The sequence below is a fragment of the Phialemonium atrogriseum genome, assembly GCF_030411735.1.
Source record: "Phialemonium atrogriseum strain 8032-3 unplaced genomic scaffold QBC33scaffold_2, whole genome shotgun sequence".
Taxonomy (NCBI): Eukaryota; Fungi; Ascomycota; class Sordariomycetes; order Cephalothecales; family Cephalothecaceae; genus Phialemonium; species Phialemonium atrogriseum.
The window spans coordinates 2130497-2378651 of NW_026848139.1; the positions used below are offsets into that span (position 1 = coordinate 2130497).

General features: G+C 55.2%; 86 protein-coding genes across 86 annotated transcripts in view; 44 read left to right on the forward strand and 42 right to left on the reverse strand.

Moving 5' to 3' along the window:
• QBC33DRAFT_511479 (P-loop containing nucleoside triphosphate hydrolase protein) overlaps positions 1–2258 on the forward strand; it is a gene marked incomplete at both ends in the record, with an annotated part of 3028 nt that extends 770 nt beyond the window's left edge. The window contains 3 exons of the mRNA XM_060425843.1: positions 1–604; positions 671–1902; positions 1972–2258. The exon at positions 1–604 is cut by the window's left edge and continues 660 nt beyond it. Coding sequence (XP_060288211.1) covers positions 1–604; positions 671–1902; positions 1972–2258 — 2123 coding nt within the window. The remainder of the gene's footprint in view (positions 605–670; positions 1903–1971) is intronic.
• A 168-nt stretch (positions 2259–2426) lies between these two features.
• On the reverse strand, positions 2427–3611 carry QBC33DRAFT_525388 (putative membrane-associated proteins in eicosanoid and glutathione metabolism protein). Its single transcript, XM_060426809.1, has 2 exons — positions 3282–3611; positions 2427–3203 (listed from the first exon to the last, which is right to left on the reverse strand). Exons 1-2 carry the CDS (start codon positions 3331–3333, stop codon positions 2770–2772), a joined length of 486 nt encoding a protein of 161 aa, XP_060288212.1. The 5' UTR covers positions 3334–3611; the 3' UTR covers positions 2427–2769.
• Positions 3612–3615: 4 nt separating this feature from the next.
• QBC33DRAFT_525394 (phosphatidic acid phosphatase type 2/haloperoxidase) lies at positions 3616–5295 on the forward strand. The gene is made up of 4 exons (XM_060426810.1): positions 3616–3976; positions 4034–4090; positions 4145–4238; positions 4313–5295. Exons 1-4 carry the CDS (start codon positions 3905–3907, stop codon positions 5038–5040), a joined length of 951 nt encoding a protein of 316 aa, XP_060288213.1. The 5' UTR covers positions 3616–3904; the 3' UTR covers positions 5041–5295.
• QBC33DRAFT_616176 (proteasome component Y13) lies at positions 5010–6395 on the reverse strand. Its single transcript, XM_060432660.1, has 4 exons — positions 6213–6395; positions 5964–6148; positions 5479–5897; positions 5010–5407 (listed from the first exon to the last, which is right to left on the reverse strand). Exons 1-4 carry the CDS (start codon positions 6234–6236, stop codon positions 5280–5282), a joined length of 756 nt encoding a protein of 251 aa, XP_060288214.1. The 5' UTR covers positions 6237–6395; the 3' UTR covers positions 5010–5279.
• A 585-nt stretch (positions 6396–6980) lies between these two features.
• QBC33DRAFT_172745 (SPOC-domain-containing protein) lies at positions 6981–10146 on the forward strand. Its single transcript, XM_060422348.1, has 3 exons — positions 6981–7151; positions 7292–7851; positions 7919–10146. Exons 1-3 carry the CDS (start codon positions 7145–7147, stop codon positions 10055–10057), a joined length of 2706 nt encoding a protein of 901 aa, XP_060288215.1. The 5' UTR covers positions 6981–7144; the 3' UTR covers positions 10058–10146.
• A 904-nt stretch (positions 10147–11050) lies between these two features.
• Positions 11051–12025, forward strand: QBC33DRAFT_566137 (uncharacterized protein). Its single transcript, XM_060430445.1, has 2 exons — positions 11051–11173; positions 11352–12025. Exon 2 carries the CDS (start codon positions 11472–11474, stop codon positions 11637–11639), a length of 168 nt encoding a protein of 55 aa, XP_060288216.1. The 5' UTR covers positions 11051–11173; positions 11352–11471; the 3' UTR covers positions 11640–12025.
• QBC33DRAFT_172767 (MED7 protein-domain-containing protein) lies at positions 11650–13002 on the reverse strand. The gene is made up of 3 exons (XM_060422349.1): positions 12578–13002; positions 12332–12508; positions 11650–12265 (listed from the first exon to the last, which is right to left on the reverse strand). The coding sequence occupies exons 1-3, from the start codon at positions 12824–12826 to the stop codon at positions 11930–11932; spliced, it is 762 nt and encodes a 253-aa protein (XP_060288217.1). The 5' UTR covers positions 12827–13002; the 3' UTR covers positions 11650–11929.
• A 40-nt stretch (positions 13003–13042) lies between these two features.
• Positions 13043–14385, forward strand: QBC33DRAFT_566139 (uncharacterized protein; the record flags this gene model as incomplete). Its single annotated transcript, XM_060430446.1, has 1 exon — positions 13043–14385. Exon 1 carries the CDS (start codon positions 13276–13278, stop codon positions 14383–14385), a length of 1110 nt encoding a protein of 369 aa, XP_060288218.1. The 5' UTR covers positions 13043–13275.
• A 396-nt stretch (positions 14386–14781) lies between these two features.
• On the reverse strand, positions 14782–16039 carry QBC33DRAFT_555168 (F-box domain-containing protein; the record flags this gene model as incomplete). Its single annotated transcript, XM_060429604.1, has 2 exons — positions 14782–15327; positions 15791–16039. 2 exons carry the CDS (start codon positions 16037–16039, stop codon positions 14782–14784), a joined length of 795 nt encoding a protein of 264 aa, XP_060288219.1.
• A 7157-nt stretch (positions 16040–23196) lies between these two features.
• QBC33DRAFT_525425 (uncharacterized protein) lies at positions 23197–23774 on the forward strand. Its single transcript, XM_060426811.1, has one exon. The coding sequence runs from the start codon at positions 23214–23216 to the stop codon at positions 23640–23642; it is 429 nt and encodes a 142-aa protein (XP_060288220.1). The 5' UTR covers positions 23197–23213; the 3' UTR covers positions 23643–23774.
• A 1981-nt stretch (positions 23775–25755) lies between these two features.
• QBC33DRAFT_555170 (late endosomal/lysosomal adaptor and MAPK and MTOR activator-domain-containing protein) lies at positions 25756–26430 on the reverse strand (the record flags this gene model as incomplete). Its single annotated transcript, XM_060429605.1, has 3 exons — positions 25756–26035; positions 26138–26283; positions 26377–26430. The coding sequence occupies 3 exons, from the start codon at positions 26428–26430 to the stop codon at positions 25756–25758; spliced, it is 480 nt and encodes a 159-aa protein (XP_060288221.1).
• A 3282-nt stretch (positions 26431–29712) lies between these two features.
• On the reverse strand, positions 29713–31140 carry QBC33DRAFT_511488 (glycoside hydrolase family 16 protein; the record flags this gene model as incomplete). Its single annotated transcript, XM_060425844.1, has 2 exons — positions 29713–29951; positions 30087–31140. The coding sequence occupies 2 exons, from the start codon at positions 31138–31140 to the stop codon at positions 29713–29715; spliced, it is 1293 nt and encodes a 430-aa protein (XP_060288222.1).
• A 1259-nt stretch (positions 31141–32399) lies between these two features.
• On the reverse strand, positions 32400–34989 carry QBC33DRAFT_172969 (uncharacterized protein). Its single transcript, XM_060422350.1, has one exon. The coding sequence runs from the start codon at positions 34515–34517 to the stop codon at positions 32655–32657; it is 1863 nt and encodes a 620-aa protein (XP_060288223.1). The 5' UTR covers positions 34518–34989; the 3' UTR covers positions 32400–32654.
• Positions 34990–36517: 1528 nt separating this feature from the next.
• On the reverse strand, positions 36518–38699 carry QBC33DRAFT_172974 (alcohol oxidase). Its single transcript, XM_060422351.1, has 3 exons — positions 38524–38699; positions 37640–38444; positions 36518–37572 (listed from the first exon to the last, which is right to left on the reverse strand). Exons 1-3 carry the CDS (start codon positions 38603–38605, stop codon positions 36531–36533), a joined length of 1929 nt encoding a protein of 642 aa, XP_060288224.1. The 5' UTR covers positions 38606–38699; the 3' UTR covers positions 36518–36530.
• Positions 38700–39882: 1183 nt separating this feature from the next.
• QBC33DRAFT_172994 (uncharacterized protein) lies at positions 39883–40534 on the forward strand. The gene has a single exon (XM_060422352.1). It carries the CDS (start codon positions 39976–39978, stop codon positions 40450–40452), a length of 477 nt encoding a protein of 158 aa, XP_060288225.1. The 5' UTR covers positions 39883–39975; the 3' UTR covers positions 40453–40534.
• Positions 40535–41484: 950 nt separating this feature from the next.
• QBC33DRAFT_555175 (nagb/rpia/CoA transferase-like protein) lies at positions 41485–43223 on the reverse strand (the record flags this gene model as incomplete). Its single annotated transcript, XM_060429606.1, has 2 exons — positions 41485–43039; positions 43102–43223. 2 exons carry the CDS (start codon positions 43221–43223, stop codon positions 41485–41487), a joined length of 1677 nt encoding a protein of 558 aa, XP_060288226.1.
• Positions 43224–48050: 4827 nt separating this feature from the next.
• On the forward strand, positions 48051–50099 carry QBC33DRAFT_173082 (hexose transporter). The gene is made up of 3 exons (XM_060422354.1): positions 48051–48470; positions 48561–49494; positions 49551–50099. The coding sequence occupies exons 1-3, from the start codon at positions 48068–48070 to the stop codon at positions 49819–49821; spliced, it is 1608 nt and encodes a 535-aa protein (XP_060288227.1). The 5' UTR covers positions 48051–48067; the 3' UTR covers positions 49822–50099.
• A 1155-nt stretch (positions 50100–51254) lies between these two features.
• QBC33DRAFT_575740 (uncharacterized protein) lies at positions 51255–52874 on the reverse strand (the record flags this gene model as incomplete). Its single annotated transcript, XM_060430852.1, has 1 exon — positions 51255–52874. One exon carries the CDS (start codon positions 52872–52874, stop codon positions 51255–51257), a length of 1620 nt encoding a protein of 539 aa, XP_060288228.1.
• A 3204-nt stretch (positions 52875–56078) lies between these two features.
• QBC33DRAFT_575737 (uncharacterized protein) lies at positions 56079–58204 on the forward strand (the record flags this gene model as incomplete). Its single annotated transcript, XM_060430851.1, has 3 exons — positions 56079–56611; positions 56689–57080; positions 57144–58204. 3 exons carry the CDS (start codon positions 56079–56081, stop codon positions 58202–58204), a joined length of 1986 nt encoding a protein of 661 aa, XP_060288229.1.
• A 225-nt stretch (positions 58205–58429) lies between these two features.
• On the reverse strand, positions 58430–59399 carry QBC33DRAFT_511496 (uncharacterized protein; the record flags this gene model as incomplete). Its single annotated transcript, XM_060425845.1, has 2 exons — positions 58430–59245; positions 59325–59399. The coding sequence occupies 2 exons, from the start codon at positions 59397–59399 to the stop codon at positions 58430–58432; spliced, it is 891 nt and encodes a 296-aa protein (XP_060288230.1).
• Positions 59400–60214: 815 nt separating this feature from the next.
• On the reverse strand, positions 60215–61236 carry QBC33DRAFT_173100 (uncharacterized protein). The gene has a single exon (XM_060422355.1). It carries the CDS (start codon positions 61071–61073, stop codon positions 60444–60446), a length of 630 nt encoding a protein of 209 aa, XP_060288231.1. The 5' UTR covers positions 61074–61236; the 3' UTR covers positions 60215–60443.
• A 356-nt stretch (positions 61237–61592) lies between these two features.
• Positions 61593–62410, reverse strand: QBC33DRAFT_173144 (uncharacterized protein). The gene has a single exon (XM_060422356.1). The coding sequence runs from the start codon at positions 62303–62305 to the stop codon at positions 61751–61753; it is 555 nt and encodes a 184-aa protein (XP_060288232.1). The 5' UTR covers positions 62306–62410; the 3' UTR covers positions 61593–61750.
• A 695-nt stretch (positions 62411–63105) lies between these two features.
• QBC33DRAFT_525459 (uncharacterized protein) lies at positions 63106–65130 on the forward strand. The gene is made up of 3 exons (XM_060426812.1): positions 63106–64162; positions 64259–64573; positions 64731–65130. Exons 1-3 carry the CDS (start codon positions 63575–63577, stop codon positions 64884–64886), a joined length of 1059 nt encoding a protein of 352 aa, XP_060288233.1. The 5' UTR covers positions 63106–63574; the 3' UTR covers positions 64887–65130.
• A 319-nt stretch (positions 65131–65449) lies between these two features.
• Positions 65450–66510, reverse strand: QBC33DRAFT_511499 (uncharacterized protein; the record flags this gene model as incomplete). The annotated part of the gene is made up of 2 exons (XM_060425846.1): positions 65450–65852; positions 66005–66510. 2 exons carry the CDS (start codon positions 66508–66510, stop codon positions 65450–65452), a joined length of 909 nt encoding a protein of 302 aa, XP_060288234.1.
• Positions 66511–69830: 3320 nt separating this feature from the next.
• QBC33DRAFT_173234 (L-lysine 6-monooxygenase (NADPH-requiring)-domain-containing protein) lies at positions 69831–72142 on the forward strand. The gene is made up of 2 exons (XM_060422358.1): positions 69831–71148; positions 71258–72142. The coding sequence occupies exons 1-2, from the start codon at positions 70175–70177 to the stop codon at positions 71946–71948; spliced, it is 1665 nt and encodes a 554-aa protein (XP_060288235.1). The 5' UTR covers positions 69831–70174; the 3' UTR covers positions 71949–72142.
• Positions 72143–73196: 1054 nt separating this feature from the next.
• Positions 73197–88665, forward strand: QBC33DRAFT_173273 (Nonribosomal peptide synthase). Its single transcript, XM_060422359.1, has 3 exons — positions 73197–79887; positions 79963–80033; positions 80090–88665. The coding sequence occupies exons 1-3, from the start codon at positions 73645–73647 to the stop codon at positions 88485–88487; spliced, it is 14712 nt and encodes a 4903-aa protein (XP_060288236.1). The 5' UTR covers positions 73197–73644; the 3' UTR covers positions 88488–88665.
• On the reverse strand, positions 88646–89845 carry QBC33DRAFT_173206 (DUF1264 domain-containing protein). Its single transcript, XM_060422357.1, has 4 exons — positions 89586–89845; positions 89410–89521; positions 88905–89345; positions 88646–88842 (listed from the first exon to the last, which is right to left on the reverse strand). Exons 1-4 carry the CDS (start codon positions 89670–89672, stop codon positions 88805–88807), a joined length of 678 nt encoding a protein of 225 aa, XP_060288237.1. The 5' UTR covers positions 89673–89845; the 3' UTR covers positions 88646–88804.
• A 22-nt stretch (positions 89846–89867) lies between these two features.
• On the forward strand, positions 89868–91013 carry QBC33DRAFT_525473 (isochorismatase family protein YddQ). The gene is made up of 2 exons (XM_060426813.1): positions 89868–90562; positions 90653–91013. The coding sequence occupies exons 1-2, from the start codon at positions 90167–90169 to the stop codon at positions 90836–90838; spliced, it is 582 nt and encodes a 193-aa protein (XP_060288238.1). The 5' UTR covers positions 89868–90166; the 3' UTR covers positions 90839–91013.
• Positions 91014–91017: 4 nt separating this feature from the next.
• Positions 91018–93132, reverse strand: QBC33DRAFT_555186 (uracil phosphoribosyltransferase-domain-containing protein; the record flags this gene model as incomplete). Its single annotated transcript, XM_060429607.1, has 1 exon — positions 91018–93132. The coding sequence occupies one exon, from the start codon at positions 93130–93132 to the stop codon at positions 91018–91020; it is 2115 nt and encodes a 704-aa protein (XP_060288239.1).
• Positions 93133–94523: 1391 nt separating this feature from the next.
• Positions 94524–95267, forward strand: QBC33DRAFT_511505 (uncharacterized protein; the record flags this gene model as incomplete). Its single annotated transcript, XM_060425847.1, has 4 exons — positions 94524–94934; positions 94977–95009; positions 95048–95151; positions 95237–95267. 4 exons carry the CDS (start codon positions 94524–94526, stop codon positions 95265–95267), a joined length of 579 nt encoding a protein of 192 aa, XP_060288240.1.
• Positions 95268–95573: 306 nt separating this feature from the next.
• On the reverse strand, positions 95574–97437 carry QBC33DRAFT_555188 (glycoside hydrolase superfamily; the record flags this gene model as incomplete). The annotated part of the gene is made up of 2 exons (XM_060429608.1): positions 95574–97134; positions 97196–97437. 2 exons carry the CDS (start codon positions 97435–97437, stop codon positions 95574–95576), a joined length of 1803 nt encoding a protein of 600 aa, XP_060288241.1.
• Positions 97438–98043: 606 nt separating this feature from the next.
• On the forward strand, positions 98044–100311 carry QBC33DRAFT_525486 (sugar transporter). The gene is made up of 5 exons (XM_060426814.1): positions 98044–98919; positions 98990–99119; positions 99210–99482; positions 99544–100031; positions 100098–100311. The coding sequence occupies exons 1-5, from the start codon at positions 98304–98306 to the stop codon at positions 100232–100234; spliced, it is 1644 nt and encodes a 547-aa protein (XP_060288242.1). The 5' UTR covers positions 98044–98303; the 3' UTR covers positions 100235–100311.
• On the reverse strand, positions 100048–101820 carry QBC33DRAFT_592908 (uncharacterized protein; the record flags this gene model as incomplete). The annotated part of the gene is made up of 1 exon (XM_060431700.1): positions 100048–101820. The coding sequence occupies one exon, from the start codon at positions 101818–101820 to the stop codon at positions 100327–100329; it is 1494 nt and encodes a 497-aa protein (XP_060288243.1). The 3' UTR covers positions 100048–100326.
• Positions 101821–102278: 458 nt separating this feature from the next.
• QBC33DRAFT_173424 (uncharacterized protein) lies at positions 102279–103814 on the forward strand. The gene is made up of 3 exons (XM_060422362.1): positions 102279–102749; positions 102825–103150; positions 103236–103814. The coding sequence occupies exons 1-3, from the start codon at positions 102558–102560 to the stop codon at positions 103690–103692; spliced, it is 975 nt and encodes a 324-aa protein (XP_060288244.1). The 5' UTR covers positions 102279–102557; the 3' UTR covers positions 103693–103814.
• Positions 103815–105337: 1523 nt separating this feature from the next.
• Positions 105338–106899, forward strand: QBC33DRAFT_173492 (putative covalently-linked cell wall protein). Its single transcript, XM_060422364.1, has 2 exons — positions 105338–106260; positions 106349–106899. The coding sequence occupies exons 1-2, from the start codon at positions 105570–105572 to the stop codon at positions 106744–106746; spliced, it is 1089 nt and encodes a 362-aa protein (XP_060288245.1). The 5' UTR covers positions 105338–105569; the 3' UTR covers positions 106747–106899.
• A 44-nt stretch (positions 106900–106943) lies between these two features.
• On the forward strand, positions 106944–108642 carry QBC33DRAFT_525494 (uncharacterized protein). The gene is made up of 2 exons (XM_060426815.1): positions 106944–107015; positions 107075–108642. The coding sequence occupies exon 2, from the start codon at positions 107111–107113 to the stop codon at positions 108353–108355; it is 1245 nt and encodes a 414-aa protein (XP_060288246.1). The 5' UTR covers positions 106944–107015; positions 107075–107110; the 3' UTR covers positions 108356–108642.
• Positions 108257–110189, reverse strand: QBC33DRAFT_173361 (major facilitator superfamily domain-containing protein). Its single transcript, XM_060422360.1, has 2 exons — positions 109456–110189; positions 108257–109400 (listed from the first exon to the last, which is right to left on the reverse strand). Exons 1-2 carry the CDS (start codon positions 110081–110083, stop codon positions 108475–108477), a joined length of 1554 nt encoding a protein of 517 aa, XP_060288247.1. The 5' UTR covers positions 110084–110189; the 3' UTR covers positions 108257–108474.
• On the reverse strand, positions 110190–111002 carry QBC33DRAFT_173374 (uncharacterized protein). Its single transcript, XM_060422361.1, has 2 exons — positions 110673–111002; positions 110190–110604 (listed from the first exon to the last, which is right to left on the reverse strand). Exons 1-2 carry the CDS (start codon positions 110892–110894, stop codon positions 110296–110298), a joined length of 531 nt encoding a protein of 176 aa, XP_060288248.1. The 5' UTR covers positions 110895–111002; the 3' UTR covers positions 110190–110295.
• A 1129-nt stretch (positions 111003–112131) lies between these two features.
• On the forward strand, positions 112132–113641 carry QBC33DRAFT_173434 (uncharacterized protein). The gene is made up of 3 exons (XM_060422363.1): positions 112132–112164; positions 112498–112715; positions 112776–113641. The coding sequence occupies exons 2-3, from the start codon at positions 112601–112603 to the stop codon at positions 113537–113539; spliced, it is 879 nt and encodes a 292-aa protein (XP_060288249.1). The 5' UTR covers positions 112132–112164; positions 112498–112600; the 3' UTR covers positions 113540–113641.
• Positions 113642–113894: 253 nt separating this feature from the next.
• On the forward strand, positions 113895–115285 carry QBC33DRAFT_592916 (uncharacterized protein; the record flags this gene model as incomplete). The annotated part of the gene is made up of 1 exon (XM_060431701.1): positions 113895–115285. Exon 1 carries the CDS (start codon positions 114095–114097, stop codon positions 115283–115285), a length of 1191 nt encoding a protein of 396 aa, XP_060288250.1. The 5' UTR covers positions 113895–114094.
• Positions 115286–116031: 746 nt separating this feature from the next.
• Positions 116032–117028, reverse strand: QBC33DRAFT_592918 (uncharacterized protein; the record flags this gene model as incomplete). The annotated part of the gene is made up of 3 exons (XM_060431702.1): positions 116032–116457; positions 116516–116535; positions 116598–117028. The coding sequence occupies 3 exons, from the start codon at positions 117026–117028 to the stop codon at positions 116054–116056; spliced, it is 855 nt and encodes a 284-aa protein (XP_060288251.1). The 3' UTR covers positions 116032–116053.
• Positions 117029–119604: 2576 nt separating this feature from the next.
• Positions 119605–120518, forward strand: QBC33DRAFT_616208 (glycoside hydrolase). The gene is made up of 3 exons (XM_060432661.1): positions 119605–119689; positions 119761–120105; positions 120165–120518. Exons 1-3 carry the CDS (start codon positions 119638–119640, stop codon positions 120434–120436), a joined length of 669 nt encoding a protein of 222 aa, XP_060288252.1. The 5' UTR covers positions 119605–119637; the 3' UTR covers positions 120437–120518.
• Positions 120519–120917: 399 nt separating this feature from the next.
• Positions 120918–122727, forward strand: QBC33DRAFT_525504 (uncharacterized protein). Its single transcript, XM_060426816.1, has 3 exons — positions 120918–121585; positions 121658–121927; positions 121990–122727. The coding sequence occupies exons 1-3, from the start codon at positions 121008–121010 to the stop codon at positions 122378–122380; spliced, it is 1239 nt and encodes a 412-aa protein (XP_060288253.1). The 5' UTR covers positions 120918–121007; the 3' UTR covers positions 122381–122727.
• A 393-nt stretch (positions 122728–123120) lies between these two features.
• On the reverse strand, positions 123121–124032 carry QBC33DRAFT_555201 (uncharacterized protein; the record flags this gene model as incomplete). Its single annotated transcript, XM_060429609.1, has 1 exon — positions 123121–124032. One exon carries the CDS (start codon positions 124030–124032, stop codon positions 123121–123123), a length of 912 nt encoding a protein of 303 aa, XP_060288254.1.
• Positions 124033–124420: 388 nt separating this feature from the next.
• Positions 124421–125841, forward strand: QBC33DRAFT_525507 (uncharacterized protein). The gene is made up of 4 exons (XM_060426817.1): positions 124421–124742; positions 124801–125066; positions 125127–125616; positions 125680–125841. Exons 1-4 carry the CDS (start codon positions 124690–124692, stop codon positions 125729–125731), a joined length of 861 nt encoding a protein of 286 aa, XP_060288255.1. The 5' UTR covers positions 124421–124689; the 3' UTR covers positions 125732–125841.
• QBC33DRAFT_566173 (heterokaryon incompatibility protein-domain-containing protein) lies at positions 125658–127902 on the reverse strand. Its single transcript, XM_060430447.1, has one exon. The coding sequence runs from the start codon at positions 127853–127855 to the stop codon at positions 125855–125857; it is 2001 nt and encodes a 666-aa protein (XP_060288256.1). The 5' UTR covers positions 127856–127902; the 3' UTR covers positions 125658–125854.
• Positions 127903–128278: 376 nt separating this feature from the next.
• On the forward strand, positions 128279–130093 carry QBC33DRAFT_555204 (FAD binding domain-containing protein; the record flags this gene model as incomplete). The annotated part of the gene is made up of 1 exon (XM_060429610.1): positions 128279–130093. The coding sequence occupies one exon, from the start codon at positions 128279–128281 to the stop codon at positions 130091–130093; it is 1815 nt and encodes a 604-aa protein (XP_060288257.1).
• Positions 130094–130697: 604 nt separating this feature from the next.
• On the forward strand, positions 130698–133066 carry QBC33DRAFT_592938 (uncharacterized protein). Its single transcript, XM_060431703.1, has one exon. It carries the CDS (start codon positions 130919–130921, stop codon positions 132989–132991), a length of 2073 nt encoding a protein of 690 aa, XP_060288258.1. The 5' UTR covers positions 130698–130918; the 3' UTR covers positions 132992–133066.
• Positions 133067–133080: 14 nt separating this feature from the next.
• On the reverse strand, positions 133081–134936 carry QBC33DRAFT_525513 (aldehyde dehydrogenase domain-containing protein). Its single transcript, XM_060426818.1, has one exon. The coding sequence runs from the start codon at positions 134757–134759 to the stop codon at positions 133227–133229; it is 1533 nt and encodes a 510-aa protein (XP_060288259.1). The 5' UTR covers positions 134760–134936; the 3' UTR covers positions 133081–133226.
• A 782-nt stretch (positions 134937–135718) lies between these two features.
• On the forward strand, positions 135719–137802 carry QBC33DRAFT_173745 (glucose-methanol-choline oxidoreductase). The gene has a single exon (XM_060422366.1). It carries the CDS (start codon positions 135952–135954, stop codon positions 137590–137592), a length of 1641 nt encoding a protein of 546 aa, XP_060288260.1. The 5' UTR covers positions 135719–135951; the 3' UTR covers positions 137593–137802.
• A 540-nt stretch (positions 137803–138342) lies between these two features.
• QBC33DRAFT_525516 (major facilitator superfamily domain-containing protein) lies at positions 138343–140335 on the reverse strand. The gene is made up of 4 exons (XM_060426819.1): positions 140067–140335; positions 139206–139997; positions 139058–139130; positions 138343–138991 (listed from the first exon to the last, which is right to left on the reverse strand). The coding sequence occupies exons 1-4, from the start codon at positions 140315–140317 to the stop codon at positions 138749–138751; spliced, it is 1359 nt and encodes a 452-aa protein (XP_060288261.1). The 5' UTR covers positions 140318–140335; the 3' UTR covers positions 138343–138748.
• A 1170-nt stretch (positions 140336–141505) lies between these two features.
• QBC33DRAFT_555209 (ankyrin repeat-containing domain protein) lies at positions 141506–143945 on the reverse strand (the record flags this gene model as incomplete). Its single annotated transcript, XM_060429611.1, has 2 exons — positions 141506–143754; positions 143828–143945. 2 exons carry the CDS (start codon positions 143943–143945, stop codon positions 141506–141508), a joined length of 2367 nt encoding a protein of 788 aa, XP_060288262.1.
• Positions 143946–146026: 2081 nt separating this feature from the next.
• On the forward strand, positions 146027–147547 carry QBC33DRAFT_608700 (uncharacterized protein). Its single transcript, XM_060432369.1, has 3 exons — positions 146027–146404; positions 146462–146675; positions 146745–147547. The coding sequence occupies exons 1-3, from the start codon at positions 146230–146232 to the stop codon at positions 147292–147294; spliced, it is 939 nt and encodes a 312-aa protein (XP_060288263.1). The 5' UTR covers positions 146027–146229; the 3' UTR covers positions 147295–147547.
• Positions 147548–147756: 209 nt separating this feature from the next.
• Positions 147757–148801, forward strand: QBC33DRAFT_525524 (uncharacterized protein). The gene is made up of 3 exons (XM_060426820.1): positions 147757–148138; positions 148224–148341; positions 148407–148801. The coding sequence occupies exons 1-3, from the start codon at positions 147894–147896 to the stop codon at positions 148467–148469; spliced, it is 426 nt and encodes a 141-aa protein (XP_060288264.1). The 5' UTR covers positions 147757–147893; the 3' UTR covers positions 148470–148801.
• A 2652-nt stretch (positions 148802–151453) lies between these two features.
• QBC33DRAFT_525529 (delta 8-(E)-sphingolipid desaturase) lies at positions 151454–154313 on the forward strand. The gene is made up of 4 exons (XM_060426821.1): positions 151454–152119; positions 152426–153098; positions 153167–153331; positions 153389–154313. The coding sequence occupies exons 1-4, from the start codon at positions 151941–151943 to the stop codon at positions 154139–154141; spliced, it is 1770 nt and encodes a 589-aa protein (XP_060288265.1). The 5' UTR covers positions 151454–151940; the 3' UTR covers positions 154142–154313.
• A 1987-nt stretch (positions 154314–156300) lies between these two features.
• QBC33DRAFT_173837 (uncharacterized protein) lies at positions 156301–160926 on the forward strand. The gene is made up of 2 exons (XM_060422367.1): positions 156301–156799; positions 156858–160926. The coding sequence occupies exons 1-2, from the start codon at positions 156461–156463 to the stop codon at positions 160791–160793; spliced, it is 4275 nt and encodes a 1424-aa protein (XP_060288266.1). The 5' UTR covers positions 156301–156460; the 3' UTR covers positions 160794–160926.
• On the reverse strand, positions 160766–163109 carry QBC33DRAFT_525534 (major facilitator superfamily transporter). Its single transcript, XM_060426822.1, has 9 exons — positions 162854–163109; positions 162757–162793; positions 162607–162702; positions 162326–162531; positions 162177–162236; positions 161539–162126; positions 161416–161470; positions 161294–161359; positions 160766–161237 (listed from the first exon to the last, which is right to left on the reverse strand). Exons 1-9 carry the CDS (start codon positions 163052–163054, stop codon positions 161005–161007), a joined length of 1542 nt encoding a protein of 513 aa, XP_060288267.1. The 5' UTR covers positions 163055–163109; the 3' UTR covers positions 160766–161004.
• A 3779-nt stretch (positions 163110–166888) lies between these two features.
• On the forward strand, positions 166889–168989 carry QBC33DRAFT_575755 (uncharacterized protein; the record flags this gene model as incomplete). Its single annotated transcript, XM_060430853.1, has 6 exons — positions 166889–166904; positions 167204–167544; positions 167779–167946; positions 168066–168216; positions 168252–168878; positions 168964–168989. 6 exons carry the CDS (start codon positions 166889–166891, stop codon positions 168987–168989), a joined length of 1329 nt encoding a protein of 442 aa, XP_060288268.1.
• A 1949-nt stretch (positions 168990–170938) lies between these two features.
• Positions 170939–172705, reverse strand: QBC33DRAFT_566187 (Intradiol ring-cleavage dioxygenase; the record flags this gene model as incomplete). Its single annotated transcript, XM_060430448.1, has 5 exons — positions 172122–172705; positions 171925–172056; positions 171700–171847; positions 171439–171606; positions 170939–171377 (listed from the first exon to the last, which is right to left on the reverse strand). Exons 1-5 carry the CDS (start codon positions 172348–172350, stop codon positions 170939–170941), a joined length of 1116 nt encoding a protein of 371 aa, XP_060288269.1. The 5' UTR covers positions 172351–172705.
• A 2977-nt stretch (positions 172706–175682) lies between these two features.
• Positions 175683–177592, forward strand: QBC33DRAFT_616227 (uncharacterized protein). The gene is made up of 4 exons (XM_060432662.1): positions 175683–175913; positions 176004–176259; positions 176326–177103; positions 177170–177592. Exons 1-4 carry the CDS (start codon positions 175791–175793, stop codon positions 177279–177281), a joined length of 1269 nt encoding a protein of 422 aa, XP_060288270.1. The 5' UTR covers positions 175683–175790; the 3' UTR covers positions 177282–177592.
• Positions 177384–179231, reverse strand: QBC33DRAFT_525552 (putative MFS transporter; the record flags this gene model as incomplete). Its single annotated transcript, XM_060426823.1, has 2 exons — positions 177384–178381; positions 178449–179231. 2 exons carry the CDS (start codon positions 179229–179231, stop codon positions 177491–177493), a joined length of 1674 nt encoding a protein of 557 aa, XP_060288271.1. The 3' UTR covers positions 177384–177490.
• A 927-nt stretch (positions 179232–180158) lies between these two features.
• Positions 180159–182229, forward strand: QBC33DRAFT_174076 (S-adenosyl-L-methionine-dependent methyltransferase). The gene is made up of 9 exons (XM_060422368.1): positions 180159–180381; positions 180469–180515; positions 180592–180729; positions 180812–180878; positions 180934–180961; positions 181032–181044; positions 181124–181556; positions 181642–181726; positions 181837–182229. The coding sequence occupies exons 1-9, from the start codon at positions 180271–180273 to the stop codon at positions 181995–181997; spliced, it is 1083 nt and encodes a 360-aa protein (XP_060288272.1). The 5' UTR covers positions 180159–180270; the 3' UTR covers positions 181998–182229.
• Positions 182230–182732: 503 nt separating this feature from the next.
• QBC33DRAFT_555224 (uncharacterized protein) lies at positions 182733–183605 on the reverse strand (the record flags this gene model as incomplete). The annotated part of the gene is made up of 3 exons (XM_060429612.1): positions 182733–182855; positions 182891–183418; positions 183483–183605. 3 exons carry the CDS (start codon positions 183603–183605, stop codon positions 182733–182735), a joined length of 774 nt encoding a protein of 257 aa, XP_060288273.1.
• A 300-nt stretch (positions 183606–183905) lies between these two features.
• Positions 183906–186021, reverse strand: QBC33DRAFT_616231 (dehydratase; the record flags this gene model as incomplete). Its single annotated transcript, XM_060432663.1, has 3 exons — positions 183906–185183; positions 185282–185493; positions 185571–186021. 3 exons carry the CDS (start codon positions 186019–186021, stop codon positions 183975–183977), a joined length of 1872 nt encoding a protein of 623 aa, XP_060288274.1. The 3' UTR covers positions 183906–183974.
• Positions 186022–187005: 984 nt separating this feature from the next.
• QBC33DRAFT_174103 (FAD binding domain-containing protein) lies at positions 187006–188863 on the reverse strand. The gene has a single exon (XM_060422369.1). The coding sequence runs from the start codon at positions 188657–188659 to the stop codon at positions 187103–187105; it is 1557 nt and encodes a 518-aa protein (XP_060288275.1). The 5' UTR covers positions 188660–188863; the 3' UTR covers positions 187006–187102.
• Positions 188864–189021: 158 nt separating this feature from the next.
• QBC33DRAFT_575761 (amidase signature domain-containing protein) lies at positions 189022–195240 on the reverse strand (the record flags this gene model as incomplete). The annotated part of the gene is made up of 9 exons (XM_060430854.1): positions 189022–189242; positions 189314–189729; positions 189787–190837; positions 190890–191144; positions 191244–191588; positions 191717–191813; positions 193508–194451; positions 194528–195150; positions 195212–195240. 9 exons carry the CDS (start codon positions 195238–195240, stop codon positions 189022–189024), a joined length of 3981 nt encoding a protein of 1326 aa, XP_060288276.1.
• Positions 195241–195765: 525 nt separating this feature from the next.
• On the reverse strand, positions 195766–197144 carry QBC33DRAFT_525571 (alcohol dehydrogenase GroES-like domain-containing protein). Its single transcript, XM_060426824.1, has 3 exons — positions 197024–197144; positions 196513–196956; positions 195766–196428 (listed from the first exon to the last, which is right to left on the reverse strand). The coding sequence occupies exons 1-3, from the start codon at positions 197075–197077 to the stop codon at positions 195829–195831; spliced, it is 1098 nt and encodes a 365-aa protein (XP_060288277.1). The 5' UTR covers positions 197078–197144; the 3' UTR covers positions 195766–195828.
• A 144-nt stretch (positions 197145–197288) lies between these two features.
• Positions 197289–199082, forward strand: QBC33DRAFT_525573 (uncharacterized protein). Its single transcript, XM_060426825.1, has 4 exons — positions 197289–197780; positions 197853–198129; positions 198214–198618; positions 198728–199082. Exons 1-4 carry the CDS (start codon positions 197675–197677, stop codon positions 198864–198866), a joined length of 927 nt encoding a protein of 308 aa, XP_060288278.1. The 5' UTR covers positions 197289–197674; the 3' UTR covers positions 198867–199082.
• Positions 199083–199170: 88 nt separating this feature from the next.
• Positions 199171–201225, forward strand: QBC33DRAFT_566201 (transmembrane amino acid transporter). Its single transcript, XM_060430449.1, has 3 exons — positions 199171–199753; positions 199818–200247; positions 200354–201225. Exons 1-3 carry the CDS (start codon positions 199567–199569, stop codon positions 201147–201149), a joined length of 1413 nt encoding a protein of 470 aa, XP_060288279.1. The 5' UTR covers positions 199171–199566; the 3' UTR covers positions 201150–201225.
• Positions 201226–201734: 509 nt separating this feature from the next.
• QBC33DRAFT_575765 (uncharacterized protein) lies at positions 201735–203697 on the forward strand (the record flags this gene model as incomplete). The annotated part of the gene is made up of 5 exons (XM_060430855.1): positions 201735–202245; positions 202318–202617; positions 202735–202858; positions 202939–202978; positions 203116–203697. 5 exons carry the CDS (start codon positions 201735–201737, stop codon positions 203695–203697), a joined length of 1557 nt encoding a protein of 518 aa, XP_060288280.1.
• Positions 203698–204827: 1130 nt separating this feature from the next.
• Positions 204828–206435, forward strand: QBC33DRAFT_525579 (uncharacterized protein). The gene is made up of 5 exons (XM_060426826.1): positions 204828–205016; positions 205084–205203; positions 205266–205464; positions 205526–205929; positions 206006–206435. The coding sequence occupies exons 1-5, from the start codon at positions 204976–204978 to the stop codon at positions 206313–206315; spliced, it is 1074 nt and encodes a 357-aa protein (XP_060288281.1). The 5' UTR covers positions 204828–204975; the 3' UTR covers positions 206316–206435.
• Positions 206436–206875: 440 nt separating this feature from the next.
• QBC33DRAFT_566204 (uncharacterized protein) lies at positions 206876–208824 on the forward strand (the record flags this gene model as incomplete). The annotated part of the gene is made up of 2 exons (XM_060430450.1): positions 206876–206987; positions 207104–208824. The coding sequence occupies exon 2, from the start codon at positions 207226–207228 to the stop codon at positions 208822–208824; it is 1599 nt and encodes a 532-aa protein (XP_060288282.1). The 5' UTR covers positions 206876–206987; positions 207104–207225.
• Positions 208825–208947: 123 nt separating this feature from the next.
• Positions 208948–211064, reverse strand: QBC33DRAFT_465346 (cytochrome P450 61). The gene is made up of 4 exons (XM_060425135.1): positions 210845–211064; positions 210617–210767; positions 209280–210528; positions 208948–209179 (listed from the first exon to the last, which is right to left on the reverse strand). The coding sequence occupies exons 1-4, from the start codon at positions 211011–211013 to the stop codon at positions 209144–209146; spliced, it is 1605 nt and encodes a 534-aa protein (XP_060288283.1). The 5' UTR covers positions 211014–211064; the 3' UTR covers positions 208948–209143.
• Positions 211065–211374: 310 nt separating this feature from the next.
• On the forward strand, positions 211375–213226 carry QBC33DRAFT_525584 (uncharacterized protein). The gene is made up of 4 exons (XM_060426827.1): positions 211375–211722; positions 211791–212074; positions 212158–212282; positions 212339–213226. Exons 1-4 carry the CDS (start codon positions 211431–211433, stop codon positions 213084–213086), a joined length of 1449 nt encoding a protein of 482 aa, XP_060288284.1. The 5' UTR covers positions 211375–211430; the 3' UTR covers positions 213087–213226.
• On the forward strand, positions 213227–215051 carry QBC33DRAFT_525585 (uncharacterized protein). Its single transcript, XM_060426828.1, has 2 exons — positions 213227–213786; positions 213848–215051. Exons 1-2 carry the CDS (start codon positions 213384–213386, stop codon positions 214615–214617), a joined length of 1173 nt encoding a protein of 390 aa, XP_060288285.1. The 5' UTR covers positions 213227–213383; the 3' UTR covers positions 214618–215051.
• Positions 215052–215071: 20 nt separating this feature from the next.
• Positions 215072–216161, forward strand: QBC33DRAFT_525586 (uncharacterized protein). The gene has a single exon (XM_060426829.1). It carries the CDS (start codon positions 215145–215147, stop codon positions 216021–216023), a length of 879 nt encoding a protein of 292 aa, XP_060288286.1. The 5' UTR covers positions 215072–215144; the 3' UTR covers positions 216024–216161.
• A 108-nt stretch (positions 216162–216269) lies between these two features.
• Positions 216270–216691, reverse strand: QBC33DRAFT_525587 (uncharacterized protein; the record flags this gene model as incomplete). Its single annotated transcript, XM_060426830.1, has 2 exons — positions 216409–216691; positions 216270–216343 (listed from the first exon to the last, which is right to left on the reverse strand). The coding sequence occupies exons 1-2, from the start codon at positions 216597–216599 to the stop codon at positions 216271–216273; spliced, it is 264 nt and encodes an 87-aa protein (XP_060288287.1). The 5' UTR covers positions 216600–216691.
• Positions 216692–217232: 541 nt separating this feature from the next.
• Positions 217233–218513, reverse strand: QBC33DRAFT_555239 (uncharacterized protein; the record flags this gene model as incomplete). Its single annotated transcript, XM_060429613.1, has 5 exons — positions 217233–217669; positions 217734–217796; positions 217919–218037; positions 218104–218273; positions 218373–218513. 5 exons carry the CDS (start codon positions 218511–218513, stop codon positions 217233–217235), a joined length of 930 nt encoding a protein of 309 aa, XP_060288288.1.
• Positions 218514–218610: 97 nt separating this feature from the next.
• Positions 218611–219588, reverse strand: QBC33DRAFT_174203 (uncharacterized protein). Its single transcript, XM_060422370.1, has 2 exons — positions 219532–219588; positions 218611–219450 (listed from the first exon to the last, which is right to left on the reverse strand). Exon 2 carries the CDS (start codon positions 219384–219386, stop codon positions 218709–218711), a length of 678 nt encoding a protein of 225 aa, XP_060288289.1. The 5' UTR covers positions 219387–219450; positions 219532–219588; the 3' UTR covers positions 218611–218708.
• A 766-nt stretch (positions 219589–220354) lies between these two features.
• On the reverse strand, positions 220355–221030 carry QBC33DRAFT_566210 (uncharacterized protein). Its single transcript, XM_060430451.1, has 2 exons — positions 220701–221030; positions 220355–220634 (listed from the first exon to the last, which is right to left on the reverse strand). Exons 1-2 carry the CDS (start codon positions 220922–220924, stop codon positions 220430–220432), a joined length of 429 nt encoding a protein of 142 aa, XP_060288290.1. The 5' UTR covers positions 220925–221030; the 3' UTR covers positions 220355–220429.
• A 2978-nt stretch (positions 221031–224008) lies between these two features.
• QBC33DRAFT_566211 (OPT oligopeptide transporter protein-domain-containing protein) lies at positions 224009–227475 on the forward strand. The gene is made up of 9 exons (XM_060430452.1): positions 224009–224354; positions 224431–224593; positions 224672–225737; positions 225814–225895; positions 225974–226058; positions 226140–226211; positions 226283–226445; positions 226560–226775; positions 226856–227475. The coding sequence occupies exons 1-9, from the start codon at positions 224050–224052 to the stop codon at positions 227149–227151; spliced, it is 2448 nt and encodes an 815-aa protein (XP_060288291.1). The 5' UTR covers positions 224009–224049; the 3' UTR covers positions 227152–227475.
• Positions 227254–232147, reverse strand: QBC33DRAFT_525592 (uncharacterized protein). The gene is made up of 3 exons (XM_060426832.1): positions 230318–232147; positions 228446–230226; positions 227254–228342 (listed from the first exon to the last, which is right to left on the reverse strand). Exons 1-3 carry the CDS (start codon positions 231964–231966, stop codon positions 227534–227536), a joined length of 4239 nt encoding a protein of 1412 aa, XP_060288292.1. The 5' UTR covers positions 231967–232147; the 3' UTR covers positions 227254–227533.
• A 226-nt stretch (positions 232148–232373) lies between these two features.
• On the forward strand, positions 232374–234858 carry QBC33DRAFT_525595 (P-loop containing nucleoside triphosphate hydrolase). Its single transcript, XM_060426833.1, has 3 exons — positions 232374–233767; positions 233904–233991; positions 234101–234858. The coding sequence occupies exons 1-3, from the start codon at positions 232516–232518 to the stop codon at positions 234705–234707; spliced, it is 1947 nt and encodes a 648-aa protein (XP_060288293.1). The 5' UTR covers positions 232374–232515; the 3' UTR covers positions 234708–234858.
• A 290-nt stretch (positions 234859–235148) lies between these two features.
• Positions 235149–236240, reverse strand: QBC33DRAFT_525596 (zinc-binding domain-containing protein). Its single transcript, XM_060426834.1, has one exon. It carries the CDS (start codon positions 236094–236096, stop codon positions 235596–235598), a length of 501 nt encoding a protein of 166 aa, XP_060288294.1. The 5' UTR covers positions 236097–236240; the 3' UTR covers positions 235149–235595.
• Positions 236241–238660: 2420 nt separating this feature from the next.
• On the reverse strand, positions 238661–238906 carry QBC33DRAFT_555247 (uncharacterized protein; the record flags this gene model as incomplete). The annotated part of the gene is made up of 1 exon (XM_060429614.1): positions 238661–238906. One exon carries the CDS (start codon positions 238904–238906, stop codon positions 238661–238663), a length of 246 nt encoding a protein of 81 aa, XP_060288295.1.
• A 2452-nt stretch (positions 238907–241358) lies between these two features.
• On the forward strand, positions 241359–241859 carry QBC33DRAFT_511558 (aspartic peptidase domain-containing protein; the record flags this gene model as incomplete). Its single annotated transcript, XM_060425848.1, has 1 exon — positions 241359–241859. One exon carries the CDS (start codon positions 241359–241361, stop codon positions 241857–241859), a length of 501 nt encoding a protein of 166 aa, XP_060288296.1.
• Between the last annotated feature and the right edge of the window lie 6296 nt (positions 241860–248155).

Below are 248155 nucleotides of genomic sequence, written 5' to 3' on the forward strand. Positions count from 1 at the left end.
ACGATGCCGAGCTTCTCGAAAGAGAGGTAGAAAATACCGAGGCGAAGTTTTCGCCCAACACGGTTGCCCTCGAGATTAAAGGCCCTGACCTTCCTGATCTGAGCTTCTATGATCTGCCCGGCGTGTTCGTCAATGCACCTCAAGACAGCGACCAGTACCTTGTGCATGTCGTTGAGAATCTTACGAGGGAGTACATCTCCCATCCTGGTGCGATCATTTTGTGGGCGGTGCCCATGAACAACGATGCCATGGTCTCGTCAACCTTCAAAATCATCCGGCAGATGAAGGCTGAGAAGCGTTGTCTCGGTGTGATGACGAAGGCCGATCTTCTTCCCAAAGGAAACCACTCCCAGTGGATTTCCATGCTCCGAGGAGTCGACCACCCGACCGGATTAGGCTATTTCATCACCTCCCGGCCGGACACAGAGGACCTGGTTGGGCAGGCTGCATGGGAAGAGTCATTTTTCAACAGAAGGGCCGAGTCTTCGTCGCTCATGGAGACCCAACCCTGGCCGGCAGAGTTCGCCGATTTCGAAGAGAGGTGTGGCGTCGTCCGGCTCAAGGATTTTCTGTCTCATAAGCTGGCCGAAGAGTTTGCGAAGAGGTTTGTCCTGCATATCCTGCCGATATCCTTGGGTATTTATGAAGCTAAGCTAACATTATCTTCTAGTCTGCCGGTTATCAAGGGCATTCTTCATCAACGACTTCATAACGTCGTCAACCAGCTGAAGAAACTCCCCGAGCTCCCGCCAAATCCCGAGCTTGAGATCCGGAAGGGGCTTCTCGACTTCACCAACCTGGTCAACGCTCGTCTGAAGAGCCAGGAATTCTCCGCACAATGGGCCGTGAGTGCCGAAGATTTCAAGAACGCGGTTCTAGCAATGAAGCCCAAGGTTGTTGTTAAACCGGAGACTTCTGTCATTGATGTGGACTCGGAGAGTGTTGTCAGCAGTGGAAGTCCGCAACCGAAGCGTCGGTCCGCCACCGACCATTATTCGGACCTCCAGGCCACTCCTTCGAAGAGAAGGCCCAACATCGGCGTCTTCATGAGTGGCGCCAACGGCGCCGGCGCCGGCACTAGATTTAATAGTGTGAAGGCTGAAGATGCTCCTGCCAGCCCATACCAGGTATCACCACGCGGACCGCGGGCGCTCTCAGTTGTTACAGCTCCAACTTCCGGTCCCAACGGAACCTCGATCAACAAGACGCGCACCCTCCCCCAGATACGGGACATTCTCGTGTCGAAAAGGCGTCCCGGGATGCCGAACGCCATACCCCACGAGGTCTACGAGTTCCTCTGCATGGATGCAGTCAAACCATGGAACAAGCCCTTGGCCGCTTTCCTCAATGGGACGATCCAACTCCTCCAGAGGGAGATGATGAGCGCCCTCGACCGCGCATTCTCCGGCCTGAAGAAGCGATTTGTGTTCCGCGAGTCGAAGAAGCACCTCGTCGACTTCGTCAAGAGCCACCGTGAGGTACTTACCGGGCAGCTCATGCACGCCTACAAGACGGAGACGCACCGTCTCTACACGGTCAACAATACCTTCTTTAACCACAATCTGGAGGAGGAGAAGCGAATCCTGGCTCGCCATCGCCACCACTATCGGTGGGCGGCGCACTGTGGCCAGGCTCCCGAGTCGCTTAAGCCCGTGGAACAGCTCAGCGAGGAGGAGCGGCTGCAGGAGCAGTCGAGGATGCAGAAGGAGGCGGTCAAGATGGGCAAGGACCCATACGAGCAAGAAATCGACGTCGTAGCCTATGTCCGTGGCTATTACCTCACCGCCGCCTTCCGTTTCATCGATAATGTGAGCCTTCATATGACTTCGGGCCTGTTCCCGGTTGTCTCCGAGTCGGTCAACTTCCACTTGGACAAGAAACTCGGACTACTGGATAATGCTGGTATGTCTAGCCCCTCCCCCCGTTTTCCATTTTCTCTTCTTCTCTTCTGCTAACACCCCCATCTCACAGCCCAAGCCTTGTTCGACCTCCTCATGGAAGAGGAACCGAAGACGGCTGACCTGCGTAAGCAGCTTAAAGAAGACAAGAAGAAGTTCGACAAGGCCATGGACTGCATCCTCGCCCTGGAAAAGTCGGCGAGCGGGACAGCTGAAGAGAGCGAGACTGATGGGTTTGAAGACCAGGATGACGTTGAGCTTGACGTCGAGCTTGACGACGTCGAGCAGTCCAACGGTCAAGCCTCCGAACTCGGCGACCCATACCCTGCGTCCTCTCTGGCCCAAGAGGAAGAGTTCTGAGGCTCGAGCGGCCATGATTGCGCACTGCTTTCTCTCCCACGAGGTTGGGCTTACCATGCAGATGCGCGCCGATATTGTTATTTGTTGCGAGGCTTTGTGCCGGATTGCTTTCATCACGGATGTAAGAGTACCGGGGCGTAGGCGGTGTTTGGTATTTGATATTTGATTCCCAGATGTATGCCCATGCTTCGATGGCATCGGAAGCTCTGGATGATTTGCTTGCTGGCTGTTCTTGCCATCTATGGCAAGCTGTTGATTACATGTTATTAGGGGGCCTTTCCCTTACCGCACCAGACTTTGCTCAGAATTCTTGCTATCAGACATGGTAAGGGAGAGAGGACATCAGATTAAGGACCGGATTTTGCTCTAGGTCATCTGCTCGGATTAGCAGACCTCTGTAATAGATACAATGATGACACGATATCTCCCGAGACTGGCACACATTTGTTCTACTTGGTTCTCCTGCCATGGCATGCAAGGTCACTTGGCCTACTTTCCCAGGACTGACAACCTAGAAGCCCCAGTCCTCCCTCACCAACCACGTAATGTAGCCCGCAAAGAAGCCAAGGGCTCCAACAGTGCCGAAGAACCCAACCTGGCGGCCAGTCCCAGCCGCCCCCGGCCGCCTCAACCCAAACTCGGTATGCAAGACGCGGAAGGCAAGCAGAGACCCCAACCCCGCACCCAAGATGCGCTTGTCCCCGCCGTTCAGCTCCACGATCGTGGACAGGACGAACGCCCACGGCACATACTCGACGAAGTTGGCGTGGCTGCGGGCGGCGACGAGGAGACTTTCCGGTCCGTCGTCGTCTGCGCCGGTTCGTTTAGATGACGGTGCTCCGCCATGCCCCAAGAGGGTCTGGTCTCGGAGCCGGCATTGAACGACCCGCCCGGACAGGAGGAGGAAGTAGGCTGTGAAGGGGACGGCAAAGGCACCGGTCACCGCTGGTTCGAGATTCAGTTAGGTATCAGCATCGGGGGACAAGCTAGCCGAGATATTGGGCTGGCGATTCAGTTGCTTACAGAGAACGGGGCGTACACCGGAGAGACCGATGGAAACGGGCGAGGTAGACATGTTTAGCGCTCTAGAGACTGCAATTGTTTGGGTACTTGTTCAGCAAGCTGCACCGAGTTGTTAAGTGCTGTCAAGAGCAAAAGTTAGGTTGGGAGGGCAGGCTTGAGCCGCAGGGGTCAAGTTAGTTCGGAGGGATGAAGTCATGACTATGAACCCTTTCACATTGACATCACATTTCCACAATGGGGTCTATAGGTCTCCTCATCTCCTTTGGGGCTTATTTCTGGGTACGTTTCTGAGATTCAAGCTGCCGTGGAGCATTTTGAGTAAGGATTTGGATATGACGCGCATGATTGCTGGGGGCAATAAAACGCACATACCAGTAGGGAGACACGGGGGCCAATTAGGCTTGGCGAAGCTCCTTCAGGCGGCAACCAGGCACGTGCCAGGATACCCCTTACAAAAATGTACTGTACAGCGTGTACTCCGTACTGCGAATCCGTTACGCAGGGCTGATGGATATTGCTTGACACACTTGCGACAGCTCCTACCGCGCCTCTATATTCACTAACCACCAATTCAAATGTTTCGAAGCATATTCAAGGCCATAAGGCGGCGGTGACTGGTTGCAATGGCCAACCCCTTCGGATTGGGAGGGCTACCCTCAGGGGAAACCCGGGCCTCGTTCTCGAGATTCTGGCATGCAAGTCGAGAGTTGTTGTTCCCGTCCACCTAGCCAGACACTGATGAAGATGGCTAGAGGTCCTACGCATCGGATTACCTTGGCTTCACAGTCATCCTGACAGGCTATTTCCTCGTAAGTTTTCCCCAATGCCTTTTCCCAGGCCGAGAGACGCTGACCATTCCCGAGGTCCAATTCCTGGCCGAGCCGTTCCACCGCATGTTCGCGATTAATGACTTGCGTATATCTTTTCCCCATGCTGAGGTTGAAAGAGTACCGCTTGGTGAGTTCCTAATCCGAAACCTCTTGGAGCCGGCCGGGCTGTGGTGCCTCCGCTAAACCAGTACATCTTAACAGCGCTCGATTTCGTCTACGCCGTCTTCATCCCCCTCTTCCTCATCATAGCCTACAACTTGACGACGGGGGCGTCCCCCCATAAACACCACGTCACCTACCTCGGCCTGGTCATCGCCCTCGTCCTCACCGCCTTCCTGACCGACCTCGTCAAGAACCTCGTCGGCCGACCCCGCCCCGACCTCATAGCCCGCTGCAAGCCCGCGGCAGGCACGCCTCACGACGTCCTCGTCACCATCTCCGTCTGCACCGAGACGGCGCACCACACGCTGCACGACGGGTGGCGCTCCTTCCCGTCGGGCCACTCGTCCTTCGCCTTCGCCGGCCTGGGGCACATGACGCTGTTCCTGGTCGGGCAGACGCGCATCTTCGCCCACGCGCGCTCCGGCGCCGGCGCCGGGGCCGCCGAGAAGGTCGTCCGCGGCGACCTGGGCAGGGCCTTGCTGTGCCTGGCGCCGCTGCTGGTCGCCACGTGGATCGCCATCAGCCGGTGCCAGGACTACCGGCACGACGTGTACGACGTGTGCGTCGGCTCGCTGCTCGGCTGGACGGTCACGTACTGGAGCTACAGGCGGTACTGGCCGCGCGTCAGCAGCTCTCGATGCGACGAGCCGCACCCCGGGCCGCCGAGCGGCGACGATGATGCTGGTCGGTACGGTCGCCTGAGGGATGAGGAGGTGGGACTGGGTCAGAATGTAGGGCTTGAATTGCGTCCATTATCTCAACGTTGACGCGACAAGATACTGATCACTTGTGCTCTCTAGACGGACTAATAATTTTTCTCCAAATCATATCGTCAAGTTGACTATCATATACCATAATTATACGGCCGCAGAGCAGTGGTATCATGGATGTCTTCTCTTGGGAAATGGCATGCAGGCCTGATTGCCATATTTGGCCATTCATTGTATTAGTACACATGACACTCAAAGGTCATCGCCTTCGCCCCATCTATCTCTGCCTTCCCGATCTATTTATCCTCTGCGCTCTCTTCCTTGGCGAGGTCATGCTCCTTCAATAACGCCGTGATTTCGTCCGCGCTCCACAGCCTGTGATAGATCTTTCCGTCGCTCGTCTGGCCAACCGTGGCAAACTCAACTGTAGCATGGGTCAGCACTTGTCATAATGGTCGTGGGGTATGTGGTATGTGGTATGTGGGAATGGCCTACTCTTCTCAGCGCTCAGCTTCGTAGAGTCCATCGTCTTGCTCAAAACCTTGACCGCCACACCACAAGCCTCTTGGAGGGTGCAATCCTCCTTGTAGTCCTGCTTCAGAAGGCTCTGGGCGCTGGCATTGTTGGCGCCGGCGCTCGTCGCCTTCCAGCCGCCGTAGTTGCCAGACGGGTTGCTGAGGTAGAGCTGGAACTGTCGCTGCGGGTCCCAGCCGGCGTAGATGAAGGAGACGCCGAACGGCCGCAGACCACCGTGTTGTGTGTACCCCTGCTTCAGATCGCACAGCCGCCGCACGAGCTGCTCGCACGGGATGTCTTCGTTGTAGGTCAGGAGGTACCGCTGCGCGGCTTGCCGGGCGTAGTTGATCAGGATGTTGGCGTCAGCGGTCATGCCGGCGACGGCGCAGATCATGTTACTGTGAGAGGTGAAACCAATTAGCGATATTCAGGGCGGCACCGGGGGGTAGTTGCGGGATCCTTACTCATTGAGAATGTACAGCTTCTCCGCCGAGGTGTCCTGCTCTAGTAGCTTGGAGGTGACTTTCCGCTCGGCGGCGAGGACAATTCCGTCCTTGGCGAGAATTCCGATGGCAGTGCCGGCATGCGAAATGGCCTCTAGGGCATATTCGACCTGGTAGAGGCGACCTTCGGGGGAGAAGATGGTTGTCTATAAGAGGCTATAAGCTTGTGTTTTTGGGGATTCCGAAGCTTCGTTGGAGCAGTCAACTTACTCGGGAATCGTATCTCCGCGACATGGTTGCTTTGTTTGGCTAACCTTGGGAGAATCGAGGAAGTGAGGCTAGATGACGGTTGTTTGGGTTGGAAAGATTGGAGGTCGGTGGGCAAGCAATGGGAGCATGAGAAGGCTGACAGCATTCAGGCTGGTTGGAGCTCCAGGCAGAGCCCACAACGCGTAGCTGCATGGATGCCTGGGATTGGCGTGGTTCGAGTTAGGCCAACATATGCTTGCTCTTCAGACCGCCTTCCCACGTGATTTAGCCTGAGGTGCCGAACTTTGCCTAACAATATCACCCCTCGTCTCGCATCATAAACTCCGCTTTCCCTCTTCCAACCTCCGCTTTTCTGCCCATCCCAAGTGTCAACAACACGTTCTACCATCACGTTGAAGCCAGCGCTGTCACCAATTTTGCCCCAATTCCTGGTGTCGCGTGGCCGTTTTCTCAGACTTCAGGTCAGACATCAGACATCAGACATCAGACACCGACCAGCACGTCTTACCTTGTTTGCGCATTGAAGCATCAGTTCATCCGAGACCGCAAACTTTACCAGTCCGAACTCAACTCGCAAATTGCGTTTCGCGCGCAAACCTTCTAATACGCGCCGAGCTCCACAAGAACTCCAGGGGTCTTTCGGGGAGCTTCACTGCAAGAGGGGGACGCGGTTTACTTCTAGATCTACTGCGAAATAGGCTGGGGGGTCTCTCCGGTTGATGATCGTGTGCCTTCGGCGCAGTCAGATCCTTTTAGTTCTACATTTCTGCCCGTAAAAAGCCTTGCCAATGACTGCCTGAGCGCGTCATCTCGCACATGTCCTAGACTGCATACAGTAGAGAGAATCCAGCCGAAGGAGGACATCCGGCACAGTATCATACGCAAGCCACAATCCACCCGACTTGCGTCGAGGTCGATATCATATCATCGCCATGCCTGGTAAGCAGCGGTCTGACGCCCTGTCACATCCATCCCCCCTCGACTTCAGACACCAACTGCCCCCTCCCCTCATGTGTCAATTCAACAGTCCGTCACTTTCACACTAGGGAAACACAGCTAACCAAAGACCGTGGCCACAGTCGAACCAGAACCCCGCCGCTCGGTGCGTGCGACCAAAGGCCAACATAAGGCCTTGGAACAACTCGACAAAGCCATCGATGCCCCTAAGCGTCGTGGGAAGAAAGGGAAGAAAGCAGCCCCCGAACCCGAGGAGACCGAGGAAGAAGTCATCCGCTGTGTTTGCGGCGCCACAGAGCAAGATGAGGATTCAGGGGAGCCCTGGATTGCCTGCGACCAATGTGCCGCCTGGCAACATAATATCTGCATGGGCATGAGCCGATACTCGGAGGACATTCCCAGCACCTACTTCTGCGAGCTCTGCCGTCCCGAGAACCACAAAGAGCTCCTGGATGGCATTGCCCGCGGAGAGAAGCCTTGGGAAGCAAGACGCAAGGCCTATGAGGAAGAGGAAGAAGCCGACAAGAAAAAGAAGAAGGGCCCTAAGAAAGGTAAGGGCAAGCGGGTCAGCGAATCGAAGGAAGAGCTGAAGCAATCACCTGCTCCCGAGCCCAAGAAGGAGACGAAGGCTACTGCCGGCAAGCGCAAAACACGGGACGAGTCTCAAGACAAGGACGCAACGGTACGTTATGACTGACGGCCACTTAGAGAGATAGGGGACAAGGATGCTAACTCGCTGCTCTATCTAGCCATCGCAGAAACTGCGAAAGGTCTCTGAGACCCAGTCTGTCGCAATCCCGGCTTATGAACCTCCTTCAGACCTTCCCGCCAAGATAGCGGAGCTCCCGGATACCCGTCAGGGCCCAGCTAAGGCGCTTTTGAAGTCGTTGACTCATTCCATTGGTGCGGCGGAGAAGAAGGGGACCTTCGTCGCTTCAGATGGAATCTCGACGGCGGCGAGAGCTGAGCGATTTGCGCTGCAGATTGAGCGAGCGGTTCAGGATACCCATCCCAACGCTAGCGCCTATACAAGCCAAGTCCGGACCTTGACGTTCAATCTGAAGAGCAACCATGAGCTGGCCAACCGGCTCCTCAGCCGGACTCTGACCCCGACTATGCTGGCGGCCATGACCACCGAGGAACTTGCCTCCAAGGAGCTGCAGCGTGAGACTGCGGAGATGAAGGCTCGAGCAGAGAAGCAGGCAATCATGATCACAGAAGACCCGCCTCGTATACGTCACACACATAAAGGCGAGGAGATAATCGGCGATGACAACTTCGCCATTCCCAGCGATGAGACTCCGGGACCATCAGTAGCCCGCCGACACAGCACTCGCGAGTCGCGCTCGGAATCGTCGCAGCCGCAACCGCCGCTGCCGCCGCCGCAGGAGGAGGAGGATCGAGACCAAGTCGAACTGCCAGCGCATTTCGATCAGCCCCCGCCGCAGCCGCAGCCTTCGCCAAAAGACGGTCTTCGTATAGAAACGAAGCATTCCCCCAAGACGGACTTTGATATCAACAAGGTCTTCTCCAGTGTCAAGTCGCCAACCGGCAGCGCCAACCGACGACCTTCGAACTTGGCGGGTCCGGCTGGCGGCCCTGGCGTGGACCCGGAGATAGATCGGATGCTGCAGGACGATGGGAACGAATCTCCTCCCTATTCTCCCAGCGAAGAGACGGACCCCAACATCGTCTGGAGAGGCGACATCCTCATGAATACCATCTCGAACTTCCACGCCACGGCGAGGCATATCGGTGGTGCCAAGCTTAACGAATCCATTGGCCTCCCGTGGAACCAACTCATTCCCAGACGTCTCACCGTGGCCGGCCGGATCGACGAGCAGAAGGCCATCGAGTATCTCTGCAGCCTGAGATATAGCGTGCCAACTGACGTCGTGGTGGTGAGCCTGGAGCCTGCTTTGGAGGCATCCAAGCCTGATTTCCAGAGGCTCATCGACTACTTCATCTCCAAGAAGCGCTACGGGGTCATCGGCGACAAGGGGGTTGGGAATGTTCGTGACACATATCTCGTCCCCGTGGCTGCCGGTTCTGGAGACCAGCCTGAGTTCATGCTTAACCTCATGGACAACTTCATCCCCGAGAATAGAAGGGAGCCGATGCTGCTGGCTGTCTTTGTCTACCGGAATGACCCTTCGACGATGCAGCGACTTCACGGAACTAACAGTTCCGGCCAAAAAATGCCGCAGTCACCCGTCAACAACACCCCTGTTCCGGCACAGGGTGGATACTCTCAGCGGAACGCATCTATGTCAGCCCCGGCCATCTCACCCACGTCCCCTCAGGGCGCCTTCCCGACCTACCAGGCGGCGAGGCAGAGCCACACTCCGATCCAGCCCCCTCAGGTTCCCCACAGCTCGCAGCAACCGCATGGACCCACAGCCGGGCGACTTTCCAACCAGGAAACCGCGCAGCGTCAGGGCGAGCAGGTCGCTCGAGAGATCCTCGGCCCGTTCATCAGCAGCCCCACGGTGGCCTTCCTCATGCCGCAGGCTCACAGCATGTCGCGAAGGGAGTGGGAAGTGGTCCGCAGGATCTACGAGCGAGACCCGAAAACCAGGGAGGACCTTGCACACTTGAGCGCGGTCCTCGAGAAGGAGAACAGCAGCAACGGGGCCGCCGCTCCGCCTCCAGCTCCGGTTCCAGCGCCGGGCCCGCCGGCTACCCCCACCCCTGTGCACGCCCCGGCTTCGGCCCCGGCCCACTCCCTAGTCCAGACCCCGATCCCGCCCCCGCCCGTGCCGCCCCATCGCAACACCCCGATCCCGCCCCCTCCGATCCCACCTAGTGCGGCCGGCCCTCCGCGACAGACCCCGATTCCCCCGCCACCTATCCCACCACATGCCGCCGCGGCAGCTCCTCCGGCCTAGCAGACCGGTGCCGTGCGACGGACCCCGATCCCTCAGCCGGTTTTGCCGCCCTGGCGTGTGGCAGCTTCTCCATCCAAGGCGGCAGCTTCTCCGGCTAAGAGAAGATGGGTGGGCTAGGAGGGAAATGTGCTTCCTTTTTTTTTCACTTGCTTTGTTTCCGGCACGCACGCGACCTTTTCTACCCCTTGGGTTGGTGGCATACCTTGATACCTTCGTTTGCCATTACAAGGTCGGCCGGCGTTGGGCTTCTTTTCTTTTTACCATTCGTTTTTTGCTTTAGGGGATACAGCACCGTCTCAGGAATCACTGAGGGAGAGTCTTCCTGTTGCGTCGTTTTGAGGTTATACTTTTGGGGGAGGGAATCTGATGATTCGTGCAACAACCCAACCTTGCCGTGGGAAAAGGGGCGAATGGGCGGCGAGGAGGCGGGCTTGTGAGCCGGGCAGACTTGCTCTTTTTCATTAACACGCTTATCCCTTTTATTTCTTATTGTTTTGACTTTATCGCTTTCTTCCATTGTAGAGGGAATGATGATGGGAGGTATCCGAATGAAACGGCCGGACAATAATCGACAAATGCGGGAACGGCCACCATGGATGGTCATTGTGTGGCGTATGAGGCCGGCGAGTCCGATTTGTATTCCGTGAGCATAGGTAGTGGGGAGGGCGAGAGTCGTTCCCGATGAGTGTATGCTTCTCAATGTCATGACTTCCAAGACTGCCCTGCCCCTAGTTCTCAACCTTCTAGCTAGTTCACGCCCAAGAACTTGGTACCTGCATCCCTACCTGCTGCCTTCCTACCTGCCGCGTATTTGCACCCCGTCTTAGAGGTATGCGAGGCCCCGTGAAGCGATCCATATTGTAGGTAGCCAGTCATCTCCATCCACGACTTGGAGTGGTTTGAAACGGCTCCTTGCATGCTCATCCCCGCACCGCACCGCCACTCTTACATAGCCCCGCCAATGACGCAGCTGCAGCGGCAGTGACATGGATGGCATCCCGACAAGTAAAAACCACGGGTGAGGGCCACGCATTTCCAACTTCAATCAAGCACATCAGTCTTCAACTATTCAAAACCAACTCAATTCTGCTGATCATCACATCCCTGGCCACTGCCGTAAGTCATGAATACACATATCTTTTCTGATCTGAGGCCCCAGACTACAAGCCAAGCCTTAAAAATGCCACACCTTGCATCACCGCCTCTCCCTCCTCAACATTGGATCCTACCCCTACCTGCCCCTCCTTGCGCGCCTCTATTACCACGTAGCGAAGCTGACCAAGTTATCCACCAGACCGCCCACGTCTCTTAGCCACAAACCCAAGCCTCAACATTCCCCATCCACTGTTCTGCTGCTCTCCGAACAAACCCCACCCACAGATACCGAATCATAAGCAGCTAAAGCAGCTAAAAGATGGCCTGCTCATCTGCCCACGGGTCCCTCGTCAACCGCAACGGCCCCGGCAGCGCCGCCACGTCCGTCGCGGAGAGCATCGTCAAGCCGGCGACGGGCAAGACAAAGTGCTTCGAGTGTGACGGCTACGACTGCTGCTGCATCCCAATCCCGTGCACCGTGATGTGAAGGTGGGGGTAGGCCCTTGGCGCGGGAGCCAGTGATCTTTTGGTGGTGGGACAAGGGGGTAGGTCGAGACCTGGAGTAGGGTGGCTGCTATCTGCAGAGCAGCGTAGAAGCCTGATTGTGGTAGCGGGTATTGCTCTTCGTAGGTCCTTGTTGGAGGAAACCGGGGGCGGACGGACGTGTTTCTGCGGGACAAGGTAGCCGGAATCAAAGGAGCAGCCGTTATGCCCCCCTACCCCAACGCCCGCCATACCAGCTCGTATAGCCATCTGCCGTAGTGACGTAGTCCGGCCTCAAGCGAAATCCGAGTCCACCGCCTCCCAGCCGGCGTCCTCGCGCCCGCGCCGCGCGCCCTCGTGATCGGCCGCCGTCCTCCCGGCCTCCTTCGCCCCCCCCGTGTCGGCGGCGGAGGCGCCGTCCCGGGCGACCTCGATGCTGCCGAGGCCCTCGAGGACGCGCTTCGCCTTGTCGACGACGCTGCGGATGGCCGCGGTCTCGGCGCGCTTGTTGTCGAGCTGGCTCTGCATCATGGCGATGAGCTGCTCACGCGCCTGGTGCGGGCGGTACTCGTTGAGGATGTGGTGGAAGTTGAGGAGGAGCGTGCGGAGGTCGCTGACTTTCTCGGAGCCCTGCGGAGCGGGGGGAGGTTAGCGGTGCGCTGGGACGGATTGGGAGGCAAGATTGCATCGGCTGACCTGTTCTGGGGCTATGGCCATCACGCCCATCCATTCAAGGAAATTGAGCAGTAGCGACTTGGCCAGGCGCTTCAGCGCAAATGCGCGATCGATGTGTTTGCCGTCCTGGTCACTCTCCGAGGCAGGGACAAGGCGATCGATACCGGCAGTTTCGAGGCTCTGGAGCTCGTCGTCGAGCTGTGGGAGATTCACATGCATTAGTACACGGGGGCTTGAAAGTCAGAAAAGGGAGACGCGAGGACTCACCGTCTGGACCTCTCCAAAAAGCCTCCATTTCCTGTCGGCGGGTTCGGCTGGGGGCTGGAGATTGACAAGATCTTCGGGGACGTCTGGGACTCGAATAACGGCTGCAGCATCCAGGCCTTGCTGGTTTGCATACCGCGACTTTAGCGACTCGAAGCGCTCGATTTTCTCCGGCGTGAAATCTTGCCAGAAAGGGGGAGGATCAGGGAATGTCGAAGAGACTATGGAAGGCTCGTTAATTGGTTCAGCCATGATGATTGCGCGTGGGTGACGACGCAGTCAGCAGTTCAATGTAGCGAAAGCTGTCTAGGTGAATTTGTCCAACAAGGTTGCAAGCTGGCAGGCATCCTCTTGTAAAAGAAAAGTGACAATGCGAGGTGTGTTGGTCGAACTGTGAACCTAACTAAAGTCATTAGCACCTGGGTAGGATCCATTGTTAAGCTCGTGAGCGTGGCTGAAGCTGCCTCTGAATTGTGGCTTGTGGCCTGCTCCAGAGTGGCGTACCCTCCTCCACAATTGACGACGTGCAGGCGGTCTGCAGATCACCAAGCTTGCCATTGCAACAATGATAAGAATGATAGCCTCTTGCCCATGACACCCAAACATCATTGACCAAGCCAGCCGCCCATTTCTTTTACCATCTCATCGAAGCCAATTCCGAATTCCCCCCACCCACGCGCCCAACCCCTCCAAAACCCACAATGGCAGATGTTCGATCGCTCCTCCGGCAACAGCGCGCCGCCCGCAGGATAGAGCACCCGCACGCCGCCTACTCCGACGCGGGGAAGCTCCTCTGCACCGTCTGCCACGAACATGTCAAGACCGAATCGCTCTGGGACGGCCACGTCCGCGGCGCGGGCCACCAGCAGCGTCTGCAGAGCCGGCAAGCCGACGAGGCAGGCAAGGCCAACGGCGCGGGCGCAGCGACGCAGTCGTCGCACAAGAGGAAGCTCGACGTCGACGGTGGCGACGGCGACGGCGACCAAAACATGGGCGACGCGGTGGAGGAGGAATCGGTCCGCAAGAAGCGGAGCAGGCCGGACATGACCTCCTCGGACGCCGCCGGCGCGAAGGACCCGAGCACGCCCGCGCCGCCGCTCCTCCGTAGGGCGTCCGGCGCCCCGGTCCAGGGCGTGGAGATACAGATCCCGTCCCGGCCTGCCACGCCCGTCGCCACCAGGGACGGCAGCATCGGCAGCGGCACCGCGACGTCGGTCGCGTCGACACCCAAGTTCGCCCCCTCGGGCCGGTCGCCGCTCATACCGCAGGATCCGACGAACACCGCCACCACCACGGCTACCGTACCCCCCTCCTCAGCATCCACCCAGAAGCAGCAGCAGCAACGGCAGCCCACCACCACCGTCGACGAAGACGAATGGGCCGCCTTCGAGGCCGAGATGGTCGCGCCCGCGCCCGCACCCGACGCCGTGATATCTGCGCCGGCGATGACAGCCGCGGAGGCCGCCGCCAAGGAGGAGCAGGAGCGGCGGCGCGCGCAGGAGGAGGATGGCGCGGAGCTGGACGACGAGCGCGAGGAGGCGGCGCGAGCGCTAGAGGCCGAGTTCGAGGAGATGGAGGAGCTCGAAGGACGCGTGCGGAGGCTCAAGGAGAGGCGCGAGGCGCTGAGGCAGAGGGGCGGGCCGGCGCCGGCGCCGGCTGCTGGTGTCGCGGCGGTTGTGGGTGCCGGCGGTGGGAAGGGGCTGGCGGATGGGAAGGAGAATGCTAATGGGGGGGTTGTGGGGGGTGAGGAGGAGAGTGAGGACGATGAGGACGATGAGGACGATTGGGCTGGTTTTAGGTTCCGAGCCTGAGATGGGATGCGGAGACTGGACTGGTAGCAACTCCATGGCAGATGAGGGTGTTTAGGGGGTTTGGAGCGGCGTTGTGAATGCTGCCATGGTTGCAAGGGCGGGAAAACAGGCACGGGGTTGAACAACCACAGCCCGAGGAGTTACCTTTCTGTGTGAATAACTAGCCACTTGCTATTGGCATGTGCTGGGCATTACTTGTACGATATGTTATCTCACTGTACAACATCGTTGAAATAATGAATGACACCTTCCAGCCAAATGGCTGAACGGCGAGCAGATCTGCTAGAATCCGGTCCGTAATCCGTTGAACGCCTATCGTGGATCAAATACATGAATTCGTACAACACATGGTGCCAAATACCATGACTGCCTGCCCATGGTATAGAGGTAAAAATCTCAGACGCCCCCGGCAAAACCATCTTCGCGTCCTACGCTTTCCCAGAACCTCCTCAGCCTCCAAACCCTCCCAACTCCAACCCTCTCCTCCCACTTCTTAATCCCCTCGCTCCTCTCCCTAACCTCCCCAGTCCAGACCCTCTCAACCCACCTCCTCAACCTATCCTTCACCCTCTCCCTCTCAACGGCTCTCCTCCTCGCCACCAGCGCCGGCGCAACCGCGGCAACCCCAACGCCGCCCCGCCGCGGCCCAAAGCCGCCGCAGCCGCCGGGGACGCACTCGGGCGGCAGGACGCAGCGCTGGACGAGGGCCTCGGCGGACGGGCGGGCGGCCAGGCGGCGCGACAGGCGGATGCAGACGAGGGAGCGGGCGAGACGGCGCGACACGACGGTCGTGTGGGTCAGGAAGATGCAGCGGGCGATCAGGTCGGCCAGCGAGGGGCGCGACGGCGATTGCAGCATCGGGCTGAGGGACGCGCGGGCGCGCCGCAGCCGGAGGGAGTGCAGTATCGGCGCGACGGAGAGGTCGCGGAGGTGGTGCGTGGTCTGCGAGAAAGGCTCCCCCGCGGGGGGGGAGGGCATTAGTTAGTCTGCAAGGCCTTTGCGATATACTGACTAGCAAAGGGGGACATTTGAAGACGGGAGCAGACAGAGGCAGGACTACGTGTGGGGATAGGACATTTGCCAGGATAGCCGCGGAATCACTGCTCTCACGGGGAAGGGCAAGTTCAAGCACAGAAAAAGCAAAAAGAGACAAAGGGAACGAAAAAGCTATCGCGGGAGTGTGTACATCTCGTTGTCCATGCCTGAGAATGGCCGACCATAGTTCAGACAAGAAGGGGGTGTCACAGGGAGTACACATCTCCGGCTAGTTTAGCCAGCCGCCTCACTATGCGCTGGCTCGAGGCATAAACAGGGAGGGGCAAGACAGGGAGCGATCCGAATCGAGAAAGAGAGGGTGCTACGTGTCTTCGGACGTGGATCAGAAGGGGCGTGGGGCCTGACTCACCCTAGAAGTTGACAACAGATCGCAGACATCGAGGTAGCCAAGGATATGGAGGAGGATCTCGTTGGGCAAGTCTGACAGGTTGGGGGCAGGGTCTCGTCTACAGCCAAAGACAACCGCGGACTTCTCAGGCAGGCCGTTATCAGCGTCTGCAGCAGTCACCTGTTCCACACCCGAGGAGCCAGTCTCCATTGACATTGGCACGGCGGATGTTCCATAGGCTTTCCCGGACGTCGCCTGTTGTGCCGCCATACCAGTGCTGACAGCACTTCTTCCTGCGTATACCCCAGTCCCATCACCTGCTGCTACCCGGAGGTATAGTTGGGCATCATTTGCCAGGGCTACCGAGGTGATCAACCTGCGGCTTGGGCTTTGAGAGGTGGGGGAGCACGAGGAAAGGCTAGGTCCTCGTGCTTCGTCATCTTGTGACGAGACTGACAGTGTGAGATGGTTCGTCTGACGGACCAGTTGGACGGCAACTGCAGCCTCAATGTCTATGCGGGTCTCGGTGTTGCTCCTTTCGCCAGATGATGTCGCGAACGGCTGGGGGGGGTTGAATGGGTAAGCCGGTGACTCCATGATAGGCTCCCTCAATCGAACCAGCGGTGCCCTGGTCCAGGCCTGTTCTCCGCGGCCTTTCCTTCCTCAAAAAATGTAGCAGCACGTCAGTCGAGGCCGCCTATTCCCTCCCTGCTTGTTGAACCCCGTCCGTCACAGTCGCCAAGTGCGGGTGGCGCGGTATTTTGCCGACTGACCACGAAGGGATACAGAGACGTGCAGGAGCTGGGGTTGTTGGTCTTTGGGACTTGAGTGCGGCTAAAGTACAGTCACGCCAGCCAGGAGGATGGCCGACTGATCAGGCTAGGTAGAGGGAAGGAGGCGGTCGTCTGTAGTGGCCGGTGGCTGGATGGGTGGATCGGCGGATGGCAGGGAGGCCAAGGTCCAGGGCGGAGGGAGGGAGGTCTTGTCGTTTTGGATATCTATCTCGCCACAACGAGGATGTCAGTAGCATAGTCGAACCATGGAGCTGGCTCGTCTCGCTCGCTGATGGCCGAAGCGCCCGAGAAGCAAAGGGTCGGTAGGACACGAAGCGGCTCCAAGGGTGGTACGGTGTGTGGTGTGTGGTGTGTGGACTGTGGTGTGTGGTGTATGGTGCACTTTCTCGCGTAATCGAGGTATATCAGAATCGAGAGGCCGCGTTATTAGTCAGGGACGTAGGGGGGATGAGAGGGATAGGTGGTGGATTTGCAGGCGCCGGCGAACATTGGCAGCATCCGTACGAGGCCAGGTGAAGATCGAGGTGTGTTGTGGGGTGTGTGGGGTTGGTGTTTTGGGTGGAGGGGCTGAAGCCTGGAAACCTGACGTTGACGAGTTCGGATGGGGAGTGTGAGGTTGGGGTGAGACGGGAGTGCGTCACACCTATTCAGCAGGGGCAGGTATGTCTTAGTAGAATAATACCTGACTATAGCGGACATACCCACTACTTAGTGAAGTACTCTAGCAAATTTAGGTATTTCTCCCATAAATTACCTAGCGTAGTTTGCGACCGCCTGCGTCTGCCTGCAAATGCCTGCTTGCATCGACATGGATGCCGATCTTGCCAGGTTACCCCTACACGTACCTGGTAGGTGCTCTACAGCCTACCTACCAGGAATGCATGTTATCGTATTCCACGCATCACAAATGCCGGGCCCAAGATGGGATAGTATTCTCCCTCTCCTCAGTTCCATTTCCCGCCAGCAGGCGATGGAGGCCGATAGCCCGGTTATCGTGACAAGGCGACAAGGCGACAACGACAACAATGAACTTCCATCTACGTCGTAGGCAGGCCCTTGACGGACGGGGTCGATAACTCGGAATATTGGTGCCTGAAGCGCTCGGATCTTTTCTGGTCAATTCTCCTGTAGTGACGTGTTTTGTGGGGGTGACCGTTGTGACGGCCCGTCAACTGCTTATCGCGCCTCCCCTTGTACCATCCCAGGTCTACATGACGACGATGATGGTGGCGATGTTGCTACTCCTGGTCTTCTTCTGGGCAGCCTAAATACAGATTCCAGGGATGGCCCCCATATTGGGCTCCGATGGACTAAGGAAAAGAAGGAATTAAATGTAACAAGGCGTGTTTCCCCCCTTCTGAGCTTCTGCATTCACCGGATTCAGGGGTTTGGCTGATGTCAGGGCAGCGTCAAGTGCGGGGCCGCGGAAAGGGTCAGAGGGGCGGGGAAGGAGGAGGGAAAGCGAAGAGGGAAGAGGGGAAAAAGGAAGAAGTAAAAAAAGATGCCACGAGCCTGCCAATCCTCCCGATTGAGGCAAGACCATCGCCAGCTCATCGCACAGTCCAGGGATGAAGAATACGCAAATGTGATCGACCCTGCCTTAATCACCAGCATTATCATCATCACCATCATCGCCACCATGCACGTCCAAGTCGCAATCGGACAGTCGGCCGAGGCGAGCATCCGGACTCGATCAGCATCACACCTGTAAAGCTGAGGAGTGGCACAGTCTTGGCTTGCAGTGGAGTGGAAGCCTCACAAGTCACGGCTGAAGCCAGTGTGCTGCCTTCGCATATGTATGCGCGCTTCGTATGCAGGCCACGCCTGTTTCAGTCACCTTGCTTATCGTTGGCACCGGCCAACGTCGTACATACATGACTGTATGTATTGTTTCTCAGGCACCTCAATTGGAGTGAGAACAAGTCTTGTCTGGCGGTAGGTTGCCTCCTTGTTGTTGTTATTGTTGTTGTGGTTCTATTGGGGCGGCCGAGCGTTTGGGCCGGGCACTCCCGCAACCCGCAAAGTCTCTCCCTTCCAGCCAATAGCTGCCCGTGCAAGGTTCCCATGCGGCGAAATCCCAGACACGTTCTCGTCACCTGCCTTCCCGCAAGTGTGACTTCGTCTCATCCTTGTTCCCTGCTGCTACTCGACGACCTCGACTCCGCCCTATTACTTACAGGGACAGGGTCGCTTGTGTGCCTTGGACGATCCCTACCGCGTTACCTAGGTACTGTACAGTACATATGTACAGTACTATGAAGTACAATACGACAACACTTGCAGGCGCATTGTGGCGTGGGCGCAATTGTGAGCTGGCAAAGGCCGGGACGACTGACGCTGCGCACCCAACCTCGCCGTTCCGTAATGCCAACAATGAAGAGGGGAGAGAAGGGAGAGAGCGGGGGAAAGTGAGGGAAATGGGGGAAAGTCTGAGCAGCCATTGACCAATACCAACAGTCTTGCTCACTACCGAAACCAGCCCAGTTTCTTGCATTTCGCGGCATCTGATTAGCCACATTATCGGCCGTCTGATTCCGAGTATCCACCACTCAGATCGTCTCCACGGAATCTGCAGCACTTCTTTGCCACATGATTCGCAAGGGGCCCGAATATTCGAATTGGGTTCTGGAAAGATTTTCGATTCTGGAGGTCTCATTGGGTGAAAATGCCGTTTTCTCGCGAACTGCATTTGCAGTGGTTCAACAGTGCCCTGTCCCAGAAAAGCCTAGTCTAGAACTTCTTTAGTCCCGTCTAGAAGGCGGGAGCCAAACCGAGTCGGGTCGGCTCGAGCCTGAGACGAGACGAGACGAACCTTGAACTTCAGTTCGAACCAGTTTTTTTTCTTCTCCATCGGCAAAAAGAAAAACAAAGCGGCTCAGCCCTGCTTGGACCGCCAACGACCATCAAGGCCAGAATTACTTGAATGGGGACGGAGGCCTGCCGGGTATTAGGACATTCGTAGATAAACAACGCTGGGCCACCAAACATGGCCTTGTTTATCCTGTGGGAGCCGCCTCCCGCTCTTCCGAAATGGATATGGCAGACCAAGCCCAGTTTCAATAGTCTTCTCCCCTGGCCAAGCAAGCTGCCTAGTCGAGTGCTTATTTTATTGAGTGACAACGTCGTGCACACCCGCTGCTACTGCGTGGGTTTGTTTGTAGGGCATGCAACACACAAACATGGAACAAGCTTCCCAACGTGGGAACAGGTGGCCAACGCATGCATCATTTTACGGATAACTTTTTTTCCCACCCACTTTTTATTGCCATTTATTGCTACTATTATTTTGATTTGCTGTTCAGGCAGATGTGGGCTCTGCGCCTCGACCGACAGGGGTAAAATCGCGGCCGCGGTTTTCAAACATCCCCCCTAATCAACCCTTTCGTCAGAGAGTCGTAGGAAAAGCACTACCCCATGGTAACATGGCCCATTCTCGAGGCCATCCCCCCTTCCCCCAGAGTGCGGCTTGCTCGGAAGTAAGGCTGCCATGCCAGAACTGACGTGTGTAATCCATGAGTCAACGCCGTTCCTCTCTTTCCCCATCAGCTCACTTCTCTTTCCGCCTCCTCCCCACCCCCAACGGCCACGTCTAGAAATGATATCACCTACTGGCAAAAATATAATCGAGCTAGTCGCCCCACTGGCCACCCAAACAAACTTGCCGCTCTCCCCCGTCAACTGTGATGGAAGGGGGTTATCAGCCTGAACGCGCGCGCGCGCTGTGCTCACGGGCATCCCGCGGCCATGCAGGCCGCTGGCCCCATCTCCACACTTGCCGCTGCGCCTGATTTGCGCCAGCTTGCGTCGTCGATGAGGATGAAGGTGCCTGAAGACCGGGGGGGGTGGTGGTTTGCTCGGCAAACTCGTCTACCTAGTTTCCCAACTCATGCTCGTGCAGAAACGAGGTAGGGCAAAGTGCCACGAGGAATAAGGGGCAGAATACCTGGCTCTCGGTCGACGCTTGCTTTCCTCTCCTCGGTTATAGAAACCCCAATGCAGACACTTCCGCCCAATGCCTCTTACAGGCGCAGTGCAGGTAAATCATGGAGCTATAATTTTGTCACTTGCAGAACCGGGCTGGAGGGAGAGAGGATCGGCCGGGGAGACGAGCATGTTCCCGGATAGGAAGCACGGTTATATCACATTAGACTACATCTCACGCTGACTGGATCAAGCTACGTCCGTCCCGTCAGACGAGAGCACTTCGTCCCCCTCAAAAAAAAGGGGGCGAATACACAAGTAGCAAAGTGGACCAGGGCAACAACTACTCAACGCTCGCCACGTTGCTTTCCCCAGGGGGAGCAACTCCCGCACCCCCCCCCCCCTCTTTCGCAAAAAAGAACCCCCTCCCCCCCCAACCCCCTTTTCTGTTCCCGTCCAAACAGGGACCGAGTGGGCTGGGCTGGGCTGGGCAGGGATGGGCTCGGCTGCCGTCCGAGATCTATCTACTGCGGTGCCAGCCAGGCCAGCCAGCCAAGCGCTCGCTCTCGAACGCTCTCTCGCCAGCCCCATTGGGCGACCGTTAAACGCACCGTGATTCATGTGAGAGCGATGGCATGCGCGAACCTGCGGTGTTTTTATCGAGCGAGTAGGGGGGAAGGGGGAGGGGGGGCCGGACTGGTTAATCCCGGGCCCCCCATCATCTCATCGTTTTCTACACAGCTCTCCCACCAACGCAGTTGTTTTATTTATTTATTTTTATGTATATGGCCTGGCCAGGCCTTCCCCCCCCCCCCCCTCCCCCCCCCGGTCGCCAGAGAAAGGCGACAGCTACAAGTCTGTCCGCCATGCGGCTAAGTGGGACCTGGGCGAGATCTCATAAATGACGGGGACTCCTTGCTCACCTTGGGTGGAGGAAACCTAATGCACGCTGCCATGCGGGGGACCCCATGGGTTGGTGTCTTCCTTTTGTTTTTTGGTGACCCCCATGGGCTGCCGCCGGTGGAATGTCTCCGCCGCCCCCGGTCAGTCGCTGTCAACGGGTCTTAGGGGAGGGAGGGGGGAGAGAAGCGTAGCAGGGGGGGATGCCAAGCAGCTATGTATGTATCTACTTTGCCCCTGTCCCGTGTGGCGTAAAAAGGCCGCCGATGTCACGTCTCTCGAAACGCGTTTGGGGGATATGCAGAGAATAGAAACGACGGCGACGGTCTGCAGGAGCGCGGTGGACGCTTGCTGCAGTGTCAATTGGGGCGAAGGGGGGTTGTTGGTGGTGGGCTTCTACTTCTGCCGTAGCTGGCTATGCAAGAATACGGCCATGTCTACGATGGGGTGAGGTCATCGCCAACGGGAAAGGTCGAGGTGGGCATGTAGGGAGGTGTAGGGAGGTGACCGAGAAAAAGGGGGGGTTAGGAAGCGGGTGCAAGGATCAGGGTTGCATGCCTGAGTAATATCTGCTTGCTGAGGGATTGTAGATGACAAAACAAAATTGAGATAAATACAAAATGTAAAAACAGGAAAAAAGAGGGTAGTGTGGAAGGCGAGTAAAAAAAGGGAATAAAACCTTGTTGCTACGCGTGAGGTGGTCGTGGACGAGGCGGCCCACACTAGCCGAACATTTTGTTGCCGTGTGGGCCGGACCGCAAACAGGCCAAGATGGCCGCAGGGTTCACCTTGGGCGGGATGATCCCCCTCCTAGGTCAATTAGGTGCGAGATGCGGGAGACAGGGTCCCCGGGTCTTGCGCTGTCCGGCCAAGTTTGTTTATTTCCATAACACACAACCTGGCAAGGCAGGAGAAGGGTGGTGAAGAGCGGTTCTGGATACGGTTGGGGGAAGGGCCGGCGGCCGGGGCCGGGGCGGATGCGGGAGCAGGGGGATTGGGTGTGGGTGGAGGGGGTGGAGGGGGTGGACAAAGGAAAAGAGAAAGAGCTTGCTCCCCCTCGAGCAACGGGGTTGGAGAAGCTGGAGCTAGGGGATTATGTACAGGGGTGTGGAAGTAGAAGAAGAAGGGAAGGGAAGGGAAGGGGAACCTTGCCAATGGTGCTCTTGGGTCGCAACTGCAAGCTTTCCAAAGTCGAGGTACTGTACTCATGGCGTGGTGGGGACGTTTTGAAGCCGGTGGTAATTTGAGCCATGATCAACGTGGCTCCATCAAACTGCATCCGGTCTCTGCGTTGGGCGGGAAGAAATGGGCTAATTTGTCGGCAGGCCAAGGGTGGCACCGCCGGCCCAAGAAGGGGACAGGTACTTGTCGACGTGTGATCGTGATTAACGAGACGGACGGGGCAGGGGTGGGCGAGGGTGCGAGCGTATGGATGTTGTATGGATTGAGATCTTGCCCCCAACCTGCCAAGAGTTGCTACCTACCCTCGAGAGGACGAACATCAGTCAAAAGTATAAGTATTTCCGACCTTCCTCGATGCTGTCGGACGGGTTCGGTCCCCATTCTTTGTCTCTTCATTGACGGCGATCATCTGGCCACTGAACGGTCGAGAGCGTGTGCTACCTGCAAGAAACCAGACATCAGTCCACAGCCAGGGCCACCCCGTGGACAAGATACTACCGACGTCAGGGTCCAAGGAACATCTCCATCCTCTCCCGGTAAGTGAGGAAAGACATCGAGGATACCTTCAAAAGAACCCTCTCGCAGGTCCTTTGCCACCCCTTCCCCACCATCCCCCCCCCCCCTCTCTCCCTCGCCTCTGCCTCCGAATGCTAACTGGGCTAGGACTCGCCAGCTTCCCTCAGACGAACAGACGAACAGATCAACAGACGAACACCCCACCCCACAAGCTCTCTCCTCTCACCATGTGCTACTTCGAGCAAACCCGTTGGTCCTGCGGCTACTGGAAGTGGGGGAACTTCCGCCAGCAGTGCAACAAGGAATACCGTACGGGAGAGACCTGTGGCCTGAAGCTTGTCTACGACACGACGTACCAGCAGGGGAACTGCAGGCTCTGCGAGCAGATCCAGAAGAAGAATAGGCGAGTCAACAAGATGGCGCAGGACATCCAGCGCTGGCAGCGGGAGGGGAATCGCAGGGCGACCATTGAGAAGACGGAGGGCGACATCCAGGAAATCACGGCCCAGATCTCGGAAATATGGAGTCAACATCAGGATAGGCAGCGGACTATCAGTTAGGCGGGGTGCGAACAGGTATGTTGGACGTGCTGCCGAGTAGCAAACAAAAATGCCGGGGACGAGTACTGACAGTGGTGTTTCTTTTAGTATCTAGAGGTCTGAAGAACATGGGATGCTAGAGCAGCGCCCCCGCCCCCGGTGTGTGTTTCTGTGTGTGTCTCTCTGTGTGTGTGTGTGTGTGTGTGTGTGTGTCAGGCCCTGGGGGCGCAGAGAAAGGTAATGCCCACTAAGCGGGGGAAGCGAGAAACGGTGGTGACGGAGGATCGAAAAGGGCGGGTCATCGACTTTCTGTTTCTTTTTTTGTCGTTTCTGTTCGGTTAATCCACTGGGGACAATCCTGCAGGACAATCTCCCTGCGTTTTCGGGAGAAATTGGGTTTGGGTAAGGGATATCGGGTGTCGGGAGAAAAAGGGCCAAGGGCAGCTCCAGCGATGGACCAAAGGAAAACCTTTTTATCAGTAACGACTGGCTTTCTTTGAAGAGACGAGACGATCCAAAAAAAAAAAGCAAGACAGAAGAGTTTCAGGCTCCATGGCGATACCTGCGAGAACTGGCGCCGTTTTCCTTGGAAGTGATCCAGTGTGTATCCAGTGTCTCCTCACCCCGATGGAGCCACTGACAGAAGGAGCCGAGAGATGCGACAGGACACAGGGCTGCAAGACGGGGCCGGTTCTGCGACGTGACTGGGCTTCCACCCCACGCTCTCGGAAGCACGACGCAGAAAACTGGTTCTGAACAGTGGCAGCGACAGTGCTTATCTAGCATGTAGACCGTAGGCCGTAGGGGAGAGACGGCTCAGCTGACGAATGGGGAGGACGACAGGGCATGCGAGCCAGTTTCACAAGAACGCCCAGCAGAAGCAAATAAAATCGCTGGTTCCGGCAGGCGGTCGAGACTGGGCCTCTCAGGGATCACCGCTAAGTCCCACGAGAGAGAGAGAGAGAGAGCGGCGTCGCGGAATGAAGAGAACCCGAGCTTCAGCAGAGGCCGCCAGAGGAAACGAATGATGGGGCGACAGAATGGCCGAAGGGAATGTGTCAAGGGATGATGAGTTGGCTGGAGGCCCAGCTTTTAGCTCCTGGGGACGGTCCACTTCACTAGAAAGAGTGCTGGAGAGCGGCCTAAGACAAGGCCAGGCTCGCTGATCGGTTCGGCAGCCGTGGCCAATGTGCTTGGTAATTGCTGATCTGGGCCATGTGCTTGGTGTACACTGCCAAAGGATCCCCGATTACCGCCCCCCCCCATTCTCTCTTGACCTGGTCTGGCGGTCTCCTGGCTCGAAGGCATGCCATCCAATGAAAGGGGTATTGACGCACAGACTCCCGCATAAGCCCGTGTCTAGCAGATGCAGCCTCAGGGCCCACCCAAGATATGAGCCTCCAAGATCCTTCCCGATGCCACCGAAGCCGGAGAAAAATGGACTAAAACTGAACCCGACCCTGGAGAAACAGACGAGAAAACAAGCTAGAACTGCGACCTTTATACTAGAGTCCCCACTATGAAGCAACGCCAGCATGCCGTGTGCACGTGGCCGTTGCTTAATGGGCGTCCAAACTTTCTTCAACGCCCGCTCGGAGGATTCTCGACATGGCTGGCGTCTTGGATCGAGAGGCCGGCGGGCCTTCGGTTAGGGGCCTAATTGGGGAGAGACAAGAGTTCAACAAAAGGAAGCTCTTGATTGATTGAGTGCAAGTACTGGCACATCCCTCCACATTCTCGGTATTACCAGACACATGCTGCCGGAAGTAAAAGGTATAAAAAAAAAAGGACCCAAAAAAAAAAAGAACCCACTGCCACACAAAAAGCGGGAAGGAAAAAGTAAAGAAATAAAAAGAGGCTGCTCCCCACCTCCTTGGGTATCAACGGCTTCGCTCCAACCTTATATCGCCCCGCCACGTCGGCCCCCTGGCCGCACCCATGCCGGAGGCATGACACCGTGGCCCATGGCCGCTGCAGTGTCACACTATCGGTCCAAAGGATGGATCAAAAACGACACGACACCCGCAAAACACCATAGTTCGGTTCTGCGACAAGGGGAATGATGTTCACCCCTCCCCCGGTCGCGATGAAGATCCCTTCCCAAAAATCTAGCCAGCCTATCTCGCTGGCGCTCTCACCGCATCGCGGCTGCAGCGTCGGCGAAATCCCCAACAAGCGGTTCAGTGGCCTCGGCCTTGACCGGCAATGTATTCCCCTGCATCTCGATGTTGTCATCGTCGGCAGCCTCCCAATCAACTCTCGCGGCGGTGGCTAGTTCGTCGTGGGACAGCTTCGAGAGTAGGTTCTGGTATCGGGCCATGCGAGCCTCCTGGCCGGCGTACGCATAAGGCGCAGCAGCCGCGGCATGCATGGACTTGTCATGCGGCGCGATCTCGTAGACGTCGACCATGTTGCTGCAGGACCGTTAGCCATCGGCGTTACCAGGTCGTGGGGACCGAACGAGAGGGGTAGGGAGGTAGGGCAGGGTAGGGCGGAGGGGGAGGGGGAATATGTACTCGGAGGTGCGAGCCACCACGCGCTGCAGAGCCTCAATCTCTCTTTGGACCTCCTGTGGGTCCTCGTGCCCGTTCATCTGCTGCTCGCCGAAGCTGCCATAGTGTACCCCGTTGGGGTCGTCGAATAGAAGCCGCGACTCGTCATCCTGCATTGGCCCCGCGCGGGTTGATTAGCTCAGTGTCCTTGATCCCGGAGCTCGGAAACATGGCAAGATGGAAAGGGCGATGGACGGACTCACCTCCTCGTAGACGTCACGGCGGCGGTTGCCGAGACAGGAGGAGCAGTTTCCCATGCCGTTAGTAGTAGTTGTTCCCAACCTTGGGTAGAGTCCGTTCTGAAGGACCCGGTGCGGGTACCTACGTATGTTGAATCATAAGGAGCGTGCGGCTGCAACGGAGTAGAGTATCCGTCTGGAGTGCAGCCCGTATGCTGAGCTGGAAAAGAAAGGGAAAGGCTGATAGATCGCGAACTTCTTGGTCAAGTCATCGCCGCGGCTAAAAATTGCTAGTTCCGTGGCTTGTTCTATTGCGGAACAATTGAGTGGGTCTCGGTGGGGTTGGGACACTAGCCACGTTAAATCACGGGATCACAAACCGATGTCCTTCCACCCCCCTGCCGTCACTTTATTTACCCCTGCCCCTTTTCTGGGTTGCCATTCGTCGCCTGGGGAACGTCTCCTGAGCTTATGCTACCGTTTCCGTTGGGCATCACTCGGCAATGGCAGGGCATCAAAAAAACGGCAATCATACTTGGATGTAGTGTACAAACATGCATACATATGGTTGTATTGTGCCACAGAGCGGAATTCGTCGCCTTCTTGCCCGACTGACGTCTGTGAAAGACTGCTCAGATACAACAAGGTGGGCGAGTAACTGGTGAATTCCCCTTCGATGTTTTACGGATGCTAGGCTAAGCTGCCTGATACATCTAACCTCCCTAATCGCAGGTTATGAAGGCCTAAATGGCATATCTTCAAGTAGGATTATTCCTACTGGCTCGACTAGGCATATCGCAATGCGTCTTTGGTATCTCGCCTTCGCTTTCTAGTATCTTGTGATGTCCATCATTGAGCGGAAATTCTACGTCTTAGTATAGCTAGCCCCTCCGTCGTTGATTCGCTTGAAAAATTTGCGCACTTTCATGGAAGTGAGGCAACCACACTGGTGGGACGAGTTCACGAGGAGTGTGCCAATCTGCTCTTGAGAAACGGATGAGTTGATGCACTGACATGGTTTACGGCATTGGAAGTCTGCTTCGGTTCTCTCGCTTTTGGGTTGAGCCCAGCGCGGAGTTTTCCGACGCCATGGGTTACGCGAGAGATGGTTCACCGTCGCCAACGTGAACAAAAACCTGGTGGATACCGTCACACGGCATATGTGGGCTATCTCAAAGGTATCAGATCATGCCGTTTCACCCGAAATTCCATGGTTGTCGCAATCGATATGTTCAGAATGCCATAAAGTGTGAGCAGGGCCATGTTTCTCACAGAGAGAGTCCCTGATAAGCGAATCCCGGATCATTTTCCCTATCGCATCACTGGATTGACAGGACGTTTGAGAAGTCAGGTGTTGTCCACACTTCCAAGTGGCTGGCAACCATCCGATTAATTGGGTGTGTGACGCCTCCAAGATGAGACTCAACTCGAGGACTACGTTTTATTGCTCATGCAGTTTTTTGGCCCTTTGAGCTACGATGGAGCGAAGTGTTGAGAGCTGGTTATAAGGTGTCTAAAGGAAGAGTAAAACAAGTTAAAATATCCCGAAACAGAGAGTGGAAGAGAACAGTAAATGCGAAGATGAAAAGAAGAACGAAGGAGACACCTGAAAATCCTAAGCGGTGGCGCCCAGGTATGGCAACCAACAACTGTGTGCTCCGTTTCACCTGCCCCGCGACGCCCGATCCAATGTAACCTCCCCCCCTTCCCCCCCGGCGAGCTCCTGTAACAGCCCCCAGCAGGGATTGCTGTGTGTTTCCAGTCCGCTCCAAAGAGCTGCGCTTCGCACTTGTCAAGACCCCGCTTTGCACTGGCTGCCCATATGGTGCAGGCGTTCGTCAAGGTTGAGGGCCTTGACGGCGTTCCGGGTGGAGAGACGACAGGTCATTATACTTGTTGGCTGGGTAAGACAGGTGTCTCGGGCATTAGACAACTAACCAATCGCCATATGGATCGCCACTGTATTGACACGTCGGCTCACCGATTTGACTGCAGGGTTGCAGCAAATACTTTCTCCCTTTATTCGGGCTTCGTTAGTTACAAATGTCGGGTATGTGAAGGATTTCTTCATATTGACTGAGCAAAAGATATCGCTTACGCTTCCTCGTGCTTGTTGTATTTCCGGCCAAAACGGACGGCCTATTCTCTTCCGCTTTACGATCTTCCTTAAACTTGTGACTCGTGAGCTGCCACTGCAAGGCTAGACTGAAACTCGGCAAGCAGTACGGAGTAACTGATTTGCTATTGTCCATTGCCCCTGTCTACCAATAGGGTTAGGGTTGAAATCAGCATGGTTTGGGCGGGGGAAGTGAGGGAAGTGAGCATGGCCCTGAACAGTTTGTAGTATGAAACTGAGACTGAGATGATCTCTCAAGTCATTCACCAACTCAGGAGAAAGGCTGCAGATATTGAGTAGCTAGGGGTCCGCGAACATGCAACTTATAAGATATTCTGAGAGCGAACGGTATGTCTTCCGACATAGACGTGAAAATTAACAGACGTTTGATGAGCTATATGACACTGAGGCTAGCTAGCAACATTCCTACGTTCGATATCCGTCGAAGTTAGCCGCTACACCTATAGCTCGGCCTCCGGGCCGCAATCAAGGGATCACACCACATTCAAGCTTACACAACCCCCAACTGAACACCTTCACCGGCAAGTTCTTGGCCATCTTTGGTCCATGTGGGCGCAAAAAATTGGTCTCGAACCGCTCGTCGACCGGAGCCGACCTCTCCCGACAATCAGAGGATTCCACCCCTGATTATTGACCTGCACTTGCTTTAAGCTGGAACAGCGACCCTCTCACAGATAGATAATATTATTATTATGCTAAGGTCTCATATTATCGTCATACCACAGCCCGTCATGATAATCCCCCATCTCCCAACCTGAGAGGGCACTCTCTTCGGTTCCAGGTGGCGTTGCTTGCACGATATCACCACAAGCTCCAAAACCAAGTAATCAGGGTCAAGACACATTACCAAAGTCTTCGATTTTTCTTTTTTCGATTCGGTAGCCTATTATGAGTCTCATCTCGATCTCTCACACACGGCGTAACTGATAATCGAACGGTCCAAAAGAAGAACAGGCAATGTCGAACCCTTCCAATCGAAAAAGGGGGAGAGGTTGGAGAAGGTTAATCAAAAGCCGGACCACATAAAAAAGAACCCAAACCGAACATCCGTCGAGCGAGCGAAAAATATAGCGCCTCGGCCGATCCGTCCGTCCTTGGGGTGTGGGGGTATGTACAATACAATATTTTTCCAACTCCGTCGTAAAAACCCAAAGACGCCCCTTCGCTCGCTTCCCTTTTTACTCCCTTTGCCCCCAATTTGCCTCCGTTTCCCTTTGTTTTTCTTACAGACACTGCGAGTAGTAGTCGTTCTGGAACTGGCACGTCGTCCCCGCCGCGCACGACCTGCACCCGTTCCAGTTCTTGCCCGCGCATTGGTCGTAGTGCTTCGACTGGCACGCTCCGGGGGCCTGGCCGCCTTGGCCGCCTTGGCCTCCTTGGCCGCCCTGGCCGCCCTGGCCACCCTGGCCGCCTTGACCACCCTGGCCGCCTTGACCACCTTGGGTGCCTCCGCCGACTTGGCCTGTGGTTGGTGTTAATGGCAACTGAGAAATAAACCGCCGGGGGGGGGGGGGGAGGCAAAGTAGAAGTAGGTGTCGTGTACGTGTATGTGTGTACATGTGTGCATGGGAGGGGAGATTTGGGCTACTGTACGTACCTCTATTGGTCATCAGGACCGGGGTGCCGATCCTGGTGGTCTCGTCGATGCTGCAGACGTTGATGCACGAGCCCGTCTTGACGAGGAAGGGGTCGGTGCTGTTGTAGACGACCTCGATCCACTGGATCTGCATGTAGGCATGCGAGTTGTGCGTCATGTTCCCGCTCCAGCTGCCGCCGTCGCTCCACGTGTTGAACATGATCTGGGCCGGGTCTCGCGGCGCCTGGAAGGTGATGGCCGTGGCCAACTTGCCGTTGACGTACCACGTGCTGGAGCCCGGCGTCCAGTCGAGCCGGTAGTACGCCCAGTCGCTCCAGCGGTGACCCCCGGGCAGGCTGGCGTTGCGGGTGGCCTGGGGGATGTCCCCCGTCGCGTTCCACGACGGCTGGTTCGTGTACTGCACGAACAGCGGCGGGTCGCTGGTGCGGATCTCCAGGTCGGCCTCCTGCACCAGGGCGAGGCTGTTGTTCGGCCCCGCCCGGTACGTGAACATGGCCGTGATGGCCCCTTGCTCGCCGCGCGTGCGCGCCAGCATGCGCACCGATAGGAACTGGTAGCCCTGCGAGACGGACTCGACCTCGGCGGCCGACTGGAAGTCCCGCAGGCGCGTCGTCCGCATCGTCAGGTACGTCTGCGACGCCGCCGGGGTGTCGGCGTTGCGCTCGATGTAGACGTTGTTGTACGAGTTGACCATCAGCACCGTGGCGTCGGACGCGAGCGGGTCCGACTTGTTGGCCATGAGCGCCACGCTGTTGTTCCATCTCTGGATCGCCCAGTTGTCCGTCCAGGCCCGCGTCATGAAGTAGTTGCTCGCCGGCAGCGCATTCGCTGTCGCCTCGGGGTCGTCGAGCTGGTTTGGTACCTTGACGTACGGCGTGAGCTGGCGGAAATCGTGGAACTTGTGGTGTGCAAAGTAGTTGGACGACGTCGCGTTAGTCATGTAGCAGTGGCAGTTGGAGTCCGTCGTCAGCGGGTAGGCCGCGAGGGAGGGCGACACGAAGACCCCGGCGGCGAGGAGCAGAGAGAGCGGCCACATCGCTCGCTTGGCCGTCATGGCTGTGGCTGGCTAGCTGGCTAGCTGGCTGTAATAGCTGGTTGTCACGATACCTCGAACTCGAACTTGTGGGATGGGAAACACGGCGCAGCTCGCTTGTGTTGGCGTGGCTTGATCATGGAGGAGCAGTCACCGAGAGCAGTCAACCACGGCGCGGCAGAACTACATATTCGCTTGGGGGGGCGAAGGGGGACCACGTCTCTGGGTGCCATGGCAAGTAAATGAAGGCACAGAGCAGGGGCATTGGGACGAGACCAGGTGCGGAGTGCCGGCGTAACGCACGCTCATAATTTGCTCTCTTCCATAGTCCAGGGTAGAAGACTCTGGGCCGGGCAATATGACGGTATACCGTAGGTATTAAAAGGGCTGTCGTCATCAGCACCTTGGAGAGTGGAGAAGGAAAATTGAGAAGTCGCGAGGGTGGAGAGCCGAGACGGAAAATAGAGTCTCGGCAGTTAACGGCACGCCGCTCGCTTGTCTAGATGGTGGCTTCTGGTTTGTTGGGGCGCTCGGGGCGGGCGAAATTCATTCATTTTGGCATCTAAGATATTTATCCATGCATGCATCGCGACAGGACCCGACCTGGATTGGCGGAGTGCGTGGAGTTTGAAACGAGCGAAGGAGGGGGGGGAAGTCGTGGAAATGGGTGGAAATGGGTTGTGGAGATTCCTCAGCGGCTCAATGGCGATCAGAAACACTAACCGGACCAATCAAGTCCGGCAGCGCGTCTCTCTCCCGTCCAGATCGGACAGCTTTTTGTCACAGGGCTATATTAATATCCAGCATTATACCACCTGTTTCCTTGCTAAGCAGCACCAACCCACCCCTTGTCCAGCTCCATCTACCGAAAGGTCAGAACTCGGGGCTAGGAAACAGATCACCCGGATCTCCAGAGAGAGGGATGCACTGAGGCAGCGGGATGCTGGCGGGTCTAGCTGTGGTGGAATGGCGCGGGATGTGGGTATCGATTGTCGATCAACACTTCGAGAACAAATATCTCTCTAACTTCCATCGAAAGGGGTAATGGCACTTCTCTGTGGCGGCATGGTGAGGAAGTGGGGGTAAGTTGCTTCGCCACGGCCAACGACGCCTGTTGGATCGACAATAATGTCCTCCGGAAATTTTGAACCATAGTGCCCGGCAGTTGTCGCCAGACCCCGTCCATATTCTATCCCATGGTTGGAATATAAGACCGACAGACTTGCGGCCAGACCAACAGACCCGCGGCCAGACCTCGCTCGATTCTTCGTAGTAAATGAAGCCATATTGACCATCTGACCTCCCCTACCCCCATGTCTGGGAAAGCTGCATACTTGAGGTCTGGGAGGGCTTCGATCGCCTTCGGTCGGGTCTAAGCGAGCCAGTCAGACACTTCGCCAGGCACCCAGCATGTGCCGGCAGGGCTAATGTACGTGCGGGAGTAGGCAGTGGTGCATTGGCGTGGTCCAGATGGCGATCCGTTTTTCCTTTCCTGCGCCTCTCGGCGGTCACGAGCGTCATGGGCCATCAGGACCTCAGAACAGATACTCATCCCACCGGTCCTCGTAGTAGTAGGCATGGTATAGCTCGTCGACGTCGTGGCCGTGGTCGTCCCCCAGGAGCTGTAGGAACTCCTCAAACGAGGCCGGCCGGTTGGCGTCCCTCTCGGGGTCGGCCTCGTCGTCGCCGGAGAAGTAGTATTCCGAGTCTTCCTCTTCCTCCTCATACTCGCCCTCGTTGTCCCCGTCCTCGTCCTCCTCGTCCCCGTCCCCGTCGCCGTCCAGCTCGCCGGCCTCGTCCTCGTCCCGGTATGCCGGCGGGAGCTCGGGGGCCCTGAACCGGACTCCGGCCCCGTCGCACGTCGCCTTGACTTGTACCATGTTCCTCCGGTACTTGCTCCTGTACTTGCTCGTCTCGGGCCACGAGTGCATCATTAGCGTGATGCTGGATAATTTCTGTCTTCCGGAGCAGCACAGCAGCTTCACGCCGTCGAGCATGACTTCTAGGTCGGCAAGGTAACTCTGCTTGAAGTCCTTGTCGGCGCCCCACTCGCAGACCAGGGTGAAGTTGCGCAGCGATGCAGGCAGCAGCCCGGGCAACGCCTCCCCGTCCTCGTATTCGAGGGCGCCCAGCGTGCCGAAGAGGCCGCGGTAGTCGACGGAGAGGTTGCGGAGGTTGTGCAGCGCGGGGAAGCAGGTGAGGCGGTGGTTCTCGGGTTTGCGGGGCCGCTCCCTCCCGCGGGTCAGGTAGTGGCCGTCGGACACGGTCACCAGTTCGAGATGCCGCAGACTATCGGCCAGGCCGAGCAGGGCGTCGTTGAGCGTCCGCCCGCCGGGCAGCCTGGGGCGGTCGAACTCGTCGTCGCACTTGTCCTCGAAGTGCACGACCAGCGTCTCCAGGCCGGTGCAGGCCCCGCACAGCGCCACGAGCTCGGGCTCGCGGATCCGGCTCCCGTATAGTCGCACGTGCCGGATGTTGGGCAGGGCCGGGTAGGCCGGCGCGCGCAGCAGGCGCGACCACGCGGTCGCCGAGTCGCAGCAGAACTCGAGCGTGCTCAGGCCCGGCAGCTCCGGCAGGATGGAGACGACGTACCGGGCGAAGACCTGCGAGAACGTGTCGTCCCGCCCCGATCCCTCCCGGTTGCAATACAGTCGTAGAGAGGCCAGGCGCTGCATTGACGCCTTGGCAGGGAAGAGGAGGGGCTCACGAGGGTGGGCTGCGACCTTTGCAGTCGAGAGGCCGGGGATGTCGAACAGGAGGTCGATCAAGGCCGGGTGCACTACTGCCCGGCTCTGGTCGGGATGGGCCATCAGGAGATCGTCTAGCCTGTCTGCGTAGCCGACGACGAAGTTGAACAGCGCGAGCGCGATGCTGTTGTCGGGGCTCGGGACCGGGGCCGGGCGGGCCGGCGCCCCCTCCGCCGCCGTCGCGGGCCTCGACAGCAGTTCCGGCGGGACCCGGAAGCCATCTCCGATCAACAGGGCCAATTCGCGGCGGGCGTCGCTGACGACGCCCGAGTCAAGCAGGTTGACGAGGCACGAGAGCGAGCGGATGCAGCTCCTCGCGTCGGGGCGGTCGACGAGATGGCGGAACAGGCGCACCAGACCGACACCGCTGTGTACGACGATGGTGTGGTACTGGTGCGCGGCGGCGATGGCGGTCATGCGCTGGCTGGTGCAGGCCAGCGCCTGCAGGTCCCGGTGCCGGCTCTTCCACGCGGCCCACTGGGCGTCGGCGTCCCGGAACTCCCAGCTGAGGACTGGTCGCAGCGAGAAGCGGGTAGTCGCGGGTGGGTCGGGAATAAGCAACGAGGCGATGGTCTGGAGGAGCTCGTTGGGGAGGTCTTGCAGGCTCGACGGGGCCCTGGCCGGGCCGGGGTCGGCTGTCGGGGAGGTCATGGGTGTCGGGGATTGGGGATTGGGGATTGGGGGTCAGTCACTGATTCAGCCTGGCTCTGGATCCTTGGATCCGGGTTATGAGGGGTAATGACGGCGGCACCGAGTCTGAAGCTGGCGGCGTGATGGAAGGCGGGCAAGTAGCCATGGAGACTGAGGTTGATGGGGGTTTTGATCGCTGCCGCGCCGGGAGTACGGGAGGATCTGAGCAAGGAAGACTGCTGCCAAGGAGCTTGCTTGTTTCCTTAGATCCTCATCTGTTCGCATAGTCTGGCTTCGAGTCTTTTTTTGGGCCTTGAAATGTGACTCGAAGCGGGGGAAAATGTACCCAGTATAGTTGCGGTCCAATCAGGGGCCTGTGCTCTGAGCTGACATGCTCTGATGGTGGAGATCCGACCTCGGCCGGAATAAAGTTGGCTAGAATATTACCTACCTGCGGCAACGGGATTAGCTTCGCAGCAGGCGTGCAGCTGAATTTAGAGGTCCTGCTAGTACATCTGCTTTCAAATACTCTACAATAATTGGCTGGCTTTGCGATGACGAAGGGCGTGAGAAGATTTGATGTGATGCCGGAAATTGCACTGCATTTCTGGATTGAGCATTGCAGCGTGAGTCATCTACGGAAGGGAATGTGCCTGCAACCGAAATCACTGCGCGTCAGATGGGATGCACCCCGGCGCATCGTCGCATCGTCGCATCGATTAAGCCTCAACCGCGCATCGGCTCGCGTTGACCATGACTTGCATGAGTAGTAGGTCCGTGGGCCGTGCTCGACGAACCCGGCCCCGTACTGCAGTGCTTGTACAGGGAGCTGGGGAGGTAGGCGTCCGCCGCCCAGTTGCAGATGAAGCTGGCCCAGCTGTTCGGGGTTTCGTCCTCCAGGAGCAGGTGGGACACGTCTCAGGTTGAGTATACCAACGGGTAGACGGCTAGACCCAAGGATATACCATGGAGCCTTTTTTTGTTGCCGATACAACCCCGAAGCGAGCGATGGGGCTTCGCTTCGGGTGGTATTGGGAACCCCCCCGGGATATTGCCCACGTTTGTAATGATCTCCCGCCCGAGGGATCACCCGAGGGGTCTTCCGTGGGGGTGCCTGTGCCGTCATCGGACCGGAGCTCGATTCCCAATTCCTGTTGTTCGATCCAACCGGCCGGGTCAAGGGCGACACTGAAACAGGGAAGATGCCGGTGTCAGCGGGTCGCCCCGGTTGTTCGTCGTCACCCCTGTGCGTTGATGAGGCCTGGTGGCAAGTATGGATGGAATCGAAGCTGTTCGGTTAGGTGGATGCACACGCGGCGGCGTCGTCGACATGGAAGGGCACGTCAGCGGGCACTCTGGCTGGGCCGAATGCGACTCAGATCCTTGTCCGATGACCTGATAACCCGAGCCTCTGCGTGTAGTCCGTACTCTCCCTCTTCGTCTCCCCTCTCTTTCCCGTACACCTTTTAGCTCCGGCTCCTTCAGCGGCGAGGCGTGCATGCTGCTCGATATCGGCGTCGACCTCAACTGCCCGACAGACTAGCCAATATCTGACCCGTAACCCTCGTCGTATTCGGGCCCGTCATCGCCGTCGTTGTGTAGAGCGGTATCGGCTTCGGTCGTTGCTACTGCGTGCGTCTTTGTGCCCTGCCTGACGCGTGTCGTTGTTGTCCAGGTAGACTGCCGATGGCGGATAGATCGGAGCGCCTTGCCAAGGCTTTGGGGCTCAATTGGTCCGCTATTGGTAGTGCTTACTTACCCTCTTTTCGCTCAAGTTGAGGAAATGAATACCCGACTGGGGCTAGCATATTTTGGACGGAATACTAGGGAGTGGACAGGCCACCGAGGTCGCAATGACAGTTCATCAAGCTTCATGGAAACGCACTATTGCCCTCTATCCCAATTTGGCCAGCACAGCAGCTTTGAAGATGTCGGTAGATACCTACCTAGGCAAGTGCCAACCAGGTACAGAGAAATCCCGCTTTACAACCATGCATGTACGCCGTGATTGCGCTCACCAATAGCACACACACCTCACTTCCCCTTCCGCTCCGCCCACTCCGACCTAAGGAACTCGGCGCACCGCTCCGCGACCATCATGGTCGGCGCCATGGTGTGCGCGCTGGGGATCTTGGGGAAGACGCTCGCGTCGGCGATGCGCAGGCCCCGCAACCCGTGGACCCTCAGCCGCTGGTCGACGACGCCGTCCCGCGGGCCCAGCGACATGCCGCACGTGCCGCTGGGGTGCAGGCTCGTCACGCACACGCGCCGCGCGTACGCGTCGATGTCGCCGTCCGTCGCCGCCCGCCAGTTCAGCTCTGGCAGCTCGCCCTGCCGCTTGCGCACCTGGTCCCCAACGCCCTTCGGCCCGGGCGCGCCGCCCAGCCCGGGCACACCGTCCCTGTCGCCCGCATCTCGGGTGTCGTTCTCGTACAGCGCCTCCAGGTAGGCCAGGTCCATGCCGGGCCCGAACGTCAGCGGCGCGCGGTGCGGGTATCCCGAGGCGGCGAACCGCTCGGCGAGGTGCATGGCGAAGCGGGTGGCGCGGCGCAGGGCCACGGCGTCGCGCTCGTCGGCGAGCATCGGGTAGACAATGCGCGGGTGGGACTCGGCGTCGGTGGACGCCAGCTCGACGCGGCCGCGGGAGAAGGGCTGCGTCAGCGTGGCGTACAGCGTGCTGAGTGAGATGCCCGGCACCACCACGCCGAGGCAGTTGATGGGCATCACCATGATCTCGGCGTCGGGGATGTTGCGCGGGTCTCGGGCGTCCATGGTGCTGGCGCCTGAGCTGTCAGCTGCGCGCACTGTCATGGTCTCGTCGTCGAGCGCTGTGGTCCGGATGAAGGCCGTCGTCGTGGTTGATGACGTGGCGAGGAGGCCGGTGCCGAACAGGAGGTACAGAAGCATCTGCCACAGGATCCCCAGGAGAGACTCGATTTGATGAAGGGTGTCCTTGACGGGAACCTCCATCATGACGGGAACCGAGCAATGGTCGGCCAGGTTCCTCCCTACCGCGGGCAACTCGTGGACCAGCGGTATTCCGTTGCCTTCTATTTGGTCCCTTGGGCCGATGCCACTTCTGCAGTGTCAGTGGGGTGTGGCGATGACGGGTAAAGAGAACGGGGGGAAGAAGGGCTTCGTACCTGAGCATTAAGAGTTGCGGGCTGCAGAGACTCCCGCTGCAGATGATCACCTCCCTCCGTGCCTTGACAAAGAAGTCCTTCTTGTCGCGGCCCGGCCCGGCATGCCGGATGTAGACCCCGGTGACCTGTTTCCCCTTCTCGTCCACCTCGAGCTTGGACGCCACGACGCCCGTGCAAACGGTGAGGTGCTCCCGCCGCTCGTTGGCGATCCTGCGGTTGAGCCACGCGCGGTATGCGGACACCCTGTTCCCCCGCCCGTCAATGGCCATGTCGAGGTAGAAATAGCCTTGGGCCGGAGCAGCCGGGTCGTTCAAGTCCCTGTGGACGGGCAGCCCGACCGCCTCGGCCATCTTCTCGTAGTACGGATAGACGGCCAACTCGGGCGGCGGCTGGCAGTTTTCGACCGGCCCGCCGTGCCCGCGATGCTCGGCATCCGGGTGACCGACCGCGTTCTCGCTCTTCCGGAAGAACGGCTCGACCTTCTCCCAGCTCCAGTCGGCCAGCCCGAAGCGCTCGGCCCACTCGTTGAAGCCGGCCGGCACGCCGCGGGTGAGCAGCATGGCGTTGACCCGCGTGGCACCCCCGACGGCCTCGGCCGTCCAAATGCGGGCCCTGCGGCCGCCGACCTCGCGGATCGGCTCCGTCACACGGGCCACAGCCCCCAGATTGGGGAATCGGTAGTTCTGAGACAGCAGTGGGATCCGGCTGAGGAAGTTGTCGTTGACGCGACCCTTCTCCAGCACCAGGACTGACATGTCCGGGTCCTCGCTCAGGCGCGACGCCACCACGCATCCCGCGCAGCCGCCTGTGATTTGGAACTACGTCTTAGAGCCCGACACTGGATTTGACGGGAAGGGGGGGATGGTTGCAGGTCAAGAACTTGCCTCCCACGACGATGTAGTCAAAGGTCTTGCCATCAACCTCTTCTGCCCGGCGCTCCGGGTACGCTGAGGTGAAAGGCCACATTGCGGCTTACTTGGAGATGCGAGAATTAAGGTTGTGGAATGAGGTTGGAAGATGACAGACCCGGGGGAAGTCCGGTCAGCCTGAGATCCTTCGTCGCGTGAAGGTCTTACTAATCGTCGTAACCTCAACCCCAATAACAATAAAGAACAGGGGTTTGGTGTTTAGCGCTGAGTGGCTTACCAGCCCTGTCACCAAACACGGAAGCGCCCCCCCTGCTGATCATTTCCTGGGGTTCTTCGCCGCCGTGCTGTTCTCAGTATGGGCCAGTGCATGCCAGGTGCCAAAGAAATTTAGAGGTGGAGTTACGGTCTGCCAAGTCCAGAAACTCCAAACCATCGCCTTTGCCGTCGCCAGCGGCATTGATATTGCGAATAATGGCAGATAATTGCAGAATATGAGTAGAGTTGTTGTATCATTGATATTTCTGTCTTTTCTGCCATCGCTAAGACTAGTAACCATCGTCATCGCTGGTTAGGCCTAGGGGTACAAGACAACTGCCCACACGTTCAGAGAAACCCCCCGTCCTCCCCTCCTTTTCTTTTTTTAACAAGTATTTTTGATCAAATCCTCTATTATTATTTTTTGGACCTTTTCTTTCTTCAAATAATGCATGGTATCTGGAATTAGATCAAACCATGCTTCTGTGAGATCCAGTAATTTCAATCCTCTTCAATCCCAAGGGAGATAATGGTCAAACCTTGAATACATCTACGTAATTCGACTGCTTAGTGCTTATCATCACCACTTGTGCCTGATTACTTGCTCCTCCGTGGCATCTAGGTAAAGACTCGCAGGGTAGATTCCATGTGTGCACCTTTTACCCTTGAGTATAAAGGCAAGGGAATTAGTTGCCATGCTGTTTCTAACTAGATCAAGCATAAGACCATCGTCGTGGCTTTGAAGTGTTTGTTCACAGTGTTTTATGAATACAAGGCTGTTCAAGTAAAGGGTGCCTTGAATGCCACAGGCCTTTGTTCGACAGAGAAGAATCTTATCGAATCCCTCTTGTCAGAACAAGCTTATTGTTTGGCAGTGAATACGGCAGGATATAGATATTGTAAAGTGGGCATTGGGAACAGGGCTGGCAGCAAAGCAAGCCCTCAGTCTGGTATTACTATTCACTTTTCCTGGGATAAGGCGCAACAGGACTTCACCACAAAGATGGGATATTTTCATATAAAACATGACAGCCCGCAGCCGGAGATGCCTTCCCCAACTCTCCAGGCTCAGACATCTGATCGGCAGCAAAGACTTGAGTGCAACAGCAACACTCAACAGTATCAATCCCAACAGCTGATCGACAGTACTACCCTAGTCGAAGCCCTTCAGAGAAACACCCCCAACCAGACACCTCGCACCGGATACGAACAATGTCCGGTCACAACCCATTCCGACCATCACGGCCATACCCGGCGGCCCGCGAGCGGGAAGAAGACCTAGAGCGGCTCCGAAGGCTTACCAACTTCGAGAGCACCGAGGAACTCGAGGCCTGGCTCGAATCGGACGGCGTGGACCCGTTCTTCCGCGAGTTCAGGGCGGACTACCTGTCCGACTACACCTACGCGCCGGAAGCCGACTTCAACGAAGCCATGGGGGCCTTCAGCGCGAACGAGGGGAACCGATACGCCGAGGCCGATCCGGACAAGCGGGACTGGACACCGGTGGACCACTACGCCCGGTTCATGGTGCAGGTGGTGTGGTACGCCCTCTCGAACCCGTCTCCGTGGGACGGCGCCGGTGAGCCCGAGCTCGCCATGGTCGGGAACGTGCTGTATGAGGTGCTCAAGTATCTCACCAAGGTGTGGTGGGACGCCAACAGGAGTCCTCACGGCTACGACTCGGAGTAGGGCTCGCGCGCTTCCCGTAGTCGGCTTCCTCGTCTGATTCGAGTCACCTCCGCCAACACGCCGGGCTAGCGTCGACTGCCTCCGTTCCTCTCAACCCCGAAAGGAGAGAAGCGACGAAACAGGTAAGAATATCCCCACGATGAAAGTTGTTGTGTAACATAGGGACTAAGATCTTTGAAACCAGGTATATTTAGGGCTGGATAGAATGGTAAAGCTCGTTGGATAGAACGCTAGGCCAGAATTGGATAGAAGGGCAGAGCCAGGTTGGATAGAGTGGTAGAGCCAAGATTGGATAGAATGGCAAAATTGATGTGGTGTCACCAAAAGACAAGACGTTCTCATCCAAGTTGCGAATGGGAAACTAGAATCGCGTGGAGCGTAGGGACCTGAATCTCGCAAATAGAGCGATATATTCTGGCCATGTGGAAATGAAATGACAGGCAGGAATATCGTACAACTTGCCAGTACCTCCACCATCCAGCCAAGCGAGCTCCGAGCTTCTCGATCAGATAATTGTGGAACAACAGTTGTCGAAGAGTGATCTTGTGTAAATACATATATAAAGGTAAGAGAGTCGGCATGGCTTCTCTCCTAGTATGCCGATTGGTGACTTGTTGTGATTTGATTCCGTCACCGCTCTACTGCCTTCAAGTCAGAGAACCAACACATGTCGGATCGCCAGCTGCGATTATGGGAGGGTCGAGCCCTGAAACTGCCACATGATGACGAGTGCCTAGTTTGGCGACCACTGCCGCTGCCGTTGCCGCTGCCGGAGGACGTAGGGTTGGTCGGAGAGAAGGAGAACGGTGGATATCGGCTCACCGAGACGGACAACGACACCAAGATTGGCTTCGCTGCTGTTTGCTTTGCTTTCGGTGACGGTGCTGTTGAGCGGCCTCCCATGTGACACACAATGATGAAAGCCGATCCTGGCATTTTCCCCAATCTCAAGATTGTGTGGGAATTAGCTTGAACACACACACGACACACAACATAATTAGACTGTAGATTCCCCCGCCACCCCTGGCGTCCTTATAAGTCAGAGAACAGCCGCTCCTGTTCGGCACCCAGGTGTTCGGAGTGAGCTGCTATGTCCTTGGCTGTCCACTGTCCAAACTCGGTCATGTAGATATCAATAAGTTCGCCCGGGCACCACTCAAAAAAGATATTGCGGACAGCCACCTCAACCCCATCGGAGCTGTCGGGGCCACCCTCTTCGGGGTTCTCCGTCTCCGTCTCCGTGCGGGTTTCCCGTTCCTTGAGTAATTTGGCGATCACCTGCGCCCCCTTTCTCACCCGCGAGCTATTGTAGTCGGCATTCCAAGCCCGCACGAGCTGGGCCGGATCGTTCTCCTCAACGACATGTTCCTCGGGACTTCCCGGTGGCGCAACCTTATCCGACTCCCCGAGCACGATGACCTTGGCGGGAGCACCCCTCCCGCCCGTTACGTGTCTCGCGCTGAGTATAGCAGGCAGCGAGCCCGTCTTGTTGCTGACCGCCCCCGTCGATGCGATCCGGTCGGCCCCGATCAGCACGACGTCCACCCCCCGAGACGCCAGGACGGCCGCGGCATCTGAATATAGGGTGATGCTGACTTTGCGGGTTCGCTCGGCCCCGCCCTGCCCCTGGAGAGACGCGCGAGCGGAGACGAGGTCGTCGGCGAAGGATCCGGCCAGCGAGACGCCTTCGAAGAGCGGTCGGGATTCCAGGACTCGCAGGTCCAGGGAGAAGCCGGATTCCACCACCAGGTGCCGGAGGCTGTGTGAGATGGTGGAGCTCTCCGACAGCGTGAGTATGGATATCGGCTCCTGCGATGCCAACCTCGACGAGAAGTTAGCTTCTAGGTATGCAGCCAGCGCTTGCGATACCAGCCTCGACGAAGCCTTCTCTCGCGCCGCGATCTGACGCCCGAGGGCTTCTAGAACGGTGTCCTTGCACGCCGTCGACACCTCCGAATCAGGTCGTATCCCGTGCTCTTTCAGGGTGTCCTCGATGCTGCGCAGAGCTGAGAGCAGGACGCTCATAATTGCAGCTCCCATGCTCTCTCTCCCGTTCTTCCAGACGTGCCACGCCGCAAACCTGACCCTCGCCCACCAGGCCTCCGACGTCCCACGCGTATCCAACTTGGCAATAACATCGCGAAGGATCCGCAGCGCATCACCAGCAAGCTCCCTCGCACCACTCTGATAATCGCCCCTCAACCTCTCCAACCCAGCCGCAAGCACCCCGCCCGCATCCCCACCGAGGTCCCTCTCAACCCACACCCGCCGCAGACTCTCCGCCAGCCTCGGCACGCCCCCAAACTGGTCCGAGTCCTCGACCTCGAGCGGGTCGTGCCACCCCCACCCCTCGTGCTCCCAGTCGGTGTGGATCGCGTCCTCGCCGGCCAGGAGCAGGAACGCGAATGGGTGCACGGTCCACTCCCGGCCGGCGGACAAGTCGGCGAAGAAGAAGGGCTTGCCCTGCCGCAGCAGGGCTAGGGATGAGGGGGTCAGGGTTGTCTCCTCGTGGAGCTCGCGCCAGGCTGCTGCGAGGGGGGTGGCGTCTTCTTTGTCGATGCTGCCTGAGATGGGGGCTAGGTGGTGTCTTGGGGAGGGCGTTAATTTGGGTGAAAAGAGTCTGGGGATGAGGGTTGGGAAACGCCTTACTGGTATGTGTTGACCTTGTCGCTTCGGCGGAAGAGGGCGACGAGTGGTTTCCCGTTGTCGTACTTGAAGATGAAGGAGGAGACTACGGACCGTTTGGTGAGGGGCTTGTTGTCAGTGGCCATGGTGATGAAGCTGGAAACAGAGAGTGGAAATTACAGAAGGCGAGGTGGGAGGTTTCACAGAGCGATGAAGCGGGAGAACAGTTGGTGGCTTATCATAGGTTGTCTGAAGAGAAAGCAGCTTATCGAGTGTAAGTTGCTGGACTTGAATCACGAAATGGGAAAAAGCTGCTGACAATGAAATGACGTTATGTTCATGAGTTGAGGTATTGAGGTCAAAGGATCAGCTGGCAACAGCTGGCCGGGAGACGGGAGACGGGAGACGGGAGACGGGAACTGGTCGGATTTGCGACTGTGTGAAATATGCATATTTCAGAAAAGAATGGATGGACCGAGTTGGGCAACCAATCTGTCAGGGGAAGGAATGTCATCAAGATACCGTGGAGGCACAATGCAACGGAGGTTTCTTGAGACGACAATAGAGAGCTAATTAGAAGATAGAGGATGCCTGTCTGATAAGCCTGGCATACCTGCCTCTCGAGACAGGCAGCAGATAATTATAAGCTGGTCAAAGAGGGTTTGGGATTGTATTATCTCCCAAGGGGGGGGCGCTGTTGAAGCCAATTATTCAACCACACATCGAAGACCTCAAAAACACGATATTTTAGTGCGCAGGGTCCCTTTTCGTGACCTTGGAGTACGCGCCAACGAGGTCCATATTATGGGTGAGAGGTCTCAGTAAGTATCCTTGAACCCGCCGGAGAATGTACGGTCTTTGCCTTGGAAGAACCATGGCCCAGTATGCTGCCAAAGTTCAGGTCGGTCTGCGCGAGTCTTTTCTGGCTGCTGGGAAGTCATCTCGGTCGTCTGGGTCGGACAATGGGTCTGATTCGTTGATTGAATACGTTAGCCACTGAACAAATTTTCAAGGGGCCAGTGGGATCAAGTCACCTGTGTAGTAGGTGGCAGCGCCCGAGGTCTCATGGGAACTTGTTAGGCATCATCGAGCGAAGCCAACTGTGTTGGGTCTCCTGCTGTAAAACTGCGATCGTGCAAGTCAACGTCAAGGATTCGGCCAGCATCACGGATTCAGTCGTTCCTCGCGCCTCGAGGGCAGGTACTAGCTAACGGCCAAAGTCCGGACGTCGTTGGTTTGTCCTTTGCCAGGCAGGATGGTCCATGAGCCATTGACATTGTGGTAGACGAGAAAAGGGGTATGTTGGTACTTGGCAAGCGTCCTCCAGGGGTTCGAGATGCCAGCGAAAAACCTGACAGTAACACTGTTGGTAGCAATGCAGCATTCCTGCAGCTGTGGCCTAGAGTATCAAGGGGTCATGCACTTTAGATTGGGGTAACCCACCAACAGAGAGCCGCGGTATCGCCACTTCTCCTGGCCAGAACCCCCCGGGCCATCCCGCGCAATTTGCGAAGCTCAGGCAGAATTGCTCGAAGCCCCAACTGAACTGTGGAGAGAGAGATGAAGCAGCCAACACAACCAACAAGCTCTGCCCGCGCTTGGGGAGTCTAAGGGTCTGGCCTGTTAGATATTGTTCCATTTATATGGAGGGTTGTTTCGCCATTTGGCAAGGAGCGGCTGCTGATGCTTGCTTTCCCGGGCTTGAGGGAAGCTTGTGTTTTCGTGTTTGTGCTTGCACCACGCGCGCATGCATGTGCGCGTGCGTGCGTCTAAGAGTGTGTGTGTGTGTGTGTGTGTGTGTGTTGTGTGTGTCGTGTGTGTCTGTGAGTGTGCGGTGAGTGTGTTCATGTTAGTTCGCCTCTGCGTGTTTTGCCACATATTGGAAGGATTATACGGATCATGTTACAGGCTGCGGAGGTGCTTGGCAGGCCCAACTTGTGTGACTGGTGTATGCATTTGAGTGCTCTCTCGACTTGACCCGGACAAAGTGGGCTCACCAAGCATTCCGGACCACAGCGCGTGGGCCCGGTTCGCCGCCAACAGTGCAGAGCAGTCTTGCTCATACTCATTCTCGCTCGTGAGCACGAGCAAGCTGAGGAGCAAATACGGATAAGGTTACGCTAAAGGATCCACGGCCGTGTTACACCTACTTCCTATGCAGTAAACCTCGAAGTATTTCATCTTTTGCCCACATCCGTGGGCCGGGTTGGGTGGCATTCTGGTCAGACTTCCTGTCCCCCCGCAGACGCAGTCCCCGCAGACAATAAGATTCATTCCTACTCTATGTAGTACGGATACAGTGCTAATAGATAGAACCGGGCTCGACCACCCCTTTGGGTCAACATTATTATCCAGCGAATGACGCGAGACCAACAGCTGTTCCATTACCCCGGGTCTAACTCTCGCTAGCAGACGACTGGGGTTGGGTCTGGAGATGCCGGATTCCTGGCTTCATGTGGGATGAAGGATTTTGGCACAGACCCGAACGACTACTGAGGTTCGATGAACGCCTTCCAACGTTTTCATCTGATTGTTCGTTTCGCAGGATGGACACTACTGTGATTAGTTTTGCTAAAGCAGCCATGCCACGCGACGGTTAAGAGGCGGCTTTGCAATTTAGCCTGAACCCAACCCCTGTATCCCAGGCACCCCCCACTGGGTCCATCCCATTCCCGCTAGTCATATTTTCTGATTTATTTTGTATTTTATTTATTTAGTGTAGGTAATTATTACTTTCCCGCCCGCTGAAGCTATCTCGACGAGCAGCCGCCAAAAGCCGATCAACTCCCAGAATCAACCACCCAGAATTTTCGCGGACCATTTTTAGAAGAAAAAAAATGTTTTCACATGGTAGTCAGATTGTCGGCGCTGCGACTGACTGGCGGACGTTGTAATTGGTTCTCAGGTCCTGCTCCAGACTAGGGTGCTCGTCGGAATAGCTTCCCTACACTCCGGGCTGGTGGTGTTTGGTGTTAGGAAGCTGTTGCGACTCGTCAGGTGAAGAATAAATCCCAATCCACCTAATGTGGGAGTATGTCTCGAAGGATTTTGGGGGAAGGTCCAGCGGCCTGGCCCGCTTCTGCTTGCCCCGCACGTGCGTCGTTGTATGTAGGTACTGCGGTACTGCTCCAGTGTGCCTAATGTGTGGGCGTTTCCCACGGAGTTGATTTCTGCATGCCACATGCATGGCTGAAGCAATTGACTACTGATTAACTGCGATATTGCGGCCAGACCAACGGCCGGCGGAGAGACCCCGGATTGGTCCCTCTGCGGACTCGAAGGCCGTGCCGTTTGTTGCTGGAAATTAACCCTTTTGATGACTTCCTCCCAGGTGAACCAAGTTCAATGGCCCGAGTCTGATTGAGGCACTCACTCTCTGGCCCCTTCGCTTCCTCCTCCACACTTATCCCCCTTCCCCCTTCTTCCTTCCCCATTTCCCCTTCCTTCCTGTTCCCCCTTCCCCCAGATTGCTCTAGTGTACCGATGTAGGTATTGCATCGCACGGAGACCCCGCCAGCTGGTGTGAAAATCTGAGACGATGGAGATTGGGGCCCCATGGTCGGTCCCCAGGTTCTGGTTGAGCCCGTTGATTTAACCGGCCAGGGGGTTAGTGACCACTAACCACCCCTCTAAACTGAGCCAAACACTGACCTTGGCTGGGTACTTGGGTACAGCACCTCGTCCTCTGCATCTCGTAGGGCCGGTACATTGCAGTGAGTACCCCACCTCTAAAATAGGTAGGCCCCTGGTGACGCCTGCTCCTTCCTATTGGCCGGTTCCCCAGACAGGTGCCTTTTAACCGGCCTGCCCATCCGGCCCTATTCCAGCACGTCAAGACTTGTGACTGGTCAGTTCGGATCCTCCCAATTCCTTCACGATTGCCCGCCAGCTGGATTGGATCTGTCTTGCTCACTGGCAATGAGCCACTGAGCCGCCCACCCGCCAGGCTGCAGACGACTGCCCCCTGCCCCCGGTGTGTCGGCGGCCATCTAGTTATTGGCGGATCGGCTCCATCTCGCTCGTTTTCCGCATCGATGACAGATACCGTACATAGAGTACGATATCTAGCCCCTGTATTTTTCGCCACGTCCCCGCAAGTCTATTCCAAAGGATTGATCAGGAGTAGCCAACAGCCATAGCGCCCGCGACCCACCGGAGCCTGTTCCCGCTTGCTCCATGCGGCGCACCGAGGATCAGATGCTCCACGGCACCGTGGCTCCATCGGCCAGGAGCCAGATGGGCGGAGGTGAAATCCCAAAGCCTGCGCGAACCACCTCGCTTACAGGGGCACGTCCGTCAGCATTGTTCCTGCTTTTCGCCACGTCGGCCGCGGGAGACTGGACATGTGCCTCGACGGCCCTATCCAGGCCGTGGGCACCTGGGGACTCCGGAACTGGTGCCGTTGTATGAATCAAACCCCTCTAGATGATGGTGTCCAGGTATTCTATTTGGAGATAGCCCAGCCTGCCTGCGTATAGTAGTCTGGATCCACCACGGCTGCTCGTCTCACGCATGCGGCCCTAGCGAGTAGCGAGATCTGCTAATATTTTGGAGTTTTTTTCTCCTTCTCCTGCTTCTTTATTATCCGCAAACCCGGCTGATGCGACCCTGCTCGAACAAGGCCCCCCCCTGGTCCAACGGCCCCCGCTTTGACTGGGGTCCGGAATGGGGCAGCTCTCCTGGAGCTTCCTGGGTTCGACGCCGAACCCCAGCATCTCCAGACTCCACCATGGATGGCCCATTGGGTCCCAGGTAATAACGTCTCCTTCAAGCACGGAGAAGTGGAGTTGTCTCCTACCATCCCGCGTTCTTGATATATATATATCAAGAGACCCGTTCCACATCGCTTCCTCTCTCTTATTCCTCTTCCTTGTCCGACCGCCCCTCACCAAGCTTCCTTCCCCCTCCAACCACACAAGGCAAGAGAGGCCCGATCGCAACAAAGTGTCCTTGAGAGAGGAATAGCGGAAACAGTGAAACATCATCTACGATGGCGCCCAACATTGGCATCTCGAGCGCCCAGGCGGACGTCGATGTCGCCCAGGCTGAGGCCCCGCGCTTCGAGAAGGTTAGCTGGACCAAGGAGCCCCATCTGCGGAAGCTCTACATGTATGCCCTCGTCTTGATGGTCGCCTCGGCCACCACCGGTTACGATGGTATGCTCGTCAACGTCTCCCAGCAGATCACGAAATGGGGGCTGTACTTCGGCGACGATGTCAAGGACCCCAACAAGCTCGGCATCTTGGTCAACATGTTCAACATCGGTTCCATTATCTCCTTCTTCATCACCCCCTACATTGCCGATAACTTCGGCCGGAGAATTGCCATCATGATCGGCTGCTCCTTCATGATCGTCGGCGGCTGCTTGACTGCTTTCTGCAACGGTTACGGAAGTAAGTTCTCCGTCTTCCCCCCCCCGCTGATCGGCGGGCGGGGTTGATCTCACCCCGGGCCAAGTGTGCCGTTTGCTGACCTTCCGGCAGTGTACTTGGGTGGTCGTTTCGTCCTGGGTTTCGGCAACTCTCTCGCCCAAATGGCGTCTCCCCTTCTCCTCACTGAGATCTGCCACCCTCAGCACCGTGGTCCCGTCACGGCCATCTACAACTGCCTGTGGAACCTGGGTGCCCTGCTCGTGTCCTGCATCGGATGGGGAACTGCCAACATCAAGAGCGACTGGTCGTGGCGTTCCATCACCTTCATCCAGATCGTCCCCTCCCTCATCCAGCTCACCTTCATCTGGTTCATCCCCGAGTCCCCCCGTTTCCTCGTCAACAAGGACAGGCACGAGGAGGCCCTCAACGTGCTTGCCACCTGGCACGCTGGTGGCGACGCCAACAATGCTACCGTCCAGTTCGAGTTCCAGGAGATCAAGGAGACCATCCGCATCGAGAAGGAGTCCGACAGGGCCACCACCTACATGGACTTCTTCCGCACCAAGGGTAACCGCTGGAGGTTGGCCATCATCATCTCCCTCGGTGTCATCTCCCAGTACTCTGGTAACGCTCTGTTCTCCAACTACATGAACTCCATCTACGAGGGCGCCGGTATCACAGAGGAGAACCAGAAGCTCGGCATCTCCACTGGCAAGACCATCCTCGATCTGACTGTCACCATCATTGCCGCCATGCAGGTCGACAAGTTCGGCCGTCGTCCCCTCTTCCTGATCTCCGTCTTCGGCATGGTTGGCTCTTTCGTCTGCTGGACCATCACCGGTGCCGTCTATGACAACTCGCACCAGACCGACGCCGGCGCCGGCTACGCGCAGCTCGTCTTCATCTGGATCTTCGGTATCTTCTACGACATTGGCTTCTCCGGCCTGCTCGTTGCCTACGCTCTCGAGGTCTTGCCCTTCCACCTCCGCGCCAAGGGCATGATGATCATGAACATCACCGTCCAGGCCATCCTGGCCCTCGGCAAGTATGTTGCACTCGTCGCCCCAAGATCCCATCAACCCTTGCTAACCTTTGATGCAGCCAAACCAACAAGCTTGCGTGGGACACCCTTCCCCAGCACTGGAACTTCATGTTGTTCTACACCCTGTGGGACACGGTCGAGCTCGTCTTCGTCTGGTTCTTCTACGTCGAGACCAAGGGCCCCACCCTCGAGGAGATCTCGCGCATCTTCGACGGCGACGATGCCATCGCCCACATCGACATGCACCAGGTCGAGAAGGACATCCACGCCGCCGAGCACGACGAGGACATCACGGCCGCCCACATGGCCAGCGAGAAGAACGGTGTTTAAACACCTCGACTCGCGGCTGTTTTGCGTTGCATCCCGGGCGTGTTTTGGCGTGTCTTGTTGAAATTGTACGTACGGATAGGGGGACAACCAGCTCCTGGTGCGCATGCAATCAAGCTTCGAGTCTGGTAGATGGCGGTTGGAGACTAATAATACGGGCTGGCATTGAGGCTTCCTGTTGTGTCCTCTCCTTTGCTTCTGCTCCTTTTTTATTATTATTTAAACATAACCCTATATTATATGATACCATTGTTGCGTCTTGGTCAGTTGCCCTGTTGGCGATCTGTCTGGTCCAGCTCTAAAATATCCTTTCATCCATTTTGTCCATTACCTTGTCCCAACTCATGATATCTTATCTTGGCCACTGGTCCGTTGTTGGCACACCCTAATCGCTACACTAACCACCAGACTCAGAGTGTCCACTTAACGGTGGCCGGCAGTACCCGAACTTCCATGTGTCTGCCGACCGGCAGTTTACCTGGCGCGAAAAAAAACCGACAAGCAAAAAAAGGGGAGGGTGACGGAAAAAAATCTCGTGGGGCATCTTGGCGCCCACTCAGGGTGCCGGCGCCCAGCCCGCTAGCGGAAATTCGTGCCTGCGATTCGGCGATGTGGCGTTGCTTCTTTTCCACGCGGTGCTGCCGTTTTGGGGCACGCGCATCCTCCGTAACAGGCGATGCATGCACGCCATCAGATCTGGTTGCGCTAACGCGGCGTAGCCCGGAGTTGAGAAGCCTCGGTTCCGCCGCCTGTTGTCAATTTCTATCACGCTCCGTCTTTTCCCCACTCTTCCTCACTGGTGCAGAACCGAGGGGGGGGAAGGGGAAAGGAGGGTCACCACTGATTCAGCAAATTCAATTCAAACGCGGCTAGTTGCGGGTTTCGCGTGGAATCTCGGGTACAGTATTCGAAATCTGTGCTGTCAATCTTATCACACAGTATATCGCATTACCTTCGTGGCTGCTTTGGCCTCTTGCCCCTGAATACGCCCTTTCTCCCTTGCTCTGTCTGTCCCTTGCGAAACCCAACACCAAGAAAAAAAAGCAGGCCGAGTGAAGGAATACTACCCATTACAACAAAATAATCCAGTCCCAAAACCCCCTTGCTCCTCCCTTGTCTTCTCCTCTGTTTGTCTCTTATATTTCCAGTCTTGTGTTATCCACATTTTAAACAGAACTGATCCTAGCCGATATTGTACCATCAGTATGATGCTGCTGTTAGGCCTCTCTTTCATTGTCCCCGAAGGCAAGGCCAACAAGTGTTTTGGTCCTGGGTAGCAGTAGGGGGCGGCCTCATTTCGATCCTTCCTCTTCCCTGCCTCGCCCAACTTCCTCAACCGCCGGCGGGGGATCGTAGACCACCACCCACCACCCTGACATGTCGTATCTGTGAATCCCACTCCTGAACACACCCCCCCCCCCCCCACCCGTCCGCCCCTAGAAGCTGAACAAGGAATTGCTCCTCTTCCCAAGCGGGTACACAATCAGCGCACTGAGGAACAGCCCGACCGACAGGCCGATGGCGACCTGGATGACGCTGAACAGGACGTTGAAGGTGGTCCCGTCGAGCACGCCGACGACCTGGCTGCCGGCAAACGCCGACGCCGTCGCCTTGACCGTCGCGTTGCCCGTGATCACGTTCGCCGCCTTGATCCCCGCCAGCAGCGACCCGCCCGCCGCGATCCCCGAGGGGACCTGCACCCAGATCGCCGGCAGCATCGCCGCAGCCGCGAGGCTGTAGCCCACGTTGCGCGCCCGCTTTTTGGGCGGCTCGGGCGGCGACGACGACGACGACGACGACGACGACGACTCCGAGTCGGAGCTCTGCCCTGCCGTGGCCTCGGGGTCCGAGGACTTGGTACTCGTCGTCGTCGCGCGGCCGCGGCGCAGGAAGATGGCCGCGAGGCGCGGGCGGGCGCGCAGGGCCCACCAGTCCAGGACGTCGAGCCAGGCGTGCTGGCAGGTGTGGCCGGTGCGGGAGTAGAGGTTGGCGAGGATGCCGACGGTGAGGGCGCCGAAGAGGCTGGAGATGATCTGGTTGTTGCCCTCGAGGAAGTTGCTGGTGGAGTTGTTGACGACGTAGCCGGCGACGGCCATGACCACCATGACGGGGGTCTGGGGCCAGCGGGCCTGGTTGATGACGCACAGGCAGACGGCAAAGCCCGAGACGAAGACGGCGGGCCAGGGCCGCGGCAGCGGCTCGTGGCATGTGGTGGCGCTCGTGGCCTCGTGGTCCAGCATGCCGTAGAGGGAGGAGCCGATGGTGATGCCGCAGCCGAGGAAGAGGGTGTAGATGAGGGCGTGGATGATGCGGATGGAGCCGGCGGCGAGGTTCTGCGACTGCAGCTCGAGGCTGCCGCAGAGCACCATGTAGCCCGGCAGGATGAGGGCGATGCTGCTCTGCGACAGGGCGCTGAAGCAGAAGAGCTTGCCGCCGCGGACGGAGCCAAAGGCCCGCGCCAGGAAGGAGGTCACGACGGCGGCGCTGACCTCGAACACGTTGGCGTACAGCTTGTTGCTGGGCGCCACGACGAGCTGCAGCAGGCCCGTGATGCAGCCGAGCACGAAGGCGAGCGGGAGGTCGATGAAGCGGCCCTGGAAGGCGAAGGGGGCCACGCAGGCCGACGCGAGCCCGTAGACGGGCACCCGCATCCACCGGGCGTACATATTGTCGCGCCGCATCACCTCCTCTATCTGGGCGAGGGCCTCGTCGGCGTTGATGACGCAGTGGATGACGCCCTTGTAGATGTTGTACACGTCGCGCAGGCGGCCCAGGTCGATGCCCTCGCGCACGCGGACGAGCTTCACCTCGGCCGTGTGCGTGACGGGGTCGTCAAAGCTGACGATCATGCAGTTGGGCATGTATAGGAACTGGCCGTTGATCTCGAGTACCCGCGACGACGTCGCCATGTACTCCTCCAGCCGGTGCGTGGGGGCGCCGTACATCATCAGAGCCTTGCAGAGCTTGATCAGGTACCGGTGCCGGGTGATGACTCCATTGTGGACGGTGATGCGGAACCACTCCATCGAGTCGAGTCGTTTCTTTGGTCGCTTCATCTTGTTGTTGTTGTTGTCGTTGTTGTTCGGGCTCACGGTGAATTTCCCGTGGTCCCTGTGGTGGCCACAGGTGCCGACGGCTGTGAATATAGGAGGCAGTGCCATCGTGAATCGAGGACCACGAGCCTGGAAAGGTGACGGGGAGGGTGGAATTTAAGGCCATCCATATCTGGGATTCGATCGGCGGTTTTGTGTTTGGAGTTGAATTCCTGGGCGGCTCGTGGCCAGCGTTCCTATGTCATTGGCATGAACATCAACCTGCCCACACCTCCCTCCCTGTGGTACACATCGTCGAGCAAGCATCGTGAGAAACACAATCCTGGCCTCCCCTTCCCCCTCTTTCCCCCCTCGAATCACCCGTTCGCACGCAAATGAGGGGGAGCATTCTGGCAGCCGACCACATCGTGAAGCTGACAAAAAAAAAAGGCCCTTCTCCGTCCCTTGGTGGCTCTGTCCACGAATCTCCCCCCACGAGTCTAGATGCACTTCGACCTGATTCCATCGTGTGATCGTCAACTAATGCCGGGCGGCATGGCGATCGTCATCACGCTCTCCCAATCACTTGGCTCAACTGAAGAAATCATGACCATGACCATGACCATGACCAGCCCACACAAGGTAGGCTAGGTCCCTTTGTAGGGCTGATAGCCAAACGATCTAGCCACGCTCTCTGGGTCTTATCTCTCGATCTCAATTCCTATTACCGGGGCTAGTGGTGCCTCCTAGGGTTGGCAGCTCTTAGCTCTGATAAGGGCTAGGCGGCGATGGGAGGTGCTGCCTGGGATGTGCCATTGATAGTTGCATTCAACTGCCTGCATCTCGGTGGAGTTATCATCTTCCACTATGGCAAATGCTGGCCAGGAGACTGTTGAGCTCGTCAGATGTCTCGGCAAGGGTGGGAGGGGGCTGGTGCCGTGCGAGCAAGGAACAGGGAGACTTGGAGAGGCGAAAGACCAGCCCGGTTTTACGTCATCTCCATCATCTCAAGTTGCCGGCTGTGATGGGAGCCGGGACCTGTTTTCTTCCCTCTCTCCCTGTCCAGAGTCCAGATCCTCTCAGAGAGAGAGAGAGAAGAGCAAAACCCTGTTGTTGGGCGCCATTGCTAGCGTCCAGCCCCCCCAGGCATGTTTCAATGCCGAGAGAGGTCTCGCCGGGCCGTAAGACCCGCTGCTGATGGTGACCCTTTCACCTTGCTAGTGCCTCGAGACCCTGGTCAAGCCAAGAAGCAATCTTGATGGATGGTGCGGAAATGAGACATCTACCAGACGGGACGTTGGTGCTGCCTTCAAGGTGCTGCTATATGGTATATATTCCCACTCAGGACGCAAGTCCAACTGCTTCAATTTATGCCATTTCGAGTTTCTAACATGCACTGCGGTTGCTGGTAACAAAGAACCCAACCAGACCGGCACAAGATCATTCGGCTCCGTCTTGTTGCGACTTCGAAATTCGAAATGGGCGCCGAACAAGAAATGGGCATCCTCGCGTCTCGTTAGTCCCGGAATGTTATGCACGGCCCACTGCATCATTTCAACTCCACTCCAGTCGTCACGATCTTTTTGCTGAGTTGACTGAGTTTCACGATAATTGGAAAATGGGACGACACGATGGCAAAAGGACGGAGAAGACCATACGTGGTCGTGACGCCAAACCAAGCCGCACAGACGAAACCCTACCTAGTCTAGCGGCGGCGAAATGCAAGTAAGATCTAGGCCGAGACATTCCTCATCGCTCGGGGCTAGCCAATGACGAGAGGCTCCTGGGTAACAAGCATATAACGGCAGGTGACACATAGCCCGTTGAGGTCTCATCATATAGAGAGAGGCGGTGCAGGGCAGTGACCTGATGCTATACAATGGTACTGTACATCCTCAAAAGGAGGGTGAAACGTTTTTGGAGAAACCCGACGCTACGATGGTAATCAAACTACGTCTTTGACTACCTACCCTACACTCACGATGGTTCACGATGTGTCAGGTTGGGGCTGGGAATGGGTGAGGAGTTCCAAACTCTGAGGAAAACTAGAGAACGCTCCCGGCAGAGACGTCGACCACATGAACGGCCAGCGGCCCACGATGCAGATCTGCAGTGGGCAAGTGGGTTCGTGGCGTTCTCGCAGGAACGCTTCTCACCGTAGGAGAACCACCGGGTACCCCGGGACTGGACTCGGGGCTATCGTGAACTCCGTGGCGTAGTTGGGCGAGGGAGAATGGGCCGATGGCCTGCTTGGGCTGAGTCGCTTGGGGGGTCTGGCCATCGAATTGAAGATGACCGAGGGAGGACGGGGAGTTGGAGTCGTGGGCTCGTGGGCTCGTGGTCCATGTCGTCTTCCGGTTTGCTCGCTTTTGGGCTCCCGGGTGTCTAACAAGTTTTAGCAGGCAACGTCAGCTTGACCTGGCCATGTTACTGACAGCGTGGGGGGACATAAGAGCCGTCGCCAGGGGGGTACGGCACTTTTTTGCTGGTATGTAATAGCCCTTTGCATCGTGAATCATGCACCGCCATCGAGCAGCACATACTGCGTGCGGACCTTGTCCCAATCAGTTATTTGCAATCATCTATCTGGTCATCGTCTATTGGGTTTTCTCGGCATGGGGCCTTACGTCTGCTCTCCGTAGCATAAGCTGCCAGTTTTTGAAAGGCCGCTTCATCCCCATAGTCCCTAGCCCCGTATCGGACTTGAAATTTTAGATCTGCGGGACGGGATGTTCTCGGCTATAATATATGCCTAAGATGAGCCGTTTGCGAGATCTCTCAACAGCTCTCCCCAAACCTGGTCCACCCCGCGCCGTTAATAGCCGCCAGTTGGCTCATTCGCCAGGTCTATGAGCTAGATGAGCAAGGAAATATCGTATATATTCGCTGCTTGCGTCTCCATGAAAGTCGGCATCAACCCGAGCCGTGCCCGTCGTAGCAAAGGGGGTGCGCCCAATTATCGTGCGTTGCGAGATGGCAGGAACAAACGAGCTACGCGGCACTTGCTGCCCAAACACAGCAGCCGGGTTACCGGCACAGCTAGTATCTAAACCCGATATCAGAAATTTGAACACGGAGGAGGGAGGAGGAGGGGTGGCTGTTTAGAATAGCTGATACGGCTTACTTATAGAGACCGGGATGGGAAACCCGGCTCTTATCATCCACCGCCACCCGAAGACAGATCCAGACACTGGGCACGTTCTTGGCAGCACCGTAGATTGGTTGACGATGCCTTCTCTATTCCTTGGTGGATTTCTCGCCCTCGCCCCCTTGGTTAGCAGCATCAATTTCCCGTTCGAGGCAATCCAGCTCAACGACACGGACATTGGCAACTTCTCCGCCATCTCCTTCGGGGACAAGTCCGCTCTCGGCCCGGAATACAATGGGCCCGACTGCAAAGCCTACCCGGGAGCTGCCGACTGGCCAACGGACCAAGAATGGTCCCGGTTGAACAGTTCGCTCGATGGAGCCCTGTTGAAGCCCCTGCCACCTGCGGTTGTGTGTTACGAGGGCCCGCTGTACGACGAGACCCAGTGTCGGTGGCTCATGTTCAACACGGGGAATTCTCGATACTACATCGACGATCCCCTCACCGTCTTGACTACGTGGCCGGAAGGGAATTCTTGCCCTGCATCTCTCAGGCCTACCGGAAACTGTACTCAGGGCGGATTCCCCGAATATGTTGTCAACGTCACAACCGTGGCGCAGATACAGACTGCTGTCAACTTTGCGAGAAATAAGAATCTGCGACTCGTAATAAAGTTGGTTTTCTCCTTTCCTTCGTTTTTCGGCTTCTCGCCACAAAGGCAACATTCACTTGGCTCACTTGGCTCATTAGAAACACTGGTCATGACTTTGTCGGTAGATCCACGGGGGCTGGATCTCTTAGCGTATGGACCCACCATCTCAAGGACTTTGAGTTTCTACCTGAATACAGCCAAGGTGAGTATAGCGGCATGGCCGCAAGAGTAGGGGCTGGACTTGAAGCCTGGGAACTGTACGACTATATGGACCTCCATAACATGACCGTGGTTGTGCCCGGAGGCAGCACCGTTGGGGCGTATGGCGGTTGGATGGCCGGTGGCGGACACAGCACGCTGGCTTCATATTACGGCCTGGGATCCGATCAGCCCCTTTCGCTGGAAGTGGTTACTGCTGATGGGAGATTCGTCACTGCAAATACGACCACGAACAAGGAATTGTTCTATGCCTTACGGGGAGGGGGTCCAGGTTAGTTCTACGATCCTGGGTTCTAATTATCGCTTAGTAGCTGCTGACATTATTCGTCTGTAGGTACATATGGTATCGTGACTTCGGCTATTGTCAAGGCCTACCCGCCCATCAATGTCACCGAGAGCACCATCAACTTCATACTTTCGACGGCAAACTCCACTAACAGCTGGGGTAACTTCTCGGGCTGGGGTAACCTGACTGGAAACTGGAACTTCACCGTGCCTTCCAACTTTTCCCTGCCGCCTTCCAACTTCTCCATACCTTCCAACTTCACGAGGAACAGTCCCGTCACCATCAAGGACGCGGATACATTCTGGAGCGGTGTCAACGAATACCAGTATTTCGGCAAGGCCATCTGCGAGGCGGGCGGAACCGCGTACAGCTACATCACCTCTCGCGGCGCCGGGGGCTTCAGCTTCAGCACGACCATCGAGATCCCCGCCATGACCAAGCGGGAGGTCTTCGACTTTGTCCAGCCGCTCATCGACTCGCTGAACGACCTCGGCATCCCCGTCAACAACTCGCAGCCCGTCTCCTCCGCCAGCTGGGGCGACACCCGCAAGGGCCAGGGCGACTCCCCCGGCAGCAACCGGTTCGCCAGCCGCCTGTTCCCCGCCTCGAACTGGGAGGACGAGGCGGCGTTCGCCGACACCATGGCGGCGATCCGGCGCACCGTCGAGGCGGGCTACACCTTCCACGGGATCCACATGATGCCCACCGAGGAGACTGCCGGGTACCCCGGTGGCAGCGCCGTCAATCCGGCCTTTCGGGCGACGGTGATGCACGCTGACGTGTTCGATGTCGCGGGGGGCCCCAGGGCGTCGGTGCAGGCGCTCGTTGAGGCGCATGATAGGCTTAATCAGTACATGGATGGCATCCGCACCGCGACGCCCCTCGGGGGAGCGTACATTAATGAGTGCGACGCCCAGGAGCCAAACTGGCAGCAGAGCTTCTTCGGCGACAAGTATGACGCTTTGCTGAAGATTAAGCGGGAGACAGATCCTTGGAACCTGTTTTGGGCGCCGACGACGGTTGGAAGCGAGGACTGGGAGGTCAGGACGGCTGATGGGCTTCCCACGCAGAATGGGCAGCTGTGTAGGGTCAAGGCTTCGGCGGCCTGAGGTGGATATGCATAGGTATGGAAGGGCAGCTGCATCTAGGATATTCGCACTCGGCTTCTGCTCTTGTGTTAATACGAGATATTTCAAAGTACTCATTATATTCAGTCGCCATCTAAAGTAATATTATCTAATCGTCTTTAATCATTAAACAAGAGAGAGAGAGAGTCTGTGTATATCTATGTGAGTGAGCAACGCTTCGAAATCGCCAAACCAACAACACAAAAATCACGATCTCTGAACCGGCTCCCCATTCGGCATCCTATCCATCCGGCCATACTGGCTCCTCAGCGTCGGGACATCCGCATCCACAAGCGGGACGACAAACTCCGTCTCCCCGGTGCCCTCATTCGTCACGCGGACATTAGCAGCCCCGAGCAGCAGCGGCGGCATGTTGTGATAAATGGTCTCGTAGCCGCCGGGGGCCGACACAAACGTCTCGTGGAAGATGCCGATGTGCGAGTGGCCCGTCTCCCTCGCGAACCGCCCGATCCAGTCCCAGGCGGCCCGGTGCACGGCGTCGTGCGCGAACGCGTGCAAGCCCGCGACGTCGCGGAAGTAGAAGACCGTCATCAGCGTGTTGTTGCTGGCCCGCTCGGCTGCCCGCCACGTCGTCTGCCCCACGCACCCGAAGTCGGACGCCCGCCGCGCGAGCTCCACCGAGCACGCGATGAAGTGCTTGGTCGCCTCGGCAGCGCCGGGGGCGAGTGGGCCCAGCGGGTGGTTGAGTCGGACGCCGAGGTGGAGGACTACGATTGGCGAGGCGGCGGGGCGGGAGCCGAAGAGCGGGGAGGATGCGGCGGGGTCGGGGGAGTAGGTCGCCTCGGGGAGCACGGCGGAGGTCCGGGATTTGATGACGCCGTTGAGGAACGTGTTGCGGGCGGGGGAGGTGGCCTGGAGGGTGGTGGAGACGATGGAGTGGAGGAGCAGCAGGAGGGTGGGGAGAAGGGCGTAGCGGGCTGGTAGGATGGAGAAGATGGCGATCTGGCAGAGGGCTCCAAGGAGGAGCAGCTGCGGTAAGGTGAAGGCGTCTTTGGCCAGGAACTGTCATGGGCGTTAGGAAAAAAGAAAAAAAAAAAACCTGGCGAATTTCATGTCAAGTCGTAGAATATGGACCACTCACAGTGAGCATGTCTGGAACAACCCGGCGCGGGGTCTTGCTCGGCTCGAAGATACCTGTGTAGTCCTTTGCCGCCATTTTTTGGGATTTTTTTTTGCTGTCGCGGAAGATAAGAATGATTGGATTTAGTTGTGCTTGCTTTCAGTTGGGAATAATGAACTGGGCGAACTGCATCTATATACCCCTTCATGTTGTACCTTTTGTGCCCCGGCCTCCGTCGCCATCATTGCCTTCGCTTTCTCTCTCGCATTCCATTTGAGACATGCAGCTCGGCGAAACTGCAAGCCGAATGAGAATTACGCGAATGCGATCTGGGGTCCGAAAAGGTCCAGTGTGGGTCCATAACGGACCCACTATTCCCGGGAAACCGAATGCGAGGGAAGGAAACCCCGGCACAGGTCAGTTCAGACGCGAATCCGGGCCCACTGCTTTGAGCCTGTGGCACTCCTGTCTTCCCGTTGGCGCTCAATTTCTGGGTGCTGCTCGCATAAAACAAATCGAGTCGCACGGGGAAATTCACCAATTTCGCTGTCCTAATTAGTTCTGCAATTGCCCGGGCACCCCTGCTATTTCTCCTCTTTGAGCTCCCTGGTCGTCCAGATCGGCCTGATCTTGGGAAGTCCAGCCTGGTGATGACGCCCTCCACCACAAATGAGCTCTCCATCCGCAGAATGACGTGTCTTGCTCGGGCCAAGGGATTCCACCACAAGGTTCGGGACACGGCGAAGGGTCTTGATTGAACCCAGAACTGCGTCTTCGTTCCGCAAATGGGCAAAGGCAGGAACTGTTGCGATGGATATCCGGAGGGTCCCGAGGTCGGGAATCCGGCCGCATACGCCGTCCAGCAGTCTCAGCCCTATCTCCCACTGCTCTCGGGTCTTCTTGTGGCACCGCGGTAACCACGCACGAGATTTTATAACCTCCGACGACTCGTCGACGTGTTCGGGTTCGGTGGAATATAGCCGTGACGGCACGTATGTCATCAGCTGTACTGATCGGACGGGCAGCGAGGTGGGATTGCAAGCAAGAGAAACAAATTCCGCCAGGTGGTCGAGCCGATCAAAGCTGAAAGTCCAGAGGGGACAGAGTTCAAGATATCTTGGTACCTCATCAGCTCGAGGGTCATGGGTCAGGGAGTGGGAGAAGAGAAAAGAGAGGGGGGAAATTAAGAAAAATATGAGGGAAAAGAAAGATGGATGTAAGATGTATATTATACACGTACACTTGCTTGCACGTGCGCATCAATGACAGCGAATCATGATGGACTGGAAACCTGCCCAGAGACACACACTTCCAGAATGAATTACCGGTGTCGGAGCAGCAACTCCCTAGTCGGGCCGGGTATGTCGTGTCCAGGGCTACCGTTGCGGTGGGGAAATGCTGAAGATACCGCTGTGGCTCTGGCTCGTCGCCACTATGTCCTGCTCTTCCTGGTGCCCCACTGTGTCCCTGGTGGGCCGTCGAACTCCTCTTCGCTGCCCTCACCCACAATCTCCGCTCAGCCGGCAATACGTACGAGTATATATGGCACCTGACTTCCAATGGGAGTTTGGTGAAGAAGGTTGAGTCGAGCTGGTCGTCCACGTTCAAGCCGTTGGTCAAAGGGAGCATATCGAAAACCAGCCCTTCTGATGGCGAACTCTCTTCATCAGAGCCATGAAGGAGGGAAATTGATTGCGGCGTTGCGGAATCAGCGCTTTCCTGAGAGGGTTGCTGGCCATGGCTACATGCTCGCTGAAAGAGGTCGTCCATGATCTGTGGTTGTGGCTCAAGAGATAAAAAACAGAAACTTACAGTGTCACCGAGTATGAGAATACAAGTACTTGAACAGAAGAAACAGCTGGAGAGCTGCGAGGTTTCAGATCCTATATGATTTCGCAGTCTTAGGCAGCAGCAATTCAACAGTTACCTAGTGGCCAGCCCATTCACAGATGCCTAGGGAGGAAAATCGGTTACCCATGCAGGCAGCTAGATTCACGGCAATGCTATTGGAGAAAAGGGGATTGACCGGTGGACCTGTGGTGGTTTGCAGTGCATGGTCTACCCCGCTCTCCTTTTTCTGATCAAGAGTCGTTCCCCCGGATCGTGGATGAGAGAGGCCCCCCCACTCCATCGATCTCCTCTTCGAGTCGGCTAGTCATTTTCGAGGGCGGTTACCAGATTCGACCCAAACACGATGCCTCCCACGATCCTCTCGGAACTGACCCGCCGGGATCCAGAGAGCAACAACGCTGGCACCAAGGCTGGAGCTAATACTCAATCACCGACTTGGCCATTCGTGGGGTCCTTTTCGTGGGCTTGCGTGGGTGGAAGCTAATGAGACGGGAGGATGAGACGAAGAGCCGAACAAGAAACGTAGGAAAAAGTAGGAGGGTAGACTTAACTGGGTGCTCGTATTGGTTCGACCTACATGCTCAGAGACAGAGCCCTCATGTGGGGGCCGCGTCCGTTCTATTTGGGTATTCTAAATCATACATCTCGCTCTCTTTCTTGACCATCCTTCCGTAGCCGAATTGATGCCACTCAGGGAAGTGCGGTGATACCAAGTCCAAAAAGTCCACGAGAATGCCCGAACCCCGCCAATTGTCCAGCTTGACCGGCACGCAGATGAAGCCCGCCAAATAGAAGAAATCTAGGTGTGACTGAACCACATCTTCGTCGAGTGTTGCTTCTGGAACAAACGTGTATACAATGGCGAAGTACCACGGGAGCTGGGTTAGACCTGGACAAGGACCAGCCCTCATCTTATGAAGAAGTGACCAAACTCGGTCGCCATCTAGCTGTGTCCAGCCTAGACATTCGTTGATATGAACATCCGGGATGAAACGTTGAAAAGTCGGAGGAGGGCTTGCCCGGTATTTTCCCGAATATTCTGTCGAGAATGCTTTGAGGTTTCGAATGGAGTTTTCACGAGTCTTCGATCTCGGATGGAGGAAGAGAGGTCTGTCGGTCGAAGCGCCTTCTCGCAGGCTAGTCGAGATCATGTCAAGGATCGCACAGTTGTGGCATTCCCTTTAAAGGGCCAGTAACGGATCTCTCCCTATGGTTGCTCTGGTCGCTGACTGTGGTAAAACTACTCGAATAATCAGCAGGAGAAATTAAAGATGGCTCATCATTTATTATACAATCTTCACCGCAACGGGCTTGTTGTCGTCAATATTAGCTCGAAGGACGACGCCATCCTCACCGGCACCAATGAAGTTGCGGATCCGAAAGGACGAAGGCGGCTCTGGGAACTTTCGAAGCTTGGGAGCCTTGAAATTCTGCCATTCGCAGGACGGAAAGCCTTCTTTGGACTCGTGGGAGAGAAATGGGAGTGTTGTCTCCGGTATCTCGACCACGACTTCTCGGTGTGAGGTTTGGAAGCACAAGGAACTGTCCGCACCCTCGACAGCTACCTAACTAACTTGATAGGTAACCTTGTGGTATAACCTAAGAAACTGTAAGCTCGCACACTTCAATGTGTTTTCTATAGCTCTAATTATAGGTAGACAATCTTTTTGACGTCTTAGACTGATCAGGTATCACATGGTGATTAATTGCCAGGGAATCACAAGTGAACCTCTTCAAGATGGACGGACAGCTACCGAACAGTAGACTCACTTACATGCAATGTAACCTTATCGGGCTGAATTAAGTCTTCTAAGGCGACGTTTTGAGGCAGTGTTTCGGCCCAAGGCTACAGTCAAGTCCGGGTGCAAGACTCGGAAGAATAAGACTCGGAAAAACTGTGAGTGTTGAAGTACGCGTCTGTGCAGCAATGTCCACGTATGCATATCCCATAAATGCAACAGTGGCTTGTCCCTTAGCGGGGAGAATAGATAAATTGCAGACCTCGAGCCTCCAGCTCGCATTCGTGACCAATCAGATCGACCATTTGGAATGAGTTCGTCTTCGGGACGCATCGCCATCGTCCCTGGAGGCAAATGGCTGCCCGAAACGACGGGCCGACGCTCAAAGAGCGCTGAATAATATACGAAGCTCGAAAATCTAGGTTGCACGGCATTTCCGCGCTTGATAATCCCTTCTGGCAGCCCTATGGACATCCGTATAAATTGAGGAGATTCCTCGCCTTCCTCCTACCACATTTCCACAGCAGCAGTAGACGAGCGAGGCGGAACCTCTCAAGTCCCTAGTCCCTCTTAACCGGGCATACTCAACATCCCATCCCATATTCCGTTATCTGCCAGGCAGATTTGTCTTCTGCTGAACGGATCCTCCACACACGAAACAGGAAGAAAGGAAAGAGAAACATGAACCAACAGTCGAACGACACGCAAGCAGCCATGGTCACCCCCGGCAAGCCCCCGGCGAACGGCTTCGTCCGCGCCGCGAGCAAAGTCTACAGCACCGTCGGCTTCTCCAAGGGGCGCAACTTCGTCCTCTGGTTCGTCTTCGCCGGCGCCCTGATGGGGTTCAGCCTGGCCCGGCTGCCCTACCTCGACTTTGACGGCGTCTTCTGCGGCGGCAACCCGCACGCGGCGCCCGGCGAGTGCTTCTACTTCCGCAAGTACGCCCGCGACAGGGTCGGCATCGTGATGCACTTCGCCGCCATCCTCCCGGCCGGCATACTCGTGTGCTTCCAGTTCGTGCCCGCCATCCGCCACAAGTTCATCCTCGTCCACAGCATGAACGGCTACGTCGTCATCTTGCTGTCGGTCGTCGGCACGGTCGGTGGCCTGATGATCGCCAGGCATACCTTTGGCGGCGGCATGGCTAGCCAGTCGGCCCTGGGCTTCTTGTCCATCATTTTCCTCGGGGCCTTGGTGATGGCATATATCAACATCAAGCTCCTGCAGATCGATCAACATCGAGCCTGGATGCTAAGGGCCTGGTTCTACGTAGGCATACCCGCGCCCTTTGTCCCCTCCCTCCCTCCGCCCTCCTCCCCCCACCCTTTCCAGCCCCGACCGTCAACTCACCCTCGCCCCCAACAGGCCAGCGCAATCATCACGACGCGCGCCATCCAAATCCCCGCCGCCGTCATCATCAGCCTCCAGGGGGGCCACTTCGCCGCGCGGCCCTGCGACCAGATCGCCGACACCCTGGGCGGCGGCGCCAACGCCACGCTGCGCTCGTACCCGGAGTGCGCGGCCTTCTTCTCGGGCGAGGACCCGCACCGCTTCGCCGCCGTCAGGGCCAACATCGCCGGCGGCGGCAACGCCATCGAGGGGGGCGTGGCCCTGGGGATGGCCTTTGGCGCGGCCATGTGGCTTGCCGTGGCGATGCACTGTATTGGGATCGAGGTTTATGTGAGTTGGCCGCCCCCCTGCCTGCCTAACTGAGTACCTGTCTCCTCCCTTCAACCCCTTACAACAGAACCTACCCCCTTGCTGTTCTATTTCCCGAGGGGCTTGGGAAAAAGGGCAAAATGGAAAGAAAAGCTTCTGACTGGATGAAAATCAACAGCTCCGGCTCACGCCCGCCGAACACGAACGCCTGCGCAACGTCTCGTACGAGCGTCAGCTCGCGGCCGGGATGAGGGACCCGGGCCGGGCCGGACTCACGGCCGACCAGCTCGGCGACTCGGAGAGGTGGGTCCCCGCTGACCGGAGGGGTTACTAGGGATTTTGCTTTTTGGCAAGTTTGAGTTCGGGGTTGTCTGTGCTGTGCCATTGGGGATTTTTTTTTGGAGGGGTTTCTTCTCTTGGATTGGTTGGGAGCTCGTGGGGGGGCTGCTTTTTTGAGGGGGCGTTGGGAAAGTCATGACCGTCTTGGATCAGCGAGGTACAGTACCTAGAGCAAATTCTTCTAGAATGATAGGGATAGGATAATCCCAATTCAGGAGATTACCTTTCTTTTGACCGTCTTCTTCGTCCCTCTGAGGCTGGCGCGGAGGCGTTTGGTGAGGTACAGTACAAGCAAGGTGTTGCGCCCTGTGATCACTGCTGGGATGGGAAGACTGATTGCTCTCTGTTCTCCGAGATTGACTGACAGACTGACAACTGACAGGTTGGCTCAATGGCTAAATGCGTCAATTAAAATGCGATTACATTTAACAAGTCCATCTTCAGAATCCGTGATATCCAATCCAATCCGTCAAGCCATTTGAATCGCCGGTACGCCAAATTTGTCTGCTCCTTTCGTGTTTATTCCGCCCATCCATCAAAACAGAACATGCCAAATGCTCAAGAACATGTCACATTAGCGGTCGTCGTCTTTATATCCTCGTTGCACCAGATGTAGATCCTGGGGAAGGGGCCGGACGCCTTCTCGCGCTTCCGGGACTCGCACCGGTATCCCGTGGCGTTGAACTCGTCGGCGCAGAAGGTGACACAGCAGTTGGTTTTGTTGGGCAGCCAGACGTAGCTGTTGCAGTCCAGGCCAAGGTTGTGGAAGCCCTCCTGGTTGATGACCTTTGTGGCCTTGCCCTGGTAGCCGAATTCCGAGAAACCCTGGAAGGCGAAGTCGTCGGTGGTGGTCTCGTTGTTGAGGAAGGTCGGGCTTGCCCTGGCCGAGGAGCTGGTGCCGGTACTGGTGGCGGAGGAGGAGATCGATGATGGCTCGGTGGTTGAAGTTGGCGCAACCGAGCTGGATGGGGGAACACGGAAGGTCAGTCACACTTGAGACAGTAGAGAGAAGGGATACATAGTAGACGAGGTGGTGGCTCCGCGGCGCAAGCACAAGGAAGAAAAAGGGGGGGTGGGGAGGGGGGGGGGAGGAGGGGAAGGGGCAATGCTTACCTGCTTGAACCCGAATCGGAGTTCTTGCGAGACCGCGCCGCGGAGACGCCACCCCCGACGCCGCCGCCAATGGCTACGGCAAGGACCACGAGGGCCACGATGAGGACGATGAAAAAGATCTTGCGCCGCAGTCCGCATATCCTGCGCTCGTCCACGGGCCTCTCGGGCTCGCCGCCGTCTACGGCGCCGACTCCCCCGACCCCGGCATGGCCACCGCCGCCACCGCCGGTGGCGCCCCCGGCATGGCCGGCCTGAGTCTCCTCAATCGCGGAGAGCGGCTCCCACGGCAGTGAGCCGCCGGGGCTTGTCTCGGCCATGGCGGGGTATTGCTGCCCCTGGGCGTATGCCATGCCGCTCGGGATCTTGGGCGCATCGTCGTAGAGCACTGGGTACTTGTCGCGGTCGTCGTATTGGCGCTGCTTGTACTGTTCCTCGACGTAAGAGATGGCCTGCGGCGACGTGTCGGGCACCACCTCAGGGAGGTGCTCGTCTGGAGGTAGGCCCATGATTAATAATTCAACGAGTGAGCGAGCAAGCTAGCTAGCGCTGGATCTGGTTTCGACTCTGGATTCGAGTCTGGGCGTGGGTTGTTGGAAGCTTGGGGGCGTAATCGTGCAGTGATGGTGCACTCCCAACAAGTTTAAACCTAATTATCGGTAGCGCAAATATTCATGGATTCAGCAACCATTGGGATCGATATCGTTCGCCAAAAGGTCCAACTGGTGTGCCGTCCCCATGTTATTATTAGCCTTCTGGCGGTGGCTGTGGGAGATGGGGATATGCAAGCACTGAACAGGTAGGGATACAGATTAACTGCACAGTACACTGCCCAGCCCTTCCCCCTCCCAAGCCAATCTCGAGAGAGTAAGACGGTCCAATGTTCGATGGCCCTTTTAGCCACTGATCGCAGTGATCGACAACCATGCTGCTACCCTAGGTTTACCTGGGTTGCATCATTCGGCACCGCTGAATTGTCCCACCAGCACGGGAACTCGCGATTGGGCTGCTATTGAGAGAACCAGGGGACCAGATAAATTACCTGCAGCAAGGCAACCTCCTGTTCGGCGCTGTACGGATAGACTGGGGCCCCGAAGCATGGATTCCACAGCCTGCACTATGCCCAACATGGTAGGTGCTTCCGCGGCGGATCCCCGGCTGTTCGGCTGCGATGCATCTGATTTGCGAGTTGCCAGGTGGGAGAGTCGCCATTGAGTTGTATTTAGACCCTGAAATTCCGCTCTTCTTTCGCAATGGAATCCACATTCGTGGGCAAAGGAAAGGGAAGGGGAAATGGAAATGAGGGGAGATGGGCCAATTGAGCGCAAGCTTGGACAGGTTGGACAGGTTGTTCACTCTGTCGACTGTCGAAATGGGAGATGCTTAAAAACACCACGTCTTCTCTCGAGTTGAGGAGGTTGGGTGTCTTGCGCCGTTGCGCGCGTGGCTGGACGGGTCAGCCTTGGCGGTCCAGCGGCGCACTGCAGGGCAGGGTCGGGAGCGGGACTGGCTTTCCAGATCGGCGTGGTGTCCCGGAAGGTTGGTCCTGATTGGGAGCAACGCGGAAAAAAAGAAAGAAAAAGAAAAAACTCGACGCTTTAACGTTACCTGCTGCCGGTCGAACCCCGGCGATTGTCGATCGCGCAGGCTGTGTTGCCACCTCGCTGTGGCCGTATTTTTCCGGCGTTAACATGCTCCGTACCACGGAATACAGTGGAGCGGGTGGTAGGTGGTCCCGTCTCACCGCCTGTTCTTGGTACCGGTCCAACTGATGGGGCCGGGGCCGCCCTTGACCATCGGGGCCAGTAGAGCGCCAGGTGGGCCTGCCGGGGATGCGCCGGTTTCCCCTTTTAAGTCCTACCAACCAACCCCGCCTACGGTGCCCGGGTCTGATGGGCCAAGCCCACCCGGCCGTGACAAGTCCCGCCCCCATGTGGCACCAGGCACCGGCACCGAGACCATCGCATGTCAAGAGCCGCACCGGTTTCAAGCATCAAAGCCGGCCTTCCTTCTCTCCTTGGGCGAGCCCGTAAAGCTTAATCCTGTCGACGCCAAGTGCGAAGTGCGGATAGGTTGGTAGTTCTTAAATACCGATAGCATAGCCAAGACCTGATGGCATTTTAGCTTCTGCGCGTAGATCGGCAGGTTTAGCCCAATTGTCCAGATTGCGAAGCCGGCCGAGAGGGTACAGTACAACCCGGAATCTCGTCTCGTAGGTAACGATTGGTATCCATCTAGAGGATGATTCTGTAGGGAACTCTAGGTAATTTCTCTTCAAGAGGAAACTTCAGCAAGCTCCTCGACAATTGGCTCGCCTTTTGGCGGTTTGGCCAAAGACAGAAGGAGAGGGGAGGATGGGAAAAATTTTCTGCACTTACGGAGCAACCACCTCATCCTGGAAAGCCCCTGCAGAGCGACAACGTGGCGCCTTCCGAACTCGGACAATTCTTGGAAGGGATCATCTCTTGATCTGCCGCCATCATGGAAAATATCAATCTTATCAGATCATCAGATACGTGCTAGTGTAGGCTCTCACTACCACAATACTACCTTCCAGGTTATGTGCCTACCTTAGCCCTAATTTCTCACGAGAAAAGTCTGCGCAAAACTGGGCCTGGGATGGCGTCACTATTTGTCAATAGACCCGTGGTTTGTACTGCTACCTCAGCCAGGTCCAGCCTCTGCCATCCCGAGACGGACCCCTGAAGATTTAGCGGAGCACGCCGTGGGGGTTCGAAGGTTCCATCCCATCCTCATGGTCACGGTCGTTACAGACCAGGTAGCGAGCGGCTGGTTGCAGGCAGGGATGCGCAGATGGCATTCATTCATGCTATTTTTACGGGAGGCTTCAGGCTTGTGCTGGAGAAGTTTGCCCACAATAGGGAAATAATAACCTGAAGAAGCAGCACGATGCCATGGCATGCCAGTCTGCTAGCCTGTCAGCAACTTGGCCATAATTGTTCCTGTCCCGCCCGTTAGCCCATCCCTCCGATCACATGCAGACGCTCTTCGTCGCATGGCTAGGTACCTAGGTAGCTAAGGTATTTTCAGAATTCCAGGCCAAGACTTCCATGTCCGCTTGTCGGAGGCACCAGCGACGGCACCAAGACGAGCTAGCCAGTGATGCCCCACCGATCAATCTTATCAGATCCAAAGATAACTGGGCCCGGCCCCTGCCACCCCTCCCGATGTCGCGCCAGCCGCCTCAGTGCTGGGTCGATTCCCCACCCAAATGTTCCTGGAAGGAAGGGAGAGGGAAAAAAAAAAGAATGCGCCGACTTGTTTCCCACCCGGGTGCCGCCTGCATAGCCGATCAGTCGCATTATTTCTGTTCCCCCATTAATTTTTTCTTCTTCCTCGGTCTTGTTTCCCTTTCCTGCCCTCCACGAGCCCCATTGGATGGCTGCGGGAGGGAGGCGTCGCTGGGTCTCTGGGAGGGAGGGTATGGTCTAAAACAGTTTGAGCTGCGCTATCTAATTGCCTAGCTCGCCGGGCTGGCTGGGCCTTTGCCTCGGCCAGGACTATCAAGGACCATCGCGCCCACCGCCTTCTTCGTATCCTATCCGCTGGCTGATCCCAGCTCCACTTGGACAAGCAGCTCGCTTGTCCTTCCCGGTTACCTATCTGCGATGCGGGAACCATCGCGACGAAATATGCGGGCCCTTTCCGGGAGCAACCATCAATCACTCGCGCGCCAGCCCCGAGGTACCGGTACATGTGCATGGCTCTCCCGCTCCGTAGCATCGAGACCCTTAGCTCATTAACTCAAACTCATTAACCTGGCATGATTCTCGAAAGGGAAATCGAATGCCGGCCTGGGTAGCTCTGTTCCTGGAACTGCCCACCCTTTTTAATCAGCTCCAACCCCAGTCATTGAGCTGCCAGGACCCCTCCACGTCCCTCCTTCAAACTTCGACGACTTTTACGTCAAAGCATGACCCAAGCGTAACGCGGCAGCGCGGGAAACACGAAACGGTTCGTTGCAAGCACCCTCACAAAAAGCAAGCCAGCCCGCCACACCCCACGACGGCCATACTCTAACCTGTTGTGTTGTTAGCCCGTCGTCCAAGTTGCCGCCGCCGCCGCTCCTTTTCTTCTCCTGCTCTCGCCGTGCCGTCCCAGCCTCTTTTACTCTCTCCGACTTGAGATATCCCAGCTCGGAAGCCGGTAAACATGTCGCCGCACATCACCGTCGAGCATCAGCAACCCAACGGCATCGGGATCCATCCGGAGCCTGCCGCCTACAATGGTAACAATGGGGCATCCGTTGTCAACGGTATTAACGGTGTGGGTACACACGGTGTAAACGGCCTCGTGAACGGTGCGCCCCGCGTCAGTCACGTCAACGGCACCGCCAACGGCCTCCACCGTACACAGAGCCCACACCTGCGCGCCTCAGATCCAGACGCCGTACATGACCTCATCTGCGTCGGATTTGGCCCTGCAAGCTTGGCGGTCGCAGTGGCGCTTCACGATGCCCTCGAGGCCGGAACAATGAGCCAACGCCCAAATGTCTTGTTCCTCGAGAAACAGCCCAGCTTCGCATGGCATGCAGGCATGCTTCTGCCCGGTGCGAAGATGCAGATTTCATTCATCAAGGATCTGGCCAGCCTCCGAGACCCGCGCTCGAATTTCACTTTCCTCAACTACCTGCACAAGAACGACCGTCTGGTCGACTTCACCAATCTCGGCACATTCCTCCCCGCACGCGTCGAATACGAGGACTACCTGCGATGGTGCGCGGGCCACTTCGATGACGTGGTAAAATACCAGACACAGGTGCTCTCAGTTTCGCCCGTCCCGGACCAGGACGGGCCTTTCAAGGTTTTCACAGTCACGTCCCAGAACCTGAAGACTGGGGTAACAACCACTCACCGAGCGAGAAATGTTCTCCTGGCGATTGGCGGCCAGCCATCAATCCCAAAGAGCCTCCCGGCAAGCAGCCGGAGGGTCATCCACTCATCGCAATACGCCCAGATGGTCCCCAAGATCCTCAGCGACCGGGCCGCCCCTTATCGAGTTGCCGTTGTCGGCGCAGGACAGAGCGCCGCCGAGATATTCAACAACATCCAGACGCTATACCCCAAATCTCGCACATGCCTCATTATGCGGTCAGAATTCCTCAAGCCAAGCGACGACTCGCCATTGTAAGTTATCCCCCTTCCCTCCTTCAGCCCGGCCGCCAAAACCCCTCCCTCCCTCCCTCATTCTCCCTCTCACTCTCTCCCCAACCCCCCTTGACTAACGATCCGGAAGCGTCAACTCCATTTTCAACCCCTCTTTCGTTGACTCGATCTACCCGCGCTCCCCCGAATACCGTCGAAACCTGATCACAGAGGCCCGGGCAACCAACTACGGCGTCGTCAGACTCGAACTGATCGAACACCTCTACGAGACAATGTACGAGCAGCTGCGGAAGCTGGGCAGGGACGAGAGACAGTGGCCTCACCGGATCATGGGCGGCCGGCGGGTGCTGGGCGTCGAAGAGGCCGACGACACACTCCACGTCAAGGTCTGCGTGTCGCCTCCAGGCGAGATGGAGCTCGACGGGCCGGTCGGCGAGGAGGAGGTTCTCGAAGTGGACCTCATAATCTCCGCCACGGGGTACTGCAGGAGCGCTCATGTTGACATGCTCAAGGGCGCGTGGCCGCTCCTCCCGGAGGTTGCTGACAAGGGGGGGTACAAGGATCACGAGACCAGGGACCGGTGGCTTGTTGAGACGCCGGGCAGCAGTGAGGGCGAACCATCCAAGACCAGAGTCATCGAAGTTGGTCGCGATTACGGAGTACGATTTGAGCCCGGAACCGTCGCTGCTGGGTCGGGCATCTGGCTACAGGGCTGCTGTGAGGGTACACATGGGGTGAGTAGTTTTTCATGCTTCTATCCCACACCTCCCCTGCTCACCGCCTCACTGCTTCGAGGAGCTAACATGAGTGAAACTAATTAGTTGAGCGACACATTGCTCTCTGTCCTGGCAACCCGGTCTGGGGAGATTGTAGAATCGATTTTCGGAAAAGGGGTCGGTGCAGCTAAGTATTAAGTTTCTCGCAGCGATTCGGGGCATTTTTTTTTTTTACGACAGCATGTAATTGTGTGAATTAGCTAGCTTGTTGAGAACGTACAGTACATGGGATTCTTTGAATATGACAAGAATGGCGCATAAACCAGCAGACATTGGTATTGCCTAAGGTATGTACCTAGACAGCAGATTAAAAGGGGGTGTGGGCAGAAAAGTCGATCTCCGTTGAGTTCGGACGGAGTTAAACCTCGGCCGAATAAGAATTGCAGTAGCGAAGGTACCCGGTAGGTCAGTCAAGCAGCATCCGAGCATCGGATGTTTAGCACGCTCGGCGCCTGTGCTGCCACTGCAACAGATGCAGCACGCTGGTTCTGCCAGTCGCAGCCCTTGCTTCCCACGCACGCAGCAAAAGGGAAGAGAGCGGGGTCACACACTCACCGAGTCACTTGCAGAAGAAGAAGGGAAAATTATATGGGGAACTGCTCTGCGTGAGTGTTAGACCAAGTCTAGGTACCTATGTAGGGCCAATCCAGTTGCGTATCGTGACGCAATAGAGGGGAGCAACCTACCTACAGTAGTGGGTTTCTTTTTCCCCTCTCCGCCCAGAGACAAGGAACATGTGACGGAATTCGCGGACCCAGCTTTTTTTTTTTTTTGAGGTGTTAAAATGGAAGGCAGCGCCGCCCGACTGAGACACAGGCGTGACAGCTTATGGACAGGAACAGCCGGTACTGCCCGGCCGATGGGGGGCATTTGATACTTTTTTTCGCCCACCAAAAGTACCTAGTAACCATTACCTACTGAACTCGCAGAACATCCAATCTGCTGTAAATTTGGGAATAAGGTAGCTCACATCTCACTCACCGTCGACATTACCTACCTACCTAGAGGTATTAGGTATTAATTAGGTATTAGGTCTATCTGAACAGCGCGTCTCGACCTCGAGCTCAGCACGGGAACCCCCAACTTCCCCAACTTCCCCGTTTTTTGACACGCACCCCGTTGACATCGGTGACTTGCCCCCACACCGGCCCATCCTCCCTTGGTAGGTCAGGTATTCTATTACGGAAGCTTCTCGTCAGTTACTTCCCAGGTAGTTATAGCCTGGAAGGTGCCCCCCAAGTTACCGGGTTCAAGTGACTCAACCACCACCTGCCTTACCCCCCCTTCCACCCTCCCCCACCCCCGCCGTCGTCGTACAATCTATCAGCCTCCCACCAGAACCCCCCCTACACATCACCTTACATATAACCTAGAATAAGACGCATCTTGGATGCACCTTGCTAAAACCTGCCAAGGTGCGCCATCCCCCAGGAAAGACGAAAAAAAGCAACGAGCCCCTTCCCCCAATCACCGGGCTCGTCAAACAAATCCGACACCTCTGACTCGTCGCCTGCCGTGGGGTGTCACCCAATCTCCTTCTCCCTATTACGAGCTTATGGTCCTTGCAGATGCAACCCATCGAATCCGGTAACTGGCCCTCAAAGGGGGGTGTACTGATATATTGGTGGACATATTCAGGTTCTGGACTTGGGTCTGTGAGACATACAGGCCGATTGTTGGCCAACCATCACGACCTGATCTGAGATAAGCCTATCAAGCGAAAAAAAAAAAAAAAAAAAGGATGGAGTCTGCACACGAGGGAAACTTGCCGTCTCTGGCGATCCTGAATCACCCTCCGTCTCGGCTGCCCGGTCCCGAACTGCTCCACCAGCTGGTCCCGAAGTATGCCGAAAGGAACGGCGCATCGGCCATCGAGTACCGGTCGCCAGACGGGTCGAGGAGCTTGCTGTCTTATGAGAAGGTCCATGAGTATTCGGACTCGCTCGCAGCGAGCATCTCAGCAGCTGTGCAACCTCTTCCGACACATGAACCCTTTATTGTCCCTATTCTGGCACCTCAGGGTCCCCATCTTTATCTTGCCCTCCTCTCTGTCCTGAAGGCTGGAGGTGCATTCTGTCCGCTCAACCTGGATGCGCCCCCTGAACGAGTCAAGTTCATCCTCAAGGATGTATCAGCAAGGCTGGTACTCTGCACGTCGGAGATTGCCTCGAGAATCCCGCAGGATGGCCCACAAATCCCTATTCTCGTCCTTAACAAGGATGGGTTTCAGGCACAGACTCAGGCGCGGGCCGTTGAATTGGCACGGCTGCCACAGCCAGCAGATCTGGCATATGTCATGTACACGTCTGGGTCTACGGGAACGCCCAAGGGGGTCGGGGTCTCGCACTCTGCGGCGACCCAAAGCCTCCTCGCCCACGACCGTCACATCCCGGCCTTCTCCAGGTTTCTCCAATTCGCAGCACCCACATTTGACGTCTCCGTCTTTGAGATCTTCTTCCCCCTATTCCGGGGAAAGACTCTGGTCAGCTGCAGCAGGCCCGAAATGCTCAACGATCTCCCGGCTGTCATCAGGGACATGGATGTGGATGCCTGCGAACTCACCCCAACCGTGGCCGGGAGCCTCTTGCGGAAGCGCGAGAACGCCCCAGGGCTCCGCCTGCTCCTCACGATCGGTGAAATGCTGACAAACCCCGTCGTGGAGGAGTTTGGTGGCGGCGACGAGGACAAACCAAGCATGCTCTGGGCCATGTACGGGCCAACCGAGGCCGCGATACACTGTTCCCTCCAGCCGGCCTTTTCTCGGGCCTCGAGAGTGGGGAATATCGGCATCCCACTGGATACCGTCTCTGCGTTCATTCTCCGGATACCGGAAAGTGGCAATAGTGACGCCGAGCCTCCTCACGTACTCTCGGTCGGCGAGGTCGGAGAGCTCGCGGTTGGTGGCTTCCAGCTGGCAAGTGGCTACCTCAACCGCCCCGACCAAACTGCTGCCGCGTTCATTGACAGCCCCTACGGGCCCCTCTACCGGACCGGTGACAAGGCACGAATCCTTCCCGACGGTACAATGGAGTGCGTCGGCCGCATATCCGACGGCCAAGTCAAGCTCCGGGGCCAGCGCATCGAGCTAGGCGAGGTCGAACAGGCAGCCCTGCGGACTCCCGGATGCCACAGCGCCCTTGCAGCAGTTATTAGCAGCATACTTGTCCTCTTCTGCGGGGTGGATGGCGTTGACAATCTGCAAGCGCGGATCCAGGAGTCTTGCAGGTCGTGGCTTCCTGCGTTTATGGTCCCTGGAGATATCGTGCTGATGGACGAATTCCCACAACTACCCTCCGGAAAGGCCGACCGCAAACGGCTGGTTGCGGACTACGAGGAGGCCCGCGATAAGGACCAACAAAGCGTGGGTGCTGCGCAATTCGAGGATGACCTGGAGCGGGAACTGTGCCAGATTACGTCCCAGACGCTTGGCATCGAGGCTAATCCTTCCACGAATCTCCCGATGGCGGGCCTCGATTCTATCGCCGCGATCAAGCTTGCATCTTCCCTGCGCCAGGGGGGGTTTGGCATCTCGGCCGTGGATATCCTGGGTTCTCGGACAATCTCTCATCTTCGTGCGACTCTCAGGCACCGTGAACATGAGAAGGAGCTTTCACTGGAGGCCAACAACAGCAACAACAACAAGATGGAGGGAGTCATCGACCTTGACCAGGATTTAATCGGGACAATACCCGCACTTGAAGGCCGCTTCGGTGACGTCGAAGGAGTCTTCCTATGCACACCTCTCCAGATCTCAATGCTTGGCGAGACCATCTTAAATCCCAGAGCCTACTGTAACTCTGTTGAAATAGCGGTCCCTGGACACTTTCCAGAAGAGTCAATACGCTTGTGGATTTCCCAACTCGCAAAAATGAACGAGGTCTTGAGGACGGGCTTCGTCTATCACGGTGGCCAATTTGTCCAAGTGCTTTGGAAGGCTCTTGAGGCAACCCAGGTCTCCGTAGTGGATGAACTTGATTCACGGTTCGAAATCGAAGTAGAGAGTGGCCTGCTTCACCCCCTCCGAGTTCAAATTTCTCCGCCGCTGGAAAATGGCCAACGGCGCCTTTTGTTCCATATTCACCATGCCCTTTACGATGGGTGGACAGTTGACATGCTGCTGGCAGATATCAACAGACTCTCTAAGCTGGAAGACATCGAAACCAGACCGCAGTTCAGAGAGGTCCTCGCATATTTTGGTTCGGACGATTACTCGGAAAAGTGCGACGCCGCAAGGGGGTTCTGGGCAGAGAACCTCGCAGGATATCAACCGTCTCCCTTCCCACAATTGTCTGCAACAAGGCTCGAATCAGGCCTGACAGCGTCGGAGGAGATTGTCATCAGCGTCGACCCAGCAGAGGTGAGGACCATATTTCGAGAACTCGAGTTCGGCCCTCAAGTCCTTTTCCAAGCGGCTCTCGTGTGGCTATGGAGCTCGCTGGTAGGGAATGAGGACGTTGTAGTTGGCGCGGTTACCTCGGGCAGGACGATTCCAGTGTCGCGGATTGAAGAAATCATGGGGCCGTGTATCGCACCTGTGCCCCTACGCGCGGACATCTCGCGAGTCAGGACCGTCAAAGACCTTCTGGCGACAATACATGCGGCCAACAGATCCGCTCTCCCACACAGCGTGCTTCCCCTGTCGGAGATACAGAAAACGTGCGGGATTTTGCCTGGCCAGGCTCTGTACGACGTCTTGTTTGTCTACCAGGAATCCCTCTACAGCCAGAGCCGGCAGGAACAGGAGATCCGGGAAATCTGCCATCGAGATGTCATCGAGACGAAGCTCCTGCTTGAAGTAGAGCCAAGGGAAGGTTCGGTAGCCTGCCGACTCACTTACCGTCTCGATGCATTTCCAGAACAACATGCCAGGATCTTCATGGAACAGCTTCAGTGTGTGATGCACCATCTTCTCCAGAACTTGGATCAGGAATTGTCATCGATCCGTGCCGCATTCCCCACGAACCTCGTCTCTCTGTACAACACCAACCCCAAGACTCTGTCTGGGATTCCTGACCTCGCCATGGCGGTGGAAGCCGTGGTCCTTGCCAGTTCGGAAAAGACAGCCGTGTGTTTCGCCCATGCCATCTCGGAGGATTCAATGGACTCTGAGATGATTTCCTTCCAACACCTCAACCAACTCGGCAACCAAATCGCGAGGCAGCTCCAGGATAACGGTGCATCACTCGGGAGTGTGGTGGCGATTGTCATGGAGAAGTCAATCTTGCTCTATGCTGGTATCCTTGGTATAGTCAAGGCCGGGTGTTCTTACCTCCCGCTGCTTCCGAGTACCCCAGCGGCAAGAGTGGAAACGATATTCTCGCAGGCTGGTGTTGGTTTGTGTCTCACAGATACGGAAACTTACCCGAAGCTGAAGCAACTCCCCTCCTGCCGGCCCATTGACCTCCAAGAAAGGGGGTTTCGGGACCATGACAATTCTAACCTCAAGATCCCTGCCGATCCCTCACGCATCGCCAACATCATCTACACTTCAGGCAGCACAGGGGTTCCGAAAGGGGTCTGTGTCACGCAACTCAACATTACGAGCAACCTCGACGTCCTCTCTAGGATATACCCCGTACCTGGGGACTCAAGGCTCCTCCAGTCTTGTTCACAGGCATTCGACGTATCTGTCTTTGAGATATTCTTCGCGTGGACTCGAGGCATGTGCCTTTGTTCGGCGGTGAACGACACGCTGTTCGAGGACCTGGAGAGATCGATTCGAAAGCTGGAGATCACCCACTTGAGCATGACACCCACCGTTGCCTCCTTGGTAGAGCCTGCCAACATACCCTCCGTTGAGTTCCTGGTTACCTCCGGAGAGCCCATGACGGGGGCCGTGGCGCAGAGATGGTCCAAGCAGCTCTACCAGGGGTATGGCCCATCCGAGACGACCAACATCTGCACCGTCAAGAAGATGAGCCAGGCCGATATAATCCAGCATTTGGGATGGTCCTTCGAGAACACGTCTGCCATCGTTCTGCACAAAGACGCCTCTGATGCTGTCCCGTACGGCTGCGTTGGCGAGCTTTGTTTCGGCGGAGATCAGGTCGCCCAGGGGTATCTCAAGCTGCCAGAACTTACATCATCAAAGTTTATCGACCACCCAGAATTCGGCCGGTTGTACCGATCCGGTGATCTTGGACGAATGCTCCCGGACGGTTCCCTGGTAATCCTTGGCAGAGTTGACGACCAGATAAAGCTACGTGGCCAGCGGATCGAACTGGATGAGATCAGCGGGGCTGTCAGGCAGTCAGGCGAGGTCTCGGACTGCATCACACTGGTTGTCAATCGTGGAGATTCAACTGCTGACCAACTTGCCTCCTTTTACGTCTTCGACAGTGGCACTGAGGACCCTCCGCGATTGGAACCCCTTCAGCTAGATGACAGGCTGAAAGCCGTCAACGCGCGTTTATTCCAGCTCCTTTCGTCCAAAGTCCCCACATACATGGTTCCAGCTTTCCTGATTCCCATCTCCAAAGTACCTCTCACGGCAGCGGGCAAGCTGGATAGAGGCTGGCTCCGACGGACCTTCCGGCATCTCGAGCAAGCGTACCTCGAAGCAGCATCTTCCTCTGTCGATATGGCTCCTGCTGATGGGCAGTGGACGGAGTATGAGAGGCGAGTCGCGGATGCGGTATGCTCGAGCCTATCCGTGCGACAGGACGATATCCAGAGATGGACACCGTTCACAAGCCTGGGCCTCGATTCCATCTCTGCTATTGGCCTTTCTCGGCGGCTCCAACAACAGCTCAACAAACGCATCCCGGTTTCAGTCATCCTTCAAAATTCGTGCGTGACTCGGCTAGCGAAAACGCTCGAAATGACTGGGGAGCCAGACCGAGACTCTGTCGCTATTAACTTGAAGACATTCTCCGATGAGTTTGAAAGCGGGATTCGGTCGAGATGCGAGGGCCTGGGAAAGCGAGTCGAACGAATCCTCCCCTGCACGCCACTCCAAGAAGGAATGCTTGCGTCTTCGGCAAGCCGAGGCTCGTACCTCAATAAGATGCTCTTCAGTCTTCGTTCGGAGCCAGAGTTAATCAAGCGATGCTGGGGCCTGATGTGCGAGAGGCACGGGATCCTACGGACCTGTTTCGCATCAACGAATGATACCCGCCACGCTATTGCTCAAGTCGTCTTCGCAGATTGGCAGCCGCGGTGGCACTCCATCGACAGCTCGGGTGGTACGATAGACGACTGCGTGTCTCGCCACGCTGCAAGTATAGGCGAGGCCATTGACTCGATGGAACCCGCCGTTTCGTTTGCCATAATCACGCATGAAGCCCAGACCTACCTATCATTTATCTGCCATCATGCTTTGTACGACGCCGTGGCGGTTGAGCAACTACTGCTCGAGGTGGAAGAGCTTGTACACGGCCACACACTACCCCCAGCTCCCCCTCTTGAGCCATTCCTGAGAGAGGTTCTGACTCCGTCCTCTACTCGTGAGGGTTTCTGGAAGGAGCAGCTGGCTGGACTTGAGCCCCTCCAACTACCGCAGATTGAGAGCGGGAACACCGAGAATCGACAGGAAATCTTGTCGTGTCAAGTCGACATGCCCCTGAGCGAGGTCAATGAGAGATCCAGGGAAGTAGGCTTCTCCCTTCTGGCTCTATGCCAAGCTGCCTGGGCTTCTGTTCTCGGGGCCATTCTGCATTCGGACGACGTCTGCTTCGGCAATGTTGTCAGCGGTCGGTCGGTTCCTGTTGACGGCATCAACGAACTGGTCGCACCCTGCTTTAATACCATCCCTGTACGCATGAGGTTGTCGGAGACGAGGCGGAACATTGACCTCATGAAGGTCTTCCAGAAACTGAACCCGATGATCCTCGAGCATCAGTTCACCCCGTTGAGGTTTATCCAATCCCTCGTCCCGCGGCGCGGGAACCGGCGTTTGTTTGACACCATTCTGCTTTTGCAGCAGCATTCTAGACCGTTAGATGAGGAAATCTGGGCATTAGAGCGCGATGACGGCGAGATGGATGTAGGTTTGGCCGTTTCTGCATCCCCCCTTTGATGAGCACTGATTAATGGTAGTTACTGACTACGTTACAATAAGGTACCTCTTGTTTGCGAGTTCATCCCTGATACCCACAAAGACAAGCTGTCGATAAAGCTTCACTACGAACCGTACGTCTTTCTCCTCCTAGATTCTGGTTCCTGAGACTGACCTCGACCTGATTTAGGTGTAATGTCTCGAATACCATGATAATATTAATATCCGATCTTCTCCGTCACTCCGTCGACCTGTGTCTCAACTTTCCAGCATCGCACGTTCCCGTTGCGCCGAACCTCCCTACCGCATTTGTGTCCAGGCTGTCAGAATTCAAGCCGCAACGGGCGGAGTCGACAGAGGTCACAGCAACGCAGCAGATCGAGGGAGATAACTGGTCCGAGATGGAGTTGCAGGTCAGATTAATCCTTTCGAAGCTATCTTCCGTGCCGGAAAGCAGCATCCGCCACCAAACAACAATCTACCAGTTGGGCCTAGACAGCATCAACGCCGTCCAGATCGCATCTCTTCTCCGAGAACGGGGTCTGGCCATATCCGCCAGCGATGTGATCGAGCACAATACCAGCCAGCAACTTGCTCTCCACATGACCACGAAACAGGCAACACCCCCCCGGCAGACCTACGACCTCATCGACTTCCAGAATCGAGTGAGGCCACAGTTGGCCAGCTTCGAAATCCCGTCGGACGCGGTAGAGGCAGTCCTGCCCTGCACTTCCCTCCAGGCTGGCATGCTTGTGCAGTTCATCAGGTCCGGGGGTCAGGACTACTTCAATTTCATTGGCCTCCGTCTCAGCGGCAGTCATCGTCTGTCAAGCTTAGACGATGCCTGGGCTGTACTCACGCGCACCCACCCAATCCTTCGGACAGGCTTCGTCCCAATACACGATAAAGACGCTCCGTTTGCAATGCTACAATACAGTGCGGATTCAAAACCCCCTCCGGTACTCGCAGTGGAAGACGGACACCTTTCGAGTTTCAACCTCGAGAAATGGAGGCTTGACGCGGCAGCGGCGTGTATGCAGCAGTTGCACGAACCGCCGTGGCAGGCGGTGTGCATGGACGGCGAAGACGGCCTGCTTGTGCATCTGGCCATTCACCACGCTCTCTACGACGCACATGCCCTGCGTCGTTTGCTCGACGATCTCGCACGAGTATGGAGTGGAATCTCCCTTTCTGCCTCTCCACGAACCGAGGAGGTGGTGCTTGACATTCTTGAACAAGTACAATCTCAGGCAAGCAATCATGAGGGCTTCTGGAAGGAGCAGGCCAAGAACATGGTCGTCAACAAATTTCCAGTCCTAACGCCCCTACGAGAGGAAACACGGGCCATCCTGGTTGAGTCAATGACGAGTAATCTACCGTTCTCGGATATTGAGAAGTCGATCAGAGCTTCCGGCTCCACCATGCAAGCTGCCATCCAGGCTACCTGGACACGGATACTGTCGTCCTATCTGGGGGAGTCCTCCGTCACTTTCGGGACTGTGCTGTCCGGTAGGAACTCGGAGGCAACAAAGGACGCGGTATTCCCGTGCATTACGACGGTGCCAGTTATTGCACAGAACGATGCCTCCAATAGACGACTCCTGGACGCCATGCTGAGATGGAGCGCCGACCTCTATAAACAGCAGCATGTGCCCCTGACGCAGATCCAGCGGTGGGTTGGGCATCCCGATACACGACTATTCGATACCCTCCTTGTCTACCAGAGGTTCAGCCCCAGTACGGAGGTGTCTTCCTCGTGGAATATCGTGGATGACCTGTCCAACATTGACTATCCGGTCTCTATCGAGATCGAACCGGGCCAGGGGAACAGGCTTGAGTATCACATCACTTTTTTCAGCGATATCTTACCCCAGCCACAAGCAGGACTCCTTCTCGAGCAGTTTGACGCCACGCTGTGCTCCCTGGTTACTTTCCCCGATGGCCATGAAAGCGACCTCTTCGAGTCTGTGCCCAGGCTATTCTCGGTTACACCAGCACAAGAACCTAGTCTGCCTTCTGAGGAGAGATTCCTGCATCAGTTTGTCGAGTCTCAAGCGCGCAAGACGGCGAATAAGACAGCCCTCCGTTTCGTCCACGATTTTGACGGATTGCATCCCCTTGACAGGACGTGGGCCTACCGAGACTTGGACGAGAACGGCAATCGGGTAGCACAGATGTTGCTTCCTTACGTCAAGGTGGGAGATATCGTGGCTGTCTATTTCGACAAGTGCCCCGAGGCGTTCTTCGCTATTCTAGGCATCCTGAAGGCTGGCTGTGCCTTCGTCGCCCTCGATCCCAATGCTCCGGCCGCCAGAAAGGAGTTTATCCTGAGGGACTCAAGCGCGTCCGTCCTCCTGACGTCCGCGGAGAGAAGAGCCAGCATGGACTGGATTGCTAGCGCTCCGGTGCTCACTGTCGGCGAAGATACACTTCGATTGCAGTCCTGCCACTCCGTCCACCTGCAGCGGGAGCTATTGCCAAGTGATGTCTGTTACTGCCTCTACACCTCGGGCACCACGGGTACCCCGAAGGGCTGCGAGATCACGCATGAGAACGCGGTCCAAGCCATTCTAGCGTTCCAGGAGCTGTTCGCAGGTCGCTGGGACGAGACGTCTAATTGGCTTCAGTTCGCGTCCTTCCACTTCGACGTGGCCGTTCTCGAGCAGTACTGGAGCTGGTCGGTCGGGATAACGCTTGTGGCGGCCCCGCGCGACTTGATCCTCGGGGACCTTGCCGGCGTGATATCCAGGCTCGAAATCACACACATAGACCTCACTCCAAGCCTGGCTCGCCTTCTACACCCAGATGAAGTCCCCACACTCTGCAAGGGCGTCTTCATCACCGGCGGAGAGCAGCTGAAACAAGAGATCCTCGATAAATGGGGCGAGAAAGGGGCCATCTACAATGCCTATGGCCCTACCGAAGCAACGATCGGGGTCACAACGTATCCCCGCGTCCCCAAGAATGGCCGATCTTCCAACATCGGGAGGCAGTTTGTCAATGTTGGCTCATACGTCTTCAAGCCGGAGTCTGAGATGCCCGTCCTCCGAGGCGCTGTGGGAGAGCTGTGCGTCTCTGGCAAGCTGGTGGGTAAGGGGTATCTTAACCGAGGAGACCTCACCGCCGAGAGGTTTCCGACACTGGCCCGCTTCGGAGAACGGGTGTATCGTACTGGGGACCTGGTCCGCATCTTGCACGATGGCTGCTTCGACTTCCTCGGCCGTGCCGATGACCAAGTGAAACTCCGCGGCCAGCGGCTAGAAATAGGAGAGATCAACCACACTATCCGGTCCGGAGTGGGGGAGGTCACGGACGTGGCAACGCTGGTGGTGCGAAACGAGAAGCAGGAGAAAGACTTGCTTGTGTCCTTCGTTGTTGCTGTGGGACACCTCCAAAATGGCGAGAAGAGGGAGAAGAGCACTCTGCACGTCATCACCGGCCTGGGAGCCGTCGAGCTAGGCAAACGGGTCCAGGACTGTTGCCGGGAGAAGGTGCCGGGTTATATGGTTCCCACTTATGTACTGCAGTTGCCCTACATCCCGCTGTCGTCCAACAACAAGGCAGAGGTCAAGGAGTTGAAGAAACTGTTCAATTCCATGGACCCGGCACTGCTCATCTCGGCCGGATCCACAACACAAGCTGCTGCCTCGGGCGGCCGACTGAGCAGCACCGGAGAGAGGATTCTTAAAGTTCTGGCGTCGATGGAGTCCATTGATTTACATCATCATGCCGGCCCCTCGACGAGCATCTTCGAGCTGGGGATCGACTCAATCTCCGTCATGCGCTTCTCCATAGCTCTGAGGCGAGAAGGGCTGCCCCAGTCGACCCCTACGATCATCCTGAAGCATCCCAGACTGGGAGATTTGGCCGATGCCTTGGACTCTCACACAGCATCTGCCCACTCGAATTCCGAATCAGCTGCTCGCCAACTCATCCAAGCCTGCCACCATCGACACAGAGCGCACGTGCTGAAAGAACTCGGGCTCGAGCCCGGTCAGGTCGAATACATCGCTCCGTGCTCGCCGCTACAAGAAGGGATGATATCGCGCTCGAGAATGCCGGGTGTCGGGAGCGCATACTTCAATGCGTTCCGGTTCGAGCTGTCCGACGGGGCGTCCATTTCTAACCTCAGGATGGCCTGGCAGAGAGTGTCAGACGCCTGCGCGGTACTGAGAACCTGCTTTGTCGAGACGACCGATGGCCACGTCCAGGTTGCCTTGACACCCGCGCCTGTTTTGTGGACAGAGCTCAGTGTCAAACCTGACGAAGACCTGGAGAGCGTGCTTGGGGCATACAGGGAGTCATGGATTGAGACTAATCGGCACAACATCTCTCAGCCGTTTGACCTACTTTCCGTCGAGACCTCGGACAAGGTGCTCCTCGTTGTTCACATTTTCCACGGGCTGTACGATGCGAACAGCTTTGAACTCATGCTGGATCGGGTGATTGGCGAATACTATGACACGGAAAGAATTGATTACGGGCCAAGATTCCTCGACGGGCTTGTTCGCGGGCCATTGAGAAGCTATTCGTCGTGCAAAAGCTTCTGGGTCGACCACCTTCAAGGGGCATCATCTCAGCCGTTCCCTCAACTTTCTGCCAATCCAATCCCTCAGCCAACAAGCTGTGCAAGGGATATTCCGTTTGAGAAACTGGATGTCGTGCGACTTTCTCTTGGAGTCACCCACCAGTCAGTCATTCAAGCAATCTGGGTGTCCGTCATCCAGCAGATCTTGTCAAACAGCGGGAGTATTGGACTCATCACTTCTGGCCGCTCGATCGATCTCGAAGGCTCAGAGAATATTATCGGGCCACTTTTCAACACCGTGCCGTTCCGGGCTTCCGTGTCCGGGGACTCTGAAACCTGGTCCTCGTTGATCGGGAAGTGCCATGACTTCAACGTTGCCATTCTGCCATTCCAGCATGTTCCCCTGAGGGACATTCAGAAATGGTGCTCCGCCGGAAAGCCGCTGTTCGACACGCTGTTTTCATTCCAGAGGATGGCGGCTCGGACCGGGCACGAGAGGACGCTCTGGAAGGAGAAGGAGTCGACCGTTGATCCCGATTTCCCCCTGGCATTCGAAGCCACACTAACGTCCGACAACCGACTCCGGCTGCTCCTGGTCGCTCAAGGCGGAATTGCGGACTCGGATGTCCTGTCCAACCTGCTGGACCAAGTCGAGGAGGCTGCGGAGAATGTCGCCAATGATCCCAGCCGCCCGGTTACCCAAAACGGTAAAGAGATCCAAGTCGGCGTCCCATGTGAGGCAATTTCGGTGGGACAGAATCAGGAGGCGAAAGAGGATGTTGCTTTTGTGTGGACGCCCACGGCAGACCTGATACGCGAGCAGCTTGGTGTTCTTGCTCAGGTCCCCCCGGAAAACATCGCCGCTACGACGCCGCTGTTGGAACTCGGCCTCGACAGCATCGATTCCATTAAGCTGTCGACGAGATTGCGCAAAGCTGGCTTGAACTTGACCACCAGTCAGTTGATGAAAGGGCAGACAATCTCCGGCTTGGTGCGACAACTTCGAGAGCAGCCCCGGACAAGCACAAACGGACATGTGGTGACAAATGGAACTTCAAAATCCAGCAGATTGTCGACAGACCTTGAAGGATTTCTTTCTCGGATCGGATTCGACATGGGGGCGGTTGAGCGAGCCCTCCCTGTCACGCCGTTGCAGGATTCAATGGTTGCCGAAATGATACAGTCAGACTTCCACCACTACTTTAACCACGACATCCTCGAGCTGGAATCTGATGTCGACCTCGACCGACTCAAGGCCGCGTGGGAAACAGTGGTGGAAAACTCGCCAATCCTGCGCACCTCGTTCATCTCTATTGAGAGCTCCGATTTCAATACCGCCTTCTGCCAAGTGGTTGAAAAGACAGCATCTCTGCCTATCGGCGAGTTTCGGCTGACATCTGTGTCTGACCTGCCCGACGTGATTGATTACGCAAGGCGGCGGGCATGCAAGACTGCGGGGAGATCGAACTTGGTACAGCTCGCGTTCGCAACTGTTGATACCCAACGATATCTCGTCCTCTCCATTGCCCATGCGCTTTACGATGGCTGGTCCCTTAGTTTGCTACACGCCGATGTTCAGGCAGCCTACAACGGGTCTTATGTGTCCCGACCTTCTTACGAGGACCATCTGGGCGAGATCGTAGCGTCGTCAAGCCCCGAGGCGCAGGGTTTCTGGTCTGGCTTTCTGGGTGGTGCGCCTGCGACAGTCATTCCGAGTAAGACACCTGAATCTAAGGATCTGCGATCCGCCAACATCAACCGAGCCGAGGCGTCGTCTTCTATCCCGCTGTCACGCATTAAGGCATTCTGCAGGCAGATGGCCATCTCTCCGCACATCCTTGGGCAAGCATGTTGGGCCGCGCTTCTGGCGACGCGAGCGCGGTCTCTGGATGTGACATTTGGTGTCGTGCTCTCGGGTCGGGAGACGGAGCTGGCCGAGACGCTGATGTTCCCGACCATGAATACCGTTGCCATGCGGAGCGTCCTCCATGGCGACGTCTGCGGCTGGCTGCAATACATGCAGGAGAACATGGCGAGCATCGCGCAATTCCAACATTTTCCGCTCCGGACAGCTCAAAGGCTCGCCGGCGCTACCGGAGGACCGCTGTTTAACTCGCTCTTTATACATCAGAGACAACTGGATCCCGCAGCAAACGGCGGCAAGCAGTTGATGAAATCGGTTGACGGGTCCTCTGCCGTGGATTATCCTGTCTGTGTTGAGATGGAGGCGGGCGAGGCTTGTATGATCTGGAGGGTAGCTTGTGACTCTGACCATCTTGCGGAAGGTGACCCTGGTCTCCTGCTGCATCAATTGGATGCCGTCATGAAGCATCTCATTAGCTCTCCAACTGCCGACGTGCTTACCTTTGACGGGGACGAGATTTCGGTCTGCGGTCTGTCGCCCTTCCGTCTCATAATGAGCCCGAGTTCCCAGAATGGGGTGGCCGAGTCCAATAACGCAGACGGCGATGAGAGTCTCGAATGGTCAGAAAAAGAAGGGCAAATACGGGCGGTCCTGGCGGAGTTGTCGGCAATCCCGGCTCAGTCCATCAGGAGATGGCACAGCGTCTACCACCTGGGCCTCGACTCCATCAGCGCCATCAAGGCGAGCTTCCTCCTGCGGAAGAAAGGCATCTCCCTCAATGCTCGCCAGATCCTGGGGGCGAATTCAATTACCGAGATGTCCGAGCTGGCCTCCACCCCGCCTGCAGAGATAAATGGGAAGCACCACGGAGGAGACGGCGTTGGCTTCGCGCCGTCTGTGGGAGACGTCGATGTGGCGGCTGTCCTTGCCGCCAACGGCCTTGATGCGTCGCTGTTCGAAGGCGTCCTCCCGGCGACGCCGATGCAGGTTCACATGCTCAGCGCCTGGCAGAACACGTCCGGGCAGGTGTTCTATCCCGAGTTTCGCTATCTCCTGCGCGGCGTCGGGGACCTGGATACTATCTTCTCGGCCTGGCAGACCTTGGTCCGGGAGAATCCCATTCTCCGAACGAGCTTCGTGGCGACGGCGTCGCAGGGCTTGCCGTTCATCCAGATGGTGCACCGGCCAGGATCTGAGCCGACCAACAACGTTATGGAAGGAGCCAACGGAACGGGGCGGGGCCTGGGGCATTCGCGTCAGCCGTTCGTCTCACTGCAAGCCAAGTCCAGGGGTGGCTCACAGTGGGGCTTGAAGCTCGCGATTCATCATGCGCTTTACGATGGTGTCAGTCTCCCGATCATCATGGAACGGTTTAGGGTGCTGCTATGCCAGAGCAAGTACCCATCGAGAGACGCGAGTCATGATCAGACCTGGAAGCGTTTACTGTCTCTGCAGACGATGGATGCAGAACGCGAGAGAAGGAGAAGTTTCTGGGTTGAATACCTCCGAGGGGCGAGGACCACACCATTCCCGGCCATTCCAGCGTCTGCGCTGCCCAAACAGTCAAAAGCATCAGTGCGTCGTACCGCACAGCTGACGCGCTCAGCCATCGCAGACGTGTCGAATCTGCAATCCACCTGCCTGGACAAGGGGATCAGCCTCCAGGCCCTATTTTTCGCCGCATTCGCCAAGTTCCTCGCAGCCGAATCGGGGCCTGACGACGACGACGGCGACGTGGTTCTCGGCATCTACGTGGCGAACCGCCACCTCGTCGACGGCATGGACGACCTCCCCTACCCGACCCTCTGCATGGTGCCCCTCCGCGTCCGGCGGCCGCGCCGCGGGTCGTCGGACCTCGTCGCGGCGGCCGGGGAGGTGCACCGGGACGTCCGCCTCATCTCGTCGGATGCGCGCCTGCTGGTCGGGCTGTGGGAAATTGGGGCCTGGACGGGGGTCCGGGTCGACTGCTTTGTCAACTTTTTGAGTCTGCCGCCGGTGGAGCGGGCAGGTGGGGCGGTTGGGCTGGAGGTGGAGGAGGTGGATGGTGCTGGGATGGAAGGGGTTGACGGGCAGATGAACGGGGAGGGAGAAAGTATCGGGGTTGCTGGGGCGTTGGGGGAGCTCGCCATCTCTGAGAATAGAGTCCGGGGCGCTTATCCTGTGAGTTTGTCCATCGAGGTCAACATCGTCTTCTGAGAATTGCACGCTAACCAGGCAGCAGAATGCGGTCGATATCGAAGTGGCGATACGGGGCCTGTCTATGGACATTGGCGTGTTCGGTCCGGGGGAATTGGTGGGGCCGGAGGGGGCTGAGGCGATTGTGTCGGGGGTGACTGGTATCTTGAGGGGGTTGGGTTGATGAGTGGTGTATGAGACGGGACTGTAATGCTGCTGTGGGGGTGAGAGGGAGTTGATACGCTGAACGGAACATAGTGTGCAGGTGGAGATTTTTATAAAGGAAGATGGTAGTTTTTACGCGCAATTTTTTGTTTACAGCTGATAGACTTGTCCCCCTATTCAGTCTCAGACTTCTTCCACGCGGCATCGGCATCTAAACAGTCAATATCATCCTGGTAGTCAAGAACAAAGTGCAGCGCAGATCAGCAAACTCACCCGGATGGATCTCAGGCTCCCCAATATCCCCCCTAACCTCCTTCTTCCTCCTCCAGTCGGTCCCGAACCTCTCGTCCCGCTCCCCCACCACAGCATCAAAGTCAAACTGCCCGTCGGCCGTGTAGCTCGTCATCAGCTCAGGCCCGCCCAGCGGCAGCTCGTGGCCGCGGTCCACCTGCCACAGGTGGTACGCCTTGCCGTACAGGTGCACCACGTCGGCCATCTCGGCCGTCTCGGCGCGCTCCCACGCCGCCGAGGGGACCACGGAGGCGGGGAGCGGCATGATCAGCATGCCGGATTTCACCTCGTAGACGTGGCTGTGCCACAGGCGGCGCTCCGGGGCGGGGAGGGTGGAGTACAGGGTCGGGGTTATCATGTATTCTATGCCGATTAGGCGGGCGGTGGGGAGGGCGCTGTCGTAGAGGAGGCATTGGCGGACGTCTTGGGGGTTGACCGTTTAGTTCCATGTTTTTATGTTGTCCACTTTTGCAAGGGGGCTAAGAACCTTCTGTCAGGTGGCTGCAGTAGTGGTTGGCCTCGACGTGCCGGGTTGGGTCGGAGGCGTAGACGTGGAAGGCGTTGAGGTGGGCGCAGATGCTCTTTACTGGGGTGAAGTCCTTGGGATGGGGAGGGAGTTCAGCGGGCTGTTTTGGCCGACTATGGGGGTTTGGGGATACGGACCTGGGCCAGTGAGGCTCCTGTTTCGAGGACTTTGCTCTTGGTGGAGAGTGGCTCTCCGGGGAGCTTGGGTGTTTGTTCGGTGCTCATTATTGATGATTGAGAGGTGATTTACGCACAATGGCTTTGTTGCAGGATAGATGGACGTTTACGTCGTGAAACATCGATATATAGGTAGGATATGTCTATGGACCTTGCTTGAGGTTGACGTCATGGTGATGGTGATCTTAGGGTCATGACGAGGAGAGCAAGAGATGGCAAGATCACATAGTAAACACAAGACAACACTATACGACACACCACGACACACCACGACACACCATGCATATCATGAAGGCGCCTAAAGATCTGAGTCCTACAGAAGATGACCTTTCCGTAAGAGGGAAATAGTTCGCCCGGAACCAAGCCACTCTCTGCATTGCACCTTAACTCGTGACAAATACTGACTAAGCCCCAAATGCCAACGCGGGCTATAAGAAGCGGGCGGGCAGCCAAGCTCATGTTCTCGTTTCGATGAAAACGTGTAACTCACCGAGCGCCACGATTCCTCCGACCCATCGCCATCATCATCATCATATCCCACAATGAGCCCCGCCCTCTCCTTCCGCCAGATCGTCGGCGCCCCGCCCTCGACGGCGTCGACGGCCGACAGCACGCTGGTGATCATCGACGCGCAGAACGAGTACGCCGAGGGCGCGCTACGCGTCAGCAACGTGGCTGCGTCGCGGGCAGCGATTGCGGGTCTCCTGAACAGGTACCGCGCTGCCGGGGGTAGGGTCGTCCACGTCGTCCACGATACACCCGCTGGTGCGCCGGTCTTCACGCCCGGGACTAGACTGGCTGAGGAGTTTGAGGAGCTGGCTCCGCTTGAGGGGGAGAAGGTTGTCCGGAAGAATCATCCGGGGTCGTTTGCGGGGACGGATCTGCAGGAGTATTTGGATGCTGGGGAGGGAAAGAAGGTTGTCTTGACGGGGTATATGGTGGGTTATTTTTACTCAATTACTCTTAATTGTTTAGACATAGCACGGAGAACTCGTGGAGGGGAAGATAGTTGCTGACAGGAGTTACAGGCACACGTCTGCGTCTCCACCACTGCCCGACAGGCGGCTCAGAGAGGGTATGACGTTCTCGTGGTCGAAGACGCCGTTGGGGATAGAGATATTCCCGGCGTGGATGCTGCGCAGCTCGTTAAGGTTGCGCTGAGTGAGATTGGTGATGCGTTCGGGACCATTGTTCAGAGCAAGGACATCAATTGATTAGGAGCCATTCATCTTGAACGCGTCTGTAGCAGGGGGCCATGGGATTATTTATGAGTCACGTTGGTTCTATACTCTAGTTGAGGACGGGTTTCAAGATTCAAGATGGCATTCATTCATAGCTGCTCGCACCTACGCCTATTTGGCAAGTAATTGATCACACACAAGCCAGCCCAAAATCAGTCCAGATGCGTCGTGTTAAAGAGACGGTTCCCCGTGTCGGTGGTCCCTCGGCCCGTGAATTTGTTGTCAGAAAGACGGAGCGTGACAAGACTGAGATTCTCATCGCAGGCGAGTAACTCAGCCAAACGACCCTCAGAAACCGACTGGGCCTGGACGACTCCGGCAACGACGACAATGCGAACGGCGGCATGCAGACTGCGGACGCGCTGCACAAACTCCACCACCGTCTTGCCGCTGTTCACTACCGAGTCTACTAGCAACACGGCGCCCCGCCCGCTCAAGTGATGTGGACCAAGATCCTCCGCCTCGCGGGCGTGCACAAACGTCGCGAGAGGGAACGCGTCGTTGACCCCAAAGGCCATGGCCTCGCCGCCGCGCATCAGCGCCACGACCGACGTCTGCCGCTCGCGCAGCAGCCGGTGCCCGCTCGTCGTGCCGCCCTGCACGTGCGGGATCGGGTGCTCCTCCACACCGCCCGCCACGTCGGCCAGGAACTCCGTCGCCAGGTACCACCCGACGCGGCGGTGGGCCTCCCTCAGCGCCGGGCCGGCCACCCGGGCGTCGCGCATCGGCGTCATGAGAAGCTTGGCGGCGCTGCGGCCCGTCGCGTGGAGGATCCGGGGGGTAAGGTCCGGTGCGCGATGGCGGCGGAGGACGGAGCCGACGAAGTCGAAGTCCGCGAGCTTGAGGATGGGAAGCTTGGTGGCGTCGAGTCGCGGCGGCGCGTTCCACGGCAGTAGCACCTGGCGCGCCCGGAGGCCGTCGTGGTCGATCGCGTGAAGCAGGGCCGCGTCCATGGTCTTGCTCCTGGTATGCTCCTCGCCGACCACGACGATGGCCTCGTCCGCCTTGGCCAGCATGGGCAGGTCCAGGACGCTGTCTCCGAACGCCCAGACGTGCATGCCATGGACTTCCTGCAGGCGCGCGACGAGGGCGGCCTTGACCTCGGCGGTGACGATGAGGCCGCCGCCGCCGCCGCCATCGCCGCCATCGGCGATGTGGCCCCCGCCAATCACCTTGACCGTCTGGCGCAGGCCCTCCCGCGCCAGGACCGCCTCCCACACGCGCCGGAGCCCGCAGCTCACGACCACGGCCGCGACGTGCTCCTGGCCCGCCACGAGGCGCAGCAGCGCCGCAAAGTCCGGGTGCACCGCCACCGCCGAGGCCGCGGCGTCGCATGCGGCGTCGAACAGCTGCCTGTCGGCCGCGGCCGCGTCCCCGTACAGCAGCGCCGCCTGTTGGAACGCCGCGTACGAGTACCCCAGCGGGCTGCCGAACAGCTCCTTCAGCGGACAGGCGCCGCCGGAGGAGGGCTCCCCGCCGGCTAGGTTCTGCCAGAACAGCGTGCCCGTGTCCTCGGCCACCAGCGTCCGGTCGGCGTCCAGGACCAGCACTGTCTCGACCCGGTCGCGACCGCCCCAGGCCGCGAGGATCTCGTCCAGCCGGCCCTCGGCGCGGGCCAGGTTGCGCTCCTCGGTGTGGACGCGGAAGTCGCGCAGCAGCGCCGAGGCCGTGTCGGGGTGCGAGGTCGTCGTGGGCAGCAGCGAGAACAGGATGCCGTGCTCGCGGCAGAGGCGCCGGAGCTGCGCCGCCTCGGCGCGCTGCCACTTGCGCAGGTGGTCGATCGAGACCCCTGGACGGGTCCTCTGGGTGTCGCCGAGGCGGCGCTGCGAAATGAGCTCGGCGGGGAGGTCGAGGTAGAGCATGTGCGTGTATGTGTTGAGGTCGTTGGAGGTGTGTACCGGTTCGCCGGCCGCGTCGCCCTCGTCCCAGAACATGAAGTGTCCCGCCACGACGCCGACGCGTCCGCCTTCGGCGCATTCCTTGCGGATTGTGTCGATGGCGAGGTTGCGGAATTGCTCTTTGTCCGGGGGCGACAGCTTGTGGAAGGCCTCGAGGCCGCCGGGGACGAGGCTCGCGAGCATGTCTGAGCCCTCGTAGAAGGCGAAGTGCTCCTCCCCGAGTTGTTGCTTGAGTTGGTTCAGTAGGAATGACTTTCCGGACCCGGGGACCCCATAGAGGCCGATGACGATTGGTCTGACTTTGGACGGGGGTCTGGCAGAGGAGTCAGCGAGCTGGCTCGGCATTCCATCCGCAATTTGGGCAGACATGTTGCTGAGTAGGCTCTCGCTAGTGGCAGGCATAATAATAGACAACTCAATTCTTCTAAAAAATCTGGGCGAGAAGGTGTGAGAGTTGGTTAACGGCGAGATACTCCAAAGTCAGGTCGTTGTGGGATGCTTTGGAGGGTTGGTGCAACTGGCTGTTTTAAGATGCCTGGGGTCCTAGGGGAGGCTCATTAATAACTGGGCTCTAGATTTATTACTTTTGCGACTCACCAGATGGTTGGAGACCGGTCTGGCTACGAAATCATGCATGTGTCATCACGGTGTACATGCTTGTAGCCTCCTGTTTGTGGCCTGGGATACGGACGCCCGCAAGGGAGGCCAATGTCTTTGTCCCATCCAGCGGCAGCTAGCCAAGCAGGCTCTGGCCGGCACCAATAAACCGGTCCAGCTTTCGGTCAAACGAAATATCGCAAGGCAGCCGCTTGGGAAGGCATCCGGGCGGGACAGGTGGGAAACTGCACCTTTCATGTGCAAGGGTAAATTCGTGTGAGGCTCGCTATGGACCCCCAATGTCTGCCAATCATGAGGTCGGCGGAAGCGGAGTTCTCTAGGCATATCCGACGTATGGCTTGCTGGGTGGGTGATACAAGATGTTGGAGGCCCCCTACTTTGTCACGAGTTGTTAGTCCAGCATTGATTCTGATTCGTGAGCAGATGATGCGTTGCCATCGCCAGATTTCAGGATAATTACGCCATGGAATAGATGCAGCTTTTCATGAAAAGAATGGGGTGGGAATAGATCCAGACGTTGTAAGCAGCAAACAGGTGAGTGGGTTGAGAGGTGGCAAGGCTCCGGACCCCGTCTCGGAAGCACCAAATTTGGCTTATTTTGGCTATATTCATCGAGCCATTATTACAATCTGGGCCCTTATCTCTGCTACTCTCTGCACAGCTTTGACTTCAACAGATGTTGCAGGCAAAAGACGAAGACGAGGAGGGTTACGAGGACTAACGCTGGAGATGCGGATAGCGAAGACGGCGACGTAATCTGGGCTCAAACGAAGGACATGGTTCCCGTTGCGGCCAAAAGAAGGGAAGCCGTTTAGAGGATTGAGACGAGGCAGGGCCCAGGAGATTGTCGTGGAAGTAGGAAACAGTCAGATCAATCAAATCAACACCCAAACGAGGTTCTGCTAGAAATTGATGATCGATCTTGAGTTTAGGGGTTTGCCCCTTTTCATGGGGTGGTGGGTGGTTTTATTGAAGTTATGCTTTGGTTTATGTCGATGAGTCATCTCTATTACCTGTGCAACGCCTCTTGTTTGTTACACACCCAAGACGCGATGCAAGTCGCGGTCCAAGACACAACGCACAAACTCCGATCCTCAAGTCAAACCGGAAAAGAGAGCCAAAAGAAAAAAAAAAAGAGTTCCATGTTGAGCGGCCTTCTGAGACGGTGGCACAGAGTGCTGGGCCTTTCCCGGCAATCGCCCCCGTCGTGGTACCGAGACCGGCTGCGCGAGGAGCTTCGGGAACGCCGCGAGGCAACCGGCTTCTGGCCGAAGCTGAGCGAGACCTCAGACGTCTTCTTCTCCATCAGTCGCGCCCGCCACGACGGCTTTCCGGTCTGTCACCTGCCACCCTTCTCCGCCTCCCGCCACGGCCACGTGTATGCCTACATGCTGGCCAAGTTTTCCATGCGCTGGGCCTTTTACCGGACGGCGGCCTGGCTCTGCCGCTCGCCTGGGTACGCATCGGTGCGCGAGGTGGTCAACCCCGCCAAGGATGGCAAGCTGGATGAGGTTGCTGCCCGCCATGGAATCAACCAGGCAGAGTTTGCGCGGGTTGGTCGCCGGTTACGACGGGTGTGGCCTCTGCTCCCGTAGCTCCGCGCCGAAGAGCGGTCAGCAAGAAACCGGGTATGTGGATGCCTAACAGGCTTTGACATGCAAACAAGGGAACTAAGGATTATTGGCAGACGATTGAGTCTAACATGTACGAACGTCTGGTACACACGCGTGGAAGCGCTTGTTTGCACGCCGAAATAACATCGCTGGTTGGGTATGTACTTAAAATGAGGGTCCTTGGCTGCGACACATGCTCACAAACTGATCCAGGAAAGGGCATGATGGCTGTAACAGTTCAGCTACCCAGTCACTGTCGGCACTACCCAGTGAGATGAGATGGAACTGGCCGAAAGCCAGACCTGCCACAAGGTCAACGAGGCCCTCTGCGCTCTGCTCCAACTATCCCGCGGCATCAGGATGTGCTCCAGTCGCGAGGGCAGAAGGTCAAGGCCACGCCTCAGGACTACAAGCGCAAGAAGGATACACAGAATGGGGAGCATAGTGAGAATAGGAAGGATATGAAAAGGAGAGTTTTGATGTGTAATTAAACGCCAATTTCTACCCGAACCAGTTGGTCAACCACATGGCCTTGCGGTCGCCTTGCTGGCCTATTCTATCGGCTTGCCCATCCATCTATTAAAAGTTTACATAAACTCTGCCTTGCCACGGCCTCAGAGTTGTCCGACTTCCCTCCTTAGCAGACTCACAGCCAGTAACTGTGTCGATCAAAAGCGTCACCTGCGCCTGCTTGCAACCCAGTGTCTCAGCGGCATCAATGCAAGGCTGGTCCTCCTTGGAGAAGTTCAGTACCACGAGAGCCTTCCTCGTGGCGCCACCTGGCGCACTAGCACTCTCCTTCACATACGAGAACACGGCCTCATTATCAGGCTCGAGCAGCCTGAACGCGCCATGGATGAACACATCGCGCCACTGCTTCCTCATCCGAAGCACCCTCTTGTAGAACTCGAGCACCGACTCAGGGTCACCAGCCTGCTTCCTAGCGTTGATATCGCGATACTCGTCGTGCACCCTCATCCACGGCCGGGCCCCATCTGGCGCAAACCCGGCGTTGGCGGAGTCGTCCCACTGGAACGGGATGCGAGAGTGATCACGGGCGAGGATGCGCAGGCCGTCCATGGTGTCGCGGACGCGGCCGGCGTCGCCCGAGCGCACCGCCTCGGCGTAGAAGTTGCCGCTCTCGATGTCCCGGTACTCGCCGATGCCCCAGGAGGCCGGCATGTTCTTCATGCCGATCTCCTGCCCCTGGTACAGGAACAGCGTGCCCGTCAACGTGGCCTGCCAGAGCGCGAGCGTCTTGGCCGACGCGGCCCACAGCTCAGGCGTCGACGTGTCGCCGAAGCGCGACACGGCGCGCCCGTTGTCGTGGTTCTCGCAGAAGGCCGTCGTCCAGCCGTCGGTGCCCTCGATGAAGGTCTGCCACTTAGCCACGACGGCCTTCAGGGTCGACAGCGGGAAGGGGTGGTAGATGTACTTGGCCCCGAAGCCGCCGCCCGTGCCGAGGCGGATCATGGAGAACTCGAACACCATGTCGAGCTGCTCGGCGGCGGCGGACACGTAGGGTAGCACCTGCGAGGTGAGGGGAGTGTTGGAGAGTTCGCCCACCGATACGGCCCCGTACGGCGCCAGGGCCTTGGCCCGCATCTCGCGGATGAACTCGTGGATGCGCGGGCCGTTGCACCACATCTCCGGGGCGGGCTGGTCCGGCGACGTCGGGTCGGTCACCGGCGCGTCGACGTACTCGGTGCGCTTGGAGTACTTGTTGACTGTGTCGATCCGGAACCCGTCGACGCCTCGGTCCAGCCAGAAGCGCATCGTGTTCTCGTAGATGGCCTCGCGGCACTCTTTCGTCTCCCAGTTCAGGTCGGGCTGGTCGGGGTCGTAGAGGTGGAGGTAGTACTCTTGCGTGTGCTCGTCCCACGTCCACGTCGGGCACGCAAAGTAGCCGCGCCAGTTGGTGGGCGGCATCCTGTTGCCATCGGCGTCGTACCGCGCTGGCTTCCAGATGTACCAGTCGCGCTTGGGGTTCGTCTTGGACGAGCGCGACTCCTTGAACCACTCGTGCTCGACAGAGGTGTGGTTGACCACCAGGTCGAGGATGAGCTTCATTCCCCTGTCATGGCAGGCCCGGATGAGGGAGTCAACGTCCTCGACAGTTCCGTACGGGGCATAGACCTTCCTACGGCCGCATCGTCAGTCTAGACTCCGTGTAGTAATGCAGCATAGGATCCAATACTTACTGGTAATCCGAGACGTCGTAGCCCATGTCTTTTTGTGGGCTCTCGAATATGGGCGACAGCCAGACTACATCCACGCCGAGGTCATGGAGATAGTCTATCTCGGAGAGGACGCCCTGGAGATCACCCCAGCCATCCCCATTGGAGTCTTTGAAGCTCGCGGGGTAGACTTGGTAGAACGTGGCATCCTTCCACCAGGGCTCCTTGCCGAAGAGGCCGTTGTGATGGTGGTCTAGCGAGCCCATTGTCGGGGTAGCTTCATTGGTCGACCTTCAATATCCGCGGGAAAATGAGATGGGAGAAAGTGTTGGGCTTGGAAAGGGGCAGAGAGGTGAAGGAGGATGAATATGTTCTCATTGCTCCTCTGCCGATCCCACCCTTGCCTGCCTGCCGTGTGGCAAGCGGGCCCAGGAAAGTGGCACTCTCATCTGATCTCCGCCTTGTCGGAGTTGTCTCCGCCTTCGTGTTCCTGACCCGACAGAACTTTCTGCGTGCCGGAGCTTGTCTAGTCGGCGACGACGATGGGGATATACGTTAGCGAGGTTGGCGAGAATGGTCCTTTCGTGGGGTTTGAATCGGCCCATGCCTTTCAAGCCATGTGAAAAGGCTTTCTAGCGTCTTGGCGGAAGAGCTTCTGACGCTTTCTGACCCGGTTTTTGGGAGGTAAGCCCCTGCAACAACTCCGATCGACTCCGACACGGGCCATGTCATTGGCCGCCGTTTTCCAAATTCCAAGCCCGCGCCTCCAACTCCGCCATCAACTCCGACACCCCTGACCTTCCCCAGCTTCCCGACCATTGATTCTCCACAAATAATCCCGCCCATTCTCGCCCCGGATCTCCACCCCCTCAGATGAAAACTTGCGGGCTAACCGCATTGCTGGGTGCAATGGAATATTTCGACTTGGATCGAGGCTTCTCACCCGTCCACACGACCGGACATAAATATCCCATGATGCCGCCCTCTTGACGAGTCGGGACGCTGACCTTCTCTTCTTTCCCTCACTCACCACCTCCCTCAATCTCTCTGGGGCACCTTTCCCTCCCTCTTCATCATCTGGGCCATCATCGTTCTTCTCTCAAAACCCCCCCAAACGCCCAAAGCCACTACAATGGCTGACGACAAGGCCACCCACACCCCAGCCGGGGAGCTGGAAACCAAGCACGAGGATGTGCCCGCGGTGCTTCACGATGAGGACCTCATCCAAGAGGCGAAGCACGCCTCGGCCAAGGAGCAGCAGATGTCCCTGATGACGGCGATCAAGCTGTACCCCAAGGCCATCGGCTGGTCGATGCTGCTATCCAGCACGCTCATCATGGAGGGCTACGACCTCGCCCTGCTAGGCAGCCTCTACGCGTCCCCCGTCTTCAACCAGAAGTTCGGCGACCTCAACCCGGACACGGGCAAGTACGCCGTCTCGGCCGCCTGGCAGTCGGGCCTGTCCAACGGCGCACGCGCCGGCGAGATCATCGGCCTCGTCCTCGCCGGTTGGGCAGCCGACAGATACGGCTACAAGATGACCACTATTGGGTCGCTGGTCCTGATGATCGCCTTTGTCTTTGTCCTCTTCTTCGCGCCCAGTGCCCCCGTCCTGGTCGTTGGTGAAATCCTGTGTGGAATGCCGTGGGGTGCTTTCCAGAGCGTGACGCCAGCGTATGCGTCCGAAGTAGCACCAGTTGTTCTCAGGCCCTATCTCACGACTTTCATCAACATGTGCTGGGTTATTGGTAAGTCTGCCAGCTTCACCTTGATGCGGCCGATTTAAGATCACATCACTAACATGTGACATGCAATTAGGTCAATTCTTCGCTGCAGCTGTGAACCGGAGCTCTGTTACACGGGCAGACCATTGGGCGTACAGGATCCCCTTTGGAGTCCAATGGGTGTGGCCGATCCCCATTCTCGCCGGGCTGATCTTTGCTCCGGAGTAAGTTAATGCGGGCCCCCAAAGTCCGCGACGGACTGACTGCCCCGTCCATGGCTAGTCCAAGTGCTGACACCACACCCCAACCTCCAGATCGCCATGGTGGTATATCCGACACGGCGATAGGGAATCGGCGAAGAAGTCGCTCCTCCGCTTGACCTCCCGCAACCAGCCAGACTTTGACGCGGACGAGACCATCGCCATGATCGAGCACACGAACGAGCTGGAGAAGCAGATGAGCGAGGGCATCCGCTTCCGTGACTGCTTCAAGGGTGTCGACCTGCGCAGGACCGAGATCGTCGTCGGCATCTGGCTCGTCCAGACTCTCGGCGGGCAGAATCTGATGGGATACTTCGCCTACTTCCTGTGCGTGCTCTCCAAATATCTGATTCGCCGAGACAACTGCTAACGTACCACATGAAAACAGCACGCAAGCAGGCATGGACGCATCCAACTCGTTCTCCCTCTCCATGGGCCAATATGCCCTCGGCATGGTCGGCACGGCAGGTTCGTGGTTCCTCATGTCTCGCGTCGGGCGGCGCACGATCCACTTCAGCGGGCTCTGCGCGCAGTTCACTCTCCTGGTCATCGTGGGAAGCCTGTCGTTCGCGACGAGCAACGCCTCGGTCTGGGTCATCGGCGCCATGCTCATCGTCTTCACCTTTGTGTACGACTTCACCGTCGGGCCCGTCACCTACAGTCTCGTGTCGGAGCTGTCGTCCACCCGTCTCAAGGCCAAGACCATCGTGCTCGCCCGCGGCGCCTATAACGCCAGCAACATCTTCGTCAACGTCATGACCAACTACCAGCTCTCCAGCACCGCCTGGAACTGGGGACCCCGGACCGCCTACTTCTGGGCTGGAACGTGCCTGCTGAGCGCCGTCTGGGTCTACTTCAGACTCCCGGAGCCGAAGGGTAAGCCTCCTGTTTTCACCCCCCGCTAAATCCAAGGTTTCAGATGCTAACATGGCCCCTCCACAGGACGCACATACGCTGAACTGGATCTTCTCTTCGAGAGCGGGGTGTCGGCCAGGAAGTTTGCGACCACACAAGTCGACCCCTATTCGCACACTCTTGGGGCTGCGAAGAGGGTGTCGACGGAGAAGGAGCTGGAATGAAGCACTCGGCTGTAGCAGGACGTATCGGTACTCGCAGGTAGCATTAATCGTATCGCAATCCCATAATCGTAAATCACCATCACAACATTGCCCTATATCTCCATCCCCGGCAGAGTTAGCTGGATGTGCTTGAGCAACAAGTCATTGTAGACCGCATCCCCACCCGGCAGCAGCGCTATCATCCGCCGCAGATACCGGAGGTCATCCTCGGGCCGCCCGCCCACGTAAGGGGTCCCATCCTCCCGCTCCAGCGGCACGCGCGCGAGCACGTCGGCGACGGCGCAGGCGATGTCGAACAGCTTCTCGGTCAGCCCCACGCCGTGCACGCGGATGCACGACAGGGGTAGGTCCCGCGTCGACAGCGCCGCCTCGCGCGCCACCTCGAGCGGGTAGCGGTACGTCAGGCTGGCCGGGCGGGGCGGCCCCGTGGCCCCCGACGACGACGACGACAGGTGGCCCAGCCGCAGCCGCAGCTGCCACAGCACGATGCGCAGCCACAGCTGCGTCACGCGCAGGTTGGCCTTTTGCGTGTCGCGCAGACCCTCCTCGGCGGCGTCGTCGAACGCCGCGCCGACGGCCGCCTCGATGTGGTTGAGCGACGCGGCGGTCGCCGAGAGGGGCGCCGGGGCAAGGGTCTCGCGGTTCAGAAGCGCGATGAAGGCCGTGTCGAGGGGGCGGAACAGCGCCGCGAGGTTCCAGAACCCGGCCAGGGACGAGTCCGGGTGCGGGACGGGCGTGTCGGGCGTGATCTGCAGGGTCACGGGGCGGCGGTAGCGGATCGCGTGGGACCGCTCGGATATGAGCAGGACCCAGAAGAGGCGCTCGGAGAGGGCGCGGGCGCGGGCGTCCTCGTTCTCTGGTCGGAAGAGGAGGAGGAGGGTGGTCGCCTCGCGAAGGAAGATGAAGGCCCGGCTGTGGTGGAATAGGGAGGCGTGGCAGGCGTATATGAAGAAGGTGAGGAGGACGTGGTCGAAGCACGGGCTGGAGTTCTGGTGCACACGGTGGTATACCTCGGTCGCTTCATCGAAGAGTAGCCGCCCGTATTCGGAGTTGCTTTGCGGGATAATGCCCTCGAATGAGAATCGGTCCGGGGCTTCGACTTGGAGCAGAACCATGGCACAAAGTGCGATGATGGTCCCGTAGGATTCCCATCCCAACTCCGGCGACTCCGCCCTGAGTCTCAAACTCTGGACGTAGTCCTCGGTCAGGATCGGGATGGTGGGGCAAAGCTGAGCAAAGAAACGACCGACACAGAGATCGATCACCTCGGGTGGTGGCAGGCCGCGGTGGTGGGCCAAAGTGTGAGACCCCACTACCGTATCCGAGAGCGGCGGCATGTCACTGCACTCATCTGCTAAACCTGCCCTGATGCACCGCTGGCAAGGCCGATGCTCGCTGCAGCCCTTCTGCATCCTCTTGCAACGGCTGCATGCCCTCGACACCTGCATCCGCTTCAGTGGCGGCTGGCTGTCAGGCCCGGCGCTTGAGCCCCCGTCGTTTGAGGCTCTGCTCCTTGCTCTCTTGGTTTGAGAAGATGCGGCTGAATGCGGTGACAGGGAGCCACCCTGCAAACGCTGTGTTGCCATGTCGCTGGGCCTTGGACCTTATCAGACTGGCCGGTTGAAACTTGGGAAGCTGTTTTGCGACTGCGGAAGTGGGTATCCTGGTTGTTGGGAGCCAGTGGAGTGCGCCAATCATACCACCGACCTAGCGAGTCGACCATTCCGCTCTGGGCATAAATCCAAAACGGGCAAGGACTGCGCATGGCCAGGTGTTCCCGAGAAGCAGCTGCCTCTCTCCCTACAGATACCTACGTAAATGATATATCATGCTATGAATGCAGAATAGTGTACTACCTATGCAACAGTAGGGGGCTGAGACGCGGGTTCTGGCCAGATCCCAATCTCAGTGTTCATTTATTGTGGCTGTCACTCCAAAGTTCAATGGTGGCATCCAGCGGGACATCCAGCGGGAGGCAGCCGCAAGCCAACCAATGGCGGAGCCAGCTCTGGAATTAGCTGGTGGAACTCGATGCAAGCCAGCAGTGCGGCTGAACACTAGTGGATGCTCTACCCAGATTAGGGATGACGCGACGGAGGACCACGGCGACAAGACTGCCTCGTCTCGCCTAGCAAGGTTCTTTTCCACGCAGCTGTGCCCAGTTCCTACGATTCTAGGCCCGATCCGATATGATGGATCCCTCAAATCCTGCAGTCTCTTTTAAATACGTGGAGGGTCCCCTCATTTCCTCCCGCAAACTTCCAAGTTCAAACAAACCGGACAACCTAAGACGAGCCTCCGCGACGGCAATCGAAGCGAAAACATGTCTCAAGTCAATAGTTCGGCGGCATACACATCGGGGGGTGACGGTACAGGGCCCCTAATCGTCCACACCCCTCTGTGGGTTACCATCGTCCGCGGTTTCCAGGCATTCTTCGCCTTCCTCATCCTGATCCTCGCTGGTCTCCTCATCCACGGACTCGCCCTGGATGCGGTCGTCTTTGGTCTTGTCTGCGTATGTGCCCCACCTGCACGGGCCAGAAACCGTCGTCCTCGGCGCATCGCGGAAGGAGGCTGACATAGGGACCAGGCTCTCTTCACCTTCATCATAGTCACGTATGCGCTCGTCTCCGAGAAGGCGGCCAGCTGCCAGACCGCCTACAACATCTGGGCGATCCTCTCGCTCGACCTCTTCATAGCCATCTTCTGGCTGTCGTCCATGGGCGCCAACGCCGCCCTGCGCGCCGCCTTCACCGTCAGCGTGAACGCGAGCTGCTATAACGACGGGAGCGCCATCAATTCAGGCCACTGCATCGTGTCAAGGCAGGAGAACGGCCTGCAGAAGAGATATGCCGTCGCCAGCAAGGCGGGCTTGGCGGAAATGAGCGCCATCGCTGGGTTGAGCGCTCTCGAAATGTAGGATGATGTCCCACCATCAACTCCTGCCGATGTCGGCAGGATGTGTTTCCACCTCCAATGCTGACCCCCTTGGTGATAACAGGCTCCTCTTCATTGCGACACTTGTGTTCAACGGCCACGCCTTCCGCATGTACCACCAGGAGAAGAAGGGTCAGGTCGCCGACAACAGCACCGTTGAGATGAAGCCTCAGTACGACCCGGCGCAGCAGCCTGGCGCCCAGCAGTACCCGCAATATACCGACCAACAACAGTATCCATCGCAGGCCTACCCGCAACAGCAGGCCCAGCCTCAGCAACAGCAGCCGTACGATGACACGGCGTACGCCCAACAGCAGCAATATCCCCAGCAGCAATATCCCCAGCAACAATATCCCCAGCAGCAGTACGCCCCAACCACATACCAGGCCCCCGTCCAAGATCCGTCTCAAGGGTACTCGGGCGGGTATGCCCAGCAGACGCCGGATCCCTTCCAGCAGCACCCGTACAGCCCCCACGGCACGCCGGCGCAGCAACAACCGCCCTACCACCCGCCTCAGTGAGCGGCGGGGTTCCGGTAGGGGTATGCAGGGTGACGACTGCAAGGAGGTGCGATTTTCGTATGATAGAAACCTGCGTGTGTTAGCGAGCTTCCGGTTCGAGGGTTATTCTGGGTAATTAATACTACACGGGAGTTTTCGGGGATACATTAGAAGAAACGAGGTACCTAAGAGCTGTATTTTGGTCAAATTCATTGTCGTTCCATCTGCATCCCCGCCGTCATTGACATGCCATCCCAAGAACGATCGCTGTCCATGCTGATCTGATACCATCTCGCAGACGTCGGTGGGCAGTAGACTCTCAAGCCGCATGAACCATCCGCCGAAGAGGTAAGGGTGACGGGATGGGGGGGAAAAGAAACGGATGATGATGGGCTTCGGCTGCAGGTGGAAAGGTTACTTCGTCGGTCAGCGATTATCAGCAGCTTGGCTTCTTGCTTCCGCCCCGTTTCGTCCCATCGCATCCGAGTCGTCAGTCGAAAAAGTCATGTGCATGCATGTGCATCTGGTTTTACGTTTGTCCCAAATATGCCCCTCCGTCGGCATGCTTGCTCGTACATATGTTGCGACTGCGTTACTCTCGGAATGATGGGTTGGGGAAAAAGCAAGCTGGCACCCGGGTCCAATAAAGACCAAACGCCGTGCCGTGTTTGGTTGGATGGCGGAGGAGGAGGAAACGGGTGGGCCCGGTCACATGGCTCGACGGCGGGGAGCCGATGGGCGATCTGCCGGGCATCCTAGCCAGAGTCAGGAATCGTTCTCGACCTCCTTTTTCCAGTTCTAAATTCTTGGGGGCAGCCAATTTGTCCAGACAACAGAGAGATAATGAGAGCGTCCATATTTTCGTGCATTCCTGTGCTATTTTAGCCTCAAGGAAGCTTCTGGAGGGGGGTTGGAAGACGCCACCACAACGGACGTGAAACCAACCTGCAGAATAAAATAGCTCTTCATTCCACTGCAAGACTCTGGAATCTGACCCTTTAAGCTTTCCAGCTAGATTCAATTACCAGCTGAACCGCCAGCTCTCCACACATCCAGGGAAGCCTTGCATGTGAACTAGCCCTCCAGGGGCGTGCAAACAAGACAATGTGGCTGGCAGTTACCAAGTGAGACCTGCACGAACCTGCTGTTGGAATTTGGGGGGCAATAATTTCATGGCGAATGTCTCAGATCTCAAAGGTGCAGAAACACGGAGGGAGGAGACCTGTGATGATTGGGTGGGTCTCCTTCAGCATAGGGCCCGGATCGGAGTGGCAGGTCGGGCTTTGTCCGCGGGAAGGAGATCCAACCCCCCCTGTGCTCAGTCTTGAGTCATTCGCGCGTGTAACACCCGCGACCTCATGTGTGAAACCGGATAGTGCTGCTCTCATTCCTGACAGAGGCGCCCTGGCAACGATCCTCGTGGGCTATCGATGATGTATTCCAGTCATGGTGCCCGTGTCATCGAATGGCAGGCGGGTTCCAACCCCTTTCTGGCCCCCTCGGTAGTCTTCGTGATGATGTTTGCTGGTCTGCTGGTCTGCTAGTCTGCTAGTCTGCTACTCCCTTGGTCCCGCAAGTGCTCCAGCCATTGTCTCATCGCTTGTCACCAGTATCCCTGTGTGGGAGAGTTCGGCCTAGAGCAAACATGGACCGCCCAGGTGGATGATGTAGATTCCAACAGGAACCAGGGCACATATATGATGCCCATTCATCCTGCCATCAGTCCTCGGTGATCTCTTCCTCACACTTCCATCAACATCTGATATCCACACTACGCAGACTCAATACTACCCAATCATCAGCGTACTCTTAAGAGGCTGAGGAGAGAGAAGAAAAAGAAAAAAAGAGAAGCCGGCTTCTCCAGTCGATATCCATCAAAGACACCGACGTACTTCGCAATGAAGACCACCATACTCACTGCCCTCTCGGTGGTCGGCGCCACGGCCGCCCACGTGGTTGCCGTCAAGCTCGCACCAGAAGGCGCGCCGCCCGCGGGCTGCACCACCAACTTCGACGGAGAGTTTGAGATATCAGTTTCCGAAGGGTCATCCGAGAAGCGGGGTCTTTCCCTAGAGGTTCGACAGGCGTCCTCCCACCGCGCCTGGGACCGCCCTGGCAAGTTGCCTGCAGAAGCTGACGGTCATTCGCAAAAGCAGAAGCGGGCCGCCTGCTCCGCCGAAGGCATCCTCGTCGTCACCCTGACCGACGGCACCCTCCGGGACGCCCAGGGCCGGACGGGATACATCTCGTCCGATTTCCAGCTGCAGTTCGACGAGCCGCCGCAGGAAAACGCCATCTACACGTCGGGCTTCTCGGTCTGTCACGACAGCGGGCTGCTCGCACTCGGGCCCTCGACACAGTTCTTTAAGTGCCGGTCGAGCGAGTTCTGGAATCTCTACGACCGCCACTGGGCCGAGCAGTGCTCCCCCGTTGAGCTGACCGTCATGCCCTGTGGCGGCGAGTCCAAAGAAGGCGGACAGGTGGTCGGCACGGCAGTCGTGGCCACCACCATCGTCATCACCCTCAGCGACGGCCAGACACAGGTGGTCACGACGCAGGCACCAATTCCCATCTGCCAGATCGGAGACGGTGAGAACCCCCCTCCCCCTCCCCACCCTTCCACCAAGGGGCCGGTCCCAACGCAGATATTCCGACATATATACTAACCATCAAACAGGCCAAGTCCAAGCCCACACCACCCCCTGCGAGCTCCTCGGCCCCGGCGCCCCAGAGCCCACAAACCGCGGCCCGCCCGTCGGCGAGTCCTCGGACGGCCAGATCCAGCTGACCGGCACGGCCCCACCGCCACCAGAGGAGTCGGGCGCCACCGGCGGACCGCCCCCGGCCGAGTCGTCCGAGGCCGCGCTGCCGGTCGCTTCGTCGGGCTACGCCAACGGCACCTTCCCCGCCACCACGGCTACCGTCCCGCCGCCCGTCGAGGGCCCGACTAGCGCGCCGGGCGGGGGCGTCCCGCCTCCGGAGGCGTCGGTGCCGGTTAGTGGGGGGAGGCGGGTGGAGATGGGGTCTGTTGGTGCGTTTGTGTTGGGGGTTCTTGGGGCGGTGTGGTTCCTATAGGGGGTGGTGGCGACGGCTTTGCTAATGGCATCGTTTGTTGGAGGGACATATTGTAACGGGTGTACGCCATCCCTGGGATTAGGGATGGAGGGGGAACATAATCAGGGTCAGTCTGTCTTGGAAGGGAAGGATGCAGGGCGGAGGCGCGATGGAGGGTTTGCTCTAGGACCCATTGATTGGGGCCTTGACGAAAGGGAGGACTAATAGTCAGGTACTGTTAGAATGTACTGGGAATCCGGTACCTGAAGGGTGGTACACGAAAATAGAAGGTTTGGCATATCCATCAAAATTCAGATAATTTATCCACCAACAAGTTCATATCGATCAGTTCACGATTCCATTCGAAGTCCTCCGGCCTGCGGCCATGATCCTGGAAGGGTCACGTGATAGGGCGTCCCTACTTCCGAGGCCAGTCCGTGCGTCGATTTTCGGTCCAGGGTTCTTTCGCCATGTCCATGATTCTTCAACCTGTACTGCTGCATCCGAAGCTTCTATCTTGCGAGGCACCATCCATTCTCGCGTGCCAACGTCTGCCGAAATACAATTCAGCGGCTCTTCTCATCAATTAGCCAAGCCTGACCATCATAAACCACGTCTTTCGGCCACAGCCGCGTCCACGACTGCCTCCGAATCGCACCCCCCACACCCCGCCGAAATGTCCGAATACTGGAAGTCGACACCAAAATACTGGTGCAAGCAATGCGGCATCTACGTGCGCGACACGAAACTCGACCGCGCAAATCACGAGTCCACGGGCAAACACAAGAGCGCCCTGCAGCGATCCCTCCGCGACCTGCACCGCGGCCACGAGAGGGAAGAGCGCGAGAAGGACCGGGCGAAACGGGAGGTCGAACGCCTCAACGGCGTCGTCTCGGGCAAGCCATCCACATCATATACACCGGCATACGGCGGGCCGAAAGAAGGGGCATATGGCGGCGCCGCGCCTTTGAGGGCCGGGGCAGGACAGCCGGCGGAAGTGGGCCGGCAGGAACAGCTGGAACAGCTTGCCGAGCTGGGGGTCAACATCCCCACCGAGCTGAGGCGCGGCATGGCTATGGCGGGCGAGTGGACCGTGACTTCGACGCGCGTCATCAACGAGCCGGGGGAGGGCAAGGAATCGGCGGCGGTGGGGACTCGCGCCACTGGGGTGCGGAAACGAGAGAGGGAGCTGACCGAGGAGCAGAAGGAGGAGGAGAAGGCTATCAAGGGGCTCTTTAAGAAGCCCAGGAATTGGGGGAGGGATATGAGAGATATGCCCTCTGAGGGAGACGCCGAGCTGGATCAGCTCTTGAGTGGGCCCCTGGTGAAGGCCAAGAAAGAGGAAGGCGAGGGGAAGCCCGATGAGAAGGCCGGTGGGATAAAGAGCGAGGATGATCGTAAACCACCTGCACCATCTACAGCAGCGGAATCAGAGCCGCCGACGAAAGAGGCTCCACCTCTCATCAAGCGGGAGTCTGACGGAGGGGATGCCGAGGTGGGACAGCCGGCCCCAGCTGAGGAGGTCATACCTGCGGCTCCTGATTCGAAGAGCAACGACCTTGAACCTGCGGGAGCAGAGCCTACAGTGGTTTTCAAGAAACGAAAACCGAAGAATATCCGGCAGAAATGATGTGCCTGGCGACCCTATGGAGGTTCAAGAGAAAATGATACCCAGCCGTTTGCACCCAGCATATTGCCTTGCTCCCAGCCCAACCGTGATATGGAACACGAATTATCCCCCCAAGTTACCTAAGTATCGGGGCTCAAGGCGTATGGGCTCTTCGTCCTTAACTTTGAACCAACCCACCAGAACACGAGAGGCGCCGGGGCTAGAACAACGGCGATGGATCCCAGAAAAGTCATCGTCCACTGGACGCCGATGCCACTGTATAATGGCCGCGCGGCCATGACCATCCCCCCCGCGATCAAGTATCGCACCATTGTAATGCTCGCCAGCGCGATTGCCGCATGGTCCCCGTAGCTGTCGATGATGTACTCATAGCTGCTGACGTATATGGCGATCAGCGCCACCCCAAACACAAAACAAGCCCCGAGACTCGACCAGATAGAAACACTGCTGCGGTTGCCCCAGCCTAGCCAAAATAACGATATCGGGAGCAGCGGTGCGGCCACGATGGCGGGCCATAGCCTGAACTCGGGCTTGATCGGAGCTCCTCTGACGTGTTCCGTCTTCCGCCGTGCCCAAGCGTACATCCCCGGGGCTAGTAATGTGAAGGCCGTTGCTCCAGCTGCAATCGCCGCGAAACATGATCCCGTTTGGCCAACCGACAGACCGTAGGTTTGTTTGAAGATGTAATCGAATCCCGAGAGGAAGGTGAACAGAAGCACATAGAGCAGGACAAGGTAGCCGCCGAGTATCGATATAACGGGCTCTTTTGCGAAGAACTTGGCCGGGAGTGGGAGGACCTTCTTCATCCTCTCCGAGAATGACGCAGCCTCGGCGTGGTCCGACACGTAGCGATCATCGCCAGTAGCTCGGCGTAGGTGCCTGGCCCTCCAGTCGAGGAGGAGCGGCAGGTACGTCTCGGGAAGGAAGAAGAAGGCGACGAGAAAGGCAGCCCCGGATATGATCAGGGTCACCCACTCGGTCCAGCGCCATCCGAGCCGTTGGTTCTCGACGATCCAGCCGCCGGCGATGGGCGCAATCACGGGGGCTTTCCTCCAGTCAGCAGTAGCCCAACCGCTCGATTTCGATGTATAGTTGTTTACCTGCCACGTTCGCCCATGCAATGGCGGGGAAAACGAACGCCCTCTTCACCGGCCGGAACTGGTCCCCCACACTCGACCCATTGATGCTCAGCGTCGCGCTGGAGAACAGCCCGACGAAATACCGGCAGACGACCAGACCCCCGAATCCCGGCGTCAGCGCCGTGCCCGTGACAAAAAGCAGGTAGCAGAACGTCGAGACGAGGTACGTTGGGTTCCGGCCGACCGTCTCGGACACGGGCCCCGCGAACAGCGCGCCGGACCCGATCCCCAGAAGGTACACGGCCGTGGTCAGGCTCTCGACGACCTGGCTGACGCCGAACTCCCGGCTGGCCGCGGCGCTGCCCATGGACGACGCGGCGCCAGCCCACGCCTGGGCGAAGATCAGGAGGCACAGCACGGCGATGTTCTTGCACCGGTCGACCAGAGGCCAGTTGCGCGGGTCTAGGGGGTCGTCGTCGCCGGAGGTGCGGACGCGGATCTGGCCATGGTCACGGCCCGGCTGCCGGTCGTTGTCGGCTTCGTGGTGTGGCGAATCGGGATCCGGCTGCCGTCGCGCTGGTTTGTCGCGGGTTTGGATTTCCTCGTTGACTTGTCTCGCTATGCGCCGATACTGCACCAAAGACCACATTTGACGGGTTGTGATGAGGTCCGCCACGGGACATGTTGCTTGCAACCACGTATTGGGGAAGGGCGAGTTTTATTGAAGGGTGTGCTCACGCGGGCAAACACTCGATCTGCGGGTATGACGTAGGTCAGGCCCTGTCCGACTACCTACCTGAAGTACCTACGAAGTTGTGGGCTCTGATGTTCGAATTTAGGCGCCAGCTCATTTCGTTCAATTTACAAATTATCCCCGTCCACTAGAAATGGCCTCAAGTCCTCTGGCGGCGTCTCCAAGATCGTACGTGTGACGTCGCCAGAACTCGCTGCATGCCCACACCGACGCTCTACTAAACGTTTAATCTCGTTGTATTCCCTCGACAATGTTTCGGATTCCTCCGCCGTAAGACTCTGCTGAAGCCATACCAGCTCTCCCGCAGCCTCCTCTTGGAGATGGGGCTCCATATCGAGCCACACCGCCCTCAGCGAAGACATGCAGCTTTCTTCATCGGGGCGGAAATCCAACAGCCGTCGCAGCTTCTCCTTTATCTTTGTCGCCCACCGTCAGCCGGGCTGTAAAGGAATCAGACGCGGGGAAAGTAGAAAAAGAGACCCACGCTCTTATAATCCTTCCGAACCCTGTCCCGCGCGTCCTCACTCTCCGCCAATCTCGCCTCCAGTACGGGGGTTATCACGATCTCCTCGGCGATGAGGTGGCGCATCAGTTCCCCGACGAACTCCCCCGGGTCTCTCTCCTCGCGGCGGGCGGTAATGGTCTGTCTGTACGTCGCCTCGGTGCGCTCGAGGTCGCCCCTGATTATGTCTGATATGCTAGCCATCGTCGGAGTTGGGGGAAATTATTGCTTCACAGTTCGTCGTTCGTGGTAATTATTTGGGTCCTTTTGTCTGCCAAGGATACGCGCGGGGGATGATGATGGTATGACGCAACGGGCGTTCTGCCGCCCCAAGACGACGACCGGAAAGGGATTGATACACGCCGGTGTAGAGATCACAACTCAGATTTCGGGGGTATTACCTAGAAGGTACTGAATTGCATGCTCTTGGGAGGAATAAAAAGGCCATATGCCAGCATCATTTTGGCTTCAACGGTGCTTGGAGGTCTGCCCCTTTGTGTCTTCAGCATATGTCCGTTCCCGGGCCACAAAAATGGAGCTAGCTCTCGTTCCGCTGAACGCGGAATGGGGTGTCACTATGACCATAACCCAACCATAACCCTTTCGATGAGTTCAAAGAATAGGCGCATCACAACTATAAGAGGAGTGTTGCAGAGGAGAGGAGTAGTGATAGCACACGTGTACTGCAGGCATGGACCGGCCGCAGGGGTTGGAAATACTGGGAGTGCCCCTGCTGCATGGATCTGAATACCGACGACAGGGTGGGTACAATGGCTACCTAGGTACCTAGGTACCTAATGCGTAACCTAAGTCCTCCAACAGCCAGTCTGCAGATGCCTTCAGGGGATCCATGCCATCGGACCTGAAGGGTAAGGCCCAGATCAGCAAGGCAGGAGAGAGTGAAGTCGCTACTCACTTCCGGTTGCTTGACTTCCATGTTCCGTATCGTCACGTCCGGTATTATTGACTTCCGGCCCCGGCGCTCTTTCCATCGAAGAAATGTCGTTGTGGCTCCCCACTGCTTGTTGGCAGGTGCGCCTTCCCACGATGGGTTCGGGTTGCAGGGGTGTGCTCAGTTCAGTCCCGGGTGAGTGGAGGCTCGACCAGGCTTGCGATCATTAAGGAACAGGTTCCATTCCTGCGGCACCAGTGGAAAGGAAATCTAAACATTTTTCTTCCCGGCCGTCCAATTGGCGTTTGGATCTTCAAGCCACAGGGAGCGGATCGCATTGAAATATGCATTCGAGCCGGGTTTAAAATCAGGGGCAAGTGCAGGAGCTGTTAGACATTGGGTTGTTGGTAGGTAGAGGTATGATTGTGTGACGTGTGATAAAGGAAACGTGCGTGACCAACAGACAGCACAGCAAGCACCCCTACCTAATCTTGCATGCCTTAGCTTCCAGGCTCTGTGCCTAGGTATACCTTACCCACCTGGGCTATTTACTACGGCTTCTGGTTCCGGCCGTTGATAAAGGTGAATAGGTTCCTCAGCATGTCGGGTACTCCATATCTGACAGCCGTTGTCCATCCCAATCACGCTGGCAGCCAGCGCGGTCGATCGGCCGTCTCGGTGAATTGGTCCTTTGACAAACACAATCAAGGCAAAGTTCCTGTCTCGACCCGTCGTTTGTGGAACATCCCCCATTTCCCTCGCTGTTGATCCAGCAGCTTCGGGGTTCCCTCTCACTTTTCCCCCACAACCTGGAAGTCCTGCCCTCCTCCAAATCCAATTCAACTCCATCGCGCAAGCCCCGCGCATCGTCAAAAGTCACGAGCATGCGAAGATGACTTACAATCCATTCATCAGTAATGGCACCTGCTACTTCGAGGCCGGGGAGCGGTCAGCGGGAGTATTCTTCCCGTGCGGAAACGATGCCCTCGGGCACAAGCCCTGCTGCCAATCAGGCGACATGTGCCTTGCGAACAAGGCATGCTACAACGGCGAGTTTGGAGTCACGTATCTCGCCGGTTGCAGCGACCCTGACTATAACGACTCGAGCTGCCCAGACAAGCAATCATTCAAAGGTATGAAGACGTCGACTCAGTCAACTGGGAAGAAGGCCGAGGCTAATTCCCGCCATCAAGATACACCATGGACTGGGCTAGTACTATGCAACAATACAAACCAATGGTTGCAGTGCAGACAGTCAGAAAAACCCAAGGTATTGACCTCGCCGGACCCGTGCTCCTGCCCCGAACCCGCATCGAGGACCATCGCATTCCTCGACGCAACAAAGTTGGCAGACATCGGCCAGCTGCCGGCTACATCCGGGGGGAGCGTCCTCTGGCAGAGTGGATTTATCCCGACTGCTTCGGAGGAAACTCCGACATCGACCCCCAGCACCACCCGACCTTCTTCATCCGCCGTGCCCACGGCACCATCGTCGTCATCATCGGCATCGGCATCGCCCTTCTCGACATCGTCAGCTCTACCGACGAGCAACCCACCGGGAATGACCGCCGCCGCGAAAGCCGGCATTGGAGTTGGAGCGAGCCTCGGCGCCCTGCTGATCCTCGGCGCATTGCTGCTGTTGTTCCTTCGGCGGCGGGAGCATAGGAGAGAGTCTCATATGTTTGACTGTTCTCCCCGCGAGGTCGAGAGTAAGGGCAAGAGCGATGCCATGGACATGCCGGGATTTGCAGTGACGCCGGTGACGCCTGTAACCCCGGCACTCAGCGAGCTGGATCCTGGGGCGGTGCGGCGGTGGTCGGAACTCCAGGGTGATTACACGCCGAATCCAACCCTGTCGGGGCATTTTCTCCAAGAGTCAACCCCAAGACGGACTGATGGCACACATGGAAGGAGGATTGCGCAGTACGCAAAACACGTTGCGGAGTTGCCAGGTTAGCCTGCTATCTGCATCAGGGACTAGGTCCTGGTGCTCAACCCGGGCTCTGGCCCCCTGTCTGTCTCTAAGTTCCTGTACAATTATTACCTCCTGATTTCAGTGCAGCACCTGTTGCTGCAGGTTGTGCTTGGCTCGCTGGCACTCGGTCAGATTAACAGGGCGAGCACAGGGTAATGAGTCACCGTGGTAATAAAACGGCGAGCCATGTTGGTGGACCTCACATCTGGTGCCCGCCCCTTTAAGTTCATGTCTCCTGAGTGCTTAGAATTAAACCTTAACGATATGGAAGAATACTATATATTAGTAGCTTTGCAACGGGTAGTTATACGCAAAGTCTAAAATACTTGAAAATAATCTTCTTTTCTCTTCTCATCTTATCTTTTTCTGGGTTTTGCCACGCAACGGAATCCTATATAAAGGCGGACTGTTCTTCCGTCTTAGCTTACCTTTCGTCTTATCCTTCCTTCCACCTACACAAAACGTCCAGTCACCCCATCTCGATACCTTCACTAGTCGCAGAACCAACTTCGACTCGAACTCTGGACGTCTTTCTCGATGGAGACCAAGTCACGTCTTCTCGCACTCCCCACGGAGATGCGCCTCGCAATTTGGGCCGCCGTGGGTGAACAGGAGAACTTCTCCAACCTCCTCCAAGTCAGCAAGCAAATCCGGTCCGAGGTCCTGCATGGAATACCCGGCGGTTCCCTATCGTGCCGCTGCTCTTCCTTGGACATCGACTCTTCCTCCTTCAACAAGTGCCGGTATTCCTTCCCGGTAGACCAGTTGACCATCATCGTGGATTCATCCTGCTCAGAGCAGTCATGGCTCACATTCAGCGTGCGGGTATGCCATGGCCGGGGATCCTCAACATGGACCGTCAAGAACCTGCGCTCGAGCCTGGCCAGGAATCTCATCCACTACAAGCCCCGCGGGGTCGTGGTCGAGTTCCGTGCCCCAAAAAAGGGATACTATCTCGCGGCATTCATAATCCTCCGCGCGAAGCTGGATAACGTCGCCCTCGTGCTCGGATGGATCAGGCCGCAGGCGAACATGTCACTTCGGATACGATTTGCCGATCCGTGGTCCGAGAACGAGAAGCGACCGGCAAAGCCATTCTGGGAAAATTGCCCGCTCGGCCGGGAACGACATCGATACCCCAGGTGGGACAGACGTTTCCCCTACTTCTACGAGTTCCTCATGACACCCCTGATATGCAACTGGGCCTGGCGGAACGCCACGGTTGTGTTTGACCGAGAACCTCGACGGAAATCCACGTCCTTTGTCTCAGGCTACCTGGGCAACGGCCAGAAGAGGGTTCATTATCACGGCTACAAGGAGCTTATACTGGCGAATTGGGGCACCTGCCATGAATTGATCCCCGAAGAGAGGAGAATGGAGTCGCCACGGCAGAAGAAGCACCTCAAATTCGACAACTATGAAGTCTACTCCAGAGACTGGGCCAGTTATTCCTACGCTGATCATTCGACTTGGGCGTCGGCGTTTTCACACTATTACGACACGTTGGACAATGTCTACCGAGAAGCCCACTACATATTGGGCCGTGTTTCTGCGTCAGGCAGGGCGGAGGAACTTCTTTCCTTCATACCCCCTGAAAGGTACCGGAGAAACAAATATCTCATGTGGGGTGAGAACGTTGAGGACGAGTGGAATGAGTGGGCTTCTTGGCCATTTTTGCCTTGGCCTCACACTTGGGCGATTGGATTTTGGGATCACTTGTTCTGCTAAGAATGGATACCGAGCGCTTGAGGAGTAATTAATAATTATCATTACCCTTGGGTTCAATTCAATATCAAGTACAAAGCACCGTCAAACTTTGCACAAATCGTTCCAAAACAGTATGTGCTCAACATGTCTTCCGGCAGGTTGTATGAAGCAAAGACATGCACTTTGCTAGCCGTTTTCCAGGCCCAAAAGCCCAGCCATTCCGTCGAAGCCCACATGAGTTGCTAGAAGTATTGGGATGGAGTCAATAGCGGGCAGTATATCTCTTCGCCGTGATTTCTGAACTCGCATTGTCGACCCTGGGCGGGGAGGGAGGAGAGGGGGTCTCGGTCTTGCGAAGTCATGTTTGTGGTTGACCGACGAGTGCTGGGGCCGAGAAGAGTCTCAAAAAAAGTAGGATTTCTGGCGCCGTAGGACTTTGAGAAGATTACAGAGAAAGTTGACTCGAATAAGTGTACTTCGTACCTAAGAGGACGCCTAGGCAAATCCTGCCACAATAGGTAGGTAGATTGACAATTATCAACAGTCAAAGGCCAACCTCAAAGATTGGTAGCTCTATGCCTTGCACATCATCGGCACAAGTATGAGTTTTGGTCTGGTCCCATATGTCCACACCCCCGGCGGATCCCCTACCTATACCGTAAGCCCCCTGTCGCTGTAACACCCGCAGAAATGCCAGTCTTCTTCCTTCCTCGATAATCTTGTTTGTTTCCCTCCCTCCCCCATCTTCCACCCCTAGAAACCCCCCGGTCGTTAACATGGTGCTGCTCCTCAACGCGGCCGATACCTGTTCACTCGGAAATCGTCCAGGTCCGCCTGCACCTGGACGCCGAGCGCCCAGCCATGAATCGCGTTGACCCACTCGACCAGGCCCATCATCATTTCCCGCTCGGTCCCGACGCCCACGGCCAGGTTCCTGACGCGGTACTTGGGCTGTTTCGCCTGCTGATGCTTGATTGCGCCTCGTCGGTTCACGACGGCATCGTACGTGCTGCCAATGACGGCGGCGCTCGGGAGGATGGAATCCGGCGGACGCACCGGAGGCGGCGCGAGGAAGGATCGGGATGTGTCGGACGCGCTAATTATGCTTCTGGGCTGGCGGTCCGTGGTCGTGCTGGGGGCGTGCGAGGGCGGGCCTCCCGATCGGGGCGGATGCGTACCGCCGCCTTCTCCACCTTTGCATGAGTGAGTGAATTGTGGTTTTGCAAAAGCATGCGTCTCGGTCTTCTTTACGGTCGGAGCGCCCGCCGGTGCTGTCGCTCAAGCCGTCGATGCGACGCCGTCTTGGATGCGCCGTTCCGACTCCTGGATATACCAGACGCTGTACTTGTCGGGCGAGATGAGCACGAGGAAGTGCAACATGTCGCTGTGGCCGCTCTTTTCGGGCCTGCTGTTGCAGCCACCAGCAGCATCCTTGTCCTGCTGCCAGCCGTCCGGCCGAGGAAGCGGCCCATGGCGACTCATTCGGTTGGTCTTGTCGCGCAGCTCGATGCGCCGTTTGAGGGCGGCGCATCCGGCCGTGGCCAAACGCTCAATGTTGGCGATGGCGCACGTCGGGTTGCTTCTGGTCGTGTTGTCGTCGTCGCCGCCGCGTGGATAGTACTGAACCGTTAAGTAAGGACAGATGGAGTGCTTGCTGGGACACGTGGCGACCAGGGTAGTATATGCCAGTCGTGGCCGGCCGGAGAAACCTGCAGGCCGCAGCCAGAAGGTGTATGGGGAGCGGTGCGTAGAGGGCGGCGGCATCGCAAAACTCAGGGGAGCCGAGTCTGGGTGTTCCGCATGTCATTGCCCGTCCTTGCCACCACCACCCGCGCCAGCAATCTGCTTCTTGTTGTTGTTGCTGCTGTCGGAGGAGACATGTTCCTTCTGCGCATCCGCATCCTGGCGACACGCGACGAGCCAGTTGCACTTGGTCTTGTTGGGATCGACCGCGGCAGAGAGCATGTGGCCGCGCAGGAGGTGCCGGACGAGGTTGGCCTCGACCATGGCATCAGTTATGCCGGGCATCTTGCTGACCAAGTACACATGCTCCTCCACGAACCGGGACGCCAGATCCTCGGACACACATAGGTAATTCCTAGGACGCCAGCCGCATATACTGCATCCCAAGTTGACCCTTGGCTCCCCCATCCTGCTTCTGCAAATGATCATCCGTGTCGCCGTCCTGCCTCCCGACCGCAGCAGTAGTGGCGTCAATCGCGGCGAAGAAGAGCTCGGCGTCCTAGGCTTCGGTCTCTGGCTCCACCACAAACAGTCACTACTGGCCGCGAGCCACTTGGGAGTTATTTTCGGGTGAGCTCGAACTAGAAGGCGTCGTCGTCGACTCGACTGGATGGTCGAGGGAGAGATAAATAAGCGTTGAAGCGCGCAACGCAGGCCCAGAGATGCGAGATGAGGTCGGGGTCCGTTTCAGGTGGATGGTACGCGTCAGCTGGCAGAGTTTGCGATTGTTGCCGATGCTGGAGTGTTGTTGTTGGTGGTGCTGGGTTGGGTGTTCTTGATGAAGAAGTGGCCAGATCTGGGGATGCGGTCGCGATCAACGAGACCTGGTGAGGCGCCGAGGGGTTGTGGAAGGGCGACGAGGTTTCGGTAGCAGGGGATTTCGGGCTACAGAAGCGACCCCGAAACTGAGGCTGCCAGACAACGGCCATATTCTCTTGGTTTTGGTCACCAAGGTCCTGGGGAAGCGCACGGGGCTGAAATAGCTTCTGCCTGTCCGAGTCACCGGGCTTGTTTGCTAGCGGAGCTTGATTTGCACTGCGGATCTCCGCAAGCACATGGCGCGTAGAGCTCACTCTTGCAAGCTAGAGGCAAAGGCCGTGAATTTTGTGTTGTCGCGGTCTGAAAATTTAGTTCACGAAACCGATCAATTTGTAGGTGCCTGCTCTGCCGGGCTGTCGTTGATGTTGACATTGGCCAATCAGATCTTTCCCAGCCAGGGTCTGTGGTGAGTGGCACTGTTTACTACTTAGGAAATAGGGGGCTTAATTACATCTCAACATCAAACCCCTAACCTACCGTGCCTATCTACCAAGCATCCTCGATAAAGTGCGGATGGAGACAAAGGTCGAGATGGGGAATTGGGATGACAACGAATTATGGTATTTTCTCAAATGACTCTCACATTCCTTATCTTTTTCTCTATGCTTGTTCATCATGGAATCAAGTAACAGTGGAGCACATCAACAGCCATGCTTGTGGTCACGATGCCGCCAAGCCAAGAATCAGCCAAGCCTTGAGATTCGGGAGCCAAGACCCAAGAGCCGGTATGCAGCACCTTATTTTGAGGTTCCGTCACCCTACCCGCTTGGCAAGCCATGATCAGCAGGAATTACAACACTTGCCCTTTTAGTACATGCGGAACGGAGGAGTGTGTGTGGAAGGGTGAGAAGACTGCGACCTGGAGAATCGAGATATGTCTATCTAATACCAACAGGACAAATTGTTAGCACTGCATCTGTCTGTTGGCTCTAAATCTAGGATTCTAATCACAGATGATTCCAAATATCAACACACAGCAAGACATGTCGCACCGCACTCCTGCCGTTATTGCCGTCTCACACCGTTGCACAACATCCTCGCACGCAGTTTATAAGCGCAAACGATATATCACATTTCAAGTCCACCCCCCACTCTCCTCGCCATGATGGATGGAGACGGCGTGTCGACGACCCGCCACGGCCCAGCCGAGCTGATCACTCGAGAGGCCTGCAGCTTTGCACGTAAGCCGACAGGTTCAAACCCTGTCACCAGGGTTTTGTCCTGGAAGTGTCAGTGCCGGGTATCCGGACGACGGTCTGCCTGGATCCTTAATATCTCTGAACGACGACTTCCGTCCTGTCTATTGGGTGCTGACAGCCCTTCACCACTTTACCGTCGCGTTACACCGCCTCTGGCAAGAGTGCTTCTAGGAGCAGATTTTTCGATCCTCGAAATGATGACTGTTTTTGGTCGCATTGTAATAGCCCAGTATGCAATAGGCGTCAGATATTCCAATGGCAAGAAATATAACGAACTCAATCTAAAGAATTGTGGTTTCCTGGCTAAAAGGATCGTATATGCCGTGGATAGAGTGCAAAGTGTGGGGTTAGCATAAAGAGTCGGCCAATCATTTCTGACATGGCTGTCTTGTAATATCAATTGAACATCTTGTGACCTCGAGCTTGCTCCAGATTCATGTGCATTATAAACAATCAACGGAATATGCCAAGCCGAATACACCCCGCTATTTAACCCAAACTTGGTCCGAGCATGTTTATAAGGCATTGGCCTCCAGCCCGAGCAGCCCGCCAAGGTGTCGACGACTTACTTCCTAGGTTTGCAATTCTTCGGCAAAGTCCCTCAACACCACCATGCAGCTCGTCGCTTCCCTACTGGCATTTGGGGCTGTCGCCCAAGCCCACTGTGAGTCGCCCTCGATGCCCAACGCGCCATCTTCATCTCCGTCAATGACCCTGACATTTTATGGCTACCAGATACGCTCGTGGACGTCGGAGCCACCGGTACCGATTTCGCCTATGTTCGCACGCCTGTTAACCAATACAGCCATGCGCCCGTTGAGAACCTCAACAGCCCTCAAATGACATGCTACCAGCAGGGCTCGGCACCGGCACCGAAGACTTTCACCGTCGCCGCTGGTGCTCAACTTCCCATCTACTTCAGCCAGGCGCCATACCACCCGGGCCCGTATCAAGTGTACATGGCAAAGGTACCATCGGGCCAAACTGCCGCCACATGGCAGCCATCCGGAGCCGTATGGTTCAAGATCTACTCATCGGGGGCCACGTTTAAGGGCCCGGGAGAGGTGTTTCCTAATTCTTGTGAGTCTCATTCGCCGCTTCACAACCGAATAGAGCTCTGCTGAGGGTAACAACTGCAGGGCCGAATCCCCTCAGCGTAACAATCCCCAAGAACCTCCCTGCGGGCGACTACCTCGTCCGCCCCGAGCACATCGGTCTTCACGTCCCCGGATCGCCGCAGCTTTATTTGGGATGTGGTCAGGTGACTGTCACTGGCGGCGGCAGCGGCACACCTGGGCCCTTGGTTGCATTCCCCGGCGCATACAGCATGAGCGATCCGGGTCTCTCAGTCGACTTGGGCACTCATCCGACGACTTACAAGGCCCCTGGCCCTGCCGTTTGGACCGGTTAGAGTGGTAGATTCCCTCCCGAGAGAGTTCGTGAATCAGAGTTGTGCTGGGTATGTTAGGCTGGCTCACCCTTGCCCATACGGGGCGAACTCGAAGACTTCGCCCTGTTTCACTATAAGATGTATTATAACTAGGTAGACTCCAGCGAATCTGACACGTTAAATTCCGCTGCAGGACAGGTCTAACAGCCTCATTTTTTATGCGCGATTAACACTTCATGCCAGCCAGTCGGCAGCTGTTGTGCGTCGTATCCGGTGACTTACAGGAACGAAATGCCCTTGGCAGTGTGCCTCAAGGTGTGGCAACTGGCTATTGGTTGAGCTTTGAGAGCCTCCGCCAATCGCGGCAACTTGACGCATGAACAGTTGTGTTGCGAGCGAATTTGGCCAGATAAGCTGCATTAGTCTCGGTCTCTGATTAATACATGTGTATATTTACCTAGGTACTTAAAGCCCGTCGCTCTCGGCTGGGCACAGCCCGAAACCACCTTTCTCTTTTTGATCTCCTTTCTCCCTCGTTCTCTAAGGCTTTCCAAGTCAAGAGCCTGACTTCTTATTCATCTTGTGGGAGGCCATGGGTCATCGCAAGGGAGCCCCGTCCAGAAAGAGGGAACCGAAGGAATCCAGGCCGTATTCGGACCACGGATATGGCTACAGCGGCGACTACCAGCAGAACCCATGGGACGAGCACTACCCGGCCGTCTTCGCTACTCCTTGCCAAAGTGTAGAATCGAGACTTGAGCCCACATATCTGGAGAGCGCCGGTTACGAACAAGATTCGACTTATTGTGGCAGCGACTTGCAGCATGTGGAAGCCACGCCTCATTCCAAGGTGAAGAAGAAGAGCAAGCACTCTTCAAAAGAGTCGAAATCGGCCCCCTCAGTCCATCAATCGGGATTAGACTTCGGACATGCAGGATACCACCCACATTTTGAGCAACATACAGATGGTTATGCCACCTCGTCCACGCTCTCCGACAAGCTTGCTGACCCGTATTCATACGGTCAGGGAACGCTGAGCACCGAACCAGGGGAAGTCAAAGCTGATGGTCAAACCTACACCGCACATCTCGATTCATACCTAGAACCCACCTACTATGATGGTGAGCCCACGATGGACTACGCTGACCAAGATAAGACGGAACGGAACGGGTGCGGAACCCTTTTCTTTTCAACAATCCAAGTTGACGATCCTCGGATTCTAGAAGCTAACTCTGCAAACAGGCCAGAGAGGCACTACGATGTCCTTGTATTCCTTGTAACGTGGCAAGGACATGGTATCAGTGCTCTAGAGAGCAACGTTGGACGTCTAGAGCAGGTTTTCCGAGACTACGACTACCAGTTCGAGCACTACGAAATTCCTCGAACGAAGCCAGGCCCTCATCTGTCGGAGGCATTGGCGACATTGAAACACAGGTTGAGTCCCAGATCGCTACTGATATTCTACTACTACGGGCACGGCAGGCTTGAGGGCAAAAAGCTGGTCTTTTACAGGTGAGCCTCATCGGAGCAACTCACCAAATCAAGCTACGCTTGCTAACGAGCTACATGTCCAGATCCAATGAGGCTACGGAGCCGAGCATTCCCTGGCCAAGCATTCGAGACACCCTCGTGCCATACAAATATAACACCTTATTCATACTCGAATGTTGCCACGCTGGCGGGGCAAATATTGGCCCCTTGGGGCATCGCTTCACCAAGTTGGTTTTAGCCGCTTGCGGAGCCAGGACAACCGTTTCTTCACGCATATATGATTCCTTCGCGGCGGCTCTCTGTGAGATTCTAGAGGAGCGCAAGACCAGAAAGAGGCCTACCACAGTCAGGGAATTGACTGGTCTGGTCAGCGAATACTTGTACAGGCGCGGCACCCCCATCATGGGGTTTCCTAAGCTCATTGGCAAAGATGGCGACGACATTATCCTCAGCCCGGGACTTGGTAGTTGGTGAGAGAATTGCTTTAGTCGGTGAGAGAATTTCCCGCAGAATAGAGCCTGTCCTGATATTGCGGGATGCGGTTTATGGCGTTGTAATCTCGGATGTGAATGCATCAAGATAGGGGCTGGATGATAGCTTCGCGGGGCGCTTTTTTCATTTCCTTTGAGACTTGATTCCCGGTTTCTTCCAATGACAGTGCGCTTCATCTCTACAATCCAGGAGCTCTCTTGTCTGTTACCGAGTATTAAAATGTCGATTGCCTTTCCTAACACCGACGTCCCGCATTGCTTGAGATTTCGAAGCTTAAGTAATTACAGGCTATTTCTATCTAATTCTCTGCACAGAGAAGCAAACCACCGAATAATCTTATTTATTCAAAAGGGTTTGAAACAGTCAGATGGGGGGCAACTTTGACGATTACAGGTTTGACTTCTGCCGTGTAGTTAGATTTCTTCCCCCATCCCCTGTCAGCCTCATAATTGTCGCTTGGGCAAACTCATATTGCTAGCTAACGAGGGAAAAAACATGAGAGGATTGGGGAAAGGGAGAATCAAAAGATAATGAGAGACCTAAAGTGATTAAATTGCATAGCAAGTCCACAAGTCGCCAGCATTCTCCAACGCATCAGCTCATCCGCAACAAGACGACGGCTTCAAAGCTGCCTGGTAATACTTCGTACGCCTCTCGTACCAATAATTCCCAGACCTACCCACCGCTTTCCTAGAGTACTCTTCGTCACGCTAGAGAGCACACTATGCTGGCGGATCAAGACGTGGGGGCCGCGGTGGATCGGAAGGCCGTTCATTTTCGACACCCGGACCGAGTGTTCCCGTATCATGTGCAGAGTCAGGGTAGTCAGGGTAGTCAGGGTCATAGTATGGGTATGGGGTGCTCGCTTCCAAGGGCGTGTCCGAGTAACGTGCCGTTTTGGGCTGCTTAACCGACGACGAATGCAGCTCTTTGCGATTGCTTCTGGATGTGGTCGAGTGGTTCTTGTGGGCCGGTTGCCGACCTGATCGGGTTTTCCCATCCCGAGACAGTTGTGGAGTACGAGATTCGTAGCCATCCTGCTCCCAACGAGCAGTATATTCCTCTAGCGCAGGCTCTTCCGCCAGAAAACCTGAGTTGCGCGCCGTTCCACGCTGCCGAACCGAGGACGAATGCGGTCCCAAGGAGCCCTTTTTGGACTTCGTTGAGAGGGGCTTGTGAGCTTGCTTCTGATCTGACCAGTTTTCCTCTTCGTCCTGGGATTGGAGTTGAGCAGAAGCACCATGTGACCAGCCGGACCCCGAAGCAGGGTCATATCCTGTAGAAGGCGGCCAGCCCGAGGCAGGGTCATATCCTGTAGAAGGCGGCCAGTCCTCGCTGGAATCCCTCAGGGTGAATCCAGACTGCTGGGTGGAGGAAGCCGCAGTACCGAGGTCGTATAGGTCGGCCGAGGAATATGGGCCATCCTGAATGCGCTCGTCGAGATGAATATTGCTCATTAAATCGTCCAAGGTCGAGTTGGTGTGGGATATCATTGCATGTGGCTCTCGGCCGCCGCTCGACTTGGGCTTTTTCCCTGAGCGATGTTTCCTGGAGGAGCTGCGAGGCTCCCTCGCTATCGTCATCTCCTCTTCGATGGAAAAATGAAACATGTCGACTCTCAGATTCTCAGGCATCGGGACCAGAAATGGTAACCTATCGAGCGTGCAGTGTTGTGTCCCTGCCCCTCGATGGCGTTACGATCGCAGATGTCAAGAGTGTGGCGTCTAAAAAAAGGACGTAGGCAAGACGTGTCTCCTCTAGTAGGATGTACGGTATATTGGAGATCTGACCGAGAATGACGCACCGAGAATGCAGTGAACCGGTAAGTAGAGTTGGTGGGCTGTGACACGTCTTTGGGGCACGAGTTCTGGCACAAAACTGCGCTTTAGGCTGCAATAAGCCAGCCGAATACTTTGCACAGGCCCGTTGGGCTGAAGCATCAGCCAGTCATTTGCCAGATATTGCGAGCACCTCACCTGCGGGCAATGAGGGTCTAAAACTGCTTCTGCATGGAGCCTCTCGGATAATGATGGTCATCTGCTGTTATCACGCAACATCATTGGTGCCCGCTTCTCCTGCAGTTCTGCAGTTCTGCAGTTTTTTCATGACGTGGCCGACCGATATTATATCTCGAGAAGGCGGTTCCTTCATTGTTAAGAGCCTACATTTCAAGTCTCTAGTGTCGTTGCCGGGCATCTGGTGTCGCCTCGAAGTTCATTAGGCTGTCTCCCTCCTCCCTCCTCCCCTGCGGCTCTCGCCGCCGACGCCTTGTGAGATACGCCAGGCTGCTGATGGATCCAGAGATGAATTCGTTGAGCCAAGACGAACTCGACGAGAGACCTTGGTATTTAACGGGTAATCGGGTGGTCAAGGTGGACAGTGTAGCTAAAGATACGATGCAGGAAATACATCGGCTACAGAGGGTTTGCAGAGTTCGCATCCCAGTCTGACGACTTCTTCGCACTTCGTCGGTTCGATAGACTTCACACGAGAACGATTCTGGTTCTACAAGCAAAGCTGTCTGCCCTCGAGAAAGAACTTGACATTATCGACGGCGAACTCAGTAGGAAGGATGCCGACGATATTCATAACGGTAAAGCCGTTGGCGACAAGGACGAGCGAAGAGTCAAACTCCTCGGGGAAATCACCAAGGCTCTCGAGACATACGGTAAGTGAGTCTACTAGCCCCGAGTTTGCGATTATTAACTAACTCATGAGCAACTCTCAGATGCCACCGTATTTCGTTACTTGAAGCTTAAAAGTAAACCACAGGCTGCTCCTTCGACGCTTCGAAACATGACTCGGTGGCTCAAAAATCGAAATGAGCCAATTGACTTCGAAGAGACAGAGTTTTTGAAACAAAATGATCTCATATCAGTTTCGCCTGTCGAGAAGCCGCCTTTCAGGAAGTTCTTTGAAACGTCAATACTCCTTCCCGCGTCAAATCTCTTCAAGTTTCCTCGGAGGCAAGAGGAGGATACAACGCTCCTTGCACATCAAACAACAGTCTTCCTCCACAACGAACCAGACACACTAGTCTCACTAGGAGTATTTACTACGGCTGGGATCCTGTTGATTAGTCCTCTCTGGATTCTTTCCAAGACTACTGGGGCCGAACAGAAGCTGTCCGTGATAACAGCCTACCTATTGGCGTTCCTGACAGCACTCACTTGGGGTACTACTTCTTCGCCATTCGAGATCTTTGCAGCCACAGCTGGGTAAGTTCTAACTATCAGATATAGTGACGTACGTTATATTTCTTCTAATGATGGTCAGCTTAGCTATTCGGCAGTTCTACTCGTTTTCTTGCAACTTGGTCTTTCAAGCAACTAAAGGAGCGTCGACTCCACGACACTCTTGTGTAAGCCTCGTGTGGTAGATAGGTTCTTCAAAGGTTATAGTTGGTGCGAGCAAAGTACCGCAACAACTTCTCTTGTAGCCAAGATGAAATTTCGCCTAGATTAACTTCAAGGCTCTTCGCCGCCACCTAAGAGAGTCATAGGTTTCCTCCAGACTTCTATCCATCTTGAACTGGCCATCTACATTGCCAGGCCCACTTGGGATGGCGAACCTCGCCAAGCCTATCCGGCGGAATGTAGGCTCGCTCCCTGTCCCGCAAAGGAGCAACCCGCAGATGACAACCCGTCTCGCAGGGTCGAACTCCTTGGTTGTCCATTGCAGCTGCATCAAGACGATCTCTTCAGGGCCGTTATCGAATCCCGGCCTTCCGCTATACGACCCGCTATACCCTCCTCTCCCGTCAGGTTTGACTTCACAACAGGTCCCAAAGGACAAGGACTTCAACGTGCGGGCATCCATGCAGTTTCCCTCCAGGACGATGAAGGAGCCTTCTTCGACGCCCATGTAGGGGTTTGATCCACTCCCGAGAACCATGTGGTGATCTACTAGGCGAGGGTTATGCCGACTCGGCCACGGCGAGGACGCGACGGAGCTATGGAGGATGTGGTCCGCGCCTTCCCAGTCGTACCACACCTCGCCGTCTACCGAGGCCCAGCTCCACGAGGGCGCACGGTGGTAGACGGTGGTCCTTCTGTTTACCTGACACTGCCAGGCAAGACATCGTGCCACATGCCCGCTCCATAGGCCGGCCAGATAGCCCCCGGCGCCGCGCAGGCTGATGCTGAACATGGCGGCCAGGCCAGCGACGGCGGGAAGCTTGTCGGACGAATATGTCAGTCGTCGGGGCGAGAACTCCTGCAGGCAGTTGAACCACACGCGCAGGATTGCATCCGGCTCAGACCCAGCTTCGTCCTTTCGCGGTTCCGTCTGATGGTCATGCGCACGCCGCCATTGCGCAGCTGGTACCAGCATATCCGCCTTGTTCAAAACCATCCCCTGCCCGTGACGAGCGTCCGGACCCCCCTCCTCAACCTGCGGCCGCGTCGACTCGAATCGACAGCACCTAGCACACTCCCAAATCATCTCGAATGTCGTATAGTGTAGGATACGAGTAGCCAGGATGCGCTCCTGCGCCGCCCAGCCACGGGAACTCAGCACCGACCCACCGACCACGCTGAGCGGCGGCACCTTTCGCCACTCGTGCTCCCCCACGACGTGCACGTCGGCGACGAAGTACCGCTCGCGCGAGGCGCCGAGGAGAGGCGAGGTCAGCGCCGCACGCGGGACGAGGAAGCCCTGGTCGCTGTGCGCGGCCGACGCGGCCGACAGCACCAGCGCCGCCGTGCCGTAGATGGTCGTCATCTCGGGCGCCTGCTCGACCCAGTCGGCGGCCGAGTCCTGCACGATGCACAGCGCGTCGATCCAGACGTGCCGGAACCCGAGCCGGCGGGCGACCACCAGCGCGTCGACGAAGTTGCGCGATAGCGAGGACACGTCGATGCCGCCGTCGGACTGCCACGCGGCCTCGTTGGCGCTGAGGAGTTTGGTCATGTGAGCTGCTGCCGGGCCCCAGCAGTGCGTCAGGGCGACGAAGCGGCCAGTCGTCCCTGGTGGTGGCAGGAAGAGCCGCGGGGGGGCGCTCTCGTCGTCGGCGAGCTCGATCACCCGCTTCGGCAGAGGGGTGTCGACTTGCGGCGCGCAGCCGTGCTCGGTGCATTCGCGCAGCCATTCCCGGGCCCTCTGCCAGCAGGCCTCTTCGGTCGGGTTTTCGGGGATTAGAAAGGTCGGTTCGAATGCGTTGAACCAGCCGGGGAGGATCCTGGCTTCGATCGGGGCAGGGCTCGATTGCGGGTCCCAGCAGGACAAATTAACCCACCTCTGGCGCCATGCGGCACGGATGGAAACAGATGATTCCGGACTGGGCGCCTCTGCGCCACCGTCGAGGCGAATGCGCAATATTGCGTCCCGGAAGAAACGACAGCCCTCGCAACCCTGGGCAGCATTCCGCTCGAGTTGGCCGTAGGACGGGAGGGCGAGGGGCTTTTCGAGTAGGCTTGCAGGTTCTTGATACGCGTCACAATATGCGCAGAGAGCCATGACTGGGGGATGAAGGGCTTTCTTAGCTCGTCGAGACGAAATGACCGGCTGGAGATGCCCTAGTGTCTATTGTATGTCCTTTGATACAATACCTTTGTAATTACTCTGGGCGTTGGGTTCGACATTGGGTAGTAATGCGTTTAATTAGCTCCCAGATATGCCGTGACCCAGAGGCATCGGCCATCAACGCCATCCCAAAGCGGTTGTCTAACAGAGGGGCCAAGGAGTTTATAATGGTCTCCCGGAGACCTGAGAGGCAGTCGGTGCAAAGAAACACATGTCGGTGGCGGCCGGGTGGCGGGCCGGACAAGCTAGGATCCGGCTATATCCGTCGGTGAGGGGAAGATCGCCAACCATCTTCTTTCTTCTTTGGTGCTAAGGATGATGTGAATGATATGATCCTGAATACTGAAGCCAACTAAAATGCACCACGACACCGACATTCTCATCGTCGGGGCAGGCCCAACCGGCCTGACCCTAGCCCTAGAACTAGCCGCCCAAATCCGACAAGCCGACGACCCCATCGCCAGCCCCTCCCCCACCATCTCCTTCCGCATAATCGACAAAGAACCCACCCGGTCCGACAAGAGCCGCGCCCTCGCCATCCAGCCACGGACCCTGGAGCTGCTCAACCGCCACGGCAGCGCGGCGACCGACCTATCCGCCCGCGGCCGGCCCGCGTCGGGCGTCACCATGTTCGTCAGGGGTCGCAGGGCCGTCGACATCGATGTCACGGACCTCGGCTTCGACGACACGCGGTTCCCACTGCCGCTGATCGTGTCGCAGGCTGAGACGGAGAGGTTTCTGGAGGAGAGGCTGGCGGCGTGCGGGGTGGCGGTTGTCGAGAGGGGCGTCGCGGCGACGAAGGTTGAGCAGGCTGGGGACGGGGTCGTCGTCACGCTGGTGAAGGGTACGGCCGGAGAGAACGAGCAGCAGCAGGAGGAGGAGGAGGAGGAGATTGTTCGGTGCAGGTATGTAGTCGGCTGCGATGGGGCGCATAGCACCGTCCGGCACGCGTCGGGGCTGAAGTTCGATGGCGCACCGTATCCGCAGGACTTCATCCTCGCGGACACGCACATCGACTGGCCGCCGCTGGACGGGCTGCAGGGTCGCATGGTGGCATTCCTCGCCGGAGGGCTGATGGTCATGTTCCCGTTCCGGGACGACAGCTTGGTGCGTCTCGTAGTGTCCCGCCCGGGCAGCACGCACCCAACCGGATCCGCCTCCTCCTCGGCACCTGGCGGGCAGCAGCAGCAGCAGCAGGCCCCGGAACCCACGCTCGAGGACTTCCAGCAGGCGTTAGACTCGTTATACCCCGGGAAACCCCGCGGGAGGCTGCACTCGCCGGTGTGGATGACGCGGTTCCGCCTGCACCACCGCGGCGTCGACGCGTACCGCGACGGCCGCCTGCTCGTCGCCGGGGACGCCGCGCACATCCACAGCCCCGCCGGCGGACAGGGCATGAACGCGGGCATCCAGGACGCCGTCAACCTTGGGTGGAAGCTCGCGGCGGCGGTGCGCGGCGAGAAGGCGCGGCGACAAGGGGCTGGGGAGGAAGATGGGGAAGTGTCCGAGCTGGAGACCCTGCTGGATAGCTACCATGCTGAGAGGTACCCGGTCGGCAGAGCCCTACTGCGCGGCACGGACCGCCTCTTCAGCTGGGCGACGTGGACGAACCCCGTCTGGATTGCCTTGCGCAACGCGCTTGTCCCGCTGGTGGTGCCGTGGCTAGTGCGCGACCGCGGGCGGCGCAGGGAGGGGTTCCGCTTCATGTCCGAGTTTAGTATTGCGTACCGCGAGAGCGCCGTGGTCGGCACTGCGGCGGGGTTCCGAGGGCCGGTCCGGGGAGGTGATCGTCCCCCCGATGGGAAAATCCTGGGTGAGGATGGGGGGGAGGCATGGTTGATGGATCTGTGCCGAGGGGTGGTGCATCACCTTCTCCTCTTCTCTGGTACAGGGGCCAACGCTGCGAGTGCTGCGGAGCTTCAACGGGCGAGGGATGGGTTTCTTAACGGTGGCAAGCCTAAGACTGGTGTGCATGTGCACATTGTTTACGCCGTGGCTAAAGCGGATGGTGCCGAGGGCTGCGTTGACATCGGCGGACAACTTCACGAGCGCTATGGCTTTAAGGGGCCGGGATATGTCTACATTCGGCCTGATGCGTACATGGGCCACATCGGACCTCTGGACTCACTGGGAGCTGTCATGTCTGTTGCGACACGTCAATCTTGTGTGTGAAGACCAAGTGGCATTCCAGGCCTCGGCAGAGGCTGATCTACGGCAAATCAAGAGTGCTGCAAGATTTCACTGAGCAGAGACTTGCCAAGGCAGAAAGTGGTAATCGCAACTTGAATTAGTCTTGTTTACCAGCTGCTTGGGTTCAATTTGTAAGCGCATTGGGAATAAATTACCAACACTTCAAGCGAAGAGGTCGAAGTCCCAGACAATTGACTAATTACCCTCCATCCCTCCATCCTCGCCAACTAGCTGCATTGACGACTCGAGATGCACCTCGGAGGCTGAGGCAAGACTTGAGGCAGCAAAAAGAGAGCGGTGTCGGGCAGATCAGTCACGAAGGCCCGACATAAACAACCAACTGCATATTCGCTGAGGCGCAGCCTCCACCACATGAGACAGCAACCGCGATCGCTGATTGGACCGGCCCCGACGGATTCACATCCTGACTGCTGCGGGGTGCTATAAATGTATGTGATTGCTTGGCTTCCAACGACCACTGCAGTTACGGGGTAAAGATTGGTGGCCTCCAACAATTGCGTGCAGGAATTAGTGCTCGTTGTAAGCACCTTTTGGCAACTTAGTCACGGCGAAGCCAGGAGTACCACCCCCACATTTGCCGAGTCAGCCATATTGGCCGTGTATGTTAGCCGTGTCGCAGTTGTGCATCGCCTCTGACCCAGAATAGGCAGGCTGAGGCAGGAGGTTGCCTATCATTTCCAGGGATGGAGGTACAGTACAAAATGAGCAAGGATTTCCTCCTGTGATGGAGGTTTGTGGTCAGTAAGGGGCCTCGGAACAGCGCATCCGCCCGTTAATACATTCAACATGGCTTCTTTGTCTTCCTCCGTCCTGGTACCGTGCCACGATGGCTTCAAGTTCCACTCCCACAAACGTCTGTGCATGCTCCTTGGCATCTCGTCGCCCTACAGCACCTGCATCGCCTACGCGCCGTACGCTCGGGAAGCCCCTCATTGCTCGCGGCCCATCAACCGCGGCAAAAAGGCCCGAGTCCCGGGTTTGCTTTCCGATCTTCTTCAAGCCAGCGTCCCTTCTTCTCAAGCACGACGCATGCTGGAGGAGCTATCTACGCACGTTGTCTGCGGTATCACCGGTTGGCACCAGAACAAGGCAACTGAGGTTTACTATGAATGGTGCGACACCATCTGGGACGAATACCTCCGTGTGAATGGAGTGGATCCAAGAGGATGGAACGAACCCCCGCGTCAGCTCTCAAGGCATACTTGGGAAGCCGACCTCGAAGTAGCTCAACGGGAGCAACAGTGCGATTCTGACGAGGGAGATGACGATGATTCTCGCGACAATGAGAGCGACTCTGGAGAGAGTGTCGCTACTGCTGACACAACCACCTCTGACTTTGGCGAAAGTTCCTCCGACCGAGATATACCTTCACAATCTCAAAGTCTGCAGACTACCAGTTATTTCTCTGCACGGTCAGACTCGTCTGCTCCCTCTCGACAACCACCCAGTGGCTCATTCAGTGTATATCGGGATCCTGAAGTGCAGTCTGCCGACCCTGTGTCGTCGAATCCTGCGTCAGTGTGCAACCGCCCTGCTCTGAGGCCACTCGACCAGAATATTGCCATGTCCCGCGCCAGCAGTCAGACGTTGCCTGAGTGGAGCCATCCGGTCACCGACGCTGCTCCTTCCCCGTCAGCTGTATCTCACCCTGCCGAGTCACACAGCGTCGACTCGAGCAACGCAACACACCGACTCGGATCCGATACAGACCATACCTTAAGCGACGACGAAAGCCCAGTGATATCTGATGATGAGGCGTCTGGCGCCCCAGAAGAGACCGAGGACGAGAGCGAGGACCAGGATGAAAGCGAAGATGAGGAGGCAGAGAGTGACAGCCACCAATTAGGAAGTGATGGCGAGGAACAGACACTAGATGGCGCCGATGATCTGCAGGATCAGTCCGAGTATTCTGAAGGAACTGACACAGATTCTGCCCAAGACGACGCAGAGGAAGATTTTGTTCTCGTCGAAACGAGTGTCGCGGACCATGACGAGGAAAGTCAGTCCAGCCATACAAGTGCCGAGTACGAGATCACAGCCGAAGACACCGACGAAGACACCGACGAAGACACCGACGAAGACACCGACGAAGACAGCCTCCACGACGGAATCTTCGAAGACGCCGACGTAACCGAGGTTGCCTCAGTCCCAGCCCCAACAGACCTCTCTCCCCCACCGACACTCACCGCACCACACCCCGCCTTCCGTCTCTACCCTCAAGCACCAGGCCCCCTCCCACAACTCAAACAACTGCTCAACACCCTGACACAAACAGTCTCCCCCGGCCGGCGCCACACGGGCTTCATCTACGCCTTTGCGCGGCCCTCGCTACCCGGCCATCTCAAGATAGGCTACGTCAAGGACGTCACCGCGCCGCGGGGGCCGTATTCCGATCGCGTTGACTGCCGCCTGGCGAAATGGCAGGCCGACTGTGGACATCCTGTCGTGAATGTCTTCAGCGTGTGGATCGCTTGCAACGCGGTGGAGAGGATCGAGAGCCTTGTGCACTTGACGCTGAGGGAGTATCGGCGCGTGGAAGACCCGCCGTGTGGAAGGTGCGAGAGGAGGAAGAAGAGGGGGGGAAGTGGTGGGGGGAGTCATGATGAGTGGTTTGAGGTGGATGAGCGGACTGCGAGGCGGGTGGTGGGTCTGTGGGCTTTGTTCGCTGAGCAGTTGCCGTATGATCGGTTTGGGAGGCTGGTGGACTTTTGGTCGGAGAAGGTAGATGGCGAGAAGAGGCGGGTGGACCATGGTGACACGAGTGTGAACTGGCTGGAGGCGATGCCGAGGTTGGTGGAGGAGTTGACGAGGTGGGAGCTTCGTAACATCATTGGTCCTTTTAGGGAGTTGTCTTTATGATACTAGCAAGGTCAGGAGTTCTGGTCCAGGAGTTCAAGATCAAATCAGGGGTTGGCATAAGGTTAGAAAGAGAAAGGCGCTTGGAGTAGTTATTTGGTCAATCCATCCATCTTTTATTTTTGTTTATTATATTAACTCCATCATACATCCTTGATCGTGGATCTCCGGTTGGACATGTGTCAGAAATGATGTCCTGGTCCAAGACATTGCTGGGAGAAGAAACAGTAGGGCAGGCCTATAGCTTTGCGAATACACCGCTGCATGCACCCTTGCCCAGCTGAACCAGGGTGCTCTTCGTCCTGGTGTATGCGCGGATACCCTCGTGTCCGTTCTCCAGACCGATCCCACTCAACTTCCACCCGCCCACCGGCATTTCAGCCGGTGACTCCCCCCAGGTGTTGATCCAGGTGATGCCCGCATCCAGCTGTTGGATAACTTCCTCGGCAAAGCCCACATCGGACGAGACCACGCCCGCCGCCAGACCCATCGGCGTATCGTTCGCACGGCGGATCAGCTCGGGTAGCCACTCGTCTTGTTTCCTGCCTTCGGCCTTGTAGGGGAGAATGCACATGACGGGCCCGAATATCTCCTCACGAACCACGCGCATGTTGTCGGTGCAGTTGGTGAAGATGACAGGAGGCACCCAGTAGCCGTTTGCCGAAGGCTTCGTCTTCTGGGCATCCACGCCGCCGTCGTACAGCACCTTGGCCTTGTCGACCTCTCGCCCGTGCCGGATATACGAGCTTACCTTGTCCATCTGCGTGGCGCTCACCACAGGCCCAAAGTTCGTCTTCTCGTCCATGGGCGGGCCCATCCGGATACCCTCTCGACACCTCTGTACGAGGGCCTCCTCGACCTTGCCTAGCAGCGAATCCGGCACGAAGACCCGCGTCCCGTTGGTGCACACCTGACCAGTGGAGAAGAAATTGGCAACCATGGCGATATCAGCCGCCTCGCCGACGTCCGCATCCGGCAGGATTACCAGCGGGCTCTTCCCGCCGAGCTCCATGGTGATGCCCTTCATGCCCCGCGCCGCCTCGGCGGCGACCTTGCTCCCCGTGCTGACCTGCCCCGTGAAGCTGACCTTGGCGATTCCCTGGTGGGCGACCAGCGGTGCGCCGACGGCCGGTCCGTCCCCGTATACGACGTTGAACACGCCGGCGGGCAGGCCGGCCTCGAGGAAGATCTCGGCCAGAGCATTGGCGTGCAGCGGCGTCACCTCGCTCGGCTTGTAGACCATGCAGTTCCCCGCCGCCAGGCAGGGGGCCGACTTCCACAGGGCGATCTGCAGCGGGTAGTTCCAGGCGCCGATCCCGGCACACACGCCGAGGGGCTCGAGGGAGGTGCGCACGGACGCGTCGCCACGCAGCCGAGATACCCGGCCGTCGAGCCCGCCCGACGCGACGTGGTGCGCGTAGTACTCGAGCACGTCGGCGCCCGTGGCGACGTCGACGGTGGACGTCTCGGCAAGCGCCTTGCCTGTGTCGAGGGTCTCGGTGCGCGCGAGGGCGTCGTTGCGGGCGCGCAGGAGGGAGGCGGCGCGGAGGAGGATGCCGGCGCGCGAGGCCGGTGGGGTGCGCGACCACGAGGGGAAGGCGGCTTGGGCGGAGGACACGGCGGCGTCGAGCTGGGCGGGCGTGGTCGTGTGGATGGTCGCTAGGGGCTTGGCGGTGCTCGGATCCACGGATGTGAAGGTGGACGAGGGGGAGGATGACTCGGGCTGGGGGCGACCCGAGTGGAAGGTGTGGATCTCGGTTGAGAAGGTCATCCTGCTTGGTTATCCCTTGTCGGGGAAGGAGGGACGGGAGGGAGGACGGAAGCGGAAGAGGAGGAAGGAGAGCGGGAGACGCGGCTTAGAGAGAGAGACACGGGTGAGATAAGACGGAACCGGCAGCTCGTAAAGAACCATTCACCAAACGACAGGACTGGTGGAGATGGAATTGGGCGAAGCTCCATAGCTTCGGCTGGTTTTCTACTTATCTTATCTAGTACCACAGGATGCAGCAAACGCTGACTAGCGCTGCACGGTGCACGGCTACCTCACCGCTAGGACGATTGTGACGTCACTGGAAACCCCGCTATTGCGACATCTCCACTCAACTTGGAGGGGCAGAATGAACACGGCAGCCAATGGCCGGTGGCGTGACCGAGGACTGACAGAGACAGCCAGTAAGGATAGCAGAAAAATGCCGCTACTGTAGAACCCCGGATTTTCCAAATTCTCCTGCGTTACGCATCCGTACTCAGTACTCGTATGGAGTACTGTGTACGGCAACATTGAGCAATAATCATTGTCTGACAGCAGCAAATTCTTGACCCAAAATCCTCGACAGTCCTCGCTCCTTCTTTTTGGCTGCTCCAATGGCGCAAGACCAACAGTGGTTATAAGGAAGCACCGTCTTTGTGCCACTGCTTGGCGCCCCTGCCTAACGCTCCGTAAACATGACCTGTTACGTTGGTACGCTTTTCTGGTGGCTGCAATATCCCTGCGCATACCCACAAAAATCCTTGTGCAAGGTATCACACTAACAAATGAACAGTCTTTTCCGGCCACACCGAGGATGGGCCGTTACACTTCCTGCTGCAAAACTGGGAATGGAGTGAAGCCAAGAGTTGGCCAACCAAAGTTCCACCTTGTTTGACTTTCCATCTTGCGCATGATCTTACTGGCAAAGCCGAAATTTTTCCTCACCATTAAGCTCCACTTCGACATGCTAAAGTTCCCGCCCCTCACCGCATCTCTACTAGTCGACGGGATTTATATAATGTAGGTAGCTGGCAGCAAGTCATCTTGTGTGGCGTGTGTGTGTGTGTGTGTGTGTGTGTGTCCGTTGTCCGCGTGTGTGGTTGTATTTTCACCGTTTTCTCCCTCACTACTCCGCCCCCCTCCTCACAACCTACTTATCCGGCCGTACACGATCATAAGCCGTGTCTTCAAAGGATTCAACATCTAACGCATCATGACCACCCACACGCTCCCCAACTCGGCAGACCATGCCTTCGACTACATCATTGTCGGCGGCGGCACAGCTGGGTGCGTGCTCGCCTCTCGACTGTCAAGCTACCTGCCCGAGCACAAGATTCTGCTGATAGAGGCAGGACCCTCGGATTTCAACAACAATCAGGTACTCAACCTCCGTGAGTGGCTGTCCCTGCTGGGTGGTGATCTCGATTATGACTACGGCACGACGGAGCAGCACATGGGCAACAGCCATATCCGGCACTCCCGCGCAAAGGTCCTGGGCGGCTGCTCCTCCCACAACACCCTGATCTCCTTCCGCCCCTTCCGCCACGACATGGAGCGCTGGCTCTCCCATGGTTGCAAGGGCTGGGACTTTGAAACCATGACCCGCTTGGTCGACAAGCTCCGCAACACTATCCAGCCTGTGCACGCCCGCCATCGCAACCAGCTCTGCAAAGATTGGGTGCAGACATGCTCCACGGCCCTGGACATCCCCATCATCCGCGACTTCAACGCCGAGATCCGCGAGAAGGGCCAGTTGAACGAGGGCGTGGGCTTCTTCTCCGTCTCGTACAACCCCGACGACTGCAAGCGCAGTAGCGCGTCGGTGGCGTACATCCACCCCATCCTCCGCGGTGAGGAGAGGCGGCCAAACCTGACTGTCCTGACCGAGGCGTGGGTCTCCAAGGTTGTTGTCGAGAATAGTGTGGCGAAGGGTGTCGACATCACCTTGAAGTCCGGCGAGACGCGGACTCTCCAGCCCCGCCAGGAGATCATCCTCTGCGCCGGCGCCGTCAACACGCCGCAACTTATGCTGCACTCGGGCCTCGGCCCCCGGGCCCAGCTTGAGAGCCTGGGGATCCCTGTTGTGCAAGACATACCCGGCGTGGGTGAGAACTTGCTGGACCACGCGGAGACCATCGTCATCTGGGAGCTCACGCGCCCGGTGCCGGACAACCAGACGACCATGGACTCAGATGCCGGCATCTTCCTGCGCCGCCAGCCCATCAACGCGGCCGGCAAGGACGGCGACGCGGCCGACATCATGATGCACTGCTACCAGATCCCCTTCACGCTGAACACGGCGCGGCTCGGCTACCCGCTCGTCCGGGACCGCTACGCCTTCTGCATGACGCCCAACATCCCGCGCCCGCGGTCGCGCGGCCGCGTCTACCTGACCTCGGCCGACCCCTTGATCAAGCCAGCGCTCGACTTCCGGTACTTCACCGACGCCGAGGGCTACGACGCCGCGACGCTGGTGGCCGGCATCCGCGCCGCCCGCAAGGTCGCCACCCAGAGCCCGTTCAAGGACTGGATCAGCCACGAGGTGGCGCCCGGCCCGGACGCGCAGACGGACGAGCAGATAAGCGAGTACGCCCGCCGCGCCGCCCACACCGTTTACCACCCGGCCGGCACGACCAAGATGGGCGACCTCGCCGCCGACGAGAGCGCCGTCGTCGACCCGGAGCTGAGGGTCCGCGGGGTGCGCGGGCTGAGGATCGCCGACGCTGGCGTCTTCCCTGAGATGCCGTCCATCAACCCCATGCTCACCGTCCTGGCCATCGGCGAGCGGGCCGCGGAGCTGATTGCCGCTGAGCAGGGATGGAAGGGCGATGGGGTTACGCAGGCCAGGCTGTAGAGATGGGAGATTTCCCAGCTCGGAATTGCTGCTGCAGGGTGCTTGCCATATAGATCGGACATTGCGTAGCGGGCACAGTCTGATACCCGGCCTCTTTGGTTTCTCCAAGCAGTCACGCAATTTTAGATGCATAGTAGGATAGTATCGTTGTTCAGGCTGGATATGAATACAACTAAAACTGGGGACAGATTCCAATTGCATGTGGAGGGCCAAGATTCTGTCTGGCACGGCTTGACGTGACGATTGTTGACGGTCTTTCTTCGTAATTAGCTGTTGCACTTCCCGAGAGTTGCCCTCGCCAGCCACTGAAGACAGAGGTCCATGAGACAAAGCCTCGGGACAATGTTGATGATGCTCTCGGAGGCACCTTATATAATTATACAGCTAAGTAGGACGTAAGTTGCCTAGAGCACGGTAGACATGGGAAGAAATGAACCGGATTTTCACCCTGAAGGCATAATAAGCCAGGCTGCTGCGTCCATGTTCTTGTTCTGCCATATAACGCTGACTGCGTTTCCAAAAGCTTACAATGTTGTCAACAGCAAGCTTAACAGCTGTGTCCGTCTTGTCTGGGGACACGGGCGAATCTATATGCTCGAGATCTATAATATAATTAATGGTCGTACACCTTGTGATCAGCAACATAAACAATTACCCCGGTATACATACAAGGTTGAGATGAACTATAAATTTGTGCCTATCACCCCGAAGTGCGCGCACGAACTTATCTTTCTCAACACCTGGGGTGAGGTCACAGATGAGTCCCTGAACCATGGGCCCGAGCCCAACATCTCCTGGTTGAATAATCCCATGACCAGCTCCCAATAAATCAAATCACATCTAACGTCAAATGAATCGATCACCACCAGTCATGCTTCTTCTTGGAATTCTCGGGGAATCATTAATTGTCACAAGTTAGAGAACTGATCAACTTCCTGGTGATGCAGCCCTTGTGGGCGTTTGGCGCTTGACGAATATCAGAGCGCATCAAGAATATCACAATACCGTGATAGAAGACCAGAAAGGTCCTTAATAACTACACCTCTACATCCCAAAGTGCCATGTCACACCATCTCAGCGAAGTAATCACCTCCTATTGTCGTGAACCGGCTATGACACGGCAAGGAAACGAGCTTGAACCGGTGGCACTGCCTTATCACTCCGAATGTAGAGCCGTGTTTCCACTCTCCTTTGGACGGGGAACAAACAACCAGCTGATGGCGGTCGCGGCGAGAAGGGCACACAACACAGGCTGCAGTACGGCTACACCAGCATGGGAGGCGATGAGTCCCGTAATAATCGGAAACAGACACCCGCCGATCTGCGCAAAGACGAATACAAACGCAAGAGCCGTTGGCTGAATCTCGGGCGAGAAGAGTTTCGAGCCGATCGAGATGCCCTGGGATTTATCATTAATAAAACGAAGACAACGGCGTAAAGGTATCTGACTCATGTGATGACTTACAGTGGCAAAATAGGGACCCATGAAAAAGCCCAGTAAACTGATAGCAATAGACGCCGCTATGATATTGGGGACCCTGCATTGTCACCATCGTTAGTTAGCCTCTCCAACCAAAACATTCGCCGTGAGCTGTCAGAGCATGGGAACATACAGCCAAAACAACACCTGCAGACCGATGCTGAGGATGGCGTAGATGAATATCATCCTTCGCTCTCCCAGACGATGTGTGGGCTCTGCAAGGAGCAGCCTGCCCAGCAAAGTCCCTCCATTGAAGCCTGCTGGGATGTAACCCATCTGGGCCAGATCTCCATTTCGAACAACGACAAGGTACTCGACAACCCAGCCACTGGCGGTGAGCGCGGCCCCCAGGAAGAAAAAGAAGAACAGGCTCAGCAACCAGACACTCGGGTTCGCCAGTGTCTCTTTCATGAGCCTCAGGGCGCCCTTGTTTCGAGACGTCTCTGCGTCGCCGGAGATGTGTCCCGAACCAGCAGCAGGAGGATCTGGCTTCCTCCGATTAAACACCAGGCTATCCCGAAACGCATAGGACACGAGGCCCACATTTGCCACCCCGAGTCCCAGCGGGAACGAATAGAACAGGTACCACCTCGACGGCGTCCCAGCCGAAGCAATGGCCGTGGCGACGAATGGACCACAGAGGCATCCGGCCGCGTACATTGCGTGGATGAAGGCGAGCGAGCGGTGGGCCGCCTTGGTGCCGGCGACGAAGGTGTTGCCGTGGGTGTCTTGGTATGCCTGGCCCAGGCTGGCGAACCAGAATGTGATGACGTAGAGAGCGAAGGGCGGCTTCCAGGCTCGCAGGGCATGCGCGACCACCTGCAGTGCCGCGCCGAGCATGAGCATCGGGCCGAGGTTCAGGAATTGGCATAGGTGGGTGTTTGATACGGCGGCGAAGAACCAGCCCATGAAACTTGCGCCGTAACTTTTGTTGGTCGGCGCTGTTAGCTACGGGAGGAAGGGAGAAGGGTGGCTAGGTGGCCCCTTGACCTACACTGATGAGACAATGGCAGTGCTGACTCCATAGTCTCGGATCACGTAGGGGACCAAGGCTCCGATGCTGCCGTCGTTGACGCCCGCCACGAAGAAGGAGAAGCCGGCGCTGATGATCTTGAGGAATGTGGCTCGGTCGAGCTTCGGGTTTTCGGGCGGGGGCGCGTTTGAGGCATGTTCATGTTCATTGTCTGCCAGTTCAAATCTCTCCGATGTCTTGCCCTCCTCGAGCTGGGTCGCTGTGACTGACATTGTTGAAGGTGATTGTCGAGAGAGAGTGGTGAATTTACAGCACCTTGGGGATATTTATAACTGCCATTCCCCGCCCTTCGGGGGTTCGGAAGCCCGAGCCGCGGTGGCTAAACATCGGGACACGGTGGCTAAACGTCGGGACAGGGCCGCCGCTGCTCGGCTTGGCGGTTACTTCTTTAGCTCCGGCTTCACAATCCGGGGATCCTTCATTAATTAGTAGCTTTATGTTCGAGGAGAATCCGAGTGCATCGGTGTTGCCCAAGTTGAGGAGATATATTAGTTAGTGCATCAATGGAGTTGCAGTTATCCTCGCCATGCCAGGATACAAGCCTCGTGATCGCAACCGAGCCAAACCCCCGCCCCCACCCCCCGGCCCCATTTCCCGTGCGACTGCTTGGACAATCTTCCCTCATCAGTGTAGCCCCTGGGCTTCCCTGACGGTCCCCTTTCCCCGCTGCCTGCCTCAACCCCGACCGCCCCAAGGGAAAATGGATGTATACCGGCGATTGTCAGCAAAATGTGCCTTGTTGTACTCGCTAGCAAAAGTGAAAGTTAGCCATGTCACAATATATTAGAACCTGGGATGGTGGGGATTTGGAATTGCACATGGAATCGCCAACGACTTTGACCTGAAGACGACGAGCTCAACGTCCTTGAGCGCGGGTTTTGGCTCCGTTTTCTTGTTAACGTCGAGGAGTATCCATGCTTTCCCCTCGTCCCCATGTTCACCGGTGTGTACACGTAGTCTTGATCCCAGCTGAACTTGCGATGGAAGTTCCGCGTTAGGAAATCATTCGCGAGAGTTATCGAACGTGCCAATGGCACACAAGGGATGTCTTCGACTCGTAATCTGAAGCAGAACCGGGTAGCTACTGGGTTTCTTGTTGAGTCATCTTTCGGTTCTCCCTCAGGGTCCTCAACATTTGGTTGAATGGTGGTTGATTGCATTTGGGCCGACGACATTAGTTATTAGGTGACCTAGTTTGCTTGAGAGGGGAAGTGTAGGAGTGGCCCCGCTCGTGATTTGCACGCCACCTGACATGGATGGAATAACGACCATTCTATTCAGAGTGCTGGGTGTCGCTCATCCTCGGCACTGGCCGAGGCTCTGACAACAGTAATGGTATAGTACATGATTGCATTGGAGATGACGAGGCCCCTTCAAACGTTTATATGTCGCCCATTCCATCAGTTTCCGCCACCAGATGCTCGTTCCGTGCCTTTGAAGACTCGCTCCACCGGCCATGTCCCCAAGTCATGCTCCACCAACAAGCGAGCTACCCTGTCGTGCCCACGCTGCAGAGCGAGCACCAAAGCCGTCGTACGAGGGTCCAGCCTCACATCCGCGTCGATGGCTGGATGCTGCAACAGTCGCTCCACTATGCCTTCATGCCCATCGTTCGCGGCCATGAGCAACGGCGTCCACCCATCCTCGTTGGCAAAGTTCGGGTCCGTGTTGGCATGTTCCAACAGCAGTTCCACAACCTCATCATGGCCCTCGCTCACTGCCACAGACAACGGCGTCCAGCGTCTGTTGTCATGAAGGTTGGGGTCTATGCTGCGATGGCCCAGCAAGAGACTCACAATGCCAGTATTTCCTCCAAAGCTGGCCCACCACAGCGGCGACCGTCGACGGATGTCGGGCAAATTTGGTTTGACACGCCTGTCCTCTAGGAGCAACTCCACGACAGCCTCCTGGCCTCTCCATGAGGCGACGCAGAGGGGAGTGTCGAGCCCGGCAGACTGTACTGTCCACTCAAAACGATAGGTTTTGTCCAAATGTGCCTCCTTGTTCCTCACTGGTGAACGAGATATCCGTGAGTGGCCCTCTGATGCAACGTTGGGGTCTACGCCCACTCTCTCCAGCAATAGCCTCACAACATCGGGATATCCCAAGCGGGCTGCCTGCCATAGTGGTGTACCACCGTTGCCGCTCAAATTTGGGTCGATGTCGCTTCTGGTCAAGAGTAGCCGTACCATCGCCATATTTCCCTGGGAGGCCGCATAGCGCAACGGTCTCTCCTCCCCGTTCCAGGGGGCATTGGGATCCACGTCGTTCCGAGACAGGAGAAGCTGCACCACCGAGATATGGTCGTTGCATACCGCCTTCGACAGGGGGGTTAGGCCCCTCTCGTCCTCTGTGTTGAAGTCGACATCATGACGCACAAGTAATGGCAATACAACGCTCTCATGCCCTTTGATCGCCGCAATGGTTAGCAGCTTGCCGAGATGCTCGTCATACCCGTGCTCATTGAGCTGGGCGTCGTATCGTTTCAGGAGGTGCCTCACGACGTCCCCATAGCCTCTAAACGATGAAATGAACAGAGGGCACATGCCATTGCCAGATCTGAACCTGGGCTGCACACCACCCAGCTCGATCAACAGTCGCACGATCTCTCCGTATCCCCTGAAAACTGCCGTGGTGAGTGAAGTTTCGGCGCCCTTTGTCCTTGGATTCGGGTGTCGGACGCCTGGGCGCGCAAGGACGAGATGGACGATGTCAATCCATCCGTGAGATGTTGCCCACCACAATGGGGTATGGCCTTGGGCATCACTGGCATTGGCGTGGACATCATGCCGCGACAGGAGCAACCTCACCACTTCCCGGTGCCCGTTCCTGGCTGCGAGCAAGAGAGGAGTCTCTCCGGTGGAATTCGTGTTGATGTCAACGTCACTCAGTCTCAACAGCAGCTCCACGGCCTCCTCATATCCGGCCTCAGACGCAGTGACCAGGCACTTTGTGGGTATGTCGGTGTTATTCTTGTGGACTCCCCTCCGCAACAGAAATTCCATCGTGGCGACGTGCCCATGCCCTGTCGCTGCCTCCAGCGGTGTGATGCGTCCTCGCTCTTCTGGGTCGGCTCCGTGGTCGACCAAAAGGCGAGCGATGATTGTATGACCGTTGTAGCAAGCAGCAAGCAAGGCACATGGGAAATGGTCGCTCGGCTTGTTTGGATCGGCCCCGCTCGCCAGCAGCGTTTCCACGATCGACTTGTCTCCGTAGTACGCCGCCACCTGAAGACTGGAGGAGGACACCATGTCCTCTATTGCTCGGTGACGCAGCAGGCTCGACTCCTCGTCTCCATCTTCAGAACCCTCGGTCTTGGGGGGAGACTGAGCAATCAAATCGCGATCGGAACTCAGCAACTCCTGGCACACCCACTCCCGGCCGTGATATGTAACCAGCATGTCGCACGCGGCATTCAGGTATTCTTCCTCCCCAGTAGCCTCGGAATTGCATGCCTTCCAAAAGGCGATGGATTGTACCGACATCCAGAGATTTGCCGTGGGTCCCATATAGATTCCGCGGTCGATCTTGACTTTCGTAGCTAGGAACCATCCGAAACTCTCCTCTCTCACGCGGCTGAATCTCTCGCGCAAGTGAGCTTGGTCCAGCTTTTGGAATGCTTGGCGCGAGACAACATCGTCAAACCGGCCTGAGGAGATCCCAAGCTGTCAGTAAGACAGTCTGTCATTTGACTTGAGCAAAGGAGGGATTGCGCCACTTACTGCAAACAAGCCTCAGGTCAAGTAGCTTCGGGCGAGCGGTACTATTGTTCCAGCCGTCTGGGACAAGAGGATCGAGGATGTATGTCAAAAGCTCGACAGGAAGGTCGATGAGCAGCATGATTTGGGGATTTGGCATTCGGTACTTGAGGCTGGAGTCTTTCAATCCAGGCGTGGCCGAAATTTGCAGATGCGTTTGTCACAATCTTGGTGTCTCGTGGTAATTATCACAAGCACTGCAGTAATTACTGCCAATAAAGTCAAGTAGACAGACCAAAAGTATCGATATGAAAAAGAGAAAAGAACGTCTTTCCATGCCAGCCACGCCAACTTTATATTAGTGGTCAGCCTATATTCACATTGAGACTGCCTCTACCTCTAGAAACATATTCACTGACAGTGCCTTTAGAGTAGGCCAATTGTGTGTCATGGTCACTTTACTTCCTTTTGGGATGGCGAAGTCTGTGAAGAATGCAGAATAGTGAATTCCAGGGTATCAGACCTTGCAAGTGTTTAACAAAGATAGACAAGCAAGGCATGGTTTTGAAACTGCTGCTGGTGTGACGCTGTAAAGAAGACATCTCTCCTCTACGCAATGGAAATGCCGCCCAAAGTCTTGACATGAAGCCTTGATGCTTTAGATCAGACACACTGCTCCTTGCTACCAGCATCCTATTTTATTATTATTACTGGACTTCCCCCGCCCCAGTTATGCCGTATATCTAGCTAGGAGCTTGCATTGTACGTACGTAGAAGAAAATCGTGTATTTAGGAGCCCATGCTCGGGCTGGGAGTTGGATGAAAACCGAGTACAGTCAGTGCTTTACTAGTTAATTATAGTTAGACTGCAACGTGCCTGGCAAGCTACCTAGCTTCCAGTGTCTAGCAGAGGTCTGGACTTCTAGAGCAGAAGAGTCTTCGGTCTCTTCGTTGATGGCGGGCGAAGGCCTCAGCCCGGTTTCAAACAGTCACTCGAAGAGGGTGGAATTAGAGGCCGGTGTATTTCCAACCAAGGAACACCCCATCTTCAGCTTATCCAAGTCGATGGCGGCGTCCTGCCAGGATGGACTGTCGTGGCAGAAGATGTAATTATCGTCCTCAAGTATTCACAGAGGCGAGTAGTCTCTCTATATTTGTCGCATACGAGATGCGGAGAAATCACAAGTCCTGATGGCCTGCCCAATGAACCAGATGTACGTGTCTGAAGTTTGGCGACATCGGTCTCAAACTTATCATAAACAGGGAGTGTTGGGCGTTCAGGCAAGAGACCGTGGGCGCAAGAAAGAAAAGGCCGGGAAGTAATGACGCAATCTCTCTGGAGACGAGGGGAATTTGCGCGACAAACACATTGCCAGACACTTGGCAAGCTAACGTCACACGACAAGCAACCTAACGCGGAACCGGAGCTGAGCCCCTATCGAGCACAAGGGCACCCGAACACCCGGCCCAAAGCGGAGGGCTGTTGGCGTTGCTGTGGGCGACATGGAGGAGAGAACCGACTAGATTGGGCGCCTCAGGGGTATGTCTTATTAACTGCATGCCGACTGATTGTCTGGCACCACACGATAACTGCACGACAGAAGTATATCCAGTTCCTTCTTTTGTTCTTCGGGCGCAAGTGAGTCTCGGGACACTACCCCGAGGTGGACAAACTGGGCAGGCCTGCAAGGAAACAGATACTCCTCCTCGTCATGGTGGACCTACATTAGGGACCATCAACTTACCTAGACAGCCTGTGCGACACAAAACGTGCCGCTCGATCTGGAACACGCAGCCGGATGTCTCCCATCCGAGATATCAGTGAACACTTACCGAGAGACGTCGAATTTCGAAATCAGACACTTGGGACTCTGATCATTACCTCGATGCAGCTCGCTCATCTCCCAAAAAGCAATTTCAGCCCACGTGAGGGCCGGATGTTGATATTTCCCTTGCGCTAGGGCGTAAATGACGTTGACTGATGAGCGAAGCGCATTTCTGTACATTCCTGATCAAGCAAGGGAACGCCCCTGTCGGCCAATTAACATCGGCCCAAATCAAGGCAAAGCTTGTTATTCGTCCCAGCCTAGAGACCAACGCTTGCTGGTGGCTTGCCCCGGATAGCTGCCCTCCCGGCGCTAGTGCACGACCGATGCTTCGGGCAAATGAGATGCCAACGATGGAGGCTGGAGAAGCCATCCTGTTCCTGGAAAGGAGAGAGAAGGCCATCGTATCACGACTGAAGTCTCAAGTGTGGCGATGGGCTTTGTGATCGAGATAGGAGCAGAAATTGCTGATGCATCATATGTAATGCGTTCGATTCCCTCATTTTCCTCTCCAATGTTAATTAGTCCTCTTCCCCCTAAACTGTCGAGTCCATCAACTAAAGTGCAAATCCTTTAACGTCTGTTCCCCATCGAGCCAATATGCACTGCAAGAAGATTGTTGTTTCTCTCGCAGCAGCGAGCACAGCTGCTGCCCAGCGACCAGAGGACACCCCCATCTGCGACTACTACACCACCGCCCTGCTAAAGAACAACACTGCCGAGAACCAGTACACCCTGCTGACGCTGCTTGTCAATACTGTCGTTATCGGAAACTGTAAGCCGTGGACAACACATCCACCCCAAGAGACATAACTGACCTAACATTTGTCAGACACACAGCCCAATGTGGGAGTTGTGGTTCCAGGCATCCTGGCTGCGGGAAAGTACAATGGCACCGACGTGAACCTTATGCCGTACTTCAATGGCGAGCTCAAGTCATCCAACCGAGGCGGCAAGACCGGCGTCGCCGTCAACTTCCTCGACGGAGGTGGTGCAGCCCCTCTGCAGAAGAATATGCCGGCGGATGACCCCAAGTCCAACCAATAGTAGTTCCTCTCTCTTCATCCTTCCTCGATATCTTTCTTCCCTTGACTAACCCTCGTCTCCCTTCCCAGCTTCCTCCTCACCCATCTCTACCAATTCTTCGGCGCCCTCCTGAGCTGCTCCGAATACGGCATGGGCGCCTTCCCCGATTTTGGCGGCCACGCATCCATGTACGAGGTCCACAAGTTCATGGACCTCGGCCCCTCCGAGCTCGGCTACTTCATCGAACAAGTCGCCCTCGCCGCCTCCTCCTTCGGCGTCGCCGACTCGGACGTCGCCGTCGTCGGCAAGGCGCTCAGCGGCCTCTTCGGCATGCGCTGCTCCCCGCCCGCCACCGCCATCCCCGCACAGGGCCCCCAGCTGCAGGCTATCTGCATCGAGGATACCTGCCCGCTGTCGCCCGATGCCGTCTGCGCCAAGTACATGCCGGCTGTTGAGCCGCAGCCGAACTCGACGGGGGCCGCAGGAGGCACATTGAATCACTCTGTGACGCCGACCGTGACCATGAGCTCGCCCGCTACGACGACCATGGGTCCGACTGCTGTCTCGCAGGCTGGCGCTGCCGCTACTGGGCTGGGCATGGCTGCTATTGCTGGTGGGTTTGCAATGTTGATGCTGTAGGGATGGGGTCTGCAATCGGGGATGTTGAACCGAATCTGGAGGATTCGTAATGGGGTGTAATAAGGCAGTCTTGGTCGTTGTGTATATCTTTACTCGGGGGTTCCTAAGCTTTGGTAACGCGTCCTTCTGTTACAACCGTACTCGTTCTCTGGAACATTACTTTTCCCCCCCTGGGTAAGAACACGAGTTTCCAGTCAAGCCAGGTCCATTAATTAGATGTTTGTTATTGGCTTCCCGGTTTCGTAAGCTGTCGTCATATGCAACAGCAAATCTTTCCTATAAATAGCAACAGGTGATCAGATGCCAAGTTGTGTCACCAACTAATTCGGGTAGATCCGCCTTAGCGTTGAGCTTGATGGCGAATTGAGTGCCACAACTCATGGCATCGCGGCACGTAAGCACGGCCTGATTATTTGCGCCCTCGCCTGTCTTTTTCAGCTCCGTTACAATGGCGAGCCCATCTTCTGGTAAAGGACGACGGGGCTTCGTGTTGCTGCTGGTATTTAGAGTGGACGATGGCCCGGGAATTAGACTTCGCCTGAGACATCTATAATTTATTTATTTCAAGTTCCGTACATTTCTATCCGAGACACGTCCAAATGGTATGTGTAAAGTCCCTACTGGCGGCCGGTGCTGCCCTGGCCAACGTCTCTCTCACGCATGCGTGGATCTACGCCATCTCTGCCCCGGAGACAGCGGCTGTCGGCAGCATCTTCACGGTCACCATCACCAACGGGCTGCATATCCAAAACTACCAGAATTTCGGCATTATCTGGGGATTTCAGAGGCCACCGTATCAAGACAGGGTCACGGGGGAGTTTGAGCTGGGCTGGACAAATCTAGTGTATGCAATGCACCCCCCCTTCCCGAAATCAGACTGGCTTGCCCGAGTGACGGGGTTTTTTGCTGACGATTCTTCACGGCTGAAGTGGCCCTGGCGCAACGCCGATGCCGCCCTCGGGAAACTTCACTGTGGAGTTGACGATTCCCGATGGTTGGCCCACCGGAGACGTGCAGCTGATGGCTGTCACCCCTATTCGCGTTGGTGTAAGTACTTGACCGCTCCCATGGGAGAATAGTATGCGATCAACCGCGAGTACTAACATCGCCAGGCTTTGGGATCGACGGACTTGGTATATCTCAGTCAGAATATGACCTTGACTGCTGCAACCTGAGAGCAGAACCCTCTAATATTCCCACGCTACAATGCCTTGAGCTGCGTATGTCCTCGCCTCGAAATAGATACACGAAGTTGTTGGCTCGGTCGCATTGAGTCTGACAAAAACCTGATAGAGATCCTCCCCTGCCGGACACGCCATGAATGGTCGCCCCTGGAATCCCAATACAGTTGGCGCTCCCCCGCTGTCACTTATCTCTCTTTCCCAGCCAGAAACGATTGACCCTTCGGGTCTTGACGTTGAATGTGGAGGCGTGTAGCCAAGGGCACCATCGGGGCCAATGTAGACTGTATTGATCGGTCAGAACCAATCTTCCAATCCAATACGTGACTCTACTCTTCTTCCCCTAGTATCAATGTTCTTTCGAGGAACCTACCCTGCTGGCCGCCGGGAACGCCCACGTTCAAAGATACCGTGTCATTCCCTCCTGTAAATACCGTCTTGTCTCCCGGATAAGCAGTGCAGTCCAGTCCATCGATATCTGAAGGGCAGTAGGCGGATGGCTGCTTGCCGATCCAGAACCGCCCTCCATTGGCTTGGATTGCGTCACCGAGGAATAATACAGATCCGTCCCCGGTGGGCCGCCAGGCGCCAGCTGTCCAAGGCCCGGGAGGGGGTGGGTAGCCAGAGCTTGCGAGCGAGACGAGGGAGAGGAGACTGAAGAGGGAGGTCATCGCCAAGATCTCCCCATAATTACACGATAAGTTGACCCCGTGAGACGTGCTGGTATGTTGCATGGACCCGGTGAGGCTCGTGGGCAACAAGTTTATCTTATAATTATCTACCCGTTAAGATCGTACCCAATCAGCATTGGGGTTTACAGGTCGCGACAAAATAGATTTGCTCTTCTGCCCTGCAGATACAGGTAGCATTGGCATTTTGCCGGTTGGTGAAATCGCGACTCTTTAATTACCTATGGTAACAATACTACCTACCTCTGGTAACATGCCACCGCTTAGGGTTGAGTAAAGAGGCAGAAAAAAGAAACCAGTGAAAAGGAATAACAAGTAATACAAAATCCATCGTAATTCGAAATGTACGGCGGACACAAGAAAAAATACTGAGATCCCGGCAGGTAGGTTGGTAAAAAATGCCGAACTTGCATGAGTATGGATAAATGCATGCCAAAATTTCCGTGCGGGTAGTCATGCGTACAGACCATGTAAGAGGGTAGCGGGGGTGTTTGCGGTAGGCAAATTCTCTGATCGGCGGCCCTGTGGGGTTGCCACGCGGATCTTTTAGCTCTAAAACTAGGTGTAGCGTGAAATCTAGAAAATACCTGCTTCCACAACAACGGACGATGATCAGTGAACATCGCATTGCTCTGACGCGCGTTCTCATCGGGGCTCATCTTCTTCGAACCACCACCTACACCGTGTCCATACGCCAGGTTTCTGCTTTCTTTCTCATCAGTCCGTGCAACTCGTTCGACACATAGTATCATGTTGCCTTCCGAGGTCGGTAAATGGGAGGTATCTGCTTGAGGTTGTTTGTATGTAGGTACCACAGTAGTATGGATGCCCCATGGCCCCTGCCTACCTACTACCAAATAAGGTAGCTAGCTACCTAGTAGCAACTAGGTGCCTTAGCTAGGTACGCATTTGGGGGCAGGGTCGGGTCCAGTCCATGTCGAGTGTGTGGGGGTTGTCGGGTTAATAACGGACCGCAATAAGGAAAGTCACCTAGGTACCTGCAGAGCGCCTGATGGACGAATGATTTACCGTCATGGCCCTCCTTTCTTTTTTTTTTAAGCCCCTCATCTTTCGATCTGCATTCCTCGCCGTTTCTTTTCCCGAGTCTAGAGAGAAACTTACGTTGAAGAGTCTGCACCATCCCTCACTGCTTCTTATTCAGGCACCATTACTGTGCGCAAACCAAGCTAAGGCCGGTAATAGCTCCTCATTGAACCACGACTCAAGATGGCAAGTCGTGCCGAATTGATAGGGTGGTTTTAAATCTCCACCACTGAAGAATCGCAGGTGTGGGTCGCCAGCTAGCGCAAAATGGAGTGGGGGTGTGGTTATTGTGGCTTGAAAATGGTGAAATGAAAAGGAAGGAAAAGGAGAGGGTGAGGGGGGACAACAATGGCGAAATCCAAGAAAAACCACACAACACTGCAGTGAGAATGGTCAGATCATTGGAGGCGGTGGATTATTCTGGTATGTTTCTGGTACGATCCTAACAATCCTGCAGTAATTAGTACGATTCTGGTCAAGGGGCCAATCTCGCGGTGATGATAATCTTGGATCTTTGCAAGTGGACAATTGAACACGCACCCATTTGCCCCTTTTCAGGACAGGACCGAGGTCCAACGGGCACCAAAAAAAAAAAAAAAAAAAAAAAAAAAAAGGCGTTGAGGAAAGATACTCTGGTACTCCGTACCCGAGAAACGAACGATGATACGAAAGGACACGAAAGGGGGCACAAAGATTATGGTCCCTGCTAGCGACACGGCGAACTAACTGTTTAGGGATGGCGGAATCTCCACGTACGCAACCTTGGCAACACTGTTTTTTGCCCAGAGTGAGAAAGTGGAGGCGGGTGAGACGCGGCTGAGCGGGGCAAATATAAGCATATACGCATGTACTTGGTGCTCCAGATCCCGCGAGTAATTGGAGACAGAGAAAAACCAGTACTGTAGACGTGTCAAAAAACCTGTTACTCGCCACAGCCAGCAATGCACTGTGATGTCATTTTGTTCTTGGCAGGGGCCTAGTACCCCAATCCCCCGCAGGGGTTGCCAGTCCCCTAACGCGCGTTTGGCGATGGGCCCTTCGAGACTCTGGTTTCTTCACACGTGCAGAGTCGCTTCCTGTTTCAGCCCGTATAAGCTAGTACCTTTCATAGGCCAGGGCTTGGCCCAGCTAGCTTCGATATTGCGCTGCGCCTCTCTGCCGTGCGAGGCCTCCCCCACTTGTGGAATATCTTTTAACGAAATTAGGCTGGTCAGCTTCAGGAGGTTAGAGGGAGATGAGATGAAGAGATTTCCCGCCGCCCGCGTTGGGGGGAGGTACCTATTGAAATACTATGTACCACAGTAGGGGAACATGCGAGGCTGCTGCCAGTTGCCTTCGTCCATTCATTCATTCGCCCCATTCACTTCACTGATTGTCTTGTTTGAACAGGCCAGCGACGGGACACCTTCCTGTTCTGTCAGAAGCTGCGCCCATTTTCCCATTTGCCAGTTCCCAAGCTCTCCAATTCTCAAAGTTCTCTTCCTGGTACCTACATACCTACCTTAGGTACCGTGCCGTACCGTACCTAGTAATAATTTACGCATAACAAACACATATGCCCTTCTTGTCGACGCATCTTCTCATTCGACCTTTTTACATACTCCGCGCAACAATCTTTTTCGTCATCTGTCCGTCATCTGTCTTCTCGACCACCCCTACCTCCGCGGACCTCTCTGCCCTCGACGCTCGACATCATCGGAGCTCCTGATTGGGCCCGATTCTCAACCTCAATATGGACCGCGATGGAGTCCTCACGGCGAGGTCAGTCGAAGGCATGATCGCCAACGGCCAGACCATTGTCATCTTCGAGGACGTCGTCCTGCGGCTCGACTCGTGGCTCGAGAAGCATCCTGGAGGCCGCCTGGCAATTCTCCACATGGTAGGAAAGGACGCGACCGACGAGATGAAGGCGTATGTAAAATCATCCTGTTCTACGTCAATCTGATTTCCCCTGGCCGTGCCCAAGCAAAAACACCCCCCTCTTCTTGCCCCCTCCTCGAAAAGGAAAAAAGAAGAGGAGGAGAGCAAACAACCCAGGCACAACTCGGTTAAGCTTAATTCTAAATCGATAGGATTGCACTTAGCGCGGACTAGTGCAACTTTCTTTCATTCTGAGTGGAGTCGGCTGTCCCCAACCTACCATTCACACAGCACCATTATTTTTGGTGCTGCTGGAATAGAATTAAGGTGCTGACGTTATTCTGGTCCGGGATGCAGGTACCACTCGGCCCCCACTCTCAAAACCATGAAGGCCTACCGGATAGGCAAGAAGCCGACGGGTCCTTGGATCAACAGAACACCACCCATCAGGGGCGGCATCTATCGAGAATGCCGGGAAACAGCACCTGCGAGTACGGCCGACGATGACTCGGACACGGATACGGAGGAGGATACCGCCGATGACAGCCTCAGCTGTGTTTCCGACCACAGCTCGCCGACTTCCTTGACCACCGACTGCAGCAGCGAGGATGGCATCGAGGAGGACACCAAACCCGATCTGCAGGCCGGCATTCGAAGGCGAATCCCCTCTCTCAGGAAGGAGGCCGTTCGGGGTTCCCTGACAACAGAAGAGCTCGTGGCTGATGTATGTGCCTCGAAGAAGGCCACTCTGCCTCTAATGTCGCCAGCTACATACACGGAATGGGCTGTACTTCAGGAGATCGACCAGGACACTCAAGAGTACCCATCTGTGGACCCCGCCGTGCAGCAGGACATCATTCGCAGGTACCGGGCCATGCATCAAAGGGTACACGACGAGGGATTCTACGAATGCCGATATATCGAGTATGGAAAGGACCTCGTCCGTTTTGCCGCCCTCTTCATGGTGTTCCTAGTGGCGCTTCATTACAAGTGGTACATGACGTCAGCAGCCTTCTTGGGCATATTCTGGGTTCGTTGATCTGGTCCCAAATTAACATGGAGTGAAAAGCATGCGCTGACGGTTCCTTGTGTAAACAGCATCAGATTATGTTCACTGCGCACGATGCTGGACATCTTGCCATCACCCACAATTTCGTCGTGGACACACTCCTTGGCATGTTCGTCGCCGACTTCTGTTGCGGGCTGTCCATCGGCTGGTGGAAGAGCAGTCACAATGTCCATCACCTGATCACCAATCAACCAGTCAGTCCTCCGTCCCCTACTGTGCATCGTCTGATTATTCTGCTAACAAGCCTCCAGGAACATGACCCAGACATCCAGAACGTTCCCCTTTTCGCCACGTCTCCTGCTTTCTTTAAGTCGATTCGTTCCACCTACTACGACTTCACATTCGTTTGGGATAAGGTGGCGGAAATCATGGTTCCTTACCAGCGCTATACCTACTACCCGATCATGGGTATCGCCCGATTCAACCTCTACCTCCTGTCCTGGCTCCACGTCATGTCCAAGAAATCATCCTCGCTCGGTGGCAGCAAAGCGTGGTGGATTCGACCCACCGAGATCGCCTTCATGAGCTGCTACTGGTTCATCTTCGGATACTGCCTGCTCTGGCGCACGCTGCCGACCTGGACGATTCGCGTGCTCTTCGTGCTGCTGTCGCACATCATCACCATGCCGCTCCACGTCCAGATCACCCTGTCTCACTGGGGCATGTCCACGTCGGAGCTCGGCGAATCCGAATCCTTCCCCCAGCGCCAGCTGCGCACCACCATGGACGTCGACTGCCCGGAGTGGCTCGACTTCATCCATGGCGGTCTGCAGTTCCAGGCCGTCCACCATCTCTTCCCGCGGGTGCCGCGCCACAACCTCCGGAGACTTCAAGTGCTGGTCAAGGAGTTTTGCCAGGACACGGGGATCCCGTACTCGATTCTTTCGTTCGCCGACGGAAATCTTAAGGTCCTGGGTCGGCTGGAAGAAGTGGGCGATCAGGTCAAGATCCTGGTCAGTTGCCAGAAGTACATGGCCGAGACGGGAGAGAGCGGGTTGCATTGAGACTGTTTTCGCATTTTCTTATTTTTTTTTTGCATTTTTTTTTTTTGTCTAGCACGCGCATGGTCATTGGTTGGGCGTTACGCCGGGTAAAGCCTAGATAACCTCTTTCCGTCTGTTTAGCTTTATTTAATAAACGTGACGCTATTTTCGCCCCGGTACAAGATCCCCATCAACCAGGCGAGACAATACCGCTAAGCCCTGCACCAGTGATTAAATGATGGGGAAAACAAATTGCAAGTTTAATAGAAAGGCCAGAGGCTAAACACGGGGTAATTAAATGGTAGGGGGAAATCTGGAGGGCTTGGGAGGAAGATGTGATGCATCTGCCGCTACAAAATGCACGAGTTGCTCGCGTACAGTCCTTCCAAGCCGGTAAAATTTCCCATGGTTTCATGGCAGATCTATTTGCAAAAATTAAGCGAATGTCTTCAAGACGGCTTAATGCCAGTCCGCCAACTAAAGAGCAAAATTGATCACCGGTTCGCAGGCTTGCGCTTGGCTAAACCGGGCAAGCCAGAGAGCGGCTGTGGCTCCAAAGCGGCTCGCCTTCGAGGATAAAATATGCATATCCGTCATTCACGATTCATATACTTCACGTGTCGTACCTGCCAAAACAGCTTCGCATCGGGACACCCCATCGTGGCTGTGCCGCCGGTGTAGTTGCCGTCATGATACAGCATGCTCACCGGGGTAAGTGCGTTGGCGATATCCTCACTCCCGACGCTAAATCAGTCGCCAATCTGTAGTGTCAGCTTTTCTTTCGTTTCCGTGGTCGTAATTAGTCCTTGGAAACAGGAACGGCCCAAAAAAAAAAAAAAAAAAAAAAAAAAAAAATAGAGAGAGAGAGAAAGAACCTACACAGCCTCATCGTCCTTACCGTCCAACCGCCCAACGCACACCCCGCAGGTGCCGTTCGACCCGACCCGGCCGCACCCGTGGGTGCCACCCCAGTCACCGACGGTGTACCTGCGCGGGTTCAGCGAGAGCGAGATGCCCAGGTCCCAGCAGTCCTGGTACAGGGGCCTCTCGGCGTCGGAGGAGGCGCCGAAGTTGGCTGCCTCGTCCGCCGGCCGGTCGCAGTACATGGCCGGCCGGTCGGCGGTCTCCCAGCCAATGAACCAGCGGCGCGCGTTCTCTGGGCTGCGGGCCGGTGCGGGGGTCGCCACTGTGGGGGAGGGCGGTGAGTGTGGCGAGGAGGAGGAGGGGGGAGATTAGCATCTTGGCTTGGCGAACGGGGGATTTTGGGTGGGTAGGTTGTTGGCCTTGAGAGGGTGCCAGGGGGGAAATCTAAGCACGCCTAGTTCCGCGTCGGGTGTCCCCTTTTGAAGAGGTGGAACGCGGGAACGGCTTCCATCACAGGGTGGATGATACTTCAGCCATGCATGGTGCGGGTGTTGGTTCCGCAAAATACGACCTTTCCCTCGGACTTCGATACGAACTCAACGCGAAAGATCGACCGATTTTTGATGGCTTCCTCTCACCGTTGACGTATCTCGGGGTTTTGATTGGCTAGACCAACCTGTAAGATGACGCCCGCAAATGAGATGGGTTCCTCTGGACGGACACGGCACGTGCAAATCACGGTCCTATCGAAGGATTCGAAAGCCTCCATGTTTTCAGCCGCTCTGTGATCAGTGCGTGCTTCCATAACACAATCTGAATGTCTGTCCTTTGATGTCGCCCCTGATGATGCCAGGGGCCGGCTCGTGGTTCCGTGGGAGTATCCGTACCCCCACATTAAACCCTGCATATAACCCGAGATTACGCACGGAAGTGCACTACGAGTTTTACAACGCAGGACTTGGAACCCCCGCATAAACGGCACTCTTGCAACTCGAAGGGAGTCGTTCATTTGTGAGATTGCTCTTCCTATCTCAGCAGAAGCAGGTATAAGCACAGGGCTTCTCTCCAGGGATATCGACTCTTCCGCACCTTGTCAAGGACCTCTCCTTGTCTTGGCCTCGATTTCCTGGTTTGAAAACCTGATGAGCTTGAGATCCAAGGCCTGGGCCTTTGTGGAAATGTCATAGCCCATCCTCAGCAGCTGCAATATGGGAAGAAGTGTGCAGAGGATTGGAATGGCGAATTTGCAGGCAGAATCTGGTTGCAATTGAGGCGCTCTCCTATTCGCTGTAGATAAGATAGCAGTGTGGCTTGCGCAGTGCGGGGTTGCCACGTGTGCCACGGCTTCGCTGCCGTCTTCATCCTTCTCATATTATATCTAGGTATCTTGACTACCTTGTTAACCCATGAGGTCGCCAATGCGCTGGCTGTGCCACTCTTTTGCTGCATGGCAAGCTCCTCGCTAGCCGGCAAAATATGTTACAAGCACTCACTCAAGCCGCAAGGCTGAAGCCAGAAATTCGGCTAGCTCAGGCGATCAGCGAGTTTGGAGCCTTGCTCGATGGCAAGCATCTGGCAACATTCAAGACGTTTCGTACGCAAACTCCGCTGACGACGAATGGTGTGGTACGGCTTACCGAGGAAATCAATCGGGACGGATCGAGACTTCACCGTGCCTGGCGGCCGTATGGTACGCGGTTGTTGAAAGTTCTAGATCAACTACAAGTCCTCGTAAAGGCTGGAGACCTACTGGTCGGAGGGTCGCAAAACATGATCGCAAGTGGTGTGTGGGCTGCCGTTCGCGTTTCGCTTCAAGTGCGCGAGACCCAGTGCCTGCCGTTTCATCCAAGGTGCCTGCTGACGAGGAGCTTAGATCGCCACCGGTTACTTATCATTCTTCAAAGAAGTGTCGGGGCTTCTCTTGAGAATTGGCGTGTCGACAGCAATTAACAAGGAACTGGCTTCTCTATTTCCCCAGGACCGGGAGTTGCAGGACTACATGGCCGAATACATGATACTCATCGTGAAATTCTGCGGCGCCATTGTGACCTTTACTCGACGGTCAGTCATCGCTCAGATGGCATCTTCGTTTGTCGCCTCCGAAAAGGAAGCTAAAACACTTGAGACGGATCTCGGCTACTGGACTGGCCGGATGAACGACAAAATCCGTCTCTTGTCAACAAAGCTTCAGCTTGAGTCACGGTCCACGGTGTCGAAACTTTTCAAAACAGAGGACTTCAAACAACACACCAACGAAGAGAAGAAAATGCAGCTGATGCGACGTCTGTCTCCAGATCAGGACGAACTTGGGGGAATATGGAGAATGTTGCGGCGGAAAGGGTCAGTGTTATGGATCTTCAAAGAGCCAGCCTACGTCAGTTGGAGAGACAGCCCCAAGCAGTCGGTGTTGTGGATTTCAGGTTGCCTTGGGAGTGGGAAGTCCATCCTCATGGCGAATATGGCTTCAAACCTCCATATGGAGGAGCACTTGACGACATCACCTGCCGAGGTGACCATGCCGAAAACGCGAGCAATCGCGTCCTTCTTTTGCCAACGTCAAAGGAAGAAGACTTTGCTCGCCAACACGATTGTCGGCAGCCTGGTGTGGCAACTTGTCTATGCAACCAATACTGGTCTTCCCGGGATAGCTTATCCTCCTGGACTGCCGGATACAGACTATCACGCCGTTGCAATGCTGGCCATCCAGCTCCTACCTCCACATCTTGACTACTTTATTATTCTAGATGGCCTGGAAGAGTGCCCGCGACCAGAGGTTGAACAAGTTCTATCATGCTTGAGGATCCTACTGCGCAACATGGCAACTTTCAAGGTATGCTGTTCCAGCAGAGCGGAGTCCCAGATCTCGCGAGTTGCGTCCGCCTACTTCACCATCAGCAACTACATTTCGACGTCGAATGAGGGGAAAGATGCTGAAATTGCCACTTTCGTTGATGGCGAAATCGAGCGGCGCCGGGCAACTCGAATCCTCACCGAAGAGACTCTTCGAGGGATTAGGGACGCTCTCGTTAGCAACGCCAAAGGCATGTGGCTTTGGGTCTCGCTTCTGCTGGATCTTATCTTTCCGAGGTACCATGAGACGATCATGTCGGATCAAGATATCATCGATATGTTGGGCTGCCTTCCTCTCGAGCTTGATGAGACTTTTGCCAGAGCATTGTCTCGCATTGTTGACCGCAGATATGGCCGAAGGATATTCGAGATCGTCGCAGCAGCTTCTAGACCACTCACCACAGACGAACTCCGTGTTGCGCTTAATGTAGACACGGGAAACCCGGAGTGGAATCGCGCGACTCTCGTTACAAATGGCGAGGTCATGGTTGAAAGAACCTCTGGAGGTTTGCTGGAGGTCGACGAGGAAACGAAAACCGTACACTATATCCACCATAGTGTCTTGCAGTATCTGCTCGAAGACCGGAATGACAAAAATACTCGGTTCCTGAGACCGGAGGATGATCTCTTTCTGCTGAAGGACATGGAAGATGCCGAAGCCAAGCTTGGAGCCCTTTGCGTCACATATCTCAGCTACAGCTTTCACGACAGGCGCCTTGTGCTCTCAAAGCCTCTCGAGGTCGACGGAATGGAGACTACCAGGCGAATTTGCGATGCCGTCCTCCCCGCTGGAGGCTCATCACGGAAGCTAGTGGGCTTCATCGCGTCCAAGTCAAGACCAGCTCCCAATTTCAACATCGCGCGGACATTGCAACGGCAACTTAGAGACGACGGGCCCCAGGACCACCTTTTGGATTTCCTCCAATACGCAAAAGACAACTGGCTTAGTCACACAAAGCACCTGCGACGCGATGATTCATCCTACACAATGTTCTGGAACCTTGTGGCCGGCGATGTGTCCCATCTCGATCGACCCTGGAACCCGCTGCAATATGAGGAAATGGCGCTCTGGGCCCTCCAAAATGGTCACCTCACCATTCTAGGTTCGTCTCTGGCAAAATTGAAGCGGGAACAGGTGGATAAGTTTGCATTGGACTCCAGGCGGGAGATAGACAATGAGGGCATGATCAGCGACCAAGAATTATCGATGCTGCTCATCTATGCGGTATCCCATGATCGGCACAACGGAGTTCTCATCCAGACTCTCCTTCATCTTGGGGCTGATCTAAACTCTACCTGCGAACAAGGAGAGTGGGCCGATTTGGTACCATTGCAGATTGTCTTGTTGCAGATGCGCGAAGAGGAAAAACGTGACGTGAGAGTTCTCCGTACTCTCCTCAGGCATGGGTCAAGGCCGAATTATATGGTATCTGGCAGCAGTCCGCTGTCCATCGCCTGTCACGCTGGGTGGTCAGCTTGTGCCCAGCTGCTGCTTGCACACGGCGCCACTGTCTCCAAGGGTGTGCTATCCTGGCCACTGGAAGCTTTGACCGTTTTGCTTTCGGCGGGAGCCAATCCGAACGCCCCGTTGCTATGTGATCGGTCAACCGAGACTACGCTGCTAGTTGAGGCGATCCAACAGGGGAATCAACCAGCGGTGGAGTTACTTCTGCGGTTCAATGCCAATCCTAATGGTCGCAGTTGGCGAACGACAGCTCTTGGTCTCGCCCTCGAATTGCAGGACTCGGGCATTGCGGTGGCCCTTCTCACACGAGGTGCTTGCTGCCACGAGAGACATTTCCGCGATTTCGGAGGTATGGTCTGCCCCCTTCTGCTAGCGATCCGGAAACAATGGCTCGACGTCGTCAAGCTTCTCTTGGCCTATGGGTCTGGCTTTCCATGGTATGACAATACTACTCAGCATAGTACCCATCTTGGCGTCGCCATCGAAATGGGAAACTCCGGGATCGTGGAGGCCCTGCTAGAAGCCGGGTTCTCTGTCCAACGGCTTTCTGAGGCGCGGTCGGGCCTCTCACTGTCGTCTGAGATGTCGGTGACTCCACTAGAGTCAGCCACTCGGCCAGGAAACGAAGACGTGCAGGACGCGCTGCTTCGCGGTAGCCTGGAGCAGGCTAGATTAGGAGAGCGGCAAACTGCGATCGACCCCCTCCTCGTTCCAATTGACTACCATGATGCGGTCACGGCAATGAACATTCTCAACAATTGGGAAGCGACCACGGCGAAGCTCGAACATGAATGGAAATCCTTCGTTCTGACGAGGGCATTAGTCAAGGTCTTGTCTTGGCCCGACGACTCAGATGTCACTGGCCTAGTCGGCAAGTTGCTGGAATGTGGTGCCAATCCCGATGGCCAGTTCGCTTGCATGCCGCCGCCTCTCATTGCTGCGCTCATAAGACGGTGGAGAGAACTACTGGTCGCGCATGAGTCCCGATATAGCAAGGAGGTTGCAGACCAGCTCCCGGTGAAGGAACCCCCAGAGAAAATAGACCACTCATCAGGAGACTCATCCGAGAACCTTATATTGAAACGGGCGCGGGCATTATTTGGGAGGCAAGGGTGGCGCCCTTATGTCGAGCCACAGCTAGGCGGTGCTGAGACGACTGGATGGCCCACGCAGAGACAAGTCACCTGGTCGAGCCGGGTGAGCGAAGACGGAAGCTGTGACGATAACAACACAGACAACCTGGGTTCTGAACGAGATGCGCACAAAACCCTGGAAGGTAACGACGAGACCATTGGCATGGTTGTACTCATGTTGCTGAAGTACGGAGCCGATCCAGAAAAGCCATGCGGAGTCGTGATGCAGGGATTGGGCTTCTCCGTTTCGCCAGACGACACCGCCTTGTCAATTGTCGAAAGATTTCAGATCGTGAACACCGAAGTGATCAAAGAGCGACGGGTTCGCAAGTTCCCAAAATGGCCTCCGTTGGACCAGTGACGACCCTTAGAATCTACAACCGTTCATGGTATGTTTGGTACACGATTCATGGGGACGGTATGAGAATAAAGCGCAGAATCAAGCGACATTAGAAATACAATTGGCTTAATCGTATAGCAAGTAAGCAAGTATAGATGCTGTGCTGTGGAAATAGCACCGTTCGTTAAGATGCGTGTAAAGAGAACCGGTCTTGAATGTTGTAGCGGTCTTTTCATAGTGAATAAACAAACTCAGCGTTCTCCTTATCCGTTAGATCGAGAAATTCATGGTTCTCAAGCTTGGTATACGACGGTTCGGCTCGGATCAGCGCCTTCTTGCTGTTCTGCCGGCGGTAGTACCACCAGATGAAGAGTATGTCTACCAGACAAGCCGCCCAGCACACGAGAATCGTAATCTCAGCTGGTCTATACTGTGGAGCGTCTTTAGGTCGGAAAGTTTGTGGACCTGGACGAAGTCAGCGTATGGCCCGAACTCATCACGACACAGGTAGTTATCCCTACCGATTATATTTCCAACGCAATATGCAACAAGATACATCGCTGCGACAGTAGTTTTCTTGGTCCAGCCTTTCGAGCCGTTAGATAATGGTGCAGGGGCTGGAGGAGAGGAGGCAAGTACCCACCAGCAATATTTGTGGAGATGAGTGACAAGAGCGCGACGAACGGGGTCGGGCCAGCCTGGTTCGGTCCGGTCCGGGTTAGCAAATATCATTCGGCGCTCGCCATGTCTTTTGTACAACCCGTACCTGTGTGAGGTAGTAGCCTACCAACCGGCCAGCCGGCATATCCAGCGGAACCGCAACAATCAAGATCACGCCGAGGATAGCAAGCATAAGACCAGACGTACTTATCAACAACCGATTTCCGAAGCGATCGCCCAGATATCCACAAACCAATAGTGAGACGATCTCGACAGCCCCACCAGGAGTCCCATACAGGAGACTCTGCTCTGGAGTATAGCCAAAGGAAACGATGAGCTGGCTGAAGAAGTTTGTGATGCCGCCATTGGGAATATCAGCTACCAGCGCGAAGAAAACAAAGGCCCAGACCATGGGGTCCAGAAAAGCCTCCTTCATCTGGTACCACTTGAAATGCTTGTTGCCGATCCCCTGCTCGTTGATCTTGATTCTTTGCACGGCCAGGACGCGTTCCTCTTTGGTGAGAAACCGGGCGTTGAGCTGGTTGTCCGGCATGACAATGAGGAAGACGATACCAGCGATGCTCGTCAGGACGCCGGTGAAGACGAAGATTGCTTTCCAAGGGGCGATTGAGAAGCCGTAAGTGGAAGCACCGTGAGCAAAGCCATATGCAACCAAGCCGCCGAATATCTGCGCCTGATTTGGGAGGTCAGTCTTGCCTGCAGCACAAGTGTCGTGACGCTTACAAAGCCGTTGAAGCAGAACCAAATGCTCGTACGGAAGCCCTGTTCTGACTTTGTGTACCACTGTGGCACATTAATACCAGAGTTCGCCTCGTTGATAATTATGGCTTACTAAATCTCTTGGCTTGCATATCAGAGTAAGGACAACGTACCTGCGAGGTGAACAGGGCAAAGCTAGGAGTGACGGCTGCCTCGAAGATCCCCAGAAAGAGACGAATGACAACGGCGCCGCCAAAGTTCTCCGTCACAGCGAAGAGGGCTAGGACGAGGCCCCACATGATGACATTGAAGGCCGAATACTTGCCAAGAGGAAGTCGCTGCATAAGCCGAGTCGTCGGGAACTCCCAGCCGAGGTATCCTACGAGGAAGAACGGTTCAGCCAAAAGAAATCACATAATGGCATGACGGCAATACGTAATTAAACGATGCTTACCGAAGTAAAACAAGCTCCCCAGCCATTGATAGTTGTCACCAACAAGATTGAGGTCCTCCTTCAGACCCATGATGCTGGCGTATGAGATGGTCGTCTCTGCCAATTGTGAGCCGTTTTCTCTCTCTCAAAGGGGGGACCCAGGTTCATTACTGTCAAGAAAGTTGAGCCCATAGATGAGACACATCATCTAAGGAGCTTCAATGAGTTTCCGGGTGAGCTTTCAGGCAAACATGGGCCGTAACAATACCGGCATGAGATTCCGGTCGATCTTGCGCAGCAGACGGCGCTCCGTCTCCGCATCGAGCTGAATGGCGTCAGCATTGTAGCCGGTCACGACTTGGAGAGCCTCGTCGGCATCAATTTCACGCTGGAGAATCTCCTCTTTCCCGGCCGCCCAGTTCATTGGGGCTGGCTCGCTACGGTTCTGCTCTATTTTGTCGTCCGACATTTGGGCCTCTGTATGTAAAATTGTGGTGGTGAGATGGCGACAAAGAGGGAAAATGGGAAGAAGAAAGTTGCGAGGTCGAAAAACAAATGATGCAGGGTAGGCGTTATCAGGAGAGTTCGCTTTGATTGGCAGTATATTGCTATCAAACCTGGTTTACTCCCACCATGCCACCTTCCCCTTGGGGTGTTCCCCCCCACCACCAAAGTCATCATCGCACGGGATCAAGAACTCCGATTCGACATCCACTTGCAGATCCACACATTCCATGTTTGGCATGTTCAATTTGCACTGAAGGTACTTGGGGGTTGTTGCTGGTGCCTCGTTTCACAAGTGCTTGGAAGGATCTTATGTGAGATAAAAACTAATCACCACGCGACTTTCACAGCCCTTCTTTGTCAATATCATACACCAGATGCTTTTGCTCCAAACCCCATTTGACTAATTCCAAAGCCGAAGAACCATGAATATACATCCAGGCCCTGATCTCCCTTGAGCCACAGGCCCCAAGACCCGGTTTTCTTCCTCGTTTTCCCGTTCCGTGATGGATGCGTGAGAATCCCATATACTCGAAGTCTCCTGGTCTCGTCAAACCTCTTAAATGTCCCCATTCACCAGAAGCCCGAGTAGAGCTGACCTGAGTCCCTCCGCCTCCCCCTCCTCGCGACGTACTTCCCATCCGTCTGTCGAATCGCCCGACTGCGGCAGCGGGACTTATTTGGAGAAGGCCCAGTCGACCTCATTGTCCGGTGCTGTGCACGTCATGGCAAAGAACATGCCCTCCTGTGTCATTGTGACATTCATTCCGTGGATGCACGATGCTGTGGAATCTGATAGGGTCGAGGCGGGAATGATCGAGCCTAGTCCGGCGATCCCCGTGGGGCCTGGGGCGGGTCGACACGAAGCCGCCGTACAGAGGAATGAATGCCATCGCATCCGAGTAAGAGGTCCGACCTGTCGATCGTGCCATCGGAGAGCGTCACCTCCACTCCGTTTTGTTTGTATTTGATGGCAGTGAGTGCTTGTTGTAGCGGACAGGGATCTCCGACTTGTGAACTGCTTCAAGTACGCAAACCAGCGCTACGCACAAATCAAATAAAGAAAATCTGACTCTATTTTTAATTTGAGGCGACCCTGATTTGAATGATTTTCTAATTATAAGGTTCCAGATACGAAAGCCAGAGTCAAAATACTAAGCAGCTTCTACTCTGGTCGCACCTACTCCTTTAGTCATTCCTGGTCCCAGGCTTCGATAGCAGGGGTTCGTACGACCCGGATAAATGGGCAACAAATTGCAATATCCAGAGTTGTTATATGGGTAATTCTAGATCGTTCTTAAACATTTTGTGCGGGGTATGGCAGTGCGTTGTCACCATGAAGCATTGGGCATGGTTTGGGCAACGACTTCGTAGCAACCTTCGATCTATATAGAGAGAAGTCCATTTCGAAACTGGAGATATCACTAGGAAGGCCTCTATCTCGGCGCGATGGCATACTCGTTGCGCGGTGCCCTCCCTTCTGTCTTGGCCCTACTTGCAACTGTTTCAAGAGCTGAGAACCTACCCACATCCCTCTGGCCGGCCGAAGCATGCACCGACAAATCTTTCAGTATCCCCAGCTGGACAATTCGAGACTTTGCGAGCAACGCCTCGGTGTCTTTCACACTGACAAATCGGGTGACCGAGGAGTCGTCGTCACTCAGCTGCCCAATAAGCGCAGGCGAATGCGCCGGTATCAAGGGAGATGAGCTTAAAGTGACCGTACAGATCAATGACGGATCTGCCCAAATATCTGTTGAAGATGTTTGGACATGTAACGACAAGAAGACACTCCACGATGAGCCAAAGACGTGCGTGTTTTACTGGAGGGGGTGATGCTGCTCTTCAGCCAGGACCAACTGACATGTTGACAAACCCCCAGGATCCAGTTCAAAGCCACCGGCAACGCAACGCTATCACTAAACTGCATATCCGGAGACGATGCACGAACCTGTGCCTCAGCACACGACGTAGACCTCGTCAAAGGTTCTTTGACCGAGCCCATCCAACTGGAGATGTCACCACCCGCCGACGGGGCCGCATCCAGCAAGGCCCCGACATGTCAGGCTATGGTCGCTCCTCCCTCCTGGGAGCTGAAAAGCATCGACTACTGGAATAACACGTACGGCAACATGTGGACCGGGCCGCAAATCGGACGGGGCATGGACATGGACATTGTGAACTCGGCGTCCGGTGACACCGTCCAGTGTAGAATCCTCTTCAGCATCAACCCTTACGAGGCGCCGGCGACGAAAACGGGCCAATGCTGGAGAGAGGCATACGCGTCATGGCAAGAACCAGCGGGAACGGGACAGATATGGACCGAGTTCGCTTTCGATGAGGAGACACACAACATCCAGCTGGAGCAGACGTGGTTCTGTGAGGATCAATTGTCCATGAAGGCGTGAGAATCCTTGTCGCAGTGAGCCCTACTCCCTCAGTGCGAAATCGCTAAGTAACTCTGGCAGATCTGCTGTCAAAGCAACAGTGGCCACAAGGCTTCCACTGAACTGCACAGTCAACGACTTCGGTAACGTAACAGTCTCGTCCCCATTTCCTGGAGCCGCACAGGTCCACTATGTGCGGACGCACTGCACCAATGACGGTGTAACAATAACCGGAGAGGTCGCCTCGCGGGAGGATCTGCCCCCGTTCTCCATCCAGGACCCGTACCCAACCGTGGGCGGCTGCACCGTCGACTCCATCGTTGCCCCGTACTTCACGGTCAGCGATCTGCAACTAAACATTACGAACAGCAACGAGGACCCCTCCGACGCTGAGATTTCATTCCTCCTCGGTACACTCTCCGACTATCTCGCGGCTGTGACACAGCCGATCAACATCTCTAGCACTCCTGGCTCTCCGCCTGCCGGCGACTGGCATGCTTGCTCTACCTATCTGGGATGGCGGATTCCGGAGTGCGATTTTAGGTACGACTTTGGGGCAAACAGGATCGAGGTACACCAGGAGTGGATATGCTCAGATAAGGGCGATTATAGAGAGTAAGTCTCCCCTCTCCTATGCTCTGCTCTTCTTAATTCGGTTTCATGTTGTTGTGTTCGTGTTTAATAGCGACGAATCTTTGGAATGGACACCAAAGCGCTAACTACTTGTGTGTCCTTCTGCCTCAGGATTGAATTTAATGGCACAGGCTGGGCCACTTTGCCTCTCTCCAACTGTTCTGCAGAGGGTGATGGGAGTGTGTGTACATTCGAGGACCCTTCAGCAACAGTGATGATTGAGCCAGGCACGGTTGAGTTTTATAATCTATGATCAAGACTACGGATCGAATTTAATGTTAGTCGGCTTCAATTGGATTATATCTTGATTGGAATGCAACAGTACCCAAATAATTCGACCTTTGCTTCATCCAAGAGGGTCGCTGAATCGGAGCGGTGGACGGGGTCACGCCTGATTGAGCCGTGTGTCGCACCCATATTGGTTCGGTTTGCTGCTCTCAAAGGTTGGGGTTGACCTCTGGCGGACTTTCAAACTCCAGCCTACCGGGGGATTTTCGATAATTAAACTTGGACGGTCTTCGGTATAGCTTACGGCAAAGTTGTGTCGTCGTTCCGCCATCTTTCTCCAGCATCATTAAGCGTCAACCAAGTCTGGTAAGGAGAGCTATCGTCAGTATATAAGCTTATAGCGCCGCAACTCGAGTCTAATGTATGCGTGTTTCTACCTTCTATGAAGAAGATAAATAACACAACTCTTTATGGCTCACATATTTCCAAAGGGATGACGGTGCGTAGACGTCGGTTATCTAGAGGTTGAACTGGTGGCATTGGTCGCCAGAATGATGGGAATTGAATGTAAGAGAGAACTGTGCAGTACTAGATGAAGGCGTCTGAAGTAGGAAGGGGGAGAGGGGATGGCTCGTCGCTTGTGCTTCCCGTGAAAGTTACTGCCTCCTGAGGGAGGTAATAGGGGTGACCCAACGCCACAAGTTGAAAGCCGGGCTGCTATGCCCCTGGTGGCTTGAACCGGAAAATCATGCTGCCGTAAAAAAGGTGGATACCTAGGTCCGGGTACGTCGGCTTCCGGTCCCGTCACTTGCTCCATTTGGACTCTCACTCTCGGAAGGCTCGGAAATACAACGAGACAACAACAGTTGATTTTTTCAACCGTGACCCAATCGCCTACGAATCAGCTGTGCGCCATGAGGACAACATCATCAACAAAATCGGCTGGGTTCCGGCGACACAGGAACTGTACAAATGCCTGTGCTACCCGCCACAGCGACGTGGAATTGCAGAGCTGACATCGCTGCACCTCAGTCTCAACGGCGATTCGCACCGCAACTTCCGCTGCATCGTCCCGAAGCCAATAACCTGGATCCGAGGGAGCCTCAGCGTCTATCTCCCAATCCACGAGGAGGACGAAGTTGGCAAGACTGTGCGGAAGGTCTTAGACTGTGCGAAGGTCCTGATGCGATGTCCCATGGCCCACAAAGTTGGCCGAGGATCGCTACCCGGGCACGGTCGACGAGAAGCTCAGCTGCTCAGCTGTCACCTACATCTAGATGCAAAGAAACTGTCCGGACATACCTACCTATCCCGCAATTGCTTGGCTTTGGGTTTTCAGATGGCCGACATGTAAGTACCTATCTGACCATAACAAACATAAATATTGGTGGGACTGCCTACCTAGGTAGTCAGGCGCGCAAGTTTACCCATGTCAACCAAGTCTCGACCGCTCTACATCCGCTGGGTCACGGCGATACGGCAATATATTGCTGCCTTGCTCCGACGTCCAATCCCGTCACAGTATGTCCAACATCCGTCGAACCACTTCCGCAAGACAGGATACACCCTGCTCGATTACGTCGAACCAGCGACAGGCCAGATGCTATCTGTTACATGAAGCAAGCAGTGCAAGGACGACACGATGCGTCGGAACCTAACCTCTTCCGCGGCATTGCACGCTTGATGCTGTCCGTTTCACGCGTTCCGTTGCCTCGCCTCGAATTCCAGCACGATGGAACTATCTCGTTGACAAACCGCCCGTTGAGGTGCGGCATGGCGATCCTGGAGAACGACGGCGCGCCGCGGGTGATGCACAGGAACGACACTTATACATGCGTGGAGCCCTACGTGTCGGATATGTTGACTTTCCACGATGGCCGTTTTCTTGCCCAGCCGAATGCGGCAAACCATGAGAGGGATGTCGTTATCAGATGGCTGTGCGGGCTCTCCTGAGAGCCATCTGTTTTCGTTACGAGGACAGAGACTTACGACATAGTCCCTTTGTGATACAGTTCACCGATCTCCATGCAAGCAACATACTGTGGAATATTACCAGTGTCATCGATCTCGAGTGGATATGCGCCCAGCCGCCTGAGATGCTCGACTTACCGTACTGGATTGCTGGGCAAGGTATCGATGAGGTTGGTGATGGTGAGAACTTGGAGACCTATGTTAAGACACGGGAGGAACTCATACAGCTTCCCGAGGACGAAGAGCGGAAGCTGGCGCTGGATCGGGAGTTCAGCGTCCCGGTCCCGGTCTCCAAGATCATGCGACGTGCGTGGAGCTGCAAGGCTTCCTGGTTCACTCATTGCCTAGACTCTGACAACGGCATGTACGCACCTTTTGACCAGCATCTGCGACCGAAGTTCATCCCGTTTTACTTGACGGAAAAGATGGAAGCCTTGATATCGAAGTTCTGGCGCGAGGGTGCTCACGGGGTGGTTGCACAGAAATTGAAAGAGACGGAGGACTATGTCCAGACGCTTCGAAAGCTCTTTGGCAAGGATATGGAGATCCCAAATGGGAAGGAAATATTAGGTAAAGCAACTCAGGGCGACTGGCTGGTTATTGGAGCGAGACTCTTTGCTAGACTCGGCATTTACCTTGTCGAAGTGCTCTTTAGCCTCTTGTGGCTCTCCAGAGGAGTGACTCCATCGACCAGGGTCTTTTCCATGGTCGGCCGACGGAACGAACCAACGAGACCGAAGCCCCGGCCGGTTGAGATCACGAGACTGGAAGGAAGCTATTGTCCACCGCTTTCACGACGCGCTAGCTGAGACTGTCGGGATACCAAGAGTATGTTGCGGTTGCTGATCCACCTACGTCGACGGGCTGGGAGAGAACAACCGAAACTTCAACTTACACAACCATGCTGACCGTATCGAGACCATCCATATCCAATAACTGGAACTCACGTCATTACTGGTAGTCGGCTACACAAGGTTAGCTGCGCCCTAAGTCAACTGCAAGTCAACTGCACCGCAGTCAATCAGCCAGTCGCATCACCTTCTACATAAGGGTTAAGTACATGTAGTTTCCCCTTGAAGGATAAATCCCACGTGGCCTTCTCTTTCCACACAAGAAAATAACAACTTCGCAAAAGCCTGGAGTAGATAAGCGGTAACTTCCCGCCTGCTCACAATGTCGAGCAAACCCTCAATTCATTACGGAGTCATCCCCTCCACCAACCCATCCACATGACCAAGTCCCAACCCGGGATCGGGGAACATTGACGTCAGCAATGTCGATGTTATCTAGGTACATCAATACCCATGCCGCCTCCGACTTCGGCATTTTTTTCACGGGCATCAACGAATCTGTCCATCATGCAGTCAAGCAAGTGACCAAGCATGTGGCCAGAGATCTTTGTCGCACTGTGAGCTTGAACGCCGGCGAGTGCTCGTGCGTGGTGGTCATGTCGACGGAGAAGCCGAGGACGAGTTGATGTGGAAGAACGACTTTCCGTGTCACACTGAGGAGGATCTGCAAGCGGAAATTGTATTGAAGTATTGGAGGAAAGGTTTCTGGGAGACGGCAAGGGTTCACATGTTGAAGTATCAGTCAGATCAAACACCCAGTTCGGCCCTTTTTCTACCGACATGGTTGTATTGTTGTATGGGAAGTGATACTTCAGGGCCAAAGGCTCTTGAGGCACCGTTTTAGCTGCTGTGATGCAGCAGCGTTGGTTTCTATTCGCTAGAATACGTGGCAGTTTGGTTGTGTGACCGATGGGTAGTTCCTTGTGACGTGCTGTGTGTATAAGTAGGATGGATGAGGTTTGCAAAAGAAGGGATTGATGCCGCTCCATTGCCTTGAGCATTCACATTCAAAGCTACGATCTCATTATCCTATTTACACTATCTTTAAGTGCCACATGGTAATTACATATATCTTCTCGTCCTCTCGTTTTAGCAATCACCTTCTAGTACCTCTGACGAGACGAGACTCTCTGGAGTTTTGGCCAACATCATGCCAGTGGCTGCCAAAGGTAACTGACCAATATCTCGTCCGAGTCATGATCCGTCCAACATCACTCACACCCCCATAGTATTCCTGCTCTCACTGAGCATCCTGCAACTGACCACCGCAAATCCACTCCTCGAAGGCGAGGACACGGGCGTCTCTCCCGCCGTCACCATCGTCTTCGTCTGCAACGACAGCGATCTCGGCAACAAGTGCAGGCACGCACCGTACAACTTCCGTTGCACCAGCGAGAGCTATATAACATACGATGTGCCGTACGATCTGTGTAGCGACAGAACGAGGTGCTCTTGCGAGGCTATTTGTACCAACCCGAGGACTTGCTAAGGATGCACTGCTGTGTGGCAGCCCTAGAGGCTCTGGTCGAGACATGATTTCTTTTTCGTTGGATGTGACTCGGCCGGTATTTTATTGGGCTCGGTCGAGACCGTGCTGGTCGTTGAGAAGGTCTAAGGTCCGATTCCGGGAAGAGCGGATTAGAAAGTCACAGCCTCTGGGAACAGCCAAATCCAAATAGGTAGATGGAAATTGTGCGCGGATAGAAGGGCTGCGCGGGAAAGTTATAAAACTACATCAACCAAACTATCATGGTTGCGATAATTCGCCTTTCAAGTCTCCTACGGAGTGCCGCCAAACCCACCGCCAAACCCGCCGCCGAGTCCCCCGCCACCACCACCGGGGAACCCGCCGCCGCCCAGGCCGTTGCTGTTCGCCTTGCCGCCTTCCTTGTATACCGTCGCCGCGGCGGACACGGTACGCGTGTACGACGTGTTGACGCCGATGCTGAGCCACGCCAGCAGTCCGTCTTCCAGTCGATCACCCAGCAGTGTGTATTCCATCAGCGGATCGGCTGTCGCAGCTTCCCCGGCCAGGATGAAGTCTTGTGCATTCGTAGTCAGGGCCTGTCGGTTGGTATTGTACGGCGCCAGCTTCTCGATCTCGGTAATCAGGTCCTGGTCGAAGTACATCTGCCCCACGTGGGAGGCCGACGTGTCAATGACGCTGCCGTTCTCGTGGGCCGTCGCGCTTGGATGGACCATGACGTGGATGTGTATGCTAAGCAATGCAGCGTTCCAGTCAACTCATTTCTCCACGTCACACAAAAGGGTGGCCTTACGTTCTGCCAATGTAGTGCCCCGGGAAGATGGTCTGGAACTGGACCGCGCCGTCCTCGTCTGTTTTCTGGAAGCCGCGGAGAAATGTGCTGTCGAGATTGCTTGGGTCTGCGGCCCAGACACCATTGCCGCTGGCGGTGACTCCGCCATAATACCGGTCGAGTTGCAATCTAGGTAAACAGAAGTTCACGGTCAGCTTTGTCCTTGGCGTATTTGTCTGCGGGCACGGTTGAATCCAAAGAGAGTCATTTTGAGATCGGGACAATAGTGGGTTTTGCTTACGCCAGATCTCGAGCAGCTTGGCCGTCACCGGCTCGCATGTCTCCACATCGACGACTTGTACATCTATCGTTAGAGGAACGCCGACTTGATCCTCGACGACGTCCTGGCGAACAGACTCGCCAGCGACATCTGTTGAAGAGGTAGTTAGCGACTGTGTCAACCTAAGTGTCTCCCCCAAGAGGTCTGAGGAAGGCTCTCATGCTTACAGTAGGGACCCTCAGTAGCCTCGGGGTTGAGAACGCACGACTTGTTGCCCGAGAATACAACCGCCGCATCGGTGTCTATGGTATAGTTCTTGGTTGACTTGTGTGGTTTCTTGAGGGATGAGATCTGTCGGACTGCGGTCTGTGAGCCTTTGGTTTTCTCGTCGAGTTCCTCGGGCCAACCACGGCCATTTTCTCACCTTGAAGGCCATCCCTTTTGAAGAGCTTGGTGGCCAGGGTAGCTCGGCGCTCGATAGAACGCTGCTCGAGTCCGCGAGATCTCATGCGATTGGTACAGTGGCTTAGATCGTTCCTATTGCGGGAGAGGAAATCACGGCGGACAGCTACTTCTTCAGCAATGTTGTGGCCGGGATGGCCAGAGACGCCGGCGATCACCAGAACGCCGGAGAGGACCGAAACAAGGCGCATACTGACTTTTGTCGAGTTTTGAGGCAAGACCAATGGAGAGAAGGTTGCAGGAATCCGATGACGAACCGGTGTTGCACCGGAAGTAGGTACCAGATGAGGGTTTTATATCTAAAAGCCATTTTCGGGAGGATGGCACGTTGGCCTTTGGTATCACTTCCTGTCTTGTACGCAACAAGCCGAGACGAGTTGTCCGACAGGGCAATAGCTTTGATTGTAACAATGTCGTCCTCAGATCATCCCCCGCAAACAGAGGCCACCAATCATGGTGGAGCCATTAGAAACAGACAATTTATTCTCGGGAGTCCCCTCTATTGTTCCTGCAGCAGTCCAGACTTTTGGAACAGAAAATGCATTTTGGCCAATTTCCTATAATGAAAGTTGTCGTCAGGTTCTGAGAAAGATGCCGCAGAGGGACGAGTCGGCCAATAGGGTATTTGTACAGACGGCTTGGCGACTCGTCACGATGCATAAATGGGTTGCCAAGACTACCCAGAACCGCCGAAAATATCCTGGGTGACGACCTGCAAAGAGCAACCACTTCTTTAGTTGAAAACACACATAAGAAGCTTACGACGCCGCAATATGGACCGCAGCGCTCTGGCTCGTCCCAAACGCCCCTCTGACCAGCTGTCCCTTGTCGGTTCAAGCCATAGACATTGCGATTTCAGGAAACGTTACGCATGGTAGCGACATACTGAAGAAGTAGCACAAACACTGCATGGTGGTTGAGCTAACATCCAGTTCTTTCAGAGTTAGTCATATCCCTGCGGACAAGCCAAGTCAAGCGAGGTATAGCCATCCCCCCACAGCTAACTAACCTGAACGACACACATCAGTCCTCTTAGCAAACAAAGTGAGTTTTTGGAAAAGATGTTGAGAGAAAAAGTGCGGCACGTTAGGGCTTGCATCAGGCAAGAAACAACGACGAGATAGACAATAGAGAGGAAGAGCGACCACGTTGATACAGGCATTTGGTGTTAGGGCTTGGAATTAGAACGATCAATGAACACTAGCTCAGCATTAATACAGGCGTTTGTTTGGGCTGGCTACCCAACTGCAACTCAAAGCAAAGGCATCAGTGCATCAGCCCGTCTCCTGACTAGCAAGGACCTACCTTTCCTAGAGTGGGGCGAATGAGGATGGGACGTTGCCGTGGAGACAAGGGGAAGCCAATAAGCAACGCGCTTGCACTTTCGAAGTACGCAAATTTAGATACAAGCGATACGGTTTCTCAGCATCCCGTAGAAGCCATACTCGGCCAAGAAGGATTTACTGCAAGCTGAGTCATAGAGGTAGGCAGGGGGGGAAAAAGAAGGGAGAAGAAGGAACAGCTCCACAGGGTCAGTGCGCACAGGCCACCCCCTTTTTACCCCTTTTCACGATATGCCTCCATGGATCCCAAGTCGATAGAACGACCATCCTACCAAATATTTTGAGTTTGGGGACTGCGAATGCGGTGGAGGTCCCGCCTCGATTAAATGGGGTCGTCACGGAATGCCCAGGAATACTCGAAAGGCGCTGGAGAAGCGCATCAATGTAGTCCAGGATGCAGTCATCCTCGGGACTTTGTTGGACTGTTTTTTGCTCGACAATGGGAAGGTGGGTTTCGGTCAGGTTGCCTTGAAGGCACTCCCGAAGTTTCTGACTTATCGGATCCATTTGGTGAGAGGGAATGAGCTGCCATATAGAGATTAGGATGGTTTCCTGTGATAGAACGCAAAGGGGAATGGAACAAAAGAAGATTGGTCATGGATGGCGTATTCAAACTTGTGGTATCAGTTGCCATCATTCTTGGTTCTGTTCAGCAAACGCAGTAAGACTGAGCCGCATTGTGTTTAGATCAACTCCATGGGAAGTGCGTTAAGACGCCTTGGTTCTTGTAGAGTGGTATATACTTATAGCAAGAATTTTCCCCCGCCACTACTCGTCTTTACGATATTACTTCCATACGCAGTTCACCACGCTGAAACCAATATCTGATGACTCTTCTCCATTAGTCTTCGAGAGCCCGCTACCCGCAAATCGCTTTACCCGGTGGGATATATGCGAGGCTTCGTTCTCATACTAGCCACGGGGTTCGTTAGACTATGGTCTCTGCAAGACACTAAGATCTTTGGGTGATGGCCTTACCCTCTCGGGATTCGTCAGGCGGTAGTACTGAACATTCACGTCGAAAGTTCCGTCACCATGGTCCTTCAAAACCATGCCCTTGGCCTCGACGTCTTCAGCTTATGCATTAGACATGGAATGTGGCGAGCATATTTGGAAACCTAGAACTTACAATCTCCTCCAACTAAGCAGAGTTGCTTGTCAGTAATCATTGGCTTTACCGTACGGCGGGAAGACGGACGAGGAGTAATTACACATGATAAGAAACTTAACATCGTCGCCCTCCTTCAAACTGGCTGCCATGATGCAGTGTTTAGAGTCGGTCCAGACAGGAGAGAGCTTGAGATATCGCGTAATTTGCTAAGTCGGGAGGGAGTGATCGGTGCTTGACAGACGTGCCTTAGAATTACAGGCACATCTAGAATAAGTCAGAGGTTTCAGATATATGTACAGTTTTCGATCCGTGTGCTTGAAAACCCAGTTCTGTAATTACTCGATAGGCGTCACCATCTGCCCTGTTGATTCACCTGTGAATTGTTAACAGTGTATGTTGTCGGTGAACAAGTAATTATCCTAAGAGAACCCGCCGAGAAATTGCGGTTGCAACTGCTATTCACCTCTAACTGCAATGCCAGCCCTCCTCTAGGGTGCAAAGGTGACCATGACCAGATAGATCGACAGCTCTCGGATCTGATTAGCCCCTGGCAAAAGTCTCCATGTTATTACAAACGGCCCCGAATGTCTGGCCATGGTTAACAATTGTTTGGGACAAAGGTAAGAAAGGTACCTACTGTTCGGTGGCCCAATTGGCCAATTAATTACTAATCATCCTATGGTGACTAATAAAGAGGGAAGAGGCAGAAGTGAGAATCGCCCCGCCCCTCAGTCATTCCCATTGTGTCCGCCGCTCCGCTTCCCGGCCCCACCCAATCCCCGTCCCTCCGTCCCTCCGACAGCGCGGTTCCGAGTTTGGGCTCCGGGAGCAAAGATACAGGAGGTAGGTTTAGATAGGTATACGCAACATCAACCCCTCCGCGTCAGACACTCCTCACTCGCTTATCATCAGATTAACGAGGGTGGAACCAGAGTTCGGCAGTTTGTAAGTTACTTGGCGTCTCTGATTGTTAGGTACTTATGACGTAAATCTACCTCCACCCAAGACTCCCCCTCACGAAGGCCCAGTCTCGGCGGCCCAATCGAATGACAAATACGTAGGTAGTTGCATTTGATGCTGCGCAGACCAAGCATTATATAAAGAGTCCAGCTGCGGGCCGTGGTAAATTTATAACGAAGTCCTGCCCATACATACAACAGCACCACACATCATCGCCATGGATCAGGTTCAACGCATCGGCTCGAAAGGCATCTACTACGGCCTCCCTGTCTTTCCAGACAATGTGGAGGGTCTTACGGCCATCGTGACTGGAGCAAATGGAATCTCGGGCGATCATATGGTAAGCAAGGCCTCCGAATCTCACCTGCCGACCAATTGTGCTGGGGCAGAAAACTCACACTTCGGTGTCTTACCTTGTCTTGATGTTTAGCTCCGTGTCCTTTGCGAGTCCCCCAAGCGATGGACCAAGATCTACGCCGTCTCCCGGCGACCACCAAACGGGGTGTGGCCTAGTCAAGTCGAACACGTCTCAATGGATCTTCTCCGACCACCCGAAGAATTAGCAGTTCAGATGACGGAACGCGGGATGAAGGCTGACTACGCCTTCTTCTTCGCTTATATCCAACCGAAGCCAAAGGAAGGGGGGAATATCTGGAGCGCTGCTGATGAGCTTGTGAAGATCAATAGTAAGTTTAATTTCAAATGCAGACTCAATTAACTGTGACTGATGGGAGCGTTTCCTTCAACTACAGCCCAACTTCTGAGCAACTTTTTGGAGTCGCTGGCCCTCTCCAAGAGTCTGCCAAAGAGGGTCCTTCTCCAGCTAGGCGCCAAGTACTACGGTATCCATCTAGGGCCAGCTGCCGTCCCCCAAGAGGAGACGGACCCGCGTGTGAACCTGGAACCGAACTTCTACTACGCACAGGAAGACTGCCTCCGTAACTTCGCCGAGAAGCACGGCATCGGGTGGAACACCACCCGTCCATCCTGGGTCCCCGGAGCTGTCCCTGACGCAGCAATGAACGTGTGCTTGCCGTTAGCAATTTACGCTGCTGTCCAGAAACATGTCGGAAAACCCTTGGAATATCCTGCAGATCTGGCTGCCTGGGAAACAAATCAGACCATGTCGTCTGCTCTGCTAAACTGCTACCTCTCCGAGTGGGCCGTGCTAACGGACAAGGCCGAGAATCAGAGTTTCAACGCATCTGACGACTGTGCCTTCACGTGGGGCAAGTTCTGGCCGAAGCTGGCGGCACGATTCAACATTCCATGGACTGGCCCTGCCGACGACCTTTCGCTGTACACCGAGCTTGAGACTCCTTATAATCCGCCACCCCGCGGGTTTGGTCCGCCGGGGAAGATGCGGTTCCGGTTCACTCTTGTCGAGTGGGCGAAGCGGCCCGAAGTGCAAAAGGCCTGGGAAGAGATCGCGAAGAAGCATCAGCTGCGTGATAGGACTCTTGGAGATGTGGATAGGATTTTCGGATTCACTGATTTGGCCCTCGCTTCTCCGTCTCAGATCAACTTCAGGTGCGTTTCAAACTCGGTAGACCTCTTTTTTCGCACGTAATCGCTGACATATTTATGATATCAAAGTACCATCAAGGCCAAGAAACTGGGGTTCTTCGGCGGTGTCGATAGTACGGAATCCATTTTCCAGGTTTTCCGGGAATTTGGCGATTTGAAGATGATCCCTCCCCTTCCTTGAAGAGTGATCAGCTAGCCAGGGGCCTTTCTCAGGAAGCGTCAGTTCGAGAATTTGCAAAAGTCTATAATAGTTATCCCCCCCCCCCCCCCCTCCTCCAATAACCTTCATTTCAGTAGCACAGAAAATTGCAAATTGGCCACTACAAGTAATAATTATCGGTTATAAGAAGCTGAGAGTTTCCTCCGAATAGCAGCAGAGCAGCCCAAGAATTAAGAAGACGAGCTTCGCGCTCTCTCAAAGCGTTGGTATCTCTCCTCCCTCCACTTGGGACCCCATTTCCGCACAATGAATACGCACGAGCTTCCTGCCAAGACGATTAATCCCATGAAGAGATACGTGAAACCGTAGCCCCACGCGTCGATGATGTACTGCACAACGGCCGTTCCCACGGCACTCAGTGTCGCCCTGGTCAGGTTGAAGGTCGACGAGACCCGTCCCGGATTCATGGGATAGAGATCGACCAGTAATGTCGTCAAGATGGATACGGGCCCGCTGAGCCCAACGCCAGCCAGGAACAGGATCACGAGCGGCGCCGCGAGATTCACTCCCGAATCGACAACCCAGCCCCAGGCGATAATCATGGCCACGGCCAGCAGAGTCCAAGGCCACATCAGGTCCAGCCTCGCCCGCTCGATCGGGAACTTCCTCAGATCGTCGCCACGCTTGCGGTCGGGCGCTATCCCGATGCTCTTCGCCACCCTCGCGTAGTTCCAGTTTAGTAGCCGACCCACGGTGGCGGAACCCACGACCGAGCCCACGGCAAAGGGGATATAGCAGAGGCCGACTTGCAGGTCGTTGAAGTCGTACCGTCGCCGGATGACGTCCTGAAGAGGCACAAGCATGGTGTAGTTGGCCATGACGAACAGGGACATGAACAGCATGAGCAGCCCCACGTCTTTCTCGAACATGATGAGGACTGCCGCCCAGATGTTGGGGATGGGGAACTTCCTCGTCTTGGGCTTCTTAGGTTCGACCTGGGCCTGGCCGTTTGGATCTGATTCGAGATCGCGGCGCCTCTTGCGTCTTTGCAATATGGATACCAGGGAATCATTGAGTTTCGGCGGCGGAATCGATCCGTTACCAACGATATTGCGGGCGGTCTGGAACGGTCAACATTAATTGTCAGGCAATCGGTTTTGCGGAGAGCTTCTACGACTCATGACTTGCCTCAGGTACGAACGGTAAATATATGGCTAGAAAGACGCCCGCGGCAATGACCAAGAACCAAAACGTCGAACGCCAGCCCAAGAACTGGGTGAGAATCCCACCCAGCACCGGTGCTAGAGCCGGCGCGAACATGACGCTGGCCTGCACGGTGGTGATGTATCCGCCCCTATCGGCACTGGTCGTGAAGTCGGCCATGACGGCACTGCCGATGGCCACGGTCGCGCTAGAGCCTGTACTCTGCAGGGCCCGCAGCACCATCAGCGCCGCGTAGTTGTTCTGCAAGGCTAGGCCGATGTTGGCGCCTAGATAGATGGCAAAGGTGAGGGCATAGACCGGCCGCCGGCCGATCTGGTCGCTGAGGTCGCCAAAGAACACGGGCGCCACGGCCTGCATGACTTGATAGACTGTGACGGTGAGGTTGATCTCGCTAAGGGAGCGGTGGTAGGCCGCGGCGATGGGCGTGATGGCTGGCAAGTAGATGAAAGAGGAGAACGGGGAGAAGAGGGTGCTGAAGACGGTCATGAGCACGAGGAAGAGTTTGGTCCGCGACGAGAAGACGGAGTGCACGGGCCGCGTCGATTGCTCATCGGTGTTGAGAGTCTGAGTCTCGCCCACGTTGCGGACAGTCCCATCGTCGGCGTCATCGGTGTTGTTCCCTGGGATAGTCGTCGCCGCAGCCTCAGGCTCGACGTTTGTAGTAGCATGGCGGCGGTCTTCAGATGCACCAAGCCCACCGCCCAGCTCAACCTCCTTCTCGTTAGCTGAGCTAGACATTTTCGACATCCTGTTTATTCTGGAATTCAGAAGAAAAATGGGGTTTATGTACATAATTTGGCCTCCTGCCGATTCGGCACCGAGGGGGACCCATTTCGGTGGCTGTTAGGTGGTCAGTGCGCTGTAGGTGTCAGCGGCCCGCTCTAACTGCCCGCAGGTGCTAAATATTATCTACAGGCCGTCAACATCTACAGTCTACCTCCAGGCAGGAGTTACGAACATTGGGCCCACCAAGGAATGTCAAATAACGCCGTTTGGGGGCAGGGCTGCGAATTGGTCTAGCAGACCCCAGTCTCCGGAGCCGCTGGAGCCGGTCAGCCGGTTAGAACTCTTGCAGAGCTGGGGGAGCGCAAGCCAGTCGGTGATGTTGTCGGCGGGAGAGAGGTGTTGAACGCCGGAAATTCTCACGAGGGCGCGTACTCTTCCAGTTGGAGAGGGGTTGGGTTTGACTTGCTGACCACGTAGGAATGACCAATCAACAGCTTTGGATGGCTCAGTCCAGCGCACCGCCCATTGCTGAGCAGCACCGCAGAATGGAGATGAGTAATTATGGGGCCAATACAGGAAATGGCATGATGGCACGGAACGACAACAAGAAGAGGACTCTTGTAATGCTTACGTAGCGATGCTGCGCGAGAGCATGTATTTGCATGCTGCTATCAACCCAACATCCGTCTGCATTAGAAAAGGGCCCTTCCCGGTCGAATGAGACGTTGGCAACAGCCCTCTTTCTGCAGGAACCCCCCACGCACCTAACCGTTTCAATATCAACTGAAGCCAACTGTGTGTCCAATATTAGTGGCTCGGGCCCCCTTGCCTGCATTCCCGACCCTTGTATCGACGCCACTTCAAGACATCATAACATCCGATGTACGGATTACTGTGGTACCTAAACCATAGCGACTACTGATGTAGAATCTAGGCGTACCCCAGCATTTGATCTTTCCGAATTTAAACTCCCGCCCCCTCCACATCCCCGGTATTTCTATCGAGCTTCATCGACATAATTCTGCCGGCCTAGCCCGACGTGATAAAACCTTCGCGAACAATGGCCGACCAGTCCGCGCCAGCAGCTCCAATTCCTGGCAGCACAGACCAGAACCCTGCGTCACCTGTTCATCCGCTCCAGGCGGAGCTTATTCCCGCTGAACTACCAGAGGTAAGTGTGGTGTGGTACGAGAGTAGCCTGGGCGTCTGATGTCGAGGTTACGTCCTGAGCTAATGCCAACTGCTTCCTTGCTTACAGGATAACGAGGACGACGACAATGACTCGGCTCTTGGTGTCAATGACGCGCAAGTGCTCCTGACGCTGAGGAATCTTTGTATGTTTCTGTGTGGAAGCATGGGCTAACCTGGCATCTCCCCGCAGTTTGAGTTCGACCGCGTCTGTTGCATCAAGCGTCCTCCATTACCGAACCATCCAGGGCCGTACCTATCACAGCGAGAGATACAACACAGAGTATATCATGCCCAACGACGATCGGCAGAGCGAGTCCATCGACATCACGTAAGTCAAAACTATGAGATGATAACCCTACCAACGTTTAGTATCGTCGGCCACGATTGCTAACGACGCCCCTCTATCCCAGACATCATTATCTCACGCTTCTCCTTGGCGGCAAGCTCTTCCTTGCACCCATCAAAGACGACATTCAGGTTGGAGGACGCCTTGTTGCAGGGACCTAACTTCTTCTAGCTGACATTCGAATAGAAAGCTCTTGATGTTGGGACTGGGACAGGTAAGTCGCAGCACACCAGTTATTATTGGCAGAGCCGAGAGAATTGTTGCTAACACTTGGTTGGGGTCAGGAATATGGGCAATGTAATTAAAGACCAGACCAAATTCACTAGTCGCTAACCTTGCCAGAAACTGGATCTGCTAATGGGACGAATCCTCCTAGTGATTTTGCCGATCAGTTTACCAACACTGAAGTCATCGGCATGGACCTCTCTCCAACCCAGCCGACCTGGGTCCCGCCGAACCTCAAGTTTGAGCTCGACGACGCGACGCAAACGTGGAGCTGGCCTGATAGCACGTTCGACTTTGTGCACATTCGGTACCTCTTTGGTGGCATCGCCGACTGGAACGCGCTTTTCAAGCAGGCCTACCGCTGCTGCAAGCCGGGAGGCTGGGTCCAGTCCTGCGAGGCCGATGCCTCTGTCTCCAGTGATGATGGTACTGCCGATGGAATCCCTGCGATAAAGACGCTGAACACGCTCATAAAAGAGGGCGGGAAGAAGTTTGGCCGGAGTCTTTGCGTGCTTGAGGAAGACTTGCAGAAGAAAGGGTTTGAGGCGGCTGGTTTTGTCGATATCCAAGAGGTGAACTTCAAGGTATGGTCCTTTTCGCTCTCTTTACCCCAAATGATGAACTTGGGCCTGTCCATGTTCACGTGTTGATTTTTGCTTGCCTGCATAGGTCCCTGCCAGCGGGTGGCCCCAAGACCCCAAGATTCGAGAGGTTGGGCAGTTTGTCAAGTTGGCGTTGGAGAATGATCTTGAGGGTAGGTTTTCAAGGCTTGACGTTGGCTATTCTCGAGCCACAGCTATTCTCCTTTCCTTCTTTGGCGTTCCCTACATTGCTTCTTAGATGACAGGTGCTAACATGGATTAGGATACACGCTGATGCTATGGAAAAACGTCCTGAACTGGCCCGAAGAGGAGTTCCAAGTTTTCCTCATGGGCATGCGCAATGTCTTGAAAAACAAGCGTATCCATGGATATTTCAAGGTGCGCTATGTGTACGGGCGTAAGCCTGCGGATGGGATGGCTTAAAGCCTTTGCGTCCAGTGGTCTTCATTCTTCCGTTCGTTTCGGTTCCTTCCTCCCTCCCCTACGATACGCATGTTTTCCTCTTTCCTAGTACCTTAATTAGCTCTCCAATCTCATCCTTCTTCCGCACCGTGCGCTTTGGACGTGCCCTTGATCGGGTCCACACCCACGCGCTTTGCCTCCTGATTTAGAGCATCTATCCCCGCCTGCCCGAGTTGTGTCTCCCGCCTCCTCCAAGGTTGGGGGAACTCGGGGAAGTCGGGATTAGGGTTACGGCTCGTGTGGATGCCGCGAGGAGGCTGTCGGCTTGGCATTTTGCTTCTATGTTGGTTGGAGAGCTTTGGAGAGGACATCAGGGCGGTGATGATGTGAGGAAACATGTCTGCTACGCGTCGAGAGAGTTTTAGGTGATGGGAATTCTCTGCGGGCATGCGCCATTTGCTCTGCAGTTTGGAGGTCGCTTTCACTTATCTCCCCTGAATCAATCTCCACGGGTGTGGGCTGCCCAGCATCCCCCTTCCCCCCATAGCCTCGCAGAATAGGATCTTCGCGCATCCGATGGAGGAACTCTTTGGACAGCGGCATATACTGATCAGACCCGATCCATCGCGAGAACAACCACTCCCTGTCCCTGTACTTAGCCTCAAGCCAGCCCTGCGGAACCTACCCGCCGAGTTTCCTGATGATCCCGCTGTTCCACCACCGATGAACAGGAGAGATGGGCTTAGGACACGAGCCTTAGCGCTCCAGAAACTTATGACCCCATTCGCAGCGCCTGAACACAAGCGCAGTCTGGAAGTCGAGGAGGACGATGCGTCTGGGCGACGAGTGCGACACCAGCACATCCCATGGCCCTGTGGACTTGTGCACCATCCCGGCATGGAAGAGCGCGCGACCTTGGTCTCGATCACGGTGGCAAGAACATCAAGGCGCTCAGGCTCTGGGGGAAGCAGCTGGTAGTCAATCTCAGAGATGTCGATACTGCCGTCCCGCTCGGGGTAGGCGCCTGCGTGGAAGATCATGTCTTGCAGAGTTTCGCCGCTGATGAATTCGAGGAGGATCATGCGCACCGGGCGGAAAGCAGAGGGTGATGCACTGCATTCCACCAAGGAGGTCCACGAGCCGAAGTATTTGGGGACCACAGCTCCCTGGAAATTGGCCGGGATGACTTCGTAAGCGGCGGCCTCGCGGCTGTAGCTTTGGTCGGCAAGGTACATGCAGTCAAGGCCTTCATAGTCAGATAGGGGATAGTAAATGGCGTCGTAGATCTTAGCCACGTAATGGACCGACTGGTCAGAGTCCATATAGCAGCGCAGCAAACGTGGACCGCCAGTCTTGCCACGTCGTCGTTGGCTCAGATCGCCGATTATAGTGAGCACATGGGATTCGGCTTGTTTGTTCAAGGCCAGGGCATTCCGTCTCAACTGGAGGGTGCGAGATGACGGACGTCATATGGTCGACCGAAGGATCATTGCGGAGGCCACGAACTGGCTTTCGGATGGATTCCGCGTTCTTGTAGGCGCGCCCAAACGGCTCTGGGGGAACATGCCTATCAGTAGCGAGCTGTACGCCCGGCTGGTACAGCGCCGACGGATGCTGCTGTTCGGCCATTATGCTTGGGTTCGTTCGCGGAGTGGTTGCGAGAGGTGCGTGAACGAGGAATGGTGCACTGGCGGCGGAAAAAGGCAAAGCCGGAAGAGGCTGGTGGAAAAAGCCTAGGTAGCCGCCCATTCAAAGTTAAGTACGTGAAAAGGCGCAGAAGGTTTCAAAGTCAAACTTTGAAGGTTGGTAGGTTTGGTCACTCCGAGATAGGTACATACGGGTAGGTACTGAACAATACATGGGTATGACGAAATTCGCTGCGGGCCTGGCCCACCTTGACGACTTCTGGGCTGGTTCGTTGCTGGACCAGTTCAACGTATCCAACTCTGTCAGCGCGGACTCTTTGAATTCCGAGGACATTATGCGTAACCTAGCTACCTAGCTAGGACCTGCTGCGGTAAGGAAACCAAAATCTGCACCTTCGTGTGCCTGCGCCACCTCACGCATGTATAATCCGCGATAACCCCGGATCGTCTTCCGCGCGGCCCAGGGGGTAGCACCCCCGACCCCATTGCCTTCCGCCTGTGCCTCGTCCCGCCTCCTCCTCTCCTCCACACGTCCAGCGATCTCCTCATCGGCAATCTCGACCCTCAAGATCCGCGCCTCGACGTCACAGGTAATCTCGTCGCCGTTCCTCACTATCCCCAGAACCGACAGCGGATCCGCCGCCTCAGGCGAGATGTGCAGCCCGATGGTGCCACCCGCCGTACCACTCATGCGCCCGTCCGACAGCCGCAGCATGTCCTGCACCCCCTGCGCCGCCAGCTTGCGCGGAATCGGGATCAACCCGGCCTCCGGCATGCCCGGGTTGCCCACGGGGCCAATGTTCTGCAGCACTAGCACGCTGTCCGCGTCCACCACCAGCTCCGGATCGTCGATCCGCCGCGCCATGTCCTCCGACCCGGCAAATACCACCGCCCGCCCCCGGTGCCGCAGCAGGCGCCGGTCCTTTGACGCGCTCGCCTTCATGATCGCGCCTCCGGGCGCAAGGTTGCCGCGCAGCACCACCAGCGACGACGCCGGGTACAGCGGCTCGTCTAACGGGCGCAGGCAGGACACGGGACTGTCGCGTGGCACGGCAATAAACGGCGCGGCGGCCATCTCCTCGCCGAGGGTGCGGCCCGTCACGGTCATGGCGTCCAGGTGCAAGAGGGGTTTCAGCTCGCGCAGCAGTGCCAGCATGCCGCCGCTGTTGTGGAAATCGGTCATGTAGTTCTCGCCGCTGGGCTTGAGGTCGACGAGCAGCGGGGTGCGGCGACCGATCTCGTCAAAGGTGTCGAGCGTGATTGTCCCTGCCACGGCTGGGTGGCGGCCGATGATGGCCATCAGGTGTACCACGGCGTTGGTCGAGCCTCCGATGGCCTGCAGCACCGTGATGGCGTTGAGGAATGATTCGCGCGTCAGCACCTGCTGTGGTCGTAGGTGCTCCTGCGAGGCGTTGACTGCATTGGCACCCGTCTCCTCGGCGATGCGCAGTCGTGCCGATGACACGGCGGGAGCTGTCGCGCCTTTGAACGGCATCATGCCCAGGGCTACAAGGATGCATGCCATTGTGCTGGCCGTGCCCATCACTCCACAAGTTCCGGCCTAATTAATAGGGGGCAGTCAGTCAGCGACCATGCTGGAAGAAGCTATGTGGGGTTGGACATGTGGGAGAACACAGGGGGTTTGCATTGCAACCTTACCGTTGGGGCAAGTTCATCATTAATGGCAAATATATCCTCCATATCAATGGTGCCGGCCCTGAACTTGGCCCAGTTGTTCCTACAGTCAGTACAAGCACCTATCCTAACGCCCTTGTGGCTGCCGGGCATCATGGGCCCAGTGACCAGATGTAGAATGGGTTTGTTGGCCGAGATACCACCCATGAGCTGCGCCGGCGTGGTCTTGTCGCAACCTTTTCCCTCGGGAACGGCACATGTGAGTAACAGGAACATGGGATTTATCTTGAGAGGATTTCAGCGACAAACTCACCTCCAATCAGAACCACAGCATCGCATGGCTGGGCCCGGATCATCTCCTCCGTGTCCATGCTCATCAGATTCCGCAAGTACATGCTGGTGGGCGAGGCGAAAGACTCGTGCAGGCTGATGGTGGGGAAATCAATGGCGAGGCCGCCCTTGAGGTGCACGCCACGTTTGACGGCCTCGATGAGTTGTGGGATGTTGGCATGGCACGGGTTGAAGCTCGAGTACGTGTTGACAATACCGATTATCGGCCTCGACAAGGCGTCTTCGCTGTAGCCCAGTGCCTTGATGAAGACCTTGCGCAGAAAAAGAGAGAAGTGAGCGTCGCCGTACGAGGTCAGACCCTGTCGCAACCCCCCAGCATTGGGATCTAGCGGCCTGGATAGGTCGTAGTCTGGGTTAGACATGGGATTGGCGTGTTGCTGGGGCTGCAGCTTCTGTTCTCCGCTTTTGTCCATTGGACACTTATGTGTCGGTGTGTAAGAGAAGGCGGAAGGAATAGGGGCGGGGACGGAGACTCTGTGTCTAATATGTGGGAGGCTTTAAGAGTTGGCGTGAGAGGACTTCCTTTCTCGTCTCGTATAGGATTGCCTAGCTCTGGTTGGATGGTTTTCTCAAGGAAAAAAAACATAAACCAAGTTCCGAGGTCCACGGGGAGTTGCCGGCTGCTGGAGTCTATCGAAAGATGCTTGACTTCAGCTTGGTGCATGTTGAAAGCGAGGAGGGGTAATTGGGAGAGTATTGGGATATTTGCTAGTCGATTGCGACATGGCCAAAACCCATCGGGAACCAGTCGGAGCCAGTCAATTGGCGATCTCTTGAACCACCCTACATACATGTAAGTGCGGCAAAAGTCCGTCATCCCGCTTTGGGTTAGAAACGGGGTTACCCCGACAGGTGGTGCTTCTCCACTGCCGATCTATATTGTTCGAGCTTGGAAACCGTAAACACGAGACGACGCAGAGAAGACAAGCTCTCCATCATAATCACTTTCTTTTCTTCAGTGACCATGGGTATCTTTTACATATGTCATAGTTACTTGGGTGACCCTGTTTCCTCCATCCTCTGCATGCCATCTCACTTCCGGCCCATGTTAGAGCGCCCATCACCACAGACATATCACCACCCTTATCACAGAAGAAGTCGACAACAACGGAAATGCTCAGTCTACAAGGAGTTGAAGAAATTCAGGGACGCGCAGGTGCCTATGGCAAAAATGGATGACACCTGGTCTCGGCCGAGGCGAGATACATCACAGGGCAGAAGATTGTGGTTGACGGAGGGATCACCTCCTCGACCGGACATACATGGACTGAATAGACCTCAAGACATCCTCTTTGAAGGGCCACAAACAAATACGTGCTTGTCACCCAAGTCCGCCAATATCAGTTTAGCGAGTCTTTGGGAAGAGAACTGTCAACGGGTTTAGGCAGTCTGTTGGTCCCTTATATATTATATATTATTTCGTCTATGCTGAGTAGTGTTCTGGTGGTATCATACACGTTTCTTACCGTTGTACCGCAATGCACGCTTCAAAATTCAGAATCCAAACCACTGCTCTAGGGCAGTCTTCGCCGCGTCTACATCGGGGTCCACGTTGTCTTCTGCAGCCCAGGCAACGACTCCGTCTGGTCGAACCAACAAGGCGCGGAGGTCGCGCCTGTCCTTCGCACCCACGCCAAGATACTCAACTCTGGCCTCGTACTTGCCACCAATGACCAGTTCCTTGAGCACCGTGCTGTCCTCGAAATCGACAAGCAAACCTCGGCCCCCCTCCAACTTGGGTCCCAGTCTCGAGCCATCAAGCAGCTCGAAATCGGGCGCGCTGCAGCCGACGACAGGGTGTGCGTGCGCCTCGTCATCGCCGAGCTTGTACCGTAGCGACAGGCCCCAGAAGCGGTCGATGAACAGGTTGGTCCCGTCGGTAGTGTCAATAAGGTCGCGAATGAGCGCCCGGACGGCCGCGCCGTACAGGTCGGGCTGCAGCGCCGAGACCTGCGCACGCGTCCACCCAAGTACCCAGGCTGCGACGGGGTGACGCTCACTGTCGTACGTATCGAGCAGCGCCAGGTCTGCAGAAGACCCGTCCAACCCAGACTCCAGTCGGAGCGTCGCGGCCAGCTTCCATCCAAGGTTCATGGCGTCGCCCAGCCCGAGGTTCAGGCCCTGGGCCCCGAGTGGCGAGTGGATGTGCGCGGCGTCGCCGGCGAGGAGGACGCGACCCTTACGGTAGCTTGTGGCTTGCTTAGACCGGTCTGTGAACGAGGAGGCGCGATGCATCGTCGTGATCTTCACGTCCGTGGTGCCCGTGACGCGGCTCAGCACATCTTGAACGTGCTCCCGCGTGATCTCCTGTGTGCGATCAAAGGCGGCGCCGTCAAAGTCCACCAGGTGCACAAAGCCCGCTGGTCCGCCGAAGACGTACATTCCAGTATTCGTGGCGTTGAAACCCGGCTTCAACTTCTCGGAGTGGTCCAATTCGCACTCGACCGCGTAGCCGGTGAACTTGGCCTCTGTTCCGACAAAGTCGAATCCCGCGGCCTTGCGAACCGTACTTCGCCCGCCGTCGCACCCCACGAGCCACTTGCCGCGGAAAGACTGGTTCTCCCCAGCTTCGACCGTGACGCTGTCGTCGTCCTGTGCCGCGATTTCCGTAACGCCATGACCCCTGAGGATTGTGACGCCCAAGCTCTCAGCTCGCTCAGTCAACGCCGTCTCAATGCGCTCGATAGTCGTAGGGCCGGGAAGCAGGGCTGGCCCCTGGAGGCGGTACTTCCACCGATCCAACTCGAGCTTGTTGGCGTTGAACATCATGCCGGCGAAATGGCCGCCGAACTTGAACCCGGGCTGCTTCTGGAAGAACGAGGACCGCTCGCTGGGGTCGAAGACCTTGTTCAGTAGCCCGCGCCGGTAGAAACCCTCAATCGACACCGTGTTGATGCCTCGGAATCCCAGCGGCTCAACCTTGAAGGGCGACTCGGGCCTGGGGTCGCGCTCTAGGACTAGCACTGAGGCGCCCGCTAGGCGCAGCTCACAGGCTAGGAAGAGGCCGATGGGCCCTGCGCCGGCAATGATGACATCGTATGGCTGGCTCATGGTGGTGAGCACCCAAGATACTTCTCAGGGTTTTGCAGAGAAACGATTGCCAGACGGGAAGGTTGATAATAGCTGTGTCTGTTGGGTATAGAACTTGCTCGCTTTAACTTTTGAGTTACTGAGTTGTATGTATTGTACATACAACAAAATATAGTCGCTGGGGCAGCACTGCCATATATATATATAGGTGTATACAGGACCTACTCCGTAAATAGGTGTCTACATATCTGTCAAGTCCCGGGCTTTTCTACTTCCCGAATACACCAGTAAGCAACACATAACCGGATCGGGTTTTACTAAAGCCCGAGACAATTGCGCCCAGGTGGTCTGTGCATGCCAGGTGCCAACCCAATCCTTCCGCACTAAAAGAGCGACTCCCGATATAAAGCGAGACTCTCTCCCATAATGTTTATAAACGGCCACTGCGCGTTACTCTTGAAGAAATGCGCCCAGATCTGCAGTACAGCCATGCCCAGACTAGCAGGATCAGCGTGAAACTCAGCCTCGTCGTCGTCGAGGTCGACGACCGCACAAGCTTCTTCGACGATACAGCGCACCCAATGCAAGATGCGGTCTTCGCTGTCTTGATGGATGGCGGTTCTGTGTTAGCATGGCTGTCGAGCATATTACTGACAGACAAGGGATCCTAATTACCGGTCAACGGCGACGAATCCACCGAGGCTGCAAGTGATTGTAGCCATTTGCTCAGCAAGACGGCACACTCGAGTCCCGAGAGCGAGTGTCGGACGCTCCAGAAGAACGCCTGGCTTCGAGCAACGCGGTCGACGCCCAGTCGCACAGGAATGCTGAGCGCATGGGTGGCATAGAGCAGGGCGGAGATGACACCGTCGCTCCTCTCCACCCGGGGCGATCGACTCAGCGCTTTTGCGATCCGTACGGGGTCTCGCGTCTCCAATTGTCGATACGGACCGAGATTAATGTAAATTCGAACGTAGGCGAGTCCGAGAAGGGCGCTAGACGTGAAAGGGATCGGCCCATTTTCATTGTTGGGGTCAAGGCTGGATTCAGGGGCTTGTTGCCAGCCTGATGTCCAGGAACGGAGCGCACGTCTTTGGAAATGGTTAGCCACTTGGAAGTTCTTCTGCATTTAGGCCGCCTTGACTCACTCGAGCTTGTCTACCTCCTCCGCCGGGAGCGAGGCTCTCTGGTCCATGATGGGCAGAGACAAGTCCCGGACAATGTAGATTCTCTGCAACAGCCCATGCAAGAGGATGTAGTTTCCAAAGGGGGTTGGTATAGGATCAAGAGGAGCAGTGCCGTCTAAATTCCTCAGCAGCAGGGACAAGGCGTCCTGGAAGTTGAGTTGCTGACTCCTGATCTCGCCCCTTGCAAGCTGCCACTGTGATGCCGAAGGGGCATTCCACTCCTTTGTGGAGCAGGGCAGCCGCAGGTGTATCTCGTTGCTTCGAAGCACGGGGTAAACATTGTATGCGATGCTGTGAGTGTGCAGAAACGTGAAAGCAGTCAACTTGGCCCGTCTGGTTGACTCGTGGCAAATCCAGGATGCCCATGTTGCCTGCAACGGACCGGACTCTGGTACTTCGTCGATTTCTTGATCTTCTTCGAGATTGACATCTCGGAGAACTTGCACAAGCAGGCTCTGCAGACCAAGTGCTTCCTGGAGGAGGGATTTCTCGGGCTCCCAGGTGGCATATCCCATTAGCAATATCAGAGTTCGGACCGTGTCAATCGGTTCCCATGCGCCCCAGCTCCTTGTAGATGATGCATATTTCTGGCGTGAGTCTCGGGATGAAGACTCTTTAGCATGCAGGCCGAGAAAAGTATCCGTCTTGAAACCAAACTTGTCTTTATCATGGAGCAGCCGCTCGATCAGAATGGCTTTACCGGCGGAAAAGAGGCGCTCCGAGTTCCTTTTCTCAAAACAATACTGCGCCCCGATGGCACAGATTGCCAAGACAAGTTCAAGAGGTGTATCAACGGCCCGCCATGTGTGATGGATAAACGGCATGTGCTGGTGAAACCCCTCGAAGAATGAAGTTATGTATCGTGTCAGGGCATGCCGCGAGGGCATCCTGAACCTTCCATCAATGACGTCTCGAAAGGTCTCCAAAGTGAAATACAGCCGGGCGTGTTCCTCGCCGGTAACATGGAATGGTGGACATTCTATCCCGATCTCGCGGGGCCCTTGTATCAATACTCTTTAGCAACGCCCGTCACGATAAAGTTTGGCAATTAAGGGCTCACATACGGTCCTCTGCTAGGTTTTCGGCAATGTTGTTTCCGACAGGGGCTGAAGGGAGCCATGAGCTGAAAGGCGTCCCCAGTCGCATCCCGGGTTGATCAGTGGGCGTCACAGCCCCAGCCCTCGAGTCTCTCAACACAGGGTCTAACCCATGGTCTTCTCGATCAGGCCCATTGAAAAAGGGGCTCCACTGGGCAGGCAGGCCTACTCCGTCGAGGAAGTTGGCAAACTCCTTGAAGTGGTCGAACCATGTGTCCGGTTCTTATCTCTATGTCAGCCAGCCGGCACTGGTGCATTGACAAGCCCCTGACAAAAAGAAAAAAAAAAAAAGACAAGGCGTACAAGGAAGGGCAAACATACCATTCTCCAACAAGGCTGGGGATAGGACGGACTGCTGCGGATACGGCGGAGGGGCGAAATCCTGAAAGCCATCCACTCGTTGATTGCCTCCTGAGTAGATAGCACTCGATTGCGATGCCGGTTGGACCCATTGGCCTTCGCTCATCCCAGATAACGATGCGGCGGCAGCGGCGGCGGCAAGGTCCGGGTCTACCGTCGTGTCCTCGCTCGGGTGTGATGATGGAATCCCCGGCGACTTGGGCGCCGCTTCCGCCGCATGATTGGAGATGCGTTGATGCCGGGTCAACAGGTCTCTTCGTGTGAAGGCAGCCCCACACTGGCATATGAAAGGCTTCTCCTTGGTGTCTGGTATAAGGGTTGTCAGTTATAAAATGGAAAATGTGGTCCTCTACCAACTGACATGCCCGATCAAAAGAGGCCAGGAATCAAGTGGGGACACAAAGGGGGTGTGACAGGAGAAGAGGGCAACCCACGAGTTCGCACGTGACGTTCCAGGTGCTCCGTCCGCTTGAAAACGCGCAGACAATGAGGACAGGAGCGGCGGCTGGCGCTGCCATCGGTTCTACGACGCTGACGTCGGATGGGTTGGGGCTGCTGGGGCCCCGCGTGGGCGCCATTCACTTGCATCTCCCCATGGGGACGCATTCCAAGCGCGGTTTCATTGGGGATTGGAGGTTGTGAAGATCAAGTTGGAGAGGAAAGGTTTGGAGCATGGAGCATGGAGCATGGAGCAAATTTACCATTTGGAGGCGTACGGAAACTTCGAAGTGGAGCCATCAATGCCGAACTCGACGCCGCTCGTGACTTACTAGTCATGCTAGTTGGCTCCATAATTGCCACCATCCCCAGACTTAGCTCCAATCATGCGTCGGCCATCTACATAGCATGCACTGGGGTAGGCGGGGTCAGATCCCGGCCGCAAGGAGACTTGGATTTGGGGTCGAATAACGAGAATATCCCTGCATGGAGATACAGACAGCACTCAGCAACGAACCGATGACCTTACCGAGCCTCTTGAAATATTGGGATGATCAGCTGGGGCCTGGACAAGGGCTGACATTCGACAAACCGACCACTTGTAATCAATTACGCAATGGCCTCCTCATTGTACAGATTTCCGGGAGTGGCTCTCGTCACCGGCGCCGGAGGGACAGGTACGCAATTTGGTGATGAGACTTGCTGGAAGGACAACAGATTACTTGAGACAAAGATGGCTCATTATTTTCGGTTGAGCAGGTATTGGTGCCGCCATTGCGAGGGCCTTCGCTGCGTCACGCTGTCCTTCGATCGCCATCACAGATATCAACAAGGACACACTCGGCCAGACACGGGATGCCCTGCTGAAACTAAACCCCGACGCCGAGGTGTTGAGTGTAGCAGGGGATATATCAGACGAATCTTTCACCAGGTCACTTGTTGAGGATGTCTCTCGGAAGTTCTCACGGCTGGACTACCTGGTGAACTGCGCCGGAATCCTCGGGCCTTCGATGAGGACACACGAGACACCGTTGTCCACTTTCGAGGCCATCACTAATATCAACTACAAGGGCACGTGGCTGTCCTCTCGCTCTGCCCTTGCCTTGATGGTGAAACAGGCTTTCCATCCCGATCATCCCAAACAGAGGGGGTCCATCGTCAACGTGGCAAGCCAGCTCGGCATCGTCGGACGGCCAGCAGCCGGTGAGTTGGCGATTGCGAACGGCCCCGAAGAAGGTAATCAGGTATTAGTGCCAAGCCGAGCTGACATGGACACATGTAGCGCCCTACTGTGCTACGAAAGCCGCAATAATCAACCTGACCCGCTGCGACGCTATCGACTACTCGCGCGATAGTATCAGGGTCAATTGCGTGTGTCCGGGAGTCATTGAGACACCCCTCACAACCGGATCTGAGGAGGTTACTGAACGCCTGAGGCCCGCCATAGATATTGCCCCAATGCGCAGGATGGGGACACCCGAGGAGGTTGCTGACGCTGTCCTGTTTTTGTGCTCGAACCAGGCGTCGTTTGTCCAGGGACACGCACTGGTTGTTGACGGAGGGTACACGATAAATTAGGCAGTTCATAATACTGAATGATAGCTTGTCAAGTTCACAGTTCCCTTTCCTTCTTTACTAATAATTAATTACACGATAGATATGATTGATCAGGAAACATAGCATAACATAATCTTGGGTCAGTTCTCAAATAACGATCATGACTGTCTATGTATTCTCTCGTCTATTCATAATTATATCAAACGCTATGTATGCAGTATCCCATTCACCTTGGCTTGCCCATTTGATTTCCAGTCGAAATTCGCTTCCCAGGCATGACCAACTCTTAGAATCTTCTTTTCCTGCCATAGCCCAGCGACGATCTGCATACCAACGGGCAGGTGGACTGCTGAATCCTCTTTCGCGGGGGCAAATCCAACAGGGAGTGTCATTGCCGGATGCCCGGTGGTGTTGAAGACGGCCGTGTTTGTCGTCAAGCCTATGCTGGGCTCGAAAGACTTACAGGGGGAGTCCGGGCTGCCGTGCCGGGGGGCGACAAACGGAGTCGTAGGCATAATCAGTACATCAACCTCGTCGTTGAAAACTGTCTCGTACGCGTCCCGGATTTGTCGGATGATATTGACCGTCTTTCCGTAGAGTCCCGGGAACTTATCCATGAGGTAGAGCCCGTTGATTATCGTGTTCTTGGTTGAAGGGAACAGCTTCTGGAAATTCTCACTCGTCCAAGGCAAACGCGCCTTCTCGAATTCTGTCAGGTACAACCCCCGTCTCCCGTGCGATTGGCCGAGGATTCCCAAGGTGCCGGAGACTCGCTGTTGGATGGTCCAGACAGCTGGCCCTTCTAGATGTAAGGGCACCGACACTTCGACAACAGTCGCTCCAAGCTGCTCGAACTTCTTTGCGGCGTCCCGCACAAGGTCCTTCACCCCCTGTTGGACGACACCCTGCTCGAAGCCCTGGACCAGCAGTCCGATCCTGACACCATCCAACCTGGCACTCTGACCTGATCTCAAAGATTGGGCAAACCTAAATGATCCGGGAGCTCCCACCCCTTGTGACCGGTCGTCGATTCCGTCATCCCCCGCAATGGCATCCAGACAAGCGGCTGCATCAATAACGGTCCTTGTGAGCGGCCCGGCGTGGTCGTCGATGGCATCACCGCTTGTGATACCCGTGTATGGGATCAGCCCATGAGTTGGTTTAAGTCCGACACCTAGAGCAGCACCACTCAGTATTAAAAATCGATTTCTCAGCATGGACAATGGTTGGAGCAACGCTTGAGAACTGACATCCGCAGAGGGCCGACGGTACCCTTATGCTCCCCCCCTGGTCCGACCCGATGGCGATATCCGTGATGCCCGAGGCAACCAAGGCTGCACCACCCGAGGTACTCCCACCGGCCGAGTAGCCTTCTTGGTGAGGATTCTCAACGGTACCCTGCGCACTGGTGAAGGACGCTGTGGAGTTGCAGAAACTTTCGCAGGTGGCAGTGCCATGGATGTCGGCCCCTGCGTCCAGAAGCCGTGTTACCACGGTAGCGTCAGTCACGGGCGTCCAAGCCGGGAAGGCATCGGAGCCGTAGAACTGAGGGACCCCAGCCACGGCGATGCAGTCCTTGATACAGCACGTCTTGCCCTCCAAGATGCCCCCATCGGGGTTGCCGCTGATCAGGAACTTGTGTGCCCAGGCATGGCCGAGAACCTGTTCTGCGTCCGACGGGAGGTGGACGTTTTGCCGCGGGTATTTGCCGAGATGGACAGGTGGTTGGTAGTCGGGCAAGCCGGATATGTGCTCGGCGCAGTCGTGGACGGCAGCGAGCAGGAGGTTGTAGTCATCCGAGTCCTTGGGATCAATGCTTACTCCGATCTTCTTGAGGTATGCCTCCGCATCGCCCTTCTTCACGGGGTTGCCTCTGGAAATGTCACCGCGTCAGAAGCCAAGCAAGGCGCAATGCGGGGTGCCGGGGAACGTACGCGGAGATGTCTTTGAAGAAGACTGACATTGTCGAATGGCCCTTGAGGGGGAATCAAGTACACCTAAGTCGTGACCAAAGGCAGTCTGCGCACTTCACCATCAGAGAAGGCAGGCGTGTTTGTGTGTGTGGTTCTAGAATAAGGGAATTTGAAGACGTGGAATTTGGGGTTCTGAGCAGTTGCTGGAAAATAATAACAATGACGCTAATTCGCAGTGGAAACAGATTGCCACCATTTCATCGCCCCCAAATTGCCGGTGCGCTTATAGTACTGTACCTAGTTGGGGTTACCTCCACAACCTCCACCTGGGGGGACACTTGGGCCCGTTAGCACAATTGGGGTTCCTGTATGTAAAGTACGGATTAGGCCCCCCACCCCCCTCAGTACTCGTCCTCAGGCGCTGTAATTGTTATGCCGTGGCGGGAGGAAGGAATGGACTCGCGCCCTGAAGCACCGGTCGCACAGGGGGCTCTGACAAATATTACTGTAGCTTTAAGTTTCTGATCACGGCAAAAAAAGGGCAAGCCAATAAATTAGGTGGCACACTGGCTGTCCTCGTGAGGCAAACTGCGTGGGGTGAAAGCGTGCCCATTGCGTTCTCGTGCTTGGCTATGACGTTATTCCTCATCGGAGATCTGTACCACGAGTCTGCCGCTGAAAGACTTCTCCTGGTACAGATCAACAATTCCGGGGACAGATGTAAACGGCACAACTGTGAGTCGAGACTTGATGCCGCTGCCCTCTACTACTTGCATCATTCTCCTAGTTGACTCTACGCCCGCGACATAGCTGCCACGTATTACCAGCTCCCTGAACACCAGGACGCCAGCATCGAACTGCCATCTCTCTGGTGGTAGCCCTAGAGCCACCAACACTCCTCCGATGCGCAGTAGTCTCAGCGTCCACGCGTTCGCCGCGAGAGAATCCGTACAGACCACTGCAGCAGCGATGCCCTCGTCGTTGGTGAACTCGGAGATTTGCTCCTCGGCGTCTGGTGCAGTTGAGTCCACCACAAGATCTGCCATTAGCCCCGGACTTGGGACGTCGGTCGCGAGTTGTCTTCCTTCGGGTCGGCTGTCAATGGCGATTGTTCGGTATCCCAGGGCCTTGGCAAACTGAACGCCAAGGTGCCCGAGTCCCCCTATTCCTACGATGGCCACTGGGTCTCCTTCCTGTAGCTCGGCAGTGGCCTTCTCTAACGCGCCCCACACCGTTGCCTGCAGGAGCCTGGTTAGCACATTCTTCGAGTCCCGATGCCCAGATCCCAGGGGGAGCCAAGGGGTTGCCCGGGGAAAGCTCACCCCGGCACACATCATGGGTGCTGCTTGTTGGAACGAAACAGATGGCGGTATCAAAACCGTGGTTTCTGGGTCGGCAACCATATACTCGGCAAAGGCGCCGTCGTGTTTGAAGCCTGCCATCTCTCTGTTTTCGCAGAACCTCGGGTCCAAACCACCGTATATTCGAGTGGACACATTGCAACCGGCACAGGCAGAGCATGAATTCTTGAAATTCAGCACCCCGACTCTGTCGCCCACCTTCCAGCCGCCCTTACACTTATCACCAATGCGAACAATGACGCCTGCGGGCTCATGCGATGGAATAAGGGGCAGTTCTGAGCCAAACTGCCCATGCATCACCTGCAGATCCGAGTGACAAAATCCGGCCGCGTAGATCTTGACGAGGAGTTCATTGTCTCTGATCGTGGGCACGGATTTGTCTTTGATTTCATACGGAGAATTGTACTGCAGATATCTCAGCCGGTCTTTGTCTAGCCCAGGGTAATGAACTTGATGGCTCAGGGGGATATACCTTGACTAGTTGTGCCACCTTCATCTGCTCTGGGACCTGTTGCTCTTGCTCCATCTTTTGGGGATACGACGTGATTAATTAGTAGATAATTAATTAGCAAACGAGTTGGTTATCTCGTTGGATTTCCTTCCCCATTGAAGAGGAGTAATAAATTCCTGATTAGAAGCGATAACTCGATAATTGCAAGCTGCCCAATTACGTCGTCTTTCCAGAAGCATTGATAGAGTACTCTAATTTGTGGGTGTCTACTTGTCATCTCCACACTGATAAGTCTCCGTCTCCATGGAGCCCAAGTCGTCTCCAACTGTGGACCCCCGAGTGAATGCCTCCAACGCAATGACCCCAACACTCAATCCACCCCGAGCTAGTCTCCAATTCTTAATCTCTAGCTCCAGTCCTACGCGTACCCCGCCTTTCGTCGCCCAATGACACAGCGAGATATTCGCCTTGTCTTCCTCCCTCCATTGTCGACAGCTACCGTGATTAAGGAGACAGCCAAGTCAAAGCAGATACCGGAGCCACAAATTATCACACCGCATTCGAAAGACCCCCAAGACCCCCACCCACAGCTTTGCACCACCATCACCGACTGTTCAACCATTTTCGCAGCCAGACAACAACTCTCACTACCTCAGCATCCGATACGTCATCATGGGCAAGAAGAGAGTTCTCATCAGTTACGGCGTGGACGTGGATGCCGTGGCAGGTTGGCTTGGCTCCTATGGCGGGCAAGACTCATCAAATGACATTAGCAGAGGTGAGGTTCCTTAGCCCAGGGGGTTGCCAAGCACCAAATATTCTAATCAACATTGTGTGGCACGTAAATCAGGCCTCTTTGCAGGCACCGTGGGTGTTCGGCGGCTACTAAAGTTGTTTGACAAATATGACATGAAGACGACGTGGTTCATCCCAGGCCACAGTCTCGAGACCTTCCCTGAGGAGATGGCCGCCGTGAGAGACGCTGGACATGAGATTGGTCTCCATGGATACTCGCACGAGAACCCCACCGACATGTCGATGGAACAGCAGAGAGACGTGCTAGACAAGACGTACCGGATGCTGACCGAGTTCATGGGCAAGCCGCCTCGTGGGAGCGTGGCGCCATGGTGAGTTCAGTTTCATTATCCAGCAGAACTCATCATCGCTCATCCCAACGTCCCGGAGCTCATATCATTGCCCTCCATCTCTAGGTGGGAAACGAGCAAGGAAGGTGCCCAACTGCTTCTTGACTACGGCATCGAGTATGATCACAGTATGAGCCATCACGACTGCCAGGCGTACTATCTCAGGACAGGAGACTCTTGGACCAACATCGACTACACCAAGAAGGCGGACGAGTGGATGAAACCTCTGGTGAAAGGCGAGGAGACCGGTCTCGTCGAGGTCCCGGCCAGCTGGTACCTAGACGATTTGCCGCCCATGATGTTCATCAAGGCCGCGCCAAACAGCCATGGTTTCGTCAACCCGAGAGACATTGAAGACCTTTGGCGGGACCAGTTCGACTACTGCTACCGGGAGTACGACGAGTTCATATTTCCCATTACCGTCCACCCGGACGTCTCTGGCAGGCCACAGGTTCTTTTGATGCACGAGAGGTGAGTGTATCCCCCTGTCGGACGATACCCCTGAGACTCCGCACACACCCCCCCCCCCCCTCTTTTTTCCTTTTTTTTTTTTTTTTGCTTACAACAGCGGTTGCATTAGACTCATCGAGCACTTTAAGAAGCACGAAGGAGTCGAGTTCGTGACGATGGCAGAGATTGTAGATGACTTCAAGAGCAAGAACGCGCCCGCACCTGGTGCCATGCTTCCCGCAGAACCGGGAGCAATACTGCGGAAGTGATGCAGGCGAAGATGGATCATGTCAAGGGCAGCGGAGGTGGGGTTATTGCGACGCCATCTACGAGTCTAGTGTCGGTCATGTCAATTAGGGTGCGTAGCCAAGATCCGTTACTGGAGCCTAGTAATCGCGCGTTGCCCATGAAGAAGTGTGTGGATGACAAGATACAGTGATGTTGCTCTACACAGTAATGGAATGTGCCGAAATCGATTAATGCATGTAATAACTGTCCTCCAACCCATTATCTTTTAGTCTCCAACGTGGTACGTGTACCATTTGGGTCCCTGATTACCCCAAGTGGATACTTCGGGGGGCGATTTACGATACGGCAACAACCGGCTTTCAAGACCTCCAACTCTTCAACGTTATCTATCATACCCCGATTATGTTGGAGCAAAGCCCCCTGGCTATTAGTTCTGACGCTAATTCCGCGCCAAGATTTCCCCAGAAAGGCTTCTACAGCGTCGTCTAGGATCGCCGCTTGCTTTCCTCTTTACCTTGATATCTTGGGGTTCCTTGACGTTTCGATGGCTGATTATCTCCAAGCGTCAGACATAAAGGCAGTAACCCACCTGCGATCTGCGACCTTCTGAAAAGTCTGAATGAAGAGTCTGCCAATCTCCAATGCAACGAAAATCTCTTCCTCGCTAGCACAAGCACACGCACGTTCTACTTTTATTTCCCCTTTGGGTCCCCAACGACCATGCCACACGACTCCCTTCAAGAGAAAGGCGAAGACATCACGCCGGCCGCTGAATGGAGCAGTTCAAGCGCGGATGCCGTCAAGTTGGAAGATGCCGAAGATGCATTTGAGGTGTTCAAGAAAGGAGATGGTTCGGTTGATTTCCGAACCGTCAGTTGGATACACGCTTCTGTTATATTCTTGAAGGGTAAGTCGAGTCGCTCGAAACCATGGAACCCACTATCTGGCGTATCTCATTAACGACGTTTCAGTCATCTTCGCCACAGGTGTCCTAACCATCCCGTCGGCTATGTATGTCTTAGGTGCCTTACCAGGGGCCATCAACGTGCTGGGCTGGCAGTTCTTGAACACGTACTGCGCAATCATCCAGGGAAACTTCAGAAACTCACACGCTGGGTGCCACTCGATCGCCGACATGGCCAATGTCGTCGGGGGTGCCTGGTTAAGGGAAGTCGTTGGTGTGCTCTTCCTCGTCACCTACGCCATCGTGGGGGCCTCGGGCATCTTCGGAGCGTCTGTCGGTCTCAACGCCTTGTCGAATCACGCCATCTGCACAAACTACTTCATGCTCGTCGCCACCGTCGCCGTCTGCATGCTTGCCAGCGCCCGCAAGTTCGAGAAGATTGCATGGCTGACATGGGCCGGATTCTCGTCTGTCTTCATCGCCGTCCTCATCGTCGTGTAAGTTGAAGCCTCTCCTCTCCCCCATCTCCCCCCCCCGCCGCGGCGCCATTTTAGGTTTGGCAACCCGGAACAAGAGTCGAGCTAACTGTTCTTTTCTTTCAAGTGTCGGTGTTACAACTCGAGCCCGTCCGGCAGCAGCACCCCAGACAGGCGACTTCGAACTAGGATACTATGTCATCGGTAACCCTACCTTTGTAGCTGGCATCACCTCGGCGGCCACAATCTTCTGTTCGGGCGCTGGCACATCGGCTTTTCTCCCCGTTATTTCCGAGATGAAGCGGCCGCGCGACTACAACAAGGCCGTCTACCTATGCATGGGCATCGTGACGGCTTCGTACCTGTCCTTCAGCCTTGTCGTGTACCGCTGGTGCGGCAAGTGGGTTGCCTCACCGTCTCTCGGCAGCGCAGGCGACGTCGTCAAGAAGGTGGCCTACGGTATTGGCATGATTGGCCTGCTCGTGAGCGCCTGCCTCTACGTCCATGTCGCCGCCAAGTACATGTTTGTGCGCTTCCTGCGCAACTCGCCCCACCTCCAGAAGAACTCGGTCGTTCACTGGGCTGTCTGGCTGTCCTGCACATTCACCATGTCCGTCGTCTCGTTCCTGCTCGCGTCCGGCATCCCCATCTTCAACTACCTCCTCGCACTCGCTGGTAGCCTGACATTCTCGCCGCTCGCTCTGGGTCTTCCGGGCTACCTCTGGATATACGATCACCAACATTACCGCCGCGGCAGCCTGCTTCAGAGGACAGCATACTGGCTGAACTGGCTGATGATCCTTCTGGCGGTTTTCCTGACCATCGGTGGAACTTATGGCGTTATCCAGCAGATCATTGACGCGTATGCCAATGGCGAGATCGCCTCGGCCTTCTCCTGTGCCGACAATAGCAATTCTTCATGATTAACTTGTACAGTACATATGTTTTTGCAATTCAGATTAGCTTGCGGCAGTCAGTTTGGGATCAAGGCGGACTGGGAGGAAATGAAATATTGATGTGTTAGAAACAGCACTATCTTGATCGTCAGTGATGTCTGTAGTGGAAGGCAAAAGAGATTTTAAGCCACTGATCTCGCTGCTAATCCTGCTGCCTTCACGGTAGTTTTGCTTGTTAAAGACGTCGAGTTTATCAAGGGTCGTAATAAGGAGGTTACCGTTGTCTCGGTTACATTGGCAAGTTAGCCCCTGAACACCAGTCAGTCACGGTGGATCGAGTCATGACCCACGCCAACTTTGAGGGCACCAATAAAAGCCAAGCAGATTATGCACCCTCCGACCTGAGTCCAAACCATCCCCGCTCCTGGCCTGGATGCCGACTTCGTCTAATTACCACAGCCGTCAGATCCCCTTCATTAATGTCTCAAGCTAACGCGCCGCGAGAGTTTAAGTTTGTCGGAGGCCCAAGCAGGAAACGACGTCGTCGGAATTTCCCAAGGGCGGCTGCAGCCTCGCCAAAGCAAACGCTGGTGCCAACTTCCCGGGTGGCAGATGGAGACCAGGGGCGCCCCGGAGGGGATCAATCCTGCTTGCACGTCTCCGCTGCCCACGCAGACCTTGTCTCACGTGTTAGACGAGTATATTGGCGACGAGACCGTTAACCGCCCCGGCCCACAGTCACCCTCGACTGATGCAGCCGTGAGTGGCGTTCTCTTTGACTGGCTAGATGCGAGCTCGATGAAACCGTTCTTCGAACTTGGAGTGCCATTCACCAACTCTTTCGATCAAACCAGCGGGCAATCCCAAACCCAACCCCAACTCCCTTTCTATTTCGGTCCTGACATTCTATTCGGCCAATTGTGGGACTCCCCCCCAACAGACGGCTCTTCCCATGACTTCACAGCCGCGGCACCGCCCGTGGCCGAGGACGATGATTCAGCAAGAAACAGTCCGAGTGAGGATGCAACGGTCACAGCGGCTGGCTACATAATGCAGCCGTCATTAAGCCTGCCTCATGCGCCAGGCAATATCAGCAAGACGATATCACAGCTACGGACTCGATGTGCGTGGTCAGCCCAAAGACCCTTGTATCGATATTGATTTCCGGAGATACCGATAATTAAGTCCCAAATAGATGATCGAGAGTTCTGCTGTGTCATGCCCCCGACCCATGACTTCGAGGCCAACCCTTTTCGTTTCAACGCCGAGACAGGACGGGGTTCACAGCTTCTCCTTCACTGCATCCTGGCCCTCTCATACAAGCACATTCTCCGTGACACCGGTGCCTGTTCTAACGAAGCGAAAATTCACAAGAAAAAGGCTCTTCAGATGCTGCGGGAGATGGACAGTGGTTCGCCAGAGAGTGATCCGCAGAGCTTCTGCCTCGACGCGAATTTTCTCGATGCGGTGTTGATACTGATGACTCTAGACGTGAGTTCCCTTGCAGAACAACCAGTGGGGCTGGCGTTGCGCTCTTTATACCAATCCCCTCCTCTCCCCCCTCTCTACGATCGTTGTAGCTGTTACTGGGGCTAACGGCCTGTGCAGTGAGCAACGTCGGCTCATGGGCCTTGGATATGGTACCTGAAGCGTGCGCTCAAGATGATCCAAGCGACCGAGTCTCTTCACGTCCAACAAACTCCACGAATGCAAGCAAGGATAGAAATGCTTGTTTGGTGAGTCAGGCCCCCTGCTCTTACACAAGTCCAGCAACAACGATCTTCACGATACTAACTGTGACACCAATCGAGTCTAGGTGGGACGTCACCTTAGCACTGACGAGTCGACGGGGCTGCGTATTGTCCGAGGCCACGCAATCAGCCTTTTCAACCCGAATGGCACAGATGGCACGACCTTTTACAGCGTCTCTGGCTGTCCGTAAGATCTCTTCAAATATATGATCCGCCTTGGGGCATATGCGCGGGAATTGGAGCTCGTGGCTACCATGACCTGCGTGACATTCGACATGGAGCCAGTTCTTGCGGTGGAGAAGGGCATCAGAGAATGGTCAGATCCGAAGCATTACGATATACACCCCCAACACATTCCTCGTGATCTTCTAGGAGACGACGGAGACCCGGGGGCCTTGGAGCATTTCAAGGAGGATCTACACCACTGCGTCGAAGCCTGGCGATATGGGCTGCTCATTTACATCGAACGAGTCTTCAAGTGGAAGATGGACGGAGCTGTGTCATCGATGCTCGGTTTCCTGGCACGCAAGACACTGAACCACGTTTCATCCTGTCGGCGAACCACCATGCTTCAAAAACAGCTCCTGCTTCCCGTCTTTCTAGCGGGCTGTGAAACCAAAGACGAGCACCTCAGGCAAGAGGCGCGCTCGTATTACACTTGGTGGAATGAGAAGACACGTTACGACATGTTTCTCACAGCGACAGCCTTGCTCGAGGAGGTCTGGACAAACCAAGACCCCCATTGCTGGTGGGGTTCAGTCATCGACCAGAAGACCCAATTCAGCACCAGTGGACGAACCGAGAGGCAGTATCTTTTTGGTTAATTGTATCTTTCGAGGGAACACTTGGATACACAGGTGCACATAGCTGGCGTCGACGCAAAGCCTTGTCTTGTTGTCGTGATATTATTATCTGCCCTGCCACCATACAGCTGGCGATTCCAACCGTTAGATCGCCAGCATTCGTATCCGCCCCATGAGAGTCCGGCCGCTGCAAGATATACGCGAGTGTCCAATATCCTCGATTCTTTGTGAAAGCAAAAGGGGGTTGTCAACTTTGTTCAGAGCGACGGCTTCTGCTGGAGGAGATATCTGACTAGGCCGAAAGAAGTATTGCCGAGTCTGTATCCATAGATTTGGGGTGGAGCCCTCCGCCACCGGACCCCAAGCCCGTCCGCCCGTCCGGGCAGGTGGTCTGTGCTTCGGCCGAAGCCAGATTGGGTGATGTTAACATTGCCACATTGGGCAATTACCGTATTAGGAAATATGATGTTGCGGGTATGAGTGCCATTCCTCCTCAACCTGCAGATGCAGACGAAGAGGACAGGATGGATGGCTTAGATGCCCCGGCGCGGCATCTACATAAGCAAATCCGGCATGCTATGTATGGTGTCGAACGAATCCCGCACTCCAAACCTCCACGCTACCCTTCAAAACGACAGACATCGACATAATCAGAATGGCGACCATGGACGAAATCTTTGCGGGTTATGCAGCATGACAGGTTATCCTAGAGGCAAGCAAAAGGCCATTTTCTAAGGGATTCGGCGTGATCTCGTTTGTACACGAGTGAGCCCGGAAATAACCAGGTGCAGGCAAACCTCACCGTGGAAGCTTCTTTAATTATTTCATGGTATGGCCTCGGACTACGTGGGATGCTGCGAGAAGGCATTTGATTGTGAATGGGTCAGTTTCGAGTGTGCAATTGGGAATTCGGTAATCCGTAGACCTCCAACCTCAGACTGGTCGTTGATCAGGCTTGCACTTTACCCAGAATGGCAGTATAACCTAAACCCCACTGATGCACATTGCCTTTTTGGGATATCCATACTGCGATTGACACAGAAGAATTGGGTGGGTCAAGTGATGCCACTAATCCTGTCGAAGTATGCTCCACTTTGAGTCAGTCAGCGACTCGGATTTCATTGACGGAACATCTCGTACGATCTGCATGGGAGATCTCCACGTTGCGGAGCAGCGTTCCAGAAAAATTAAAATATACCAGTTTCAGCCAGAGTATTTATTTCTTGTATCATTGCACTTACCATTCCGCGGAGTCTCCTAGAGTCAGAAATCCATCTACCTGCTGGTAAAATCGCCGCCATGGCTTCGTTGAACTCGAGGGACAGCATTGTCATTGTTGGGTCAGTAGCTTCGTCTGGTCCTATTCTAGGCAAGCGAGTCTACCACCGGAGACTGACCCTTTGACAGCGCGGGCATCATCGGCCTTGACGTCGCCTTGGTTCTTGCCGAGAAAGGGTACGGAAGGCGGATAACCGTTGTTGCCGAGCACCTGCCGGGGGATACGTCGGTCAATTACACATCGCCATGGTGAGCCTTTGAGTTATCTATGAAACCGAACGATATCCTGGCTGTACTGACGTCCCCCACAGGGCCGGTTGCAATTTCTCCGCCATATCTGGGAGCGACGCCAACGCTCTGAGGTGGGATCGATTGGGTTACTCTCACTTGGCCAAACTTGCCTCGGATAACCCAGAAGAGGCATTTGTGGAATGGACAGCATCGACTGAGCTCTGGGATGAGGCTGTTCCGCACGCCAAGATCAAGGCTATGTCTGACTATCTCAAGAATGTAGGTTGAGCAATAACCTTGACCAACCCTAAGCAGCCCGGGCCACGCTAATTGAGTCAAGTTCCGTGTCCTACCTGCCGCGGAACTGCCAAATGGTGTCAAGTTTGCCGTCTCCTTTACCACTCTGACCGTCAATGCACCCATGCACATGGATTACATCTATCGCAGGCTGAAGGATCAGTACGGTGTTCGCTTCATACGGCAGAAGATCCCGAATATCAAGTCGGCATTCTCCAGCCCAACCACGAGAGTCGTTTTCAACTGTATTGGCAATGCAGCAAAGATCTTACCAGGTGTCGAGGATGCCAAATGCTACCCGACTCGAGGCCAGGTCATTTTGGCGAGAGCTCCCCAGGTCAAACGCAACGTCATGCGACATGGAAAGGATTATGAGACATATGTGATCCCTCGGCCGGGGTCCAACGGCAACGTCATTCTAGGGGGGTACATGCAGAAGAGAGTTGGGTGAGTCTATCCAATGCCTTCCCAATTGACATGATTAATTTACGCATTGCTATCTGTACTGACGAACGGGTTCAAGTGATGGAGCTACTTATTCATACGAAACCGAGTCCATTCTTAATCGCACCAAAAGTCTCAGTTCTGAGCTCTCTCAGAGTGAACCAGAGATTTTGGCAGCCTTTGCGGGACTTCGGCCTTCGCGGGAAGGTGGTGCTAGAGTGGAAAGAGACGAGCTCCTCATCGGGGGAGAGAAGCGAGCGATTGTTCACAACTATGGCGCGGGCGGTACTGGTTTCCAGGCTGGTTATGGAATGGCTCTAGATGCTGTCAGGACTGTCGAGGACATTCTTCGGGAGATTCGAGATGACACGGTACGAGCTCGGATATAGTGAGCATGTATTGAAGCCTGGTATCAAGACAGCTAAACAACGCGTTGAATTGTGCTTCCAGCAACTCTGCCACGGCATTACATGCTGCAGAAGATGGAGCCATCTGCCCTCAGCGTCGGGGTCAAATCTCTGTCGATTTCATAATACGTTGCTATCTATGAAGTACGTCACCATGCCATCAAGATTTACTACGCAGTAATTATCTTAGTAATTCATATGTGGACGCTCCGTGCAGCGCTGATCAATATGCGGCTTCCTTATGGGGCCTTGGTTTGTCGGCCGGTGAGCAACAGAGCTGCTGCACGTCTTGGCTCCTGCATGTGAGTGGCTTACGTCGAGTAACCACTCTTGCACGAACCTAATTGCAAATCGAGTGCGATCTCGTTCGTCAGTGGTCAAGCAAGGTTTTGGGCGAGCTGAAGGTGAGTTGCACTAGCACCAAATAGGCGAAGGAAGACGCTCGATTAGTTAGCAGGACGAGGAGGCGGTCGGATAACAGGCCGCACTTCAGTTTCCTCTGAGACAGCTAACTATTCCGATGCATGCTTTCCGCTCACGATGTAAGCTGCCACTGGCTATTAGGTTCTGGGGGTTGGGGTTGTGTGGGGCGGTTGGGATACTCTTTGTCTGCTCTGCGGCAACGTGGACGGCAGAGTGGAGTGGAGTCACGCTGTAAGTCTAGATCTTTTGGCTTTTGACTCGTCAGGTTGTGCGTCTTGATACATCGAAGCCACTCTCCTGCCGTTTGGCAAGTTTGCAGCAGGATAGTACTGATAAAAGATCCTCAGACCCCCAATATTGATTATCGTGCAGACCCAGTTCTCCATTCTTTCCTTCTCTGCCTTAGGTCTGCATGCTTATCCTATCCGGAAGATTTGCCTGACTTTGTCTTGACTCCAACTTGCTCACAATGTCTGTCCGCCACTCGATCCAGTACATCCAGCAGCTATATGATAGCGGCCAGGATCGGTCTCTCTTGGAGGACCTGATCAGAGCCTGGCGAGGCATTCAGAAGCTGGACCCCAAGGACCCTGACTCGTACTGGATGATCGCTGGCTTCCATGGAGAGCCATTCCGCGGACCAGGTGCTACAGACCAAGACTGGTGGGGTGGCTACTGCAACCATGCCAACATCCTATTCCCCACATGGCATCGGGCCTATCTCCTTCGCCTCGAGAACGCCCTACAAAAGATCCCAGGATGTGGGCATGTCACGCTTCCATTCTGGGATGAACTTTTGGATCCCGTGCAGCCCATCCCGTCCATCTTCACGTCGCCGACCTTCGACCTCGATGGCGACACGTGCAATCCTCTATACTCGTACAAACTGCAAGAGGATCTCGACGAGATGGTCATTGGTGCAGACAACCGGTACACCAAGCCTGCCGGGTATGAAACCGTCCGGTTCCCGCTGTCTGGCCTAGTTGGCACTGAGGAAGACCGAGACCACACGGCGGCTTGGAACCAGGATTTCGCCGACCCCGACTCGAGGAACACTCTCCTCAACAACAACGTCCGCCAGTGGCTGGAGGGCACAATCGTCATCGAGAAGGACCCGGGAGGCAGGATCCCCGACACGTACTCAGTGCGGAGCCGGTACGAGCGGTGCCTCCAGGCGCCCAACTACACCGTTTTCTCCAACACGGTATCACAGGGCCAGTGGACCGAGGACAATGGACTCGAACAAGACGTTGTAGTGTCGCTCGAGAGCCCGCACAATGCCATCCACCTCGCCGTGGGTGGCTTCTACCAGGCGGGCGTGTACAACGCTAACCCCACGCCAATCCTCTACGCCAACGGGGACATGGGCGATAACGAGACGGCCGGCTTCGACCCCATCTTTTTCTTCCACCACGCCTTCATCGACTACGCCTTCTGGACCTGGCAGAAGTTGCACAACCGCACCAAGCCGGGCTCCCTCGACGTCATTGAAGACTACCCTGGCACCGTCCTAACCGAGGGCCAAGCCGGCGAGCCGCCTCTACCGGCGGGAACGAAGCTGAGCACGAGCACTCCACTGTACCCGTTCAGGACCGCCTCGGGGGAGTTCTTCACCTCGGACGACGTGACCAACATCGAGGACCAGCTGGGATACCGCTACGGGCCGGGGTCCCTTGACCCACAGCTGCGACTCACGCCGGGCCCGGTCCGACCCCCCGCCAAGATCAAGCGCGTCAGCGGCATCAACCGCGGCGACTACGCAGGCTCCTTCGTGATCCGCCTGTTTGCTACGAGGGCCAGCGACGGGGAGCGCGTCGAGGTCGGCCGTGAAGCCGTGTTGAGCCGCCTCAGCGTCGCCGGCTGCCGGAACTGTCAGAGCTCACTCGCCATCAGGACGCACGTGCCGTTGCCCCGGGAGCTGCTGGCCGCTCTGGCAGGCCGGGGAAAAGTCGAGGACATTACCTATGACTGCGAGATCCAGACGCATCTTCTGCCTGGGTTAAGGAATGTGCAGCCGGGCCAGATGCCAGTGACAGCCCCCCCACATGTTGTGATTGACGATGTGTGAAAATGTTCGCAGGTTGGAGAAAGTGAGGACTAGTCGTCGTCCTCTACGCGATCGCTCGTCTGCTCGTCTGGCTGAAAAGGGTATTAACAGTGGTTCCATTCGACATGGAAGCAAGTATGCATTGAATGATGGTGAGTAGGTTGATGGAGAGCTCTTCGGTTTTAAATTAGTTTACAAATGAATTCAGAATGTCTACTCTCACAGAATTAATCCTCGCCCTCCGTTCTATTGACGCATCCCGCTGTGTCTGACAAGACTAATTATAACCACATGCTGCCGTTGAGCTCCAACTAACAACAGCGCGCCTCTACTCACTCCTCTAGGACCGTTTCGTGAAAACCAACTGGCACCCATCCTATGTTGAGAATTAGCACAAGCCTCAAGCCACAAGCCGCAACCCGGAGCAGAACGGCAGAAGACGAGTCAATAGATAGTAATAAGTAGTTATTACTTACCATCGGAAACAGCGTGGCAAACACCCGGATCTCTTCCGACTTCTGGGTAGCATGATGCTTCCAATCAAGCTCCAGCGCGGCTTTGCCAATCATACCAGCCATAGATAGTGGCACATATCTCTTTGCGAGGCATTCATGCGGCCCCGCACCGAAGACGAGCCAGTTTTTGGTCTTGGACTCGGCATCCCCGGATATCCAGCGGTTGGGGTCGAAGACATCAGGGTTGGGGTAAACATCCGGGTTGTGCAGGGCTGGGTAGCAGGACGGGATGATCATGGAGCCCTTGGGCACCGTGTAGTTGGGCGTGACAGGGAAGTTTTTTGTTGCAAGGTAGGGAACGAAGATGACGGGTGGTCTGTGTCGGAGTAGTTCCTTGATCACGGCGTTGGTGTAGGTGAGAGACTCCAACATGGGGAGATCGCAAGGTCTGCTCTTGTCACCGCCCCGCGCAGCCAAGTTCTCTTCTCGCAATCGATCGAGAACATCGGGCCGCTGGGCGAGGACCTGGAATAGCCAGGTTGTGGCACTGCTGGACGCATCCTGAGACGCAAAGAGGAAGGTGAACAGCGTCTCTCCGATCTCCTCGTTCGTGAATTCGCGGATCAGATTCAATGGCTTCTCCGCGTCCGTCTCTCCCGCGGCGATTCTCTCGCGATACCGATTGGACTCCATCATGTGGAGGACCCAATGGTCCACGATGCACGTGGGCGTCGCGCCGGTGGCCATGTTTGTCTTGCACGCAGCCGCACATTTCGCGAACTCGACATGGACAGCATCGGCCGTCCGCTTCCCCAGCCAGGTCTTGGTGAACGGAATGTACATGGATAGGGGAATGTTGACCAGCTCAAGGGCGGCAGTAGCAAGGTAGAAGTCGTCGGCGATCTTCTTGACCGCGTCCTGGGATATGTAGTCCCCAAAGAAGGTGCGGCACGAAAGCGCACAGTTGATCTCGCGGAACATGGTCATGAATGCCATTGGCCGCCCCTGATTCGTCTTGCTGGCGGCAACGAACTTGTCGAAGTAGTCGGTCAACACCTTCTCTTGCACCGGGAGGTAGGTTGCCATGGCCTTGTTGGTGAACAGAGGAGTCAATCCCCTCCGGTACTCGGCGTGTGCTTTACCCTGAAGAAAAACCCATGATTTGTGGCCTATGATGTCCTTTGCGATGGGCACTATACATGGCTCGGTGTATGAGGGCGACTTGAACACCTTGTGGGCTATGTCTCGGTCGGAGGCGAGGACGACGAATCTGCAAAGTAAAGGTGTGAGTGAGTAGGGGCGCTTGCTGGGCTTGTTTGTTGAGTTCTGACGAGGCGACAATGGACGAGAGCACATACTTGTGGAAGACGGATACACAGCTGAGGGGGCCACTCGCCCACTGTGCAAGATAGGCTTCGAACCTTGGATGGAGTGCTTGGAGAAACGGGCCCATGAGTGGAATCTTGAACGGAGGTCCAGCGATGGGACCCTTTCGTTTGATGTACATGACTAGAGGGAGACGGCGTCAGCTGAATCAAGTATTCAAGGCCATGCATGCATGGACTCGAGATTCCTCGGTTAATTACCTTGATCATAAACCACCACGCCAAGCAGAAAAGTCACGACGACTTGCCAGGTGGACCAGCCCGTCAGAAAGCCCGGAAGAGCGCCGTCTTGGAACTGGGAAGTGCTGAAAGGCCATGTCTGCAGCAGCTCAGGCTGAGCGCTGGAGGTGTTGATTTCCTCAGCAGCCATGTTGGAGTCCTTCGTGGTAATTAGAGGCAAGCTTGTCAACTTCTGGCAAACAAGAAACGGGTACTACTCCATGCCCTTCTTATATGGAGAGGGGTCGGTCTTCTGGCCTCCCTCTTCATCCGAGGGTTTCTGTTTGGGCCACATTGCGATCCGTTCCCCTTGCAAACAAAGGGAGACCCGGAGAAGTAGACAGGCGTAAAGTGACAAGGTTACCGAATTAGGACTAGACTCCGAAAAGTCGCACAGACGCCAAGACGGGAGGAAGCAGGCGGCGGCGTCTAGTCCTCTTCGGTCATTGCTTGGTGCAAAACCTAGTCTAATTACCGACTCCTCCTGTCTCCACCAACACTCTCCCTCCTCTGGTTGCTCAATTCCACACAACAAACGCGCCCTGAACCCGACTTCTCTCTCCCAAAAATGCGCCAAACTCTTCGCCGGTCCTGTGCTGCATGTGCCAAATCCAAACACAGTTGCGACCTTGGCACACCGCGCTGTTCTCGCTGCATTAAACGCAAAGTCCATTGCGTCTATGCGAACGTGCCCCTGACAGCGCCGCCGGCAGCTCCGGGCCGGGAGAATGGCGGATCAATACGACCTCTCGATGGATCCGGCACTTTGACTGGCTACAGATTCGGGTCTCTCGATCCTTTTGATTCGTACCCGCAGACGAGACTGCCCCGGGAACATGTCCAACGTCTCATCCACAGCTGTACGTAATTACGTCTTGTCGATCGACGTCGTCCATCAGCGCCACTTAACTTAACTTACCCAATTCAGTTCTCCACAAGATCGCTTTCCAATACTACCCTCTCGACCTGAGCACAACCTCAAATCCGTTTCTCATCTCTTGGTGGCCACTTGCCCTGGGCGACCCAGCACTCTTTCACGTCTCACTGCAGACAGCATGTCTTGATGAGGAGTTGCTGGCCCAGAAGGGATTTCAAAGCTCAGAACTACTCATGGCCGACTCGGTGGCTTTACTCCGACGCAAAGTTGAAGACACGTCACTGGCTGTACAAGACGGGACTATGAACTCTGTCATCACCTTGGCAGCTATCGAAGTGAGATGCTTTCTTGAATTTCCACTGTCTCTATCTATTATCGTCATCTTTCGAACCCATCACTGATATTTCCCCACCCTCAGTTTGGCAAGGGCAATATCAAGGTTAGCGAAATGCATATCGACGGGGTGAAAAGACTGGTCACTATGAGAGGTGGCATCAATTCAGTAAGGCAGACCAGCCCGCTTACCGCGAGAATGGTCAGCTGGTAAGTCGCCCCTCCCTTAAACAGCTAGAGGGTATGGTATTTACATGACTCAAAAGGGTATCCATGCTCGTCATGGGCCATCCTCAATTCGAGACCCAGAATGACATGGGCATTGGAGATGGCATACCTCCCATTCCGGAATGGCAGTTGGGCTCGACCGCCCTTCACCGTGATTTCTCCGATCTAAGCAGCATCATTGATGTCGACCATGCAGTCCAAAATGTCTTCATCCGTCTCCGCAGCGTCTTCCAGCGGGCGCAACGGATACCCTTTCCAACCACACGACTTCATGACCTCACATGTTTTGTCGTACACCGGCTCCTACTCTCAGCTTCGGACACGGCAAACGATCAGTCTTCACCGATCACCGAATGCATTCGCTACGCAATCATACTCTACATGTTCATCGTTCACGGGACAACGTATTACTCGCACACAGTCATATTGAATACGATTGTCACCCGGTTTATGGAGCATCTCAAGCGTCTCGAATCCACACCTCGTGTGTACGATTCACTTAATGTCTGGCTTCTTGGAATCGGAATGGTGTCCTCGACTGGCACAATCCATTACCAGTGGTTTAAGGAGAGAGCACGGGATATGGCTGCTTCTCTGCAGCTGAGTAATTGGAACGATGCACTTATCTGCGTCAAGAGCGTCCTGTGGTTGGAGACATTGCAGGGCGAAGATATCTTTCGATCTCACTGGGACGCTATTCTTAGTGCCCCGAGTCAACCAGAGCCGCTAGACTTTCCCGTGGGTATCTCACCAAACGGCGGCTCTACTAGCATAGGATTTCTATAATATGATTGCAACTGCAGTAGTAGTTTGGTTAATTGTTGTATTCTAACAAATAATAGCTAGCCTGCTTACTTAACAAGGCAATAATGCTCGGGTCTTCTCCACAAACATGACGTTTGGGAGGTCAGAATTACGGCATGCATACGCAATCCCGATCAAGCTACTGTCGGTGTGGTTTCCAATAGTAAGAAGATAATTAGCGTCATCCTGGACTCCCAGATCAATACTTATCAATGACCAATCTCCTCTTAACATCTCCTCTAGTGTTGTGTACGTCGTTTTTCACATATTTCCCAAACCATGGCAAACAAGAATCCCCCAGACGAGAGGGTAGTTTATCTGGCGCTGAAGAATGTCTTCAAAGGAGACAAGACTTGGGTACGCCAGCTGAAGACGATTCGCAAACTCATCAAGGACCAAGAGAACGGGGAGGTTGCAGATTTGATCAATTCGCATGACTTAGACACAATATGTAAAACGGCGCGGACCCTGCTCACGGAACAAGTATTCGAGTCGACACTTAAAGCAAAGATCCGCTTTCCCGAGGTGTTCGATGTGTCGCCGGCCCAGAGCGCAGAGAGGGAGGCCTCCGAGGCTGAGGCTGCCAAGAACGAGGCAAACGCAATTAGAGACGTTGTGCGGCGACACCAGGATGATGTTCGAGATGTGGCTCGGGTTGAAGGAGCGGTTGAAACGGAGAGTGGTGAGCAATGACATTCTGCACAGTCCGTGTTAGCCGCTAAATTAACACATTGTCTGTTCAGTCGAGACTTTCCGGGATCCTAGACCACGGACTTTGAAGGGAAATTGCCATATCCCATCGCTGTTTCCTATTTATCTACCCTTAAGAGCGCAGCACAGCATTCTGGTCAAGGTACAAACCATTTTGGAACAGGCATGCTTTGAGTACGGGCAGCACGCCATGCCGGATGTTCTGCAAAAGAATCGATGGGATTGTCCTGAAGCAGCTGAGCTTAATCTCTGGGTAGCAGAATTCCTACAAAGCCAGAGTAAGTTTGCCGACAAGGAGGGCGAGGTTGGAAAGCCGCTTGAGAAGCTATTCCGCTCGGTGGCCGACATCCGACATACTGCCGTGCACCGCATCCGCATCAGCGGGAGGGGATTAGAGCAGTTTTTACTCGACGCCGAGACCCTAGCCACACTTTTGGGAGACGCGGTACAACTGGGGTTGCTGACGAAGCTTCGGCGAGACATGCATTTGGCGATCGAGGAGCTGGAACGCAACAAGCACGTCCTAAGCTTGAAACTCCAGGAGACGCTAAAGGAGATAGCCGCCAAGCGGGCTGAGCTAGACCGCGTCGAGGAGGCGGCCATTGCCGAGATGTTGAAAGAGGACGACGAGTACGGGGTGTTAGCTGGCACGAACCTGGAGCATGCCATCGTGGTCTCGGAAGCGACCGCTCTGACTGCTGCCGAAACGGAGAACAAGGCAAGTTCCGCGGATGACCTAGACAGTGTCGAAGACTATGGCGAATCTAGATGGCATGATATATGGAATCCTTGCAGAATCTAGCACCATGATATCGCCAAGTTCCACCTTGGAGGCTCCAAGCAAGCAGATTTGAGAGTTTTTGGCATGCATTACCTAAGGCACCCCAAGGCCGCCGAGTTTCTGAGAGCTTAGTATCGCACGTATTCCTTTCTCCCCTGACATTGTAGTATCAAACTTGGAGGCCTCCGCAACAGTTTAACAGACTAACTAACCTTGTAGCGTTCCGATGATTTGATTAATCTAACTCTCAACAGCATATCAAAGCCGGACGCTGTAGAGAGGGTGTTGTGAATTAGCAGATTGGAAACAAGGAAATTGGCTGGAAATTGGCGGTTTTATCGCCAGGATAATCTCTTAGGATCCATGGTTAATACAGTGACTCTTTGGGGTGGGGTAAAGGTTGCACTCCTTTGGAGTGAGGGAGTATTCATGCACGCTTCTTCTCCAAAACCTACATTATTCTACATTATTCTACATTAACAACGCTCTACCCACCATCTCCACCCAACTCTAGCTTGCTGCTCAGCATCATTTCGAACCCAAAATCGATGGCCTTCACATTATTCACTAGGCTGCCTCTCGAGCTCCGGCAGTGCATCTGGCAATTCTCCATGCCGGCCGACGAGCCCGAAGTATGCACGCCGGGACCTCAAAACCTACGAGTGCGCAAAGACGACGCCCCTGGGGAGCCCATGGTTGTCGACACGGCCTTCCCAGTGCTGATGCACATGTGCCGCGAGTGGCGCGACTACATCCTGCACCACAGCAAGGCGCGCTTCCGCTTTTCCGCCGCCGCGGGCTGCAGCGTGCCCTTCCGCCCATTCCAGCCCGAGCTGGACACCATGTATTGGACCGCGGAGGTGCAGCAGGCCATCTTCGCGCCTATGTATGGCAATGTCTTCGACGACTGGCTGCCGCAGGTGCAGAATCTGGCTCTCCCGGCGTCGACAGTCTTCAGTGGGCTGAACATAACCGACTGCATCATATCATTTGCCCAGAAGCTCCAGAGCGTCTCAGTGGTGTTTGCCGACTCGTCCGACGACAACTGGGTGCAGACGAAGTTCCAAGAACCGACGCGGCGGTGCAAGCTCCGACCTATCGAGGGCGATCGTGCTCGCAACATGACGGTTGTGCTCGACACCTGGGGTGGTGGTGACCCAGAGGACCGAGTGCCGTTGGAGGAGTTATTTTCCGTGTATCGCGAGGAACTTGACAGGAGCGGCACTAGTAGCATAGAATGGGCACAGAACTACGCCGGCCAAGCGTGGAGCATCGAGCTAGGATCCTTTGCGCCCTTGCGCTGCTTTTCCAGTACATTTCTCGAGTGGCGCGAAGGGGAATGGGTCGAGTTATGTGGTCAGACAAGGTTGCCGCGGGAAAATAAACCACCTTGGCTTCCATTGCCGGCCCCGTCGGAGTTGCCCTAACAGCAGGCAGACAGACACTTGGGAAGGATTCGAAGTCGGCCTGCTAGCAGGCAGGGATGCGCAGGTGGGTAGATGGAATGGACAGCAATGACTCTGTACCGATGGGGATTGCAACGGAGGGAGGAAGTGAATATGGAGAACATGAGCAAGAAGCTGCTGTGCTTAGTACGTCAATTGTTAGGGAATTAAAGAGCTGATTAGCCGGTTTCTCTGCAACATCAAATCGATTCCCCTGCCCCTATCACTATCACCATATAGCCTCTGATATCTTGTATACAGGGTATGGCCAAAATAGTACCACACCAGCTACAGGAACGTATCTACACAAATGGTGTTTAGAACGACTGCCAATGATCCTATCACAGAGGTCTCATGGTGGACTCACAGCTGCAGTGCTCGGCCAATGTGTCTCAACGGTTGTCCCCAGTCTGCGGGGGCGTGGTGGGCAGGGCGCCCACCGAAGGCCTGGCGGGCTCCTGTGGAGGCATACCGCTGTAGGGATAGATTTGGTGAAACCGACGTGGGGCTGGTAAGACGGCTGAGATGGCGGCTTCCGCGGAGCAACTGGTTACGCATTTTCTCTGGTAATTACCAAGCTATGGGACAGACGATGGCAGGCCCAAGAATCGCCTCGCTCAAAGACTGAAATAGAAGTCTGACAAGATGAGAGCAGTAATAAGATTCCAGAATCACATTGTGCAAAAAGTTAAACCACTTCTCCTTCTCTTATAGGACGCGAGTGGTGCCACTGCGGTGTCAGAGGCCGAATCAGAGGCCGAGTCAGAGGCCGAGTCAGAGGCCGGGAGAAACTAGTGACCGAAGCAAATCCCGGAGCAAATACCGGCATTGTCTGATGATTCCAGCCCATAGACCGGGATAGATAGGCAGTGTAACGGATGACTAAAAACATTCCATTGTTATTTTGTCTACCTGGGTATTTCCGCGGAGACGTCTTGTCTTGTGTGTACGAACAACTCCTACCCCGCAGTAACTGATGCGAGGCTAAGGTTATGTCGAGCGAGGCGACCACCTCTCACATAATTGGACACATTAGTCAGCCTCCTCCCCTCCCAAGTCCCACACATCGCGAAGGTGTAGGAAGAGGAAGTAGCCAACCTCTATCGGTCTGTCTAGCGCCGGATAAAGGTCGCGGAGCCCAGAGTTGTATTCCGTCCAACAATTCCCATGTTGAATGCCAAATGCTCGCCATCAATAATACTCATCATCCACACGACCTCGCTTTCTGCTGCCTGACTGAGATGCATCTCCTCCAACCTCGCTCTCTGCCAAAGGGGCTGTGACATTTATGCCGACCTTCAAGGCATGGGCTGTCACATCCATCTTTTTTATGAAGCACCACTTGGTGGCGTTCTTGACTGAATTCTTGATCTCTCGTCCGTTCAGTCGCCACGTCGCCAAATCGTCAAGATCTTTGTCGGACAGCATGACTCGCAGACCAGCCTGGAACAGAGTATCTTCATGAAGTTGGAGAAGGTTCTGCCATAGCCGTCTTCTGTTATCAAACGTCAAGCCTGAGTACTTCAAGTGGATGTCAAGACGAGAGATGAAGGCGTTGTCAAGCTCTTGCGGGAGGTTGGTAGTGAGAAAGATGATGCCGGTGTAGTATTCGAGCGACGAAAGCATGACTATTGTAGCAAGGTTCAGCAACTGAATCCCAAGTCAGCTCTTAAATCCTAGGAATCATCTTACCACAACTCAGGTCTCGTGCCGTCTGGCTAGGCTCTAACCTAGACCTAAGGAGAGCATCTGCCTCTACATTCTGTTAGGAAAGATCCAAAGGTAGAAGAAGGTGTGGTTACTTGCCGTCAAGAAGAATGATCGCATTCCACTCTGAGCAAAGGTCAAACGCCGTTCTCAAGGCTCTCTTCACTGACGACTGATCAGAGCCCAGTTCACCAGCATGCAGGTGATATAGGGGCTGCTGGGACTTGTCGGCAACTGCGACGATAAGCTTATGATCTGAAAAATGGAGAAGGTGTTGGTTTGGTCTTGCCTGCTTCGGCTGTGAGTGTTTTACCGGTTCCAGAGCTGCCACTCAGCAATGCCACCAGACCCTGACCTGTTGAGAGTCTTTGTCAGTAACCCTAAGTCGTCTTCGTCTTCATCATCAACTCCCTCGTCCGTGGCTTCGGTATACAGCCCTTGCTTCTTCAGAGGTTTGACTTCAATAGCCGATCCGGGGCCGAATTTCCCATACGCGAACGCGTCTATGATGACCCGCCCAGTGATCTAGGAAAACTTAGTCCTCCAGTGCTCATTTCTGAAGAGACCCGAGGTGCAAAAGTGCATAGCAGGACCACATGGTGTTCGGGGTATTCTAGTACTCACATTGATGGATGGCCTTCCAGCCCTTATATTTTCGCATGCACAGTTCTCGTCTTCATCGTCTTCATTGCCATATCCGTAATTGTCGAAGATATCGCCGGCAAGGCATTTTCGGGAGGTTCCGACGTGTTCTTGGTAAGACATGTTGTTGAATTCCAAGAGTCTGCGGCCGCGTTTCCCAAATCTCTGCTCGAGTTTGGCGGCATCCGGATGGAAACTGAGCGGGTAAACATTGAGGTTCGTAATGAGCCGAGTACCATGGAACTGATTCACTCGGAGTCGGGCCTTTGCTATCCCAAACCTTCTACCATCGAATCGTAGAAAGCGGCCGTGGATGGTTCATGCCGTTGGATCACGGTCGACAGAGTCAACGTGAAAGACATGGTCCTGCCCAGCGATGCAGCTGTAAACAATTATCCCACGGGGGAATATGGTCCAGAGGTGTGCGCAGTCGATCAGCTTCTTCTCGTGAAGCTCAGCAACCCTCGGAGAGGTCCGGTGGAACAGCTGCCCCATGACGTCAACCAGGAGCTTCAGGTGTTTCTTCTCTTGGCTTCCAGCAGCGTGGCTGTGGTACAACTGGACGATTTGGGGGTGAGCGAAGAACAGCTCCTTGAATGGGGTGTGGATGGTGAGTTTGTGTTTGCCGAGAGGCGTGCCCAGCATCCCACCCTTCTCCAAGATTGGCGCAATCTCATTGCGGATTACAGAGCTCTGTATCGTAATGTGTCGCGGATTGATCTCCTTAAGACCGCCGAGGGTGTCGGCCATGTGATCTTTGCCGTTGTAGATACAGATGGCCGCCCCGTCGTACTTTTCCTTTGCCACTTCGGGTACGAGATTAGGGAGCCTTTCGACCCAGTTCGTGCAGCATTTACACGCCGGAGGTCCTTCATAGAATGTCTGAACAGTTATTTCTTCCCCGACGGTTGGCTCATCCACCTTGATGTCGGGCATAGGAGGGATCGTGAAGAAATCGTATAGGTCATCTCCACCTGTACTGAAAGTGGATCCCATTCACCTTCTGGAGGCGCGACAGCCCAAGCATCGTTGAAGTCCGGCGTATCGGATGTATCAGCATCTGGAACAATACAGTATGTTGTCAATTATCGCCCCACGCGACTATGGATTCAGGAAGACTGCAGTCGCAAGTAAGACTCACCCATTGTGTTGTTCTCTTCAGCGATTTGGATTGGATGGTTCCCTGGCTTGTTTTTCAGTTGGCTTCGAAGCTCTTTAAAGCGGGGGGCGGGCGCAGGTTAATTATATGCGAATTAGATCGACCCGTGGTTCGCCTATGAGCCGCCTGTTTCTCCAAGCCAAACCGCAAGCCTCAGCTGAGCTTCGACCCCTGTTGTGCTAATATTGTTCAGCGTGGAGCCCTGTGTGGTTGCCTTGGCGGCAAACCCCCCCCCAGCGCCCCCCCCCTCCTGAATCAAACTAGCCCATAGGGTGACTTTCCAGCGTGATGTTCCAATTGGTATGTAAGATGGGCTACAAGGCGGTGCCTGCCTGCCTGTGCCAAAAAAAAAAAAAAAAAAAAAAAAAAAAAAAAAGTGAACCTGGCCTAGGCCAAGTCCTTGCAGAAGATGACATTTCAATTGAAGCAGTCTAATAATCGGAAAGTGTCTTGTTCCAAATCCTCCCCATCATATACAATATCATCTAGGCCATCTGGGTCCCATTGCCTTTCAATAAGGTTAGGTGTGGGATCAAACCGCTCCTCACTTGGCTTCAGGAGACGACCAGATTGGTCACGGTTGCAGCACACATGAAATTTATCGTGGTCTCGATGCTGATACAACGGAGACGGCTGGAAGGTGTCGCCATGATCTGTTTCCCCCATTGGATCCCACACGCGTCTATCAGCGACCAGACCCCCACGGGGAAAGCAAGATTCCATTGGGTAATACCCGTGCCGCGTCCGCCTGCGACATGGCAAGAACCGTTCCCATCCCTCAAGTCGATCTAGGCGATCAGTCCATCGGGCATTCTCAGTGGTCTGCCGAGCGAAGAAGTCTCCAAAGCCGTTGTCTTTGTTTTTGAGTGGCACATTGATCTTAGCGTCCCTGCCTAATAAACTGCCTGTTCTTGAAGCGCTCCAGGCACTCGACTGCCAGGGGCTGACCGTTGAGAAAGAAGGTGGTCTTCTTGCCCATCCGGGCCATGCGAGCATCACCCTTGGCGACGAGAATCTTCATGTCATTCTGCCTGATGTTTTTCTGCAGCCCCCACAGATTGAACTTGTTGAGATATTGGCGCCGGCTGCGAGACGGTCAATGGAGGAACTCGGATGACGACCGGCGTGACAGCTGCAGGGCGTCGGCCCACCTTGCTATGAATCCATCGCGGGCGAGGATAGCGACAATTTCGTCCACGCTCTTATCTTCATCGTGGTACAATGTGCTGATAGTCGCTCTGCGCAATTCCCATTCTTCATTCTTGTGGCGATAGCGGCGCTGCTTGGTGGTCGGAGCTGCTCGGGAAGGGGCCTGTGTCTCCTGGGAAGCCGGTGGTGGCCCCCCCTTTGCCGCCAGCGGTCGGAAGCGCTTCATGGCGGTTGAAGAACTGTCACAGATGACAGCAACATGAGTAACGCGAGGAAGTAGCAGCTGAAAAACTGTCACTGTATCGGCTTCAAGACGATAGAAACGATATGACGGCGGGAAAGGAAACAGAGAGAGAAAAAGAGAAAAAAAAAGGCGACTGGCAGATGGATGTGGCTGGTTATTCGGTCATCTCCCCCCCACACTCGCCCCCTCCTCCCCCGGTCACTACAGCCAATCAGCAAAAGTGCACACTAGACAGCTGCCAAATAAGTAGCCAGAACAAAGGTGCACTCCAAGCTTGCGAACCAGCCCAGTCAAAACGCCGCCGACGCCCCCCTTGGTTGCCTTAAGCATCGGCTGGTTCGGCAGCCCGCCCTCTGTCCCCCAAACCAGTAAAACTGAAGTGCAATGCATGCAAATGCAGGGGGTCATCAGTTGAACTTCATTGAGACAGGCCGAGACCCGCCACTGAAATACCCAATCGCATGGGCTAGCAAAAGTGCAGTACAATAGGTTTCAGTGTCATACCGTGCCAGGGCAATGAAGTTGGGCCCTGGCTGTCGGGGTTCGAAAGGGAAGATGTGGCAAACCAGGCCAAGGTGGCCCAATAGAGAGCTAGACCCCTAGGTTAGTCTCTGTTCCAAGTTAGCCAAGTGGAAGCAACGACGAACTGCCATAGCCTCCACAAATCAAAAGTCGTGGCAGAGTGTAGTGCACTTCTGTCTGTTTGCCCTCGCTGACGAGGTCAATATCAAAATGATGGCAGGGTAGAAAGCACCCTTCATACGTGTAAGCTGGCCAGGGCAGTGCGCCGCACCTATGTCTACCCGATTCTTGTCTGGATATAAATCGCTGCTCTTGGTACCTACCTAAACTTGAAATTTCACCTTGGATTCACTCGTCTTCTCAGCTTTCTGCCGCTTATACATACCTCTTCCAACCGCAACCTATCTAGTCTCCCGCGTCTTCAGATACTAGAAGTCGACCCACTTGGACTTGGACACACCCTTCACGAACCGACACTCCCGTTATCAACCGTCGACCAAGCCTTGAAGAGGAACCTGGGAGCCTCGCAGCAACACCAATAATGTGAGAGTCAAGAGTGGCCCTTGGCAACATGAATCTAGTGTTAACTGGACTAGGGACTGCACGAAGAACAACGACCTTCGAGGCGTTGGTAGCTGGGCCGTATCACAGGAACACGCTAACACCCATGCTGGCAAGAAGAGCTCCAAGCCCTCGAAGACCCATAGAGCTACGTCGGCCACTCGACCCGTTAATATCGACATCCCGCCAACTCTGTTGGCACGATGGGTCAGCAACGGGGAAGACGATCCTTGGAGCACAGTGGCATCTGGGGCCAAGTAAGGTAGGGATGAAAGCCTGGAGTGGAGACGGATGCATAGGTATCTTAGGTGCGTTGGGTGTCATGGAAGAGGTCGGCTTGTTATTTTGGCAGATAGTATTCTTGTTGCTAGAGATCTCCTGGCCGTGTCTTGGCATTATTTGAATACGACATCGTTCAGAACAACTTGATACCAGCAATTCCCTGGCGGCGGGCTTGTCGGGGAGCTTGTAGGCGACACGGTCGGCCTTCCAAATCCAGAAGGCGTCCATGTCAGGGCACTCATGCCTCTAGAGGCTATCGTCGCGTTAAACCAAGCCACAACAAAGTTGGCGGCATCCGTCGTATAATTAGCGAAGTAGCTACGGCCGACTGCCGAGTTGATCGCACTGTCGCAGAACACATTGAAAAAGGGGGAGAAGTTGCGGCACGTGCAAGGTCACGTGGAGAGAGAGAGTATCAAAGCCGGAACGGCTTTCAAGGTGACTTTGGGAAGGCATGCAAGCACGTACTTTTCCAATATACGGTCGGAGACCGCCCTCACTTCCTTACAGGGCCGCTGATCTTTATTGTGTTTGCTTTGTTGTTTTGCCCTGTTTCAACACCACTTGTATCGCACCAGGACCGCGTCAGGTTGGCGTACGGTTTGCAGGCTGCGGAGTTGTTCTAGGGGAAGCTCTGTATCATAATGTTGGATCAGCGTAGTCATCTTAACTCTAAATGGGCTAATCTGCGTGCATGCGAGCTTCTTGAATTATCCGCTTATGGCGTTCCACCTCTCTCCGACGTTGGCACATTATTTTTGTCGTAATTAGCTCCATGATGATTTGGTGGTGCGGATTGCCTTCCTGATTTAGACTTTTAGGTATGTATCTGGGGTAATACTCAAGCACCCACCTAGAATTAGCCTTCGTCTTTCGACAGTCGTCATCTGGGAACTTCTGCTTCGCAACGATGTAGTCGAAAAGCTGGCCCTTCGTGGAAAGCTCTTTTGTTAATGAGGTAGATATTGGCATCTTGGTTGACGTAGAGAAAGCAGGCTTGGAGGGCAAGAACTCATCAAAAGTGCAACGTCCTCACCAAGTTCCCAACACGGCAGCGATCCGAGGGAATATTATCTTGAGTTTCGACCGGACATCTTAGAATACACGGCACGCATCGACCGACACGACACCTTAAAAATACACGGCGCGCTTCGACCGATACGACACCTTAAAAATACAAGGCGCGCTTCGACCGACACGACACCTTAAAATTACTCGGTGCTCTTCGACCGACGTTTTGAAATCCACGGCGCCCAACTGGCTGGACGCTGTAGGTGACGTCGTCCTGTTCTTGCAACCTTATCTTCGGTAATTTCGCCGACCAGCTCGCCGTTAATTAATGTCCCGCTGGCTGGCAGGTTCCGAAAGCTTATCTGTCGTAGGTCTTTGATAGGCCAGGTATGTAGGGTATGGCCCATCCCATGATGTAGGATATCAGCCGGGAGTGCGGAGTGTATGTAGCACGAAGGCGGGGATCCAATCAGGTTGGAAAGGGATCGCTTGAAAAAGAAGGTGGTCTCAGGCTTAAATAACCTTCCCAATCTAGCTGATAGTAACACCAACTTCATGTCTGATAATATGGCACTTCTGCGTCTAACCCCGCGTTCTCCCCCGAAGGGTTGTGGGTATCTGGTTTATATCAACCCATTGGGGACGCTTGGCAGTTTTGCGAGTCCTAGGAATCCTTGTTCTTCTTGGCACCTCTTGACTTAACTAACCTAGCCAGCCAGCAACAACTCAGCATGGTTTCCTGGTTCCGCAAGCGCCCGGGGTCGCTAACGGTCGCCGAGGTTGCCGACTCGGGAGGCAATGCCGAGCCCGAGATTACACGAGCTACCGGCAGCGACACCGATTCGGCCCTGGAACAGCTGAAGAAGTTCAAGAAGACCCACCAATGGGATTTCAACTTGGACTATGACCAGATCGAACAGGTAAACAAGGCCGTCGACAGCGGCGATACGGAGAAGGGGGCAAGTGTCGAGCACACGTTGCTTGAAGAAGATTCTCCCTACTTTGAGGTTCGCACAGCCGTGCGCAATTACGACATGTACGCCAAGCAACCTGCTCCTTGATTGTCTGTCCATTTGCTGCCATTGCTCACATCGTCGCGTGTCAACCAACAGAGATGTGCCTGCGAATACCATCAGGGCGTGGGTTATTGGCATGTTTGCAACCACTGTCGTCTCGGCCGTGAACTTGCTCTTCTCCCTCCGCAATCCGTCCATCAACATCTACGTCTATGTCGTCCAACTTCTGGCCTACCCCGTTGGAGTTGGGTTGGCACGGGTAAGTTCCCTCTTAATTATTTCAGCGCTTGATAAAATCTGCGTGCCGATGGCATTTCTAACGTGTCTCTGCGTCTAGATCCTTCCCAACCACCAGTTCAATACCTTTGGCCTGAAGTGGAACCTCAACCCCGGTCCTTTCAACATCAAGGAACATGCCGTCATTGTCATGATGTCCAATGTCTCCATCCAGGGCGGTGTAGCGTACGCGACCGATGTTCTCCTCGCACAGGAGGTTTTCTACAAGCAGAAGTTCGGTTGGGGATTCCAGATGCTCCTGGTCATTACCACTCAGTGCTTGGGCTTCGGTATGGCCGGCATCGTCCGTCGTTTCTTGATCTGGCCCGCCGCCATGATCTGGCCCCAAACACTTGCCAACACAACGCTGATGTACACCCTCCACGACCACACGCCGTCGGACCCTGCCGAGACCAACGGCTGGAAAATTGGCAGGTACCGCTTCTTCCTATACGTCATGCTCGGAAGTTTCCTTTGGTACTGGTTCCCCGGCTGGATTGCCCAGGGCCTCAGTTACTTTGACTGGATCGTGTGGATCGCGCCCACGAACCTGATCATCAACCAGATCTTCGGGAACCAGACTGGCTTTGGCATCATCCCCATCACCTTCGACTGGACCCTGATGACTGCTTTCATCGGCAGCCCGCTGCCTTACCCCATGTTCGCCATCGTCAATACAACAATCGGCGTAATCATCTTCTTCTTGATAGCCGGGCTGGGTGTCAAGTACACGGGCACGTGGCACCAAGACTACCTCCCCATCTCGAGCACCTCGTCCTACGACAACACGGGCCACCGCTACAATGTCAGTCGCATCCTAACTGAGGACCTTCGTCTCGACGTCGACGCCTACAAAAAGTATTCGCCACTGTTCCTCGGCACTTTCTTCAGCCTCTGCTACGGTGTGTCGTTTGGAGCCCTGTCGGCAGTCATTGTCCACACAGTCCTCTTTCATGGCAGGGAGATCTACGAGCGCGCTCGCCTTGCAAGGAACCAGGACGCCGACGTCCATCTCAAGATGATGAAGAAGTACCGCGACACCCCCGATTGGTGGTACTATGTCTGGTTTGCTGTTCTGTTCGCACTTTCTCTCGTCACCGTCCTGTACTGGGACACCCATCTTACATGTGAGTTTGCACCGACGACCATCGTTTCTTGGCCGAGTTTCTTGGTAATTGTCAAACTGATAGCGCGCGCGCGTAGGGTGGGCCATGATCATCGCAATGATCCTCTCTATTGTCTTCCTGGTCCCGATCGGCATGGTTCAGGGTATCACCAACACTCAGTACGTCCGCGCCGTCTCGGAGAGACGCGCGTATTAGAGAGACCCTGGCCTTTCTCAGTGGCGCTAACCCGACCATAGACTTGGGCTGAACGTCTTGACCGAGTTCATGATCGGCTATATGCTTCCCGGCCGACCCATCGCCATGATGTTATTCAAGACTTATGTGAGCGCCAAAAAGAGCTAACTCTCCATGTACATCCCTTCAGACAGGAGGAGGTGGAATAATCTGACCTTGTCCTCGTAGGGATACATTACCATGGCCCAAGCCTTGTACTTCCTGCAAGACATGAAGCTCGGTCACTACCTCAAGGTGCCTGTAAGTGCATCCGGGCTTCAACGCTATGAATTACTCGATATCCGTGTGCCAATCTCACCTGATTTCTACAGCCTCGTGTAACCTTTATGTGCCAAGTGTCGGCATGCGTGTGGTCATGCATCGTCCAGGTCGCCGTTTTCAACTGGGCACTTGGCAGCATCGACAACGTCTGCAGCCCGGACCAGGTGGACGGCTACTCGTGCCCCGGCGCCGGTGTCTTTTACACTGCCTCTGGTACGTCGCATTTATCCTATCCCCCCATCCTCGTCTAACCAACCCTTCCTTTCTTGGGAGTTTTGCCCCTTGACCGGCCCCCGTGCTGATATTGGCATTAATTCCGTCTCGCAGTCGTGTGGGGTGTGGTCGGACCTGCCCGTATCTTCGGCGCTGGGGCCTTGTATGCTAAGCTACACTGGTTCTGGCTCGTTGGCGCAGCCACACCTGTCATCACCTACTTCGCGGCCAAGAGATGGCCCCGGAGTCCTATTCGGTATCTGCACTGGCCGGTTATTTTCGGCGGGAACGGGCAGATTCCGCCTGCGACTGTCTATATTTACCTCTGCTGTGAGTCAATACCCCTTTCACATTTGCTTCTCTTCTCTGTTATCTTCCCCATGCTAACAGGGGCTCGCTCGCCCATCTAGGGGGGGCCATCGGAATGTTCTTCAACGGCTTCATCAAGCGCAGATTCAAGGGCTGGTGGGGCAAGTACAACTACATCACCTCGGCTGGTCTCGACACGGGCCTGTACATCAGCACCTTGGTTATCTTCTTCGCTCTCATCCTACCCCAGAAGGTCAACCCTCCCCAGTGGTTCATGAACCCTCGCGCCGATGGGAACACCCAAGTCAACAATGCCTTCAACAACCTCGACTCTAACGGTGCTGCCATCAAGGCCACTGTGGCTCCTGGCGAGACCTTTGGCCCTTCGACTTGGTAGGGTTATTTCTCTCGACAGCAAGTGGGTGGGATTCATGATGGAGCTGCTGTACCTATGTGATGTGGCAGTGGATATCAGGTCAAAGTGTTCACTCCCAATGCGGTCAGATTGATTATGTGATAATTAATGTGCAATACTATGACACCCCGGCCCAACGAATGGCTAGAAATCCCAACGTGAAGAGTTAGAGACCTATGACCCTGCGCAATGACGAGGACCAGAGCCATTTCTTTTGCTATGGAGGACGCATCGAATTGGCACTGGAGCAGCCATGATGGTCCCGGCAATCTCTGCCGCCTCCCATATATATCGACTAGAAACCATGTTCCTTCATTTTGACCATTATTGGTTGATAGAAATGACCTTACAGATTGCAAGCTAATTAATTGCAGCTCAAAAACCCTTTCCTCGTCCAGTCCAAGCCGCTACGGACAGGCACGCTGAACGCCTTGTCACTGTCCACGAATGCGCCTCTCAACATCTCCCAGACGCTCAGCCCCCTCCTTGTATCCGACGCCTGCCCATCAAGTTCGGGGTTCCAAGTTCGCCAACCACCTGCCTGCGCTATCTTCCACCTCAGCACGACTGGTGGACTCACAAGACTCGGCTCGCCGGTACGACCGTCTTCTGTGTCACTGGTTAGGGGCGGCGGAGCGTTCGAACCAGAACGCAAAGTTCCTACCCTTTGCCCCAGCGCCTTCGACGCTTTGTCGGGAGCAAGCGTGTCGAGAGCAAGGTAGATGTAGCTGCTGTCCTCTGCCTTCTGGCCTCCTCCCCCATCCCTATAGCTCAAGCGCGGATTCCGCCGTGGCGACGATGTCGGGAAATAAATGGCTTCCCTTAGCGTCAGTATGGAATTCGCATCTTCGCAGTCGGTACCCTGCCCATTTGATGCTGGCCTCTGCGGCAAGCTGATTTTCAGGATTTTCGGATCGCATGTCAGCGGCGGCAGCGCGATGACCACCTCGGCGTCGCTCCAGTAGGTGAGAGCCAGCGGCAGCGGCATACCATCGAATGTGTACGTGCATCGTCGAGCCTGGCCCTCGCGCAGGAGCGTGTCGTCGCTGCCGCCCTCGTGATTGAAATTAAAGGTCGAGACTGTGACGCGTGCAGTTGTTGTGCTGGCTTTATCGGGGACGAAGGAGATGGAGAGGAAATGCAGGAAGGTGCCGCAGGCGGAGAAGCGAAGTTCTGAGGGTAAGCTATCAGTAATAATTATTACTCATCGGGGGGCGGGCGGTTGGGGGGTAGCCTGGGCGGATATTGGGTGTTGATCCTTGGACAGATAAATTACCTCGTAGACTCGCAAGCGGCGCCTCTTGGAGATCTGCTTGCTCAGGAAGATGTTTCTTCCTCTGGGTATGCTCGGCGGTGTTGATGACCTCTAGCTGGCGTGCGGTGTGGGAGACGACCACCAGGGGTAGCAGCGGATGCACGGCGCAAGTGACTCTAGACCAGACGCGAGGCTGACCACACCAGGCATGCCACACTGGGCGGCTGTTGAGTGGCACCACTATCAAGCAGTCGCTGACAAGTTCATCCGAATCGGATTCGTAATCCGTCTCGGATGGCGTCTCGTGAGCAGCCTCGGCTTTGGTGTCACTGAGCGACTTCGTCGACTCTGCGTCTGGCTCTGTGTCAGAGTCCGAGTCATCGTCACTTTCATCCTCGGATTCCGACGAGTGCGAGTCGTCCTTGTCATCCTCTCTGTCCTCCCCTTGGGACTGGCAGACACCGGTCTGCAGGACGGGTTTATACTTCTGCCAGGTTGCGTGTAATATCCGCATAGACGAATCCCTGCTCGTGTCAGGTCCGACATCCTGGGTAGACACAACTTCCCAAGTTCCTCTCCTACCGACATTCTCCTTAGAAAACGGGATTGGTGGGTTGTGCTCTTCGCTATGATCCTGCATCGTCAGTCTCACGCCTAGAGTCTCTGGATTTATCCTCAGTACTTGGACAGAGTCTGGGCTCTTGGTCCGCTGGGCGATAAATATTGTCCCACCAGCTTCGTCGCCTCGAATAATCGGTAACCTATGCGTGCTTGACGTCGGGTTCTTTTTGGAGAAAAGCGGTATCCGCATCCTCTTGAACTGCCCGACGTTGCCGCCGCTCTCGTCCCCCCGACATAGCACGTCGGCCCAAAGCGTCCTTCCGACAAACGTGGTATCGACTAGACGCACATCGGCGAAGGAAGAAATACCGTCAATCGATTCTTCAAGTTGTGCAACCCTCACCACCTTGGATTTTTCAAGCGGGATAAGGTGGCAGCTCGCATCGAAGTGCCTCAGCGGAAGGCACAGCTCGAGACCTGCAGGGCTCGTGGTCAGGACCTCTCGCCACTCATTCACGAAGCAGCAGAGTGACCGGTCTAGCAGCATGCCCTCTTCCGAGCAACAATCTAGCCAAGTCGGAAGAGGGAGGCCGGAGAAGTCCTCGTCGCGCCACTGCAAGCCCCTAACGCCCATCGTGTACGATCCACCTCCCCGGCGTGCGAATCGGCCAAACAGGTAAGGCACGACACGGGACTGGACAGCGATACACGTCCAAAACGCGGGACTCTTGAGGAATGCCCTGACCATCTCGGTTATGGGCGGAGACGGGCGGATATCCATCAGATGTTGGGCCCAGAAGGTGGCCGCGTACGGCAGGAAGGCGTGGTTCCGGGGCGTCGGCACTTGAGCGAGGATGGAAGGGAGATCCAACCCAGGCTTCTGGTATCGCTCGTACTGCAGGTAGGTGAGGCAGTCGAGCCCGAGCTCTTGGTTTGCGCTGTCTTGCGTCACGAAGTACTTGCGCAGGTGCTGACGGCCTTCTGCGCTGATGCTGTCTTGGTCCTGCATGAAGAAGTCCTCCACTGTTTTGTGGCAAAGCTTGAGGCGTGGGTTGTCCAGATTGGATTCTTGGTTCGGCCTATCGAAGACGACGAGGGGACTGCAGAGGTCTTCGATGACCCCGGCCGAGGAAACCCGTGAAGCTTTATGGTCCTTGGCTCCCCGGCGGACGGCCAATGCTTCCAGCAACTCGTTGAGGGAGACAGACTGAGCCGCTGCTATCAGGATCAGGAATGTGCGTCTAATTAGTATTCCATGTTAGCATATCTGAGAGGTGCCAGGTGATTGGAACCAGTAGCTAATTGGCTAGACAAAGCGTAAAAAAATCATACCGGGCGAGTTCCTGCTCCTCCTCAGTTTTCTCGGAGAGCTTTTCGAGCGACCGCATGTAGTAGCCGTTCAAGTCCTTGGGAAACTTGCGCAGGGCCATGTCGATTTCCTCTTCGCAAGTGAGCCCCTCACCGCGTAGGGTCTCACAGACTAGCCTTGCGTATAAAAAGTTGTCCTCGTCTTCTGTCCAGTTGTCGACACAGTCGTGGCAGGTGATATGGCTTGAGAAATACGCGTGGATGTCCTTTGAGATGAAGCTTCGCTCTGGCTGGATTTCTACGGCGTTGAGCCCCTCCATGACAGATCGTATGCTTGTGTGGTTGCGACTAGTAAAGAGCCACTTGACTGTGCCGTAAGTCGGCATCTGGATGAGGTGTTCTAGACTGAGCAGGATTGTGCTCTCCTGGATGCACTCGTCGAGGCCGTCAACAACAATATAGACGTGCTCGCATTGCGTGGCGAGCTCGTGAACAGCGTGTATGGCATCGTGAAGAGCGTTGAGGGTGATGGCGTGGTTCTTCATCTCGGTCTGGTACATGTCCACCAGCTTATCTGGCAGGGTCGTGACCAGCGTCAATAGCTGCAGGGCCAAGGAGCGCAGACCGTTTATTCCGTGCCTCCGTACGGAGTCGCTGAAGGAGTAGAAGAAGTACACCACCTTCTCGCCCCGCTTGACAAGGTGGTCTACTATCGTGGCTGCAAACACGCTCTTTCCAGAGCCTGGGGGTGCGTTGTACCACAGCGCTGCATTCTCGGTGGCATCCCGCCAGTCCCTGAACCGTTGGTCCTCAAACATCCATTGGCACGTGCCCTCGTGGCGACGGTCAAGCTGGTCTTTCAGGTCGATTCGCGCGTCGACATGCTTGTCGCCCATGATCCACTTGACGATGGCACCTCTTTGAGCGGCCTCCCTGTCCTGCCGTGTCTGCTGCGCCGCCGTCGCCTGCGCAAGGGTCAGCACCTTGATGCTGTCCCGCCTCAAGCCGTCAAGTGCAGTCTTGATGTCCTTGTCCAGGGGCTTCGCGACGCTCTTCAAAACCGTCTTGAACATGTTCTGCGACAGCGTGTGAGAAACGTCGTACCAAAACTTGAGAATCTGCTTGTACGAGCTGGCGAGCAGGTCCTGCATGTCCGCGGACGAGTCGTGTGCCTCGGCGAACTTCCCGTAGCACTTGAGGCTGACCCCGATCTCGTCCAAAGCATCCACCACGGCCTCGAGGTAGTTGTTCATCTTGATGGCGAGCTCCAGGACGATGCGGGCGCCCGAAAACGCCACGCTCACGCCAAACGGTGCTGCTTGTGCGAGATTTTCACACGCCATCATGAGCTTCTGAAGACCATCGATGAAGGGGCCGACGCGCGTGAGCATCTGGTGGCTGCGTCCAGTCCGCTTTTGAGCCTGGAGTCGGCTCACGAAATCCCTCAGTTCCGCCGCCGAAACTTGGCTCTGTGTCGCGCCGCTGCCCGCCTGCACCAAATGTTGGTTGTGAAGTTCTCTCACGAAAGGGTTCTTCGCATCGTCCCTCTTTTTTAGTTCCGCCAGAAACTCAACGGCTGCTCTTGAGAAGGGGCTAGCTTTTGATGCGTCATTGTTCACGAGCGTCGCCGTACTCGAAACGGCCGGAGAGTCCGTGATTAGGAATGGCGCCATGGCCGCGATCACGCGATGCCAAGAAGTCGAGAGAGTTGCGATTTACCAATCTGTCGCTAGGCTGCTCGCGCTTTGCACTGGGGCATCGTGGAGCCAGATCGGTGGAGGTTTGTTTGGAGTCTGTCAGCCTAACCCCCCCAAAAACCTGGGGCTTGGTCAGTCAGACGCAACGCCATGTAACATTGCTGGCATGGCATGGCCGACCAAAGCAGCCAATCGTGTTCGCGCCTCGGGAATTTACCATCCTTCTAAAATGGGCTATGCCTTTACGAGATGCTGACAGACATAGCATCCAAGCCGCCACTTCCGGTCCAGGCTGGTCCAATCATCACGCAGTGTGGATGCATTTGCGCCTTGCCGTTTTGTGCCCCAGCCACCCAACCGAAGGATCCCAGCCCTGCTACTGAGGGAGCGGGGCGATCCGCCGACATGGAAGGGATGGGAGAAAACGAAAACAGTTGCACCCACTAATTACAGCCCAAGAACAAATTTTACATTGCGAGGAAATCCCATACCAATACGGTCTGATCCTTTAGTGAGTCGGCCACCATGTCGACTTTGGATCCAGATACCGGCTCCCGATGCGAGTTCAAGACGTATCATACAGTACCCAAGAAGGATGGGAAGCTCGCAACAGAGACCCTCATCGAGCCCTTCGGCAAGGTGCGGGTCACCGACGACGACGCTCCCTATGCCCTCGTCGTTAAGCGTACCTTCACCAAAAAGTACGACCTCAAGTCTGTGACGCTCACTGTCAACTCTGCGCACATCCTCAGAGCTTTCCGTGACGTTATCGGGGACAAGTACCCCGCCGTGGCAGCGGACTTTACCACTCCCTTCACCCTCCAGAGTCCGTTCCAGATGTTCATGCACTACTGGGACAAGCTGGAACAGCATCGCAAAGAGACAACAGACAACTCGGTTCGCCAACACCTGAACCTGCTGCTGGAATTCATGCGCAACGAGATCGGCGCCGACCGGGACACTGTCATGACTATGATTCAGAAGAATCAGATCACGTATTCGCGCGCATGGGTCCTCTTCAGGCCCGGCGACCTGCAATACACCACCGTGATGGGCCACCCGTGGCTCCTGCGCTGCGACAAGACGGCCTACGAGACCAGTACCACCGCCGGGCCGTACATGGAGGTGCACTGCACGTACACCGACCACGACGGCAAGCTAGCAGGCCAGGCAAGCCACGTAATCCGCATCTACCAGAAGCGCAGCTTCGGCGGGGAGAACCCGGCCTTCATCACCGACCTACCCATCTACCCGAGACGCTTCGTCAAAGGCGCAGACGACCTCGAGGCGACGCTAGAAATCCGCGGCCGCAAGTTCCTCGACCACAGAGGCGTCTCGGTCGAGGCGTACGATGGCCTCGCGCAGTTCCTCAAGGAGCCTCCGTACTCGTTCTACCACCCTGAAATGGCCGACTTTGAAAGTGTCTGGCTGCCGTTCAGCGAGACCGGAAGGATCGTCCTGGACAGGAAGTCCTTCCAGGAGGACCAATACTCCAGTGGGGTAGAGGTCAAGGTCGCAGAGCAGGAGCCCCTGTTGTGTCCCCCGTATGCGCTAGGGTATTCGCTGAGTCGCAAGGACTGGTGTCGCTTTTTCGTCGACGGCATCAGGAAAATTGAGTGGGAGCACGACATATGGGATTCGCTAATCCTGAACGAGGAGGAGAAGTTGGTCTTGCAGGCCCTGGTGACCTGTCACCACTTCCCCGAAAATGCACGAGATCAACCGGAGCAAAAGGGAAAAGGCTTGGTGATCCTCCTCCACGGAACACCTGGCTCGGGTAAGTCACATTGCTCCTGCGCCAATGGAAGTCGTTGGGTTTCTGCTAGGACTGGTTCGCTGGGACTTGAGAAAATACTGTTTTCTTGCGAACCGTACTTCGTTGATAGGGCGCTAATCAACTCTCGATAATGTAGGCAAGACTCTGACAGCCGAAACGGCAGCAGAAGGGTCACAGAAGGCCCTCATCTCAACCTCTCTCGCAGAACTGAACAAGGATCGCTCGTAAGTACAGCAGCACCTCGTCGTCAGATGCCATCAGCCAAACCAAACCCGCCTCCCGCAAGGAATAATTAATTAGACACATACTGACATGAAACGCCTCAAATTTCAGCCCCTGGATGTTCGAGTACAATCTAAAGCGCATCCTGCAGTACGCCACCCTGTGGAAGGCTATCGTCCTGCTCGACGAGGCCGACGTCTTCCTCGAGGCTCGCAACCCCACCGCCGACGGGAGCAGCAACCGAAACTCGCTCGTGGCAATCTTCTTGAAGGAGCTCGAGTACTTCTCCGGCATCGTCTTCCTGACAACCAACCGGCTCGCGTCGCTCGACCCGGCCATGAAGTCCCGCATCCACCTAGCCCTGGGGTACGCGCCCCCAGACCTGGACAGTCGACGACGGATCTGGACCCGCTATCTGTCGAGCGTCCCCGAAGATGAGACGGACATTGACGACGTGGACGACACGGTCGACTTCCTTGTGAGGGAGAAGTTGAACGGGAGGGAGATCTCTAACGCGGTGAACACGGCGCGCACAATCGCGAGGTTCCGGAAGGAGAAGCTGCAGTTGGCTCATGTCGAGAGCGTGCTTAGAGTGAGGCATGAATTCGACAGGAGCCTGCGGGACGAGGCTAGGCGGTTGACATCCTCAGCAACAGGCAGCGGCGGCCTGCTGAAGCGGGATTCCATTGTGACGGCTGAACCTGAATACAAGTCTTGACTAAAGGGGGTTGTTAGGGTGTTTAGCTGTAGACCTCTTGCGCCACGAAGATAGACATAGCTTTCATCATATGCTTTATGGCTTGCCCTATGGGTAGCGCTAGGCACAGGCTTGTCTGTATTAGACTGCTGTAATTAAAATTCGCTTCACCATGCAGCTCTCTGCGCCGCAACTCGATAACTGACTGTCAACCAAGATAACAAATGGTTAAGCCTGACTAGGTTGCTGCTGTGGATGATTACTGCCAAGCGCTTGAACCACAGTATCGTCATCACTATTGCAATTGTCGCTTGGGAGTCTGCACGCTTCCGACGATGGCAGCCACGACTTCGGCAGCACGATGGTGATGAATAAGTAGCAGTAGTAGTAGAAGCAGTAGTAGTAGAAGCAGTAGTAGACGAGCCGACAGCACATCTCAATCCATCTAACACTAACCTTACTCGCAGACTCAAGCACGCTTCTACACGCTAAATCATGGCGATCAAATACAGAGGGAAAGCATCACGAACGACATCATGTTAGGGCTTCTCATCCAGGCCAGCCTCGAAAGGGTCATCCATGGTCAAGAGTCCCCGAGCGGTCTCGTTTCGCTTCCATGGCATCAATTAGCGGCGGCGATTTCGGGAGGTGCAAGTGATGATATATTTCAAGGACGAGATGGAAGCCCAGGAGCGGCCTTGGCAGTCCGAGCTGCTGCTTATATAGTACTAGAAATAGTAGTCAAAGTACTGATGTACCACATATCCTCCATGCACCGCGCTAGCGCGAGTCTCAACCAAGCCTCGTCGTCGTTCATCCCCAGCACATTGAAAGGCGCCCCGGGAAGGTCAAGCTCTTGCACAGCCAACAGCTTCGGCGCCGCGGCGGGTCCATCGGGGGTGCACCGATTTAGAGCACCCGGTCAGACCTTTGCTGACAATAACCACGCTTACAGCCCTCGCAAAGTTCACGCTCATGTGGTGGGCCTTCTTTCTTGTTGTAGGGCTGCACCTCCATCCAAACACCTCCCCATTTGTTCAGCCGATATGCCACTCGTTCGACGTACGAGTTCTTGTCAAGTGTCAAGGTGCCCAGCTTGTTGCAGGACCTGCAGCGTTGGTTGAATACGACTGCGTGATACCCATTGTCGGGATATCCCTTGATAAGTATTGCCACCGTCTTGCTGCTCCAGCCACGCGTGGAGCAGCCATCGTTGTCGCATCTGAACGCGCCCATCACATTCGTCGAGTATTCGTTGTTGGCGTCTTTCTTGGTGCCTTTGTTGTTGAACCACGTCGAGCCGATTTCATCAGAGACTGCCTTTGAGACGTCCCGATGAAGCCACGGAAACGTATAGGAGGCCCTCGGCTCTTGCTTGGGCTTTTGCTTGGGCTTGTTCTTTCTCGCCATTTTCGATAGGGGGTGCAACTGTCGTTCCCGAAGCTGGCGATGCGTGTTCGAGGTCAAGCAGGTTGGGCGAGTCAAGCAGAGCGACGAGCGGTGCGGCGCTGTGCGCAGGTTTGGCCTTGTGGTGACGCGGGACGCTCATCTCAGTCTCGTCGCGGTACCCAATGTGATGCCTAAATCACGAGATCTCCAGGTTAGCCAATTGGGACAGACGCAGGTTGTGGAACTTGTGGCTTGCTATCGACGGTCCAATCATGTAATCCTTCTTCTAGATTCATGGATAAGTGTGGCTTCGGAAATTACCCTATCCGACAACTGTCCCAAGTGTGATGTCTATCGAGTCGATTGCCCTCCTGGTATGTCAGTGGTCACTGATTCTAGTTCTTACACAGGAAGAGGCAGCCTTCGACCCTGTGATACAGCTCTCAGGAACTCGTGCTCTTGGGATCCCAATCACCATTTCCGCCCAAAGTCTCGACCACGACGGCGACTTTGACCGTCACGGGTGGCGAGACCGCTCTGTCTTACTTGTTGATATGCGTCGTGTGCCCGTGATGCTTCATTTAACTCCTGAGCTGCCACATTTCGATTCTGATAAGTCGTCTTATAAGTGTTCTGGGTCTTGGTGATCCGCGCGAACAGTTTAGCCTTCGTTGACGCTATGTCCTCATCATCCTTCCTTAGGATTCTGCTCAACCTGTCCTTGAAACATTGATGGGCTAGTTCGACTTTCTAGGGATCCTCTAGGACGCGGCTAGTTGTCCACTCCGTTAGTGTCGAATTCCTTCAGCAGGTAATGAATAATTGGACAGTGGTAGAACATTGGGCAGTCGCCTACAGATGGTCTTCAACCTCCCCGTTCTTCTCGAACTCAACACGCTCATTGGAGTCCGCTGTGGGCTCATTATTGTCCGTTGCAGACTTGTTGGTGTCCGTCATTGGACTGCAGGTCTCCATCGTGATCTCCACGTCAACAGTCTCCATTACTGGCAGCAATGAGATCTCGGTCTTCTTTGGTGGCTAAAGCAAATCAACTGAGGCCTCTTTTTGGGCAGTTTAACGTCGGATCTCTAGGTACTGATCCGAATTATCTCATTCCCAATGACGGCCAGTCTTTGATACAAGCCAGTTGTCACTAGATACAAGCCAGTTGTCACTAGAGACAACGCGAGGTTTCGCTGTGAATCCTTCAAATCCGGGGAGACACTATCCCTCCCGACTCGAGAGTGTTAAGCACTCTTCAACGAAGGACTAGAAGAACACTATAATTGGGCGCGACGAAGCACACTCGTCCTGCCAAAATGCTGGTGCCAACCACTGATTCTCGCCAGACCTATCAGCGGTGGCCAAGGGTGTTCAGCTGAGAAGAAACATGTGTTTGATGGAAGCTAATGATTCTGGTTGGAGTTATCAGTGGCGGCGAAGCGCTTTCAGCTCCGGACATCCGTGTGTGCCATCATCCCGTTGATTCATGGCCTTGACCGCAGCTATTTGTCTACAAAACTCATCACAAGCTCTGAGCGCATTGCCATTGGACATACTTCCGTGGGGGTTGCGTTTTACAACGCGGGGGCCAACGGTGATTCGCGAACAATTTGCAATATTATCTGCAGCCTCCCACTTTTCCTACACCGGCCGAACTCTTTTCTATACCGACTGATGGAACCCGCGAATTCTAATCCTGCATTCTATGCGATCCATTCTGACTGACAATTAGATTGCTCTGTGTTACGTCGGTTGTTAGCCAAGCAACACGCGGGATGTAGGAGCTGTGTTGAGACAAAGCAGAAACCCTGCCATTAAAGCATGGTAAGGCGCTTGAGCCACTCGCAAGCTCGCAGCCCCTGCTCCAACCCCCTGCTCTAGCTAAATACGTCACCGAGCGCATAGTACTACGCAGTACATACACCTCCTCCAGGATTTTAAACGTTGGCGCGAGTACCTGGTAGGGCCATATTGCCACCGCCTTCTAAAATTGTATATCACCCCTTACTAACGTTTGAAATCCTAGAGGAGGTGTACACCTCTACCAGGGTTTCAAGTGTTAATGCGAGTAACCTATGTAGTGGGGCCATACAGGCACTAGTACTATTTTTAGTAGTACGTTGGTAAAACTAGAAGCAACCTAGTGCGAAAGACATTCTGTAGATTCTGACTGGAATAAATCACGTGAGTTTCACGACGTTTCATTTCTTTTAATTATAACAAACATCTGCTTTACTTCCGTAGGTAGGTAGGAAGACGATAAAGAGAATGATAGAGAGCGTAAGAAAGGTATTCCCAAGAATAATAGAGAGCGTAAAGAAAGGTATCCCCGAGAATGATAGAGAGCGTAAGAAAGGTATCCCCGAGAATGATAGAGAGCGTAAGAAAGGTATTCCCGAGAATGATAGAGAGCGTAAGAAAGGTATCCCCTGCTCCGCAGAGCATGACAAAGGGTGTTCAACATGATCGATTACTTGCAGCAGTTTGACCCCTCATAGCAGTAAAGCATGCAGCCAATAAAACCCCCAGTGTCGTGGATGTTCGCTGCCGAATGGAGATAGACATTAGCATTTGCACACAGGTTAAACTTGATCAAACCCACAGCAGGTAGCATTGCACTGGATGCACGTGTCCTTGCCATGATATAGACAGCCGCTGATAGCCCTCTCCTTGAGCTGGCCGGCAGCCATGTTGTTGAAGCTCGCTTTGGCGCCAGGGAACAGTTTTTCCACCTCATCAATTTTAGGGAAGGGGTGGTCTGCCTTCGGAGCAGCCATTGCAACGGAGGCGAAGGCGGCAAGGGCGAGGACAACAGCGTTGAACTGCATAGTGGTTGATGTTGGGTGGATTTGTTGGTGGATTTGTAAAGATGAGTGTTTTGAGAGAGAGTTATCTTCGTGCTTGAGCTGTTTAAATGTAAAGCTTGTTGGGTTGAGGAGTAATAGGTGGGAAAAGAGAGAGATCTTGCTGCCCCTTTATACTGGAGGATCTTGCCAGTCTGAAGAAACTTCGCTTGACACAGTGTTTCTGTATCGTTCTATGATTATGCCTGCTCTATACACCTTGTTAGGTATGCCTTTGTAGGTTGTACAGGGCGGGCGAGGAGTTGGTTGGCTAGGGCAGCCTGAATCCTGCAATCCTTCCGAAGCCCAACAGCAGATACGAGGCTATGATGTGGTATCAAACCACCACTAGCGGGCCGTGCCTATCTTTTCCAGCCCGTGTGTCAGGCGTTACAAGCCGTATAGCCTCACATGGGACATCATAGCCCGGAGGATGCGCTCTGAAGGTTGCGCCATACACGGCATGATTGGACTCCAGGAGTTGGCAACCGCCGGTTTGGGGACACAGCCCATGCAGCGTGTGTGGTATGCTCATAACGGTGAATATAGTATAGCAACACCACCGGCTACCACGCTGCCAAACCGATATGGTAATGGATTTAAAGGCTTCGCGGCCCTCAATCCCGGCATCGCTATTTCCGATGCAGCCAAGAGCGAGGGCGGAGCTGATCAAGCAACTGTTAATTACCTGCCGCTTTGGAGTTGAGATAGACGAATGGGGAGATTACTGTAAGAATCTTGGGGGAGTTGCATAGGTTGGAGCGAATAGCGGAATCTTACAATATAAGGCGCAGGGCGCGAAGGTTTCGGTACATGGTGCCGAAACTGCTGAATCTTTTGGTTCATTGTGACTCAGTCGATTCGCACGCTGGTTCTTACAATTGTTTCGGCACCACGTGAGTCTACTGGTGTGCGGGGTTTGAGTCGCCAAGGGCGCTTGAATTGCCAATGTGGTTTTTTCCAGCCCCGCATTCAATTGCCGTGAGGAAGTCATGCCGAGAGGCTTTGAACTTGGCAGGATCTTACAATACAAGGCGCGGAGCGCGAAGGTTTTGGTACAGGGTGCCGAAACTGCTGAATCTTTTGGTTTATTGTGACTTAGTCGATTCGCGCGCTAGTTCTTACAGTTATGTGGTGTGAGGGAATCAGGTTGATCAATTTGACTAGCCAAATCTGGGCTTTATTGAATACAAGAAGGATCTATTGAAGAAGGAAAAGAAGGAAGAGGTGCAGCGCGCTTCTTACGCTTTTTTATGGATCCCAATCCGTAAGCGACGGTGCCGCGAAGGGGCCGGGTCTCGGCGGTCCTCGCGGTGGATTGATTTTCCACCCTCCATTCGGTTCCAAGCGGTCTTCGGTTGCCGGGGGTCCCTGACCGAGGTGGTCCCCTAGACCGAGGTCCCCACACGGGTGTAACCTGTCACATATGCAGGAAGATATTACCAGGGTAAATAATGCTCTAAATACCTCTCAGCGATGTGAAATTAGCCGCCTTGACTGCGTGTGGTTTTCAGCTGTCGTGCATCCGCCTCAAAGACAGCGTGCTAGCTAATTAGATAAGACGCCTCTAATATTGCACCTAGGTCCAGCTGCTAGGTTATTAGCAAGACAGTAGGGACTTGTGAGAGGGGTGCGATCTAACCTTTTGTTGATAATCCCTTTTTGGTAAAAAAAAAAAGAAGAAAAAAAAAAACCAACATGCTAGTGCCTTAACAACAGGCATGGCATGGGTTCCGAGTCTAACCAAATCAACTGCATCCCACAACTCTTAGATACCGTCGTTGCGGAAAGCGAATTCATATTGAGATTTGGGGAGGCTGGCTGCTACTATCTCATAATGTGGGGGGGAAAAAAAAGAAACAAAGGATATACTTGACGAAGAGGCGCCGCAAATTAAAGGCATGATGGGACAACACCGCCTCTCTGTGGTCGATGACATGTTCAATTTGCGTTCTGAAGGATCAGCACGGGACGCCGCCAAGCTCAGGGATGAAAATAATTATTTTCCTGATCCTCGCTTAGGCGATCTGAAATAGACGGACAACCCAATCACGTCAAGGACCAATCTGCATGGTCTTATTCAACGCCCCGTCATCCTTCCTAACTAACCGAAATCTAGATTCATCCCTGCCTGTTTAACAGACGAACAAGCCAATGGCGATGGTTGTTATCACGACGTTGTTAGTTTTTGGTTAACGTTGATAGTAACGTGTGCGACCCTCTTGAATTCAGACGGTGGTTTGAAGTCCAAGGGGGAACATAGGTTTCTATATATCGTAACAGTCCCGTTCTACACATATACTAGACCCTGACAGTTTGTTTCTTTTGGGGCCATGCGTCTCTCCCATATCCTCGCCTCCACGGCAACCATGGCCGCCGTTGCCTCAGGGGAGGTTTTGCAGCTACACCGTCGGGAAGGCGGGCCGAACCCTGCGCAATGACAGGCACCGAGTACGGCCTGATCTACGACGTCGAAGTCCAGTTCGGCAACCAGTCATTCATCCTACTGGCAGACACCGGGAGCAGCGACACATGGGTTGTCCGTGCCGGCTTCCGCTGCATCGACAAGGCCGACAGCTCGGAGCTGAAGCCCGAAGACTGCCAGTACGGCACCACCTACGACCCACCCGACAACCTCGCTCCCGTGGACAACCAGACATTCAGTTTGCAGTACGGCACCGGCATTGCCATGGGCGTTGTCGGCTTCAAGGACGTCACCCTAGCCAGCATCACGGTGCACAACCAGACCGTCGGCGTCGTCGACAGCACCACGGACGTCGGCGACGGCCTTATCAGCGGCATCCCGGGATTGGGCTACCCGCCCCTGACGTCGGCACACCCAGGCACCAACTACCCCAACGACTCACTGCTGCTCGACCGCGCGCGCTACGACCTGCTTGTCACCACCATGCTCAAGCGCGGCCTCGTCGAGCCGTGATTCAGCCTAGCCGTCGAGCGGCTCGACGCCGACGCCGCCACGGCAGCTAACACGACGTCGTTCCAGGCCGTCGTCGACAGCGGCAACCTGTGGAACATGGTTCCTCTCTAGGTGGCCGCCTCGATCAAAGCGGCGTTCGAACCCCCTGGCGAGTTTGACAAGGCAAGCTAGACGTACAATGTGGGGTGCAATGCGCAGACGCTGAGGGGTTGGCCTACCCCCAAATACAGCAACGAATACAGGCTATGCTTATAGAAAACGCTATATAATTTGAAATAGCGCTAGTAAAGACAGGGGGCAAAGCTTGTAGAAAAACAGAAGACAAAGCTTGTAGACATTTTTAGCAGTAAAATTGACAAAATCGGTATGCGTATAAAGCTTAAATGTAGGCAAAATCTTTAGTGTTATTTTTAAGTTGGTAAAATGCTTATAGGTAGAAAAGGCTGTAGGTTTTGTTTGTTAGCATTACCTAAGCTAATATAGCATTATAAAATGCTAACAATACATTAGCCTGTTGTTTAAGGTAAATAAAAGTAAATAGTAGTATAAAACTATAGTTATAGCTATTTAATAGTTAACTAAAATGTATATCTAAATTACTATAAAGCTATTTGTTTGTTTGCTTAAATACTTGTTTCTAATATGCAAGTATAGAATTAAATGCATAGCAAGCAAAGTTATTAGTTATTTGCAAGCAAAGTATAAGTTTATTAAGCCTAGCAAATAGTTAAAGATTGTAAAATTGATAAGCTAAATCTTAGACATTGAGAAGGAGAGACACAAAACTACCTACCTACTTACCTCTCAACGTAGTTTACTGCTGCTAAGGCGTAGGCCTTAACAGCAGTAGCTACGTGATTAGCTAGCAGGCAGATAGAATCGTGCTTTTTCCTTACTATAACGAGTCGCAAGACCCAGGTTGGCAGCAAGACAGAGGCACACAGGTGATCAGTCCGACTAACTTATACAAGGTAGCTAATTGGCACAGGTTCCAAGAGAGAAGGCAGTCGCGACAGTATCGCTAGTAAATCAGGTAGAAAACTGTCTCAAGTAGCTTCTCAGCCAGAACGTATATTAAAGCCTGCCCTCATAAACCTTCAGGCAGGTCCATCACAGTCTTTAACTCAGGGCTGCCCAGCAGTCCCTACGCAAGCCTCCCGCAAGAACCCCGTAAAACCGTCAGCCAGGCCAGCTAGACCTTCCTACCCCGCAAGGTAGGACTATACTAATTACAAAGCCTTCCAATTGAAGGCCACGCTCGCGCTAATCACTCAAAGCCACTTTATGTGGCAGACCAAGCCACCTCAGCCACTAGGCTTTCCCAGGCCCCGCGCGTGAGGGCAGAGGCAATATTGACCTAGGCCTTCAAGGCATAACAACTATCCTCCCTCCAAGGAAACGTCTGCGTCCTCAGCGCCCTACCCAATTACTCGCCAGTAAGTAGGCGCCTTCTGCCTAACTAGCTAGCGCCAAATCCTTGTTAAAAAACCTTCTGCAACCTCTTTTTTAGCCAGGTAAGGAAAAAGAGTAACCGACTTAGCAGGAACCTCACTTCCAAACCCTTTTCAACCGTCTAATCTGCTTGCCTACTGTCAAGGCCTTGCAGGCTAGGACCTAGAGAACCGGTAGAGACCTCACAAAGTCCTTGCCACTACCGTCGTCGCTGTCGCTGTCATTGCCAGCCTTTGTAAGCGCAAGCCTCTTCCTTCCGCAAGCCTTTTCGTACGCGCAGACTGCCTTCAAGGCGTTTTCTAGATGCTCTAGCGATTCCCAAGTGTTATATTCTGACAGCCAATTTGCCTACTTGACAAGGTAGTGCTTCACGCTGTCAAATTCAACGTCATTGCAGATTTCTTCAACCTCCCATTCTTCCTCAGGGTTGTCAAAGTCTAGGCAAGGTAGTAGACCTTTGCTAAGGCAAAGGCAGTAGTCTTCTAATAGCTAGATTAGAAAGACGTTATAAAGGCAGCTATATTTATCAGACAATGCAAGTCAGTACGCCTAACCACCTACCTATTCAATTACCTAGAAAGGCCTAATCTATCGCAGGCTAAGCTTTAAAGTCTTCAACTGTAGGTTCTTAGTTAATAACTTGACCAAATCGTTAACCTTAAACTGCTTAGGCATGTGAGTATAGTTGTAATACTTAGCTATATGCTTGGCAGCTTGCGCTAACTTAACCTATAAGTTGTCTCTAAAAGCTTTCAACTTCTGCAGTCAGGCTTAAATCTTAGGCATTAGCAAGTATTTTCTTAGGCGCTTTCTGCCTAGTATAGCACTAGCAGATGCTAACAAAGGCATGCTATTAGTGGTTTGATTAGTTAGGTAATTCCCTTTTAAAACTACGCTATCTGCAGCATAAAACCTAACTTTGCAATTAAAGCTATATAATAGGTAATTTGGTAATTTTCTTGTCATGTAGCTCTAACTATTATTGTAAGCAAACTGCGCTAGCAAGAAAAGGTTTACCTAATTTGCCTAGTTGTCTGCTATATAAGCCTTTAAGTAGTTTTCTACTACTTAATTAAAAGCCTCTAACTGCCTATTAGTCTGCAGGTAGTAAGCTGTAGAAAGCTGCCTTTTGATTAAAATCTACGCATAGACTTTGATGCGTAAGGCTTGGTAGGGTAGAAAGGATGGTTTCTACTAAGGAGGAGAGACACAAAACCACCTACTTACCTACCTCTCAACGTAGTATACTGCTTCTAAGGCGTAGGCCTCAACGGCAGTAGCTACTGACGTGGTGAATGGAAAAGGCACGGGCTGCTTTAGGCTAGGATGAGTCAGCTTTGGACTGGATTTTCTGCGCTTCTATATAAGAGTGTGATTAGGGCCTCAAATTGTAAGATCATTATCAATTACGCAGACTTACACAGATTTACAAGCAGCACTCTTTACACCTTAGTTATTTCCAAGCTTTCTACGCAATAATACTTGATTTACTGCATTCTATTCCTTCTTTACGCCTTTAATTTAATTGATTACGCTGCTAGCGTTTTCCTACCTTACTTACACGACTAGATTTGGGCACTACTGTGAGATGTATTGGGGCTGATTAGGGTTACCTGACTAGTCATATGCGCTAGAGGTAAAGAAGAAGCACGATTCTATCTGCCTGCTAGCTAATCATGTAGCTACTGCTGTTGGGGCTTATGCCTTAGCAGCAGTATACTACGTTAAAAGGTAGGTAGGTAGGTGGTTTTGTATCTCTCCTCCTTATATTTGAGAGGCAATCTAGGATTGATTCAAAAGGCTTACTAGAAGGCTGCAGTCTAATTAGACTGCGTGACTATGAGAAAAGCTGAGGCACTTGCTTGACTTTAAAGGCTCCTAGTTAGTACATTCCTTTCTTTTGTCACAAACTAAATACAAAGATGCCTCAAAAGCAGTAGCTTTCTTATTTCGCAAAGCAACTAGCTTCTTGCGTTGCTGAGGCAACCAAGCGTTAAGCAAAGAAAACCTCTGATTATGCTAAAGTAGCATTGAAACCCTTTTCCCCTTTCCTTTTCCTTTTCTAGAAGATTATAGGATGAGATAATATAAACCTAGAGTTACTTAATTGGCCAAAAAGAGTGGCATGTTGAGAAAGAGAGTATAATTAGACAAGTGCTAGGATTAGAAAGAGAGAAAGGACAAGGATTGAAGCTAAAAGCTATAATAAAAAGATTAGGAAAGCTAAAGGCTAGTAAAGCCTAGACTAGACAACCTGTCCTAAAGCTTGAAAACCAGCTAGTATAAACTGATTAGTTGGTTGCCAAGAAGGCTAATGTATGCGCAAAGAGGTGCTAGAATGTTAAGATAGGAAAGAATTGCCTAAAAGAGAAACCTAAAAAGGAAGACTCTCTGGTTTAAAAAGCAGTAAAGAAAAGACCTATGATTAGTGATGACGCAGAAGTCTACATTTAGGCTAGAGTGGTAATGATATTGCTATAGTTTATATTCCTTGGCGTAGAAAGCCTAAAAAGCATCCTGGTATTTGTTAAAGACTTAGAATTGTAGAGATAGGCTATTGCAAAAAACCTAAAGCCTCTGATTAGATATCTAGAAGAGGCAAGCTACTCTTATAAAGACTAGGAAAGCGAGAATTAGACAATAAGCTTCCTGCAAGCAAAGGAAATCAGACCAAATTACAAAAAGAGAAAGTCTAAGCAGTTATCTACCTTGCAAGTTATATAGGCTTTTACTAAAGATTCCAATTCTTTAAGGCAGCTTACTTCCCTTTTGTCATGTCAACCTACCTTTAGCCTGCTACAAGATTAGACTCCAATACCCTTAAGAATAGCAATGCCTTTCTCTATAGCAAAACCTTCCCCTATAGCAAAACCTTTCCTAATGGCAAGCTTCTAATATTAGGTCAAGTTAGTGCTTTTAATGCCTTTGCAAGAGGAAATCACAATCTTTAATAGCAAAAATGTTTTGGAATTCCTAGAAATCTTTAGCTTACATGCTAATCAAAGCTAGCTTATAGACAAGCAGAAAAAGAGATAGACTAAGCATTATATAAAGAAAAAGCTGCATACTATTGTAAAGATAGTCCTAAAGCACAAGACTTGGAAAAAGAATGTAAAGGCAATAAAGTTGCAATAGGGTAGTTAAAACCTCAAGTTAAACTTTAATCTCTAGACTAAGCTTTTTGACTTTTACTAGAAAAAGATTAAATTAAGCGCCTACAAATTGTTGGCAGCAATTGCAAAGCACAACTATCTTATCACAAAGGCTAGCAAGACTCAAGACAAAAAGCTAGTAAAGCGCTTGGCAAAGAAAGAGAAGAAGGTTGCTTTTAAAAAGTCAACTTTGAAGACTAAGATAGAAAAACCAGCTCCTATAAAAGCCTAGAAGCTACAAGAGGACCTTTATATAGACAATATAATCAAAGAGTTTGAAAAATTTAAGATTAACAACTTTTAGACTTACAAGAAAAACAACTAGCTGCTTAGCTAGCTAATTAGCAAGCTTGACATTTAAACTAAGCTAATAGAAAGGTATTAGTAGGCTAACACTAATTATGCTAAGGTTGTTAACACTAATACCTAGTATTCCTAGAGACTATAAGGCTACTATTAGCTGCAAGGTTATGCAGATTAGCTACAAGGCTATAATTAAAGCTACAATTAAATAGACTGTTACTTTAGAAAGACTTTTGATTATAACTAACTTTAGAATAGCTAGTATATGCTATTAGTATGCTTTTACTATAGCATAGCTAGGCATATATATAACTGCTGCGCAAAGCTTAATCACAACATTTACAAAAGCCTAGTATATTGAGGAGGAGAGACACAAAACTACCTACCTACCTACCTTTTAACGTAGTATACTGCTTTTGAGGCGTAGGCTTTAACAGCAGTAGCTACGTGATTGGCTGGCAGGTGGATGGAATTGTGCTTCTTTCTTACCTCTAGCGCATGTGACTGGTTAGGTGACTTTGATTAGCTTTGATGTGTCTTGCGGTAGTGCCTAAATCTAGTTGTGTAAGTAAGGTGGGAAAATGCTAGTGGCGTGATTAATTGAATTGAAAGTGTAAGGAAGGAATGAAATGCGGTAAATTAAGTATTATTGCGTAGAAAGCCTTGAAATAACTAAGGTGTAAAGAGTGCTGCTTGTAAATCTGTGTAAGTCTGTGTAATTGATAATAATCTTACAATTTGAGGCTTTGATTATGCTTTTATATAGAAGCGTAGAAAATCTAGTCCAAAGCTGACTTATCCTAGCCTAAAGCAGTCTGTGCCTTTTTTATTCACTACGTCACACCTCTCTTTAAGAATCTGCCTTTGTCTTTGCAAGGATTTTTGACTTTGAAGTTTTTGATTAGAGTAGGAAAATGAAAAGAAAAGAAGTAAAAGAAATAGTAGGAAATGTTGTAAGGTGTAGGTGTTGCGCTAAGGCAGCTTTTGTTGCCCTAATTCTTGGGATTTAGGGGCTGATTAGGTTTTTTTTCTCTTCTTCTTTGCAGGGTTTACCTTTAGCACTCTTAGAATAGCTGCAAAATCGTCTTATCCTACCTATCTTATAGTATGGGTAGGCACTCTAAAGGCTTAATTATTTTTATACTAAGCGTTTGCAGCGTTAAAGATTTGCATAGCCTGCAGGTGGCTTTTGGCTTAGTTGTTGTCTGAGAAAACTCTCTTTTTGGGAATCACTAGCATTACTTTCTTAGAGGCTTTTCCTTTAGAGGTCTTTCTCTTAGGGGTCTTTTTTTTCTTAGGGTTAGGGTTAGGGTTAGGGTTAGGGTTAGGGTTAGGGTTAGGGTTAGGGTTAGGGTTAGGGTTAGGGTTAGGGTTAGGGTTAGGGTTAGG

Excerpts from the sequence above, each read along its gene's own strand:
- QBC33DRAFT_525388 (XM_060426809.1), bottom strand. The coding sequence starts at position 3,333 with ATGTCTACCTCGCCCGTTTCCATCGGTCTCTCCGGTGTACGCCCCGTT. Across the intron at positions 3,204-3,281 it reads CGGTGTACGCCCCGTTCTCT|CGGTGACCGGTGCCTTTGCC; the intron begins GTAAGCAACTGA and ends ATCTCGAACCAG.
- QBC33DRAFT_525394 (XM_060426810.1), top strand. The coding sequence starts at position 3,905 with ATGGCCAACCCCTTCGGATTGGGAGGGCTACCCTCAGGGGAAACCCGG. Across the intron at positions 3,977-4,033 it reads CGTTCTCGAGATTCTGGCAT|AGGTCCTACGCATCGGATTA; the intron begins GCAAGTCGAGAG and ends GAAGATGGCTAG. Across the intron at positions 4,091-4,144 it reads TCCTGACAGGCTATTTCCTC|GTCCAATTCCTGGCCGAGCC; the intron begins GTAAGTTTTCCC and ends ACCATTCCCGAG.
- QBC33DRAFT_616176 (XM_060432660.1), bottom strand. The coding sequence starts at position 6,236 with ATGTCGCGGAGATACGATTCCCGA. Across the intron at positions 6,149-6,212 it reads CGCGGAGATACGATTCCCGA|ACAACCATCTTCTCCCCCGA; the intron begins GTAAGTTGACTG and ends AGCCTCTTATAG. Across the intron at positions 5,898-5,963 it reads AAGCTGTACATTCTCAATGA|TAACATGATCTGCGCCGTCG; the intron begins GTAAGGATCCCG and ends CACCTCTCACAG.
- QBC33DRAFT_172745 (XM_060422348.1), top strand. Across the intron at positions 7,852-7,918 it reads CTCAAGACAAGGACGCAACG|CCATCGCAGAAACTGCGAAA; the intron begins GTACGTTATGAC and ends TGCTCTATCTAG.
- QBC33DRAFT_566137 (XM_060430445.1), top strand. The coding sequence starts at position 11,472 with ATGGCCTGCTCATCTGCCCACGGGTCCCTCGTCAACCGCAACGGCCCC.
- QBC33DRAFT_172767 (XM_060422349.1), bottom strand. The coding sequence starts at position 12,826 with ATGGCTGAACCAATTAACGAGCCTTCCATAGTCTCTTCGACATTCCCT. Across the intron at positions 12,509-12,577 it reads TTTTTGGAGAGGTCCAGACG|CTCGACGACGAGCTCCAGAG; the intron begins GTGAGTCCTCGC and ends AATCTCCCACAG. Across the intron at positions 12,266-12,331 it reads TGGCCATAGCCCCAGAACAG|GGCTCCGAGAAAGTCAGCGA; the intron begins GTCAGCCGATGC and ends CCCGCTCCGCAG.
- QBC33DRAFT_525425 (XM_060426811.1), top strand. The coding sequence starts at position 23,214 with ATGCTAACTGGGCTAGGACTCGCCAGCTTCCCTCAGACGAACAGACGA.
- QBC33DRAFT_172969 (XM_060422350.1), bottom strand. The coding sequence starts at position 34,517 with ATGACCTCCCCGACAGCCGACCCCGGCCCGGCCAGGGCCCCGTCGAGC.
- QBC33DRAFT_172974 (XM_060422351.1), bottom strand. The coding sequence starts at position 38,605 with ATGTGGCCTTTCACCTCAGCGTACCCGGAGCGCCGGGCAGAAGAGGTT. Across the intron at positions 38,445-38,523 it reads TGACTACATCGTCGTGGGAG|GCGGCTGCGCGGGATGCGTG; the intron begins GCAAGTTCTTGA and ends TCCAAATCACAG. Across the intron at positions 37,573-37,639 it reads CCGCAACTCTTAATGCTCAG|TGGCATCGGCCCAAGGGACC; the intron begins GTACGAAGCCCT and ends ACACTGCAGAAG.
- QBC33DRAFT_172994 (XM_060422352.1), top strand. The coding sequence starts at position 39,976 with ATGTCCGGTCACAACCCATTCCGACCATCACGGCCATACCCGGCGGCC.
- QBC33DRAFT_173082 (XM_060422354.1), top strand. The coding sequence starts at position 48,068 with ATGGCGCCCAACATTGGCATCTCGAGCGCCCAGGCGGACGTCGATGTC. Across the intron at positions 48,471-48,560 it reads TTTCTGCAACGGTTACGGAA|TGTACTTGGGTGGTCGTTTC; the intron begins GTAAGTTCTCCG and ends ACCTTCCGGCAG. Across the intron at positions 49,495-49,550 it reads GCCATCCTGGCCCTCGGCAA|CCAAACCAACAAGCTTGCGT; the intron begins GTATGTTGCACT and ends CCTTTGATGCAG.
- QBC33DRAFT_173100 (XM_060422355.1), bottom strand. The coding sequence starts at position 61,073 with ATGGACGACCTCTTTCAGCGAGCATGTAGCCATGGCCAGCAACCCTCT.
- QBC33DRAFT_173144 (XM_060422356.1), bottom strand. The coding sequence starts at position 62,305 with ATGATCTCGACTAGCCTGCGAGAAGGCGCTTCGACCGACAGACCTCTC.
- QBC33DRAFT_525459 (XM_060426812.1), top strand. The coding sequence starts at position 63,575 with ATGAACCAACAGTCGAACGACACGCAAGCAGCCATGGTCACCCCCGGC. Across the intron at positions 64,163-64,258 it reads TGCTAAGGGCCTGGTTCTAC|GCCAGCGCAATCATCACGAC; the intron begins GTAGGCATACCC and ends CGCCCCCAACAG. Across the intron at positions 64,574-64,730 it reads GTATTGGGATCGAGGTTTAT|CTCCGGCTCACGCCCGCCGA; the intron begins GTGAGTTGGCCG and ends GAAAATCAACAG.
- QBC33DRAFT_173234 (XM_060422358.1), top strand. The coding sequence starts at position 70,175 with ATGTCGCCGCACATCACCGTCGAGCATCAGCAACCCAACGGCATCGGG. Across the intron at positions 71,149-71,257 it reads CCAAGCGACGACTCGCCATT|CGTCAACTCCATTTTCAACC; the intron begins GTAAGTTATCCC and ends ACGATCCGGAAG.
- QBC33DRAFT_173273 (XM_060422359.1), top strand. The coding sequence starts at position 73,645 with ATGGAGTCTGCACACGAGGGAAACTTGCCGTCTCTGGCGATCCTGAAT. Across the intron at positions 79,888-79,962 it reads GCGATGACGGCGAGATGGAT|GTACCTCTTGTTTGCGAGTT; the intron begins GTAGGTTTGGCC and ends CGTTACAATAAG. Across the intron at positions 80,034-80,089 it reads ATAAAGCTTCACTACGAACC|GTGTAATGTCTCGAATACCA; the intron begins GTACGTCTTTCT and ends GACCTGATTTAG.
- QBC33DRAFT_173206 (XM_060422357.1), bottom strand. The coding sequence starts at position 89,672 with ATGAGCACCGAACAAACACCCAAGCTCCCCGGAGAGCCACTCTCCACC. Across the intron at positions 89,522-89,585 it reads CAGGAGCCTCACTGGCCCAG|GACTTCACCCCAGTAAAGAG; the intron begins GTCCGTATCCCC and ends CCCCATCCCAAG. Across the intron at positions 88,843-88,904 it reads GGAGCCTGAGATCCATCCGG|ATGCCGATGCCGCGTGGAAG; the intron begins GTGAGTTTGCTG and ends TTGACTGTTTAG.
- QBC33DRAFT_525473 (XM_060426813.1), top strand. The coding sequence starts at position 90,167 with ATGAGCCCCGCCCTCTCCTTCCGCCAGATCGTCGGCGCCCCGCCCTCG. Across the intron at positions 90,563-90,652 it reads TTGTCTTGACGGGGTATATG|GCACACGTCTGCGTCTCCAC; the intron begins GTGGGTTATTTT and ends CAGGAGTTACAG.
- QBC33DRAFT_525486 (XM_060426814.1), top strand. The coding sequence starts at position 98,304 with ATGGCTGACGACAAGGCCACCCACACCCCAGCCGGGGAGCTGGAAACC. Across the intron at positions 99,120-99,209 it reads GGGCTGATCTTTGCTCCGGA|ATCGCCATGGTGGTATATCC; the intron begins GTAAGTTAATGC and ends CCCAACCTCCAG. Across the intron at positions 99,483-99,543 it reads GGATACTTCGCCTACTTCCT|CACGCAAGCAGGCATGGACG; the intron begins GTGCGTGCTCTC and ends ACATGAAAACAG.
- QBC33DRAFT_173424 (XM_060422362.1), top strand. The coding sequence starts at position 102,558 with ATGTCTCAAGTCAATAGTTCGGCGGCATACACATCGGGGGGTGACGGT. Across the intron at positions 102,750-102,824 it reads TCGTCTTTGGTCTTGTCTGC|GCTCTCTTCACCTTCATCAT; the intron begins GTATGTGCCCCA and ends CATAGGGACCAG. Across the intron at positions 103,151-103,235 it reads GGGTTGAGCGCTCTCGAAAT|GCTCCTCTTCATTGCGACAC; the intron begins GTAGGATGATGT and ends TGGTGATAACAG.
- QBC33DRAFT_173492 (XM_060422364.1), top strand. The coding sequence starts at position 105,570 with ATGAAGACCACCATACTCACTGCCCTCTCGGTGGTCGGCGCCACGGCC. Across the intron at positions 106,261-106,348 it reads CATCTGCCAGATCGGAGACG|GCCAAGTCCAAGCCCACACC; the intron begins GTGAGAACCCCC and ends ACCATCAAACAG.
- QBC33DRAFT_525494 (XM_060426815.1), top strand. The coding sequence starts at position 107,111 with ATGATCCTGGAAGGGTCACGTGATAGGGCGTCCCTACTTCCGAGGCCA.
- QBC33DRAFT_173361 (XM_060422360.1), bottom strand. The coding sequence starts at position 110,083 with ATGTGGTCTTTGGTGCAGTATCGGCGCATAGCGAGACAAGTCAACGAG. Across the intron at positions 109,401-109,455 it reads TGCATGGGCGAACGTGGCAG|CCCCCGTGATTGCGCCCATC; the intron begins GTAAACAACTAT and ends ACTGGAGGAAAG.
- QBC33DRAFT_173374 (XM_060422361.1), bottom strand. The coding sequence starts at position 110,894 with ATGGCTAGCATATCAGACATAATCAGGGGCGACCTCGAGCGCACCGAG. Across the intron at positions 110,605-110,672 it reads TTCGGAAGGATTATAAGAGC|ATAAAGGAGAAGCTGCGACG; the intron begins GTGGGTCTCTTT and ends TGGGCGACAAAG.
- QBC33DRAFT_173434 (XM_060422363.1), top strand. The coding sequence starts at position 112,601 with ATGTGCCTTGCGAACAAGGCATGCTACAACGGCGAGTTTGGAGTCACG. Across the intron at positions 112,716-112,775 it reads AGACAAGCAATCATTCAAAG|ATACACCATGGACTGGGCTA; the intron begins GTATGAAGACGT and ends CCCGCCATCAAG.
- QBC33DRAFT_616208 (XM_060432661.1), top strand. The coding sequence starts at position 119,638 with ATGCAGCTCGTCGCTTCCCTACTGGCATTTGGGGCTGTCGCCCAAGCC. Across the intron at positions 119,690-119,760 it reads GGCTGTCGCCCAAGCCCACT|ATACGCTCGTGGACGTCGGA; the intron begins GTGAGTCGCCCT and ends TATGGCTACCAG. Across the intron at positions 120,106-120,164 it reads AGAGGTGTTTCCTAATTCTT|GGCCGAATCCCCTCAGCGTA; the intron begins GTGAGTCTCATT and ends TAACAACTGCAG.
- QBC33DRAFT_525504 (XM_060426816.1), top strand. The coding sequence starts at position 121,008 with ATGGGTCATCGCAAGGGAGCCCCGTCCAGAAAGAGGGAACCGAAGGAA. Across the intron at positions 121,586-121,657 it reads GATAAGACGGAACGGAACGG|GCCAGAGAGGCACTACGATG; the intron begins GTGCGGAACCCT and ends CTCTGCAAACAG. Across the intron at positions 121,928-121,989 it reads AAAAAGCTGGTCTTTTACAG|ATCCAATGAGGCTACGGAGC; the intron begins GTGAGCCTCATC and ends CTACATGTCCAG.
- QBC33DRAFT_525507 (XM_060426817.1), top strand. The coding sequence starts at position 124,690 with ATGGATCCAGAGATGAATTCGTTGAGCCAAGACGAACTCGACGAGAGA. Across the intron at positions 125,067-125,126 it reads CAAGGCTCTCGAGACATACG|ATGCCACCGTATTTCGTTAC; the intron begins GTAAGTGAGTCT and ends AGCAACTCTCAG. Across the intron at positions 125,617-125,679 it reads ATCTTTGCAGCCACAGCTGG|CTATTCGGCAGTTCTACTCG; the intron begins GTAAGTTCTAAC and ends TGGTCAGCTTAG.
- QBC33DRAFT_566173 (XM_060430447.1), bottom strand. The coding sequence starts at position 127,855 with ATGGCTCTCTGCGCATATTGTGACGCGTATCAAGAACCTGCAAGCCTA.
- QBC33DRAFT_592938 (XM_060431703.1), top strand. The coding sequence starts at position 130,919 with ATGGCTTCTTTGTCTTCCTCCGTCCTGGTACCGTGCCACGATGGCTTC.
- QBC33DRAFT_525513 (XM_060426818.1), bottom strand. The coding sequence starts at position 134,759 with ATGACCTTCTCAACCGAGATCCACACCTTCCACTCGGGTCGCCCCCAG.
- QBC33DRAFT_173745 (XM_060422366.1), top strand. The coding sequence starts at position 135,952 with ATGACCACCCACACGCTCCCCAACTCGGCAGACCATGCCTTCGACTAC.
- QBC33DRAFT_525516 (XM_060426819.1), bottom strand. The coding sequence starts at position 140,317 with ATGTCAGTCACAGCGACCCAGCTCGAGGAGGGCAAGACATCGGAGAGA. Across the intron at positions 139,998-140,066 it reads ACTGCCATTGTCTCATCAGT|TTACGGCGCAAGTTTCATGG; the intron begins GTAGGTCAAGGG and ends GACCAACAAAAG. Across the intron at positions 139,131-139,205 it reads CTGCAGGTGTTGTTTTGGCT|GGTCCCCAATATCATAGCGG; the intron begins GTATGTTCCCAT and ends GTGACAATGCAG.
- QBC33DRAFT_608700 (XM_060432369.1), top strand. The coding sequence starts at position 146,230 with ATGCACTGCAAGAAGATTGTTGTTTCTCTCGCAGCAGCGAGCACAGCT. Across the intron at positions 146,405-146,461 it reads TACTGTCGTTATCGGAAACT|ACACACAGCCCAATGTGGGA; the intron begins GTAAGCCGTGGA and ends AACATTTGTCAG. Across the intron at positions 146,676-146,744 it reads GACCCCAAGTCCAACCAATA|CTTCCTCCTCACCCATCTCT; the intron begins GTAGTTCCTCTC and ends CTCCCTTCCCAG.
- QBC33DRAFT_525524 (XM_060426820.1), top strand. The coding sequence starts at position 147,894 with ATGGTATGTGTAAAGTCCCTACTGGCGGCCGGTGCTGCCCTGGCCAAC. Across the intron at positions 148,139-148,223 it reads CTGGGCTGGACAAATCTAGT|TGGCCCTGGCGCAACGCCGA; the intron begins GTATGCAATGCA and ends TCACGGCTGAAG. Across the intron at positions 148,342-148,406 it reads TCACCCCTATTCGCGTTGGT|GCTTTGGGATCGACGGACTT; the intron begins GTAAGTACTTGA and ends TAACATCGCCAG.
- QBC33DRAFT_525529 (XM_060426821.1), top strand. The coding sequence starts at position 151,941 with ATGGACCGCGATGGAGTCCTCACGGCGAGGTCAGTCGAAGGCATGATC. Across the intron at positions 153,099-153,166 it reads CCTTCTTGGGCATATTCTGG|CATCAGATTATGTTCACTGC; the intron begins GTTCGTTGATCT and ends TTGTGTAAACAG. Across the intron at positions 153,332-153,388 it reads ACCTGATCACCAATCAACCA|GAACATGACCCAGACATCCA; the intron begins GTCAGTCCTCCG and ends ACAAGCCTCCAG.
- QBC33DRAFT_173837 (XM_060422367.1), top strand. The coding sequence starts at position 156,461 with ATGTTACAAGCACTCACTCAAGCCGCAAGGCTGAAGCCAGAAATTCGG. Across the intron at positions 156,800-156,857 it reads CCGTTCGCGTTTCGCTTCAA|ATCGCCACCGGTTACTTATC; the intron begins GTGCGCGAGACC and ends CGAGGAGCTTAG.
- QBC33DRAFT_525534 (XM_060426822.1), bottom strand. The coding sequence starts at position 163,054 with ATGTCGGACGACAAAATAGAGCAGAACCGTAGCGAGCCAGCCCCAATG. Across the intron at positions 162,237-162,325 it reads TTGCCCTGTTCACCTCGCAG|TGGTACACAAAGTCAGAACA; the intron begins GTACGTTGTCCT and ends AATGTGCCACAG. Across the intron at positions 161,471-161,538 it reads TAGGCTACTACCTCACACAG|GCTGGCCCGACCCCGTTCGT; the intron begins GTACGGGTTGTA and ends GGACCGAACCAG.
- QBC33DRAFT_616227 (XM_060432662.1), top strand. The coding sequence starts at position 175,791 with ATGGATCAGGTTCAACGCATCGGCTCGAAAGGCATCTACTACGGCCTC. Across the intron at positions 176,260-176,325 it reads TGAGCTTGTGAAGATCAATA|CCCAACTTCTGAGCAACTTT; the intron begins GTAAGTTTAATT and ends CTTCAACTACAG. Across the intron at positions 177,104-177,169 it reads CCGTCTCAGATCAACTTCAG|TACCATCAAGGCCAAGAAAC; the intron begins GTGCGTTTCAAA and ends ATGATATCAAAG.
- QBC33DRAFT_174076 (XM_060422368.1), top strand. The coding sequence starts at position 180,271 with ATGGCCGACCAGTCCGCGCCAGCAGCTCCAATTCCTGGCAGCACAGAC. Across the intron at positions 181,557-181,641 it reads TCCAAGAGGTGAACTTCAAG|GTCCCTGCCAGCGGGTGGCC; the intron begins GTATGGTCCTTT and ends TTGCCTGCATAG. Across the intron at positions 181,727-181,836 it reads GTTGGAGAATGATCTTGAGG|GATACACGCTGATGCTATGG; the intron begins GTAGGTTTTCAA and ends AACATGGATTAG.
- QBC33DRAFT_174103 (XM_060422369.1), bottom strand. The coding sequence starts at position 188,659 with ATGAGCCAGCCATACGATGTCATCATTGCCGGCGCAGGGCCCATCGGC.
- QBC33DRAFT_525571 (XM_060426824.1), bottom strand. The coding sequence starts at position 197,077 with ATGGAGCAAGAGCAACAGGTCCCAGAGCAGATGAAGGTGGCACAACTA. Across the intron at positions 196,957-197,023 it reads AGGTGGCACAACTAGTCAAG|TACAATTCTCCGTATGAAAT; the intron begins GTATATCCCCCT and ends AGATATCTGCAG. Across the intron at positions 196,429-196,512 it reads CACCCATGATGTGTGCCGGG|GCAACGGTGTGGGGCGCGTT; the intron begins GTGAGCTTTCCC and ends AGGCTCCTGCAG.
- QBC33DRAFT_525573 (XM_060426825.1), top strand. The coding sequence starts at position 197,675 with ATGGGCAAGAAGAGAGTTCTCATCAGTTACGGCGTGGACGTGGATGCC. Across the intron at positions 197,781-197,852 it reads ATCAAATGACATTAGCAGAG|GCCTCTTTGCAGGCACCGTG; the intron begins GTGAGGTTCCTT and ends CACGTAAATCAG. Across the intron at positions 198,130-198,213 it reads CGTGGGAGCGTGGCGCCATG|GTGGGAAACGAGCAAGGAAG; the intron begins GTGAGTTCAGTT and ends CTCCATCTCTAG.
- QBC33DRAFT_566201 (XM_060430449.1), top strand. The coding sequence starts at position 199,567 with ATGCCACACGACTCCCTTCAAGAGAAAGGCGAAGACATCACGCCGGCC. Across the intron at positions 199,754-199,817 it reads TTCTGTTATATTCTTGAAGG|TCATCTTCGCCACAGGTGTC; the intron begins GTAAGTCGAGTC and ends ACGACGTTTCAG. Across the intron at positions 200,248-200,353 it reads ATCGCCGTCCTCATCGTCGT|TGTCGGTGTTACAACTCGAG; the intron begins GTAAGTTGAAGC and ends TTTTCTTTCAAG.
- QBC33DRAFT_525579 (XM_060426826.1), top strand. The coding sequence starts at position 204,976 with ATGGCTTCGTTGAACTCGAGGGACAGCATTGTCATTGTTGG. Across the intron at positions 205,204-205,265 it reads GTCAATTACACATCGCCATG|GGCCGGTTGCAATTTCTCCG; the intron begins GTGAGCCTTTGA and ends CGTCCCCCACAG. Across the intron at positions 205,465-205,525 it reads TGTCTGACTATCTCAAGAAT|TTCCGTGTCCTACCTGCCGC; the intron begins GTAGGTTGAGCA and ends AATTGAGTCAAG.
- QBC33DRAFT_465346 (XM_060425135.1), bottom strand. The coding sequence starts at position 211,013 with ATGGCTGCTGAGGAAATCAACACCTCCAGCGCTCAGCCTGAGCTGCTG. Across the intron at positions 210,768-210,844 it reads CGTGGTGGTTTATGATCAAG|TCATGTACATCAAACGAAAG; the intron begins GTAATTAACCGA and ends GTCTCCCTCTAG. Across the intron at positions 210,529-210,616 it reads TGTGTATCCGTCTTCCACAA|ATTCGTCGTCCTCGCCTCCG; the intron begins GTATGTGCTCTC and ends TTTACTTTGCAG.
- QBC33DRAFT_525584 (XM_060426827.1), top strand. The coding sequence starts at position 211,431 with ATGCGCCAAACTCTTCGCCGGTCCTGTGCTGCATGTGCCAAATCCAAA. Across the intron at positions 211,723-211,790 it reads CCAACGTCTCATCCACAGCT|TTCTCCACAAGATCGCTTTC; the intron begins GTACGTAATTAC and ends TACCCAATTCAG. Across the intron at positions 212,075-212,157 it reads TCACCTTGGCAGCTATCGAA|TTTGGCAAGGGCAATATCAA; the intron begins GTGAGATGCTTT and ends CCCCACCCTCAG.
- QBC33DRAFT_525585 (XM_060426828.1), top strand. The coding sequence starts at position 213,384 with ATGGCAAACAAGAATCCCCCAGACGAGAGGGTAGTTTATCTGGCGCTG. Across the intron at positions 213,787-213,847 it reads AGCGGTTGAAACGGAGAGTG|TCGAGACTTTCCGGGATCCT; the intron begins GTGAGCAATGAC and ends TTGTCTGTTCAG.
- QBC33DRAFT_525586 (XM_060426829.1), top strand. The coding sequence starts at position 215,145 with ATGGCCTTCACATTATTCACTAGGCTGCCTCTCGAGCTCCGGCAGTGC.
- QBC33DRAFT_174203 (XM_060422370.1), bottom strand. The coding sequence starts at position 219,386 with ATGGGATCCACTTTCAGTACAGGTGGAGATGACCTATACGATTTCTTC.
- QBC33DRAFT_566210 (XM_060430451.1), bottom strand. The coding sequence starts at position 220,924 with ATGAAGCGCTTCCGACCGCTGGCGGCAAAGGGGGGGCCACCACCGGCT. Across the intron at positions 220,635-220,700 it reads CGCGATGGATTCATAGCAAG|CCGGCGCCAATATCTCAACA; the intron begins GTGGGCCGACGC and ends ACCGTCTCGCAG.
- QBC33DRAFT_566211 (XM_060430452.1), top strand. The coding sequence starts at position 224,050 with ATGGTTTCCTGGTTCCGCAAGCGCCCGGGGTCGCTAACGGTCGCCGAG. Across the intron at positions 224,594-224,671 it reads TTGGAGTTGGGTTGGCACGG|ATCCTTCCCAACCACCAGTT; the intron begins GTAAGTTCCCTC and ends CTCTGCGTCTAG. Across the intron at positions 226,776-226,855 it reads TGTCTATATTTACCTCTGCT|GGGGGGCCATCGGAATGTTC; the intron begins GTGAGTCAATAC and ends TCGCCCATCTAG.
- QBC33DRAFT_525592 (XM_060426832.1), bottom strand. The coding sequence starts at position 231,966 with ATGGCGCCATTCCTAATCACGGACTCTCCGGCCGTTTCGAGTACGGCG. Across the intron at positions 230,227-230,317 it reads GAGGAGCAGGAACTCGCCCG|ACGCACATTCCTGATCCTGA; the intron begins GTATGATTTTTT and ends AATACTAATTAG. Across the intron at positions 228,343-228,445 it reads GCCGCTTGCGAGTCTACGAG|AACTTCGCTTCTCCGCCTGC; the intron begins GTAATTTATCTG and ends GCTTACCCTCAG.
- QBC33DRAFT_525595 (XM_060426833.1), top strand. The coding sequence starts at position 232,516 with ATGTCGACTTTGGATCCAGATACCGGCTCCCGATGCGAGTTCAAGACG. Across the intron at positions 233,768-233,903 it reads CCACGGAACACCTGGCTCGG|GCAAGACTCTGACAGCCGAA; the intron begins GTAAGTCACATT and ends TCGATAATGTAG. Across the intron at positions 233,992-234,100 it reads GAACTGAACAAGGATCGCTC|CCCCTGGATGTTCGAGTACA; the intron begins GTAAGTACAGCA and ends CTCAAATTTCAG.
- QBC33DRAFT_525596 (XM_060426834.1), bottom strand. The coding sequence starts at position 236,096 with ATGGCGAGAAAGAACAAGCCCAAGCAAAAGCCCAAGCAAGAGCCGAGG.